A 288,358-nucleotide genomic window follows, 5' to 3' on the forward strand; every position below is an offset into this window, starting at 1 on the left:
AAACTAATATGTAAGTAAACTATTACCAAATGCACTTAAATTTGTGGTATAACGCTAAATATACACGATCAAAAATTTGGCCTAAACAGCCGAATGTAACCAAAACGAACTTTTTGCGATAAGTGGAAGAATACGTAAATAAAAGAAAAACCTTTGATGGCAAGCTTGAAGAATGAACGTATTTAATTAGTTAATCTATACCAAATGTACTTAAGATTACGCTAAGTGCGCACACTCGGAAAGTAAGGCAAAGCTGCGAAATATAAACAAAACAAACTTTTCGCAATTACTGGAACAATACGCAAATAAAAGAAAAACCTTTAATGGTGATCTTGAAAAGCAACCTAATGAACGTTTTTAATCGATTAAACTGCAGCAAATGCACTTCAGATTGCGGTATAACGCTAATACGCAAGTAAGAGAAAAGCTTTTAATACTGAGCTTGAAGAATACACTAAGGAACGTATTTAATTAGTTAAGAGTGTTCAACTACAATTAATTACAATCTAAATTACTTATCTTCCACGAGAGCTCCGTCTCCGTACGTGCGGCCTTGTGCAGGGCTACCAACACTTATAATTAGTGGTGGGCAGGAAATCGCGTATCTGTTAGGAATCACAGTGACTGAGAAGTCACAGATATCACAGTAGCAACTTTACAGAATCTAACTGCGATTTCAGTCACAGTTAGCAGTCGCAAATAGTATTTCACATTCAAAGATGTGAGCCATCTATTGGTCGAATTTAGCACTGCTTTTTGCGATTTCAGTGACAAGTCGCAACTAAGAGTCGCAAGTAGCAACTAAAAAGCGCGGTTAACAGTGGCATCTGTTGGCCGAAGTTCGTACTACGTCCATCTCTGCGGTACGCTATGGAGTCCAACTGCGATTTCCGTGACAAGTCGCAACTAAGAGTCGCAAGTAGCAACTAAAAAGCGCGGTTAACAGTGGCATCTGTTGGCCAAAGATCGTACTACGTCCATCTCGGCGGTACGCTAGAGAGTCTAACTGCGATTTCCGTGACAAGTCGCAACTAAGAGTCGCAAGTAGCAACTAGAAAGCGCGGTTAACAGTGCCATCTGTGGGTCAAAGTTCGTACTACGCCCATCTCTGCGGTACGCTATGGAGTCTAACTGCGATTTCCGTGACAAGTCGCAACTAAGAGTCGCAAGTAGCAACTAAAAAGCGCAGTTAGCACTCCCATCTGTTGAGCAAAGTTCATACTACGCTATTCGCAACCGAGTCAAACTGCGATTTCTGTGACAAATCGCAACTAAGAGTCGCAAGTAGCAACTAAAAAGCGCAGTTAACATACTTTTCCTAGTGTCATCTGTTGACCGACGTACGTACTTCGTTATGAGAGCCTTGTGCCTCACGAGATCGATGTGCTGTGTGTGCATATGAAGGGCTTATTTCAATAGTGGTACAAGTCCATTTTTGTTAATTTTGAGATATAGAGTCGTAAAGTTAAATGAGCGCTGAAAAATCTGCAGTTGAGATACCAGAAATATTCAAGCATATGGCTTCTTGCTAGAGATGAACCTTTATTTATGTTTGTTTGGATCACTAATTTCAGAAGCATTATAGACAGAAAAGTGTAGGTAATGGACTTGTACCACTATTGAAATAAGCCCTTCATATTATATGACGACATGCACATTCAGCATCAGTTATGGTTGGTCAAATACTGCTGTGACTCTGAATGTATTATATTAATAAGAAGCAACATTGCCCTTTTCTCCTGAAAATATCAAGTAACGTAACAAATATGTTTGATTCTGCTTCCAATATGACAGTTTTGGTTAATGCCTACAGGACTTTGCAATGTTAACACAGCAGAACTCAGACATCTGTATAAGTGTAGAGAAATGAAAACAGTCATATGAATGCCTCACTTTTGTTCCGACACAGTTCAAGACTCGGGAGAAAAGTTTTACACCTGGTGTTCTACGTGGCAACTTCACACACAAGAACTTTTTGCCGACACTACTATCACCTACATAAGTAAGCTTTTCCTGTGTCACTTTCAAGTAATGTACTTAAGCTATTCCCGATTTAACTGGAAGATCTGTACTTCCCACTTTCATAACAACAGCCTCAAAATGCATATTATAGACTTCGGGATATGTTACAGGTCAGTGTCACACCAAGATTGTGGAGAAAGGGGGGGGGGGGCGGCACGTCTGTATCCAACAAGTGTTTACTAATAAATAAGTGGCGGAAAATTACGGGTATAGGACGGCTTAACATGTGGAAAATGAGATTTTTATTATACACTCAATGTATTTAACATTTATTATTCCTTTAAAATCGCACAACAACTTCAATAAAACACTTTAATCAACCGCACACTTATTTCATAATTATATCACTTTTAAACTGCAAATCCTCTAAGAGCTGTCTTGAATCTTCACGAGTCTCTCTCAACAGCCTTGATGTGGATAGATATGTACAGCAACCAGTAATCAGTCAGAACTGCGTCTGCAAAATCACAAGGATTATTAAACAATTTTTGCTGTCACTAATTACTAGCAATATAATTGATAGAGTAGATTGCTAATATTTGCTATATCACATTTGCTAATATTTGCTATATCACATTCGCAAGAACGATCTCACTGAAGTAATTAAGTCCATCAAACTAACCCCTCGTCTGACGAAAACGGTCTAAAGACTGGCAATTTCTTCAGATCTGTTGACAATGATATTTTGAATTATCTCTTTACTGAGTGACTGAAATGTAGTTCAGGTACATATGAACATAACAATATGTTAGAATTCATTTTCTAAACACGAACTATTACGGTACTGTGCGACTACTTACATATTAATTGCACTATTAATATTTTCACAGTTGTTTCTTTAATACAAAATTAAAGCCAACGGAAGAATAAACGTAAAACATACTTACCAATGACAGGTTTGTTGAGATGCAATTTTCTGTGTGGACAGACGTAACTTTTTCATACGGTGGTACGTCGCAGAAATCGCAGGAGTCACAGAAATCGCAGAAGTAGCAGAAGTCACAGAAATCGCAGAAATCGCAGAAGTAGCAGAAGTCGCAGAAATCGCGGAAGTAGCAGAAATAGCAGTGGCGGAGGGATACGCGACTTAGGTTCCTTAACTGCGACTCTTAACTGCGACAAATCACAGTTAAGAATAACAGATACTGAAAAGTAGCATTCACAGAAATCACTGATATCGGAAAATCGCAGTTTAGCCCATCACTACTTATAATGTTGTTTGACTGTTTGATTGAAACTCAATCTCCTTCGTCGTTCTGTACCCCAAAAGATCTTTAGTAGTATCTTCTCGCCTGGTTGCTCTGCGTCTATAAGACTATAGGGTTGGATTCCAGGGGATTTTAAGCTGTTTTGACTTTCTAATAAACGTTGGGATCGCCTTCTCTTGCGCTGTCTGCAACGCGCAGAACAATTCGTCGGCTTTGGCGTCAAAATCAGAGCCGCTTCCTTGCAGTGGTTGTAATTTGAATTCTGCCTTTGAAAGTTCCCAATTCGCTTTGCTAAGATTGTACAGTCGTTCGTGATGGATGCTAGCGTCTAAGTCATTACCTGTGTCTGTAATTTTGAAGTAAATGAGATCACGATCACTTGTTGTAACTCCGTTACATACCTTGCAGTTGGCAATGTAGTCACTGACTTTAGAGGTTGCGAGGATGATATGTATATTTGTTCCCATACTTGTGTGATTTTGAAAAATAGCTGAGTTGAGAGGACTCTTCATCACATGAAGGCCAAGTTCTTGTATAGCGCCCTGAAGTCAGAATCCTTGTTCATCCATTACTCTTCACGTCACAACTTTGATATAGTGTTTGCGTCCATTACGAAAATGTGTCTGTTGTGTCGACCCAGTATTGTTGCTATTTCCTATATGCATCGGTTATTTTAGAAACAACGTAACTTCTCATTTTATGCAAATTGAGTTATCTATGTCTAGGCCTTCTTTAAGGGTAGCCACAGCGTTCTGTACGGAAACGACGTAATTTCCATCTATATGTGTATGTTTTTGTGTCTGGGAAGTTTGTGTTAGATTAGAGACACCGTTACTATTGGAGTTCTGGTGTTTCTAATATTAACCTGGCAGCACTGTTGATTCTGTTGGCAGTGCTGTGTGTTCTGTTTATTCTAGTAATAAGATTTGTCATTTTTAAAGAGTGGTTGTCCTTGACCTCTCCTTATCTCATGTAATCATGAGGTGCAGGTTGGTAGCAGTTTTATTTTAAAGTTCTGTGATAATGGAAAACTCTACAAAATGAAAGAGTGGTATGAGGAATGAAGCTAAATACATGAGTGACGCGATTAAAAAAGCGTGTGTTTAAGGAAGTGAATACATAAAATATACAGTAAAAACAATTCTGGAAAGAAAAACGAGTGAGAAATGCAATTGTAAGAAAGTATGTTTTGTTAACATTGATATATTTCATCAGACGCCTTTGTTAGATCGATTTAATAATTTCAAGAGCAAAGATGAATAGGAGATATAGTTACAAGATCTCATCGCCTGTATCAATGTACAATGGCCTCATCCATCTAAAAATGTGTCATCCATTAAACGTAGTCACAGTTTTAATTATTTCATCATACTCAGTTATGAAAGGAAGGAGGTCTGTCAAAAGGCATTTATAGCTTTCCATGCTCGTATGGGTGCCAGTAGACTCCATCGTCTAACAGAATTGTTGAGGCATTTATAGCATTCCATGCTCGTATGGGTGACAGTAGACTCCATCGTCTAAGAGAATTGTTGATATCTGGTAAGTCTCTAGTTGATTTAATGGGAAACACTCCACAGTAGATTCAAAGCCTGCCGAAAGTAAGGTGCTCATTCATCAACACATTGACTCTTTTGTAAGAAAACAGATTCACTATTCCTCCAAGGTGAAAAATTACCTTTATGCAAAGTTAAATGTGAAAATCATATTTCAGATGTTTAAGAAAGAACATCCTGATGTAGGCATCACATATCAGTACTATGTCATATACTTTCATCTAAGTTTTGGTATGCCTCAGCTAGATACCTGCTGTATATGCAACGTTCTGGAACAGAAATTGAAGCCCCATTCCTCAACGAGATGGCAAAGAATGTTGCTGAAGCAGAATTAATGATACACAAAACAAGAGCTGAAAATTTTACAATACTCTTCAATCTCTGCAAAGAAAGGGAGGATCTGGCTGTTAGAACATTTAACTAAACGCCAAATATTTCAATGCCTACTATTCCAGTACAGGAGTTGTTTGATCTTCGACAGTTAATCCTCAACGTTTTTAAAATTCATAATGTAAAATCGTGAGGTCATTTTTACCTCTAAGATGAAAACCAGGGTAATATATGACCAAATGAAGTAGCTTCTTTTCTTCTACATTACATAGGTAATTGCATTCTGAAGTACGTGAAGGAACTGCACCTCTTTTGTGATAGCTGTGGTGGTCAAAAGAGAAATTATACGACAGTAATGTTCCTAGTGGCTCCTGGAGAAACAAAGCCTTTTGATAAAATCCAGCTCTTCTTTCCCCTAAGAGGGCATTCTTTTCTTCCCAATGACTATTATTTTGGTGTTGTGAGAGGCTTGTGTCAAAGCATGATCGAATTTGTCTTCCAGTAGAAGTATGTGAGATAATAGTGAAATCAAATCTCCCTGGGAAGTTCATGGTTACTGTGGTAGGTATTGAAGATGTAATTGACTCCAAGTATTGGCGGCCTCCTCTATATAAGAAGATAGTAAATTCAGTGGAAAGCGAACATCTATCAAGAGACAAGCGTACTGCATTCCAGATATTAACATTAAGACATTTCAAGCACTCATCTCGGCATCCAGGGCAACGGTTGCTTCACCATTCATCAACACAGCAGTGGAACATATGTTCATCCTGCGGGGTTATGGGAAGCGAAGTCTGTGTTTAAAGCAAACAAGAGCATATAATAGATAGCTGTTAACCATTGAAGCTAAACATACTGACCTGAATAAGATCTTGCAGTATACAAGGGGCGTTTGAAAAGTCCGTGCAAAGTCCGATAGATGGCACCACTGGGGCGTATCGAGGTCATGTTTAGTTAGTAGCATCTGTGGAAAGAACGCACACCAAGTTTCAGCCATATTCGTCTAGTTCTTTGTGTTTGTCATTCGTGTGAATCAAGGAAGTCGAGTGACTGTCAAAAACTAGACGAAAAAGAATTTCGTGTGGTGATTAAACATTACTTAATGAAAGGCAAAACACCTCAGGAGACTAAAGAGAATGTTGATAAACATTACGGTGACTCTGCACCTACGATTAGTACAGTATATAAGTGAGTTCAAAATTTTTGGATTGGCCATAGGGGCACAAGTGATGCTGAATATTCTGGACGCCCTGTGGAGGTTATGACTCCAGAAATCATTGACAAAATCCATGATATAGTGACGGATGACAGAAGAGTTAAGGTGTGTGAGATTGCTAGTGCTATGGGCATCTCGAATCAATGGGAACATAATATTTTGCATAAACATTTGGACATGAGAAAGCTATCCGCAAGGTGGGTTCCACAATTGCTCATGCTTGATCAAAAATGGAATTGTGTGAAGTGTTGCAAGGATGGTTTGCAGCTATTCAGGAAGAATCCACAGGACTTTAAGCTTCTTTTGTCACTGTGGATAAAATATGGATACATTACCATAGTCTTGAGACCAAACAACAATCTACACAATGGGTTACCAAGGAAGAATCTGCACCAAAAAGACGAAGACCATTCCTTTGGCTGGAAAGGTTATGGCGATTGTCTTTTGGGATTCGCAGGGGATAATCCTCATTGATTATCTGGAAAAGAGTAAAACTATTACAGGTGAATATTATTCACTGTTATTGGATCGTTTGATAACCGAGCTGCAAGAAAAACTCCTGTGATTGGGCCGCAAAAAAGTCCTTTTCCATCACAACAATGTACCAGCACACACCTCAGCAGTTGTTGCCGCAAAATTAATGGAAATAGAATTCCAGCTCGTTTCACATCCCCCATATTCTCCAGACTTGGCTCCCTCGGACTACTATTTGTTCCCCAATTTGAAGAAATGGCTGGTGGGAAAAAGATTTTATTCAAATGAGGAGGGGATTGCAGCAGCTAATAGCTATTTTGCAGACTTGGGCCATTCCTATTATTCAGAAGGGATCAAGAAATTAGAGCAGCGTTGGACGAAGTGTATAAGTCTAAAAGGAGACTATGTCGAAAAATAAAAAAGGTTTACTCCAAACATGTAAGTCGTTTTTATTTTTGCACAGACTTTTCAAATGCCCTCGTAATTGTGTCTCTGAAGAATATCAGCAATTTTACCTTGAAATTTTGGGTAATCATTGGTAATATGAAGTAATTGTTCTCAGTCTTAAAATTGTATTGCTAAGTAGTAACTAGAGGCCAGGTTATATGCATGTTGCATATGCATTTGCATATTTGGCTCCTTTTCACTGGTTATTGCATATTTTAACTAAAAACTAGTGACAATGCATATTTTCACTTTGTGTTTACAATATTTTAAAAATTGCGATGGTCGGTCTCTAGCTCGATCTATTTTTGATGTCTCACAGATTGATCATGGCCTAGAACTGCCTGCAGTCGCTAACCGAGCAGCCACTGCCTAGCGAAATCATTGCAGAAGAGGAACAGGAACAGGCAGAGTCAATGCTCCTGTACCCATGTCCCTTTTTAATCCCCTCCGCTGTCATACCGTACACATCAGCAACAATTAAGCGGAACTACGCAAGCTTTTAGTCGCACATCCATTCTTTCAGTTTATCTTTCTATTTACTTGTACCTGTTTATAGCATGTAATGTCTAATGTGTTGTGCTCCACGCTGTCCGAATGAAGAAACTTCGTTTCGTGGATAGCTGACCATCCTGGAACGTTTACAGCTGACGGAAATGTTTTATGTTGTCCAGTTTGCCAGAAAAACTTTTCGTGCAAAAAAAAGTTTCAAATAGACCAGCAAGTCAAGACGAGTCCTCAAATACACATCAAAAAAAGTTTTGCATCACCCCGATTGCCAGAACTCCTGAAGATAGACGTTGACTGTGGATATTGTATCACAGAAACAGTCCTTTTGACTGTTCAGAGATGTCACTAAACCCGCACAAAGATGTAAACAACCATGCATGAGCAGCGCCTATTAGACGGAGGGGGTCCGGCAGCCGGCCAGTTCCAGTCATTTCACCAGGCAGGAGGTACACAGCTTGTGTTGTTGTAGTTCCACCATGTCTAGATGGTCAATACCAAAGTTCGATCGCGACCGCATTGTTACTTTGTGCCAGGAAGGGCTCTCAGCTAGGGAAGTGTCGTCACGTCTCGGAGTGAAACAAAGAGATGTTGTTCGGACATGGGGGAGATACAGAGAGACAGAAACTGTCGATGATATGCTTCGCTCAGGCCGCCCAAGGGCTACTACTGCAGTGGATGACCGCTACCTACGGATTATGGCTCGGAGGAGCCCTGACAGCAACGCCACCATGTTGAATAGTGCTTGGCCTGCAGCCACAGAACGTGGTGTTGTGACACAAACTGTGCGCAATAGGCTGCATGATGCACAACTTCACTCCCGACGTCCATGGAGAGATGAGTGTTGCATATGCTTTCAGCCAGAGAATCGTCGGAGACGTGTTTGGAGGCAACCCGGTCAGGCTACACGCCTTAGACACACTGCCCAGCGAGTGTAGCCAGGTGGAGGTTCCCTGCTGTTTTGGGGTGGTATTCTGTGGGACCGACGTACGCCGCTGGTGGTCATGGAAGTCGCCATAGCGGCTGTACGATACGTGGATGCCACCCTCTGACCAGTAGTGCAACCATATCGGCAGCATATTGGCGATGCATTCTACTTCATGGGCGACAGTTCGCGTCCCCATCGTGCACATACTGTGAATGACTTCCTTCAGAATATCGACATCGCTCGACTAGAGTGGCCAGAATGTTCTCCAGATATGAACCCTATCGAACATGCCTGGGATGGACTGAAATGGGCTGTTTATTGACGACGTGACCCACCAATCACTCTGAGGGATCTACGCCGAATCGCCGTTGAGGAGTGGGACAATCTGGACTAACAGTGTCTTAATGAACTTGTGGATACTAGGCCACGACAAATGCAGGCATGCATCAATGCAAGAGGACTTGCTACTGGGTATTAGGGGTACCGGTGTGCACAGCAATCTGGCAAGCTGGACTACCACCTCTGAAGGTCTTACTGTATGGTGGTACAACATGCAATGTGTGGTTTTCATGAGCAATAAAAAGGGCTGAAATAATGTTTGTGTTGGTCTCTATTCCAATTTTCTGTACAAATTCCGGAACTGTAAGAACCGAGGTGATGCAAAACTTTTTTTGATATGTGTATCTCAGGAATACAGAAGAAAAGACCACAACAACAACTTCAGACAACAGCAAGTTGCAGTAGCAGTTCCAAAAGGAACCAAAAAAAGTCGGTTTAACATGGATCTATGTGAAGCATTCATTGCAAGCAAGATTCCTCTTCACAAACTTACAAACCCTATCCTAAGGGGCCTCCTGCGCAAATGTTGCTTACATCAAAATATACCAGATGAATCAACGTCGGGTAAAAATTACATACCGACAATTTACGTAAATGTTATGGAAGAATTACGCAATGAACTCAAGAACAGCATTATCTGGATTTCAGTTGACAAAACTACAGACACATATGGCCATTAACACTACAAATATAATTGTTGGTGCTTCAAAAGAAGAGCGTTCTTCTTCCTATTTAGCAAACTGCAAAGAACTTCAAAAAGTAAATCATTTGACGATTGACAGATTTGTGAATTATTATATTAGAAAAATATTTCCAGAATCTTCTGCAGATGTAAGGGTGTTTGTGTTTATTTCAGATGCTGCTCCCTATAGGATCAAAGCAGGAAAAGCCCTCCGAGTATTTCATCCCAATTTGATAAATGTGGCGTGCTTTGCTCATGGAGTACATTGCATGGTTGAAAAAGTACGTTCCACGTCTGTGAATGTAAATAAACTGATTTCATCCGAAAAGGCTCCTGTGTTTCTAAAGGCTCCTGCTAGCATCAAGGCCTACAAAGAATAACCACCAAATGTGCATTTACCTCCGGAACTAATGGTAACTTGTTGGGGTACGTGTGTTGAAATTGTGTTATTATACAATGAACATTTCGAAGCCATTAGCGGGGTAGTAAACGACTTCGATAGTGCAGAGGCTTTGGCAGTTTGCCAGTGGAAGGAATCTTTTAATGATCCTGTAATGAAAAAAGACATTGCTGAAATTAACACTCATTTTTCCCATATACCTGCAATTATTGAAAAGCTTGACTCTCAAGGTTTGGCATTGAATGAATCTATTCAGTTAATGAATAAAATTATTCTAGTTAACTCCTCATTGCCAGAGGTACTCCCAAGAATACTTAAAGAAAAACTCGAAAAAAATTTAAGCAATAACCCAGGCTTTGAACCCTTGTGACAAACTGACAGGTTTATTAATACGACTGGTGAACTTTTACCAGAAACTGTAAGTGCCAACATAGCGCCCAAATTCAAATACTGCCTAGTTACCTCAGTTGATGTAGAAGGATCCTTTTGTGCTTATAAAAATGTTTTGAGTGATCAAAGACATAATCTTACTAATGAACATTTAGAACAGTACATGGTCGTTTATGTTTACAATAGCAGAAAAATGTAAAATAAATCGTAAATGATGCATTGGTCCAATACTATCAATTAAAAGTTAATGCTGTTCAAAAACTTCATGGTTGTATGTTGTTTTTTTAATAAAATATTACGGAGTTTCTGCGCGTGGCCCTCTGCGTGCGATGTATCTCGAAGTTGGTCCTGTACATGTCGATTGTTTCGCTGCGACTCACTTGCACCGCATCCACTTGTTAGCGACAACTGTAGCAAAAAAGGAACAATTACAAAACACGGTATTCGTCCCCATTTTGCAAAATTTGGGAAATAATCCCAGAAAGGCCCTTTCCTAACCTCTACCAGAAAGTATTAAGAAAATGGTCGGCCTCTTCCTCGTAACTGATATGCAAGGTTCGAATTTGAGATTTAATGCACACGGTAACTACCTTGTTATTTATCATTTGATCTCGCTTGTTTCGACAGTTTCATGCTTTTTAAGCATTTTTAATGCATATTTGCGTGTATTTTAAGGTTATGCATATAGTTCGGTCTCTAGTCGTAACATTATAATGCTATTTTTATTGTGTAATTTAAAAAAAGTTAGATTCCTCAAATTAACGTTAATGTTAATCGCAGTGCGTTACTGCTGTCATACTTCTGTGTAGATTTGCTGTATAAATCAGTTTTTATATGTTTCACAGTCCTCTTGGAAGTAAAATTATTATTAAACTGATTGCAATAGCATACTTCAGTGACGAATTTTCGTAAGTGTTTGAGTTAATTTTAGAAAAAACTTAACTCCAATCATTTTGAGCACTGTTTTGGCCCGGTCTACTAGGAACTGGAGATTATATTGTATGTTAAATTACTCACTTAACTATACACCTTAAAAAGGATGAAGCAAGTTTTGATATATGTTGAACATTCTTTTAAAAATAGTTTCCTATGTTTCCTGAAAAAATATGCATTTGGAGGTATGCTTTTTCTAAAATGGCCCATTTCTATGTGGTTGCCTCTCCTGACTGTATCTAAAATGTTGATTAGCTAGGTAAAATTTAAGGCAGCCATTATTTCTATCATCTCCCTGTGTTCGTCCCAGAGTTGATGTACCTTGGTCACTGTTATAGCTTTATTGGGCACCTCAATGGCAGCCATTGGATGATGACCTGATGTTGTGATCAGTGCTAAACTGGCAAGTGGGGTAGCGCCACATTTATGGAATATGGCACCTGTACACATAGTATGCTTAGGTCAAACTCCTCTAACACTTTCCGAGCTCTAGCACCACCATAGCACTGTGCATCACATTTATCTGGCCCATTTTAGTCATTTGCCTCTGTTTAATTACCGATGAGGTGTAGTTTGGTTGTAAGCGAATGCTATGGAAATCTAGTGTGCACATAGCTATTCAGCCATTCTAATGTGTAATCATATACAGTTCGTCTATGTGCCATCGCTGGTTGCTTGCACAGATGCTAAATCTCAAGTGTCTTCTGCCTCCCTCTAAAGATGATCTCAGGTTGTCGACACTGTGGCAGGAACATTAGTAGTACAGGCTTTTGGATGAATGTGTGTTACCACGTGTTTTATTGCTAACTTTAAGACATGCATATTCTCCAGCTCAGTTAGTCTCATCTCTCAGGCCGCAGATTCGACCATAGACTTCTCCCATTCTTCAAATTAGCTGCATCCGGGTTTGCATCATTTTCATTATTCCTGTTGCCATCCGTAGATTCTTCTATGATCTGTGTTTCATTAGCTGTTGCGTGCGACCACACTCTGCTGCTATAATGTGTTGCATTCATTGCACATTCAACTTTTTCTGAATTTGAGAGTATGTTCTTCTTCTGTCTTCCTTGTCTAGAGATACGTATGCTGTCCATTCCTGATTTTCCTTTCTCCTTAACCACTCCCTGAAACTCCATTCCTTCTCTCTGTTATTCTTATTATTGGCCTTTTTGCTGTCCATCTCATTATCGTTCTTGTCTGTACGGTTGGGCACATTTTTGGTTTGTGTCACTATGTCTCTTCTCGTTTTATGCTTCAAACTGGGCCAAAATATTTTGGCTCTTTCTGGGTCTCGCTTTCTTTTCCGCCAAGGTTTCCATTTCTTACAAAGATGAAAGCTAATTGTATAATCTGTTTGATCAATGAGTCATGTTTAATCGCTTTTCTTCCTAAACAATGTTCCATCTTCTTTGACTGTTCACCTGATATTTGTTGCGTTTGTATTAACTGTACGGTTTCGTGTGATGCTCTTCAGCAGATTACACAATGGTTCAGAATCCATATTCTGTTCTTCGAATTTCCACTCCAAGAACATTTGATATGTCACACAGCGTTTACCTCATTGGCTGCATTATTTATTCCTTTTTGCTTATAGAATGCACACAGGAGCTCGCTTGCTATTTTCATAGTCCTTTTTAGATGGTCACATTCTCCATAGTGAGGGCATTTTGGTTTTTTTCCCTACAGTACTTTGCAGTGTGCCCATAGTCATGGCAGTTATAGCATACTGCAACGTAGCTCTTCACAGTGGTTGATCGAAATCCATCGTGTATTCTTTTCTGTGTAACCAAGTGTGCTTTGACTTTTGGCTTTACCTCCAGCGCATAATTTACTGTCAGTTTCTCCGGTGGACATGTTTAGAACCTCACTTTTGTTTTTTGTTACTAAGAATTGCTTCCTAAGGTTCCCTCCTAGTTCTGCTCATACAGTGACTCAATTAATACATTTTCTACCATCGTAACTGGGACGTCATACACTATCACTTTCGGCATCCATTTCCCTGGTGGCTCACAAATCGTTTTATTTAGCCCAGAACTTTGTTCCCTGTCTTCATTTCCTTGATTCTTATCTTTTCTTTCTTTGGATCAGTTAGATTCGTGAAATTCTTCGGTATTTGCTTAGAGTCTTTCTTGTCCTTCGATTTTATGACTAGTGTGCTAACTTGTTTGGCTTGTGTGACCTCAGTCTTTGATTTTGTGGTAGCCCTAGAGGGCTAGTGGAGCAGTGGCTGCCACATTAGCGAAGGTTTTTGTCTTCCTCTCTAAAATTTGCATTTTCTTTTTCTAATTGTCCTATGCATCCAGTCAGTTTTGCATGTGATATTGCTCAATGAGTGAGTTTGTGCACCTACTCTAGTATTTTTGTGGTTACACATAATTCCTCATCGATGTCTCAAGTTCGTCTGGCTTTACTCTACTTGACTCTGAGTGTTCTGAAGTTTTTGTGGAGCGCTTTGTTGCACACTTTATGTCTCTTTTTGCCTGATGCATGTATCATACTGCATGGATGAGATGCCTAGGCCTTGATATTTTTGAACTCACATACAGACGCCACTACACCGAACTTGAGACGCCACAATAGTCGATTCATCCACCACACTGAACGCTTGGTTTCATGCAGGGCCCTTGTAAAATCAGTACGTAATTGAAATGGTACCCACTAAAGATGGTGAGCATGTTAAAGCATAGTCAGGAATTATTAAACTAGTCTGAAATAGTTACTGACACCCCTCCCCTGAGATGATTTCTGGCACTCACAACACCCCCCAGTATGACATGCTGTGATGTACGCGCCTGTCTTTCTCTTGGGCCTCGCTGCACTGTCGCCAACGTCACACATCTTCTCTGCCAACGAAGCCGATGTCCTGTGTGGCTGGTGGTGTGATAGCTGGTGTCCATGCCACTGCTGATGTTTGCTGTACTCCACTTGTCACAAACGCTGACACTTCACATTCCAACATGGTACAATGCAGCCCAAGCCACAGAGAACGACTGTTACAAGCAGGCAAATACCCAAGAGTACTTACAAGTCTGTTATTAACACAGCCACATCCGTACAGATCCCACTCACTCACTGTGGAATCAGTGCCATTGCATGCACTCACTAATCGAATATGAATGTTTATAGATTCCATTTTCCATCGCAAATACATAGCTGCCATTACTGAGTTCATTCCCTGGGATTTAGTCCCGCAGCACGACTTGCCGTCCGACTCATGCCAGCGAGCAGAGGGTCGAATATCGCACTGCACAGCTGTCTCCAATCGCTGTCATGGTGACCACATATGATGTTGGGAGTCCGTCCCAGGTGTGGTCTCCGCCTCTGACGTCGCGACCATAGCCTACAATGGCCACCGTCCCTGCATCAGCCTTCTGTCAACACTGTGGGGTGCCTACGCAGCATCCTCTCACTAGGGCAGAAGCCGCCACCCATAAATCAGAGCTGTCCAGGATCAACAGCGTTTTTTGCCACGCTGAGTGTGGCTGAAGCCTGTACAGAGATTGAATGAAAGCCTTCTTTATTGTTAGCATTGTCTTCACTATGCCCTCTGGCTTCGCAACCACCATTCAAATCTCTGTAACCACAGTCAACAGCAGATGAGAGACCAAAGAAACGTGTATGTGACGAATGTAAAATTTTTCAGTTGTGGATGTGCAAAACATGTACAGAAGTAATGCTACCTGCCACAGGTGTCATAGGGATGGAGTGGACTCTCCACAATTTAATGGAAATGGACCAATGGCAGGGATGTAGGAGTAATTGGAGAAGTGGTCTGGGTGGTAAGTAATGTCCGTTAAACTTAAGAGCTGTAGAAAGAAGTTCCCAATAAAGTACAGTGAAAATGACTGCAAAGGTAGAGTATCCAATAGTGGGTGTGTTAAATGGTAGGGAATATAATGTTTTGTAGGAAACACAGGTACATGTGTCAGTGGCCTCAAAAGAGTTAGGAGATAGGAGGCATTGGAACCCATCATGTTACATGTTGTGTGGACAAGTGAATAGTGACGTACAACCAATGATGTCAGTAATAATGAGTTTTTCGTTTGAGAGGACTAAGTCCAGGCGATGTGTGAAACTGATGTCTCATGTAAGCGAGGGCTACAGCATTATCCTAGGGTTAGACTTTCTGCATCAACATCATGCCATAATTGACCTTTGATGATGTACAGTGGAGCTTAGTGAGAAGACATTCTGGATAGGGGAAGCTATTCTAAATGTTTGTCTGTAATGAGGAGCATCTAGTGTACAGGACAATCCAGTTAGACTGCAAACAATGACATTAAGGAATAATTGGCATTACTGTGTATGGAGAGGCACTGGAAAATCCCTATGGGTGACTGCAGAGCCTGACTTACCAAGTCATATGTCATGTATAGCGGAACTGCTGGAGGTCGTGAGTTATTGGATATAGAATGTTGTTTGGTGAGATGTAGTAGTGTACGTATACAAGAAACGGATGGAAGCAAGGTGGTACTCATCAATGAGAAGGCTGTGAGAGCTTATAGGATATTGCTAGGACTGCATTTCGTGAAAAGCTGCAGCATCTGAATGGGGCAAAAAGGACATAGACAGAGGACCTGCTATTAGAATTTAAAGATCTGTTTTTTTTTTTTTTTTTTTTCTACAGTAAGATAACACAGGTCACTCGTGACCCATTTCTTAATTCTTTCATTTGCCACTCTTTTGTGTTATTGCCTAGAGTGCTGAGTTTCTGTGACTTTTTATGAAATAAGGCAATTAGCGATTACACTTAATTTTACATTTTATAGGAAAACCATAAAAGTGAAATATGATGATTCACCCAGAACCGTAGACAGGTAAGTTCTGACCCTTCTGCTGCAGCCACTATAATACTTGCATTGTACATGTAGCTTCATGCTTACTGTTAGACTGTGTGTGGTCAACAATGGCAAAATTCCCTCATTGCCTGATGACGTTGCAGTTTTCTAGTAAGCAAGGAGAAGGAAAGCAGGTTGAAACGCGCCTGACTAGGCATGCACATATTGCATAACCAATGCTTTGTTTCATTAAATACGGTTTTAGTAGTATATTCAAACTGTGTAAATAGTTCTTGCAGCCTACAAATTTATTATGGCTAAACGTCTACGAACAGAAGAGGACATTATCAATGTGCTAATTGAAATTTTGGATCATGAACCTGAGGGCGAGCCACTGGTGTCTTCATCGGAGGAAGAATTACAAGTACCTGTAATTCCACATTTTTCATCAGAAGATGATGTTATTCCTCAGGATGTTCTACTGCATATTGATGAGGAAGGTATGCATGTTTATGTGTTTATTTTTATAATAATTATTATTTATGTGTATGCTGCATAGGCACAGATTTCAATTGCATCACTTATGTTTATACTTTGGTGCTTCCATGAGTTTTTACAAGTCTTACATTACATTTATGAAAGAGCGTTTTTTGTTCGAATATTTCATAACATTTTGAATACCAATACTGTATTGTAATACTAATCACTACTATTACAGAAAGAGCTGCCAAAAAGGCTAGGTCAACTCATGGCTATGGGTGTTGTGGACAACTAAATGGCCAAGTTTGTGGACTATTTCAGTTTCCTTCAGGTAGAGATATAGTAGCACTAGATGAAACGACCTGGAAGTGGGAGTTATAGACGACTGTTCAGCTGGCAAATAGTGACAACAGAATGTTTACAAAGACCATGCAGGACCCTCTCCGCATGCAAAGCGAAATGTGAGACCTGCTACAGTGCTTGGCATCTTATGATAAGGGACAAATTTTGAAAGACAATGCAAAATGCACTGTGACAGAAACATGAAAGTTCAAGAACTGGAAGCTTTTATACCTATATCGAACGCCCATATTGATATAGGAGCGTAGAGCTTAGAACTAGACACGGTATGGTCAATGAAGCGGGGAAATAATTTTGTGAAGTCGAAAATGGCTCATGACAGATTCAGAGAGATAACGCATTATCTCAGATTTGACATTATATCCATAAGATCAAAACGACAGGAAGAGGACACGTTTGCTTTGATATCAGAGACATGGTCTGAGTTCATTGCGAATGCACAAGTAGCTACATACCAGGCCCACATATAACAATCGATGAACAGCTCTTTCCTTCAAATTGACATTGCAGATTCACACAGTTCCTGGCCTCAAAACAGGACAAATACGGGCAAAAATATTGGATGGACTCCAAATGTATTGTAACTGCTTTCCCATATCTAGGAAAGGGTGACACTAGGCCAAGAGGTGAGCGTCTTGGGGATTTTGTTGTGAAAAAATTGATGCAACCTTACCTCAGTGAAGGAAGAAATGTCACGTGTGACAATTTTTTCATCTCCTTGGCTATCTCAGAAATCTCGAAAGCAAATGCTACAAGCCTCTTGGGCACCATAAATTTATCTCTTAGGAAAATTCCAGTGTGTATGAAGAAGGCAAAAGAAGTGTTATACAGCACAACATTGTTGAAGGAGAATGGTACCACACTGGCAATTTACTAGGGAAAGAGCAACAAGAATTTGCTGATTCGCAGCACTATGCATCCTTATGTCAAACTTGAAGATGGTTTGAAAAAGAAGCTACATGCAGTAACATTTTGTAATGGCTCTAAATATGGAGTGGACATGGTGGACGAATTGCTCGCAAATCCTCTATCTTTAGAACTTGCTGGATTTGGCTAGGATAAATGCCTGGGTATTGTACAATGCTCTAAACGAGAAAAAATTGAAACGTAGAGACTTCATACTGCCCCTGAGGGAGGAGCTTGCTGAGAAGTATGCAGCAACCAGAGGACTAGTATCCTCATCACACCAGAAGACATTCCTGAGGGACAAGAAAAGCGAACACGTTGCCTGGTAAAGTGTAACTGTGAAGGAAACAAATCATTTATAAAGTGTCACATGTATAAGAAAACTCTCTGCAACAAATATACATCAAAAGACTGTTATTTGTGATCATTGTGTGATGGTAGCCAGTAAAGGCACCTAGCAAATGCGTGTAAGTTTTTAAAAATAATGAATGATAATTTGTGTAAAGCTACTTTATTTTTGTTGATTTCATAGTAAAATTTCCAGCACTTCAAAGAATAGATTGATCAATAGTAACAATAGCCCACTGACACAGAATAACAAAACGGAAAGTCATGGGGCCATTAGTGACCCAGCCATGGTTCTAGGTAAGCCCAGACATCAGCGGTTCTAGTGCTAATCCGAACTTGTAGCGATCCCAAACACTCGAACAGTACTCAAATATGGTCACACTAGCGTTCTATACGCTGCATCCTTTCTGAATGAGCTACACTTTCCCAAAATTCTCCAAATAAAACGAAGTCGAGCATTCGCCTTCTCTACTACCAACTTGATGTACTCATTCCATTTCATATTGCTTTTCAGTGTTACCCCTAGAAGTTATCTGAAGTGACTGTGTCAGGCAACACGCTACTAATGCTGTGTTTGAACGTTACGGGTAGTTTTTCCTACTCATCCGCATTTACAGTGGAACCTCCCTTAACGAGCACCTACCATAACGCGCAGTTCGCGTAATAAGCAAAACAAATTGTAAAAAAAGACACGTTTAGCCAGCGATGTTTCGCATAACGAGTGGCGACGATTTAGTGTGACGTCACCAGTTGTTCGCTCTCGGCGGGGGAAACGTTCAACAACATGAACACATTGTCTTCAGCGACATATGAACAGTGTATTCAGTACATACTGCAGTCTGGGCTTAACGCTCTTTCTGCTACGATCTTAGTGCAGCTCGTGGGTACAAATTTTTCTAAACTTGTTTTCACACAGCGATTTTTGTGTGCAAATTTTAATAATCTTTGTAGAAATGTCCAAACATAAAGCCACACGAAGACAACTATTATAACCATGGAGGTAATTCTTACCTCCATGATTATAACTATACGAGAAAGAAAATGATCTTAGAAATGAAATCTAACATTATTAAAAAATGCAAACATGGTGTGAGCATTGCTGATTTAGTACACACATACAGTCGGTCTGCATCAAATATTTGCACTATTCTCAAGAACAAGGACAACATTAAAGACACAGATGCTTCAAAGGGAATGACAAAAGTATCTAAACAACAGTTTCGTACTCTGTTCGGCGTCGAAAGGTTGCCCCTTATACGGATAAATGAAACGCTATTGTAAGGCGACATTATTAACGAGAACATCATTTGTGAGAAGGTGAAAATGATTTTCGCCGACTTCGTTACGAAGACGCCAGGATCATCAACAGCCGGAGAAGTGTTTAAGGAAAGCCATGGGTGGTTCGAGAAGTAAGAGAAGAACTGTTATCCACAGCGTTGTGAGGCACGGCGAAGCCCCCAGCTCCAACACAAAGACAGAAAAGAACTCAAGATACTCATAGATTCTGAGGGTTATCTGCTGCAACAGGTTTTTAATTGTGATGAGAAAGGTCTGTTCTGGAAAAAGACGCCGAAGTATATCTTTATAACAGCAGAGGAGAATGCAGTGCCTGGTCACAAGCCAATGAAAGATCGTCTCACACTGTTATTCTGTGCCAAAGCAAGCGCCGATTTGAGAATTAAACCGCTGCTTGTTTACCATTCAGAAATTCCACGAGCCTTCAAGAAGGGTAAAGTCTAGAAGTGCAGGTTAAATGTGATGCAGAGGTCCAACAACAAGGCTTGGATGACATGATAATTTTTGTGTTTGGATCAATGAATTGTTTCTCCTTCGGTGAAAATATGGTTGCTTGACATGAACCTGCAATTCAATGTCTTGCTTGTTGTGGACAACGCTCCTGCCCATTCTCCAGACCTACAAGACCACTTCCTTGAAGAATTTCAGTTCATCAAGATCCAATATCCGCCTCCCAACACTAACTACCCCGTTATTCCAGTCTATTGTCCAACAAATTATTTCTGACTTCAATAAGCTCTACACTAAAGCATTGATTTGAATTGACTGAAGCTACCATCTCACTCTCAGAGAGTTTTGAAAATATCACTTCAACATCGTTGCCTGCTTCAAGATGATCGAAAAGGCGTGAGAAGGGGTTACCAAGACAAGTCTGATTTCTACTTGGAAGAAGCGTTGGCTGGAGCGTATTGTCGAATGTAATTCTGAGGCATTTGAGTACCTATGGAGCGTGTAGTCAAACGAGATCGTGGCTTTGCCAAGAGCATGGGACTAGGAGTGGGTAACAATGTCATCGGTGAACATGTGGAAGATCACAGGCAAGAAATGATCACAGAAAAGCTTATGGAGATACAGTGTGTTTGACGGCAGGAAATCGTGGAGAGGAGTTCTTCAGAGAAGGAGTAGGAGGCGGTAACAGCAAAACAGCGATTTTCTGGCGCATTAAGAGAAACGCTGAAAGTGTGGGACTCGATTGCATCATACATTGAAAATCGTCACCCCTATATGCGCACTACAAATTTATGTGACGATAATGCTATGTCGCATTTTCGCCAAGCACAGAAGCGTCGGCAGATACAGATGACTCTAGATATAGCTTCCTAGTAAAAAAAAATTTGTCATGTGTCGTGAATAGTAGAGTACATAATGCTGTATGTATAATTTTCTTGGACTAAATGGCATAAGTAAGATAAATCTTTTTTACTTTTTCTGCGTGGAATGCATTGTCGTATTTTGCATTAATTTATATGCAATAAATTCTTCCGCTTCATGAGTGTTTCGCACTACAAGTAAGATTCTGGAAGGAATTATGATCTCTATGCGAGGTTCCACTGTACTTAGATTTTTCCACACTTAGCCCAAGTTGGCATTCATCACTCCACCTAGAAATTTCGTCTAAGCCATCTCATATATTCCTACAGAGATTCGTGATAAATGCAAAATTGGTAAGGGACTAATGCTGTAGAATACTCTTTGTAAAATTGAACTGGGATTCAATCTGGACATGGTGATTTATTTATTTTCAAATCTTTAAGTTGCTTCTCTATGTCAGGTATGTTTATTTCTGTCATCCATACAGGAGTCAGTCTGCTGGTCACATGATGGTATGTTTTTACAGTACCCCTGCATGATCGATTTCTTGTACGTGAAATTTAAAACTTTGGCTTTCGTTTTGCTATCTTCAACTGCTACACCAGACTGGTCAACAAGGGACTGAATGGAAGCCTTAGACCTGTTGAGCAATTTTACATACAACCAGAATTTCCTCAAGTTTTCTGCCAGATCTTTTGCTATGGTGTGATGGTGGTAATTGTTGTATGCTTCACACATAGATCTTTTCACAGATGTATGAATTTTTGCTAACCTTTGCTTGCCATCATTTGTGCATCCCCTTTTGAACCTGGAGTGCAACAGCCTCAGCATCTTACGAATTTTGTTATTAAACCATGCTGGGTCTTTTCTATCCTTTGTCCACTTACTAGGCACACAACTCTCCAGACCACAATTTACAATCTGCTTAGACTTTGCCCATAACTACTCTACATTCATCTTACTGGTAGGAAGTGATGACAATTCACTGCCTAAGTAAGATGTTAATAACTGCTGAGGATATCTGGTCTATCTAGCAGGAACACTCTCCTAGCCTTCTTGACTGATTTATTGCCTTTCATAATCTTAGTTGTTGTAATGACATCATGATCGCTAATCCATGTTTCCATGCTGACATTTTCGATAAGGTCTGGCCTATTTGTAGCTAATAGGTGTAAGATATTTCTATTGTGCGTATGCTGCCAAGCTAGCTGCTGACAAATTTCAGAAAACGTGTTCAACAATATTTCCCATGACTGTGTGTCTTTACCCGACCCACAATGAATCCATAGACATCCCAGTCTATACTTGGTAAGTTAAAGTTGCCTCCAACTAGTATTGCATGATCTAAGTATTTATGCTCTATTGACCATAGACTTTCTTTGAATGACTCTAGAACTGCCACAGCAGAATTGGGTGGCCAGTACAAACATCCAACAATTAACTTAGTTTCACCTACACCTTTATATGTGACCAGATGATTTCACTGTTGCTCTCATCTTCGACACCAAGACAGACAATATTTTTAGTCAAGTCTATGGGCTCTAATCTGTCTTTCCAATAGATGTTCCATGACTCTCTAAATATCTCAGAGCTTTCCACTTTGGGTTTGAGCCAGTTCTCAGTCCCAAGAATAATTTGAGCTCAAGAACTTTCCTGGAGGGCAGTAAATTCGGGAACTTTATTGCGAATACTTTTACAGTTTACTGATAAAATTGTGACAGTCAAAGTGTCTTTATTCAGAATGCCATTTGACTTCCCTTGCTGTGAATTGACTGGCGAGTGTTCATCAGGGCACCTCAAACTACTGCCTAGGCTAAAAAATCCTCATGTGCACTCCACAATGACTCCACTACCCAAGTAGCTACTTCCTTTGTGTAGTGCACCCCTAACCTATCAAGGGAAGTCCTACACCTTCCCACAGGTCCAGAAATCTGCAGCCAAGACATCACAGAGTTGACAAAGCCTTTGGTTGAGACTTTCCACTTGGCTCCAAATGAAAGGACCCTGATCAACTCTAGGAATGATGCTGAAAATTGGGAGCTCTGCTTTCACCCGGCAGGCAAGGCCATCAGCCTTCACCACCTCCGCCAGCCACTTGTATGAACTGAGGATTACATCATAAACCATGGGACAGACATCGTTGGCGCCGATGTGAGCCATTGCTTCCAGATGACTGCACCCTGCAGGCTCAATAGCCACCAGCAAGGCCACTTCCACCTCTCGGACGAGGCACCCTGGCAGACATATCAAGTGAACATTGGTTTTTTTTCCCAGTTCTGTATGCTGTCTGCCTAAGGGACTCCTTAACACACCCAACATTGGAGTTCCCAGTAAGCAGTAAACCCCTCCACTCTGTGTGCCTGCTCAGACCCTGCTGAAGGAGGGTCCTGTCCAGTTATAGGATGAATGGGCGAGGCCAGGCAGCCAGTCTCCACATTGACTCTCTGCCCTGAGCGACGTGAAGGCATTACCACCCACCACTCGCCCTACCGTGAGGGCGGAACCACTGCATCGTGTGCACTAGGTCAGGAGGTGCCTCGGAAGCAGAGCCTGTGTGTAAAACAAGTCACACTTGAGGTGTCCCATGCAACATGCCAGATTCTCTGCAACCGCTACATGCCGAGGCAGCAGCCCGAAGGTGACTGCCTGTAGCCAACAGCATGTTCAGCTGTTTGTGAACTGTGGCCACCTTCTCCTGCATCCGCACACAGAATGCATACATCCTGCTGATCCTAGCAAGACTAACTGAACAAGTGAACTATAAAAGCAGACATCATAGATGTGCAACTTGCTACCTTCCTGATGTGTCACCAGTGGACACTGGTGCATTAAGGAGCTACATAGTTGGCCATTCAGTGTGCATCGATTGCGCTAAAGAGTGAATAAATTTACACTTACAAAAACACGAGATTAACTCTCTTAAACAGGGAAACATACATGAAATTTAATAAATATACTACGCAGAAAACACAGAAAAGAATAAACATTGAACTTGCTGCCCTGTAGATGCACTCATATCACAGGCGAGAGATGGAGCCTGGTCATGTTGATAAGGCAAACAGGAAGAGTATGAACGTGATGTGCAAAATTATAACCATCACAAACAGGCAATTCAGATGTTCCTTGAAACAAAATCAGAGTATACCACCAAACTATATTAGCATCAACTTGGGAAGCAGCTTCATTAGTCATGAGTTCAATGAGGAGTGTTACTGAGATTAACGGGTGCTTACTGTATGACCCCCAATGATGAATTGTTAGTAATTCTAGAAATATTCCCATTGGAGTTGGAAATCAGCACAAGAGGAGCTCTTTATTGGTTAAAGAAAGGCAAGGCAATCAAACAGAAGTATGAAGGATACCTGGAACTGAGACAAGTATGAAGAAGTTAATACAAGATTGTGTTACAACTGTTGCAAAATAAATGGAGCATTTCAAGCACAGGCAGGAGAACATTTGAATTCCTCCTTAATATCAGGGAGAGTCTAAAAATGAGATTTATTCACTTGGCAAGTGGACTGATACACAGTCGAACTGGCCATGAGTTGTATGCTAGGCCTACATATCTGTAGAAAATCAAAGGTCAGGTAAACGACAGCTGTGTCTCTGACAGTAAGGGCACTCCAAAGCAAACATTATGTGACTGTGCTCTATGAAGATGTTGCTAGTAACAGTTATCAGGCATTCATGATGCTGGATCCCAAAACAGCACAGAGGAACAAATTAATATGGCACATCTTGGACGATATTGTAGCTGCAGTATCGAAGAAGGCCAAGGGCAATTTTGTGAGAGATTTAACCACATGTCAGCATGCTGCTAGCCTGGTAAGATAATATTATCTACAGATGGAGGGGAGGCAGGTGAGACCAGTGACCACTGAATGAAACAGTTTTCAATACTTTCCATCATGTTTATTATGGAAGAGTGGTATCTAAGATGTGATGGGGATTCAATAAATCAATTGTTATACTGGAAATGCTGCTGTGCTGCTTCTCTGCCCAAAAGATCCAGCAGACAGTCAGTGTTGACTGGGGTAATTTGATGGCAGATCCAGTGGCAGGAATATGTGTCTACAGTTTATATTTGCCTTAATAAAGGAACATAAACAGAAGTGCACCAATGAGAATCTGTAATACCAGTAAGAGTGAAAGTAGTTGGGTAATTTGTTAAGAGGTTTATAGTAGTTCGGTATTGGTAAAAAGTAAGTTTCTTTTCTATTTTTGATTCTTTGTTGTAGTATTAAATGGTTTCTGTAGTTTTGTTGTAATCATTATCTTGTTTCCTACTGTTTGCAAGTAACAGGTAAAAATAACTAATATATACACTTACCATTATCCACAAAAATGTAACTGGAATGGCCTATGTTAGCATCCTAAAAAATAGGCTGTAGTTGTGAAGAATGAATAAATAAATAGTCACCATATATAAATGTATTGGCTACTTGTATGATTTGTTCATGCAAGGACTTGAATATGCAGTGGTGTAGTAAATGGGATACTACAATTGCTTCCAGCCTGTAACTTTTTCATCATACATTGCTGCTTCAGTACCACTCATGACAGATGAAGTGCCAGTGTTCATTGGGATACTACAATTGTTTCCAGCCCATAACTTTTTCATCATACATTGCTGCATCAGTACCCTCATCGCAAATGAAGTGCCAGTATTCATTGCAGCAGGTCCTTCAGAGCTGTATCAGTAATCTGCACAATTAACAGCTCTTTTAAATTTAGTGACTGCAAGAGAGCTTCGACTGTAGGCAGAGTATCAGTAACACAATTTTGTGTCAGTGATGTGTCAGTTGTGAAATTTAGATTGCTCAGCTGTACTCACAGATAGTTGTTCCAGGGGCTGCATAAATGTGAATTTCGACTGTTAGCAGTCTGTCTAGATGGTAATTAGTGGGCCTTCAACCATAAATCTAAAGTTTTTAGGACCTCATAGGCAGCCATAGAACAAGTTAAAACATCTGAAAACTTTGACTAGCATGCTCTGATGACAGGCTGTATAACAACCACATGGAGTGGTGCATCGTTCACAGGGTTGTTTATGAGCCAGTAATAAGTTTATTTTATGCAGGTATTGCCACAGTTCTCTCAGTGTCTTTGTGATCCGGTTCTCTTTTACGACAGTAATGCCTGCTGGGGTTAGGCATATAATAACAGCAGATGCCTTGAATTCGGTGAACATCACTTTTGTAGTGGCTATAACACACTTTGCCGATTTCAGTGGATTTCCTAGTCAGTGAAGGGGCAGAAGATTCCTCAAAGGTGATGATCATGTCTTCTGGTAAAGAAGACGCCACCAAATCATTAATGTATGTAAAACAAAAGTCTAAACTCATTAGAATTCATCAATATATCTTTGGAAGGCCTGTGCAACATTGCATAACCTCTATTATATAAAGGAGACTTAAAACAGTACAGTAATTAATATTTTGTGTATCTCCTCAGGTACCACTTGTATCTTGTCATAGACCTTGATGAGGTCTATGGTGGGAAAACCATACAAACAGCAAGAAGACATACTAAGTCTCTAATGTGTCACTTTGTATAGCTGTTGAGGATTGTTCAAGCATTCTATGCTCTGTATTTTCTGCATGATTTAACTGTTTGGTTTCTTTGCTACCACTTGCAGTGACAATGTGCACACATTCTGAGGGTAATGCTATGTCTGCCTCAACAATCATTTCAGACTCTGCCTTAATGATTCAAAGTTTGTTGGGTGGAGGAGAGGAGGGCCAGTACATATGTAGGGCCATATGTAGTACACTGTTGTGTGGCATGGAAGATGGGTTGGGAGGGGGGAGGTTTTGCCACATGTACTGAACATGCAGTCAGTGAGAATTCCATTAATAGGTAGGTAAATGAGGGTTGTTCTGAGAGAATATATGCTGTCGAATCAAAGCACTGAATTAGTTGGCCAGGTGTTCTAGCTGAAGTTTTTTGGTACAAGATGCAACTAATTTCACGCCTTGAGCAAGATGTCGTAGGAGGACAAAAAGTCCATGCCTATAATCTGATATGTGACAGTGGAGATGACAAAGGGCCACTCAGAAACTCTAGATAAGCCCAAGATTCAAATTTAATGTTGCCAACAGTAATTTTCTGTAGGGAAGCCATTTGGTGCCATGCAACTGAAAATCCACATTGCTACCATGAGAGTGCATGTGAGAACACATATGAAGAGTTTGTTTCTTATAGGAATTCCAGAACAGTGGCTTTATCCATCACTCTTAGTTGTCACAGTTGTTGGTGGAGTTATTGTTGCTGGCCAATTCACCTCCCAGCTGCAAGATTCCACCACTTGCATTGCACCAACAGCAGTATGTACCCTGCCTCTGAAATGTATGTGATGGAGATATTCCTCCCAGTCTAGCATGGAAATGGATCTTGCACTGTTAGCTCTGGATAAAGCAGTGCATTCCTTTTTGCTGTGTTAGGGCATCACCATCCATTATATGCTGAATGGTAACAACTTGACATGTGAGATCATTCAACTGCAGTGCCATGTCATCCATGAAACACCAAATGTGATAAACACTGGTGGGACATGACCTATGGTATTGGTCAGCTGTTTACCCAATCTTGTTAAAATCTAGTTCATGTGGCACCAAAAATAAGGTGCCAAACATGACATCCTTATGGACCACAGGAATCTTTTGGGCTCTTCTAGAACCCCAGCTGAGAGAGATAGCAGAGAAATTGACATGGTTTTGTTTATTTCATCTCTTCCTTTTACCATAGCTGCTGTAAACATTGCATGTGTTAGTTTGAAAGCTGTCAGTCATTTTTGTATCAGCTGGTCGCAGGGGGTTTTGTGATTGATTCATACAGTTCGAGAGTGGTGCAGCTGTTTTAATGCGCCACAATGAGTATAGTTGCATGCATCCTGCTATTTGCTTGTTGCAGTGAAATGACTCTTGATGTGACTGAGTCAGTGTTAGGTATTCAGTTCAGAGCTGAGATTCTTTGAAGGTCACAAGGTGTGCTGCTCGCCTGAATGGCACAAAAAATCCAACTGACTTGCATGCAAGTGGTCTGTAATTATGGTGGCTGGACCTGCATGTGGTGTGTTGAGTTGTTGCTGACTTGGACATAATTGAGTTTGTTCCTGCAGAGAAATTTCACATTAATGGTGGCCTGTTAATATCTGCCACTGATCTTGATATTTCTTGTGTTAGGAGGTGACATTATCGTGCTACAGTTACTCTTGATCCCAGACAAGCACTTCTTCCTGGGCAAACTCTTGCTGTCAGTGCAGTAGTTGCTACTGCTTCTGTAACTGATTAGTCTACATTTACTATTGATGTAACTTGTAGCTGTGCATTCAACTGTTCCAAAGTCACTTTCGATGATAGTGGACCTTCAAGATTCCAATGGTGGATTTTCAACTTTCTCGTATCACAGATTTTCAACACTTGAATTACATGCTCACAAATTTCTGTCCTTGAGTCTGTGTCACCACTTTGTTTGGGACTAACATCAGTGTACTGTGATATAACAACAAAAATTATCAATTTTTGACAATATAGTGTAATTGGAAGGATAAAAAACCTACTCACCAAGCAGCAACAGGAGAACACACATAAAAAGAAAGGTTTTAGGTAACTAAGCTTTTGGAGCCAATGGCTCCTTCCTCTGGCAGAAGGGTTGAAGGGGAAGGAAGAGGGGTGAAGGAAAAGGACTGGAGAGGTTTTAGAAAAGGGGTAGTGTCTGGAAAAGTCATGCTAAAACCCAGGTCAGGGGAGACTCACCAGACGGAATAAGGAAAAACAGACTGCTGGGGACTGCACTGGATTGGATTTGAAAACCTGAGAGCTTAAAGGTGGAAGACAGGATAATATACAAGACAGAGATTACTGCTAAAACATCATACACAAGTTAATAAGAGTGCTAAGTGTATTATATGTAATTGAGATGGGAAGGGGCTGGCAAAAACTAGACAGGTCAGAACATGAAAGATGTAGAAAACTAAAGAGTGAAGAAAGGAGTCGTTATTGTGAAGAAATGCAGAGACTGAAGAAATGTAACCTAAATTAAGGCCAGGTGGGTGGCGAGAACCAAGGACATGTGGAGTTCTGAGAAACTGGTGTCTGGGGGGAAGAATCCAAATGGCGCATGGGGTGAAAGAGCCACCAAGGTCACAGCTGTCATGTTGTGGAGCATGCATTCCAACAGAATGTTGTGCGTCGCCAGTACACACTGTCTGCCTATGCCTATTCATCCTAACTGATAACTTGGTGGTAGTCATGCCGATTTAAAAGGTCAAACAGTATTTACATAACAGCTGGTATGTGCTTTCCTTCTCATCCTGTCTGGTAAGTCTGCTCTTGACCCGGGTTTCTGGGTAACTTTTCCGAACTCTAACCCTTTTCCCAATCCTCTCCTGTCCTTTTCCTTCATCCCTCTTCTTTCCCCTTCAACCTTCCTGCCAGAGGAAGGAGTCACTGGGTCCGAATGCTTGCATACCTAAAACCTTTTTTATATGTGTGTTCCCCTTGCGCCAGTTGGTGAGTAGACTTTTTATCTATCCAGTTACTATACTGTGATAAGTACACTGATTTTTTTTATGGAATTATGTACAGAGCACCTCATGTTCATGACTTCTTACACTGCCATTCACCAGGTCAAAAGCTGGGTGTGCACACTGACAATCCTCTGAATTTTCTCTGTTATGGAGTTTCTGATAAGTTTCTGCAATTTTGTTGCTGGTTCCACTTACAGTGTCACAAAATTACCAGCACTTGTAGTTCTACCACTCATACAGTCACAGGTAATAGGAATTTTTATTATGTTTTGTAATTCAGTATGTTATGAAACTAATGCATTTTGTATTTTAATATGTTATATTCTTAATACATTCAATTTTTTCCATATCCACTGCCCTTAACTGATGTTAATTTTTTTGTTTTGAAACTGTTTAAAGAAAAAAGTTCATCAACTGTGTTGGGTGAAGTTTAATATTGTTGAAAATAAATATCAGCAAAATAATGTGGACTGCGTTGTACATTACAGCAGTAACAGGAAGCAAAAAAAATTTTTTTTTCCTGAATTAGCTGCCTTTCTGAAAATGGTAATTGAACTTGCAATCAAAAATATTGAGAAAGAGTCACTACAATCTGGAAACCAAACAGATGGCTAAGGAAATGGAAGTTAACTAAAAAGGAATATTTTGGAAGAAAGAACCTCCATTTGTAATAGCCTAAAGAAAAATGTTTAGGGCTGGCATATTTCAGGGAAACTGAAATTTACAGCAGCATCTGGACACAAAGCAGACTCCCCTCATGACTGAGTAACATCCAGGACTGGATCAACTGCATCACATTACCCAACACGGTATAGACCACCTCTTGTTGTGCCTTGAAATGAGGAATATCCTTTCCACTGTCCTTCACAACCTTCCTACAGCAGTCTTGCACCACCCTCCAAACCTATGCAATATCCTTGCCTATTCTTACCCCACCCCTGCCCCCAGTCCCATGCCTCATGGATCATATCCCTGCAATAGATATATGAGGTGCGAGCAAAAAGCAACAGGAATTTTTTAATTTTCCCAGCTTTATACATCCGTTTGTCAATTTTTTTTATCTTGTTGGTACATATGTTCACGATTTACTCCTATGTTTGCATTTTCAGTTGTTTTAAATATTTAATTTGTTGTTGATAGTCGGAAAGGTTATACCTGTTTTCAAGAGCTCAGCAAATTTTTACTTCAGAAAAAAGATGGATCAAAGAATATTCATGTTGGAAACATGGAAAAAAGTGCAGCTCTGCATTCAAAATGTTGACTGTGGCTTTTGGTGAATCTATTATGATTAAGACAAGAGTTTACAGGGGTATAAATGTTTCAAAGAGGATTGAGAAGACCTTGAAGATGACAACTATCCTGGACCCTGTACCACATCAGTTAATGATGACAATGTGGAAGAAGTAAAGAAAATTTTTCTGGAAAACTGCCGAATCACCATCAGAGAGGTTGCTGATGATGTTGCCATATCCTTCATCTCATACCAAGCAATTTGTTTGGTTGTTTTTGGCATTAAATGTGTAGCAACCAAGTTTGTTCTAAAATTGATGAATTTTGACTAAAAATTGTCACATAGACATCCCTCACGAATTGCTGAATGAAATCGACAAAAATCCAGAACTTCTAAAGAAGGTTATAACAGGTGACAAAACATGGATATATGTATATGACATTGAAACCAAGGCCTAATTGTCCCGATGGAAACTGCATGAAGAGCCAAGATCAAAAACAATTTGACAAGTTCGATCACATATGGAGGTTCTTCTTACTGTTTTCTTCAATTGCAATGGGATAGTGCACCATGATTTCCCGCTTTAATGTCATATGATCAGTAAGGAATGCTATCTGGGAGTTATGCGCTGTTTGCATGAACCAATCCAAAGAAAATGACCAGAATTGTGGCAAAACCTCTTGTGGAAACTTGCACCTCAATGCTTGTTCATAATTTTTTGACAAAAGACAAAACTGTTATGTTGCCTCAGCCAACATATTCACTATACATGACCCCCTGTTTCTTTAAAAAAAAAAAAAATGATCTTAGGAATGAGAAAATAAAACGATTTGGTCCTGTAACACTAAAATGGATTCTAGATCTTTTTAACAACTGCTTATGTTCTGGTAGGATCCCCGAAGTCTGGTGGAAAGCTCATGTCATCACTATCCTTAAACCCGGTGAAGAGAACAATGACCCTAAGAACTGCCATTCCATCTCTCTTCTTTGCCATTTGTATAAGATCTTGGAGAGAATGATTTTGAACTGTTTGACAGAAGCAATTAACTCTGCACTCATACATCAACAGGCTGGCTTTACACCGGGTAGAAGCTGCACATCACAGATCCTCAGTCTCACCCAGTACATAGTTTTGAATCATGTATGGTAACTGGTGTGGCCTTTGTTGACCTGTCTGCTACGTACGACACTGTGAACCATAAATTACTCCTGAAAAAATTTTATGATGTCACTAATGACTCTACTTTAACCACCTTAATAGCCAACTTCCTTAGCAACAGGAGATTTTTCGTGGAATTTCAAGTACAGCACAGTAGATGGAGACTACAGAGGAATGGCTACCCCAGGGCAGTGTTCTGGACCCTATACTCTTTAATATGTATACGAATGATCAACCACTCCCGCTGTACACCAGGAGTTTTCTGTATGCGGATGATCTCACATTGGCCACCCAGGGAAAGGATTTCCATGACGTCAAAAATAAGCTGTCTGAAGCACTGGAGAACTAGGACGGTTCTACAAAAATAATAACTTAAGGCCTTACCATATGAAAATGCAAGTCTGTGCTTTCCACCTAAAAAACTGACAGGCCAACCAACAACTAAATATTTCATGGAATGGCAATCAACTTGAACATTCATTTTCCCCTAAGTATCTTGGGGTGACCATAGATCAGACCCTAACGTTCAAAACACCAAATTGAAAGTGTGCGCAAGGAATAATATCATATGAAAACTAGGGGGATCTAACTGGGGTGCACAGCCAGTCACTATTCAGACTTCGGCTTTGGTGTTGTGCTACTCTGCGGGTGAATATGCAACAGCTGTCTGGCATAACTCCTGCCATGCTAGGCATGTGGACATTGCTCTGAATGAGATGTGCCGCATAATCACTGGATGCCTGAGACACTTAAGTGGAGCAGCTGTATTATCTAGCAGGTACCGCTCTTTCCGACATAAGGTGTGAAGCACCTGCTCAAGCGAAAGTATGTAGAGCCTTCACACCTGACACTCGCCCATTATTTGGCCATTCGCCAGCACCGTCTCGCTTGAAGTCCAGAAAAAGTTTTCTAAGGGCCTATGTAAATAACAACAACACAAACCAAAGGCTAGACATGTGGAGAAAGAGAGTAGATACTGCTCCTCTAGGCTGGAGACAACCTAAAGAAGAACTACCTCCCAGTGATAATGAGAGCTGGTGTACCTGGAAGTCCCTCAACAGATTATGAACTGGTGTTGGGTGATGTAAAGAAACTCATGAAAAATGGGGATACGCTAGAGGACCCTCGACTTGTGACTGTGGAGAGGAGCAGATGATGTCTCACCTGCACAACTGCTGTCTGTGCCCGTCATTATGCACCGAAGAAGAGTTGATGCTGGCCAGTTCTAAGACCTTGGACGTTGCCTGTTTCTGGGCGAAGACAATTTAATTCAATGTCTGTTAGCCTATACTTAAGTGTATTTATGAATTTTCATTTATTTGTTGTGATTGGCAGGAGAGCCAACACCGGGTTACTAGAGGAAGCCAAAAGGCACGCGTTTTAGCTCACACAGGCTGGCATGAGGTCTGGAACAGGACAAGGAAATTAGAATTTAGAAAAAGTGGACATAGCTGGTGGAATACTTAACTTTAATCCATTAATGGTGAACGTCGCTCTTGACGGTACATGATTCAGTATTAATAGTAACTGGTAATGGCACCTTGCTAGGTCGTAGCAAATGATGTAGCTGAAGGCTATGTTAACTATCGTCTCGGCAAATGAGAGCGTATTTTGTCAGTGAACCATCGCTAGCAAAGTCAGTTGTACAACTGGGGCAAGTGCTAGGAAGTCTCTCTAGACCTGCCGTGTGGCGGCGCTTGGTCCGCAATCACTGATAGTGGCGACACGCGGGTCCGACGTATACTAACGGACCGTGGCTGATTTAAAGGCTATCACCTAGCAAGTGTGGTGTCTGGCGGTGACACCACATGTATAATTACTTCTAACTGTATGATAACTATAATGCTTTGAACGTAGCTCATTTTTGGGCAAAAGCAAGTTAATTATAGATTTCCTTGCCCTTTTTCATTAATGTCCATTGTCTACTTACATGTTTTATAACTGTTAATTCCTTTGTAACTGATGCCTTTGACAAAAGAAGACCTGTGACTTCTTCTTTTCCGAAGGCTGAAGAGAACCTTGAAAGGACATCATTTTTCCACCATTGATGAGATAAAAGCAATCACTGAAGGAGCTGAACACCATAACGAAAACTGAGTTCTGGCACAAGTGTATTATATCTGAGGGGGATTACTTCGAAGGGGACAAAGTTGAATGTGATGACTAAATAACGATTTTTTAAGAAAAACAAAAATTCTCATTACTTTTTGGTCACACCTCCTAGATGCAAGACATGTCCCATACATCCTCCAACCATTACACACTCCAGCCCAATCACAGGTACATCCTGCCATCAGAGGCAGGGCTACCAGTGAAAGCAGTCTTGTGATCTACAAATTAAGCTGCAACCATTGTGCTGCTTTCTAATGTGCATGGTGATTAAGAAACTGTCCAGCCACATGAGTGTTTACCAGCTAACTGTAACCAAGAGGCAGCAGGCTCACCCAATTGCTGAACATGCTGCCCAGTACCATGTACTGCTTCACAGCCTGTGCCATCTGGATCACTCCTACCAACACCAGATTTTCTGAATTGCACATGTGGGAACTCTTCATGCAATATATCCTATATTCCCAAAACCACTCCTGGCCTCAACATTCACTAGTCCCTGTCCTACACTTACCTATCTCCTTCCCTGTTCCCACTTCAGCACAATACAGCTTTCCATTCCACCAATAGGAAAGGGACTAGCGAATGTTAGAGGCCGGGGATGGAAAAGCAGGATAGATTACAGAGAGTATTCTCACCTGTGCAATTTAGAAAGCTGTTACTGGTAGGAAGGAGTCAGATGGCACAGGTTGTGAAGCAGCTGTTGAAACGAAGCACATTGTGTTGGTGAGCATGTTCAGCAACTGGATGATCCAGCTGTCTCTTTGTTACAGTTTGCTGGTGGCCATTCACGTGAAAAGACAGCTAGTTAGCTGTCATACCAACATAGAAAGCAGCACAGTGGTTGGAGCTTCGTATATAGATCTCCTAATTGCTTTCACTGACAGCTGTGCCTTTGATGGAACAGAAGATAATGTGACTAGATGGGAGTAGGTGGTGGTGCGGGACTGTATGGGTCATGTCTTATATCTATATTTATTGCAGGGATATGAGCCATGAGACAATGGTTGAGGACAGGGGTGGAGTAGAGATGGACAAGGAGATTGCAGAGGTTTGGTTGGCGGTGGAATCCCACTGTGGGAGGTGTGGGATATTCCTCATTTCAAGGCACAACGAGAGGTAGTTAAACACTATCAAAGAATGTGATTCAGTTGCTCCAGTCCTGGGTGGTACTGAGTCATGATGGAAGTGGTCTTTTGCGTCCAGAGGGTGGGTATGTAGGAGGTAGTAGGTGACTAGAGAGACAAAGCATGGGAGATCTGTTTCTGTACAAATATCGGGGGGGAGGGGCAGTAACTCAGGTCTGTGAAGGTCTCAGTTATACCCTTTGTATATTTGGAAAGGGGCTGCTCATCATTGCAGATGTGACAACCACAGTTGGCTAGGCTGTATGAAGGGGACTTCTTGGTATGGAATGGGTGCCAGCTGTGAAGGTAGAGGTATTGGGTGTAGTCTGTAGGTTTAATATGGACGGAGGTATTGGTGTTGTCATCCTTGAGATGGAGGTCAACATTGAGGAAGGTGATCTGTTGGGTTGAGGAGGACTAGATGAAGCAAATGGAAGAGAAGGTGATGAGGTCCTGGAGGAATATGGATTGGGTGTCCTCACCCATCCATATAACGAAGCTGTCATCAATGAATTTGGATCAGGTGGAGGGTTTGGTTCTCTGGGTGATTAGGAAGGATTTCTCTAGATGGCCCATGAACAAGTCATCATAAGATCATTTGAGATCATGGGTAGTAAAGAAAGGATTGCTCTTGCTGGCCCATGAATAGCCTAGCATAGGATGGTGCCATGTTATTGCCCATTGCTGTAGCATAGAATTGTTTGCAGTTGATATGCCTTCAAAGTACAAGTAATTGTGGGCAAGGATAAAGTTTGTCATGATGACCAGGACAGAGGTTGTAGACAGTGTTCAATAGCAAAAAAGCCATGGGCACTGAAGATGTTAGTGTAGAGGGAGGTACCATCAACAGTGATGAGCAGTATGCTGTGTGGTAAAGGAACGGGTACTGTGGAGAATCAGTGGAGGAAATGATTGGTGACTTTTTTTATTGGAGGATAGGTTATGGCAATAGGCCAAAGCTGTTGGTCTACGAGAGCAGAGATTCTTTCTGGGGTGGGGGACACTCTTACATAATTGAGTGCAACACTTATTAATTAAACAGATAGCAGCAGATGCAACCAATCCCTCAGACAATAAAGATCCAAGAACAGTTATTGTGGTTCCTTTTGATCTCTTATGGTGGTATTTGAGCTTTACATTGGATTTGTTCTGTATTTACAACCATAGCGACACATCGCAGCAGGTAGTTTGTGTTTCTATTCTTTGCCTTCATGTTTCATAATATATTTTTGCACGAAGTATTTTTCAGCATGTAAAAAAAACATTACAGTTTTACACATTGCGATGTGATATTGTGCTAAATTCCAAGCTTTGATTTGGAACAGTAATGTATGAGAAAATAAAATATCAGAATGCAAACTATCACTCATGACCAAGTTACGGGAGTTAAGATTCCTAGATGGTTATCAAAGGAAATGAAGCATAAATCGCATTGCACGTTTCATATCAGGTACTTGTGTATCTAACAAACATGGGTTGTATTAAATGTCGTTCCAACAGAATTACAGACTTCACACTGCTGTTTCTTTTTGGCATCTATTCCAAAGTAAAAGATGTTTATTGACAATGAAATACAACAATAATACAAAAAATAAATATAATAAATTACAACATAGCCTGACAAAAGATATTTAAAAAAGTTTTAATTCATGAGGTATGATGTTATTACAATATCAAACTTTGTACAAGAATCACATTTTGTGCAGGAAGGGCAAAAGAGCAGAACTGTCAACATAGGATGGAAAACAAAAGTTTGAATATAGATGGCTTATGCAATATTGTGGAATTTGTACATTAATATATTGGGGTTGTCAATTATGAGACTTGAAATGGTCGTTAGTTGTGAATTAAGGATTTGCTAGAGAAGGGGAAGTGGAAAGAAGTATCATTAAATGAAGTCACTTAGGTCTTTGGAGGACGCCAGTGACTTGATATCTAAATAAACTGGAAAATGCATAGTCTAGGTTACTTTTGATTCAGTTAAACAGATTACCATATTTGCCTTCAGCCATTGTCAGATCTGTGATGTTCATAACCATACCTTCCACCAGCGCCACTGGCACCACGTTGTAACTTTTACCAGCTGATTAAGCAGTGTTTATTTTGTTAAATAGGTCAATTTATGTCTGTGCATCCTGTACATTATTATTCTTTTTTATGACCAGATAGTGGCTGTACAGCTGAAACCAGAAATCTGCTTAAGAAAATCAAATGTCAAAACACTGCATTCTTCATGTTATGAAAAAAAGTAATTTTCAAACATTATGACTAGTTTGGCTTGTAAGAAATAACGTATGTAAAATTACCTTGTTTCATACAAGTTGTAAAGATTTTTTGCTTTAGCACGGAAAACTTCTTAATACAAATTGCAAGATACATTATATGTAGTCTTAGTTTCTGTTTGTTGAAACAGTCTTCAATAGTTAACAAGTATTTATAAAATATACATATCACTGTATGTACAGAGTATATATATTACACCGATATGTATGAAATGGTGATTTACACAACTCTATAATAATAAAGCTATGGTTTTGTCACAATGGCATAATTATCACTTACTATATTTACAAATCGGACAAAAATCTATTACTCAGATCTTCAATGCTTTGTTATTATTGTAGTAAAAATATAAATGAAATTGGCCAACATTCTTTGTGGGGTGATAAATTTAAAAATGTGAGATGTTACAAGTAGATTACTTCAACTCATATATTTTCTTATGATGAATTTTTATGATGAATGAAATATTTTTTTGTGTACTGTCAGCACTTATGTGTCTGCATACTTTATGTTATGTGCACACGGGCATGCTGACAAGAAATTAGGTAGTTTATTTTGTTGGAAATTAGCTGTTACTTTGTACAATCAGTGTAGTTTAAATACAAAAAGAATTAATAACATTTTGTTAAGGAGAATGAAACCAGATTTCCATCTGTCATGATGTCCCTCTGCATTATGAAATAGAAGCTGATTTTCATGTTCCTTTTCTTTGTTGCTTGTTTCATTCTTATGAAATACTTAGCTGGTGATCCATTTGGAAGCACTGCACCTTGTATGTCATGTCATTTTGAATTTCAGTATTTTCAGAAAACAGTGGTTACAAAGGAGAGTGAATCTAAATATTTCATTAGAGTTTCATTGTGTGTACAGCCGCACACAATACATTGGATCTGAGCTACTCATTAAAAGATATAAAGCAAGGCAACATAACCATACAATAGTAATAGTAAAGGAATGATCAAGATTATACAGGCATTAGCTGAATTTTCAAATCTTGATAAATCCTCCAGTCTACTTGTCAAGGTCATATAATGTTAATTCGCTATGGAATATGTTTTGGTCTGAGATTTAATATGCAAAGTATTTAACTCAGTCAGTCTTGTTATCATTACATTTTACATATTTACATGTATGATTTCAACATATGCTGGAAAAATTATGTTCTCCAGTTTATTGACAATTAATATTGAAGTTTTGAAGCACTTCTTTTTGTGGAAGTATGCACCAGCTATCTGAAATTATAATGATGTGTTGTATTCTTCTTCACTCTCTTCAGTCCTTTCACTATCACCAGCTGCACTGTGCTGTATTCTGTTGATACAGTTGCTCGTAATATGATTTGTTTCACCACTTTTAATTACACCATTAAGTTCTTTATTTGAAATAACATTAGTTATGTCTTTCTGAGCATTTTCTGGCATAATTTCTTCGTTAACAATATCAGGAGACTTTGGTTTTAAAAGAAGTTCATAGTTGTCACCCATGCAAACAAAGTATGTTGTCATGTAGTTTTTGCCTTTTACATAGGTAGGCCCTCGATATTGACAACATACACCTTGCTCTTCAAGCACTTCTGCAGTGTTTTCAGTGACCTGAAAATTAAATTTATTTAATCATGATATGCTTTGCAGAGCGGTACCAAAATACATATTTACTTTAATTACTAAATGTGGTAGATTTTCTAAATGCTAACAGGCATTGTATAAAACAGATAAAATATAAATTTTACTCATATTGGGGTGTTCTTTGACTGATTGATTCCTTCATTTATTTATTGTTAATTTGCTTTTGAGTCACATTGTGCTCCTTCAGGAATGTGGAATCAGTCATATAAAACATTTATGGGCAGTAATAGCCACTGCAAGTTACTCCGTAAAGTTTATTATCAACTAGTTACTGTAGTGCTGATCTACTCTCATAGATAATTAAGGGAATTACTTGTAGATCAGTACTTAGTAGAAAATTGGGCTCTTTAAAAAAGGGGTACCATTGCTTTTGTCTTACACTACTCAGATGTTGTTTTTATACAATATTTCATACTAATTGACACTCTGCAAAAGGACTGTCACATTATTAAATATACTGCATAAAGGAAAATCAATAAATGAAACAGAAGGTTCTAAATTTTTTGGTGTATATATTGATAAGGACCTGGACTGAAAATCTTCTAAATGTCTAAGCTCAGCAGTTTTTGCAGTATGGATAGTAGTGGACCCTAGGAGATGAAACTTTGAAGAAGTTAACAGACTTCTCCTTTTATTATTCACTGATTTCTTAAGGCATAATATTCTTGGGCAACTCTTCATTGAGGAAGAAAGTGTTTGTTATATGGAAGGGTGTAATAACAATAACATGCAGAGTGTGGTCTACAAATGTTAGTCATCGTTTTAATAAACACCACAAAAAAGTAATGCAAATAATTTTTTGTTTGTTTGCAGGTGCATGTCTGCAGTTCTGGTGCATGTTAAAACCCTTGCACCACATTATTGTAACATGCCACTAGAGAAACCAAGACAACATGGCACATCCAATCTTCACTCGCTCATCTACCAGATGAAGGAAAGTGACTAGCTGTAGTGAAGATTTTTTATGAATTATTATGCCCCAGTCAGCACCACAAAAACTGTAAATACAGAAGTATCAAATTCTTTGCCTGTTCTCGCAGACAACAGAATTTAATTTTGCATCTAAATGTACAGTCAATCAGAAACAAAATAGATTTATTCCTAATTTCAAACCCACGCCACATTTTTTGTGTAAATGAACACTGGCTCACACCTGATGAGACTGCTCTGTATATCCCTGAAGGATTTGAGTCAGCAAGTTCATACTGTAGAAACAAAAGCAGATATGGAGGAATTGCAATTTTTGTAAATAAAAACTCTGACATTGAATATGTAGCACAGAAAGTTGATCAGTTTTGCAAAGACCAACTTTTTGAAATTTTTGTAGTGCTACTTCCAAAACAAAAGTTAGTGCCCATCTTTATTTATCACACCCCAAACTCTGATACAAATCAGTTTATTGATCAAATGGAGACTCCCTAAATAAGTACCTGCTGGTAAAATACATGCACCACAAGATAGTATACATTGGTGACATTGACATTCTACAAAAAACACCAACTGTCACACATTTTCAAAACCTGCTAAGATCCAACAACTTTTACTGTGTGAATGACCAGCCAACACGATTAGTGGGATGCCTGGATAACATAATTTCCAATTTAACAAAAGATAAATATCAGTATGGAGTGAAAGATCCAATATTATCTGATCACCATGGCCTATGGCTGATGGTCAACCGTGAAAGACACCCTATTCAGCAACCTAAACACATTAAGAGGAGACTGTTATATCCAGCCAACATCACATAGATAAGACAAAAATGTCTGCCTGTGTCTGTATATGTGTGGATGGATATGTGTGTGTGTGTGCGCTAGTGTATACCTGTCCTTTTTTCCCCCTAAGGTAAGTCTTTCCGCTCCCGGGATTGGAATGACTCCTTACCCTCTCCCTTAAAATCCACAACCTTTCATCTTTCCCTCTCCTTCCCTCTTTCCTAATGAAGCAACCATGGGTTGCGAAAGCTTGAAATTTGTGTGTGTGTTTTTTATTGTGTCTATCTACCAGCACTTTCTCGTTTGGTAAGTCACAGCATCTTTGTTTTTTAATATATTTTTCCCATGTGGAATGTTTCTTTCTATATATATATATATATATATATATATATATAGAGAGAGAGAGAGAGAGAGAGAGAGAGAGAGAAACATTCCAGGTGGGAAAAATATCTAAAAACAAAGATGATGTGACTTACCAAACGAAAGCGCTGGCAGGTCGATAGACACACAAACAAACACAAACATGCACACAAAATTCAAGCTTTCGCAACCAACAGTTGCTTCATGAGGAAAGAGGGAAGGAGAGGGAAAGACGAAAGGATGTGGGTTTTAAGTAAAAGGGTAAGGAGTCATTCCAATCCTGGGAGCGGAAAGACTTACCTTCGGGGGAAAAAGGGACAGGTATACACTCTCACACACACACACACACACACACACACACACACACACACACACACACACACACACGTATCCATCCGCACATATACAGACACAAGCAGACACCACACGATATTGTGCTTGTGTTGGCCATGATCCCCTAACTACCATGCAGTTATGGAATTTATGGATCCAGGATAACCCTACCCAACATCACGAAGAATATCAGTGATCCCACGGGACTAGCACTTGAGAGTACAGACGTATTGTTGCCTGACTTGATATGTCTGCTTGTGTCTGTATATGTGCGGATGGATATGTGTGTGTGTGTGTGTGTGTGTGTGTGTGTGTGTGTGTGTGTGTGTGTGTGTGTGTGTGTGTGTGCGCGCGAGTGTATACCTGTCCCTTTTTCCCCCTAAGGCAGGGGCGGGCAGGAATCCTGCACGTGTGTGGTGCACTTGCACGCGTGCAGTTAACAGGTGTTCTGCGTGCACACAGGGGCAAGCTGACAACCCGCTTATCTCCCCTCCCCACCATACCTTCTGTCCGCTCCTTCCTCTGCAATGTGTTTTGTTTCCTAGCTTGGTTTATTGAATGAAGGAATGAGGTTAGTAGGAGTGCTTGAAAGAAAGCATGGCTTGAAAGAGTACCTATTACGTATGATACTTTTTATTTAATTATCACAGGTGGAGTTTACAATACGCTTAATATCTGGAACAAAATTTCTACATACAGACAAACGCAAACAGTTACGTAAATTTTCATCACTGATGTTTGCTCTTAACAGAGACTTATTAATTCAGCAAATGGCTTTCCAGCTCTCACTATATTAAGCACAATCTTATAACTTGCACGTACCGCTGGGCTATCATCGTTGTCGTCCTGAAAAATTGAAAACAGTGCTCCATAAAATGTTAAATCAATTAGGTGAGAGAGATGACGAAAGAAAGTCGCAGATCTCTCGTGACAACAGCAACTACGACAGATCATCTAGTATCGTCAGATCGCTCTTCATAAGCTCAGTCAATTTCCCCATCCGCTCAGAATCCAACAATAAATTGTACTCGTCCTTGTGAAATTTATTATAGTGGCCTTCAATACTAGACTTCCGCTGACCAGTGAGAATACTGCCACATATTAAACATTTCGAATTCTCACGTTTTTGCTCAAAGAAAAAATGATTCTCCCATTCCTTTTTAAAAGATAGCAAATCTCCACTTCTCTGTTTCCTTGACTCACTCTACATTTTCCAGTTCTTGAAATACAACATTCACTACGTAGTGGTCACTTCGCATCAACGTCCGCAGCTTGGCCTGGCACTACTCTGCCGCAACCTGCCGGCTGTCGCCACTGCCCCGGTCGACGATTGCACGCGAGCAGCACACGTGCACCGCTGTGCGCTCATGAGCCGCGTGCAACGTTTGCCCGCTCCTGCCCTAAGGTAAGTCTTTCTGCTCCCAGGATTGGAATGACTCCTTACCCTGTCCCTTAAAACGCACATCCTTTTGTCTTTCCCTCTCCTTCCCTCTTTCGTGATGAAGCAACCGTGGGTTGCGAAAGCTTGAAATTTGTGTGTGTGTTTGTGTTTGTTATTGTTTCTATCAACGTACCAACACTTTCATTTGGTAAGTAACAGAAAACAAAGTAATAGAATCTTTGTGTGTATAAAAAAACAAAGATTCTGTTACTTACCAAACGAAAGCGTTGGTAGAAACAATAACAAACACAAACACAAACACACACACAAATTTCAAGCTTTCGCAACCCACAGTTGCTTCATCAGGAAAGAGGGAAAGACGAAAGGATGTGGGTTTTAAGGGAGAGGATAAGGAGTCATTCCAAGACTTACCTTACTCGCACACACACACATATCCATCCGCACATATACAGACACAAGCAGACATATGTAAAGGCAAAGAATTTGGGCAGAGATGTCAGTCGAGGTGGAAGTACAGAGGCAAAGATGTTGTTGAATGACAGGTGAGGATTGAATGATTCCTTACCCTCTCCCTTAAAACCCACATCCTTTCATCTTTCCCACTCCTTCCCTCTTTCCTGATGAAGCAACCGTGGGTTGCGAAAGCTTGAATTTTGTGTGTTTGTTTGCGTCTCTATCAACATACCAATGCTTTCATTTGGTAAGTTACATCATTGAAAAATATATCTAAAAACAAAGCTGATGTAACCTACCAAATGAAAGCATTGGTATGTTGATAGACACACAAACAAACACAAACACACAGACAAAATTCAAGCTTTTGCAACCCAAGGTTGCTTCATCAGGAAAGAGGGAAGGGGAGGGTAAGACGAAAGGAGGTGGGTTTTAAGGGAGAGGGTAAGGAGTCATTCCAATTCCGGGAGCAGAAAGACTTACCTTAGGGGGAAAAAAGGACAGGTATACACTCGCACACACACACATATTCATCCGCAAATATACAGTCACAAGCAGACATATGTAAAGGCAAAGAATTTGGACAGAGATGTCAGTCGAGCCGGATGTACAGAGACAAAGATGTTGTTGAATGACAGGTGAGGTATGAGCGGTGGCAACTTCAAATTAGCAGAGGTTGAGGCCTGGTGGGTAACGGGAAGAGTCCTTCGTCACAGCGGGACCCACCTCCTCTTCCTCAAAATCACCCTCTCCAAACCTTCCAGGAATTTCTCATATATTAATTTTAGCTTAGTGTATTATAAAACTTTTTTGGTCCTCTTTTCTTCTTTTGTCTGTATGAAGGAACAAAGAGATAAAGGACAATTCAGGTTACCTATGAGATAATCTGAAGGGTACAACTTTCTTGATGATATTGTAAATATAGTTTCACAGTAGTGAGTAGAATCGAGCTATTACAATCAGAAAGATTTAAAAGTGTTTTACAATGTATTATCTTGCCTCTCAATCCATCTTGAAAAACCTTAATCCCACTCCCAACATCACCACTGCTGAAGCCCAGGCTATCCGTGATCTGAAGGCTGACCGATCCATCGTCATTCTTCCGGCGGACAAGGGTTCCACGACCATGGTACTTGATCGTCGGGAGTATGTGGCCGAGGGACTGCGTCAGCTTTCAGACAACACTACATACAAAGTTTGCCAAGGTAATCCCATTCCTGATGTCCAGGCGGAGCTTCAAGGAATCCTCAGAACCTTAGGCCCCCTACAAAACCTTTCACCTGACTCCATCAACCTCCTGACCCCATCGACATCCTGCACCCCTACCTTCCTTTTTTTGATGTTTTGGTTCACAAAAATGACAATGGGACTTTGGAACATAGTGCATATCAGGAACATACGTATATTGACCGTTCTCATCATGCAACCAGCTGTCATCCATCCCACCATCTCACAACGATTTTGCAGACTTTGCTGAAGAGAGCCTATGCCATTACCAACACAGAAAATTTGATACAGGAATTGGACCATCTTAAAATTGTTTTTAAGCAGAGTGGTTATAGTGACCAACAAATATGTCATGCTCTTCAGTTTGGACCACTGGGGAAGCAATCGGAGGATACTTGTCAATCTGTTGCTTTTTTTGCCTTTTGATGGGAGAATTTCATCAAAAATTTCAAAAATTTTAAGATGATGTGACATCAAAAGTGTATTTATGCCACTGGTTAAGATTAGAGCCCTTCTCGGATTCCTAAAGGATGACTTGTGTCTGCGGAAACCTGGAGTTCGCAAAATTCCTTGTCATTGTGGGGTGGCTTATATTCACTAAACTGTCTGTAATATTCAGGCCCTAGAAAACACCATCACACTTATTTGCTCCAGCCAGAGAAATCTGCAGTGGCAGAACACTGTCTTAATGAGGGATGTAAGACGCTGTATAATGAGATGCAAATTATCACTCCTGCTTCCCGCTATTGGTAATATATTCTACAGAAATCTATTTAAATTCAATTATCTGATAATACTATTAACACGAATAAAAGTTTCCCTTTACATAACACACAGAATCTGATTTTATCTGATATTATTCTACAACGATCTTCATTTTGACCAGCAGATTCTTTTAGTTAATGTTCTGCTAGTGATATACCATTTTGCCTATTGCTTCCATTGGTGCACTACTAGTTCTTTGCACTTGAGAACAGCAGCGATGGTGCTCACACACTTATGGCGGGCTGGCTGCGGAGTATAAAGGGGCCACTGATTCGGTTGGAAACTCAGTTCAGGCAAGATGGTGCATCAGCATACACACCTGAAGATGGCGGCCTGTTGGTCTGTTGAAATATCATCTCAAGACGACTAAATTATCCTCTTGGATACTCAAGAGGAGTATCATCAGTCATTATGTTGGGAAAGTCTACATAATCACAATCAAGTCTGGTTTGCATAGCTCATAATTTCGATGGCAGCCATTACATTTCCAAAATGTAAAGTCTGTGGCTGTGCCCTTTTTCCAGGTTTCTGTGACTCTATCTTTCAACAAGATAACACGAGGCCACATGTTGGTCGTAATGTCCTACCCTACCCCTATACAGAGGGTATTACACTGTTGCTATGGCCAGCACATTCTCCATGTCTCTAACCCATTGAAAACATCTGGTCATGAGTTACCAAGAGCTGTGGTATAGGGTTGAAGCAGCATGGAATGACAAATCCATTCTGTCATTCACTCTCAGTTGAACTTGATGCTGTTGTATTAGAACCATAAGTTCTGCTAGGGGTAACAACTCTGTGGACTTAATTTTGCACCCTGCCTGTCCTCAAATTGCCAGCAAGTTTAATTATGTATTCTTTGTTTTATTCTGACACATACAATAAGTAAAATTTCATTATTTGCTATTCTACCGAGTGCTGAAGTTTTAAAGAACAGTATAATTATTGTCTTCAGAGGGAGATGTATAAACCTTTGTCTGGGTGTCCACATTGTAACTTCCAGGAAATATTGTTTTCATTTTCACACACACTGTATTAATTTTAGCATAGTGTATTATAAAACTTTTTTGGTCCTCTTTTCTTCTTTTGTCTGTATGAAGGAACAAAGAGATAAAGGACAATTCAGGTTACCTATGAGACAATCTGAAGGGTACAACTTTCTTGATGATATTGTAAATATACTTTCACAGTAGTGAGTAGAATCGAGCTATTACAATCAGAAAGATTTAAAAGTGTTTTACAATGTATTATCTTAACAAGTAACACTATAGTTTGTTATTTTAGGAGGAACTTAATGGTACCACTTTATAGCATACATTGAACAGAGAAGATACATAAACAGAATTTGCCAAGAGGAACAAAATGATTTTGCTGAACACTTTTTGTCAGTACAAAACAAAAATAAAATGCACTTGGCAAGGACCAAGTGTATGATGATGATGATGATGATGATGATGATAATGATGATTACTATGTGTTTAGGTTGCATTAGTGGAAGGTCTTCAGAGCACCTGTACTAAAATTCTGAGAGATGAGTATGGATAGAAAGTGCTAAAATAATAAAACTTCCACTAAACTACGAAAATACCCTAAAATACTCACCCTTCCCCCCCCCCCCCCCCCCCCTGTCCTCACGCACACACACACAAACTGAACAAATATTAAAATCATAAAATCATATGGTTTGTCAGTTCTAAAACTAATAATAAAAAGAGAAATTCAGTGGAAAGACTTAAAATAGCAGTGCAGAAAACTGTGACTGGCTGATTGCTGGAGAAACAAGGGTGAGCCAATCACACTGCAAAACCTCCCACCTAAAAGCTTAGAATGGAGTCCAAACACTACACAGCAAGTGATTACCACATTTGTCTCATCATCAGCTAAAACTGAAGACAGAGTGCTGCTTTAATTTGCTCCTGCTCCTCATCACAATATAAGATGCCCTCAGTTGAAATGTGGCCTGTAGTGATTTGTACACCACAGGCATCATAGACATGCTGGTCCACTTGCTGAAGTATGAAGCCATGTGTTGCAGTGTTGCAGAACGATGGGGTAGAGTTACTTCTTCCACATATACAGGATTACTCTGCAATTCATACTTAAGTGTTTGGCAGAGCATCCATAGAACCAGTATCTCAAATGAAACGGGGCAACTATTGAAGAGGAGGCAAGATCAGTAAATAATAATAAAAATGTGACAAAATATGTTGAACTAAAAAAACTGTTTAGTAAATTCAAGAGAATGTGAGAAATCAAATAGAAACTTTTGTTCGGTAGACATCACTGTTCATCAGTGTAGATGGCAGATGGCACAGTAACTAACAACAGAAGTAAATTATACAAGTATTCAAAGATTTATTAAATGTATCTAGGTTGATGAGATGAATCAGAAACAAAGACAGTGAAAGCAATGATGACTCAAGGACAGTCAAAGAAATAAACACCAGGGTAAAAAATGATGTAGAGTGCTTTCGGTAAAGCAAATAGAGTTTTTGAAATGAAGATTCCAATTTTTCTGAAACAGAAAGTTACAGTCAGTGTGCAGTGTGAATTAACAGCTCTGACTTCTGGCAGGACACAAAAACCATTCAAAAACAGTATTGCTCAGTGCACAATGGAAAATTTTGGAACACGTATTGTGTTCGAGTATAATGACTTTTCTGGAGACTAGAAATCTACTCTGTAGGAATCAGTATGGGTTTCGAAAAAGACGGTCATGTGAAACCCAGCTCGCACTATTCGTCCACGAGACTCAGAGGGCCATAGACACGGGTTCACAGGTAGATGCCGTGTTTCTTGACTTCCGCAAGGCATTCGATACAGTTCCCCACAGTCGTTTAATGAACAAAGTAAGAGCATTTGGACTATCAGACCAATTGTGTGATTGGATTGAGGAGTTCCTAGATAACAGAATGCAGCATGTCATTCTCAATGGAGAGAAGTCTTCCGAAGTAAGAGTGATTTCAGGTGTGCCGCAGGGGAGTGTCATAGGACCGTTGCTATTCACAATATACATAAATGACCTTGTGGATGACATCGGAAGTTCACTGAGGCTTTTTGCAGATGATGCTGTGGTGTATCGAGAGGTTGTAACAATGGAAAATTGTACTGAAATGCAGGAGGATCTGCAGCGAATTGACGCATAGTGCAGGGCACGGCAATTGTTGTTGGTGGTTGTTGGTATGTTTAAGGGGGACTAAACAGCGAAGGTCATCAGTCCCCCATTCCAAAATCAGGCGAGCCGAAAAGCTAAGGAGCAGATAAAAACCAAAGGGGGAGGAGACGTCCCCCCAGGCGCTAAAAGAACACAAATGCAGCAACAAACACTAAGGACAAGAACAGGACAGAGGAACACCAGACAGAAAGAAACAGAAGAAAGGAAGATGGCCGGAGACTAGTTGACTGACCACGAGAACAAAAAGGGGAAAGAGCCAACCATCTCACGGCACTCCAGAACAGCAACAGACACAAGGACAAAAGACACAGAAAGGGAAAGGCGCAGGACCTCCCTAAATCAAACCATAAAACGGACTACCACGGATAAAATTTAAAACGTCATCAGCCATGGAGGCATCGTCAGATAAAACCAAAGCCAAAGTGCCCGGGAGATTAAAAGATTGCCGGAGTGTGCGCAGTCGAGGACACTCCAGCAAAATGTGGCCGACCGTCAGCCGGGACCCACACTGACACAGGGGGGGATCCTCCTGATGCAAGAGATGGCCGTGCGTCAGGTACGTATGGCCGATGCGCAGCCGACACAGGACTACCGAGTCCCTGCGAGAAGCCCGCAGGGAGGAACGCCACACGGCGGTCGCCACTCAGCAGCCCACATCCCAATCAGCTTACGGCGCAACACCATCTGCTGGTCGCGAGCTGTAAGGCCGATCTCCAAAGCCGGGGCGTCGATCGCCCCTTTGGCCAGCCTGTCTACACGTTCGTTCCCTGGGATGCCAACATGACCGGGCGTCCAAACCAGGACCACCGAACGACCAGAACGGGCAATGTCGGAAACAGTCTCCTGAATGGAGGACACCAGAGGAGAGGAGGGATAGCAGCGGTCGATGGCCTGAAGGCTGCTCAGGGAGTCACTGCAGATCACGACGGACCTACCTGAGCAGAAACGCATATGGTCAAGAGCGCGCAATATGGCCACCAGCTCCGCAGTAAAAATACTGCAGCCAGCCGGCAAGGAGCGCTGCTCAACATGAGCAGCATGAGCAAAAGAGTAGGCAGTGCAACCATCAACCAGGGAACCATCAGTGTAGACAGTCTCACAGTCCGAAAATGAGGCGAGGAGAGCAAGAAAACGGCGACGGAGGGCCACAGGCGGAACCGAGTCCTTGGGTCCCTGTGCCAAGTCCAGACGGACGGACGGCCGGGACAAACACCAGGGAGGCGTAGGTGTACGGACCCGGAAGGGAGGCAGAAGAGGGAATGACCCCAGTTCTGACAGCAGGGACTGGACACGGACAGCTATGGAAAGCCCAGACCTAGGGCGCCGTTCGGGCAGATGGAGGACCATAGCAGGGAAAAGCAGGCGACGATTGGGATGATCTGGCGAGCAATGAACGTGGACAGCATAGTCGACAAGCAGACGATGGCGGCGAATCCGCAGTGGGGGAACCCCGGCCTCCACCAGTAGACTATCCACGGGGCTGGTGCGAAAAGCGCCAGTGGCAAGCCTAACCCCACAGTGGTGTATGGGGTCTAACAACTTTAACACTGAGGGGGACGCAGACCCATAGGCCAGGCTCCCATAATCAAGCCGGGACTGCACAAGGGCTCTGTACAACCGCAGCAGCGTGCAGCGATCTGCACCCCAAGACGTGTGGCTAAGGCAGCGGAGGGCGTTGAGGTGCCGCCAGCATTTTTGCTTCAGCTGAGTAACATGAGGAACCCATGTGAGCCGGGCATCAAACACGAGTCCCAAGAAGCGGCAAGTGTCCACCACTTCAAGCAGGTGGCCGTCGAGGTAAAGTGCAGGATGAGGGTGGACCGTCCGACGCCTGCAGAAGTGCATTACTCGAGTCTTGGCAGCAGAGAACTGAAAGCCATGAGTCAGTGCCCATGATGCTGCCTTGCGAACGGCGACTTGCAGCCTGCGTTCGGCGACTCCCGTAGTCGTGGAGCTAAATGAGATGCAGAAGTCGTCGGCATACAAAGAAGGAGACACCGACGACCCCACTGCTGCTGCCAGACCATTAATGGCCACTAAAAATAAGGAGACGCTCAACACCGAGCCCTGCGGGACCCCATTTTCCTGTATATAAGAGGAACTAGAGGTGGCACCGACTTGCACCCGGAAAGAGCGGCGCAATAAAAAGTTTTGAAGAAAAGCCGGGAGCCGACCACGAAGACCCCACCCATGCAACGTGGCGAGGATGTGATGCCGCCATGTGGTGTCATACGCCTTCCGCAGATCGAAAAATACAGCAACAAGATGCTGACGTCGGGCAAAAGCCGTACGGACAGCAGATTCGAGCCGCACCAAATTGTCCACTGCAGACCGGCCCCGACGGAAGCCACCCTGGGATGGAGCGAGGAGACCGCGCGACTCAAGGACCCAACACAAACGCCGCCCCACCATACGTTCGAGCAATTTGCACAAAACGTTGGTGAGGGTAATGGGACGATAGCTGTCCACCGCCAGTGGGTCCGCACCAGGTTTCAAGATGGGGACAATAACGCCCTCCCGCCATTGCGACGGGAACACGCCTTCGCTCCAAATGCGATTAAATATCGCGAGAATGTGTCTCTGGCAGTCCCTGGAGAGATGCTTCAGCATCTGCGCGTGGATGCTGTCTGGGCCTGGTGCTGTATCAGGGCAATCGGCGAGGGCGGCGAGGAATTCCCTCTCGCTGAAAGGAGCATTGTATGTTTCAGAACGACGCGTGTGGAATGAGAACGGCGTCCGCTCGGCTCGCTCCTTTAGAGAGCGAAAGGCGGGGGGATAGGAGGCAGTCGCAGAGCTCTGAGCAAAGTGCGCGGCTAGCCGTTCAGCAATGGCGGCAGCGTCCGTGCAGACAGCGCCGTCCAAGGAGAGCCCAGGGACACCCATAGGGGTCTGGGAGCCATAAATACGCCGGATCCGGGACCACACGTGCGAGGACGAGACACGGGAGCCCAGGGAGGAGACGTACCTCTCCCAGCACTCCTGCTTACGCCGTGCAATAAGACGACGGGCGAAGGCACGGAGCCTCTTAAAGGCGATGAGGGTCTCCAGAGACGGGTGCCGCCTATGACGCTGGAGAGCCCGCCTACGGTCGCGAATAGCCTCAGCAATCTCCGGCGACCACCAGGGGACAGCCTTCCGCCGAGGGAGGCCAGAGGAACGGGGGATGGCAGCCTTGGCCGCCGAAATGATGGACGTGGTGAAAACACGGACCACCTCGTCAATGTCACCCTGTGGGGGAGACGCAATGGTTACAGCGGAAGTAAAAGCTGGCCAGTCAGCCCTGTGGAGAGCCCAGCGGGGCAAGCGCCCAGAAGAATGACACTGTGGCAGTGACAAATAGATGGGAAAATGGTCACTGCCACACAGGTCAGGATGCACCCTCCAGTGGAGGGATGGGACAAGTCCAGGGCTGCAAATAGAGAGATCGATGGCCGAGAACGAGCCATGGGCCACACTGAAATGTGTGGGAGCACCGGTGTTCAAGAGGCTAAGGTCGAGCTGAGCCAACACATGCTCCACGGCCCGACCGCGATCATCAGAGACAGTCCCACCCCATAGAGGATTGTGGGCATTGAAATCGCCCAGAAGCAGCAATGGTGGCGGGAGTTGAGCCAGCAGCGCAGCCAAGACATGGCGGGGGAGCTCCCCATCCGGAGGAATGTAAACAGAGCAAACAGTAATAGCCGGCGAGAGCTCAACCCTGGCAGCAACTGCCTCTAAAGGCGTCTGAAGGTGTACTGGCGAGCTACAGACAGAGTGGTGAACAAAGAGGCAAACCCCACCTGACGCTCGTTGACAGGCAGCACGGTTCTTATAGTATCCCCGATAACCGCGAAGGGCGGGGGTCCGCAGTGCAGGAAACCAAGTTTCCTGCAGAGCAATGCAGAGAACAGGGCAATCACTCAGAAGCATCCGGAGCTCTGGCAGGTGGCGGAAATAACCGCCGCAGTTCCATTGGAGAATGGAAGCAGGAAGGGACTGGGAGGGCGTGAATGCGACTAAGAGGCAGACAGCGCTTCAGAGCCAACCGCCGCCACTGGGGGAGAGTCAGCTGAGTCCATAGGAGAGGCCCCCAAGGGTTCCGTGAGGGCGAGATCCGCGGCAGAGGCGAGGATCTCCACCTCATCCCCGGAGCCAGGACTATGTACAGCAGGCGGTGCTGAAACCGCTGGAACGTCCTTCTTCTTGGACGCATTCCGTTCCTTCTTCTCGCGTCTGCCCTTAGGGTGAGAGGGCTGGGAGAGCTTCTCTGAAGGAGCGTCGGAGGCTGACGAGGACGCAGAAGCCCTACGACCAGCAGGTGGCGGAACCTTCAGCCACTGGCTGACATCCGGCTGGGAAGGAGAAGAAACGGAGGAAGGGAGAGCCCCGAGGGACCCCTTCCGCGAGAGAGGAACCGGCGGAGGCAACGCCGCCGGAGAAGGAGGGGGAGGAATCGAGCCTCCCGGTTGTGGAGCAGATGTCACTCCCGAAGTAAGCTTGGGGGGAGCGACAGAAGAGGGTTTGCCCCCAACTGCTAAGGGGGCAAGAGAGGAAGGCTTGCCCCCAGGCACGAGGGGGGCAGACAGAGATACATGGCCCCGAGGGCCCACTGAAGGCGGCACAGATGAAGCGACAACCGTCGCCCGTGCGGGCGACGATAACGTGGCTGCAGCATAAGATGTTCGAAGGGAAGCAGGATACAACCTTTCATATTTCTGTTTAGCCTCTCGATAAGTAAGCCGGTCCAGGGTCTTAAATTCCATGATCTTCCGCTCCTTATGAAGAACGGGGCAATCCGGCGAGCATGGAGAGTGGTGCTCCCCACAGTTAACACATACAGGCGGAGGTGCACATGGAGAATCAGGATGAGAGGGGCGTCCGCAATCTCGACATGTAGCGCTGGATGGGCAACGGGAGGACATATGCCCAAACTTCCAGCACTGGAAGCACCGCATCGGGGGAGGCACGTATGGCTTGACGTCGCAACGGTAAACCATCACCTTGACCTTCTCGGGCAAGACATCACCCTCAAAGGCCAAGATAAAGGCACCGGTGGCCACCCTGTTTGTCTTGGGTCCTCGATGGACACGACGGACAAAATGCACACCACGTCGTTCCAAGTCGGCTCTCAGCTCGTCATCGGATTGCAACAAGAGGTCACGATGGTAAATAATCCCCTGGACCATATTTAAGCTACTGTGGGGAGTGACGGTAACAGGGACGTCACCCAGCTTATCACACAAGAGCAACGCTCGTGACTGGGCTGGGGAGGACGTCTTGAGGAGGATGGACCCATTCCTCATTTTTGACAACCCCGCCACTTCCCCAAACTTATCCTCCAGGTGTTCCACAAAAAACATAGGCTTCGTCGGAAGAAAGGAGTCACCATCAGTCCTGCTGCAGACAAGGTATTGCGGTACGTAAGGCTCCCGCTTGGCACTAGATCGGCGTCCCTCCCATGGCGCAGCCAACGAGGGGAACGTCTGAGGGTCATACTGCGCAGCATCGAAGTCGACTCTACCTCGCTTAGAGACGCTGGTGGCCGTGCGACCACCAGCTTGATGTGATTTATTGCGCTTCATTGCGCCACATCCGCCCAGATGCCACCTACTCCGAACGAGGGCTCTCCCCAAGGGCGCCACCCAGCCAAAGCAACGGGTACCTGGCCGATATCCCGTTGCCCGGAGTCCCCGTGCCCCAGACAAGATGGGCACATACTCCTTGGCATGCATGGGGAGGAAACAGCTCAGGCATCTGTAGTGCGATCCCTGCGTGGTCAGGGGGCTACCACCAAGAGGGTACATGACGACCCCACCACAACGGACTGGCTACCGTGCTGGATTTTAGGTGTTTAAAGGGTCCACAGTTGTCGTAGGCGCTAAGAAGAAGAGTGCGCACAAGGCGAGAAGGAGACCACCCAGAAGATGTTGGGCGTAGTCCCCCCCACACGACAATAGGTAACATGCAAGATGGTGGAGCATGATGGACCAATACAAAAACACCACGTAAGGTGTCCTTCCCCAAATGGCACGCACTGACGACGGAAATTTGGAAGAAAAAAGGAGGTCAAACCCAAGAGGGGACCATCACAGAAGGCCGAAACGTTTGAGACTCCTTTTAGTCGCCTCTTACGACAGGCAGGAATACCGCGGGCCTATTCTAACCCCCGAACCCGCAGGGGGTGCACGGCAATTGAATCTCAATATAGACAAGTGTAATGTGCTGCGAATACATAGAAAGATAGATTCTTTATCATTTAGCTACAAAATAGCAGGTCAGCAACTGGAAGCAGTTAATACCATAAATTATCTGGGAGTACGCATTAGGAGTGATTTAAAATGGAATGATCATATAATGTTGATCATTGGTAAAGTAGACGCCAGACTGAGATTCATTGGAAGAATCCTAAGTAAATGCAATCCGAAAACAAAGGAAGTAGGTTACAGTACGCTTGTTCGCCCACTGCTTGAATACTGCTCAGCAGTGTGGGATCCGTACCAGATAGGGTTGATAGGAGATATAGAGAAGATCCAACGGAGAGCAGCGCGCTTCGTTACAGGATCATTTAGTAATCGCGAAAGCGTTACGGAGATGATAGATAAACTCCAGTGGAAGACTCTGCAGGAGAGACGCTCAGTAGCTCGGTACGGGCTTTTGTCAAAGTTTCGAGAACATACCTTCACCGAAGAGTCAAGCAGTATATTGCTCCCTCCTACGTATATCTCGCGAAGAGACCATGAGGATAAAATCAGAGAGATTAGAGCCCACACAGAAGCATACCGACAATCCTTCTTTCCACGAACAATGCGAGACTGGAATAGAAGGGAGAACCGATAGAGGTACTCAAGGTACCCTCCGCCACACACCGTCAGGTGGCTTGCGGAGTATGGATGTAGATGTAGATGTAGATGTAGATGCATACTGGGATTTTCTAGGAGAGAGAGGAGAAAACAGGGGGATCAAGGAACAGACTGGAGTGAAACATCAAATTAAGGGTGCAACTAAAATGAAATAGAAATGTGCAGAACACATAGTCAGGCAAATGAGTTGTCAGAAGACCAAGGAACAACTTCACTAAATTACGAGAGATGAGAAAGACTCAGAGGGTGACTAAATGGGAGGTGGATAGATGATGGTAGAAAACATGCAAGAGTAACATTGATCAGAGTAGCTGTAAGCCCTAATGCTTGACAAAGTCTGCCAGAATCCTTTATTCTGGCAATGGGTTTCAGATGGCTATTGATGATGATAAAGGTAAATAATTATATCTGCTTTATACACAATTAATTTAGGTGACATGAAATGAAGACCGCAATATATGTCAGTTTAAAGAAACATGCCTTTATTAATAACTTGATGAATCATAAATGAAAGCAGCTTTTGAAACTGATATTTTGTAAGAGGATATGTTAACACTGTGTAGGACTGTAATTTACATATCAGTTACTTTATCACAGTAAGACGTAGCATTTCAAAAGCTAGGGTCTGTAGTACAACATGTTTTTAGTATCTTTTGTGCTCCATGGTATTTTTCATGTGGCTGTCATCTGTGACTGGTATGATTATCATGAATAAAGACGAGATTGCTGGAGTGAGCTCTATAAAAAATTGATATAGTGCTGAGGTGTGAAAAACAATTCCGGCTTGAGTATGCCGTCTTGTCAATTCTGATTGATTGTGAATACATTGTGGATGAGGAATAAATGTCTCACTTGACATATGTGGTGAGACTTAAATTAAAATTGTTTGATATGTCTAATTTGTAACTGAAAACCACTTCTGCTCTTGTTATTAAGTCTTAGCATTGCATATTAGTGGTTTGTAGGAGGCTACAGAATCTAACTTTGTTGGTGATTTTCCTTCCCTACTAGATTTGACAAATTACTCCAGTCATAAACTGCATAACTGCCATGTCTTGTACATAGAGTAGCCTTGTACCAGCCATCGACTTTGTCTTTACAGAAAAATTTTAAGAATTCATTGAAGGGGACTATAATAACTAAAAAATGCACCCCACGAAAATATTATTATATAGTGTCATCTGTGTTCAGTATTAATGCTTCCAGCAGTTGAATAGGTACAAATAAACAAAAACAAAAAAATATTATAAAGCCTTATATAAAAACTCCACAGTACATCCTATATTCCTTTCATCTGCACTGCCTAATCATCAGTGATTTTTCTGTTAGTATACCTGCCTCTTGTTTTCTTTTTACTGAGTTTTCTATGCCTTCGTCTCCTCTCCTTTATTCTTGCTGTTGTTATTGTTGTTGGTGGTGGTAGTGATATGATTTAGCCTAAAGAATGGTTTGATGCAGTTCTCCACACTAGTCTATCCTGGATAAATCTCTTGGTATCTGTCTACACACTTCCATCATCAAATTGACAACTCCTTGACGTCTCAGAATGCATCCAGTCAAATGACCCCTTCTTTTAATCAAACTGTGCCATACAGTTCTTTTCTCCTTATTGATATTTGATATCTCCTCATTAGTTATCTTCAGCATTTTTTTGTAGCACCACATTTCCAAAGCTTCTATCCACCTCTTGTGTGAATTGCTACAGTTCAGACAAATAGCTTCGGAAAAGACTTTGTAAGACTTAAATTTATTTAGAAATTAATGAATTTTTGTTTTCCAGAAATGCTTAAATAACATAATTGTTTAATGTATTATAATGTAATGTAAAAAGCCATTGCTTTCAAATGATAGCTCCCACTTTGTCTTTGTTTTTGAAATAGAGCCCCTACTTCACTTACAATAGTGATTTACTATTTATCTGTAATTATGATTTATGCCATTACTGTCAGGGATACACATTTTGACATATGCAGAAAATGTAAACCACAACACTTGCATTTATATTCAGTATTAACAATTTTCTTTTACAGAAATCCTTAAATAACATATTTAATTATTATATTATCACGTAATGTGGAAAGCCATTGCTTTCAAGGCATAGCTCTCACTTATCTTACGACAATGTATTACTATTTACCTGTAATAGCAATTTATGCAGTTATAGGTGGCAAGTACAATTTGATACATGCAAAATAATGTAAACTATATGATAAGCTACAGTATTCAGACTAATTGTAGTGAAATGTTAAAGTAAGTATTAACTCACCTGGATTTTCCCAGCTTCTCCAGTTGAATCCATCCTTGACGCCATATTAACGGCATCGCCCCATATATCGTACAGAGGTTTCTGTGCTCCAATAACCCCAGCAGTAATTGGACCATGTGAAATGCCTAAAAATGATGAGTTCATAAACCATACAATAATGTAAATGTGTGGAGAGTATATGAATAGGAAGGTAAAAAACCTTGCATGACTTCTTATCATCATGTTCATCATAACTTCTATTGAATTTGGACACTTACCCACTCTCAGCCTATATGACTGTTGACCTTCGGCATTTATTTTTTCTAGTGCAGCCATCATCCTTGTTGCAAAACGAGCAAGCACATACACAACATGTTGGGGGAATGTTTGCCTGCTAATGGAAGTTGTTGAGTCCCTGCGTCCAGGATCCAAGCCACAAGCAGCCATATAAGTCCAGCCAACTACTTTTATTTTCTCAACACGCAGAAAACTTGGTTCAAAGAGTAGCTGCATTATAATAAAATAAACACCTGTTATTTGGTAGTTCCATAAATATGCACAATTGATTTCACATTATGTATTAGTAATCAGTGTTATAATGTTTAGTGAATCCAATGATGACTCTGTTTAACAGACATTTAAAATAATTTTTCATCTGAAGTTTATGTAAAAGCAGTGGGATGGTGAAAGAACATGTGAAATATTATAGTTGGCTTAAGAAATAAAACAATCTGCTACATGCTTACATACACAAGTTTTCTTACTAATATGGAAAAACTTTCTGTTTTCCACACTATGATCTATGAACATTTTTCAAAGAGAAAAAGAACTTGGTTTTCCATTCACACAAATCAGTAACCTCCATTTGTCTCTCCTTCTGCTTGAATTTTTCAAGATTTGATTACTGGTACAAATTGAAGATAAAGTCAGTAACTCACCTTGTCAAAGTCACATATGATTTCATTGAGTACTCGTAGGCTAACTAGTTCATTGCTGTTTTCAGGATGATCAAAGTCAAAAAGAGTGTAATCAGTAACAGTAGCAAACAAGACAGCTACTGAGTCATATTCTTCATGATACAGTTCATCAGAGGTCCTTTCTATGTTCAGGTAGAGCTCAGCTATAAAAAAAATTATATATATACAAATGAAATTTTTCTGCTACCAAGAGGCAACAGACACTGATAAAAATAAATAAAAGATGAAATTAAAGCTAGCTATCAAATTGGAATATTCCCAGTACACTAGACAAAATAATGTAAGGGGGGAGACTGTGAGTACAAGCCCAAGTGGAAAAAAATATAAGGAAGGAAAGTCAAACTAATGGAAAACAAAATCCATCTTTGCATACTTACATTCAATAAACTATGGAATATACCATTGAGAAATTGGGAAAAAAAAACCTTGCAGACATGCATTCAGACTTCAAAAACAGGCAACTGTTTAGAGAACTTAGGGTTCTTCCTGTTTCAAGTGTCTGTATTCTGAAATGTACAGTGAACGCAAACACCGTCTAATAAAAAGACTCCCTTCCCAAAACAAATATTCTTTTTACTGGTTTGATGCCACCCTAAATCTCTTCCTATCGTCTTTGGATACCTATGAAACCAGCATCCTCAGTAATCTTTTTGCATGTTCTGATCTTTATTTACCTAACAATTTCCTGATTAAAACTCTTTTCAGAATGAAGTTAGCCTTTCATAGATGCCTTTGCACATGCACCACTAATTGTTCTTACTTTTGGTAAGAGTAGTCTGGAGACTTTTCAATTCTTCTTCTTTTAAGTACTTCAACTGACATTTTGTATCTTCACATTAGTTTTAACATTCCTCTGTATCACTATACTTCGATATATTCAATTTCTTCCCTACTTTTCTGATGGCCTTTGGTTGTTTTTGTTATAGTAATGTACACTGTTCATATAATTTCACAAAGATTTTCCTCAATTCCACATCGATATTTGCTATCAATAGTTGTTCATGTATTTGTTTCCCAGCAGTATAATGAAATTAATTAAATTCACTAAATGCATAGATCAGTGGGGATGAAATCAGTTAAGATCCAGTTACATGAAATGATATTAGTGCAAACTGGCTAAGACTTTTCCTTTTGATATAACCAGTGTCCTCCCCCCATGGACCATGGACCTTGCCGTTGGTGAGGAGGCTTGCGTGCCTCAACGATACAGATAGCCGTACCATAGGTGCAACCACAACGGACGGGTATCTGTTGAGAGGCCAGACAAATGTGTGGTTCCTGAAGAGGGGCAGCAGCCTTTTCAGTAGTCGCAGGGGCAACAGTCTCGATGATTGACTGATCTGGCCTTGTAACACTAACCAAAATGGCCTTGCTGTTCTGGTACTGCGAACGGCTGAAAGCAAGGGGAAACTACAGCCAAGGGCATGCAGCTTCACTGTATGATTAAATGATGATGGCGTCCTCTTGGGTAATATATTCCGGAGGTAAAATAGTCCCCCATTCGGATCTCCGGGCGGGGACTACTCAAGAGGATGTCGTTATCAGGAGAAATAAAACTGGCATTCTATGGATCGGAGCATGGAATGTCAGATCCCTTAATCGGGCAGGTAGGTTAGAAAATTTAAAAAGGGAAATGGATAGGTTAAAGTTAGATATAGTGGGAATTAGTGAAGTTCGGTGGCAGGAGGAACAAGACTTCCGGTCAGGTGAATACAGGGTTATAAATACAAAATCAAATAGGGGTAATGCAGGAGTAGATTTAATAATAAATAAAAAAGTAGGTGTACGGGTAAGCTACTACAAACAGCATAGTGAACGCATTATTGTGGCCAAGATAGACACAAAGCCCACGCCTACAACAGTAGTACAAGTTTATATGCCAACTAGCTCTGCAGATGACGAAGAAATTGATGAAATGTATGATGAGATAAAAGAAATTATTCAGGTAGTGAAGGGAGACGAAAATTTAATAGTCATGGGTGACTGGAATTCGTCAGTAGGAAAAGGAAGAGAAGGAAACATAGTAGGTGAATATGGATTGGGGCTAAGAAATGAAAGAGGAAGCCGCCTGATAGAATTTTGCGCAGAGCATAACTTAATCATAGCTAATACTTAGTTTAAGTATCATGAAAGAAGGTTGTATACATGGAAGAACCCTGGAGATACTAAAAGGTATCAAATAGATTATATAATGGTAAGACAGAGATTTAGGAACCAGGTTTTAAATTGTAAGACATTTCCAGGGGCAGATGTGGACTCTGACCACAATCTATTAGTAATGAACTGTAGATTAAAACTGAAGAAACTGCAAAAAGGTAGGAATTTAAGGAGATGGGACCTGGATAAACCAGAGATTGTACACAGTTTCAGGGAGAACATAAGGGAACAATTGACAGGAATGGGGGAAAGAAATACTGTAGAAGAAGAATGGGTAGCTTTGAGGGATGAAATAGTGAAGGCAGCAGAGGATCAAATAGGTAAAAAGACGAGGGCTAGTAGAAACCCTTGGGTAACAGAAAAAATATTGAATTTAATTGATGAAAGGAGAAAATATAGAAACACAGTAAATGAATCAGGCAAAAAGGAATACAAACGTCTCAAAAATGAGATCGACAGGAAGTGAAAAATGGCTAAGCAGGGATGGCTAGAGGACAAATGTAAGGATGTAGAGGCTTATCTCACTAGGGGTAAGATAGATACTGCCTACAGGAAAATTAAAGAGACCTTTGGAGAAAGGAGAACCACTTGCATGAATATCAAGAGCTCAGATGGAAACCCAGTTCTAAGCAAAGAAGGGAAAGCAGAAAGGTAGAAGGAGTATATAGAGGGCCTATACAAGGGCGATGTACTTGAGGACAATATTATGGAAATGGAAGAGGATGTAGATGAAGATGAAATGGGAGATATGATATTGCGTGAAGAGTTTGACAGAGCAATGAAAGACCTGAGTCGAAACAAGGCCCCCAGAGTAGACAACATTCCATTAGAACTACTGACAACCTTGGGAGAGCCAGTCCTGACAAAACTCTACCATCTGGTGAGCAAGATGTATGAGACAGGTGAAATACCCTCAGACTTCAAGAAGAATATAATCATCCCAATCCCAAAGAAAGCAGGTGTTGACAGATGTGAAAATTACCGAACTATCAGTTTAATAAGTCACAGCTGCAAAATACTAACACGAATTCTTTACAGACGAATGGAAAAACTGATAGAAGCCGACCTGGGGGAAGATCAGTTTGGATTCCGTAGAAATGTTGGAACACGTGAGGCAATACTGACCCTACGACTTATCTTAGAAGAAAGATTAAGGAAAGGCAAACCTACGTTTCTAGCATTTGTAGACTTAGAGAAGGCTTTTGACAATGTTGATTGGAATACTCTCCTTCAAATTCTGAAGGTGGCAGGGGTAAAATACAGAGATCGAAAGGCTATTTACAATTTGTACAGAAAGCAGATGGCAGTTATAAGAGTAGAGGGGTATGAAAGGGAAGCAGTGGTTGGGAAGGGAGTGAGACAGGGTTGTAGCCTATCCCCGATGTTATTCAATCTGTATATTGAGCAAGCAATAAAGGAAACAAAAGAAAAGTTTGGAGTAGGTATTGAAATCCATGGAGAAAAAATAAAAACTGTGAGGTTCGCCGATGACATTGTAATTCTGTCAGAGACAGCAAAGGACTTGGAAGAGCAGTTCAATGGAATGGACAGTGTCTTGAAAGGAGGGTATAAGGTGAACATCAACAAAAGCAAAATGAGGGTAATGGAATGTAGTCGGATTAAGTCGGGTGATGCTGAGGGAATTAGATTAGGAAATGAGACACTTAAAGTAGTAAAGGAGTTTTGCTATTTGGGGAGCAAAATAACTGATGATGGTCGAAGTAGAGAGGATATAAAATGTAGACTGGCAATGGCAAGGAAAGCGTTTCTTAAGAAGAGAAATTTTTTAACATTGAGTATAGATTTAAGCGTCAGGAAGTCGTTTCTCAAAGTATTTGTATGGAGTGTAGCCATGTATGGAAGTGAAACGTGGACGATAAATAGCTTAGAAAAGAAGAGAATAGAAGCTTTCGAAATGTGGTGCTACAGAAGAATGCTGAAGATTAGATGGGTTGATCACATAACTAATGAGGAGGTATTGAATAGAATTGGGGAGAGGAGGAGCTTGTGGCACAACTTGGCTAGAAGAAGGGATCGGTTGGTAGGACATGTTCTGAGACATTGAGGAATCACCAATTTAGTATTGGAGGGCAGTGCGGAGGGTAAAAATCGTAGAGGGAGACCAAGAGATGAATACACTAAGCAGATTCAGAAGGATGTAGGTTGCAGTAGGTACTGGGAGATGAAGAAGCTTGCACAGGATAGAGTAGCATGGAGAGCTGCATCAAACCAGTCTCAGGACTGAAGACCACAACAACAACAACAATAACCAGTGCAAATTGTTCAGATATGCTGGACCGGCAATTAATGAATGTATAGTGACATTTGGAAATTTGTAACACACCAGGACACAAACCCAGATTTCCTGTTTATTGCATCCAGTCAGCTTACCTTTTAGACTATGTGAGCATGTCTACAGGTCTGATTCAAACTTTTAATAGTCTCTGACACATAAATGAATTAAAAGCCCTGAAATGGAATGAATGGATTGATAACAATGAAATTAAACAAGTGCAGTGACATGAAATAATATCAGTGACAACTACTGAGATATGTTGAATTTGCAAAGTAATGAGTGTGTAGTGACAACTGAAAATTCATGCCAGGCTGGAAACTGAATTTAGATTTTATGCATATGGAAAGGAGTTGTCTTTACCATTAGGTTAGTTGAGCATGCTTCCAGACATGGCTCACACTTTCATTGTCACTCATACTTCTCCCACTGAGATATCATTTATGAGTAACTTCATAACATCTTCAATTTCATACTCATAGATCCGTTTATCTCATTCTCAATCCATTTAATTCATTTTGTATTTGTTCCTTGTGGCAGTGTAGGCCATGGTCCTTTACCAATTCCTTTTCCCCAGTGATGCTTTTTTCACATACCCCTTGGGAGAATCTCTGTTATTAGTGTCTGGAAATCGTATGTGGAAACATTGACAGTGAAAGTTTTAGTAAGGCCTGTGCCTATGTTCACATTGCCCAATTGTTAACATGAACCACTCTAAGCAGGAAATCTCGGTTCAGGTCCCGATACAGCCCGAATTGTCAGTTATCACTGCATGTTCATTAACACCAGTGCTGAAATAATTTTTTATATACTTGTGACATCATTAGCCCATGCAAATTGTACGGATACTGTTTAGCAAGAGTAATAGAAGGCAGATTTCAGACTACCTAACAGATCAAAACGAAAATTTCTGTTCCGACACTGACAATGTTGAGTGTTTATGGAAAAAGTTCAAGGCAATCGTAATATGCGTTTTAGACAGGTACGTGCCGAGTAAAACTGTGAGGGATGGGAAAAACCCACCGTGGTACAACAACAAAGTTAGGAAACTACTGCGAAAGCAAAGAGAGCTCCACTCCAAGTTTAAACGCAGCCAAAACCTCTCAGACAAACAGAAGCTAAACGTTGTCAAAGTTAGCGTAAGGAGGGCTATGCGTGAAGCGTTCATTGAATTCGAAAGTGAAATTCTATGTACCGACTTGACAGAAAATCCTAGGAAGTTCTGGTCTTACGTTAAATCAGTAAGTGGCTCGAAACAGCATATCCAGACACTACGGGATGATGATGGCATTGAAACAGAGGATGACACGCGTAAAGCTGAAATACTAAACACCTTTTTCCAAAGCTGTTTCACAGAGGAAGACCGCACTGCAGTTCCTTCTCTAAATCCTCGCACAAACGAAAAAATGGCTGACATCGAAATAAGTGTCCAAGGAATAGAAAAGCAACTGGAATCATTCAATAGAGGAAAGTCCACTGGACCTGACGGGATACCAATTCGATTCTACACAGAGTACGCGAAAGAACTTGCCCCCCTTCTAACAGCCGTGTACCGCAAGTCTCTAGAGGAACGGAGGGTTCCAAATGATTGGAATAGAGCACAGATAGTCCCAGTCTTCAAGAAGGGTCGTCGAGCAGATGCGCAAAACTATAGACCTATATCTCTGACGTCGATCTGTTGTAGAATTTTAGAACATGTTTTTTGCTCGAGTATCATGTCGTTTTTGGAAACCCAGAATCTACTATGTAGGAATCAACATGGATTCCGGAAACAGCGATCGTGTGAGACCCAACTCGCTTTATTTGTTCATGAGACCCAGAAATTATTAGATACAGGCTCCCAGGTAGATGCTATTTTTCTTGACTTCCGGAAGGCGTTCGATACAGTTCCGCACTGTCGCCTGATAAACAAAGTAAGAGCCTACGGAATATCAGACCAGCTGTGTGGCTGGATTGAAGAGTTTTTAGCAAACAGAACACAGCATGTTGTTATCAATGGAGAGACGTCTACAGACGTTAAAGTAACCTCTGGCGTGCCACAGGGGAGTGTTATGGGACCATTGCTTTTCACAATATATATAAATGACTTAGTAGATAGTGTCTGAAGTTCCATGCGGCTTTTCGCGGATGATGCTGTAGTATACAGAGAAGTTGCAGCATTAGAAAATTGTAGCGAAATGCAGGAAGATCTGCAGCGGATAGGCACTTGGTGCAGGGAGTGGCAACTGACCCTTAACATAGACAAATGTAATGTATTGCGAATATGTAGAAAGAAGGATCCTTTATTGTATGATTATATGATAGCGGAACAAACACTGGTAGCAGTTACTTCTGTAAAATATCTGGGAGTATGTGTGCGGAACGATTTGAAGTGGAATGATCATATAAAATTAATTGTTGGTAAGGCGGGTACCAGGTTGAGATTCATTGGGAGAGTGCTTAGAAAATGTAGTCCATCAACAAAGGAGGTGGCTTACAAAACACTCGTTCGACCTATACTTGAGTATTGCTCATCAGTGTGGGATCCGTACCAGATCGGTCTGACGGAGGAGATAGAGAAGATCCAAAGAAGAGCGGCGCGTTTCGTCACAGGGTTATTTGGTAACCGTGATAGCGTTACGGAGATGTTTAATAAACTTAAGTGGCAGACTCTGCAAGAGAGGCGCTCTGCATCGTGGTGTAGCTTGCTCGCCAGGTTTCGAGAGGGTGCGCTTCTGGATGAGGTATCGAATATATTGCTTCCCCCTACTTATACCTCCCGAGGAGATCACAAACGTAAAATTAGAGAGATTAGAGCGCGCACGGAGGCTTTCAGACAGTCGTTCTTCCCGTGAACTATACGCGACTGGAACAGGAAAGGGAGGTAATGACAGTGGCACGTAAAGTGCCCTCCGCCACACACCGTTGGGTGGCTTGCGGAGTATCAATGTAGATGTAGATGTAGATATGATCTGAAGCATGATTGAATGGCCTAGATTTCTTTTCTACCATACAATCGATCATCTTAAGAGCCAAATATATTTGGGAGGGGGAGGAGCGATGAAGGAATGAAGAAATTGATCTTGTGAAATAATGAGCAATTCTCTACTATGGGTTGTAAAGTACAGAAATGTTCAAATGGATTCAGAAAGCATTGGGGGAAGACTATATGATCTGTACAGAGTGCCAAGAGTTGTTATAGATTCTTAGTGAACCAAGCATCATATCTAATAGTTGTAATGGACAGACTTCACATGAATCACATCACTGCAAAAATTAAACCTCAGTTGCTACTGGACAAATTGAAAAAAAGGCCACTTTCACTCAGAAAATGCTTGAAAATTTAACTGCCACTGAAAACATTTTGAACAACATAATGACAGGAAATGAGACACAAATTTATGACTATGAAATATACACAAAGATGCAGCCATGTTAGTGAAAGGGGAAAGATGTTCTCCGCCACAGAAAGAAAGACAAGTTGACACGACATCAAGATGCTGATGATTTATTTTCATTGATTGTTTACGCATTTCCATGCTGTACAAGGAAATGAGAATTTCACCAAGTTTGTTTAGGAGATGCCATGCATTCTCTTTGGCTGGGTGCAACTGAGTAGCTGCTGGGTGTCATGCACCCCCTTCCCTACTCCACTCTTCCTACCACATCTCCTCTTCCCACTGCTCCCCTCAGCTTGCAGTCAGTACCATCACCACCACTTGTCGCTAGCTGAGTACCTGCCGATGAGAGAGGCATGGAGGCATGAGGAGTGGTTTGTCTGGAACTCAGTGTATTTGCACGAATTATCTATTGCAAGGACTGATCATCATGGTCTCAATTCATCAACACACTTTTAGTGCCTCGTGACTGTGGGTATGAATAGCTACCCACAGCTGAATGTATTTCCGTGGTGGGCCAGTTCTGTGGATACATCTGACACATCAAGCCTGCCAATCTGAGGCCCATCATTTCTCACTAATGTGCAGGTCATACCCATTGGATCTAGTCTGCCTGATCTGCTCACACACCAGGTCCATTAGTGTGTGATGGGAATCGGCAGATTTCCATGACTTATTCTTGCCCTTCAGATCTCAGAAATTGTCTGGAAATCAGGGATCTTCACTTTGGGAAGCTTATGGAAACCCTGTGTGGCTAAAGTGGGAAATTTGATAGCAAAATTTGAATACTCACATAACTGCCATATAAAACTGGCCCACAAGCAAGAAATGTCAAAGTGATGGTAAAAATATTTTATAGATTATATTTATGAAATTCAAGGGAGGTGACTTCACAAAAGCGTCCATAAAGTATTAGACATCTGATGGAAAATAATTTATCAAAAGATATTTATTAATAAAATTCTTTAATACCACAGCTATTTACAAGAAACACAACTGCACACTTAAGACAATACTAATGGCAGAGCCCTTCTGCAGTAAGTCTTGAGTAATACTTAAGTTCTATGTAATGCAATACTGATGATAAAATGCAGTGGAACAGTCCAAAATACCAAGATCTAAACACTGAGATCAATAACATTTTGGATACTAAAGGCCAAAATGCTTCATTATTCTGGTGGCCTGTATTGGTATGACATATCTGATCGTAGAGGTCCACAGCTCGTGGTTTTGGGGTAGTGTTCTCGCTTCCCACACTTGGGGTCCCGGGATTGATTCCCAGCGGGGTCAGGGATTTTTCCTGCCTTGAGATGACTGGTTGTTGTGTCATCTTCATCATAATCATCATTCATCCCCATTACGGTTGGAGGAATGCAATGGCAAACCACCTCCACTAGGACTTGCCTAGTACAGTGGTGCGGGTCTCCCACATCGTCCCCTATGCTCCTCGGAGTATGGGACCTCATCATCATCATCATCGTCATCACCTGATCTTAGAGATGATTCGGTACACAGGACCATGCTACTTTAGTACGGGTCACAGTTCTTTTGTACAATCTGTTCCGTTTATCCTTGGGAAACTGGTAACACTGTATAATGTATTTTATCTATTATAGACAATCATTATGAAAAATAGAAGACTGGCTAGGAAAAGAATTTTGAGCAAGTCTTCAAAGTTGAAAGTGTGTCAGAAAATAAATGAGGAGAGGAAGGGCTTACAGTGATAACTAATCAGGTAGTGTGCATTAACATTTATGTGGACCATTAATTATGTCATTTTGTGTTCAGTGGTTTGGGAAACATTGTAAATAAGTTTTGTCATGGACTTACATAAACAGACCCTTGTGTGTGCATGCAGCATACATTTTTAAATTTTGCTGTGGACCATCATGGGCTAATTCGCAGAAATGATAGCATCTTATAGCTGAAGTTTCTTATTACTGTATCAACATTAGAACATAAGCCACCAATAAAGCTAATACAACAGGCTCTCAAAGCAGTGCGACATACCATGCAGACTAGTCGACATATTGCCTGCTGGCAGCTGTTTAGGTATTTTGGCCAATAGCTGTTTGCAACTGGCAGGAATCCTCAAAGAATTATCCTCTCTTGTTTGTGTGATGGCTGTTTGATAAGTAATCTGACATTTTGCCAGCATAAGTTACTGGTGTTCTTAAAGAATTATCCTTTATTGTTCATGGAGTACTGAAGTTGAGCGATGGAGGATAATTAGTTGAGAGTGCCCAATACTTATGATGGTGAGATGTCAGATTATCAGTCAAAGAGCCATAGGTTAAAATACCTCAAACACGCGCTGCCAGGTGATATGTCTATCAAGTGGCTATGAAAGTCTCAGTGATTACATAAGACTAGTCCCTATTAATAAGCAGTGTGACATGATTCTCCCTTGGGCCAGGTTAAGTCAGTCAGATTCACACATTTCCATTAAAAGCTCATTGTACAGAATCTGGATGTTGTTGTTGTGGTCTTCAGTCCGAAGACTGGTTTGATGCAGCTCTCCATGCCGCTCTATCCTGTGTGAGCCTCTTCAACTCCAAATAACTACTGCAACCTACATCTCTCTGAATCTGCTTACTGTATTAATTTCTTGGTCTCCTTCAATGATTTTTACCTCCCACGCTTCCCTCCAGCACTAAATTGGTGATCCTTTGATGTCTCAGAATGTGTCCTGTCAACCGATCCCTTCTTTTGATCAAGTTTTGCCACACATTTCTTGCCTCCCCAGTTCTATTCAATACTTCCTCATTAGTCACATGATCTACCCATGTAATATTCAGAATTCCTCTGTAGCACCACATTTTGACAGCTTCTATTCTCTTTTTGTCTAAACTGCTTATCATCCATGTTTAACTTCCATACATGGCTACACTCCAGACAAATACATTCAGAGAAGGTTTCCTAACACTTAAATATATATTTGGTGCTAACAAATTTCTCTTCTTCAGAAATGTTTTTCCTGCCATTGCCAGTCCACATTTTATATTCTCTCTGCTTCACCTATCATCAGTTATTTTGCTGCCCAAATAGAAAAATCGTATACCACTTTAAGTATCTCATTTCCTAATCTGATTCCCGTAGTGGCATCTGATTTAATTTTTATCCTTGTGTTGCTTTTGTTGATATTTGTCTTATATCCTCCATTCAAGACACTGTCCATTGTGTTCAACTTCTCTTCCAAGTCCCTTGTTGTCTCTGACAGAAATGCAACGTCATCGGCAAACCTCGAAGTTTTTTTTCCTATCCCTGAACTTAAATTCCTTCTCCAAATTTTTCTTTTGTTTCCTTTACTGCCCGTTCAATGTACATATTGAATAAAATCAGGTATAGGCTACAACCCTATCTCACTCCCTTTTCAACCACTGCCTCCCTGTCATGCCCCTCGACTCTTATAACTGCTCGATTTCTGTACAGGTGTCAAAAGCTTTCTCTAAGTCTACAAATGCTATAAATGTAGTTTGTGTTTCCTTAACCTGTCTTCTAAGATAAGTCACAGGGTCAGTACTGCCTCATGTGTTCCAACATTTCTACATAATATAAACTGATCTTCCCCGAGATCGGATTTTACCAGTTTTTCCATTCTTCTGTAAAGAATTTATGTTCATATTTTGCAACCACGACTTATGAAACTGATCATTCAATAATTTTCACACCTGTCAGCAACTGCTTTTAGTGTAGTTGGAATTACTACATTCTTCTTGAAGTCTGAGAGTATTTCGCCTGCCTCATACATCTTGCACGCTGGATGGAATAGTTTTGTTATGGTAGGTTCTCCCAGGGCTATCAGTAGTTCTGACAGAATATTGTCTACTCCCTAGATCTTTCAGAGCTATGTCAAACTATTCTCACAGTATTGTATCTCCTGTTTCATATTCATCCACGTCCATTCCCTTTCTATAATATTGCTTTCAGATTCATCTTCATTGCATAGACCCTCTATATACTCCTTCCACCTTTGAGCTTTCCGTTCTTGCTTAGGACTAGTTTACCATATGACCTCTTGATGTACATACAGCTGATTCTCTTACATACAGCTGTTTCTCTTTCCCCAGAGGCCTCTCTAATTTTACTGTAGGCAGTATGCATCTTTCCAATGATGAAATATGCTTCTAAGTAGCTTGCTGCTTAGCAATTTTGTACTTGTGTCAGTCTCACTTTGTTAAATGTCTGTGTTTCCTTTTACCTGCTTCATTTGCGGCAGTTTTAAATTATCTCTGTTCATCAATTAAATTCAATATCTCTAGTGTTAGGCAAGGAGTTTTACTAGGCCTTGTCTTTTTACCTATTTGATCCTCTGCTGCCTTCTCCATTACATCTCTTAAAGCTACCCATTCATGTTCTGCTGTATTCTTTTCTCTGTTCTAGTTAAGTGTTCCTAATGCTCCCTCTGAAACTCTCAGAAACACCTGCTTCTTTCAACTTATCCAGGTCCCACCTTCTTAATTTTCCATCTTTTTCCAATTTCTCCAGTTCTGATCTTCTGTTGATAACCAATAAATTGTGCTCTGAGTCCACATCTGCCTCCGGAAATGTCTTACAATTTAACATTTCCTAAATCTCTGTCATACCATTGTATAATCAATCTGAAACCTTCTGGTGTCTCCAGGTCTCTTCCATGTATACAGCCTTTTTTTTAATGATTCTTAAACCAAGTGTTAGGGACAACTAAATTATGCTCTGTGCAAAATTTTACCAGGCACCTTCCTCTTTCATTCCTTTCCCCAGTCCTTATTAACCTACTATTTTTCCTTCTTTTCCTTCTCTTCTTTTTCCTACTATTGAATTTCAGTCCCCCATCACAATTAAATTTTTGTCTCCTCTAACTGCCCGAATAATTTATTTTTCTCATCTTACATTTCTTCAATCACTTCACCATGTGTGGAGCTAGTTGGCATGTAAACTTGTATTACTGCAGTAAGTGTGGGCTTCAAGTCTATCTTGGCTATGATAATTTGTTCACTATGCTGCTCATAGGAGCTTACCTGCATTCCTATTTTCCCACTCCTGCATTACCCTATTTGATTTTGTGTTTGCGAGTAGAACCCTGTATTCAGCTGACCAGAAGTCCTGTTCCTCGTGCCACCAAACTTCACTAATTCCCACTGTATCTAACTTCAACCTCTCTATTTCCCTTTTTAAATTTTCTAACCTACCTGCTCCATTGAGGGATCTAACATTCCACATTCCAACCCATAGAAGGTCAGTTTTTTTCTTCTGATGACGACATACTCCTGAGTACTCCTAACCCAGAGATCAGAGTGGGGGATTACTTTACCTCTGGAACATTTTACCCATTTAACCATACAGTAGAGTTATATGTTTTTGGGAAAAATTACAGCTGTAGTTTCCTGTTGCTTACAGCCATTTGCAGTAACTGCACAGAAAGACTGTTTTGGTCGATGTTACAAGGCTAGATCCCTCAATCATTTGGACTGTTGCCCCTGCAACTACTGAAAGGACTGCTGTCCATCTTCAAGAATCACATGTTTGTATGGCCTCTCAGTGGTACCCCTCCATTGTGGTTGCACCTCCAGTATGGCTATTTGTATTGCTGAGGTACGCAAGCCATCCCATCAAATGCAAGGTCCATGTTTCATGGGGGGGGGGGGGGGGGGGAAAGCTGGCTAGTAATGACATAGATCTTTCACTGTTTATGCTGGAAATAATGAATACTGACTTAGACTTAATGCTGTTAATTCATTCATTCAAGTGAAGTAATCAGGATGAGTCATATTAAAAGTGACATGTGTAATTAAGATATTAAAAAGTTTATATGTTTTTCTAAAAGGCACACAAGAACTCTTGAGAAATGGAGTATAATGATGTGATGCTTTTAATGCTTGTAGTGAGACTTCTTGAATAAATATTTGAGAAATGTGATGGGAAATTTAAATGTCGAGACTGTTGGTCCATTGAGGTTTCATGTTCGGTTGCAGATAATAGGTCAGATGATATCACTACCAACTAAGCTTAAAGAAGAGTCATTCAAACATGGCTTTCTCTTCAAAGGGAACAGTACTGCCACTAAAAAAATCATCATTTTGTTGAAAACAAAATAAAATAAAATAAACCCCCAGGAACAAAGAATCTTTCACTCTACAGCAGAGTGTGCACTGATTTGAGACTTCCTAGCAAATTGAAACTATGTGCCGAATTGGGATTTGAATCCAGCAGTACTCTTACTGATCAAACTATTCAGGTAGGACACATGATTTATCCTCATAGTTTTGCTTCTATTTGTACGTCTCTTCTACTTTCAAGGAGTGCTAGTCCCACACGGTATACAAGAGAGCTTCTGTGAGATCCGGACAGTAGGAGAGAAGTAATGGCACAGGTGAAATTGTGTGTTTGAATTGTGTCACACCTGGATTGCTCAGTTGTTACATACATTGGAGCAAAAGGCAAGGTTCTAGGTGTGTTTTTGCTTTTAGGAAGCTTTAATTGTCGAGTCCTAGTAATAGAGTTCCATAGATTTCGTGTTTGTTTTGGATACTGTCAGAGAGAGTCCCTTTAGTCAGCCATAGTGCCAGGAGTGCTAGTGTTTGTTTTCAATACAGTTCAGAGACAGTTAGTGCTATTTTCATTGTTTTCTACAAGAAGTGTCTAGCAACCACAGTTTAGTCAACAATTAGCCGCCTTCAGTGAATTAGCAGCCTAGTTAAAAGTTGATTAACTCTCTACAGTAAATTGATTTCTTAGGATGGATAGGATGTGTGACTGCTGTGTACAGACGCAGGAGGAGCTGGCCACTGTTGCGAACAGCTGAACATGTTGATGGCCACGGTCAGCCATCTTCAGGTTGCTGCCTCGGAGTGTAGCAGCAGTGGGGAGTCTGGTGCGTCGCATGGTACACCCCAGGTGTTACATGCTTCACCCACTGTCCCTGCTGTCGAGACATCTTCGCGGGTACAGGGCGCGGTTGGGCCACCCTCTCCCCAAGGGGAGTGGCAGGTTCAGCGGCGTTCACGGTGCACGAGGTGGAGGGTCAATGTGGAAGCTGGCCGTGTGGCATCGCCCGCTCTGCCTGTGAGTGGACATGTGGCTGCTCCTTCAGCAAGGTCCGAGCAGGCACATGGGGGGAGGGGTTTATTAGTTATTGGGAGCTCCAACGTTAGGTCGAGGAAGAAGGCCAGTGTTCACTCTGTCTGCTTGCCGGGGGTTTTATCCAAGATGTGGAGGAGGCCTTGCCGGCGGCGATAGAGAGCACTGGGTGCATCCGACTGCAAATTGTTGCTCATGTCAGCACCAATGACTCCTGCCGTCTGGGTTCAGAAGTCATCCTCAGTTCATATAGGTGGTTGGCGGAATTGGTGAAGGCGGAAAGCCTCGCTTGCGGGGTGGAATCTGAGCTAACTATTTGTAGTATCGTTCCCAGAACCGATCGCGGTCCTCTGATTTGGAACCGAGTAGAAGGCTTAAACCAGAGGCTCAGACGATTCTGTGGAGATCTGGGGTGCAAATTTCTCGACCTCTGCTATCGGGTGGAGAATGTTGAGTCCCCCTGAATAGGTCAGGCATGCACTACACGCCGGAAGCGGCTACAAGGGTAGCGGAGTACGTGTGGAGTGCACATGTGGGTTTTTTAGGTTAGAGAATTCCCTCCCTAGGCCCGACAAGACGCCTCCTGGGACGCAGCAAGGTAGGAGTGGGCAAAATGCAACAGGGAATAACAATATTAATATGCTAATAGTAAACTGCAGGAGCGTCTATAGAAAGGTCCCAGAACTGTTCTCATTAATAAACGGTCACAATGCCCATATAGTACTAGGGACAGAAAGTTGGCTGAAACCAGATGTAAACAGTAATGAAATCCTAAACTCAGATTGGAATGTATACTGCAGAGACAGGCTGGACAGTGAAGGGGGAGGCGTGTTTATAGTGATAAGAAGTGCAATAGTATCGAAGGAAATTGACGGAGATCCGAAATGTGAAATAATTTGGGTGAAGGTCACGGTTAAAGCAGGGTCAGACATGGTAATTGGATGAATCTATAGGCCCCCTGGCTCAGCAGCTGTTGTCGCTGAGCACCTGAAGGATAATTTGGAAAATATTTCGAGTAGATTTCCCCACCATGTTATAGTTCTGGGTGGAAATTTTAATTTGCCGCATATAGACTGGGAGACTCAAACGTTCATAACGGGTGGCAGGGACAAAGAATCCAGCGAAATTTTTTTAAGTTCTTTATCTGAAAACTACCTAGAGCAGTTAAACAGAGAACCGACTCGTGGCGATAACATATTAGACCTTCAGGTGACAAACAGACCCGAACTATTTGAAACAGTTAACGCAGAACAGGGAATCAGTGATCATAAAGCGGTTACTGCATCGATGATTTCAGCCGTAAATAGAAATATTAAAAAAGGTAGGAAGATTTTTCTGTTTAGCAAAAGTGACAAAAAGCAGATTACAGAGTACCTGACGGCTCAACACCAAAGTTTTGTCTCAAGTACAGATAGTGTTGAGGATCAGTGGGCAAAGTTCAAAACCATCGTACAATATGCGTTAGATGAGTATGTGCCAAGCAAGATCGTAAGAGATGGAAAAGAGCCACCGTGGTACAACAACCGAGTTAGAAAACTGCTGCGGAAGCAAAGGGAACTTCACAGCAAACATAAACATAGCCAAAGCCTTGCAGACAAATAAAAATTACGCGAAGCGAAATGTAGTGTGAGGAGGGCTACGTGAGAGGCGTTCAATGAATTCGAAAGTAAAGTTCTGTGTACTGACTTGGCAGAAAATCCTAAGAAATTTTGGTCTTATGTCAAAGCGGTAAGTGGATCAAAACAAAATGTCCAGACACTCTGTGCCCAAAACGGTACTGAAACAGAGGATGCCAGACTAAAGGCCGAAATACTAAATGTCTTTTTCCAAAGCTGTTTCACAGAGGAAGACTGCACTGTAGTTCCTTCTCTAGATTGTCGCACAGATGACAAAATGGTAGATATCGAAATAGACGACAGAGGGATAGAGAAACAATTAAAATCGCTCAAAAGAGGAAAGGCTGCTGGACCTGATGGGATACCAGTTTGATTTTACACAGCGTACGCAAAGGAGCTTGCCTCCCTTCTTGCAGCGGTGTACCGTAGGTCTCTGAAAGAGCGTAGCATTCCAAATGATTGGAAAAGGGCACATGTCATCCCCGTTTTCAAGAAGGGACGTTGAACAGATGTGCGGAACTATAGACCTATATCTCTAACGTCGATCAGTTGTAGAATTTTGGAACACGTATTGTGTTCGAGTATAATGACTTTTCTGGAGACTAGAAATCTACTTTGTAGGAATCAGCATGGGTTTCGAAAAAGACGGTCGTGTGAAACCCAGCTCACGCTATTCGTCCACGAGACTCAGAGGGCCATAGACACGGGTTCACAGGTAGATGCCGTGTTTCTTGACTTCCGCAAGGCGTTCGATACAGTTCCCCACAGTCGTTTGATGAACAAAGTAAGAGCAATGGACTATCAGAGCAATTGTGTGATTGGATTGAAGAGTTCCTAGATAACAGAATGCAGCATGTCATTCTCAATGGAGAGAAGTCTTCCGAAGTAAGAGTGATTTCAGGTGTGTCACAGGGGAGTGTTGTAGGACCATTGCTATTCACAATATACATAAATGACCTTGTGGATGACTTCGGAAGTTCACTGAGGCTTTTTGCAGATGATGCTGTGGTATATCGAGAGATTGTAACAATGGAAAATTGTACTGAGATGCAGGAGGATCTGCAGCGAATTGACGCATGGTGCAGGGAATGGCAATTGAATCTCAATGTAGACAAGTGTAATGTGCTGCGAATACATAGAAAGATAGATCCCTTATCATTTGGCTACAAAATAGCAGGTCAGCAGCTGGAAGCAGTTGATTCCATGAATTATCTGGGAGTACGCATTAGGAGTGATTTGAAATGGAATGATCATATAAAGTTGATCGTTGGTAAAGCAGATGCCAGACTGAGATTCATTGGAAGAATCCTAAGGAAATGCAATCCGAAAACAAAGGAAGTAGGTTACAGTACGCTTGTTTGCCCACTGCTTAAATACTGCTCAGCAGTGTGAGATCCATACCAGATAGGGTTTATAGATGAGATAGAGAAGATCCAACGGAGAGCAGCGCGCTTCATTACAGGATCATTTAGTAATCGCGAAAGCGTTACGGAGATGATAGATAAACTCCAGTGGACGACTCTGCAGGAGAGACGCTCAGTAGCTCGGTGCGGGCTTTTGTTGAAGTTTCAAGAACATACCTTCACCGAAGAGTCAAGCAGTATATTGCTCCCTCCTACGTATATCTCGCGAAGAGACCATGAGGATAAAATCAGAGAGATTAGAGCCCACACAGAAGCATACTGACAATCCTTCTTTCCACGAACAATACGAGACTGGAATAGAAGGGAGAACCGATAGAGGTACTCAAGGTACCCTCCGCCACATACCGTCAGGTGGCTTGCGGAGTATGGATGTAGATGTAGATGTAGGTGACTGCTGGTCTGGCACATGGAATAGACGGGAGAACCGATAGAGGTACTCAAGGTACCCCCCGCCACATACCGTCAGGTGGCTTGCGGAGTATGGATGTAGATGTAGATGACTGTTGGTCTGGCACACAATTTTAATCTGCCAGGAGATTTTAAACATTCAGAAAAATTACTTGACAGAAAACCTCCTTTTGATATCTTACTCCATGTATGAAGTATTATGGGTTCAGTCCATATACACTAATCAGCCAGAACATTATGACCACCTACCTAATAGCCGGTATGTTACACCTTTGGCACGGGTAACTACAGTGACGCATCATGGCATGGAAGCAATGAGGCCTTATTAGGTTGCTGAGGAAGTTGGTACCTCATCTGCACAAACAAGTCATCTAATTCTTGAAAATTCCAAGCAGGCGGTGAAGAGTTCTGACACCACGTTCAGTGACATCCCAGATGTTTATGACTAGGTTCAGATCTGGCACGCTGGGTAGCTAGCACATCAACTGGAACTCACCACTCTGTTCCTCAAACCACTCCATCACACTCCTGACCTCGTGACATTATCTTGCTGAAAAATGCCACTGCCTTTGGGAAATGTGATCATCACAAAGGGCTGTATGTTATCTGCAACCAGTGTACGATACTCCTTGGCCATCATGGTGCCTTTCATGAGCTCCACTGGACCCATGGATATGCCCACACGAATGTTCCCCAGACTATAATGGAGCTGCCACCAGCTTGTCTCCATTCTGCAGTACAGGGGTCAAGGAGCTGTTGCTCCAGGGGATGACAGATTCACGTCCTCTTATTGGTATGATGAAGAAGGTATCACGATTCATCACACCATGAAACACTCTGTCACTGTGCCAACATTCAGTGCTGATGGTCACAGGCCCATTTCAGTCGTAACTGCCGACATCATGGTGTTAACACTGGCAGATACATAGGTTGCCGGCTGCAGAGGACCATCATTATGAGTGTTCAGTGCACTGTGTGTTCAGACACACTTTTACTCTGCTCAGCATTTGAGACTGAGGTTAGTTCCGCACCTGTGCTGTTTTACTTGTGTGCCCAGCCTACAATGTCCAACATGCCTAATGAGGGGTAGCTGTCCAAACTCATGACATCTGGACACGGTTTCACATTGTTTTCGCCATACATTGAAGATGCTCACCACAGCACTTTTTGAACACCTGACAAGTCATGCAGTTCTTGAAATGCTTGTGCCGAGTCTCTGGGCCACCACAATCTGCCCTCAGTGAAAGTCAGCTAGATCACATGCCTTTTCCATTCCATGCATGGACAGCATGTTCATTGAAACTACATGAACCGTGCATGTGTCTGAAAAGCAGTCATTCCTTGACAGATGATGCTACTATCGCCTGACAGTTTTATATTATAGTAGGTAGGTGGTCATAATGTTCTGGCTGATCAGTGTACCTATGTGTGAATTATGTCATTCAAAAACATCTGATTTTTTCTGGTCTCTTTCAATAGGAAGGAAAAGATGAGAAGCAGAGAGAGATCTCACTGCTCATTACAAACACTTGTGCTCTTATTAATTTTTTTTATTGTAACACCGTTCCCACGCCATTTTCCAATTGCAGCCTGTCACTCATTTCCACTCAGTCGCAAGCAGTTTCCACAACTTGCATTGTTTCTGTTTATTGTTATTCTGTTTATTGTTATTCTAATTTCGCTCTTCAAATTATTTGGTTGACTTTTTTTCCAGTCTGTACCTCATAAACATACTGTGCCTAATTTGACAATAAACAGAGCTTTCTTTATCGTGATAGGAGTCCATTTATTGCCATTATTTTATTTTTTATTTCATTTTGTACATTTAGTATATCTGGGAATTTGGCTTACCACCTAGGCAGTGCTGAAACAGTAAAGGACCAGCCAGCTGCGAAAGGAGAGTAGCATACTAGCCACCATGACAAATGTACATTTGCAATACCATTTGTGAAATAGAGAGAGTCAGAAAGTTATAAGTTGTAACGCAATTTAATAATGAATTTTAACATAGCAATACAAAGTGGCAGGGTGGCGATTCTTCTGGAAAACCTAGATTTCTTAGGGAATTACATTTCAGGGAAATCTCAGGGAATTTCAGGAATTTTATAAAATCTTGGGGAATTCTGAGTTTTTACCTACATTGTAATTCAGTTTTACTAAGCTTTATAATTCATATATTTTAAAATGCTTAGTATTTCAAAGTGTGTTAATTATTTGAATATTAGAGTATATAAGTTATTGATGATTAAAAACTTTGGTTAAAATACAGCCAAGAGGGAAAAAAAGAGATGCTCAACCCATACTGGTCGTTCTCCCTGCAGCTCATGGTTAATTTCTCAGGAGCTCGTTACAAAATTATCTTCGTATCATCTTCTTCTCCTACCTGGAATTCTCAGGGAATTCTCATTTCAAGTTTGAGTAGCCACCTTGAACCAAGAATGATAAATACAGTAAAAAGGTTCTGGTGTGACAATGTAAACTATGAAATTGTAGAATTATAACATGATTAGGGACCAAGACAGCTGTTAGTGAAATGAACTCATTTGAAAGAGCCTCACATCGAACAGTAATCAATGTAGATAGTATGAGCTTTGTAAAAAGTAGATAGCAATCAAACAATGGGAAATCCAGAATGGAATGTAACAATATTATGAGAAGGAAAGTTGCTACTCACCATATAGTGGACATGTTGAGTTGCAGACAGGCACAACAAAAAGACTGTCACAATATAAGCCTGTCACAATTGGCCATCAAATGTCTTTGCCAAAAATAGACCACACACACACACACACACACACACACACACACACACACACAAACAAACAAACAAACAAACAAACACATACGCAAACTCAACGCACACACATGACTGCAGCCTCTGGCAGCTGATTCCACAATCAGATAAAACTGCAGATGATAGTAAGATTTTACCTTATTGTACAGGGTGTTACAAAAAGGTAGGGCCAAACTTTCAGGAAACATTCCTCACACACAAATAAAGAAAAGATGTTATGTGGACATGTGTCCGGAAATGCTTAATTTCCATGTTAGAGCTCATTTTAGTTTCGTCAGTATGTACTGTACTTTCTCGATTCACTGCCAGTTGGCCCAATTGAAGGAAGGTAATGTTGACTTCGGTGCTTGTGTTGACATGCAACTCATTGCTCTACAGTACTAGCATCAAGCACATCAGTATGTAGCATCAACAGGTTAGTGTTCATAACGAATGTGGTTTTGCAGTCAGTGCAATGTTTACAAATGCGGAGTTGGCAGATGCCCATTTGATGTATGGATTAGCACAGGGCAATAGCTGTGGCACGGTACGTTTTTATCGAGACAAATTTCCAGAACGAAGGTGTCCTGACAGGAAGACGTTCTAAGCAATTGATCGGCATCTTAGGGAACACGGAACATTCCAGCCTATGACTCGCGACTGAGGAAGACCTAGAACGACGAGGACACCTGCAATAGATGAGGCAATTCTTCGTGCATTTGACGATAACCCTAATGTCAGCATCAGGGAAGATGCTGCTGTACAAGGTAACGTTGACCACGTCACTGTATGGAGAGTGCTACGGGAGAACCAGTTGTTTCCGTACCATGTACAGCGTGTGCAGACACTATCAGCAGCTGATTGGCCTCCATGGGTACACTTCTACGAATGGTTCATCCAACAATGTGTCAATCCTCATTTCAGTGCAAATGTTCTCTTTACGGATGAGGCTTCATTCCAACGTGATCAAATTGTAAATTTTCACAATCAACATGTGTGGGCTGACGAGAATCCGCACGCAATTGTGCAATCACGTCATCAACACAGATTTTCTGTGAACGTTTGGGCAGGCATTGTTGGTGATGTCTTGATTGGGCCCCATGTTCTTCCACCTACGCTCAATGGAGCATGTTATCATGATTTCATACGGGATACTCTACCTGTGCTGCTAGAACATGTGCCTTTACAAGTACGACACAACATGTGGTTCATGCACGATGGAGCTCCTGCACATTTCAGTCAAAGTGTTCGTACGCTTCTCAACAACAGATTCAGTGACCAATGGATTGGTAGAGGCGGACCAATTCCATGGCCTCCACGCTCCCCTGACCTCAACCCTCTTGACTTTCATTTATGGGGGCATTTGAAAGCTCTTGTCTACGCAACCCCGGTACCAAATGTAGAGACTCTTCGTGCTCGTATTGTGGATGGCTGTGATACAATACGCCATTCTCCAGGGCTGCATCAGCGCATTAGGGATTCCATGCGACGAAGGTTGGATGCACGTATCCTCGCTAATGGAGGACATTTTGAACATTTCCTGTAACAAAGTGTTTGAAGTCATGCTGGTGTGTTCTATTGCTGTGTGTTTCCATTCCATGATTAATGTGATTTGAAGAGAAGTAATAAAATGAGCTCTAACATGGAAAGTAAGCGTTTCCGGACACATGTCCACATAACGTATTTTCTTTCTTTGTGTGTGAGGAATGTTTCCCGAAAGTTTGGCCGTACCTTTTTGTAACACACTGTATAGGATCCAATGTTGAAACAAGTAGCCAGCATACACTTAAAAATAATGCCTGCGACAGGATGATTTGATTATAGGATCTGAAGATCGATGCATTGAATAAAATAATAAAATGGGAATTAATGTGGAAAAGGCATGATGTGATGAAAAAGTACAATGGTTTTAGTAGAGCAGAGACTGAGTATGCAACCAGTGAGTTATAGTACATTCAATACCAGAAGATGATGACAAATTGCATGTTACTGTTAGCAGTTGCAATGCTGTAGACATGTTGTACATAAGCATATTGTAAAGCAACAGCTTGTAAAAATATACCTAGATACAAGCAGTACTGGCAGATAGAAATTAATTTGTCTGAATTTAGTTGCCAAGAATAAGATGATGTATTGTAACAGCAGTGGTAGTAACAGTGTGTTTGTTGCGATATCGTTGTAGTGAGAACATGAGGTGAAGGGAATAGTAATGCATGAAAAATAAAAATAGGGAGCAAATCAAAGGAGTGTGGTTTTAATAAGTTGGTATCTTGAGAGAGGGAGAGAGCTGTATTGTTTCCTGTGTGTACTGGCAAATGCTTATCATGACAAAATAAGCTCAGATGGTGAAATTTACTTGGGGACAAGAAGTGGAGATGAAAATATTTTGTGATTTAGTATGTGTAAAGGAGAAAGGAGAAAAACAGAAGAAGAAATTATTTTGTGATAAATTTTGGCAGCTAGAAAAGAAGGAAGATGACGAGAAGAAACAATTGAACTAAAACCATGAATCTGAAGGTGAGGATCAGCATATGTACAGTTGTTGGTATAGTAACAAAGTTATAATGGTGTGCAGAGTAATAGAACACAAAGACCATTTAGAAGTCAAGTGGCAAGTGTATTCAAACAGGCAGCTGAAGAATACTGCAAGACTAGGTTGGAGCCCAGAAGTCAGTCACAATAATTATAATCTGGCAACGACCTTGCCTTGTTGAATATACCAGTTCTGGTTAGATTACCAAAATTAAGCAATATCGAATGTGGCCAGTACTTGGATGGGTAACATCCAGGGTACGCCAAGTACTGTTGCTTGCTTTCCCTTTGCTGTTATGGTAAAGAGGAGGAGGGTTGGTGGCATTAAGTTTCTGATCACTAGACACTGTGCCAATGCCATGGATTAAATTCCAAACATCTCTGCAGCAACTCATGAAGGGAGTGCATGTGACACTGTTAATGGTTAACCATCAGATGGGGACATTAGCCTCAGTAGTCACCTTAGTGCTATTTGAGAGGAGTAGGCTATGTGCCAGCACTGGGCTTCATCCTCTCCCTTCTCTTATCTTCATCGTCCAACACAAACATGGCACTACACACACCCATTATAGTCAACTACACTTATCAGTTACACTAAAACACACAACTCTCACATATTTTCAAAGAAAAGATGCCACTGTGCATGATAATTGTACACAACATCAGGATAATAGGCAGCAAGGTTGGAGTAAATCCTATGTCAAATGCAATCATGATGGATATAAGCCTAGGGCATGGTGGAAAGAGTACTACCGATGAATGCTAAATGTGTTTGGAAAGATCATGTGAGTGACATATCACAACCTAGTGAATTTTGCCATAGCAATGAAAACAGACAAGGTGTCAAGCATGAAAACAAATAGTGGTTCTATGCACGGTTTATTCTTGGACAATGTGAGCAACTGAAGCTGAAATGGAGGAGGAAGAACACAGACTACTAGTGGAAGTAGAAACTGAAATTAGAGGCAGTTTGGTCGTGGTAGCCCACTGTGCTCTGTTTCGTAAGATTTATATTACAAATATCTGAAATCTTGCAGATATGTATTCCCACTTGTGTTAAAATTATGGTTGTGGTTGGAGGCAAGAGTGGACATAAAACACTAGTAGTAAAAGTGATGATAATGGGAACAGTACATGAGAAGGTGACTTTGGTGGTGTTGCATTTAAACAAATTGTATGCTAGGGACCATCTAGTTTGATGACTGTTGTTGTTGTTTTCATTGATGTTACCATTACAGGAATTTTCACTATATTGTGTCTGGTCACAGATTTGATGCTGTCTTTCACTGTCTCTTTATTTCATCTCATCTTCTTTTACATTGCCTCTGACTAAATGGTTGAAACTATTGAGTGGAAGGAAATTATCATTGCAGTTGCTTGACACTCAATGTCCATTTATGAATGTTAATATTATTGTGACTAGCATGTAAGAGTTATTTTATGATTACAGTGTGTGGTCTTATGTTTGTTGAATATTTTAGGTCATGAAACTGTGTTAAGATTTGCAAAGAAAACCAAATTTAAGAAAATATTTTTAGAACAGATGATAAATCAATTATTTATATTTTATGTGGATAATCATACCAACATGAGATGGCAAGATGTTCTCCAGAAGCATCTTGTTCACTAGACGAGTTGCAGCTGATAGATCCTGCTCTTCTGAAAGTTGACGTTTCCAAAGATAGTCCAAGCGATTCATGTACTCTGACTGTGAAATTGCAAAAAACAGTGATTTCCTTTGTTAGAAACATAACCAGGCAGAACTATGCAATAAAAAGACAGACAGTCTGTTAATTTTCTTACCTGTCTATCTATCAGGTGAAGTGAGAATGTTAAGAACACAATGTACATGATGTGAGCTACCTGAGGTTCTAGATTTGGATTTGATGTCTCACTGTTCTGTTGAAAAGAGAAAACTGTTTAAAAATTTATTTAAATTCTTATCAGTAACTTTACTTACTGCCAACTGTCACTAAATTATGTATAATACGAAAATGTAAAAGTACGTCTTAAGTTAATATACATGCTTGTGATAGGCTGAATCATTGTGTAGTTGAACATATCATAATGCATTGTTGTTTATGAAATGAATATGTTTATCCTGTGTAGACTCATTATAATATTGACAACAAACTGATATTCACATTTTATTGTTTAATATGACTTCTTAAAAATAAAGTACAATATTAAATTGTTTTATTTTGTATTTGTCCGGTGAACTAATACCTTCCATCTAAATAGAAATTAAGTTATGATCTGAACAGATGATGTCCATCACAGTTATATTATTAAGTTTATAAAATACAAGAGAAAAACAGTTTTTTGAATTTTTTTCAATTTAAGAAAGACTCTTAATATGTCGGCAGATGCACAAGCAGACCTTAAAATACCCATGTATCATCGAATCATGATATGTTAGAAGAAGTAATGAATGTAGTTAATAATATGTGGCTGATTTTGGTCAAAATGTCATAGACCAGAAGAAAATAAACCAATTAACTATCAAAACTAACAAAGAAAAGAAGTGAAAATTTCTGAATTTTTTATGAGAAGAGACAATTACATACCTGGTTGAACCATATTTTGTTAAACTGGTAGGAAGATACTGCCCACCTGTCAACTAATAAGTTCCTACTATTCTCTTACAGTGGCTTCATAAACAGTAGTAGAATAACAGAAATGAATTGAGGCATCAATTTTTTGAAATGAGAAAAATGTATTAGGGGAAGGGATAGAAATGATCAAGATAAAAGGTCTCCATTAGTCCAGAATGATAATGGGGTTGTAAGGAAGACAGTTTTACAAGAAGTACAGGTGATTTAGTGGCCTTTATATACTTAATCTGTGGAGCTCTGTTTCACTCATATTGCTACTGCAGATACATTTTAAAGTTTTTCTGTGAGGTATTCTCCTAAAAAGGTCATGTTTTCTGTCATTTATGTCAATTGTTTAGGAAGCCAAGTTTCTCTACCATTTCTTACAGGCCACATTCACACTCTCCCTCTTTTTCATCAATATATGACTAGCATTTTTTTCTTTCTCTTTCCTCCATATAGAACTAGAGTCTTTTTCTCATTAATAATTTCCAAAATGAAACTTTTCCAAATTTCTTTAAAATATTCATTTGTGTTTCTTGTTTATCTTCCCTCTTTCTAATTTTTATTTTTATTTGTTTCTCCTTGTCATTCATTATTTTTTCTGCTCTTTTTGCATTGCATTGCTGTTCTATCTATGCTTCCCTTCTTTTTATCTTCTTAACCATTACTTCAGAAATCACTGGTTTCTGAGAAGGCAGTTATATTTCCCAAATAGTTTGTCATTAACAACTGTGAAAATATTCTGTGTGGAAGTGTCATACACATTTCTTGTTCTTCATGGTGGAGTCTGCAACACCATTCCTCATCCTGGTTGACATTACCAGTTACTACCATCCTGGGGGCTTTATTCTGGCTTCTCACATGAAACTTGGTAAGCCAAGGTTGCTAACAGTGAGGTCACTGTTGAGGTGTTGCAGCTGACCATATGTTGTCTGTTACTGCTGTCTCCAAGTAGAATTGGTTTTGTGTGCAGGTAGTGCTTTGGTTTATGTTGTGACTGCTACTTTCCAAGTTAATATTGAATTGCTGATGAAATGAATGAGGTCAGGCATATTTGTGCTGTTGCAACAACATTGTCTATAAAACTCTGGATGTCATGTATCATCTGGTCCCAAAATACTTTATTGTTTATCACATGTGGATATCTTATTGCAAACAAATGAGTAAAATAAATATATCAGTACATGTCCTGCCTGAAGATTATGTGTGGGATTTGTAAAATGGGCTCTTAGGTTTGCCCACAGAAACCAAGAGCTGTCCCTTCATAGAAAAAACAAGATAGGATACAAAGCTCTGAATGCTGTAATAAATTCTAGCAATATTGGGCCTAAGAGGACAAATTAATTTCTTGAGCATGTTAAAGAGATGTTCACAGTACAAAGTCTATCTTTTTTTTAGCTGTTATGTGCGTTATGTAGTTGCTACTAATATTGTATTATTGAGAATGCATAAGCCTGCAACTAAAGGCGTTCAGTGCATTAAATGCAAGACCATTTATCATCTGACGTGTGCAAAGGCGAATTCAAAGCGAAAAATCTGGCTCTGTCGTCAGTGCTGCAAAAATGATTTAGTTCTAAAACTAGAAAATGTCGACAGCAAAAACATTGTCATCTCCATACTACTGGACAAGATAGAAGTTTTGAATCATAAATATGACGTATTATCAGAGAAAAATGGACTTAATGAACGTGAAACAATAAAGAAGTGTAATTTGCAAGGTGCTACCAAACATTGCTCGCATAATTTCAAACTGGCCAAAGAAAAAAATAGCTCTATGCCAATGAAAAACGTAAACGATGCTGCTAAAGGCACAGCTGATATCATAGAGAAAACAGTTGGCCACTTCACAAGCACGACTAAAAACGTTGTGGATAAAACTAGTAGAACTCCCAAGAATAACAAAAGTACGGCAAACAAAGTCGAAGTGTAGTAATAAAATACTTATGCTGACTGATAGCCACGGACGTGGCTGTGCATCAGTCATTAATGAGATGTTAACCTCGGACTACAAAGCATCAGCGATAGTTAAACCAAATGCATGTTTTGAAGAGGTTGTGAAGGAAGCAACTGAACTCACTGGTGACTTCACAATGAATGATTCAGTGATTGTTGTACCAGGCGCTAATGACATTAACCAACAAATAAGAAACTTCAGTGCAGCTGCTCAGAAGCAAATCTCGGTGATAAACCATACACAGCTGATACTATGTACAATACCATACCGATATGACAAGCCATACTTGAACAAGTCTGTATTTAATCTCAATAGCATTCTAATGGATGTTATGAGTGACAAAGTCCGAGTAGTGGATATGAACTATCTTTTACAGAGGTATGATTACACAAAACATGGGTTACAACTCAATGCAAGAGGAAAACTTAATTTGTGCAGAAGCCTTGCTGTTTCAGTTAAATGCACATGGAATAGAACAGAGGTAATGAAAACAGTTCCCAGTTCAAAAAATGGCTTTAAATCGGATCTGAGGCAAAGTACTCAGTTGATGGAATGCAGTAGGACTACTACCCAGCCCCATGGTTCATTACAGAACTCCAAACAAAGGAAAATGTCTGCAAAAGCCATCACACAACCTGCAAATGTTAACTGTGATACATCTTTATTCTCTGCTGAGGTGGTGCAAAAAGCAAACAGCCAGACCATGTGTAGCATGAAACAAACTGCAGTACGGGTTTCCTCTAGGGCAAGAAAGCTACCAAAGAGAAGAAATGATTTTTTATGGTTAGCTCCAGGGAATCTGCATCACCAGCACCTGGATCCAGCACCGACAAGGAGTTAGCAGCATGTGTGAGTAAGCCTACTCCAAGTAACAGAAGACTTCACACGGCAAGCTCACAAACTGATGTACAATTGCAGAACAATTTAGACCTGCCATCATGGAACAATGAGTCCCTTTTATTCATGCATATAAATATCATGTCTTTAAGAAATAAAATTGATGACTTGAGTATTCTGTTAGGAAAGAACAAAACACCATACTATGTGTTAATGAACACTGGGTAAGTGAAGGTCAGTTGGATTTGTATTTACCACCGGGCTTTGATTTAGTTACAGGATTCTGTAGAAAAACACAATAGCGTAGTGGAGTTTCAATTTATATTAGTAGTGATCTATATTTGCAATATAGTGTCTTTAACATTGCTGAATACTGTATAGAGAATGTGCTTGAAGCTGCTGCAATGCTACTTCCAACACTAAAACTCATAATAGTGTCAGTATACCATACTCCAGATAGTGACAGTGAATTATTTACACAGGTCTTAGAAAAAAATGGTCTTACACTTTGAAAAGTTAAGCAAATACAGAATATTAAAAATTGGGAGACATATACATTGATATAAGGCTAAAGACATCAAAGCAGCTTTATCTACAGAATATGTTATGATCACATGATCTACATTGCATTAATAACAATCCAACAAGGCAGTTATCCTGTCTTGATAATGTTATCACCAATGTTGAAAAAGATCTGTATGAGCTAGGGTTGTTCAGTACTTATTTTCTTTCAGACCATGAGGGGATATGGTTAAAATTAAAAATCAATAAACCTATATCTAACTGCCCCAAAGCAAAGCATATCAGGCTACTGTATGATCAAAATATTGACAACTACAGGACACAGTTGCAGCTGTTTAGATGGAATGACATCCTACTTGATAGTGAAAGTGTCGAGGATGCATTTACAGTTTTTATCAATATACTCGCAGACATTTTTAAGACCTGTTGTCCAAAAGTTCTGAAAATAAATACGGCAACAACCAGAAAACATGACTCTACACCCAAGTGGTTCACACTCACTCTGTGGAGGCTTAGAGCATTGGTTATGATTTATTATGATAAATATAAAAATCATGGTGCAGACAAAGCTAGTTATATTAAGTTAAAGAGTAAATACAGATCAGAAATCAGGTTAGCAAAGTGTGAGACAAATGACAATTACATTAATAATTCTGACAACAAATGTAAAGCTGCATGGAATTTGTAAAGACTGAACTGGGGGGAAGTAAGAACTGTAAAAGTGATGACTGTAATGTGAATATCACACCAGACGAATTCAATGCCTATTTCGTTAATGCTTGTGACATAAGTTCCTTTGCTGCAGCTGAGTCAAATAATAAATGTCAACAGGACCTAAAGGAAGCTGTATCTTTCCTACAACATTTGAAACACATTTCTCCTACATGTGAATGGAAAGAGGTCCAGTTAAGTGATATCATGAGATCAATTGCAGAATTAAGAAATTCAAGAGCAGAAGACATTTATGGTCTTTCTAATTTTGTAATTAAAAAAATAGGTGATATAATAGCATTTCCACTCTGTGTAGTTGTAAATTGGATGTTTACTAGTGATTGTTTCCCAACATGTTTAAAAATGACAGTGGTCACACCACTACACAAAAAAGGAGACAAGTCATGTCCAAGTAATCATCGACCAATTTCTCTTATACCCATTCTATTGAAAGTAATAGAGCATTGCATGCAGCTCCAAATGCATAGGCATCTATCTGCCAACAACCTCCTTAGTGATTCTCAATATGGATTCAGACCTGTGTTATCAACTGTGAAGATAGTGGAAAATATTATTTCTTTCACTTTGTCTGCATTCGAATCCAAACTTTCTGTAAATGCCACACTTGTAGATCTAAGTAAAGCTTTTGATTCTGTCAACCACAGAATTCTATTAAATAAGCTTTGCTCGTATGGTTTTGAAGGCAAAGTACTATCTCTGATTACGTCTTATCTGTGTGAGAGAAAACAAATAGTACATTTTAACAGAAACAAATCAAACACACTGGGTGTAACACGAGGTGTGCCACAAGGGTCCATGCTTGGACCCTTGCTTTTCATAATTTATGTAAATGATTTGTCCAATATGATGCCTTGTAAGTCCATACTATACACAGACAACACCACCTTTCTTACAGTAGATAGGGCCTTGGACATACTCAAGCACAAAAGTGCAGAACAGCTCAGAATATCCAGTGGATGGTTCAGAGCAAATTAAATACAAATGAACTACTCTAAAACTGTAAATATTCTATTCAGCCTATGTAACAATGACAACTGTAGTTCCTCAGTTAAGGTTCTTGGCATTCATCTGGACCCAAAATTAACCTGGGAAACTCACACCAATTACGTATGCAAAAAGTTATCCCGAGTCACCTATCTGCTAACTAAGCTCAGGACTTGTATGACGGACGAGCTACTGCTAAATGCCTATTATGTCTTTTTTCATAGCCACCTCACGTATGCAGTGCTGTTATGGGGCAACACCTCTGGGGCAAAAAGAATTTTTCTTTGGCAGAAAAAGGCCATTAGGTGTATTGCTGGAGTGAGAAACCTTGTATCATGTAGAGACTATTTCATAGAGTTAAAAATACTGACACTTACATCACTGTTTATTCTCAGTTGCTTAGTGCATATAAATGAAAACCAAGAAAGCTATAAACTGCGCGAGTCTGTACATAGCCATGACACACGTCAAAGGCAGATGATGGACATCCCAGTTACTAGGCTTAAAAAAACCCAAAACAGTTACACATACACAGGGATACAATTATTTACCATGCTACCACCTACAGCAGTCAGTGTATCACTGAATGTCTTCAAAAATATTGCAAAAAGGTGACTTGGACAAAAAGCATTCTATACAATAGAAGAATTTAAAGTATGTAATAAAAATGATATAATCTATTAAAACTGCTGTATGACATGACCACCATATTACAAGAGCACTTCTGAAAATGTTATTGTGTCATGCGGTTGTGGTTTATTTACATAATGCATTTTCCCCAATGGTTAACATGTATTAAGCCTGTCTCATTTATATGTGTTAAAATGTTTTTCTTAGCATGTGTATTGTGTTACACATACAGTATCTCCTTTTGTCATTCTGCACGACTCATTTATGTTTAATGACTACTAAACATGTGCAGTATAAAACAAATTTACTCTTTCGGAATGTTAAAAATGTATGACTTATTTTGTAATTATTAGTCCGCTGCTCGTGGTCTCGCAGTAGCATTCTCGCTTCCCGAGCACGTGTTCCCGGGTTCGATTCCCAGCGAGGTCAGGGATTTTTCCTGCCTCGAGATGACTGGGTGTTGTTGTGTCATCTTCATCATCATTCATTCCCATTATGGTCGGAGGAAGGCGATGACAAACCACCTCCACTAGGACCTTGCCTAGTACGGTGGTGCGGGTCACCCGCATCGTTCCCCTACGCTTCGTCACGGAGTATGGGACTTCATCATCATCATCATCATCATCATCATCATCATCATAATGTATGTAAAATAACGACATCAATTGCATGAAAAATGCTTGAAGATGGATTAATAAATCATAAGCACATGATTACGATTTACCTTTAACACTAAGTTGCCACACAAAGAGAGTATCACTTGTATACAAAATCTGTGTGAAAAACTTGAGCAGTAGTTAGTATTGAATCTATTCAGGATTCAGTCATATTTGTGGGAGAGAAATAAAATGAGGATCTCAGGACACAACTAATGGCTATATTGTATCTTACAGAAGTCTCTAAAATGAAACATGAGACTGTTAGGAAGGACATAAAGGCTATTTTGTCACAACTTTTCACATCAGGATATATTCAATGCTCATTAAGTGTTCTCTGGAGCAAGGTTTTCAACCATTGTTAAATAAATTGAATTTTCTCATGTTGAGAAAGTATAAGAAGTGATCTGTTTTACTTGGTAAAAACTTTCTAAAGCCAAGATCACATAAATATTTATTTATTCAGAAACAACCAGTTTCGATGGACTTTGCAGTCATCATCAGGTCTTCAAAAATTTATGCTGTAAAACGTGTTCATTCTGAATTGGACCTCATGCCACATTGTCATGTAGATAAAATTTAGCAATTATCCTTTTCATAATATTATCATTATTTCATCCTAGATTTTCCATTGTTTTGTTTTGTGTAGCCATTGTGACATTTGGTACAAACCTCCAGTTATATTCAAATATACTTCTGAAATGCATATCACAGTTGAAAGATAGCCCTTGTGATCATATCTTTTGTTGTGTTTATGAAATCAAGTAAAACAAGTTTTTCATCTAGTAACAGTTCCTTAGCAATTGCAGCAACAGACACCTTACCAAATGCCCATACTATCCTGCCGTGATCTCTAGAGGTTGCAAAACATGTTTTATGTGTGGGTAGAACAAGCTGAAAGTTTCCGTATGTTCAAATTTTTGGGTCAAGTAATAGCTACAATCCATAGTCTCTCTCATTCCGGTACTTTTTTTCATTATTTACAAGAGCTTGTTAATCATTTTGACATTGTAGGCAATAATATATTGACTGCTTCCATGTCACAAATGAACCATGCACCATTATCATCCAAAGTATCACATGAGCAGGCATAACTTATTTGACTATCTATGTCTGTTTAATCTCTTAATAGTCTTCCTCGTTCCAGTGCTGTTTTTTTATTATTTCCAAGAGCTTGTTAGTCATTTTGACATTGTAGGCAATAATATATTGGCTGCTTCCATGTCTCAAATGAATCATGCACCATTATCATCTGAAGTATTTCATGAGCAGACGTAACTTATGTGACTGTCAATGTCTGTTTAATCAAAAGTAAGAACAGATACTCCAACAAAGGCTTGAATCAATTCTTCCCCAGCTTTAATTAATTTTGTTGCCTTTTTCAAAATGCTGAGCTACACTCGGATTGTTTCATCCATTTTTTGGGGTGTTGAATGCCAGGGTGAAGGATTCTTCTGTCTCTTCAAATAAATGTTTGCTTGGGAGAATGTGGTCATAATGTGAGTACTTTAGCAGAAGAGACCAATGAAGACAGTGAAAATCTTCTTTTAAAACCTTCTTTTGAGTCAAGTTACATGTCAAACTAGACACCAATTTAACTGGTGAGTTGTGTTATAATAATGCTCTAGATAGAGGTGAAGACTGCTTGCTGCTAAAGGCTAATTTCAACTGTTCAAAATGTTCCAATGAAGATGTGGCACTGCATTCATTGAAATCTCTGGCAGGTTACATTGCCTTAAAGTGCATAAATGTCAACAGCTCATTGGAATGTCAAATAAGAAGTTGTCAGCCAACTGCAAAAGAAATCGTGGATCATTACTCACTTACTGGAATTACCAAAGGAGATCTCACATCCATATCACCTGAGTGACTGATTATATTGGTAGAGTCCAAGCTGTTTTCACAACTTTTGTTGTAGAAAGGATTTCAGTGTGCAGAAATGATGGAAGTACTGATGTCTGTGATACACTCTTAATTCAACAAAATAAACAAATAAGTTGTTTTCTTGCACATGAAGTGAAGTTCTTTCATCAAGTTGTGATGTCTAAACAGGAAGGCTGAATGGAGGCCATTAAGAAGAATACAGCAAGGAGACATCAGATCTAGACTGCAACTCTTTTAGTATACACAGATCAAACACATGCAATATAAATGTTATTTATTATCTTGCCTAACATGTCCAAAGTGTAAAATTATTATGGTGAAACTGGTATTCATATTGATCTAATAATTTTCTTCAATAATCCAGATATGCAGGTATGAGGGGTCATGAACCTGTCTTTGCAAAATCCTGCTAATGCTCTGGTGACATGGGGCACAGACCAATGGCATCATATTAGCCTGAACTGTCCTCTCTCTCATATTTTCATTTACCTTGACTATCATCTTTATTTGTATCTCTGAAGAAAACAGAAATTCTTGATACAGTAGAAGTTATTGTGTGTTGCAGTTAAATGGAAGGAGATAAGGGCATGTAGTAGTAAAAACACACTAATACATGTAGTAGTAAAAACACAGTCTCCCACAAATCCAACCCCTGGTCCAAGTCATGGGGGATGGGCAATGGCATGAAGTAGGGGATTGCCTGTAGGAGCGAGGTACATTGGGGACTGTATATGACCCGGGACTGCTACAGTAGCTGTGAAGGTCCTACAGGAACCCTGAAAAGTGACGGCTAATGGGGCTCTGGTGAAGCTATGATAGGCCAGCAAGCCAGTAGTGGACTATGATTTCTGCTTTCAAAAATAGCATGGGTCTTGGAAAGGACAGATTTAATCAACAATGAACTGGCTATAAACAAGGACTAAGATCTGGAACACTAAATATACAAACATTGACTGGAAAGGTGGAGGAGATGATAGACATGATGGAAAGAAGGAAGTTAGACCTATTGGGGTTAGCTGAAACGAGATGGAAAGGGGAAGGAGGGAGAGAGCTGAGGAAAGGCTACCAACTGCACTGGAGTGGAAATGAGGAGGGAACGAGAAATGGAGTCGGAATGGATTAAAAGAGGAAGTGAAGAGAATAAGTGATAGGATGATGAAGACCAAAATATGACTATAGAGGTAATACAAGTGTATGTGCTGCAGGTGGGTTGCACTTCTGAGGAGAAGCAAGAGTTTGAAGGGGAAATGAAGAAGCAGATGAGAAGGAAGAATATGATAGTAATGGGGGATTTAAACGCACACTTTGGAAGAGAAAGAGAAGGCTGCAAAAGTGTGCTTGGGCCAGAGGGTTGGGGCTGCCGAAATGAGGAAGACGAAAGACTATTGGAGTTCTGTCAAAGGAATGACTTGCTAGTTGGGAACTCTTGGTTCAGGAAAAGGGAGAGCCACAAGATTACTTGGTACAGTGAAGACTTAAAGAGGAAGTTGATAGTTGACTACTTCCTGTACGATAGTGAGACGAATAGGAACATCACTGACATTAAGGTATTACCATCAGAGGTCTTGGATAGTGACCACCGTTTGCTGTTAATGAACCTAAGAGGGACTAAGGATAATAAAGGTACTGAAAATCAGGAAAGACGTATAAGGGTATGGAAGTTGAAGGAGGAAGAAAGCAGGTTACAGTACCTACATCTACATCTACATCTACATTTATACTCCGCAAGCCACCCAACGGTGTGTGGCGGAGGGCACTTTACGTGCCACTGTCATTACCTCCCTTTTCTGTTCCAGTCGCGTATGGTTCGCAGGAAGAACGGCTGTCTGAAAGCCTCCGTACGTGCTCGAATCTCTCTAATTTTACATTCGTGATCTCCTCGGGAGGTATAAGTAGGGGGAAGCAATATACTCGATACCTCATCCAGAAACGCACCCTCTCGAAACCTGGCGAGCAAGCTACACGGCAATGCAGAGCGCCTCTCTTGCAGAGTCTGCCACTTGAGTTTGCTAAACATCTCCGTAACGCTATCACAGTTACCAAATAACCCTGTAACGAAATGTGCTGCTCTTCTTTGGATCTTCTCTATCTCCTCCGTCAACCTGATCTGGTACGGATCCCACACTGATGAGCAATACTCAAGTATAGGTCGAACGAGTGTTTTGTAAGCCGCCTCCTTTGTTGTTGGACTACATTTCCTAAGGACTCTCCCAATGAATCTCAACCTGGCACCCGTCTTACCAACAATTAATTTTATATGATCATTCCACTTCAAATCGTTCCGCACGCGTACTCCCAGATATTTTACAGAAGTAACTGCTACCAGTGTTTGTTCCGCTATCATATAATCATACAATTAAGGATCCTTCTTTCTATGTATTCGCAATACATTACATTTGTCTATGTTAAGGGTCAGTTGCCACTCCCTGCACCAAGTGCCTATCCACTGCAGATATTCCTGCATTTCGCTACAATTTTCTAATGCTGCAACTTCTCTGTATACTACAGCATCATCCGCGAAAAGCCACATGGAACTTCCGACACTATCTACTAGGTCATTTGTATATATTGTGAAAAGCAATGGTCCCATAACACTCCCCTGTGGCACGCCAGAGGTTACTTTAACGTCTGTAGACGTCTCCCCATTGATAACAACATGCTGTGTTCTGTTTGCTAAAAACTCTTCAATCGAGCCACACAGCTGGTCTGATATTCCATAGGCTCTTACTTTGTTTATCAGGCGACAGTGCGGAACTGTATCGAATGCCTTCTGGAAGTCATGGAAAATAGCATCTACCTGGGAGCCTGTATCTAATAATTTCTGGGTCTCATGAACAAATAAAGTGAGTAGGGTCTCACACGATCGCTGTTTCCGGAATCCATGTTGATTCCTACAGAGTAGATTCTGGGTTTCCAAAAACGACATGATACGCGAGCAACAAACATGTTCTAAAATTCTACAACAGATCGACGTCAGAGATATAGGTCTACAGTTTTGCACATCTGCTCGACGACCCTTCTTGAAGACTGGGACTATCTGTGCTCTTTTCCAATCATTTGGAACCTTCCATTCCTCTAGAGATGTGCGGTACACGGCTGTTAGAAGGGGGGCAAGTTCTTTCGCGTACTCTGTGTAGAATCGAATTGGTATCCCATCAGGTCCAGCGGACTTTCCTCTGTTGAGTGATTTCAGTTGCTTTTCTATTCCTTGGACACTTATTTTGATGTCAGCCATTTTTTCGTTTGTGCGAGGATTTAGAGAAGGAACTGCAGTGCGGTCTTCCTCTGTGAAACAGCTTTGGAAAAAGGTGTTTAGTATTTCAGCTTTACGCGTGTCATCCTCTGTTTCAATGCCATCATCATCCCGGAGTGTCTGGATATGCTGTTTTGAGCCACTTACTGTTTTAACGTAAGACCAGAACTTCCTAGGATTTTCTGTCAAGTCGGTACATAGAATTTTACTTTCGAATTCACTGAACGCTTCACGCATAGCGCTCCTTACGCTAACTTTGACATTGTTTAGCTTCTGTTTGGCTGAGAGGTTTTGGCTGCGTTTAAACTTGGAGTGAAGCTCTCTTTGCTTTCGCAGTAGTTTCCCTACTTTGTTGTTGAACCACGGTGGGTTTTTCCCGTCCCTCACAGTTTTACTCGGCACGTACCTGTCTCAAACGCATTTTACGATTGCCTTGAACTTTTTCCATAAACACTCAACATTGTCAGTGTCGGAACAGAAATTTTCGTTTTCATCTGTTAGGTAGTCTGAAATCTGCCTTCTATTACTCTTGCTAAACAGATAAACCTTCCTCCCTTTTTTGTATTCCTATGAACTTCCATATTCAGAGATGCTGCAACGGCCTTGTGATCACTGATTCCCTGTTCTGCACTTACAGAGTCAAAAAGTTCGGGTCTGTTTGTTATCAGTAGGTCCAAGATGTTATCTCCACGAGTCAGTTCTCTGTTTAATTGCTCGAGGTAATTTTCAGATAGTGCACTCAGTATAATGTCACTCGATGCTCTGTCCCTACCACCCATCCTAAACATTTGAGTGTCCCAGTCTATATCTGGTAAATTGAAATCTCCACCTAAGACTATAACATGCTGAGAAAATTTATGTGAAATGTATTCCAAATTTTCTCTCAGTTGTTCTGCCACTAATGCTGCTGAGTCGGGAGGTCGGTAAAAGGAGCCAACTATTAACCTAGTTCGGTTGTTGAGTGTAACCTCCGCCCATAATAATTCACAGGAACTATCTACTTCTACTTCACTACAGGATAACTACTACTAACAGTGACAAATACGCCACCACCAGTTGCATGCAATCTATCCTTTCTAAACACCGTCTGTGCCTTTGTAAAAATTTCGGCAGAATTTATCTCTGGCTTCAGCCAGCTTTCTGTACCGATAACAATTTCAGCTTCGGTGCTTTCTATCAGTGCTTTAAGTTCCAGTACTTTACCAATGCAGCTTCGACAGTTTACAATTACAGTACTGATTGCTGCTTGGCCCCCACATGTCCTGACTTTGCCCCGCACCCTTTGAGGCTGCTGCCCTTTCTGTACTTGCCCGAGGCCATATAACCTAAAAAACCGCCCAGTCCACGTCACACAACCCCTGCTACCCGTGTAGCCACTTGCTGCGTGTAGCGGACTCCTGACCTATCCAGCGGAACCCAAAACCCCACCACCCTATGTGCGCAAGTCGAGGAATCTGCAGCCCACACAGTCGCAGAACCGTCTCAGCCTCTGATTCAGACCCTCCACTCGGCTCTGTACCAAAGGTCTGCAGTCAGTCCTGTCGACGATGCTGCAGATAGTGAGCTCTGCTTTCATCCCGCTAGCGAGACTGGCAGTCTTCACCAAATCAGACAGCCGCCGGAAGCCAGAGAGGATTTCCTCCGATCCATAGCGACACACATCATTGGTGCCGACATGAGCGACCACCTGCAGATGGGTGCACCCTGTACCCTTCATGGCATCCGGAAGGACCCTTTCCACATCTGGAATGACTCCCCCTGGTATGCACATGGAGTGCACATTGGTTTTCTTCCCCTCTCTTGCTGCCATATCCCTAAGGGGCCCCATTACGCGCCTGACGTTGGAACTCCCAACTACCAGTAAGCCCACCCTCTGCGACCGCCCGGATCTTGCAGACTGAGGGGCAACCTCTGGAACAGGACAAGCAGCCATGTCCGGCCGAAGATCAGCCTGAGACAAGTAGTAAAGGAAAGCATCCCAGAGGGTGAACCAAAAATGGTAGAAGAGGTTTGGGGTAGATTCAAGGGAACATTAGTAAGTGCGGTGGAAGCAATATGTGGGAAGATAAGCAACAAAAAGAGATGGAAAGAAACACCCTGGTGGAATGATAAAACAAAAGATATAGTACAAAAGAAGAATAGAGCCTTTAGGGTATGGTTCCAGAAGAGAACAATAGAGACAAGGGAAGAGTATCAGGCAAGAAAGAAAGAAGCAAAAAGAGTGGTGGCAGAGGAAAGAAGAAAGTGGATGGAACAGTGGACCAGAATGATGGACAGGATAGAGAGGGTTAAAAAAAGGGATGGTTAAAAGTAAGAGGAAGAATGGCAAGGCAGATTATGCTCGAATGGTGAACAAAACTGGAAAATACGTAGAGAATAAAGAGGAACTCAAGAATATGTGGAAGGAGTATTTTGAAGAACTCCTGAACCCGAATGGGGACCTGGATGAGTAGGAACAAGCCAAGGAGAAAAAAGAGGAGGAACAGCAAATAGAAAAAGACCTTACATGGAGAGAAGTGGAAGAGGCATTGGGCATGATGAAGGGAGGGAAGTCACCTGGTCTGGATGAGCTAAGAGTAGAGATGGTGAGAGCAGCAGGAGAGGTGGGGATACAATGGCTTTATCGAGTAATAGAAATTGTGTGGATACAGAAGATGATCCCAGAAGACTGGAAGAAGTGAATAATTGTCCCGATCTTTAAGAAGAGAAATAGAAAAGAGTGCAAGAGCGATTGATGAGTCATTGTGCAAAGATATTTGAGAAAATTTTGGAAGCATGAATTCAGGCAAAATTAGAAGGAAGAATGGGAGAAGAGCAACATGGCTTCAGAACAGGAAGGTCCACGGTGGCTAATTTTTGCTGTAAGACAACTGCAGGAACAGCACTATGAATATGGAATAGATCTACTAATGACCTTCCTGGACATCAAAAAAACTTATGGTAGTGTATGTAGAAGCAAAGTGTGGAAAGCCCTGGAGAACAGAGGAGTTGCGAAGCAGATTATTTGGAGGATAAGGGAAATGTACCATGGAAGTGTGAGCTGTGTGAAAGTAGGAGGAGAGAGATCAGCTTGGATTGAACAGAAGAATGGCTTGAGGCAGGGAAGTGCACTTTCACCATTACTCTTCATTGTAGTGATGGATGGTATAATGAGTACAGTAGCACAAGTAATTGGTGAAAGGAAGATGAAAGCTGTGGTGTTTGCAGATGATCTGATGATATGGGGGTATAAGGAGGAGGAAGTACAAGAGCAGTTGGACGTATGGGAACGAACAGTACAAGAATATGGGATGAAATTTAGTATAAGTAAGAGTGAGATGATTATCACAACAAGAAAGAAGGAGAGAGGAACAACTGAGATAACAATTGGTGAGGAACAATTGGCGAGAGTGGAGAATTTCAAGTACCTAGGAAGCCTGATACAGAAAGATGGAAAAAACAACAGAGAAATAAACGGGCAGGGGGGAAAAGCAGAAGCATTCCAGAAGTGTGTCAGAAGCCTGATATGGAGTAAGGATGTACCCCAAATCAGTAAAAAGCTTATATACTGGTCATACTATGTCCCAATCCTGACATATGGATCAGAAACCTGGGTTATGAAAGGAAGAGAGAAAAGCAAAGTACAAGCCAGTGAGATGAAATTCTTGAGAAACAGTATTGGAGTGACAAAGATAGACAGGTTAAGAAATGAGAGGATCAAAGAGGTGGAACCAATACAGGAGGAGAGAACAAGAGATAGATGTCTGAAAGGAGTAGAAGAATGCGTTCAGAAGAAAGGAAAAGACTGGACCAAGGTGGCAAGACAGAAGATGATGGAGAGGCATATGTTCCATACAGACCCGGCCAGAGGCTGGAAACTGTCCAAGATGATGAGTAGTAAAAACACAGGACTCATATATAGAACCGAGATTTTCATTCTTGTTAAGCTATCCTGATGAGGATTTACCAGCAATCACTACACGTAAATTGTTGTAACACTGTACAGACACAATCTTAGAAGTAACACCAACCAAATTTTATTCTGCTTCCACATGAAGAGCTTCACAATAACACTGAATGCAGTATAGAACAATACGAAGTCTCATAACTATAGAACACATCAATATTCAGTCTCATATGTGAGAATACAATAAGAAAATAAGCATAAGTGATGCCGAGAGCCCAGTGGGCTGGGCTTATATCGGCTTATATCTTGCAGCATCATCTGTCCAGGTTGTATGGTGACTTCTCTAGGCTGACTGTGGAGGCACTTGTATTTGCACTCTATTTGATTACCCAAGCTCACACTATAGGGTTACAGCACAAATGCTGGCATTCTTAATGTTGTGCCTTTGGGTGTACAGCTGAGTGACTTATTTCATTTTTCTGCATGATATTTCATTTTTCTGCCTGATATTTCATTGACCATCCAGTGATATTCCTCAGGTGCTGTGAGCTGTGTTATTATGTCTACTTATTGCCTGAGCCTCAACCACAATGTGAAAGATATACCTTCTGAAGCCCAGTTGTTTTTCGAGCCCACACCATTAATATGTGAAACACAGTCTCTCTGTGTTTTCCACGGGCAGCGAGATCTAACATAATGTTAAATTCCAAGCCTTAATGAAGTTGAAACCTCAATTCCAGTTTACAAAGTCTTCCAACATCTTTATTTCAGTAGACTTTTTCATTACAATGTCCCACAGACTTGGCATTTACACCATGTTAGTGTTCTCATTGTATTTCATTTCATGATTATATTTGAGGCATAGCTCAGCATCAAGTGCTGTGCAAGATGTTTTTGTTCAATGTTTCACAGTTGTTCATTGTGCCTCTCCTTGACTGTTCTAACAGACATATCACATTTGCTTGGAAAGTGGCACACACTCAAATTTTGTCAGTGTAGATCATCTTTAACATCACAAAGAAGACTTTTCATTTTTGTTGATGGGAGCCAAATACATTGATTGGATGCCATGATTCCATAGGAGTCTATCAGCTGACAAAATACCTGAAATGTGGGAAAGTGGAAACACAACATTTGCAACTCTTGCAACTCTGCTCAATTTGCATACCATCCTAGTCAATTATGACTCTGGGATTTGGATATTATGATCAGTTTCGACATGGTTTTTCTCTTTATGAGAACCTTATTTTATGAAATCTCAGAAGGAATTGCAGAAAATAAGACATTTATTTTCACTGAATTATTATGGCATGTTCCTAGACCAACTTGCTTTCTAATTGATCAAAAATGTTATGAACAAACTAATAGTGTGGTGATTGCCTGTCTTAACATATCTATACCTGGAACTAGAAGCAAATATACTAGAATCCATTTAGTTCAAGCTAATATGTTGCCATGAATATTTTGATGACATTTTGTAGTTTGGTCATATGGCCAAAATATCTGAAGAGTTTTGGAACATTTAAACTATCTATGCTAACATAAAATACATGATGGAACTTGAAAATCATGGACAGCTACCTTCCCTCAATGTGCTAGTTAAGAGAAGAAACAGAGAATTCCTGGATTGCAGTGTGTATAGAAAACACATGCTCACTGACTTCTATTACTGCTCCTTGAGCAATCGCCATTCATCACAAAGAAAATAACAATTGGCAGCTGCTGTGAATCATTGTGTTGGAAAAGCTCCCGACAGTCACTTACCTGTGATACTGGTAATAAGAGTACCTCAAGTACTATCCATTCCTGTGGATACTGCAGACTGTGGAGCGTGTTGGAACAAATGACACCTGTTGTCTGGGCTCGGAGGTCATACTTGGGTCATTCCAGCGACTGGCAGACAAGGCTGAGAAGACCAGACCTGCATATAGTGTTTCAGTGAAGCTTACAATTTGCGACATTGTCCCCAAAACTGATTATTTGCCCTTTGGTTCTGAGTTGAATGATGGGCCAAACCAGAGACTTTGAAGGTTTTGTGACAGGCTAGGCTGTGACTCCCTGGACTTGCGCCATAGGGTTGTGATCTGTAGGGCCCCCCTAAATGGGTCAGGTGCACACTACATATCAGAGACTCCTATCATGTACCTGAATGTGTGTGGTGCACACAATGGTCTTTTGAATTGGGTGACTCTCCATCCAATCCAGATAACGTTAGCTGTAGGAAACCCTGAAGTATCAGTGTAAGATCTGAAAGAAATGCTTCCCACAGGTGAAGCACTCACAACAAAGTGCCAGAGTTTGAAGTGCCCCTGAAAATCAATGAAACTCACATAATATTAAGTACAGAAAGCTGACTGGAATCTGAAATTGATAGCAGTGACTTTTTTGGGAAAAATTTAAGTGTATATCGAAAGGATATGTGAATAGGAAATGAAGGTGGTGAATTTTTCACAGTGGGTAAGAAACTCAAATCCACTGAGATAGAAATTGAAGCTGCATGTGAGATTGTTTGGGCAAGACTCAATATCAGGGGTGGGCATAAAATGATAACTGGATCCTTCTGTTGCCCACCAGACTCATCTCCTGATGTAACTGCAAACTTTAGAGAAAACTTCAGTTGACTTGTAAGTTCCCCGATCGTACTGTAATCATTGGTAAAGACTTTAATCATTCAACAATAAATTGGGAAAATTACAGTTTTTTTAGTGATGAAACATTAATAAATGCCTTCTCTGAAAACTACATAGGACAGATAGTTTGAAACTATATTGATGATGGGAATATATTGGATTTAATGGCAACAAATAGACCTGACCTCTTTGAAGATGTCTACATCGAAACTGATATCAGTGACCGTGTTGTGGTTGTGGCAAGAATGATTACCAAAGTACAAAGGAAACTAAAACAAGCAGAAAGATATGTATGTTCAGTAAAGGAGATAAAAAAGTGGCAGTGTCATACCACATTGAGGAACTTGAAATTTTCAGCACAGGGCAGGAGCACTTAGAGGAACTATGGCTCCAGTTTAAAAGAATAATTGACCATGCAACTGGATAGATATGCACCCAGTAGGACAGATGATAATACGAGGAGCCATCCATGGAATACAATCACTGAAAAGGAATTTCTAAAGAAACAGAGATTACTGCATAATAGGTGTAAAACAAAGCTTAGGGCTATAGATAGTGAGTCATTGAATGAAATGAGTCTGGCTGTTATGAGAGCAAAGCGTGAAGCCTTTAGTGAGTACCATAGCAGAATATTGTCAAATGATCTTTCACAAAACCTAAAGAAATTCTGGTTGAAAGTAAAGGCTGTTACTGCACCAAAGTTAGTGTCTAGTCCCTAGCAAATGAGACAGAAACTGACATTGAGGGTAGCAAAGCAAAAACTAAAATACTTAACTCCTTTTTCAACTGTTTTTTTACAAAGAGAAATGCAGGAGAATTGCCCCAATTTAATATTTGTACCACTGAAAAGGTGAGTGAAATAAGTATTAGTGTCAGTGATGTTGAGAAACAGGTGAAACCGTTAAAACTGAACAAAGTTCCAGGGCCTGAGATGGATTTCATATCAAATTCTATATTCAATTTGTGGCTGAGTTAATCCTTCTTCTAATAATAATCTATCAAAGATGCAACAAACAAACGTGAAACCCAACTCAAACTTTTCTAAAATGACATACTGAAAGTTTTGGACCAAGGGAGTTGGATATATGCAGTATTTCTTGACCTTTTGACTCAGCACCACACCTACACTTATTGTCAAAAAGTATGATCATATGGGGTATGGGGTATGGGGTAATTAGTGTGAAAAGGTTAGAAGGTGTTGCAATTTGCGAACAACATAAAAATTTGATTAAAAAAAAAAAAAAAAAAAAAAAAAACACCTCCACAAGCCACACAATCTACACAAACGAAGCAATGGACAGTAAGCTAGTTTGCACATAAAATGAAGGAAGGGCAACCAGTCACACCATACACTGATCCTGGCCTCCATCAGCATTAGCTGAGCACCTTGCAGAAAGTGTAAGTGGGTCCACAAGCACACAAGACAAAATCCCTGTGGTTACTGTAATCAAAGGGGCAGATTTTTTTATGCTAGAGTCAAGTTACAGACAGAGAGTACTGAAAGAAATTAAAGCAGTGCAAGACCATAATATTTGTAACAGTCTCCAGAAAAATAAAATTAATTTGTTACATCAGAACATTCAAGAGTTGGAAAATGAGATAGATGAGCTTATTGTTTGCCATGGAGATGCTGAAAATTCTGAAGAGATAGATGTTCTTTGCCTCTCTCAACACCATGTAATGACAGGGATGGAGAAGTTAAATATCAAGGATTATATACTTGCATCATTTTTATGAAGATTAACTTGAAGAAAGGAGGACTTTTGACATATGTAAAAGTTGGACACAAAGTCACAAATATTGAAATAAACAGATTGAGTGTCAGAACCTATAAGCATGTACTTGTGAGTTGTTACTTCAGAATACTTCTTTGATAATTGTAACAGTTCACATATCCCCTCTAGGAAACTTTCAACTGTTTATGAGAAACTTACATGCAGTATTGAGCTACCTGTCAGACAAGAAGAAACAGTTAGTAGTTTGTGGAGATTTCCGTGGAGATTTCTTAGGACACAGACAGAAAAAAAACCTAGAGCTATAATACCAGAGAAAGAAAGTTGCTACTCACCATATAGTGGAGATGCTGAGTCGCGATAGGCACAACAAAAAGATTCGAGACTCAGCATCTCCGCTATATGGTGAGTAGCAACTTTCCATCTCTGGTATTGTTACATTCCATCCTGGATTTTCCAAACTAGAGTTATAGTTTAGACATTTCCATCTACTCATGCACTGCAAAACAGTAGGACACTGATTGATAACATTTTTATAGACAGTGCTCAAGCTGAAGCAATTAATGTGTACCCAGTAGCCAGTGGACTGTCTGGTCATATGCACAAATATTGGAAATAAACAGTTTTGCACCTTACAACCTGGAGCAGTTCCTGAACTACAGTGTTTAGCATTTCTGAACAGAACAGAAGCAGCGAGGATTATTGATGAGAACAGGATACAGTGTTTTAAGAGTAAGCTGAAAGGGGTGGTATGGGATGAGGTACATATAATTTATTTATCGTTCCAGTGATCCATGTTGTGACAGTATCACAGGATATGGAACGTGTCATAAATCTATGGTAGCATATAAAAACAAAACAAAATGATTTCAAATTACAGTAAACAGTAACTTAGGTTCTAATACAGAAAACCAGTTTTGAGATATAAATAAATATTACAAAATAATAAGTGTTACAGAAAATAAATATTGCAAAATATGTGTTTACAATAAAGAATAGTCAGGATTACAAATGCAGATTTGGGCATACATTTGCAGTTAACAACACAATAAATGCTAAACACTGTAGTTCAGGAACTCTTCTGTCATATAACTGCCTTAAACTTTTTTTTAAACAAGAGCTCTTCTTCTACAAAACACTTAATTCTTGAAGGAAGGGCATTAAAAATCTTACAGCCAGTGAAATGGACTTCTTGCTGTTCATACTTAGATTTGCCTGTTCATAGTGGATATCATGTATTCCTCTCATCTCATGTCTATTATACTCACTATTCAGTTTAAAAATTGATTTTTCTTTCGTTATGAAGCACATCAAAGAGAATATATATTGCGCAGTGGAGGTAAGAATTCCAAGTTTCTTAAAAAGATTCCTGCATGTGGCTCTAGGATGGAATCCACACATTGGTCCTTATGGCTCTTTTTTGTGCACACAGTACTCTTTAGCCAGTGATTTCCCCAAAAGATAATTCCATATGCCAAAATGGCATGAAAATAACTATAATAGGCTGACTTTATGGTTTCCATAACTCTATAAGAAGGAACAATGTGTAATGTGTAAGTTGCTGGATTCAGTCTTTTGTATAGGTCCAGGATGTGGTTTGATCAGTTCAGTTTGCTGTCAATCAGCAAGCCTAGGTATTTTGAGGTATCCACCCTGGTTATCACCTGCTCATCTATTTTTACTACTGTTTCTTCATCTTTGAATGTTGTGTGGAACTGAATGTAGTTTGTTTTAATATAATATAAAGAAAGGCCATGAATGTTAAACCAGTTCACTGTTTCACTTAAAACCTTATTTGGCATTTCCTCAAGTTTTTTCTACTGAATTATCAATAAGTAGTGTAGTATCATCAGCAAAAATGGTGAATCTACAATATTCCGTGCAGAGAGGCAGATCATTTATAAAGATAATAAAAAATAGAGGGCCTAGAAGTGAGCCTTGGGGCACTCCACATGTGATGGTATGCCATTCTGAAGATAATGGTATTCCATTTTGACTATCCACTACAACTTTCTGTTTCCTGTTTGATAGGTACGAGTCAAGCCACGGACCACTTATACCAAGATGTGGAGCCTAATTATAAAAGAATCTCGTCACTGAAACACTTTTGTTAGACCACAAAAAATCCCAACCACTTTCAGTTTTTTTGTTGATAGATTCCAAGACTTTGCCAGCAAATGCAAATATTGCATCTTCCGTTGACAAACCTTTCTGAAATACAAACTGACTTTCACTGAGGATATTTTACTCCCTGAGATGCTTAACTATGCTTGTATGCATTAGTTTCTCTAAAACAATTGAAAAACTTGTCAGTAGTGATATTGGCTGATAGTTAGCAGCATCCTCCTTATCTCCCTTCTTATACAGCAGTTTTACAACTGCAAACTTAAGCCTCTCAGGAACTATTTCTTGCTAAGTGATGCATCAACAATGTGGCAAAGGACTTTATTAAAATACTGCTGCAGCTATACAAGTAATTTGTTAGAAATATTGTCAATTCCAGGAGAATTTTTACTTATCAGGGATTTAATGACTCTTTCAATTTCTTGAACAGTGACTGTTGTTACCTTCATGTGTTGTACTGATGTAGGTACACTGGCTTTTAGAAGATTGATGGATTGGTTCATGGAGCTTTGTAAACCTATTTTTTCTGTTACACTTAAAAAATGTTTGTTTAATGTGTCTGCAAGTATTTGTGGATTGCTAACAAGATGACCCTCACTTTTTATTTGGATATGTCAAATTCAGTTTATTCCATAGTAAATCTGTGCAACATTTGAAAGTTGCTTTCCTAAAAAATTATCCAAAAGATCCATTAAAACACAAGTAAGCTGTGGATAAGTAGGGGAACAGGAAGAGGGAAATTAATATAAAGGCCAGGGAAAGTCAAGATCTTACATTGCTTGCATACTACGAAAAAGTACTGTAGTATTTTAAGGAAAGTCGTTAAAATGTTCAAAAGTATGGATGTTGTGACAGAAATAAATAATGCACATTAATAAGTTGCAAATTATATGGGACATTGTCAAACGGGAGACAGGACAGCCAGTCAATGTACGAGAATACATAACAGCCAAACTAAATGACAGTGTTGTGACATATAATTCATAAATTGGAAGTACTTTCAACAATCACTTTCTAAATATAGCAGCAAATATAGAATTAAATGGTTCAGTTGAAGATGCAAGAGAATATATTAAAAATGTCATTCTACAAAACTTTAAGTAACTAGAGGTAGCACCAATATTCTTCACTGAAATTAATACAATTATTAAACAATTATCATCCAATTTTCTTATTGCCATCTTATCCCAAAATATTTGAAAAATTAAAGAGTAACTGCACACTTGCTGAGTATGCTATTTATACATTCACTCATCAAATAATACAAGCCTTAAAGAATAACATATTGCCAGTTGCTATTTTTTGTGATCTCTCCAAGGCCTTGTACACAATTGATCATGATATATTTATGAATAATGATATTCTTTTATTGAACTGATGGCTTTACACACAGCTGTTTGGAGTCATATGTGACAAACAGAATGCAAAAGGTTGTACTGAATAATTCAGACAATGTTGGAAAGTTAGAAAATTTTAGTGACTGGAGTAAAATCACAAAGGGTTCAGTTTTCGGTCCACTCCTATTCCTTATATATGTGAATGACCTTCCACTTAACATTCAACAAGCAATTTTTGTTCTTTTTGATGATGATAATAGTGTTATAATAAATCCCTTTATAGAGAAAGCAATAAAAGAGTATTTTCCCAAGAATTATTAAGTGGTTCTCTGAAAATGGACTCTCCCTACATTTTGAAAAAACAACCACATTCAGTACTCTAAAACAGATAGTATTGTACGAACAATTCATGTAAAACCTTAGCAGGAGTCAGTAAGTAGGGTAGAATGCTGCAAATTTTTGGCTGTATATATTGATCAAAACTTCAACTAGAATATGCTTATTACTTAGCTTATCAAACAATTAAGTTCAGCTGTCTTTGCTCTTCACATAGTTGCTAACTTGGAAACAAACATATCGATCATCTGACATTTTATACATAGTTCCAGTCAGTGACACTGCACAGAATAATTTTCTGGGGTATCTCATGACTTAGAAAGAAAGCATTGATTGCCAAAAAGTAGCAGTAAGAATAATAAGTAATGTTCACCCACAGAAATCATGTAGTCACCTCTTAAAGGAGCTAGGCATTTTAACTGTGCCACCACAGTACATATTTTCACTAATGAAATTTGTCATAAACAATCCATCTTAACTTGAGAGGAACAGTGATGTACATACGTACAACACTAGAGGGAAAAATGACTTATTAGCCATTGTTAAAACTGTCAGTGATTCAGAGAGGAGTTCAACATACAGCAAAAAATTTTTTTTGACATTTTTCCCAATAAAATAAAATGCCTGATAGTGTAAATTGTCAATCTAATTTAAAATTAAATTTCCTGGACAACTCCTCCTCCTCCATTGATGAATTTCTACTTAAAAACTAATCATAATAATAATAATGTGTTCATTAATGTTAGCATTTATGTATAAAGTGAGTCATTCCACATTATTTTGTAAAGAATTGGTCAAATGACCTATGGAACATGTAACTAACTAATCAACTAACTTACTAACTCATCTATAGCTGAGTGATGTGTGGCACATAGAAGCATGCAGCAGAAACAGTATTTGCACTAGCTTTTTAACTCTTGTTCTTTCTCTGACAAAAGCACACACCTTCACACACACAACCACACAGGTGCTCAAATACAATCACTTTCAGTGGGCAACAACAACAAAATTTTTGTGACCGTTTTGAAATCCAGTAGCTTATTTTGTGTTTTGAAAATGTATGATCAGCATAACAGAAATCTATTTTCATGTATCACATCAGGATTCTTAAAAATTGCACTTTATACAGAATTTTACATCATGCTTTAAAGTTGCAGTTCCACATTTTGTGTAAGCTGTAATAAGACCAGTATAATGTACTAAACAAGAATTAAATGTTTATTCTATTGCACTATTTTCATACAAGGGACAGAAATTAATGCACAAAAAATAATTAAAAAACATTATACCTTAAGACTTACTACAACGCATACCTCCTTTCCATTTCTTTAATGTCTTGGAGAGATCTCTCAATCAGTTCTTCACTAACTGCCATGAGGTTTTCTAGAAGCTTATCCAGTTGTGAGTGAAGGAATTGTACCATCAGACTTATTTTGTATCTAAGGCTTTATATTTTTCCAGTATGCTGTTCATATATTCCACATAGTTTGAATCCGTATTTCCCAAGAACTTCTGAACAATTTCTTTGAAACCAATCCAAGCTTTCTTTTCTTGAGGAGTCATACATTTTTCAAAGCTTTTATCTTTAGTTAGTTACATGTTCTGCAGCCCTAAAAATATACCACTTTCATTTTTGTTTCTGCGAGCACAGGAAACATGTTGGTGAGGTATTTAAAACATTTTTTTCTGCAATGTAAATCACTTCATTAGTCCCAATTTAATGTGCAAGGGTACTAGAATTTTCTGAGGATCAGCTAATGTTTTACCAATGATATTGTTGGATCCTAGAATCAGTGGTTTTTCTTAGAGGCTATTCTCATGTTGTTCAATGGTTCTTTCTATCTTGGCTGTCCCATTCACAAAAATAACATGGACAGCTGGTAAAACCTTGTTGTTGTCCTTACAACATAAAGAGAACTTTGAAAACACTGAAGATTATCCATTGATGTTTGTTGTAATTTACTTTTTCAAGTAGCAGATCAAGGATTTGAGATGGACAGAATGACTGACTGAGTCTGATGCTAGAATTTTTTGAAAGCTTTCATGATGCCTTCAGCTGCCGTTGTCTTTATTTCATGTATGGTTGTACAATTTCAGCCTTAGGCCATTTTCAAGTGTTTACATAGTTTAGTAGTAAATTATGCCATGAATGTTGTTGCTCCTATGACTCCATGTTAACCTCATAAAATAAACCCAAGATGTTTTACACTATTTTCGGAGCACATTACCTTCAAGCAGTTGTTGCAACAACAGCTCAAAAGTAACACGCTCCAAAAATAGCATAAACATCTCACATTTATTTTATGAGCATAACATGGAGTCATAGGAGCAACAACATTCACAACATGATTTACTACTAAAAATCATCCGTAAATTAGTTGAAAAATTGTACACTCATACTTGAAATAATGAGAATGGCAGCTGAAGGCATCATGAAATCTTTCAAAAAATTCTAGCATCAGACTCAGTCAGTCATTCTGTCCATTGCATTGTAAATGATTCTAGAATGTTACTGTTATGTAGTAACATGCCTTTTTAACTTCTATTAGTTGAGTCACTGAAGAGCCTCCAGTCATCTGTCTTGTAATATGCTCCTAACTTGTTCATTATGTTTGGAATGTCAGTGCAGTATACTTAAGAGTCTCCTTGCCTAAAATGCTGTTCCATGTCTTTATTTCTCTCTCTGTATGTGTAAAATGTTACACTTGTTCCCGGAGTGTAGCAAGTTCTTTTCTTTCAGCCTTGAAACTAGAACTGCTGAATATCCTTTGGGATATTTAAATCTGTGCCCAAATCATATAGTTCAAGTCATGGGAAATGTTGGGGCATGTCTCGTATATATGCCCAACCAGAATCTTCAGAAGGCTCATCTGATGTACAATTTAATTCGGAAAGCAGTATCTTAAGGTTATTAGGAGGTATAGCTACAGGAACATAAGCACCATGTGGCACAGTCTTCTAGCAGACTCCAAATCAGGATAAATAATTCTCTTCTTGATTTTTGTGTTGAAGTCTTTTACTCTGAAAATGCAGAAGTAGCAGTTGTTGAATACCACACCATTGGAACTCCAAGACTAAGGGACTTTAATTTTCCTATGGCCATTTTCTTAACTCCACAATCCAAATGCTACACACAGTATGAGAGGCCCATGATTTATCCTGATCCCCCATCCCTTCCCCCGTTCCCCTCCAAAACAAGCAAAATAAATACATTTAATAAATGAGGTTATGTTCTGTCTCTGTGTGGTGATCATAAAACGTCCACAAATATAACAAAGTAGATATGGATTGTCCAAACACTCCTCTGCATGGTTGCAGCTCAACAAATAAACTGGAACAAAATGATCCACTGAAACACTCTGCCCAACCCTATAAAAGGCAGACCCATGAGTGAATGCAGCCATATTATCTATCACCAATGCTGCAATTACAGTACATCATGCAATGTGTGCATGACAAGCATCAAAATTGTTTTCTCACACGAAAGGCCACTGCCAAACCATAGCAAATTGCAAACTTGACCATCCAGTTGCTGAAAATGGTGTACATCACGGCACAAATAACTTGTACACGCCACTCCTTCCTCACCCAGATCATGTACTGCCTTCTTCCACCTCCCTCCTTCCCCCCCCCCCCCCCCCCCCCCGCCCTCCAATCTGGGCATTATCTTTTTGTCTCTAACCCTCCTCTCTCACTCTCTCACACTCTCACACTCTCTCTCTCTCACACTCTCACACTCTCTCTCTCACACACTCTCATGCTCTCTCTCTCACACACTCTCACACTCTCTCTCTCTCACACACACACTCTCTCTCTCTCTCTCTCTCTCTCTCACACACACACACACAACACACACACACACACTCTCTCTCTCACACACCTCTCTCTCCACACACTCTCACACACTCTCTCTCACACTCTCTCTCACACCACTCACACTCTCTCTCACACACTCACACTCTCTCTCACACACTCTCACTCACTCACTCTCTCTCTCTCTCTCTCTCTCTCTCTCTCTCTCTCTCTCTCTCTCTCTCACACACACACACACACACACACACACACACACACACACTCTCTCTCTCTCTCTCTCTCTCTCTCTCTCTCTCTCTCACTCACTCACTCTCACTCACTCACTCTCACTCACTCACTCTCACACTCTCACTCACTCTCTCTCTCTCTCTGTCTGCCCTTTTCCATCCCCTGCCTTTCCCTCCTCTGATCCTTGTCTCCCTCTTCAACTCAACTTTCCTCTCTTTTTCATCCCCCCATCCACTGTTTTTTCTTGTATGCTCTACCCCCTGAACTCGTTTTGCCTTACTGTGCGGCCACTGGAGTCACCTGTTGAAAGACCTGCCTCACAATATCCCACTACCCCCCTCCTTGCCTCATGTGTCCTTCCCTCCCCCTTCGCACTCCCATCTGCCAAAGCAACTATTTTCTCTCAATAACAGATAATCAACAGTCCATCTTGCTGCAGTCATAAGTGTGTGGTTTGGGTGCCTGCATGGTTGTATGTGCATTTTTGCTGGGGGAAAGAGCAAGAGCTCAAAAGTTGGTGCAAGTATGATTTCCTGTTGCATGTTTTCATTGGTCAGCTGTTGACAGCCATATTTTCATTACCAAAATATCATTATATTCTTATGATTACATTTATCAGAACATTCTACAACTATTCAGGTACCTTAACACTACTGGTAAGTAAGTGATTGTTTATATTTGTAACTGTGCTAATGAAAGAGATGTTTTCATATTATTTGATATACTTATTCTACAAAAGCACTCAATTCTACATACTTGAAATACTGATGGTTGCAGTACCCAGATGACACAACCGTATGCACCTGTTATGAGGCATCCAATCAGAAGTTTGAGCTGAAAATGCATTCTCAGGAAAAGAAAACTCATCAGCAACACAAGTGCACATGTTTCTGTGATGTGCTGAAACACACAAAATACTTATTTTGAGAGATTTTAATACATTCTTAAACTAAAATGAAGTTATTTAACTTTTAGCACTCTCAGACTTTTGTGCATATGGAAGGTATTTCCACAATGATTGGACAAACTTTCAAAGATGATGGAAAGTGGGAAAAGGAGTAAAATTATGAAGGAAAAATCTGTTTGTGAGTACACTGTTCAAAATGTGTAAACCAGAATAGCTAATGGCAGTCAGCAGGAGTTCCTTTTGTTGTTGGTAAGAAAGCTGGATTTTTGTAATTTCATTTCTGAGCATAAATCTGAAAAATCCTCAACTAAAATCTCTGTAGGTGATGGGGTTAAATGTTATAGATATTACTCCATTAGGTGTATCTTACAACAGTGATCAAAATGGTAGTTATTGCACTGGGACATCATACTAATAAAGAAGTGAAACATTATAATATGTTCCACAGAGATGAGCCATACATTATTTTGTAAGGATAAGCAGACTTATTACATCTCTAGTGACATTACTAATAAATGCTGTATTGTAATGAGAGCTTCACACAGTGGTAAGTTTCATCTAGTTTATTTCAGACATTATAATGTGGAGTGTCCAGGAGTCATAAGGGCCATAAAAGTAACATCTGTGCTGAGCTGTGTATGGTACATGAAGACACCCTGAACAGTTTACATAACATTTAGCCTCACAAACAGTTTGAAAAGTATACACTAAATGCTGTCCAAAAGCAACATTCATTGCAGAGTCATCTTGAAGTGTTTCCTGTTGTGATTGGAACACAGGGAACACAGGATCTTGGTAAGGACAGAATGTGGATGAAGTTATCATTGAATTATTACTTGAAAAGGAGTATAATATACAACATAATAAAAGAATTTTGGAAGAGAGAGAGGAAATTTTCCAGCCCACGAAAAGACTAACAGAACATGTGAGAGACTGAGAGATGTATGTGTACCATTCAATATGAAAATTATATCCACACAGTGCAAAAAGATACCAAAAAAGCAAAGACATGGTGGTCACCAAGCTCTATGTTAAGGGTTTCAAATTGATCATGTAGGAACCACCGGCAGAGAGAAGCCAACTCCCATTCAGACAAAAATTAAAACTCAACCTATTCCTAAAACCACTAATAATAAACCTTTCAAGATACTGCAGTATAGGATAGACCGAGTGAATGGCAACTAGGATATAAATATCAGAAAGAAATGGGCACACTGGACTAATGAATGTTACACGGTAGCTCAAAGAAGCTAAGAAGGAACAAAACAAACAAATTTTCTGGATAAAAGGGGAAGGTACCCATAGTCGAATGATGAGAAGCTACTTTAACAAAATGTTCTGATGCTTGGGAGAATCTTAAATCTGCTAGAGTGAACTTTGTAGAGTTCAAGAACGAAAGGAAAAGAATAGGAAAGACTATCAGGAATGCCAACGAAAATTTGAGAAAGATCACCTGTGGAAATGGAATAACATTTAAATGAGAATAACATAAGAGACTTGTAGCAAATCTTTAAGTCAAAGCTTTATAGCTATTCATCACCAAACCTCTGCTTTAAGAATGATCTTTGGAGATTAATTTTGAACAACAAATAAATTTGTGACTATGTAGCCAAATATTTCAGACACCATCTAAACTGTGAACCACCACATAATAATCTGATTTTCCAAGAGCTAATAATTATATTTCCCAACTGAAGCTCACCAGATTAAACAGAAATGAAAAATATCTTAAAAAGCCTCAAAAATAACAAAACATCTGTTAGGGACTCATTCACTATGGAGCTTCTGGGTATGAAATACACTAAACTCTCACTAGTCTGGCCCTCAGTAGTCAAACCTCTTAGTAATCTGGCCCACATCCAGCCTCATGCAGAAATGACACACACAGTAATGAATTCTCATGTGCAGGAATGTTGTTAGTTAATTATATTGTTAAACAATGCTATACATGTTTGAAATTGTGGCTTTTTTTACAGTTCAGTATCATGGCTTCTAAAAGGAAATGTGCTTTTATAGACCTCAAGCATAAACTCAAAATTAGATATTTGTTGAACTGAGATTCTCCACAGAAAGCCATTGCTGCTGAGTAAATTGTTGGACAAGCAACTATTTACAACCAAACTTTGACAGAGAGGTAATCAAAAGCGTATAGGGAAGTTAAGATGCAAGTTATGAAGAAGAGGACATAGGAGGACGGACATGAAGATATCTCATGCTGCTGGTGCTGAAGCTGCAGACATCTTCCTGGAGTACATTATGCAACAACCAGAAACATGCAATACCAATGTAATGTTTGTGAAGCTGTTGTGTGATAAAGCATAATCACGTATTCTCATTGTGGCAACTAAAAATTTGGGATATGTTTGACAGTGAGTGATACTACTGTATATGTACACACTCAAGGACTAAGTTTTCCATGAAAATAAGTGCATCTTATGACTTTATAACACATAATCCCTATGTACTTATAATAAATGTAAGACACACTTAATAATCCAGTACATTCACTAATCCAGCACCCATATGTGCAAGGAATGGCCAGATTACTGAGAATTTAATGTACTAGAACAATTAAAGAAAATCATTTAACAGAAAAGATCCAAGATGAATGGAACATGTAATTATTTACCTATTACACAAGAAAGGAGGTATCAACAATTACAGAGGCATACCACCTTTCCCAGTTGTGTACAAAATACTCTCTAGAGAACTACAGAATAGAACAGCATGTCATGTAGAACTGCAACTAGGATAGTACTGAGCAGGTTTCAGAAAAGGACTGTCAGGCATATAAGGGATATTTGATAGAAACCAAAAGGCTAGCAGGAGATAAGAGGCATGTAATTCCATACACCAAAACACACTTATAAAAATGCTGGAAGAGTTTGGAACAGATGACAACAAACATTAAGAAACATACAGTCATAAAATAAATTCTATGGAGAGATATCAGAATCATTTCACATCAAAACAAGAGTAATGTGAGGAGATGGCTTCAACACCCCCCTCCCCCCAAAATCAAATGATATAGTTACTGAAAAGTTCAATGAAAATTTGACTCTCATTTAAAATAGGTACCCAACTCGTGTAACTATCAGTCTACTCTTGACGAGTTGGCAAAAGTATATGTTTGAAGTTGGTGATAGGCATAAAACATCATCTGAAATTGTACCAAGTATTTCTCTGAAAATAATTGTCAGCAATGAGTTCGAGAGCCAGCAAGAAATGAAAATAGTTGCAATCATTCTAACAAGACTGAATACCATAACATCCAAATCCAACAAAAATAAATACATGTGTATCTATGTAAGAAAGAAAACAGATTAAAATTTTCTTGACACTTTCCTAAGAGTCAGATTCCATACATCCCTACTAGCTATGTAAGTTGTAGACCAGCTGCAGCTTAATTTCAAATATTACAGCTCATGATGAAAAATGTGATGCACCCAGAAGACAGAGTCAGATTTCAAAGTAACGTCACACACATACACATCATGGGTGGGTATGTACGATGAGGAGTGGCAATTCTGTGTGACAGAGTAGCCACCAGAGTGCATTGGTGGTGTTTGTGTTTAGTTTTATTACCAGGCCTGACGGGGAATGTGAGAGGCTTGAACAGTATCAGATGTTGAGAAACCTCTGTGAAGGAGACTGAGATGTTGCATACTTGTGTGTGAGATTATTATCAGCGCCCAACAGAGTTTCAGACTCAATGTGAATCTCTGTTTAGCCAGCTGGTTAAATTGTGCTACATCCAGATTTGTGGGGCATTTGGATGAGACAGTGGCCCAATTTTGAACTCCATGGGAATGTGAGGGCAGGCATACTCATCGACAAGCTTCAGGTTGACCATATACGATCACCACAAGGAAGGATCACCATATTGTGTACCAAGCACAGAAAAAATAACGGACACCCTGCATCAATCTGTATCATCCTGCGCCACTGGTCAAAGAGTATCAGCAGCCAGAATAAGGAATTACTGTTCCATGTGCAGGCTGGCACTAATACTATAACACAAGTGCCTGCATTTGGAGTAGTGCTGTGATTAGTTAGCATGAACTGCTGAAGAATGGTGTCACACTGTGTTCAGTAATGAATCTTGATTCTGCACTACCCTTGATGACCATCGTCAATGAGTGTGGCATCAATCTCAGGAGAGGTCCCATTCTTACTGTGTTTTGGAGAGGCACAGTTGAATTACACCTGACAACATGATGGGGAAGCTGTCAGGTATGACTTCAGATTGCGGCTGATATTGATTGGAGGAACTCTGAGAGCATATCACAGACATCACATGTCCCCATGTGTTACCTCTCTTGCGACAGTCTCCTGGTGTGATTTTTCAACAGAGCAATGCTCATCCACACATGGCACACATTTTTATAATTTATCTGCTTGATTATTATGAATAATAGCCAGCTACACTACTCTGTAATTTTTTTTTTATTGTATATCATTCTGGATGAGCCCATTTTGGCATATTGTCATCATCAGGTGCTCTCACAAGTAACATCAATGCTTCATGTCCTGTCTTTTTTAGAATTATTAGTTTCTCCTAGGTGTACACTGGAGATGTATGTCTAATTGTACTGGTTCCCATGTATGCTACTTTTCTGACAACGTACATGGAAACCAACTAAAATCAAATATACACTCCAGTGTATGCCAAGGAGGAAGTAATAATTCTAAATAAGATGGGACATAACAGCAATGATGTTACAGGTGAGAGCAACTGATAATGGCAACATGTCGAAACAGGCTCATCATGAATAATATAAAATTAAAACATTTTACACAGCAATGCAGCTGGCTATTATTTGTAACAATCATGTCATTAAAAGACATATTTTGTACTGCGGGCCCCAAAGAATAGAAGTTGTCTGCATGATCCTGAGGTAACCCCATGGTCAGCAAGGTGATGGGTTCTGCCCTTGATAGAACATGTGTGGGACCAGCTTGGATTTCAATTCCATCCCAGTGCCGGTACCCATGACACCAAGGACCAGTTACAACAGCTGTGGGCCAGTTTGCTGCAGGAGAGGATACAATAGCTTTGTGGCACTCTTTCCAACTGAATCAGTGCCTGCATCCAGTCCAGAGGCAGTGCAACATCACACGGACAAATGTTCTCACATTGCCAATTTCTTTGTAATTTGATTTAATTTTACAGCACTGACATAAAATCATATACCCCCTCAATCAGTGAAATTTTATTTCTTTTCCACCTCCCCTTCTGGGTGCTTTACTTTTGTGTCAGGCAATGTAGTACTGGCACAGTTTAAAGTTTCCTACCAAGTAAATTAATAACAAATGAAACACATCCCCCATGTTATACATAACAGGTTAGGACACTGTTGGAGAAACAATGAAACAAACATACCAGGTTTCAAAGAATGCAAAAGGTTCCAAGATTGGTGATGTTTTATGGAAGCTCAAAATTTAGCAAGGAATTCTATGTGAGATGCTTCTAAAGGTTTCCACAATGAAATCCTCTTTGGAATTCTTGCAGAAAACTCAGAGACATTCTAGTCCTATGTAAAATACACCAGTAGAAAGACACAATCAATACCACTAAAGCTGAGATAGGAAACATGGTTTTCTAAAATACCTTCACCAAAGAAGATGCAGTAAACATTCCAGAATATGAATCAAGAATGGCTGCCAACATGAGTGCCTCAGGAGTTGGTACACTTGAGTGACTTAAATCACTCAATAAAGTCAAGTTTTCCAGCCCAGACTGTATACCAACAGGTTACTTTTGAAATGTTTTAATGAAATGGCTTAATTTTTAACAGTCATATAAATCACTCATGTGACGAAAGATCTGTACTTAGACTGGAAAGTCACACATGTCACATTAACACACAGAAAAGGAAATTAGAAGTAATTGACTGAATTATCGACCCATATCACTGACACAAATTTACACTAGAATTCTGGAATATATACTGTGTTTGAACATTGTGAAAATGTTGAAGAAAAAGACCTATTGCATGCAGCCTGTGCAGAATTAGAAAGTATCATTATTGTGAAACGCAACTGGCTCCTTATTTGTGTGAACTGATGAGTGCTACTGGCAAGACATCTCAAGTCGATTTTTTTATTTCTAGACCTCCAGAAAGCTTTTGTTGCCACCACTCTCCACAAATAGCTTCTCATCAAATTGGATGTCCATGGAGTATCGTCTCAGTCATGTGACTTGATTTGTGATTTCCTGGTGGAAAAATTGTAGTTCGCAGTAACCAATGGGAAGCCATCAAGTGAAAGAGAAGTGATATTTAATGTTCCCCAAGGAAGTGTTATACGTCACCTGCTGTTCCTGATCTATATACATGATTTAGGATACCATCTGAGTACACTTCTAGGATTGTGGATGAAGCTTTCATTTATCTTCTAGTTAAATCATTAGATGATTAAAATGAATTACAAAGTGATTTAGACGAGGTAGTGAAAAGCGGTCCTAAACAATGAAAAGTGTGATATGCTCCACATAAATACTAAAAAAAATATATTAAATTTCAGTTACACAATAAATCACAAAAATTTAAAGATTATTGATTCAATTAAACACTCATGGATTTCAGTTATGAAGAGTCATCAAATAAAATATTATGGGCAAGGCCAACCAAAGACTGCCTTTTATTGGCAGCACATTTACAAGATGCAACAGATCTACTAGTAGTACCTACACTACACTGGTCTGTCCTGTTTTGGAGTACTGCTGGATGGTTTAGGATCTATACTAGATACTTTTGACAGAAGATATCGAGAAAGTTAAAAAAAAAAAAAAAAAAAAAAAAAAAGACAACTCATTTAATTTTATCGTGGAATAGGAGAAACAGTGTCATGAATATTATAAGCAAGTTAGGGTGCAATTATTAAAACTAAGGCCTTTTATTGCTGATATCCTTTCAAAAAATTGTTGACTCCCCATCTACATAGTGAGATATGACCAGTATCCATAGTACGAGGGTGGCTTGAAAAGTTCTCACAGTCACTACGAGAGGTCAGCACTAGCGCAACAAGTTGTTCACATGATATTCATTGGACTGTGACACTGTAAACACATGCCACATCAGTGCTCTTGGTAGAGAGCTGTGGCGGTGATGTGGCTCTGTTGTTGTTCCTGCATAGTGATTTGTGAAGATGGACAAAATCGATATTCAAGCATTGATTAAGTACTTCATAAAGAAAGGTATGAAAACAAAGGACATTCATGACAATTTCCAGAATACACTGGGAAACTCTGCTCCTTCATATTCAACTGTCACAAAGTGGACAAATGAATTTAAATTTGGTCGGGAGAGCTTAGATGATGATCCGAGCAGTGGTCAGCCAAGATGTGTCACTACTCCAAAAATCATTGCAAAAGTGCACAAAATGGTCATGAGGGATTGCCGACTGAAAGTGTGTGATTGCTCATGCTTGCCAAATGTTGTCTGAAAGGTTATATCACATTTTAACTGAAGAATTAGAAATGAAAAAATTATCTGCAAGATGGGTGCCGCGACTCTCGCCGTGCACCCGCACACATGTGCTGTCAACATGGCAAAATTACACGAACTAAGGTATGAATTGTTGCCACACCCACCTTATTCACCTGATATGGCTCTGTCTGACTCTGTCAGAGTTTCACTTTGCCTTTACATATGTCTGCTTGTGTGTCTGTATATGTGCGGATGGATATATATATGTGTGTGTGTGTGTGTGTGTGTGTGTGTGTGTGTGTGTGTGTGTGTGTGTGCGCGCACGCGCGCGAGTGTATACCTGTCCCTTTTCCCCCTAAGGTAAGTCTTTCCACTCCCGGGACTGAAATGACTCCTTACCCTCTCCCTTAAAATCCACATCCTTTTGTCTTTTCCTCTCCTACCCTCTTTCCTGATGAAGCAACCATGGGTTGCGAAAGCTTATTTTGTGTGTGTGTTTGTGTTTGTTAGTGTCTCTATCAACATACCAATGCTTTCGTTTGGTAAGTTACATCATCTTTGTTTTTAGATATATTTTTCCCACGTGGAATGTTTCCCTCTATTGTAGTCACATGAAGAAAGACATACATGGACATCAGTTTCAGTCAGACGAAGAAGTGCAAGAGTGGGAGCAATTGTGGATCCATCAACAGCCAATCATAATTTACAAAACAGGAACTGACACCTTATATCTCAGTGGGATAAATGTCTTATCGCATTTGACAATTGCTCTTGAGTAGAACCATTCCATTGTCCCATTGTGGCAGATGTTCAGTTTTGATTTGACTGCCATTCGTAAATAAAAAGTGAATTGTCACTGTTTTTTTGAAATAATATTTTAGATGTATTTAGTTATGGCTAAAAGCTCTATAATTATAAATAGATAGTAGATTGTATTTATACTAACCCATCCTGCAACACACCCTGTCTCCCAAGGAGAATAATCCGTTGATACTGACTGTAAATAACACTCTGCCTGTAAAAATCATTCATAATTTGTAAAACATAATTAAAAATTATTAGAAAACAAACAAATATGTACATATATTGAGATTACTGTGCTCTTACCAGTTCAAGCATGTTGCAGAGTGACAAAGATGTGCATACTATAACATATAGGCACGTTCTGACACATGGTTGCTCAACTATTCTCTCTGAAGTTGTATAGAAGAATTTCAAGATACAGTTTTGTGGGGGTGTAACTGGTCCTTCATCACCATGGGGATCATAGTATTTATTCCACAGAAAATGAGTCCAAGTTGTAGGCTGGAGAATAAAAAGAAAAACTCCAACCATTCCATAGCCTAACCATGGCAGCCAGTGTGTCCTGCACAAAGAATACCAACTTAATATTTGCTATTTTTTCAAGGAAATATTAGTACATAATAGCTGACTTTATTTAGAGGCTTACAGATTTCTTAAGTTAATTGATTTATTTAATTTTTTGCATACAAATAAAATTTAACTGGTAATGAGCAGTTAACTCTGCTGGCAAAAACATGACTTACAAAATATGAAATATTTTTTAGTTGAACATACAAGAGAAAGCAAGTAATAAATGGTGATATTTTTAAGAGGGAAAGAAAGACATAATGGTTAAAAATGGACTAACTTATTCTTTTTGAATATAGGTCAGTTGCAAAAGCAGTCGTATTGTATATTCGCTTGACTATGATCACTGAAAAGTATTTATGTGGGCATATTTACTAAGCAACTATATCTGCATGGATGTATATCAGTGCAAAATGCCACAACCAACAGTGGGGAAGGGCAAGTTTGACTACCTGGTTGATGAGCATGCTGATGAGCATTGTGGTCAAATTCAGTACCTGCTAGACAGCCTGTGTCATCTTAAACCCCACTACTCCTCTTTCCACTCCCAACCTCCAAACATCAGTTTATATAAATCATATAGGTGGAAACTGTCACTCAAAGATGTTCGTCATTTATCTGATTCATATTTCTTTCTGCTGTCTTGGAAGAGATGAATACAGATTCTGTATGGTTTTCAAGTAAATCTTGTACCATTCTTCCTGCAAAACAGTGGCAAGTACAGGTAGTGATGATGGAAATGGGTAGCAGTCATGCACTCTCCTCCCTGAAGTAGACCACAGAGGCACAATAATATTGAGATCTAGTGACAGCATAGCCAGGGGAGATCTAACAGTTCATTCTTGCACTCACAAAACCAATCGTGGACAATGCAAGCTGTGTGAAGAGGGGCCCTATTGCTTTGGAGTGCAGTACCATCATTTGAGAAAAAATATTGTGCCATGGGATGGGCCTGATCAGCCAGAATATGATGATAATCCTTGCCAGTAACTCAGAGTACCCACGAGGCACATGGAATAGAATGATATGGCTGCCCAAATCATAACTGAATGCCTGCCATATTTCACCCTTGGGATGCAAACTTGGCCAAAAGGTGAAAACAGTGTGCATCAAGATTCATTCAACCAAAGAACTTTTTTCCATTGCTTCATTGTCCAGGTTTTATGGCTTCAGCACCATGATTTCCAGTTACAGGTATACACATCACTGATGAGTAGTTTTGGAATTCCTGGTACTGACAGCGTTCAGGAATCATGGCTTTCATGTCTACAGTGACTTCTTGCAGCTGTTTTTCTCTTTTTTTATCTTTTTGTCACAATAATTTTCAGTGACCATCTGTCACAGTCGCTCAACACACACTTTCATCCATGTTGAGATGAGTGATTTTTTTCCCTCACTATCTCTTGACGTGGTATAAATCTTCAATATGGTGACTCTTGCAACACCAAACAGTTCAGCTACCTTGGTTACAGAAGCACCTACCATATGAGCATCAACATTTTGCCAATGTTTAAAGTCATGAGCTCCAACATAATGCAATCTCAGTTAAACAGAACACTGTCCCGATCACAACTAACTCTTGCATCAAGTTGAAAACATTGCACAGGAGCCATTCATAGTCAAATTCAACAGTGCAACCTGCAGGGTTGGTTAGCATCTGCGTTTATGATCAAGCATGCATTCGATAGTGTTTCCATATTTTTGTCCAGTTCCCATGTGTTTTGATTTCATCTCTTAGGCTCACACATTTTATGTGGTTTGGATTCTTCTTCAGTACTGATGAAGGTACAAAAATGGAGTTCAGTATGTATAAAATGTGCAATACTAGCATTTCATTCCTCAAGAGTTACAGAGGACTGAAGTGTTGTTAAATAATGGATAATTCATTAAGAAAAATATTTCATGCAAATCGTGGCATGTAAAGAATGGAATGACGATCTACCAGTGTATAAATATAGATGAGGATCAAACTATTATATCAAAAGAGATTAAATGAAAAATGTGAAATGAAACAGATAGCTAGGAACGTAGATGGTGACTGGAATGCTATTAAAGAAATTGTTATGCAAGCAGCTGCTAATGTTTAGACAGGAGGAAAAAGAAATATTCTATAGTGGTACTGATAATGATTTGGAATGAGCATACTTGCAAGTTATGGAATGATCATATCTGCAAACTAAAAAAAAAAAACAAAAAATTGGTGTATCTAAAAACATTTTCATTGCTTAATAATATGGATTATAGAGAGAATTATAAAAGTAAACCTGCTTTAGTGAAGAAAGAAATAAGTAAAATTAAACAGGAATTGGAACCAATATCTGCATGATAAAGGACATGATATTCAGGTGAGACAAAACAAAACATAAAAATTATGAAGCACTTACATAAATAAGAACAAGATATTTTATAGTTAAATATAATATCTGAAAAGGAATAGTTGAAGTTCTTTAAATGCTTAGGGACTGATAATAAAGAAAAACCAAAAACAAAAAGCAATACCAATGACTGTAGATCTGATAGCAAAGGAAGAACAGAAAAAAATGATCCAAGAAACAAAAAGTCATCAGGCACTGATAATATATTTTATTACTTTTTGTATTCATCATCAGCCAATATGTGTTGAACCAGACAATTTTACATTTCAAGTTTTTTATCACATTCAGTATTTTACCATCTTATTTGCTAGAAATTTGCTTAGTGTTGATGTAGTGTGCGTGGAACTGGTAAGAAATGCTGTATGCACTCTGTGTTATACAGCTCTGTACTTTTTTGCATGCTCTTTTAACAGTTTCAGGAATACAAGATACTGATATTTTATTTCCTTCTTAGCTTGATTATTACAGTAAGTGATGGGGTGAGGAGATTTACTGGGGAATAGCCAAGAGAAGGATGGGGTCAGTGAAGGTTGAGACCATATGATTTATGAACACAAAGGATAAGGTATGTTGCAGGGTTAGTTCCCACTTATGCAGTTCAGAAAAGCTGATGTTGATGGGAAGAATTCCAGATGGCACAAGATGTGAAGCAGTCACTCATAGTTTGTTGGTAGCCATTCATGTTGACAGACTGCTTGTTAGTTTTCTTGCTCACATAGAATGCAGCACAGTGGTTGCAACTAAGTTTGTAGAGCACATGGCTGTTTTCACAGGTGGCCCTGCTATTGAAAGAGTGGGACATACCAGTAACAAGGCTGGTGTAGATGGTACTGGGAGGATGTATGGGATAGGTCTTGTATCTGGGTCTATTGCAGGGATATGAGCCATGAGGCTCTGTGATATACTGAATCACGAGAAGAGTACTCCTTTGTGGGCAGACTGTGGGTATAAGGGGGATGGTAGTTGACTGATGAGACAAGGCAAAGGAAATCTGTTTCTGGACCCAGAGAGTAATTTCAGTCTGTGAGGGCCTCAGTGAGACATTTGGCATATTTGTGAGGGACTGCTCATCACTACAGATGTGACATCCATTGGTGGCTAGACAATATAGAAGGGATGTCTTGGTGTGGAATGGGTGTCATCTGTTGAAGTTGAGGCATTATTGGTGGTTGGTAGGTTTAATGTGGACAGGGGTACTGATGTAGCCAAGCAAATGGGGGAGAAAGCATTGAGGTTTTGGAGAAATGTAGATAAGGTGTCCTTGCACTTGGTCCAGATCATGAAGATATTATCAGTGACTCTGAACCAGGTAATGGCCATCTAGGATGGTGCCATGGGGATGCCCATTAGTGTATCAGAGATTTGTTTGTAGGTGATGTTTTCAGAGGAAAAGTAATTGTAGATGAGGATATAGCTGGTCATGGTGACCAGGAAGGAGATTGTAAATTTGGAGTAAGTCAGGAATTGGGAAAGGTAGTGCTCAACAATGGCAAGGACATTGGGGATGTTTAGTGAAGAGGAAGTTGCCACAGTGACACAGAGGGCACAGGGCTGTGAATAAACAGGAACTGTGAAGAATCGGTAGAGGAGATGGTAGGTGTCTTTTATATAGGAAAGGTTGTTGGTCCACAAGGGCAGAGATTATCTCTCTTGGGGTAGAGTAACCAGCCACAGTGGGGCACCCTATACAATTTGGATTATGTACTTTATGAAACATGTAGAAGACAGGAGTGCAGATAGTGCTGGGTCTAAAGAGAGTGACAGACTCAGGTGAGAGGCTCTGGGATGGACATAATGATTTGAGAAGGGGCTGGAGATACTGCTGAACTTCTGGAACATGGCCACTGTTTCAGGGCTTGTAGGTTGACATATATGACAGATGCACTCCTAGAGAAAAGTTTCCCTATCTCTAGCCAGAACCCAGTGCCACATACTGTTTCTGGATTAGTTCCTAGCTCATGGAATCCCTCCAAATGGCCTGACCATCAAATTACTCATTCCTAACTGCAACTCCTCTGTCCACAATTAACTCTGTCTATTCAAATTCCTTCAGTCCATAGCCCTCACCAACCTAGTTCTGCAAAAGCATATCAATTGGACCCTCCTTTCCATCTGTTAAATTCTGTTGCTCTGCAGTCCCAAATTCCTGCATCCTATCCCCCTGATTAAAACTCTTGCACTCCTTGAACTAGAGCAGCATGCATAATACCACCTCAAATTGCTATCCGATCTGTTGAACCCCTGCCTTGGAATACCACTATCCACCATCGCTACAGGAGCCCCAATTAAAACTTCCCCATATCCCCTTTTAGCCTCCAGATCCTGCCTTGCAGGTATACAACATTTTCCACACATTCAGATTTTCCTTCCCCCCACCCAACAGAACCCCAGAGCCTAAACAGACTCACAACACTGTCATGAACCCATTCTTCAAAAGTCTCAGTCCAACAAAAGTATCAGTTCCTTCCAATTTTTCCCTTTTGCCCCACTTCCAAATTCAGTTATGTTGGGCTTGTTAAACACCTTCTCTCCTTCTCCCACTCACTACAGCGGAAACACTTTTTCTCCAGTAAAACTACCAACCGGACTCAATCCAAAACCAAAATTGAACCATGAATGACTCAGTTTACTCTTCAAACAGTGATTCATCCCCAGTGCCCCCAAATAAACCACCTGTTAACCTTCCGGACTTTCCCAGCCTCAAACTTTGCCTCACTATCATTCCCCAAATCCCAAAACATGGAAACCAACCTTACATCTGCAGAAAGACCTATAATCCACCACATAAATGCCAATCCCACTCTATGAACCTGCCTACTGGCAAAGGCTCTGCCATGGTGGTTATGAACTGCAGGTATTACCTGGCAGAAGTACTCTGTCAGGTGTCAGATATGTTCAACTAGAAGCCCTGGCACAATGACCCAGTACCAGATATCCAGCAGAATCTCAGAGAGATTCTCTGCCCTTGTGGATCAACACATTCAGCATATTACCCGCCCATATAAGAGTCACCAACCATTTCCTCCACTGCTATTCTGCTGTTCCTGTTCCTTAAGAACCTTGTGCCTTCCTCCTCACTTTCAATGCCACCTCTCTTTACACTTAGTGTAAGTTTTTGCTGCAGCCTTACTGCAGGCATCTCGCTGCTGGCACATTGCTGCTCGCACATCACACATCGCTGCTAGCCAGTGGCATTGTTGCATTTATATTGCAGCATCACTGCTCACCAGCAGTAATTATGGCACAGCTGTTCTTATAGCTAGCTGAGTGCTAGCGGATTCAAATGTGGCAGTGTTGGAGTGACCTTGAAGCAGCCAGTCATGCTCAAATTTCAGGGCACACTGTGATGGCTACAGTGTAAAACACAAACCAGCTGGATGTCACCACCTGGTGAGGATAGTAGTGAGCAGCATGGCGAGCAGTGTTGGTACAGTTTAAATAGACTAGTAAGACGCAGTAGGTTTGAAGCATCATCGCTGGGCCGTGTTATGAGCAGCAAGCAATGAGGTGGCAGAATACATGCACCCTAACATCCCCAATGCCTATGGACTTGCTCTCATTGAACACTATATTTCCCAATGCCTGATTGACTCCAAACCTGAAACATCCTTCCTGGTCACCATGACCAACTATATCCTAATCAATAATTACTTCTCCTTTGAAGAAATCACCTACAAACAAACCTATGATGAGGCTCCCACATGGCATCTTGCTGTGCTAACCTACTCAGGGCCATCTAGGTGAATCCTTCCCAAGCACCCAGAATCTCAAACCCCTCACCTGTTTCAGATTCAATGATGATGTCCTGATGATGTGGACCAAGGCTGAAGACACCCTATCCACATTCATCCAGAAACTCAACACTTCCTCCCCCGTTAGCTTTACCTTGTCCTCCTCAGCCCAATAAGCCCCATTTCTCAATGTTGACACCTAAAGGATGGCTACATCAGTGGCTCCACCCACATCAAACCTACAAACCACCAACAATATCTCCACTTTCAAAGCTGCCACCCATTCCACACCACAAAGTCTCTTAAATACAGCATGGTCACCCAAGATCATTGCATCTGTAGTAATGAGCAGTCCTTCCACAAAATGTCTGAGGTCTCCGAAATTACCCTCCCAGCCTAGCTCAGAAACTGAATTCCCATGCATTGTCTCATCATTCACCTACCACTCCTCCATACCCACAGTCCAGCTGTAAAGGAGCAATCCCCCTTGACTCAGTACCACCCAAGACTGGAGCAATGTAATCACTTTCTCCACCAGGCTTTCAGTTACTGCTCATCCTCCCCTGAAATGAGAAATGTCCTCTCCTCTATTGTCTCCAAGCCTCCCACAGTGGTTTTCTGCTGTCCACCAAACCTATGCTACACCCTTGTCTATCCCTCCCCCACTCCTGCCCCCTAACCCTTACCTCATGGCTCGTATCCTTGCAACAGATCCAAATGCAAGACCTATCCCATATGTCCTCCCACAGGCAGCACTACCTTCTTCCTCCATATCTATCCTGCTATCTCTTCCCCTGCTTGCCCTGTGCATCCACTGGATTTTCCTAATTTCAGACCCAGCTGCAGTCAGTCCGTAGTGCTTGGAGACAGGGTATTTGAATTGTTGTTGTGTGAAAGTGAGAGAGTTCTACTTGTGAAGAAGGACTTTGTCCAAAAGCAGATAACATGTCTAGTATCCTTTCTCATTGTGCCTATCAGCTACTGAACATTAAGAAGTGACAATTTTAATTTTATGACACTGCTGTTGGCTGCTGATCAGCTTGTAATAGGAAAATCTGAAGAAAGGTTCAAATTGCAGTATTTTAGGTGAGTCAAGTTGTCGCTAAGTACAGAACGAGAGTATCGACTGATAAAAAGTGATGGCATTTCAAGGACTATAATGCTTAGAGCCAAAACAGTTATAGACAGACAAGTAATTGAACAAGCAAAACATTTTAAATATCTAGGGTGCAATTTTATATTTTCCAGGCCAGGTGACGTGGATTTAAAATATTGAGACTTTGTGTGAAACTGTAGAACATATATTAAAATATAACACAGGGAAAGGAATGTTATTAAGAAAACTTTGTGAAGTAATAACATGTGATTGCTGTTACATGATAACACATGTTGGACCCTATCATCAAATCACTTATAACAAATCAAATCATCAGAGATTCTTTTCAGAGGGATATTCAATACTGGACTACAAATTACACAGGAACTAAATGTAGAACTGATTACAACTATAACTGAAAAATACGGACTGAACTGGATTGACTATGTCCAACATAAGTCTAATAATAGGATAACTAAAGCTGCAGTTCTGTATAATCTAATAGGAAAGAGAAACATTGGATGTTCCTTAAAAACATGTTGTAAACCATATTCTGAGGCAGAACAATCAAAAGGCCTAATACTTGAAGATGATTATCATGATAATGATGAAGAAGAATAGTAAAAATCATGGATCACAACAAAGCACATCATGCACATGAGGCAGAAAACAATATAAGTTATACAAGGGTAAGTCAATCATTATCCACAAAGTAGTTATAAAATTTTATTGTAATCAATGAGGAAACTTACAAGAACATCATTTTTTGACATAGTCAAAAAGAGGAAGATGTATGAGACAGGCGAAATACCCTCAGACTTCAAGAATAATATAATAATTCCAGTCCCAAAGAAAGCAGGTGTTAACAGATGTGAAAATTACTGAACTATCAGTTTAATAAGTCACAGCTGCAAAATACTAACGCGAATTCTTTGCAGACGAATGTAAAATCTGGTAGAAGCCGACCTCAGCGAAGAGCAGTTTGGATTCCGCAGAAATGTTGGAACACGTGAGGCAATACTGATCCCACGACTTATCATAGAAAATAGATTAAGGAAAGGCAAACCTACATTTCTAGCATTTGTAGACTTAGAGAAAGCTTTTGACAATGTTGACTGGAATACTCTCTTTCAAATTCTAAAGGTGGCAGGGGCAAAATACAGGGAGCGAAAAACTATTTACAATTTGTACAGAAACCAGATGGCAGTTAGAAGAGTCGAGGGGCATGAAAGGGAAGCAGCAGTTAGGAAGGGAGTGAGACAGGGTTGTAGCCTGTCCCCGATGTTATTCAATCTCTATATTGAGCAAGCAGTAAAGGAAACAAAAGAAAAATTCAGAGTAGGTATTAAAGTCTGTGGAGAAGAAATAAAAATGTGGAGGTTCGCCGATGACATTGTAATTCTGTCAGAGACAGGAAAGGACTTGGAAGAGCAGTTGAACGAAATGGACAGTGTCTTGAAAGGAGGATATAAGATGAACATCAACAAAAGCAAAACGAGGATAATGGAATGTAGCCGAATTAAGTCGGGTGATGCTGAGGGAATTAGATTAGGAAATGAGACACTTAAAGTAGTAAAGGAGTTTTGCAATTTGGGGAGCAAAATAACTGATGATGGTCAAAGTAGAGAGGATATAAAATGTAGACTGGCAATGGCAAGGAAAGCATTTCTGAAGAAGAGAAATTTGTTAACATCGAGTATAGATTTAAGTGTCAGGAAGTCGTTTCTGAAAGTATTTGTATGGAGTGTAGCCATGTATGGAAGTGAAACATGGACGATAAATAGTTTGGACAAGGAGGGAAATGTGGTGCTACAGAAGAATGCTGAAGATTAGATGAGTAGATCACATAACTAATGAGGAGGTGTTGAATAGAACTGGGGAGAAGAGGAGCTTGTGGCACAACTTGACAAGAAGAAGGGATCGGTTGGTAGGACATGTTCAGAGGCATCAAGGGATCACAAATTTAGCATTGGAGGGCAGCATAGAGGGTAAATACGAGGGAGACCAAGAGATGAATACACTAAGCAGATTCAGAAGGATGTAGGTTGCAGTAAGTACTGGGAGATGAAGAAGCTTGCACAGGATAGAGTAGCATGGAGAGCTGCATCAAACCAGTCTCACGACTGAAGACAACAACAACAACAACAACAACTCCTTGCATTTCAACATACTTGGTCCATTGTTGTCCAAGCTTCCTGCTGCCCTTATAAAAGGTTCTCAGTTGAGCTGCAAGCCAGGAATGCACCGCTTCTTTCACTGCTTCATCCAAGGTAAATTGACACCCTCTTAATGCCTGTATGAATGGACTAAACAAGTGATAATCAGAAAGGGCAAGATTGGGACTATATGGAGGATGATCCAGTACTTCAAATTTGAGTTTCTGGAGCGTCTCAGCAGTGTGGGCAGCAGTATGTGGATGGGCATTGTCGTGCAACAACACAACACCTTTTGACAGCAATCCTCAACATTTGCTTCAAATTGCAGGCTTTAGCCTGGCAGTAAGCATCTCACTGTAATGTACAATATTTAATGTTGTGCCCCTTTCCCCATAATGTTTCAGTATGGGACCTTGTGCATCCCAAAAAACCGTAAGCATCAGTTTTCCTGCGGATGGTTGGGTCTTGAAATTTTTCTTACTCAGCGAATTTTGATATTTCCATTCCAGACTCTGCCGTTCACTCTCCAGCTCGTAATGATGGATCCATGTTTCATCACCAGTAGTGATCCTGTCTAAGAAGTTGTCCCCTTCATTACCATAGTGACCCAAATGCTTTTTGCAGATGTCAAAGCGCATTTATTTATGCAACTGTGTGAGTTGTTTTGGGACCCATCTTGCACAAACTTTATGAATCCAAGGCCTGTTGTGGATAATTTTGTAGGCAGACTTTGCAGACGATGTGACACTTTGTCAATAGTTAATCAACTGTCTAAGAGAATCATTTCACATGAATGCTCAATGGTTTCTTCATTTGTGGTGGTAAACGGTCGTACAGCTCCTTCATCATGTGTAACACTTGTGCAAACATTTTGGAATTTTTCAATCTATTTGTAGACACTCATTATCGCAAAACACTGTTCCCTTACTGTACTGAATGTCTTCAATGAATTTCAGCCTCTGATACGCCTTCTGACCACAAAAAATGGATCACTGAATGTTGCTCTTCTTTGGTGCAAAAAGACAGTGGAGCAGCCATGACTGACAGCACGGCAGCACTAATGAAACTAACCTAGCAGCTTGAAAATTGCAATGATATAACAACAAATAGACAAAGCATGCGTCATCAACATCAAATGACAGTACTACCAAAGTAAACAAAAAAATCTAAATTATGGACAATAATTGACTTACCATCGTATCTTAATGTAAATCAGGATCTGATTACATTCAAATAACTTGCAGGTTATGTATGATTGTGTTTTTACTAATTAAAAATCTGAAAGATGGAGAGTGATAATTGGTATAAGATACAGATGGTTTTTACAGCATTTTGCAGCAAATTCTAGAGAGAGAGAATCATCAAATGCTCTCATCCCAGTGTGCATCACTTCCTTCAGTCATATCCCTTATGCTAAAATTTGTAACTGGAGTAACCTTACCTGGAGAGTTTTGCACCCTGCATTGCAAGAATGCTGATAAGTACTATCAATGAACATAGTATATAGTACTTGAATAATGGATCTGGTTGTTGAGAAAAAGGTATTTCCCATTTTAATTCTTCAAAGGTCAGGCACAGAGGATTAAGCTTTCCACTCTGGCACCACCGACTGTAAAGAAATATTAAATAGGAATGTAATAGATTTACAAGAACATTGACTTTTGACACACACATAAAAAAAAAATACTGGAATAACTTCCTGTTAATTAAAGCCAATAAAAATATTTATCCTGATGCCACCAACAAAATGTTGCAAACAGATATTTCTGGTAGAAGATGTAAAAGGAAACATTAAAAACTGATTGTCTATCAGTTTCTGTAGTGAAGTATATCATTATTTACCTTCTTGATTTATAGAAACAAAGAAACAATAGTATCTTACTTGAGCTGGAAAGAAGATGCATTACCACCCCCTTAGGAAAAGTTGCAGCAGTTAGCTCAAATGCTACAGCCTGAAATGCCAACATTGACCCACTTATCACACTAACAATGAGACAGGTGGTGCAGGCCACTAAAACTTTGCTACTCATGGTGTGCCCAGCACACAGGAGTCCTTCCTTTTACTGCACTACTCAGTCCTCTGACAGCAGACCTATTGTGGCATGACCATAGTACTTTTTATCATTTCATTTTCATTTTGTAGTCATTTAGAATCCTTTTATATGAAATTCATGTTCCTCTGTCTCTCCTTGTTTTGAATGACTCCCTACTATTTCTCTACAGCAGAAATGACAGAGTGTTACATTATAGAAGATGTCATTTGCATGACACCAAATTTGAGTTTACAGTTTCATACTCTAGTATAGTCCAATGCATTCTGTATTACTCAACTTAAAACATTCCTTGTGGGACCCATCACTGAAATAAACAGTCAAACCATTTACTGAGGACACCTTAATCAACAGACATGCAGAATTTCAGCCCATCAAAGCATGGGAATCAATACTGGTGGTGCTAAAACGTTGTAGATTGCATATAAATGAATGTAGTGGGAACACAACAAATGCGTTCAAAGTCAGAACATCTAGGCTCGACACCAACAAGGTACACCTAATGTCACAAATCATCTTGTCGAGCCTCACTGTGCCGATCAACACTAACTGTTCTGAAAGACCTGAAACAACTCCCAGGCAATCATCAATAATGTCATATCCTGTCTCACAACCAACATCCATCAAGAAACCTATGAAATGTCAAACCATTGCTTTTGGTTGGGCTCTTTGCACAGTGCGGGATCAGTCACTTGTTGCCACAGTGCGGGCTCTGGAATTCTACTTCCCCTGTGATGACATAAAGCCCCTTCTCTCCTCTAAGTACTTGCTCTTATGAGCTGGTGTATAAATTGGCTCACCTCTACAACTAACCCACATTTGCACTTTAAGATGAAGACCAGCAGTGTTGTTTAAATATTGAATTACTTTCCATGACAACATTTGATCATATACCCAACAGCCATTCAACTATTTAGAAATGCATTCAAGCATTTGGAAATCAGCAGCAGCACAGATCTCTAATTAATCATAGATTATATTTGCAAACAAGACACATATTATCTGTGTACAAAATTATTTTAGAACTGAGAGAATGCCTTTAACACAAATAAAAAACACAGAAAATAAGAATGGAACACTGAGACACAACATATTTAATGTCATTGGTTTCAGATCTATGTACACTTCTTAAAGTTTTAATAATGAAATGCTGTGTCCTGTTAGGATATGATTTTATTAAGTCATGAGAAATACCACTTATTCCAATATTATATTGCTTACACCTATTTCAATTACCCTGTTAACTGTTGCAGACGGAGTTTCACAGATATACATTTTTAAGGTATTATTGCATAGTCCATCATGTCCTGCAGAGAGGAATAATTTAATGGGTTAGTAATGTCTGTTTCTCTGCCATCAGTGAAAGTTAGATAAATTTTAGCTCAAATGGATTCTGCTTGAAAATGTTTGTAATCTCATACTGGCCACTTTTCTTTTTATTGGATTTATTAAATTTTTAATGTTAAAAATTGAATTCATATGTACAGAAAATGTATGAATAACTTTCAGACCAAGTGCTACACACAAAAATAATCAAGAACCCACTGCAATTGCAAGAAATCAAAACAAAAGCAATTCATGAAAACTGGGCTCTTATAATAAGAATAAATACATGGTGTAACAGACCTCCAAAATGCATTTCTATACAGCAAAACTAAGATCTTGATTTTGTTACTCAGACTTTTGTATGCCATGTAACTAGTTAAACAGTTTATTTTTCAGGTAACTTCATTTTTTCATTTTGAATTGTTTTATAAAATACTGCTGCGGAAACAATTTGTTGGAATAATTAAATGTTATATAACTCATGTCATATTACTTGTATCAACTTTAAACTGTAGAGAACTCTTTGACCAAGGAATAGATTTTTGACATTAATGCCTAAATATGTAATATTTATCAAATGTAAGGCATATCAATAAAATGTAATACCATACAGCATGCTTTCTCATTCAGTTAGCTACACAGCATCAATTCATCTGGTCTTAAGCATTCTAAAAGATTATTTTTTTTCAGCTACATTCTGTACAATTCATCAGATAGCTTTGTTTCCCTTAAAGAAAGAATATGTAACTGATTATAAAATATCATCCTACTGTGGAGTGTGAGTCTGCTACCATTAAGTTAAATTTCCAGCAGCTTTGCAGTTAACTTATGATAAAATGAACTATTATGCTTAGTAAATATGTACATATCTGTTGGAGATGAAACTTTCAGATTCAGTAAGTTAAAAAATAGTATTCAGCATTCAGAATTTTATATTTAACCCACACAGTTATTTTTGTTCTTTCCAGTGTCTAATACACTTTTCAAGGGTAATTCCCTCCCTGACTATTTCACCATATTTTATGCCTATTATTATATGAATAACAGCATTATGTATTACAAAATATACATACTCATACAGTCCAAGTTTCATGTTTTCGATTGCTTTTGACATTTCTTCATTGGCTTTGAGTAATGCCTGCTGATACTGATGCAAGTTGTTGTCCATGAAAGCAGTTCTTCTTCGTGATGCAACAGCAATACCGTCCCTTGCTCTAAGCTGCAATAGTTATTTACATTGCTTCATGACATGTTTTAGTTCAGATAACATTGTTATATTAAAATAATCACCAGAACCAAAATATCACTTCTAAAATTTGTTATGTTATGTTACTGCTACCTGTTGTGTATTTTATGATACAACTATTTGAAAGAAAGCAAGTGTTGTACTTATGGTACTCGTCACTGAAACTATCACTTTAACAGTAACAGCTTCAGTCTACAGTTTTGTTTACAGAATGTCTGTATTATGACTTTATGCAAAAGTCAGTTATTGTTGTAAGCCATTGTGAAACAGAATGGAAGGGATGACAGGAAGTAAAGAGAATAGGTACTGTACAGTGGAAGAATCAGATCATAATATGTGAAAATATTTGCTGCTTACTATTTTGATAATGCTCATGATAGTTCCACATAATTTTTATAAGCATATGATGGAGGTACTTCAGATGTGTGCTGTAAATGTAGGTGAGTTCTTGCTGTATCTGTGCCATTTTTTTTCGAATGCCTTCCTTGTTTCTTCCATGCAAATAATATTTAAGTGACACAGCTCAGTGTGTCAATCTCCACTGGTGATGCATCAGGAGGTTAGCAAGTTACATATTTACTTTCCTCTGTGTGCTTGTATAGCTAATTCTTAAGTTATGTCTGCTTGTGTCTGTGTATGTGCGGATGGATATGTGTGTGTGTGTGAGTGTATACCCCTTCTTTCCCCCTAAGGTAAGTCTTTCCGCTCCCAGGATTGGAATGACTACTTACCCTCTCCCTTAAAACCCACATCCTTTCGTCTTTCCCTCTCCTTCCCTCTTTCCTGATGAGGCAACAGTTTGTTGCGAAAGCTTGAATTTCATGTGTATGTTTGTGTTTGTTTGTGTGTCTATCGACCTGCCAGCACTTTCGTTCGGTAAGTCACATCATCTGTGTTTTTAGATATAATTCTTAAGTTAGTAATACAGGGGATGGATAGAATGTTTGCATGCTGTGTGTGGATGCAGGAGAAGCTGGCTGCAGTTCACGAGCAGCTGAAGGTGCTTTTTGCCACAGTCAGCTGTCTTCAGGCTGCTGCCTTGGTGTGTAGAGGTGGCAGAGAATCTGGTGTGTCACATGGGACACTAAGGGGTCACTTGTTTCATCCATAGGCTCTGCTGCTGAGGCACCTTGCTGTGTCTTCAGTGTGGAGGATCTGCTCTCACCACAATATGACTGGCAGGTGCTAACGTGTTTGCAAAGTTGGACGTGCACAGTTAACGTGGTGGGTTGCCAGCTGGCCTTGCCTGTTCACCCTGTGACTGGACACATGGCTGCTCCTTCAGCAGGGTACAAGCAGGCACATCGGGGGAGAGGTGTATGCTAGATTCTGGGAGCTCCAATGTTGGGAAAGAAATCCAATTTGCACTTGGTACTTCTGCTGGGGGAAGGGAGAGGCTCATCTGAGAAGTGGAGGAGGCCTTAAGTGCAGCTATCGAGTATGCAAGGTGCAATAATTTGCAAGATAAGGTTCACATTGACACCAGCATCTGTTGCTTGGGTTCAGAGGTCACCCTCAGTTTACTCGGATGACTGGAAGAGGTGGTGGAGATGGCTGGCCTAGAGCCCACAATTCACAGCATCATTCTGAGAAATTGGAGTCCTTTGGTATGGAGCTGCGTAGAGGATCTCAAACAAAGATTCCATCAGTTCTGTGAAAGTCTTGGCTGCACATTTCTGGATTTATGTTATAGGGTGGAAAATTATAGGACTCCCCTGGATAGGTGAGGGGTGCACTGTACAAAGGAAGCAGCTACTCTGGTATTGGGGTACCTCTGGAATGCACAAGGGTCTTTTTTGAGGTTAAATGAGAGCTTGAGGTCCTCTGATGAATGATTGGCATTCAATATGCAGAGATCAAAACCAGCCTGTGTACAAAGTAAAGACACTTTGACCATCAAAATTTTGACAGTAAGTTGACAAAGTATTTGTAACAATTTCTGAATTTACTGCCCTCCAGGAAAGCTGTCATGCTAAAATTATTCTCGAAATTGCAAGCTGGCTGAAACCTGAAGTCAAAAGATCTGAAATATTTAGCAGGGCATGGAATTTATAATGAAAGTACAAATTAGATGCCTTAGGTAGGGGAGTGTTCATTGCAGTCAAGAAAAATATTGTGTCTATTGAGGTCAAAACTGAATGTAACTGTGATGTATCTGGACATGTGTAACAGGTCTAGATAAACTCAAGTTAATTATTGTATCTTTTTACTGGTCATCTGATTATTCTGTGACAGCTTTAGATTCATTCAAAGATAATATACACTCTGTAGCTTGGAAATACCCAGATCATGCAATATTAATTGGCAGCAATTTTAACCTAGTGAGTATTTGTACGTCTGTGGATTCATTGTAGATGGTATGCAAAGGCAGTCTTGTGAATTACTTTTCAATATGTTTTCTGAAAACTGGCCAGTGCAGCTAGTTTGACAGCACACATCCTGGGGAAATATTTTAGACCTCGTAGGACCTTGTCGATGGTGTCAGTATAGAGGTAGGGATTAGTGATCATGACATCATCACAGTAACAATGGTTACTAAAGTTAATAAATCCAAAAGGACGCTAGGAGAGTATTTTTTCTAGAAAAAGCAGAAGCTTTTATTAGCATCCTACGTAGACAATGACTGGACATAATTTAGCTCCAATATGATGGAGGCAGAGGAATTATGAGCAAAGTTTAAACGGATTGTAGATCAAGCTCTGGAGAAATGTGTGCTGAGTAAGTGGATTAAGGTCAGAAAAGACCCACCACAATTCAATAAAAAAACTGGAAATGTTGAGGAAGCAGAGATGATTGCCCACTTGGTTCAAAAAAGAACATGCAAATGATGACAGGCAAAAGTTAGTAGGAATTTGTGCATCTGTAAAATGATAGATGTGTGAAGTATTCAATGATTACTGTCATCATACCTTAGTAAAAAGACCCTGCTGAGAACCCAAGTAAATTCTGGTCCAAAGTAAAATCACTAAGTGAGTCAAAGGCTTCTACACAGACATTTGTTGACCGTTATAGTGTGGCAGTAGAAGACTGCAAAACACAGACATTCGTTGACCGTTATAGTGTGGCAGTAGAAGACTGCAAAATGAAAGTTAGTTTTAAGTCTTGCATTTAAGAAATCAGTTACACAGGAGAACTGTACAAACATATTGTCATTTGACCTTTGCATGCACTTCTGAATGGAGGACATAGTAATAGGCATCACTGGTATAGGGAAACAACTGACAGATTTGAAAACATATGAGTCACCAGGTCTGGATGGCATCCTAATTCAGTTTTACTTAGCATACATGTATCATTAATCCCTCACTCAGCACAAAGACTCAAGTGATTGAAAAAATGTGCAGATGACTCCTCTAATATGAAGGGTTAAAGAAAAGACCTGCAAAATTACAGATCAATATCCCTAACATCAGTTTACTGCAGAATTCTTGAACATAGCCTCAACTCAAATACAATACATTTCCTTGAGACAGAAATGCTTCTGCCCACAAATCAGCATGGTTTTAGAAAGAATCACTCATGTGAATCTAAACTTGACCTTTTCTCACATGATATCCTGTGAACCATGGATGAAGGCCAACAGACAAATTCCATATTCCTATGTTGCTGAACAGCTTTTCTCATAGTATCCCACTGCAGACTGTTAAGGAAAGTACGAGCACATGGAATAGACTCCCAGATATGTGAGATATGTAAGTGGTTCAAAGATTTCTTATGTAATAGAACCATATATGATATCCTTGATGTTGGGTAATCATTGGAGACAAGGGTATCTTCAGGGGTGCACCAGGAAATTATAATTGGACCTCTCTTACTATTCTCTACATTCATAAATGATCTGCAATCAGGATGAGCAGCAATCTGTAGCTGTTCGCCAAAGATACTTTGGTGTATGGGAATGAGTCACGGAGTGAGTGCAGGAGAATACTAGAGGACCTAGACAAAGTTTCTAGTGTGCATGGTGACTGGCAACTGGCTCTGAATATAGTGAAATGACATAGTAGGAAAAATAATCACATAATGTTCAAATACTGCATTAGTAGTGTCTTGTGCTTGACATAGTCATGTCAATTAAATATGTAGATGTAATGTTGCAAAGCAATATGAAATGGAAAGAGCATGTAAGGACAGTATTAGGGAAAGCAAATGATTGACTTTGGTTTATTGTGAGACTTCTAGGAGAGTGTAATTCATCTGTAAAGGAGGCTGCACATAGAACATGAGTGCAACCCATTCTTGAGTACTGCTTCAGTGTTTGGGACCCTCACAAGACCAGATTGAAGGAAGACATCAAAGCAATTCAGAATGGGCTGCTGGATTTGTTACCAGTAGGGTCGATCAACATACAAGCATTGCAAAGATGTTTCATGAACTGAAATGCAAATCCCTGGAGGGCAGATGACATCCTTTTTGTGAATCATTCTTCAGCTTGGCCTTTGAAGATGACTGCATAACAGTTCTGCTGCCACCAACATACATTTTGCATAAGGATTGCAAAGATAAGATTACAGAAATTATGGCTCGTATTCTGCATATGTTGTTGTTGTGGACTTCAGTCCTGAGACTGGTTTGATGCAGCTCTCCATGCTACTCTATCCTGTGCAAGCTTCTTCATCTACCGGTATTTACTGCAACCTACATCCTTCTGAATCTGCTTAGTGTATTCATCTCTTGGTCTCCCTCTACGAATTTTACCCTCCACGCTACCCTCCAATACTAAATTGGTGATCCCTCGATGTTTCAGAACATGTCCTACCAACCGATCCCTTCTTCTAGTCAAGTTGTGCCACAAGCTCCTCTTCTCCCCAGTTCTGTTCAATACCTCCTCATTAGTTATGTGATCTACCCATCTAATCTTCAGCATTCTTCTGTAGCTCCACATTTTGAAAGCTTCTATTTGGTGGCAAGAGGAACAAGACTTTTGGTCAGGTGAATACAGGGTTATAAATACAAAATCAAATAGGGGTAATGCTGGAGTAGGTTTAATAATGAATAAAAAATAGGAGTATGGGTAAGCTACTACAAACAGCATAGTGAACGCATTATTGTGGCCAAGATAGACACAAAGCCCACGTCTACTACAGTAGTACAAGTTTATATGCCAACTAGCTCTGCAGATGGAGGAATATAGATAGTCATTTTTCCCTTGCTCTGTTTGTGAACAGAAGAGGAAAGGAAATGACTAGTAGTGGTACAGGGTACTCTCTGCCATACACGGTATGGTGGTTTGCAGAGTATGTACGTAGATGTGTTATGTAGATTTGTATTGTGATGGAGACACTGAAACAGAATGTACCTTATTTTACATTAAGTGCAAGATTTTTTTTTTTTTTGGAAGAGAAGTGGAGAATACCGAAGATAAGAAACTTGTTCATCCACCAAACTTTTTTGACTGTATTGTGTTTTCTAAAAGACAAGGTAAGTAATATTATAATGGAATTTTTGTGATGACACAATAAACAAAGTGTTACCAAAAAAATGGTTCAAATGGCTCTGAGCACTATGGGACTCAACATCTTAGGTCATAAGTCCCCTAGAACTTAGAACTACTTAAACCTAACTAACCTAAGGACATCACACACACCCATGCCCGAGGCAGGATTCGAACCTGCGACCGTAGCAGTCCTGCGGTTCCGGACTGCAGCGCCAGAACCGCTAGACCACCGCGGCCGGCAAGGTGTTACCATTGCTTCATGTTAGTGTATGTGTGTGTGTGTCTGTGTGTTGTATGAGAGTGTGTATTTTCAGCACAAAAAGTTCAATAGCTCAAAACCTTAGTTATGTCTCTGCAGTGTGACATGTGTTAATGTGACACACGCCACTTAGCTATTGGAAAAGAGAAAAAGTTGTTTATGGACTTGAGAGCTATTGACAATCTGGAAACTGTTTGTCTTTTGAAACTTTCATATTTCACAATTTATTGGACAAAAATCCTGATGGAATGTAATTCATTCATTAATCCACACATTCTGTTCTGTAAATCTCATAAAAGAGCACCTTTACAGATGTAGAATGAGTGAAGTTATACGTTAACATGGAGAAGCAGCCAATGCACACTACTTCTATAAAGCATATTTACAGTGATTCATAACTAATGGTTATCCACTAACATATGTGGACAAGTCAGTAAGTAAAGGAATTATTTTCCTGTTCCATAGGTTGACAGAACTGACACAACAATGACATGCATGTGCATGTGCCTCATTGTCCATGTGCATCTACGAAGAAATAGGGGAATGATTTGTTTTTTGTACTCTGAAGGGACTAAAGATTTGGAGATTATTCACACAAAATAGCTGTCGTGTGGTAACAGGTATCTTAGTGATAAAAACATTATGAGTGGATAAATTTCTTTGAAAGTGGATGTACGAGGGCAGTTCAATAAGTAATGCAACACTTTTTTTTCTGAAACAGGGGTTGTTTTATTCAGCATTGAAATACACCAGGTTATTCCCCAATCTTTTAGCTACACAACACTATTTTTCAACGTAATCTCCATTCAATGCTACGGCCTTACGCCACCTTGAAATGAGGGCCTGTATGCCTGCACGGTACCATTCCACTGGTCGATGTCAGAGCCAACGTCGTACTGCATCAATAACTTCTTCATCATCCGCGTAGTGCCTCCCACGGATTGCGTCCTTCATTGGGCCAAACATATGGAAATCCGACGGTGCGAGATCGGGGCTGTAGGGTGCATGAGGAAGAACAGTCCACTGAAGTTTTGTGAGCTCCTCTCGGGTGTGAAGACTTGTGTGAGGTCTTACGTTGTCATGAAGAAGGAGAAGTTCGTTCAGATTTTTGTGCCTACGAACACGCTGAAGTCATTTCTTCAATTTCTGAAGAGTAGCACAATACACTTCAGAGTTGATCGTTTGACCATGGGGAAGGACATTGAACAGAATAACCCCTTCAGCGTCCTAGAAGACTGTAACCATGACTTTACCGGCTGAGGGTATGGCTTTAAACTTTTTCTTGGTAGGGGAGTGGGTGTGGCGCCACTCCATTGATTGCCGTTTTGTTTCAGGTTCGAAGTGATGAACCCATGTTTCATCACCTGTAACAATCTTTGACAAGAAATTGTCACCCTCAGCCACACGACGAGCAAGCAATTCTGCACAGATGGTTCTCCTTTGCTCTTTATGGTGTTCGGTTAGACAACGAAGGACCCAGCGGGAACAAACCTTTGAATATCCCAACTGGTGAACAATTGTGACAGCACTACCAACAGAGATGTCAAGTTGAGCACTGAGTTGTTTGATGGTGATCCGTCGATCATCTCGAACGAGTGTGTTCGCACGCTCCGCCATTGCAGGAGTCACAGCTGTGCACGGCCGGCCCGCACGCGGGAGATCAGACAGTCTTGCTTGACCTTGCGGCGATGATGACACACGCTTTGCCCAACGACTCACCGTGCTTTTGTCCACTGCCAGATCACCGTAGACATTCTGCAAGCGCCTATGAATATCTGAGATGCCCTGGTTTTCCGCCAAAAGAAACTCGATCACTGCCCGTTGTTTGCAACGCACATCCGTTACAGACGCCATTTTAACAGATTGTTCAAGTATTACATTCAAATGTGCTAACCTCAAATACAAAATCTATTTCAGATGCATTACTACATAAATACTGTGCACACCACAACAAGCATCATGATTCCCACATTATTGCAGGCAAAATATTTTGTAACTGTTATATAGGGGACATTAGGTAATTGTTAGAACTCAACAGCTAGTGCACATGCACTGTGTGCGACTCAAACTTGACAAGCAAATAGAACGATGATTGCCCACTGCCATGCACACGCAAATAACCAAGCAGCTCTGGGCCAAGAGTTTTTCAATTAGCTTCTACCTGATGGTACTTGACAATGCATCTATTTCAATTTTGCTGGTCCATTCTGGAACATGGTTACTGATTATCATCGATGTGTACAGTAGATATTCATCTGTATCCATTTTTCATTTCAGTGCATTTGAAAACTAGCACTAGCACCATAAAAGTGCTTGATTCTGTCATTTGGTTAGAAAGTTTTCCACAAACCATTGCTTCAGACAATGGTCCACAGTTTTCTTCACTGAAATTCCAACAGTTTTGCCAACAAAATGGGATTTGTCATATCCAAATGGCACTGTTCTCTCCTCAATCAAACATCAAAGCTGACTGTTTTGTTCACACTTTCAAGACTCAAATGCCCAAACTTCACGCTTCACACTCAAGGGAAAATTATTTGTTGTTGCTTCTTGGTATCTATTGCATTCTGACTTTACATGATGCTTTGCCAGCATAATTATTACAGTTCAAAACAAGGCAATTGGAGTTTAACAACTTGTCGATGATGAAATCATTAAAGATGTGGCACAAGATCAGGTTGGGGAAGGAAATTAGTCACACCTTTTTCAAAAGAACAATCCTAGCATTTGACTTAAGTGATATATGGAAACTGTGGAAAACCTAAATGTGGATGGCTAGATGAGGATTTGAACCATCTCTTGAATTTAAGTACACCGTCTTAACAGCTCTGTCACCTGTCATTGTTGTTTATGGCAAACACCATTTAAAATGCAGAAAATTGTAGTAGGAATAAAGTTAAGTTTACCAACTGAGAATATATATGTCAATTTATGAAGAATAAAAAATTATGACTGTGCTGTGATAGTATAATATTAATTTTTCTCATTCCTGAAAGCACATGCAGAATTTTGAGTACTAAACAATCAAACTGATAATTATAGAACTGGAAATAGCTGTGCTTTTCTTAAATATATGCGCTGAAAGGAAGTGTATCAGAACAGTGCTACACAGTGAACTAAAATAGTCTCAAAAACAGTGTTAGAAAGATGAGGCAGTGTTCACTTACATAGATACATATCAAATGACAGCAGGGACAGATACACATGGTAACATGAAGCACTAGTTTTCATAAGTAAATATTTCTTCATCTGACAGCAGAGAAAAAAGTATTGATACTGATCAAGAATTAAAGATGAACAACATCCATGATCCTGAGTTAAATAAGGCACACCAGGGAAAGATAAGAAGTCAGTTAGTAACTTAAGTTACACATTTCAGACAAGCCAGTTGACAAGTCAGAGATAAAGGAAAAACAGATGTCTAGATGAGAGAAAAAAAAATACATCAGAAAATCAGAGGTCTGTTATGAAAATTGATGGTGCAGTCCAGATCAGTGGTACTGTGTGACAGGAGTTACACCCATTTGTTGTCTAAAGTAGTCATTAGTTGGTATTGGATGATGCTGCCTGAAAAATTCACATGTGCATGAGGCTGATGGCATCACTGCAAGGAATGAAGACATTGTTGAGATTTGCTGTGGATTTACACAGCACATTAGTATCTGAGCAGAAACAGACATTTTACGAAGCTTTAGGTGAGGAGTATTAATTTGGAAAAGTTTGCAATTGTCAAAGTTCTGGTGAGGAATGCACAACATGTTTCTCCCTCACCATTCATCTCCTCACAGCTTTCCTTGTGCTGTATTCAGATTGCTTCCTTTACCCCTTGCACCACATTCTGTCAGTGCTTGAGAGAACTTTCAGCCATAAAGCAGTCCCCACACTGATTTCTTGGCAGGTGAAATTAGCCACAGTGGATTCACAGTGATGCCCCTGCAGCACCAGAATGGCAGAGACATACTTTCTCTCAGCTGTCCACATTAGAGCAAAGTCTACCAAGATGGTGTGACATAATTATCTGCAGCTAGTCGATCAAATGTTGTCATCTGATGAAGAAGATGTGCTTCTATCATTAGATCTCATAGAGGATGAACAAAGAGCGAGGTAAACATTCAGTTTGAAACATCAGGTCTGAGGCCAGGAACTGTAAGTTTTGATAATTACTGTTACAATTCTTTCAGAAAACAGAAGTCAGTGCGTATATCAGTGTGGAAAGATTTAAGTTTGTTGAATATTGTACACAAATGTTGCACCTGTATTTAGATGAGGAACAATTTTTCATCTGCTTTAGAATGACCAGTGAATATTTTGATCAGATATTAGATCTCATTGAAGAGGATGTAGGAAAACAGGATACAGCTTCTTGTGAATCAGCTGTCCCTGATGAACGGGTCATCACTTTACTGTAAATGATGCTGTAACCATATGTGCACAGAAACACTTTTTTATTTATAAAATTACAAATGAACTGTACAGAACACAGAAATAGCTAAGTGACGTTTTAAATGACAGAGCTATATTATGCATTGTTATTGATTTCTGGTGAATGATTGCACATATTTTGCATCAAATGTTGCACTGATCAGTTGTAGGGTTTCACATCCTTCATTGGTAAAGTTGGGAATATTCCCTTGCATATCCTTAGCCTTTTTATTAGACAAGATGAGAGTGTTCCATGGTTGGTGGGTTGCTGATATGTTCAGGAATGGATTCCCTGTTACTAGTCTGGTGAAGTAACCCCGCTGCCAAGTCAGACAAGAGGTGGCAATTTCATAAGAAGTCTGCCCCAGCACTGGTTCACACACATCAGGGATGTCAAACTGACAAGTGTATCTCTCATGTAGCCTGAGAAATGCACTACTGTCCGTTCACTGTTCTGAAATAGCTGACGGAGGTGTCACTGTAACACATGGTTGTGGGTATGATATCCTAATCCTGTAGGCATTGTCAAACTAGTTTGGCCACTTGTCTCATTCCTTAGGTGACTGCACTGCTTGTCATGATCTAGAGCACTTATAGTGGGCCACTTCTGGAGTTTGGGTAGTTGCATGGCTGCGTTCAGTTGCATACTTTCTTGTTGAAGTGAGTGTGAAACCAGCACAACTGCAGCCATGCTTTCTTGCTGGTGTATGGAGTGTCATTGTTTATTATTGTGGGTGTGATCTCCCCAGCTGACTGCAGGTCAGCGCACCCCAGTTGGGAGTTCTCAGTGGTGTTCGTGAGCATTTGGGGTTCAGAGTCCCTGCGCATGTGCCATGACCCCCACATGGTAACTGAATCAGTGTGGGGTGCATAATTGCATCATGCTTCTGTCCGCTGTCATTTATTTTATTTATTTATTTATTCATCCAGTAAATCTCTACAGATTGTCAGATGTCATTTGCATCACACACACACACACACACACACACACACACACACACACACACACAGGTTACATATAACTTCAACATTTATTTTAATAGTACAATAAATTAATTATATTTGATCTTGCTTTAGCAGCAGTAGCAACTTTGCATGTTATTGCTTCATGTCTGTTGTACTTCACATGGTTTAAGAATTCTACCACTGAATAGAAGCAGTGATCTAATAAGAATGCCCTTAGGGATTTGTGAAACAGAGAAAATGAAGAAATAACTTTAATTTTATGTGGCAAACTATTGTACATTTGTATTTCACTATTTGTACTGGAGATTTTATAGGCTGTTGTCCATAATGACTGAACATGGAGTTTGTCTTTTTGCCGGGTATTATGTTCATCTACATTATGGTTTTTATTCATCTCTTTGATGTTTTTCCTCACATATTTACAATTTTCTAGAATAAAAATACAGGGAAGAGGGAGGATGGAAGACTTCTGAAGGAGGGCTCTACATGAGTCAGTCTGTTTTGCATGGTGCATTGCTCTTACAGCCCTTTTTGGGTCTGGAAGATTACTGAGCTAGAGCTGTGCTACCCCAGAATATAATTCCACACTGTAGTATACTGTGGAACGGTACAAATTATGCAATTCTAACAGTGTGGAAGCTTGCTTTGTGTGCAAGTGTAAGCGTAGGCTGTAGCATACTTACTGTGGGATTGCATAAAGTCTGTCAGCCAAACATAATTTTATCTTTGTCCGATCATGTTCTCTTGAAATCAAGTGCACTGAATTAGTTGAGGTAATTAGAGCAGACACATGTACCAAAATGTGCTGTCTGGCATAATTATGGGAGAAAGAGGCTCACATTTATGCTGCCATAGTTGCGAAGGCATTCTGCTACCAATCCATCCTTTATTAATAAGCTGGCTTAGCTGTTGTTCTTGTGTTTTCCAAGGTGTTTTACTAGTGGTGTCTTGTGGTATTGAATTTTCCTGTGGTTGTGGTGCATGGATGGTGTCATTGATTACATGAGCATAGTTTGCTATGTTTCTCAATAAAGTCACAATTTTAGGTGTATCTTCCATGATGCTAAGACTTTGTAAAATGAACTCAGCAATTTGAAGACACATTGCCATGTGTTCTGATTGGAATGTCAGTAATTTAGGTGTGGATCCAAGTTGTAATGGAATTCCACTTAAGTCTGATTGTTTTGTGAAGGCAGATTCAGTCTGAGCTCAGGGCATGTTCACAATGTGGGTGGAAAGACTGAACCCATCATGCAAGACCCAGATAGCTGGCCTATGAAATATGCAGCAAACTGATTCTACTGGCACATAACTGGCATGATAGAACCAGGAAATGTGTGCAAGTATTCGTTATTCAGCTCAGGTCTGGTTGTTTGAGCACAATCATGACTACTGTAGCACTGTGGTCATCAAAGAAGAAATTGCCAGGCAGATCCAGTTGGTGCAAATGTTGTTTGGGTCCATGGGTTACATCAGCTGTGTTGGCCACATGATTCATTGGAATGACACTTTCATGTTTCACTTCCACTGCTTGTTGAACAGGGGATGTGAGAATGTTTAGAGGTTCATTGTCAGAAACACTGTTCTGAAGAGTTTGCCTGAAAGATGATGTTCTTGTAGATGTCCTCTTGTTGGTATTGGCATTGTGTCTATAGTGGACATTTTGAAGGGAAAGCCAAAACTTGTTGTGCTATCTGGGGTCACCACTGTAGGAACGCCGTACGGAAAGTGTACTTAATAATGTTCAGATACACCAATCATTGATACACTTGCTTTATTGATAGCAAATTTATAACAAGATGGAAGTTGGTACATATAGAACAAAGAAAAAGAAAAAAAAAACACTTCATCAAAGAACACTGATGTTATTATCACAAGAACTTCACTCTCTGATACACTTCACATCTCTGATGGTAGGAATTCCAACATGCTCAAGTCTTTCATTTACTGCTGTTGCTTCTCAGTTCCTTCATTACTACATTCCAAATGTCATCATGCTTTCTGGTATTTTTATTACCATTGTGTGGCACATCGACCAGAAGAGGAAACTGCTTCAGTGATTTAGTAAGTTTCTCTGTACCCGTTTTGAGGACATGGGTACATGCATTACCTGGTATGATTTTAAGGTGGTACATGTGTACGGCAGCAAATGCAGTCTGCAGTGAATGAGCTGCACTGTGTCAGAAAATATTGTGCCACCGCAGTGACACTGGCTGGCAACAGCAGAGTCATTGTGGGCATCTCCATTACATGTCGTGTGTCATGAAAGTCTCAAGTGTGCCACAGGGGCTGCGGTGCTTTTTCTGTTGCGTCAGTGTGGGAAACAATTTATTAAGTAGAGAAATGGTTTTATATTTGCTTCAGAGTGACTTGTGTTATTTTACTTCAAGTTAGAATTTAGTTAGAAACATTGTAAACAGAATACAAATTAGTGTAAATCAATAGCTTCTAACTAAATCACTAGCCATTACATTACAACTTAAATTTATATTCTATCACTTAGTCAAAAGCTTGAGTGATCCTTTGTAAATGACATTAATAAAAGGAAGCAATGGTCCTAGATGTTCCTATCTTTTAATGTTATTTTTCCCTTTAATATTAGACAGAACATGTATTGAACACTATTAAAGTCTTTCTTTCAATTGCTGGTAATATATCAGCACCAGTAAGAATTACTAAATGTTGCTTTGTGAATAAGGCTTTCACACAGCAGACAATACAATGGTATACCTGAAGTATAGACAAATATACCACATGATATAAGTGCCTGCAGCATGATCAGAGTACAGTGCGGCATCCTTCCACCACTTAAGATGCATTTAGTCTAGACTGGAAATAGATAAGTCACTATTTTCTGCTTTAAAGATAACTTTGCTATGTCAGCTAGATTTCGTATGCAACAATATGTAACCTAAAGTGTACCATACATAAAGTAGCCGGCAACTACATTTTTCAATGCAGACTGGATGAATGGATTATTTAAATTTGAAACATCATAATAACTATGACCAATAACAAAAAGATTGCTAGTCAGTGGTCAAATAGCAATGTCTGGCTCTTAAAAAGTGAAATTCGTGAAATTTTTTAACTGAAAATTGTTTGAGAAAGAGGTAATTCTTGTGTGTGTGTGTGTGTGTGTGTGTGTGTGTGTGTGTGTGTGTGTGTGTGTGTGTGTGTGTGTGTGCGTGTGCGCGTGTGTGTGTGTGTGTGTGTGTGTGTGTGTGTGTATCAAGAACATGTGCATCATGCAGTGGCATGGCAGGAAATGCTGCACTGTTCTGAAACTGTGGCAGCACCACACTGCAGTCTACTATCTCAGTGTGGGAAGCTGCATTATACACCACATGTTACAAAAATCAAGCATGCTGTTGCAACTGTGGTGAAATTTCTACCTAATCAGTGTGAGAACTGCTTAATACCTGGCCTCATTCCACATCAACTCATCATTCTCCTTAGGAATGCAATCTATGGAATTTGATGTATGCACAACTCTTCCTCTGAATATTGACATATATTTAGCATTTACTTGCAATGATATGATTCCTTCACTCTGCATGTTACACAAGTGAAAATGATCAAAGAAGCACTCTTTTATACAATCATCAACTGCATGGACCAGCCCATGAGACATATTTTTTGCTACCACTAGAATCTCTGACAATTAAGCATCTATAGAGGAGTTGCTATATTTTTATTCCCAGAGTGCAATATGGAACATGATTTGAGCTTAGTTAAATTTTAGGACCAGCTTACACTGTACAAGGAACATACAGACTAACAGCAAATGAGGGAACCAAAAAGTATGCAAACTTTTATTCATCACCACCACCACCACCACCACCACCACCATCATCATCATCGTCATCATCATCATCATCAGGATTTCCTTCCAGTAAGCTGGGTAGGAACTTTGTGAACGATATGTGTCCATTGGTTTCTGTCCTGGTATAGCATTTCTCTCTCCACTATATCCCATGTTACTATTCTCCTCTTGAGATCTTCCTTAACTTGGTCTGTCCATCTCTTTCTAGGCCACCCAATTGGTCTTCTTCCTGGTACCTCCATCTCCAAATACTGGCATGGAATTTGAGTCAAGTGCATTCGCTTCACATGACTGAACAACTTCAATCTCAAAGCACTCATTCTTTCATCTGTAGTCAATGTCACCTGCAGGTCTCTCCTTACATAATCATTCCTGACTCTGTCTCTCCTAGCTTTTTGTAGAGCTGACCTAAGGAACTTCATTTCAGATGCTTGTATTTACACTTTTCTCTCTTATTTATGAAACAGGCCTCTAGACTACCCATCATGATTGGTAGGAGATAAGTTTTACACATGGCCTGTTTGGCTCTTTGATGGACCTCCTTGTCCCAGATTAGAATTTGTACTTGGTGAAAGAAGCTAGATCCTTTTGTCATTCTGTTTAAGACTTCTGGTTTGGAACTTCCACCATGTGGTACGATGCTACCCAGATAATTGAAGCCTTTTACACATTCAACCGTCTCCCCCTCCAGTATGATGTGACAAGATGTGGGTGTCCTGTTCATCCTCATTGCCACTGCCTTGTTCCTGCTAACAGTTAATTTGAATTCTTTAAACTTTATGTTCCAGTAATCTAGTCTCCTCTGAACCTCCATTTCCGTCTCTCCCCAAATGGCAATGTCATCAGCAAAAACAAAAGCGTTGAGATCTTTATTTTCTTCTTCCTTGATTTCTTTCATAATTGTATCCATAAGTGTAATGAAGAGTAAAGAGGAGAGCAAACTGTCTTGCTGAACACCTCTCTTTGTCTTAAACCATTTTGCTCTTCCACCTCCTACTTGTACACTGCTCTCACAACCATCATACAGCATCTGGAATTTTTTAATTAATGAATCAGGAACATTATGTTTTCTCAAGCATTCCCATATTTTATCCCTTGGTACACTGTCATATGCTTTTTCCAAATCCATGAATACTACTGTCGAGTCCTTTCCTTTTTCCCAGTATTTCTCCATTAACTGATGGAGGGAGAAAATGAGGTCTATTGTTCCCCTTTTACTTCTGAACCCCTGCTGAACCAAACTTTTATTGTGATATGAAAAGATACAGGTTAAAATTTTATCGGCATATTAAAAAAATGAAACCAACTAGATTACTAGACAGGTTGTGGAATTCTGCAAAAGTGACTGTATAGATGAAATTGAAACAATAAAATGGATTGGTACAGTAAAAGAAGGCCTGAAAGTACCATAGGATACTAGATATATAAAAAAAAATTAGTCATAAACTTCATAACTGAACAGTTGGCCTGTCAGAAGACTCAATAATACTGAAACAGCTTGGTCTGATGTTGGGAAAAGAGCACATTATCATAAAATAAAAGTAACATAAGCACAAAGAAAGGCTGAAACAAAATTCTGAAATTCCCATAGTTTTAAATCACATAGTCCCTTAGTGTGCAACATGAGTAATAATTTAAAAAGAATCTGTTTTGTCCTTGTTCTTGCAGAGAAAACATTTGCTGCATACACAGGGTATATCATTATTAATTTATTAATAACAAAAACTGACAGGCAGAGGTATACGATGGTAAAAGCAAATGAACCATTAGTAAGGCAATTGCGAATTTACAGGTATGAGCACTACTGACTTCAATATGAACTATTGTTGTAACCAGTGAAAATGTATTTGAAATGTAAACTTTTTTACTTAGCACCTGTCAAATTGGACTCAAATTTTACCCTTGGCCCATGGTTGGTAAACATGGTAGATGCATGCTAGGCCACTGACACATTTTGTTGCTGTTGATATAAGACATCTGACATGCCAGTATGATACGAGATGCAGAGGGAGAGCAGGACCTAAACCTCGACCTCCAAGATCACCTCGTGAACTTTAGTCTTCTGAATTTTTCTGTCTGGGATAATCACAATAGTTAATTGTACAGCACTTTCATTGATAAAATTATTTAATTGGATAAGTAAAAAATATACTCACCGAGTGGTGGCAGAACACACACACATAAAAGAAAGAACACTTCCCTTAACAGGTATAAATGTACAGTAAACTGTAACGTATAATGTGGTGAAGATGTATTTTATTTCTTGTTAAGGTAGATCATGAGTGAAATTTGAGCCCAATTAGAGGGGAACTTCTTGAAAAGTTTAAATTTCAAATACTTTGTACCAGCTAGGACAATATTTCATACTGAAGTTGGTGGCAGCTGGTAATGAAACATTTGCAACCATCTCTCTAAACAGGGAATGTTTCTGCTTATATTTTCATGTCCTTGCATCTGTGTGATTTTTTGCTATTAGTTATGGTACACTGTTCTGTTTGTTTGTCAGGATTAGTGTGTAACATTCACATCCTCAGATGAGTTAATGGAAAGGAAAAGAAAGTCTTACCGATTTATTGAATGTGAGCCTTCTCACTCCACCACTGAAACGGCGGTTGTATGAGGGTCTCAGTTCATTGGAAGATTCCTCTTGACTGTGCTGCAACATGACTCATGTGGCATCACATAATTAGAAAGAAGCCACACTGACAAGCAGTGTTCTTTTCTAAATCAAACAAAAGTAGACTCACCTCATTTGAAATTACAAAATATGTGATGATATTATATTTTTGAAGTATGGCATTTCGACTAGCTCCGTGTCCTTCTTCATATCGATAAGCATTTCCTAACTGGTCCATTGTTTGCTGGGTAATGTGGACACGGCTGTAAAAAACAGTATTATAACAATAATAAAAAAATGCTGAGAACTAGAATGTATAAATTACATGTTTTTTTCTTACACTTCACTGTTATGGATACCAAATGATATTTAGGCGGTTCATTAAGAACTCTGTTCCAAACCATAAAAGTTTAGCTCTACTGTTACAAACATTTTCTTACAAAAATAATTGGTTATTGGTAATATAATGTAAATGGACAGATAAAAAAATCTAATCACCAAGCGGTGGCAGGGGTACATACATGCAAAAGGATTTAACTTTCACAAGTTTTTGGAACCAGTGGCTCCTTCTTCTGGCAGAAGAGTTGAAGGGGAAGGAAGAAGAGTGAAGGGAAGGGACTGGAGAGATTTATGGAAAGGGGTACAGTTTAGAAAAGTCACTTAGACACTCAGGTCAGAGGAGACTTACTGAATGGGATGAGAAGGAAAGTCTTTCCTTCTCATTCTGTCCGATGTCCCGGGTTCTGGGTGACATTTCTGAACTTTAACCCTTTCCCTAAATCTCTCCAGTCCTTTTCCTTCACCCCTCTTCCTTCCCATTCAACTCTTCCACCAGAAAAAGAAGCCACTGGCTCTGAAAGCTTGTGAAAGTTAAATCCTGTGGTATGTGTGTTCCCCTGCCACCACTAGGTGACTAGATTTTAAAAAGAGCAATTTACGTTATTTAATTACAGATGAGTATGCTGACTAAAATTATTAAATTATACGTCCTTTTACAGAACAATACAGTTTTATTGTTTCTTCATTTTGGTATTTTGAAATGCCTCACCCAACAAAAATGAATCTGAATTCTACAGGCAAGAACTGGCTCTGGTTTGTGTCACCAAGCTGTTCTTAACTTATGTTAATTTCTTGCCCTTTCCTTCTTATCCATCGCCTTCTAGAGTTTTCCTTTTCTGATTTTACTTTCTTCATCTGCATAAGTGTCAGTCTCCCTTTTATTCCTGGAAACACATTATTAGTATCTGGAACTTGAATCTCTGCTACTAGTCCACTACTTGTTCAACTCTTTTACTGTAGCTTGTGATTCTCCTGAGCCAATCTCTGGAGAGACTTCCTCCTTTTCAGGTCCCGTAAGTCTCATATGTTTTCTTTTTCCTAAATTTATCTTCTAATTGATGAATGGACTAGTTACACTTATGAAACCTAAAGAACTGACTTTTGTTCTTTTATCAGCCATTCTTCAGCTGTTGCAGCACCTGATAGTCAGACACTCTTCTGCTGTCTTAAATCGATACATATATAAGTGTGGAGTGTCTGTGTGTGCCACCAAAACTTCACACACAAATTTGACAACTCCATAGGTATTGTATGGTATCATGTCCCTCCATCCCCAAGCCATGAAGAGGATTTTGGTTTGGAACTGCAGGGGTAAGTTATGAAGATATGACTGCCTAAAGAGGGCATTTGTTTGTGACCACATAATAAATATAAATGTGGATGTCACTATAACTCTGGCACACACTCCCACAACCCCAGGGGGTTGTATGGTTTTTCCATAGAAAATATATCAATGAACTTTTCAAATGTCTGGCATAACAGTTATACTTGAAAACTATATATTCCATAAAAAGTGATGCATCGTTTCTCTACTGTATGCATTAAATTGCATTTCATATGTTAATCCTTAAAAATGATTCATGATACAAGCAATATCATAGATCAGAAATCCCACTTAAAAATATTTGAACAAAAACGTTTTCTATAATTAAAAAAAAATTATATGTTGAAATTTTACTCCTAGATCTGTAGCAAATTTGGAAGTTTGCTAAACCAAGTCAAACAGACATTTGGTAATTTGCTTAAAGTAATAATATTCTCATCTAGTGTTATGATCATCTACACCAATACACTTATTTGCTCTATTTGTTGTCATGATAGAATAGTCCATTTATAACATGACTAAGCTTTGCATATAGAAATGAAGATTGTATTGTACTTAGGTTTCACAACAAATTTATGTATAAAAGTCGGGACATTTCTCCATTGAAATAATAATGAAAATTACAGGATGAAATACAGTGAAACCTCTATTTTACGATTTCATGTGGTCCAGACCTAAAAAACACAAAATTGAGGAAAATACAGACCTGAGGAAAATGTTGAACCCCCCTCCCCCCAAAATATGACTAAAAACACATGTAATTGGTGTATACGATTACCAATCACAATTCTCTCCAACACTTTGTATAAAATCTATCAAAGAGAAAGAAATTAAATTTACAATACAATTTTTATACAATAATTTGTCTTAATGATCATCATTAGTTCTCAAAAAATTACAGATGTGTAACAGCAAGTAAAAACACATCAAAAAATTGAAATTTGTATCTGGGTATAAGGTAATCAAGCAGTTTTCTGACATGCTATGACTACAGATTATACATTCAAAGCATGAATTTTTGAGAGATCATCCTTTGTGCTTACCCAGAAAAAAGCAAAAAGTGATAACATGTTGAATTAAAACAAAAACATGACAGTTAAGTGGTTAAATAAGCTAAAATGCAGCTGCTTAATGATATACTATGTCACCACTGCTGTTATTGTTTAATGCTTTTCTTATGAGCCACACTTCATATCCTCACCATAATTAAAGTATTATTTTAGCCTTGATGAAAGAAACAGAGACATGGAAAAGTGAGTTTGCTTCCCCACGTGACGTTACAATTTTATTAGAAGTTGGCTCAGTGAATTTCTGTACACTGTGTAAAATGTAAATTTGAAAGGTAGCTCAGGTGCTACAGTTTCGCTTCGTGCCCTCAATCACTGCTGCCAATCTTTATGATCTACAATGTTTGGTGTTAAGTATATACATGAGTAGTGTATGTAGTTGTTGCAACTGTATCATGTCAGATTTGAACATGAAAGTCTTTAAAATGTGCTATCATAAAACCCTTGTTCTATTTCCATATGAAATCTCAGTCATAGCACATCATCTGCACAAAAAGTATTTCAGCACTTCACAAAGTGCTTTCACCCCTACCTGCATTCCCATCTTAGAAGGGCCACTCCCCCTCTCCACACATCCAGTAGGGGAGCTCATTTTACATGTGTTAGTGTGGTGTGGTGGCTGTGCTGGCTATTGGGTGACTTAACAAGCCACCACCCAATAAGAGTTCACTAGCCAGAAATGGGCGACATTTCCTCAGTTATGACTGAGTGTATTCTCTGAGACTCAGGGTTGATGATTGATATTGTTGCTGAATTCAGTACACCAGAAATACATGCAAGAAGATGAGATTGACTTATAAGTGGCACAAGAAAGGTAGTGGATGGGCCCCTTTATCACGTATTGGCTTAGTCCAAAACACTTCACATCAACTGTCTGGTTTTTACGATACCACTGCAACCTAGCAGTAGTTCAAGTTGCTTTGGGAACACCAATCATGGATTACATCAGCATTGCCTCTCTCACATCTCCCCTCTCCACATTGGCCTAAAATATTTCCTTATTTCTGCCACCACACGTGGTATAAACCATCTGTCTTTTGAGCCATTTATAACTTATTCAACCACATCAAATGTCAATAGGAAGAAAATGGGATGAAGTCAAGCAAGATGTCAAATAAGAACTTAGAATAAAGATAAACCTTACCAGGAAGAATGGTAAAATCAGGGAATTTTAAGCAATGATCTTACCGGTTTTCACAGGGGCCACAAATTAATATGTAGAATTGCGAAAAATGTAAAATTGGAGAATGTAAAATTGAAGTTCAACTGTAAGAAATAACAAACAAATATGAATAAAGACAACCACTCAGTTGCAGATGAATAAAAAGGGACAAACAGTCACATGTAACAGATCAGAAAGTGCTTGGGGGGGGGGGGGGGGGGGGGATTGAGCCAGTAAAGTGAAAGACATTGGCTTATTGGTTTCCCAGTGGAAGTAGCAAAGAATGTGTGTATATGTGTGTGTGTGTGTGTGTGTGTGTGTGTGTGTGTGTGTAAGGATATACTTACTCTAGTCTGCTGCAAGCTTGTCTGGCTGATGCCATATGGTAAGTTGAGTGCCAAGTGTCTCCGGTGTGTTTTATATAGGTGTGGAGCAAAAAAGTTACACTCTTACCCAAAATGTTGTAGAATTAATAGAAATTGGAAAAAAACCCTATCCTCAATTATGGCACTTGCTCAAAATTTTACTTTATTGTATCCTAATAGCACAATTGCCTCTTACCCTGGTTTCCCAGATTGCTCCATACTATTGGCAATGATGACATCTCTTGACCATACATCGTACTGCCACTTGCATACTCCCAGGAGACCACTGAGAATTTTTCCTGTGTGAATTCCAATCCTCATATCCAACAACTGGTTCAGCCTCCGCTCCTCTCTGCAATTTCAGAATTTGTATTTATTTTGCTTGCAATGCTACTCATAATACAAAATAATGAAGAAAATCATCAAAGTAATAGAATGTTTCATTTTGTAAAGGGTATCCTGTGAAACAAAAAGAACACTCTGTGAAATATCAAAACACTCTGTGCAACCTTCACAGTTAAGTCATTACAAACCCTTCTGTGAAATCATAGCCAAAGTCATTAAAAATCCAAGTACAAGGGTTGGAACTTTAATAGTGGAAACTATTTATTTACAGCTCGTACAAAATAGATGTGTGTTTCAAAGTTTTAGTGACCTTCAAAGTAGTCACCAACATTGTGTAAAACATGTAGCCATTGATGTGGAAGTTGTAGGATATTCTTAGCAGTACGAATTGTGTTGACAGTTTGAGCAGCGCAGTCTATTGCCTGACGAATTTGTAGCAGTTCTCAAGTGAATGCTATGAAGTGTTTTCTCCAGTTTAGAAATCGAGTTGAACTTACGAGGGCTTAAGTCAGGGCAGTGCAGTATGTAGTGTAGCACTTAGCAGCCCCACCAGTCATACAAATCAGTAACAGCTTGCATTGTACGTGCTTGATCATTGTCCAGCAAAATGACGGTCAGGTCCTGCAGAAAGTGTCATCACTTCTGTCTCTAAGCTGGTTGTAGTTGTGTTCCAAAAATGAACAGCATAGAGACAGAACTAATGACACTTTCTGCAGGACCTGACCATCATTTTGCATGACAATGCTCCAGCACATATAGTGCAAGCTGTTACTGGTTTGCTTGACTGATGGGGCTGCTAAGTGCTATACCACCTACTGCACTCCCCTGACTTAAGCCCTCATAAGTTCAACTCAATTTCTAAACTAAAGGAAACACTTCACGGCATTCACTTCAGAACTGCTACAAATTCGTTGGGCAATAGACTGCGCCGCTCGAACTGTCAACTCAACTGGTACTGCTAAGAGTATCCTACAACTTCCACATCACTGGCAATGGGTTATACACAATGCTGGTGACTACTTTGAAGGTGTGTTCCAACCCTCATATGTGTGTGTAGCACCTGAAATTGTTAACTCAGGTAATAAAGTCAAATTGATTACGAATGTGTGTGTGTGTGTGTGTGTGTGTGTGGGGGGGGGGGGGGGGGGATGTTGTAATTGTTAATAACCCAGAAATAATTGACATCAAAGAAGTGTCTGAAATTTTTATCGATCACCTTTTTATTGTTACTGGACCAAAAGGTTGCAATGGTTCTGCTGACAATGTTTCAGATTAATTGAAATATAGCTTCCCTGAACTGCACAACCAAATAACTATGTCCCTGTAACTGCTGGTTAAATTTAAAACTGGTACAGGCATAGATCGTCATTCAAGTAAGCTGCTGAAAGCCTGCTGTGATGAAAACCTGTAAGCAAATTTTGGCTCATATCTGGAATATCTCCCTTAAACAAGCTGTGTTTCCAATAGAATGAATTGTGCTGTTGTTAGACCTCTTTACAAAACTAGAGATGGCACAAGTGTTTCAAACTATTGCCCAGTCTCAATCTTAACATTTTATAAAGCTCTTGAAAAAATTGTCTATAACAGGATACTGACGCAGCTCATGGAACTGGCCATTAAGAGTACACAGTTTGTTTATCAAAAAGATCAAGCGATCTTCTCATTTACCAGTGATGTGTTAGAATCCCTAAACAGTAATAAATCTGAGTGGTGTCTTGTGTGGTTTCTCAAAGGCTTTTTATTATGTATACAAGATACTTTTAGAGGAGATATGTCCATCCTGTTTGGTCTTTATGTAGTGTAAATGCTATATCCAAATTATATTTTTTTCTAGTTCAGGGAATAAGCTAAACTCACTGTGCCTAATTGTATCCTGTGGTTTCTGAGCATCAATGGTTTTTGTTTCTACATATTCCCAGCAGATGACAGCAGCTGCTCAAAGAAAGCTGTTTATCACAGGGTCAGGATATCTTTGAGTAATAAAGTTAATTTCTGTTTGTTTTTAGTAATTTTGGACTTCCTAGAATGTGTTTAGAATATGATATAATATTATAATATACCCTACTGCATCAAACAAGTGATTGCTTATTTCGTATCAACAATACAGCTTTATATTCCAGAATAAAATTTTCACTCTGCATCGGAGTGCACGCTGATATGAAACCTCCTGGCACATTAAAACTGTGTGCTAAACTGAGACTTGAACTCAGGACCTTTGCCTTTGACAGCCAAGTGCAAAAAATTTCATTCTGGAAACATCCCCCAGGCTGTGGCTAAGCTATGTCCTTTCTTCCAGGAGTGCTAGTTCTGCAAGGTTCACAGGAGAGCTTCTGTGAAGTTTGGAAGATAGGAGATGAGGTACTGGCAGAATTGAAGCTGTGAGGGTGGGTCATGAGTCATGTTTGGGCAGCTCAATTGGTAGAGCACCTGCCTGCAGAAGGCAAAAGTCCCAAGTTTGAGTCTTGGTCTGGCACTGAATTTACTGAATATTGTATATTTTCCACATATTTCAGTTATATTCTAACATAAATAGTATTTACTTTGAGCATGTCTTACAAGTTTAGTGAACCATTCCAACGTGTTTTCTTTTAAGTCTTATTCTGTCTAAGAATACTGCTTTTGCCACCAAAATAAACTTTTCATTCGTAAAATCTGAGATCATCAATGAGGAGGTTATGTCAAATGCTTTATACATTATATTCTATTTTATTATATGTTATAGCTGCATTTCCAACAATTATTAATTGTATACAACTAATTTTTAAAACACTGGCATTGGAATTCATTTTATTTCATTTACGTCATTTTACTTTATTTACAGAAATTGTAAGCTGAAAGGACAGTAAGGATTCCAAGAGACAAACCAAAAAAAGAAAAGATAACAAAACAGTACTGGAAAACTGAAAAACTGAAAAAAAAGCTGAGAGAGTGAGAAACAAGAAGAAGAATGACTATCTTAACGTTTCCACGATCGCATCTCACAGTTTATTGTGCCTCATAAATTTGGCTTACATGTCCAGGTGTAAATGCACCAAAAACTGGCTTCCCAAACATATTAAGTCAAGGAGAGAAAGCGGTAAGAGTAACTGTGGTTTTCATGGGAAGTGTGAAAAACCCAAGAGTACAGTGTACAGCGCCAAGTAGCTTTAAATGTTCTTTCAGCGCAAAACAAGTAAATGAAATGTAGACTTCTGTTACGGTCTTTTGGCAAGTGATCCAGACATTCATTACAGTGTGCCAGTTTATTTTTACTTTCTTTCTACAATAGAGGGTTCTTGATGTAATGTCTGAGCAGATAAGTATTATTTCAAATTTGCATGCTGCATGAACAAATATAATTGCAGTGAATGACTGGAAAAGTCTGCTTATATCAGATAACACAAATTAAATGAGTCTTTCAGTAGCCGTGGGGAGGGCGAGCATAATCTTTTTTTATTTGTTTTCATTTTTATTTATTTATTTATATTTATTTTAGCCATTAGAGATGGTTCGTGTTATCTCTAGCAAATGTGTTGTAGCACTGATGCTCCATCACATAATTGTCAACATTAATTGATGTAAACATCCTATTTGGTGTTCTAGGACTTACTTATTCCAAATTCACTTCCCTCTTTTTGCGTTCTACAGTACAATCTGAATCAAACTGGAGAAGAATTTCTTTTAGGAGTTCTTTGGGATGTTGTAATATATTGTACTGTATTTTGTTATTACAAGAGAGAATGCAGTTCCATTGTAGAGAATGGGTAACTGTAAGAAAAAAGGGAGGTTGATTACAGCTTAAAGTCCCATTGACTCCCACGTCATTAGAGATGGAGCTCAAGCCTGAAATGAACAAGACTGAGGCAGTAAAGCAAGTATGCCAGTTTCAAAGACACTGTCTTGCCATTTGCCTTAAGTGATGTAGAGAAATCTAAATTGTCATCAATCTCACCAGTCTCTGCATTACCACTAGTGTGAAGATTTAAACCTTAAGGCAATATCATAGAAAGAGAAGGGGGAGTAGAAGACGATGAGATGAGATGTATGACATGCAAAAAGAATTTGACAGAGTACTGAAATACCTAAGCTAAAACAAGGTTTCTAGATTAAAAAATTATCCCTCAGAATTATGTCGTGTTGAAGGACATGAAAGCTACACAGAAGCTGTGAGGGAAGTGAGACAATATTATTGCCTATGCCCAATTTAGGCATCAGATCAGTCTTCTGACTGACCAATCTGAAGATGATCATAATTGACCAAAACTAGTTATCAAATAAAATGTTAAAAATTCTTGTAATCAGAGACTGATACAAATTCTACATTAGTGAAGTTGTATTGATAGTTGCTAAAATAGATATATTATTTGCCCAGTCTTCTGACTTTTACAAAGCAAGCTGCTGCAATGGTTAAGACACTGGGCTTTCATTCAAAATGATTTGGACCTAGTTTCATCCTACCATCATGGATCTGTTTTTTGGAGGGTCCCGCAAATTACTTCAGATAAATGCTAGGATGGTACCCTCAACAAATACGTAGCTGATGTCTTGCTCCTCCTCCATCCAATTGAGGGTAGTCCTCTACTTTAATAACTTCAATCTTGATGCAGTGCTTGACTTTAAACACTCTTTCTTCTTCCTACTTAAGCTGAGGCTTAATTAGGGAGCTTAGAGGTTTAGACCAAGTAGGTCTAATAAGTTTTAATTTATTCTGTTGGTATCACTTAAATTCATGACAGAATATAAATCTAAGTATTGCAGTAGGAGGACTGTGTGGTGAACTTGTTACTGGGTTGTCTGTAGCAGTTTTCATGTTTAAAATGTCTGTACTGTACAACCATTCTTCCTACAGAAAACAAAAGAAAACAAGTAAGACCATATACATTACTAAATGAAGGTAATAAAGTTTTGAGTTTTATAAATAAGAGACTGTGAGCACTGCTAAGAATCTTAAGTAGTGCAGACAACAATGAAATTCACTTTAAATCATTTTATGCAGATGATAGACTAGTTATGTATCCAGATTTATTCGATGGTCTAGTAATACAAACAAAATATTTGTGAAAGTTTATATTTTCAAAATTAGGAAACAAAATACCACTTTTTAAAATATGTGGGAAGTGATCAATAAACCGGTTCTTTGGTTGCTTTCACTACTTTTTCTGTTGTATAGATGAACTACTCTAACACATTAGTTCTCAGTTCAAAACTTTAATTTGTGCAGAAGATTAGTCTGCGATCAGGAATGATAAGTTAATACTCGATATGAGGTTATTAAGGCTTGAACAAATATAATCCAGTACTGTAGTAATGCAACTTATGAGTGCAATAACATCCCTCTTTTGTGCCATGATGCTGCTGTATACAATTAAAATAATAAATAAAAACCCTAAAATTTTGATTGATCGAGGTACAGTTTCTCCATAAAATATGACAACTGCCACCGCATAAATAAATCTTCTACATATGTGTAATAGCACAACAAAAAGTAATACTATATCTTTGAAGATGCAAGTTTGTACACTCACCGGACTTCTTTAATGATTGCAATCATTTCCAGTCCAAGTTCTACACAGTTTTTTGCATGATGAGGATTGGGATTTGGCACACCAGACACACAGTAGTAGCAATCACCCAGGAACTTTATTCTTAGGACGTTCTTTTCCTGTGAAACACTGCTCTCAATTCAGTATTCATTATGTTCATTATATGGGCACACATTATTCTCAAATAGTGTAATGTGATTTATTCCTAATTATATTCATAAAGCAATAAGACTGAAAGTTTTTTTACACAATGCCACAATAAAAGAAAATTTTGTCCAGATTTTATTACATAATTAAATGCACAAAAACTTTTACATCATACTTTGTTTATACTTACCTCTGAAGCTTCATCAAATTTCCCAAAAAGTTCATTCAATGTTTCTACCAGTTTTGTTACTGGTAATGATACTGTCAGTGAAGCATAATTGACAACATCAGCATAAAGAATAGTAACATTGTCATGTTCCCTGACATACATACCACTGAAAGGAAATGTGTATGTATTAGACAAACGTTTTGTATGCTGATACATTTATGGCACACAAATAATTAATTTGTCATATGAAAATAAGAAAATAAACCTATTTTGACTAGGAAGATAAGTTGTAGAGAAGTAAATCCAAGCTATTTGCCTAATTAGGAGCTAGGCCTTCACTTGGTTGATCGTATTTTATTTTATCATGCATTCCTTTGACCCCAATGTCATTACAGTTGCTATGAAATGGAACAAGTTAGTGTTTTTTACATTATTGGTCGCAGACTGCCAAGTGAAGTTATTCAAGTTTTCCGCTTCTGATCAGCACGTAGGGCTGGAGTGGGCCAGCCAGCACTGACTTTGTTGAGGAAGGGAGAAGAGAGGTGCTGGAATCCCCACCAGAAAGGTGATCAGCTGGGCCATTTATCAGCACTGCCTATGGGAGTCACAGTCAATCAATGGGTTCTGGGGCATAGCTTGGTCCTGCCTTCTAGGGAATGGGTGTCTTGCCTTTTGGGGAGTGGATGCTGGCCATGGTGGTGATGGGGACAAGAATTTGGCCTCCAGGGCACTGCAATCCAAAAACACTCGTCCTCCATCAGTAGTGTGGCAAGGGGGTCGATGGTGCTGGTGGGAGCTGGTAGTGGCTCAAAGTAGATCCCATTGATAGTCATTGTCAACACTCTGTTGATGCCTAACACAAGGGCAGCAGTTGTAATGGTAGCAAGCAGGCCGCTGGACAGGCTTCTCCCAGCGATGGTTGCATAGATCTTGCACTGTCGACAACTGAGGGAGGGGGAGAGGGTGTACGTCCTATTGTGGCCAGAATTGATTTCAATGCCTGCCTAGATGCTCCTGGCCAACTGCAACCTCAAACATTTGCTGCCCCCTATTGCAGATACGATGCCTTGGGTCCACCAGGGGTCCTAGCCAAAAGTATGAGCCCAGACATGGGAGCCCCCACAGTTGGGCACAGCAGATTGAAAGGGGGCAGGGTTTGTGCTCATGTGAAATTTTGGTCAGGCTATGTCCATTTACGGGGGTGGTAGATAGTGAAGAAATTGTCAAGTGCTTCTTCAGAGTGAGCTGTCACTAACTCATGCATCTGAATTTTGATGGTTCTGATCATCTGCTTGGCTTCCAAATTGGATGGTGGGTAGAAAGGGCCAGTGGTCAGGTGCTCAATGCCATTGTGTTCATAAAAATCCTGAAATGCAGTGCCATGAACTGAGAGCCATTGTCAGAAACTGTTGGGTTATGTCCGCACTATAACACAACAAATATTCCATGATAACCAAATTTATTTGACCTTCTGTCACTCAAAACAAAACTTAAGTTCGACTACACAACACTTCACTGGCTGTAGTGCCAAGGAGAAATCAGAGTCACTAGTAGAGAATACAAGTCCAAACCACTGCCAGCCAGTCGATACTGACGCGTCGCAAGTTTCCAGCCAGGGAGGCCACAGTGTGATTCGGTTGTCGCACATCCAGCAGCCGGGTAGTAACACAGTCATCGGTGAAGATTGAACAAGTTAAACGGGCTCAGGGAGCTCGCTTCAATCTGCAGGTCCAGCCAATCAGAGTGTTGGTAGATGGCACCCTTACACGGTTGCTCACTCTGATGGCAAGGGCAGCGCCGCCAGGGTAATCCGTATCGATAGTGGTGTGTACGCTGCCCCTAACCCTGCGATGACGCGTTCACTTGCACCAGTTGTTGACATCGTGTGTGGCGCCAGCGGTACTCGCTGTGTGCAACACACCGCGCTGAGTTGACGGCTGCTGTGCGGCGGCCGATACGCCAGAAACCAGAGTGGAAAGCACCCTGACTGTTGCAAATATGAGATGAGAGGGCATGAGTGGTAGCTTCTGTGGTGATGGTATCCATCCATGCCACATATGGAAAGTTAGGGAGGGCGTCAACAACTAGCAACCACATTGCTCCTTGGAATGGTCTGATGAAATCAACATGCACTCTTTGTCAGGAGTGGTCAGCATATGCCCAAGAATTGAAACACTGTGCTGAGGCTGACTGATTTTGGGTACAGGTCTGCACTTCCAGACAGTGTTTTCTATGGCGGTGTCAACACCAGGGCAATACACATGATGGCGCACTATTGCCTTCATTCTGCTCATTCCCCAATGTGCAGTGTGGAGGAGTTTTGGTACGCTGGGGCAGAGTGTGCAAAGAACTAGCAACCATCTTTTGGAATCATTCGTATTTAACGAAATGACACCATCAGTGATGTACAGCCTGTGCCGCAATGAAAAGTAGGTGTGCCATTCCAGGTCAGTGCCCGTAGACAGACACTCTAGACAACCATACCACATACCAGATAATCCCCTATGGAGTAACAGATAATGGCCTGTTTCTGCTGCTACTTCACACACCATAGTCAGGAATTCACTGAGGATGTGTTGCTGATTTATGTTTAAGGCAAAACACAGTGCCTGTTAAATTCTGCTTCTGGGCTATACAGCAAGCAGAAAAATGTGTCAATGTTTGAGTACTGTATGATGGCTGATAATGGATCATTTAGGTGTAGGAACAACTCCAACTATTGCAACTGCTGTGTGATCTTATCAGGAAGTTTTGAATGGGGACTGAACAATGAAATGAGGGCTCTGTGACTGATGATCAGTTGACACTTAATACCAGAGAGATGTAAGTGAAACTACCTGATGCTGTATATGATAGCCAGAGCTTCTTTGTCTATTTGTGAATAAGTTCTGTGCACCGCATTTAATGTTTTATATGCAAATGCAATGGGCTGTTCGATGCCTTTGGTATATTTGTGGGACAGCATGGCACAAATGCCACAATCTGACACATCAGTGGCAAGCATTAAACTTCAACCATGATGTTGCTCGTCATACAAGTTATATAGAACGAAAAAGTCTACAAGCAGAAATTACTGAGATCACTGACTTGAACACTGTTTTGTGGTATTATGTGTTACTCAGAGCTAGCAGTAAATCCTTGAAATTTCTTCCTGCAGAGAAAATAAGGAAATGTGTTCCGAGAGAATACTGATGATGATTTTACATTGCATGTGCTAAAGAATGGTTTTATTAAAACTTGTAGTGAATTACTCAGCGACAAATTGTTGTTAAGTTTATGGAGATGAAATTTCCTCAAAAACAAACCCACAAAATTTGAATGCACACACCAGAGCATGCAATACTTGGCCACATTTTTCTTAAATTCAACATCATTACTTAATGTTGGAAATGTTCAGATTACTTATGTCTCAGGTATTTTATTTTATTCTGCATAGGAAGAACATACTTTACGACCACTCAGACAGTTGGTAAGAATGGTGAAACGATGGGTGGATCCTGATGTTGGTGATGACAGACATCACAAAGTAAAAAGCTAGCCAAAATCAAAGTCCACATTATGGGAAAAATTGTCATAAGTGTACACAAACAGTCCTGCAAGCAGTTTGAATCAAAATTGATACAGGAATGGTTCAACACTCTGCACTAATCAATAGTGGAAATCTAAGGCTTCAGTGCATCAGCAAAGACTGATTGGCATGTGTCAGGGCAATGTATTTTCCAGCGCACTCATGTCGGTGGACTGACCCCTGACTCAGATGGTACATTTGCTGTCTTTATGCTTTTTTTCCATTATTCTACTGATTTACTATTAGTGGACCAGCAACATTTCACTTCACAGCTCAAAACCACTGTTGCTGTGAACACGCAGAATCCATGACTGTTTGTCACTTACACCTCCTGAACACTGTTAACCGCATATCTGTCATTACCTTACATCTAATTATAACAATTCATAGCAATACAGAAGTGCATTTGAGAGATCATAAATATTTGAAGCAGTATATATTCATAGGAATATATTATTATATAAAACCTATCAATACAAGTTTCACCTAAAATGACGAAATAAAATATGGCATCTTCTCAGGACTCGATATGACCGCAAAGGTCAATAGACGTCCTAAATGGTCAAAACTGGACATGTACACATCATAGATATGTTACAGAGAGGTATCACTGTGGTAAGTCTGACATCTTCCATAAAAGCAAGGTGTGTCGATTGCATTGAAGAGAGACAGACATCAAGTGAACAGCTAGAAAATTAAATGTGTTGTTTGAACTAAAATATCAGAGTGGCATTAGTAGTATGACTAGGTAAGTAAAATACTTTTCAAATTTCCCTGGTACCAGAATTTTTTTCCCCAAAAATGTCTCCAAGTTTTCAGTTTCCCCAAAATTTCCTTCAAAAAAATATTTTTCCCCGAAATTGTGAAAAAAAGACAATCTGGAGATGCTATTCACCAAAACTGATGAAGTTAATATTCCTGAAGTCAGATCAACAACTGCTGCTAATATGAGTAACTTAAGAGTAGATTTTCTCTGTGCAGTGAAGCTACTTGAATCACTTAATAAAGACAAGTCTTCCTGTCCAGATTGTATACCAGTTAGATCCCCCTCAGAATATGCTGACATATAGCTCCATACTTAGCAGTCATTTAAAACTGCTTGCTTGATGAAAGATCCATATCCAAAGACTGGAATGTTGCACAGGTCACACCAGTACTCAAAACAGGGAATAAGTGTAATTCGCTGAATTACAGACCCACATCACCAACGTTGAATTTCAGTAGAATTTTGGAACATATGGACGAACATTATGAATTACCTTGAAGAAAACACTCTGGTGAAACGTAGCACATATTCAGGAAACACAGCTCTTGTGCAACACAACTAGCTCTTTTTTTATCATGAAGTAATGAGTGCTATCAATAGGAGATCTCAAATTTATATAGTATTTATGAACTCTCAGAAGAATTTTGTACCATTCCTCACAAGCACTTTCTAATAAAATTGCATGCCCTTGTAGTATCATCCCAATTGTGTGACCGGGTTCATGATTTGCTGTCAGAAAGGTCACAGTTCATAGTAATTGATGATAGTCATTGAGTAAAATGGAAGTGATATCTGGTGTTTCCCCAGGGAAGTGTTACAGGCCATCTGTTGTTCCTAATCTATATAAAAGACTTAGGAGACAATCTAAGCAGCCCTTTTACATTGTTTGCAGATGATGCTGGGATTTACTGTCTAATGAAGCCATCAGAAGATCAAAACCAATCAACTGCAAAATGATTTAGATAAGATATCTATCTGTATGATGTGAAAAGTGGCAGTTGGTTCTAAATATTGGAAAGTGGACGTCATCTACATGAGTTCTAAAATGAGTCCATTAAATTTTGGGCACATGATAATGACACAGATATGAAGCCTATCAATACAACTAAATACTTAGGAATAACATTTACAAACTTAAATGGAACAATGATGTAGATAATGTTGTGGGGAAGGTGAATCTAAGACAGCTTTTTATTGAGAGGACACTTAGAAGGTGCAAGAGATCCCTTAAAGAGACTGCCTACACTATGTTTCTCTATCCTCTGCTAAAGTATTGCTGTATGGTAGCAGATCCTTACCTGGTGTGTTTAATGGAGGACACTGAAAACATTCAAAGATGGGCAGTTGTTTGTACTGTTGTGAAATTGGGGGAGAGAGTGTCATGGATATGATACTTGAGTTGGGGTGGCAATCATTGAAACAAAGGCATTTTTTTATGTGGAGAGATCTTTTCAAGAAATTTCAATTACCTACTTTCGCCTCCAAAAGAAAAAAAATAGTTTGTTGATGCCCACCTACATAGGAGGAAATGATAATCATAATAAAATAAGAGAAATGGGCTTACAAAGAAATTTAAGTAATTGTTTTCCCTGTGCTCTGTTTGAGGGTGGAACATTAGAGCAATAGTGGGAAAGTGGTTTGATGAACTTAAGTGTGAATTGCAGAGTAGTCATGTAGATGTAGACATACATATGTTTGCAGCTGCAGCGGTGCCACTCACAGGAGCAAGCTGCGGCTCGGGCATGAAGCCCGAGTATCTCTGACCTGTCCTCCATATCAATACTCAGGCTGGGTGGGGATTCTGAATCACTATCAGAGACTACATTAGGCTAGCAATAAATAATTTATGAGAAACAATTTCCTTATCTGCATTTCAGTAAATCTGTGTTATTAAATTGAAATGTAATGTGAGTCACCAGGATGGAGCAGCATGTTAAGGAAGAGACCACAGTGGTAGCCAATGCAAGCAAGCTAACAGAATTTGAGAAGGAAGTGAGCTCGATCTGCAGAACACAAAGTTACAAACAGGGTGTTTAGGCTTTGGAACAGTCAGGAGTTCTGTCTTCAGTATATGAGATTATGAAGTTTGTGTTTAACATGCTTTCTGGGTAGCAAGTGGCCACATAGTGCAAGTATTGGTACTTGGATTATTTCATGAGCCCAGTTCATGAGAGGACTTGAATTATTTTGCATATGAAACTTAGAGGACCTATAAAGTTTTTATAGGGAGTTGTGATGATATATGTTGTAGACTTTGCAGTCTGAACATTTATTCACAAATTGCATGTGACATGTGGAGTCAGCTCTTGTGAATTTTGTGAAGGAGAACATGGTCCATAGTAGGCTGTAGTATTCTTTATTAATTGTGCAATCAGCTGATTTCAACATTTATCTTATTTTCAAGCATATACGGATATGATTTATCATATTTGACATGGCATATAAATCAGATTACTACTCCGCATATGAAGTCATATATGACATAGTTCATGTACAACATAATATCTAAATGAAAACTAGGGCCTTAGACTGGGTGTCCCAGAAATGTTGTGACAAACTTTGAGGGGTTATAGAGGGTGTCTTGAGGAACAAATCCAGGACAGAACACCGTGTCCAGAAACATCAAGTGATGATTCTACAGAGTGTTGAAGTTATAGGTGCCAATGCCTGCCACCAGGCCAGTAATTCAGCAGCAAACCTGACTTTGTACACTGATTGACCACAGCTGGAATGTCTCACTATGTTATTTGTTATCCAGTGATCATGACTGATTGCCACGATCACCAGTGGAGAAGGTGAAGCTAGCTGCTCTATCGAAAGACTGTCTCTCCTACATATGTAGTACTCTGTTGCTCTGATGGATGATGGTTTTGAGCACAGGTTCCATCTGCAGTTTATTTTTCTCTTGGAACTCTCTAAAATCTCCAATGTTTTTCAGTATATAGGAGATCAATAAACTGCAGATGAGGCCTGTTAATACATCAGCTAGCTCCATCTTCTCCACTGGTGATCGTGGCAGTCAGTCATGATCAAAGTCACATTAGCTGCCAAAGGGATGGCCTAGTGGCTGGCACTAGTGCCTATAATTTTAACATTATGTAGCATTGTTGGATGACGTTTCTGGACAAAGGTTCCTATCCTCAGTTTGTTCCTCAAGACACCTTCTATAACCCCTTGAGGTTGATCACAACATTTCTGGGACACCCTGTATGAGGTTTGACTGGAAAGTTTTAAGAATGGATCCACTACTGCTTATTAGTTTGGTGGGCAGGTACACGGAGGGTGGGGAGTGAGGCATTGCCTTGTCCTTGAACACCCTCTGACAGGAAACTGTGTTTCCTTAATTCAGTTCATTGTGGCAGCTGGTTGAGCATGGGTCTGTTAGGGTGTGTTGCCGGATTCTGTCTGTGTAAAAATGGACATAAAAATGGAGCAACGAGTTTGTGTGAAATTTTGTTTTAAAACTGAGAAATCAGCTTCTGAGACTTACAAACTATTAAAAACAGGTTTTGGAGATAATTCTATCAGCCAGTCAAATGTTTTTGTCTGGTTCAACAGATTTAAAAATGGCTGCGAATCACTTGAAGATGAACCACAGTCCGGCCATCCTTCCACCTCAAAAATGAATGAAAATGTTGTGAATGTTCATGACTTAGTGTGTTCTGATCATAGGCTTACAATTAGGGAGATGGATGATGAGATTAATTTAAGTTTCTATGCAGTTCAGTCAATTTTAACTGAAGGTCTGAACCTGCATCCAGTGTCCACAAAATTCATTCCAAAAGTGTTATCAAGTGACCAGAGTCAATACCGACTCCAAGTGTGCCAAGAACTGATTAATTGGTCTAAAAAGACCCAGATTTGTTAAATAGGGTAATTGCAGGTGGTGAACCATTGGTATATGGATATGACCCTCAAACCAAAGTGCAGTCTTCGCAATGGAAGACTCCAGGTTCACCACGACCAAAAAAAGCATGGCAAAGTCGTTTGAAGGTGAAGACAATGTTGGTGATTTTTTTCAATTCTACCAGTACTTTGTACCATGAATTTACCCCTGGGGGACAGACAGTTAACCAGGAATACTACAAATGTGTCCTTGAGAATTTGTGCAAAAAGGTGCAGAAGGAAAGACCTGCATTGTGGAAAGACAGGAGTTGGGTGCTACACCATGACAATGCTCTGGCTCATCCTGCCTCCTCCATCATTGAATTTTTGACCAAATTCAAAATTCCTGTGCTTCCACAACCGCCATATTCCCCTGATTTGGCCCCTGCAGACTTCTACCTGTTTCCTAAACTGAAATTTTCACTGAAAGGGAAGCAATTTGACTTGACTGAAGACATCCAGGCAAATACAGAGACCGTCCTTAACACACTTCAGGAAAAAAAATGTCTAGGAATGTTTCCAAAAGTGGAAACATCATTGGAGTTGGTGTGTTCAGTCATAAGGGGACTATTTTGAAGGAGATGCATCACAGTATACTGTAAGTACAACCATTGTACAATTACAAACCCAGTCTTAAAACTTTCCAATCACACCTCATATTACATGACCAAGTGACTACTGTTAAGGGTTAAGATGTTGCAAATGCTGTGCCTTACAAAAGACCTGTTTACCTAAATACCACAATTGCCAAACTGTTTAAAAATGTTATGCAGCATTCATTTTGGATATCACTATCATGAGTGCAGACAGACAAGGGAAATTAAACAAGCAGAAGAGCACTATAATCTGCACATTCTACAATCGCCAGTATATGTTTCATGTATTGAATCTCGAGCTGCATTTGCTCAGAGTGGCCACTTGAGAGTATCCTGCAACCAGTCAGCATAGTGAACATGGTTAGAACAGACATAGCTTGCTTTGTCATGAATTTTCAGTTTTAAAATTATTTGCGTAAATAATAGAGATGAGAATATATATATGTTATAACCTTTAATCAGTAATAAATTGCGTGGATATACAAACGTAGAAACAATAGTGGATTACATGCTACCAACTCCGTATCTGTCACTCAACTGCTGTGCCGTGACATGCGGCCGGCGCCGTTCATAGCCAGGTGGCGCTCCCGCGCTCGGCCGAGCTGCAGAGCGCCTCTATCACCGTGTTCGCGTACTGACGTAGCGGCACTTTTAAATCTCGTGGCACTGTCACAACAATATATTTTGTATTTTTCTTTTTTGTGGTTGATTTGCTTACAGGTTTTATTTGTCTTTCATCAGTTTTCTCTTGCACATGTTATTTCATTTTTATTTATCTAGTTTGGTTTATTATTCATGCTGATGTGAGAATTATTGGTGTCTATTACCAGTTAAGTTTATTTCTTCACTTTCTGATAAGGTTCAAAATATTTTCATGTAAAGCATTATGATACTTCTCTTATATCTGTTGCATCAACAGCTAAGACATGAACAGAAAGTTTTCCAACAAAAATAAATCACTAGAAAGTAAACATATTTCCAAATGTCTTTCCTCTCTTTCTGGAAACGAACATATGATAGAAGAAGAGGAGGGTGACGAGGAGACACCAGATGAGTTTCTAGGCTTACAAGTGCCAAACAGGACACCCAATGAGTTTTCTTGGTGGGATGTATGAGCATTTCTACATCTACGTCTATAATCTGCAAACCACTGTGAAGTGCATGGCAGTGGGTACGTCCCTATGTCCCACTGTGCCAGTTATTAGGCTTTTTACTGTTCCATTCATGTATGGAGCGTGGTAAAAATGACTGTTTAAATGCCTCTCTGCATGGTGTAAATAATCTGATCTCATCCTCATGATCTGTATGGGAGCAATAGGTAGGGGGTTGTATATTCCTAGAGCCAGCATTTAAAGCCGAGGGTTGTTGTATACTCCTAGAGCCAGCATTTAAAGCTGATTATTGAAATTTTGTCGGTAGACTTACTTGCAACAATTTCCATTTATCCTCAAGAGTCTGCCAATTAAGTTATTTTAGCATCTCAGTGACACTCTCCCATGTCATACAAACCTGTGAGAATTTGTGCTGCCCTTCTCTGTATGTGTTCAACGTTCCCTGCCAGTCTTAATTGGTATGTATTTCACACATTGGAGGGGTATTTTAGGATGGATCACGTGTGTGTTGTGTGAGCAGTTTCCTTTGTAGACTGGTTGCATTTCCCTAGTATTCTACCAATAAACTGAAAATCTGCTGCCTGTGTTACCCACAACTGAGCCTATGTGATTGTTCAATTTCATGTCCCTCCTAAGTGTTGCACCCAAGTATTTGTACAAGTTTACAGATTCCAAATGTCATTCACTAATATTATATTTGTGGATTTGTGTGTGTGTGTGTGTGTGTGTGTGTGTTTTTTTATGAAATGCACAGTTTTCCATTTTTGAACATTTAAGCAAGCTGCCAATCATTGCACTGTTTCGAAATCTTATCAAGGGAGAACATTTTTACAGTTCCATTCAGACTGTATTTCATTGTAGATAACTGCATCATCTGTAAAACATCTAAGGTTACTATAAATACTGTCTGCAAGATCACTGATATACACTGATGAGCCAAAAGATTATGACCACCTGCTTAATAACTTGTTGGCTATCTTTGGAATGCAATACAGGGTTATTACAAATGATTGAAGCGATTTCACAGCTCTACAATAACTTTATTATTTGAGATATTTTCACAATGCTTTGCACACACATACAAAAACTCAAAAAGTTTTTTTAGGCATTCACAAATGTTCGATATGTGCCCCTTTAGTCATTCGGCAGACATCAAGCTGATAATCAAGTTCCTCCCACACTCGCCGCAGCATGTCCCCATCAATGAGTTCGAAAGCATCGTTGATGCGAGCTCGTAGTTCTGGCACGTTTCTTGGTAGAGGAGGTTTAAACACTGAATCTTTCACATAACCCCACAGAAAGAAATCGCATGGGGTTAAATCGGGAGAGTGTGGAGGCCATGACATGAATTGCTGATCATGATCTCCACCACGACCGATCCATCGGTTTTCCAATCTCCTGTTTAAGAAATGCCGAACATCATGATGGAAGTGCGGTGGAGCACCATCCTGTTGAAAGATGAAGTTGGCGCTGTCGGTCTCCGGTTGTGGCATGAGCCAATTTTCCAGCATGTCCAGATACACGTGTCCTGTAACGTTTTTTTTGCAGAAGAAAAAGGGGCCGTAAACTTTAAACCGTGTGATTGCACAAAACACGTTAACTTTTGGTGAACTACGAATTTGCTGCACGAATGCGTGAGGATTCTCTACCACCCAGATTCGCACATTGTGTCTGTTCACTTCACCATTAAGAAAAAATGTTGCTTCATCACTGAAAACAAGTTTCGCACTGATTGCATCCTCTTCCATGAGCTGTTGCAACCACGCCGAAAATTCAAAGCGTTTGACTTTGTCATCGGGTGTCAGGGGTTGTAGAAATTGTAAACGGTAAGGCTTCTGCTTTAGCCTTTTCCGTAAGATTTTCCAAACCGTCGGCTGTGGTACGTTTAGCTCCCTGCTTTCTTTATTCGCCGACTTCCGCGGGCTACGCGTGAAACTTGCCCGCACGCGTTCAACCATTTCTTCGCTCACTGCAGGCCAACCTGTTGATTTCCCCTTACAGAGGCATCCAGAAGTTTTAAACTGTGCATACCATCGCCGAATGGAGTTAGCAGTTGGTGGATCTTTGTTGAACTTCATCCTGAAGTGTCGTTGCACTGTTATGACTGACTGATGTCAGTGCATTTCAAGCACGACATACGCTTTCTCGGCTCCTGTCGCCATTTTGTCTCACTGCGCTCTCGAGTGCTCTGGCGGCAGAAACCTGAAGTGCGGCTTCAGCCGAACAAAACTTTATGAGTTTTTCTACGTATCTGTAGTGTGTTGTGACCATATGTCAATGAATGGAGCTACAGTGAATTTATGAAATCGCTTCAATCATTTGTAATAGCCCTGTACATCACCAGTTCTGTATATCATGGATTTGACAGTTTATTTGTAGATTTGTGAAGTTATGCTGTACCAGATGTCCTTGCACAAGTAATTTAATTTGCTTAAATAGTGGGCCGCTGATTTGCATATGCAGTGATGGCACCTGATAGTGTCCCATATGGTTTCCATTGGATTCATGTCAAGTGAATTTTGTGGCCAGTACATCAACAAGAGTAAACTATCATTCTCCTCAAGCCACAGTGGCACAGTTCTGCCTTTGAGACATGGACTATTATCCTACTGGAGGGTGACATCGCCGGCGGAGAAGACATCAAGCATGGACGGCAGCTGTCAGTGTGTCATCAATTACTCCCACAGGTCTCATGTGAGCACAGTAGAACGTCTTCATTGCATAATACTACTCCCAGCAACCTGCGTCCGTGGCATGGTGCACATTTTGAACTGCCGTTCATGTGGGTGACGGCGCTTGGGGAGACGACCATTGACTTGATGCGGCAAACACATGATTCATCCAATGAGTCAACACGTTTCCATTGATCCATGGTCCAATCTCAATGATCCTGTGGCCACTGCAAACATAATTCATGATGTCATTGGGCCAACATGTGAACATTAAAGTGTCATCTGCAGCAGAGTCCCATGTCCAACAATGTGCAATGAACGGTGTGCTCCAAATCACTTATGCATGCAACAGCATTTTACTCCTTCAGCAGAGATGCCACAGATCACCACCTATCCTGCTTTACAGAGTGGACGAGCCTCACAGCCTAGCCTGCCACAGAACTCTCAGAGTTTCTGGTTCAAGTCATCCACATGGCTAAGAACCAGGAGGCCATGACCTGTTCTGTGGACAATGCTGCAGATTGTGAGCTTTGTTGAAAATCTGTGCACAAGGCTGGTCTTCTCAGCCTTCTCTGCTAGTCACTGCAATCATCCAAGAATGACCTCAGAGACCAGACAGAGAGACTTCAAATGGGCACTGTTTATTCCAACGTGTGCCAGAAGCTGTTGCTCATTGCACCTTGGTCAGACAGGGGCTACCAGAATAGTCTCATCAACATGCTGAATGAGGCCCCCTGGCGTACACATTGAATGCACCTGGTGTTGATTCCCATCTCTTTCTGCTATTTTGCTAAGGGGTAGCATTATTCACCATACGTTTGAACTGCCAACAATTAATAGATGCCTAGACTTTTGTGTTTGCCTCTCTTCAGACAAACAATTTAAATATTGGGCCTAACCTCAACAGCATGAGAAGTTATTCACTATGCATGGAGGAATGGTGTGACTTGATGATGTAATCAAGAGGAAATGTACTCAACTGGAAAACGCTTTAGGGGTAGGTGGGAACTTTTCAGTATTCTACACAAAAAGATGTAAATGAAGCATGAGAAACATTTTCATTCAAAACCCAAACATTCAGTGTGTCTGAAAAATAGTGTGAACAGAATTTGTTGTGAAAGTGTTAATGATGCAGAAGAAGGAAAAAAGTAATCATCAGGTGCTCAAGCTGGAAGAAGGTGCAACAAAATTGCAGAAATGTTTATTTTTATTTATTTATTTATTTTGCAGAATAAATTATTTACAACTCTTAAAAAGTGTGAGGTACTGCACCTAAAAATTCTGGATTTAGTGATAACTAAAAAACAGACATAGACCTGTCAATAAGGGTTTTACTGGAATTTCAAACATACCTTATAAGTGCATAATATAGTAGCCCTTTGTGGTTTGACAAGTGTGTCATGATTCCTGTCTCATGCCATGCACATTGCAACTGTTCATGCTTCTTTCCTTGTAGATTTTTCACAAATCCATGATCTTTAGTGTAATTCCATAAGAATCACATGATGACAGATCAAGCAACCATAGATGACATTCAAAAAGCATAGAATCATAATGGAAAACATGTATAATTCAAAGCTGCAAAATTCGATGCTCAGATGAATATTGATTTTACACACTTAACAAAAACTTCACTTAACCATCAGAATGGACACACTTGAATAAACTGAATGATGAAAACAGACACATTGCCCTATGCACTCCATGCTCTGACACTACAGCCTCTTAGTGGTGCATTCAACAACTGATATACAGCAATGAATCATAACTCTGAAAGATTCTCTGACTGTTGTATGACTTTTTGCTGTGCCTCTTGCATAGTCACATTCTGTATCCTCAGAGATATGTATGGATAATCCTGTTGTTGTTTTTGTTGTGGACTGCAGTGCAAAGACTGGTTAGATATAGCTCTCCATGCTAGTGCAAGTTCAACAATTTTTCCTGCTCGTATGTTTCCTACTGCCAAATTCTAGTCCCCATCGCAATTAAAATTGTCACCTCCCTTTACTATGTAAATTTGTTCTTTTTATCTCTTCATACATTCTGTCAGTCTCTTCATCATCTGCAGCCCTTCTAGGCATATCAACTTGATCTACTTTGGTGTGTGTCGCCTTTGTGTTTATCTTGGGTACTATAATGTGTTCACCATGCTGTTCATAGAAGCTTACCTGCATTCCTATTTTCGTATTTATTATTAGACTGATTCCTGCATTACCATATCTGATATTGTGTTGATAACCCTGTATGCACCTGACCAGATCTGCTTTTCGTCTTGCCCCGGCACTTCTCTAATTCTCATTTCCCTTTTTTAAATTCTCTAACCAATCTATCAGAATAAGAGGTGTAACATTACATGCTCTGACTCACAGCACACCAATTATATTTCTTCTGGTGACTTAAGATGTCACCAGGAGGTGAAAACTTGAATTGCCATAGTGAAGGAGGCATTCAACAGAAAGAGGAGAGACTTATGTGGAAAATTAGATAAAGATCTAAGGAAAAGGCTTGGCAAATGTTTTGTCTGGAGTGTGGCATTATATGGGGAAGAAACATGGATGCTGAGATGAGAGGATGAAAAAAGGTTAGAAGCATTTGAGATGTGGATGTGGAGGAGAATGGAGAGAATAAGCTGGGTGGAAAGAGTGAGTAATGACAGAGTGTTGGAAAGGGTTGGTGAGTGAAGATGTCTGCTAAAGGTTGTAAGAGAAAGGGAAAAGAACTGGTTGGGACATTCATTGAGAAGGGAGTGCTTGCTAGCAGATGCTTTGGAAGGATTGGTTTGTGGAAGAAGACTGAGAGGAAGAAAGAGATACAAGATGATAGATGACATAAAGGGAAGCAGAAATTATGCAAACCTGAAGAGGATGGCAGAAGATCAGACAGCCTGGAGAGCTACCATGTGAAAACCTACCTTTTGGCAGAACACTGATGATGATGACTACATCCTTCTGAGTAGTCCCCACCCAGGAGGTACGAATGGAGGACTATTGTACTACCAGAATATTTTACCCAAGAGGATGCCATTGTCACTAAACTGTACAGTAGAGCTATATGTCCTTGACAAATATTATGGCTGTGGTTTCCCTTTGCTTTTAGCCATATGCAATACCATCTTGCCTGATGTACCAATGGTAGGTCAATCATTCATCCATACTACTCTCCTTGCAACTACTGAAAAGACTGCTGCCACTTTCTAACCCTTGCATTTCAACAGACATTCCTCTGATGTAGTTACACCTACTGTATGGCTGTCTGTGTCACTGAGGAGTGCAAGACACCCCTCTGCAGAAAGGGTGACTGTTCGTGAAATAAAAATCGCATCCCTTGTTACTTAAGGCAGATACCCTCAATATGACATTTTGTGAGAATTTATACTACTTCCAAAGAAAATAATTAAGACAATTTGGAAATGAACTGTAATGACACACAAACAAACACAAACATACACACAAAATTCAAGCTGTCACAACCAACGGTTGCTTCATCAGGAAAGAGGGAAGGAGAGGGAAAGACGGAAGGATGTGGGTTTTAAGGGAGAGGGTAAGGAGTCATTCCAATCCTGGGAGCAGAAAGACTTACCTTAGGGGGAAAAAAGGACAGGTATACACTTGCGCACACACACACATATCCATCTGCACATACAGATCGAACAGCCTGGAGAGCTACCATGTGAAAACCTGCCTTTTGGCAGAACACTGTGTATGTGAGGATGGATATGTGTGTGTGTGCGAGTGTATACCTGTCCTTTTTCCCCCTAAGGTAAGTCTTTCCGCTCCCGGGATTGGAATGACTCCTTACCCTCTCCCTTAAAACCCACATCCTTTCGTCTTTCCTCTCCTTCCCTCTTTCCTGATGAAGCAATCGTTGGTTGTGACAGCTTGAATTTTGTGTGTATGTTTGTGTGTCTATCAACCTGCCAGCGCTTTCGTTTGGCAAGTCACATCATCTTTGTTTTTAGATATATTTTTCCCACGTGGAATGTTTCCCTCTATTTTTTTTTTATATATATATATATATATATATATATATATATATATATATATATATATATATATACACACACTCAGGGGCAAGATACAGCAGGATGAAATTAAACTGCTCTGAGCATGTCATGATAATTGAAGACACCAGAAAAAACATGGTACTGGGAAGCATAGAAAGAGAGATAGAAAAAAAATCAAGGATGAGGGCATTGAACATCATCAGTTTTGTTATTAGATTCATGGAAGGACTGAGGAACAGTACCTGTTGTCCTAATGATTCAGAGGATGCGGACAGCTTACAAAGAATAGTGCATGAAGGCATGAGTCACACACTCAAAACAATGTAATTTCCTATAGGAAAAAAAATGGCAAACTTTGATTATCAACTTTTGTGAAATAACTATGTAGGTCATCATCCTGGAAATAACCAAAAATATATAAGCAAATAAACCGTTTCCAGATGCAGAGAGTAGATTTCAGTGATTAAAAAGAAGATACTTTTGTTCATTGTTACGAAGTAACAAAATAAACTAGAGAGCACAGAGTAAAAAGAATATTTAATGTTGCTTGGGCATAAACAGGAATATATTAGTTATAACAAAAATAGATCACATATGGCAGGAATTCATTGATGACAAGAATGAAAAATATTTCTTATGTTGTGGGGTGGATATCTAATTATGCAGGGCCAAATGGGCAGAAAGAGAGTGAAGCAATATAAGCACAGCATTATCATTATGGAAACTAGCAACATTAATCATTTTTATCGAAAGAAGAAGACAAAATTTTTTTTCTCCACTTTATGATGAAAATGGTTCATCTTATGTGCTCGAAATATTTTACAGTTATTGTTCATACTGCAATTATTTTATTAAAAAATAATAAAATTTAACAAAATTTTCAACCCTTACACTCCTACTATGCCAAATACTCATTAGTTCTATAGAGTTATAGCATAAATAAAATTAAGATTTTGAACCAGATGTCTACCTGAAAGGCTTCTTCTTCAGTGGTGACTGATTGAGCTTAATGTGTTGAAAAATACTCCATATGTCTTCCTTTACTACATCTACGATATGCCTTGGTAGAATGCTAAGCATCAGATGTTCCTGAAAGTTTGAAATAAAAAACAATCATAAATCAGTCATATTTGGAAATTAAAGGGTAAACTTCTGTTGACAATCCTTCGATGATTAATAGTGTTCAACAACTCACCTCTTGACTTTTCTCAAATTGTAGTTTGAATGTTGTCTCGATGTTTGCACGGTGATCCAGAAATGTCCTCCGAATGGCTATCTCATTGAGCAATCGAAAGAATATTCCTATGAGATTTATGCAGGCCATGTAGATGACTTCTGTAGCGACCTGAAACAATTTAATTACATTTCTTTTATCTCAGAATGTGGCCTAACAGAATATTAATATAAATGACTTGTCATCATAGGCAACTGTACAATTTGGAAAACTGAAAGTATGACATCACAGATTCTAGCGTAAGATGTTAATGCCTCAGTATAGACACTAAATGTGATTGTAGTCCTATGAGGATTGTGTGCTAAGGTTGTACTGAGTGTGTCTTGTGTTGAGACTTGAAACAGAGCAGATTAAAAACAAAAAAATTACAATTCCCAGATCTGTCAATTTGCACAGACTAATGTGTTTTGCAAATAAAATGTAAGCAATCTGAACAATTTCCTCACTGTTCTTGACTCAATTAACTCATTAAGTACCAATTTTTTCTTTGATCTACATTTATTTCTGTGTTGCGTGACTGACATAGAGATGTGGAAAAGGAATATAAAATAAAAAATGCAATAATCTTGAAATAAATGATTTATTTCAATCGATCCCCAAAAGGGGACACGACACAAGCCACTCTCTTTTCACATTTTCTTTTATTTTTTGTGCCAGAAATAAAAACAATCAATATGGAGTTCCATATTGCACACAGAACACTGTTTCCTCACATTTTTCTTGCAAATTGCTCGCTTTCTTTGATTCCATATTGTTGGGCATTGAATCATATGTCCATTTCCGGAAGTTCTGAGCTCAATTGGAACATGTGGAGGGGATGATTGTGAGTATGATGGACTTCCTGCCCTTTTCGGATCAGAAGCAGATATGATTGAACAAGATATGCCCTTGTCACCATCCTCTGGAATTGAAGCAATGGAATATTTTTATTCTAGAGGCAGTAGATGATGTGCATGTTGACCAACGCTACATCTAATGCATTGCTGAACAATGGCAAGTAACATTTCTTACCTCGAATTATTACACGATCTTTCTGAACATTTCAATCCCTTTGTCCACACCTCCCATATGATTTTTGTATTCTGAAATCATTCTTGGCTGTGGAACTTGCACTTCTTTGTTCTCAGCTTTGCTCCATTTCTTTACTTGGCTTACTGGATGCACTGTCTCATGGTTGGGCAAGAGCTTTACACAATTGTTATCCTTCCATATTACTGCCATTATCTCTGTATTCTTGTCAAACCTACAGTCATACGCTCCTCTTCGTTACTTCTTCATGCTGTTCTCCGATTCTATTGGGCAGTTAAGGACAATTCCAGTTGCTCCTAGTCTCGTTTCTGAGAGCTCCTTTATCAAACGGAAGATCGTGAAAAAGTTATGAAAACATACTTTGTGAAGTTCACGTGTCTGCAGAAAAGAAATCGTATTCATCACAACTGATATGCTAAGTCCCAGAACTGAAACATCACTTGTATCCTCCGTTTTTCCTTCATAGACTGACATATGGCAACAGAAACCACTTTGAGAACAGCACATGGCCCATTGTTTGAACCCAAATCTCACTGGTCTCCCATGAATGAACAGTTTTAGGTAATGGTGTCCATAATATTGTACCATTTGCTTATCAATGCTCAGTCTGTCGGAAAAAACTTAAAATTTCCTGAAATTATTATTCAGTAAATCCATCAACAGACAAATTTTAAAAAGTTTATCCCTTTTGTCGAGTGGGATTCTGTTCAGACGTATGTTGTTATTGAAATGAAGGTGGCGATTATATCCAGATATCTGTTGCAACTCTTACACTGTCGTACACACTTTATGTCAAGGCCCTCATCTCCATTCCAGTATACCTTTTCCTATGGAAGAGCATGGTATCCAGTGAAGAGTAGTATATCTATGAACTTTTTTATGCATCCATAGTTGCGATTATTGTTCTGTGTAGCATATTGGGCACTTTCACTTACAGTCAAGTTCAATACCTGTTCATCAAAAAATTCTTCAAAGCACTCAACAGCAGATTTTCCTTTTGGTGCTGCCACCAAACTGGATTTCCGCTGTTCAGTTTCTGTTGTATCAGGATAGGTTTTAGAGTAAATCGCATCTTCTGTTGTCGAATTAAAAGTGACAACAACTTTCACTTTCTTCTTTCATTGGCCTGCATGTTCCTTATTTCCCTTTTCTCCATTGGCATGAATTTCCAAGGAACCTGGCACTTGAGATGGAACAGTATTTTCAAATATATTTTCTTCGATATCTTCACATGATCTGGAGGGAGCTCGACAATGTCAATGGTCTCATTCACATCACCATCATCACCAAAAGAGGCCATGAAGTTTGGGTCATTTACAATTTCTTCCCATATCCCTCATAGAAAGTGCTTCATAGCGACACATTGTGCATGAGGAACAAATAAAACCAAAATAAAGTTTTACATGGAAACTGCCATGAGCACCAAATGTGAATCGAAGGTCAGACAGGTGTCATGCAGAAATGAAATAAGTCTTTGAAATAAATGATCGATAAACATCTCAAACCATTACAGAACATGCCTGTACACAGATACTGGAAGTTATTTACATAATAATATAACTTATGCTGTTTTGAAAATGTGTAACTCTCGTAACGCTGAAAAATGTAGCTTCTTCACATAAATAAAAGTGTTAACTGACGAAATTTCAATGCAAGCACTCGAAAAAGGTCTGGACAACAATAGGAATAGGTAGCATTCACTGTCAGCATTATTAGAATTGCAAAATTTCTGTTACAAAGACGAATCCCCCAAATGGGGATCATGGCATTGAATGGGTTAAACACGTACCATTTCACTTCTGCTGTGGAATTACACAAAAATCTTAAATCGCATGGAAAAGATTGTTATTGCTCAAGTGTTGCAGCTATGCCTTGAAATAACAGTTGTCACCTTTTCTGGATTATTTAGTACTTCGTTTCATTTACAATAGATTCTGTTAAATAGAATTGCATTTGAAGCAGGTTTATGTTTTCGGTGCACAAAGATGATATCAGCTTCCAGTTGTGGCGAGACTGTGCTTACAGCTCTGTGCATATCATTTAGATCAGGGATAGGCAATAAGCGGTGTTCACAGTGGCTCCGGCAATGGTTGTCAGACACCGTCACCAGAAGTCGCCCGACAACATCGCCGACGGAGTGGTCACGCCGACCGAGTGGTCACGCCCCGGTTTTTGGCAGCGTCAAGGAAGTTAGATTAGAATATATACAAAGTATGAAGTAGGTTAGATTTTAACCTCTTAGAATGAGGTGGATACCACGACGCCTCTGTGCTTGGATACGAGGATAGCAGCTTCTGCTGTTAAAGAGACGCCAAATGGATGTGAATGAGCTTTCCAGTCTGGTAAAGAAAGTGGTGAGTACTGTACACTCTATCCTCAGTTATCGAAATTAAAAGACGAGTTTTACGAATGTATGAGATGACGGGAGAAACGTTGTGTTACATACTCGTGATAAAATCGTGGTAACCTTGAAAAGCAAGTTATAAACACTGTTTCACTGCATCTATTTGAAGTTGTGCAGATGCACGTCAATTAACCCTCAATGACTGTCATTTGGCACCCGAGTGAAAGACAAGCATAAAGTGTAGCATAAGATACTCTGAAAACGTAAAACAGTTAAAAGTGGAAATACATACCGTTCACCACATTTGCAAACCATTTATTAACAGCACCTCTACCCTACTGGCATAAAACGCCAGTAAGCAGTAATAATAATTTGTAGACAACTTATGACATCCTACCACAAAAAAGATCCAGTACAGTAGCTATAAGCATATATGATACGCCATCCTTTTCACTTAAACAAACTGTGTTTTGAAGTTATAATCCACGATTAAAATTTCCAATAAAGATTTTGCCTATTTGAGGTTTCCAGTAAACCTGCGATTTCAGTCCATAGATTCCAAATTATATCCCGATTATGATGTTTTCACCCACAGGATGCCACAAACTCACTCTTTCTTGGACTAAACTTAACAGTTTCTCACAGTCCATATTTCGTGTGCGAGAACGTCGGTCGATTTGACCGAAGAAAACAAACTGTTTTGAATTTCACCGACTGTTGTCAGAAGTCTGTATGTTCAGGCCTTAAGATCGGCCATAACATGATCGCGCATGCAGTGGCGTACTGATTTGAAAAGATCAGCCATCTCCGGTCGATGTCGGTCATCGGGGGAATCCACCGATATCGTAACCAGTGTGACCGTAGCCTTAGTTTGGCGGCCACACCCTTTAAAATGTTTACATGTGTTAGTTAACTTTGCTTTTCAGAAAAGATATAAATTGTTACATAAACATTCTAACTGTCTTGGTGGTCCACACGAAAACCTTTAGCGGGGCGCTATTTGCCAACTCCTGATAGATAACTCTGAACTGTAGTGTCGACGAGACCGGTCTAGCTACTCTTGTTTCATATGTTTTTTCGTTCATCTATACCGTCGTTATATCATTATGGAGGAAAGTGTAGTAAGCCTTGGAGACGGGATACGGATGTTCTCGATCATTTATGCACGTTTGTGATGGATCGTGTAGAAGAGCTACCAAAACTGGATGATCATTCAGCAGTTCTGTGCGTCGCATCACTTGTGAGAACAGTATCGCCAGCCACCCACTGCTGCTTTGTTGACATAATGGCTGTGCTACGCCGCAGCACCGACCCAGAATCTGTTAATGTCTTGCACTAAGTAGTTAAGCTAGATAGGATGACAACAGGTTTCCTAAACCGATAAGATCAGTTTCTTATTCAGTAATTTGTAAGACAGACTTCTGACCATCACCGATGCCTCAGAACTCTAACAAACGCTTTATTCAGATGTTAATAATAATGTCTCTTTTTCACAAAAATTTTTCTAGCTTTTGCAGCTCTGCATATTATATCCTGTTTATGTCTACCATCATCGCTTATTTTACACCTCAAATAGGAAAACTCGTTCAAGACTTCCAGTTTCTCATTTCCTAATCTTCCGTCAACATCGGTTAAGTTAATTTTATTGCACTCCAATGCACTCGTTTCTCTTTTGTTGATGTTCATCTTATAACGTCTTTTCTAGATGCTCTCCGTTCCATTCAGTTAGTCATCCAAGTCTTTTTGCTGTTTGACAGAATTACATTACCATCGGAAAACGTTGAGTTTTTACTTATTTTCTTCCTGTACTTTATTTCCTTTTCGAACTTCTCCTTGTTTTGTTAACTCCATACCAAATGTTTAGACTGACTATCATAGGGGACAGTCTACATCTACGTCTCACTTTCTTTTAAACTACTGCCTCCCTTTGATGTCCTTCGACTGTTATAACTGCATTCTGTTTCTGTACCAATTGTTGATAGCTTTTCTCTTCATGCATATTCTGTCAAAATTGTAACAAGTTTATACCAATTAACACTGTAAAATGCCTCCTCTGAATCAAGAAATGCTATAAATGTAAGTTTGCCTTTTTAAAATTAATTGTTTCAGGTAAATTGTAGGGTCAGTATCCCACATTACTCCGGAACCAAAAACGATCTCCTTCCAGTTCATTTTCTGCTAATTGCTCCTTTACATGGAGAGCATTAAATGAACCTTTTTCTGGGCCAATTTCAGTTAATTTTTTCTTTTCAGGAGGAGATGATTTTTTTTACACGTGGAGTCGATCATTACAAAGAACAATTACGTTGATCCCAGTTCAATTATTCAGAGCCAGTCCGTTAAACAGAGATTTCTTCACAAGAGAGACACCATAGGAAGGGGTTGGATAACAAACATGGAAACACCTCGAGAAATGCATGCAGACGATAGCCAAGCCTGCAGGTTTCGCTGTTGTATTTGACCAAGAACGGCACCTGTGCAGTGTCCTCAATGTGTAGCAGCCGTCAGCCTTGGTCAGAACGGTGTTCTGTGTAGTTGTCAATGTTTTATGTCAGAGCTGGGTGAGTCCCAACGAACAGGTGCTCATATGATGGGTGCTTCTGTAACCAAGGGAGCCGAAGTGTTTCGTGTTTCAAGAGGCACTGTATCGAAAATACGAGGCTCATTCAATAATTAAAGAGACAAAATGGTCTGGAGAAAAAAGCATTTATTTTTACCAAACAATACTTTTTCTACTTTTCAACATAATCCCCTTGAACATTTACGCACTTGTTACGAATGTACGAATTCTCTGCCCTGCGAACTTTCCGCCCCAGTAGAAATGTGCGAACTCTCCTCCTCGTATATGTGTCTACATCTACATCTACATACATACTCCGCAATCCACCATACAGTGCGTGGCGGAGGGTACCTCGTACTACAACTAGCATCTTCTCTCCCTGTTCCACTCCCAAACAGAACGAGGGAAAAATGACTGCCTATATGCCTCTCTCTTATCTCATCTTTGTGGTCTTTCCGCGAAATGTGAGTTGGCGGCAGTAAAATTGTACTGCAGTCAGCCTCAAACGCTGGTTCTCTAAATTTCCTCAGTAGCGATTCACGAAAAGAACGCCTCCTTTCCACCACAGACTCCCACCCGAGTTCCTGAAGCATTTCCGTAACACTCGCGTGATGATCAAACCTACCAGTAACAAATCTAGCAGCCCGCCTCTGAAATGGTTCTATGTCCTCCCTCAATCCGACCTGATAGGGATCCCAAACGCTCGAGCAGTACTCAAGAATAGGTCGTATTAGTGTTTTATAAGCGGTCTCCTTTACAGATGAACCACATCTTCCCAAAATTCTACCTATGAACCGAAGACGACTATCCGCCTTCCCTCGCAACTGCCATTACATGCTTGTCCCACTTCATGTCGCTCTGCAATGCCCAAATACTTAATCGACGTGACTGTGTCAAGCGCTACACTACTAATGGAGTATTCAAACATCACAGGATCCTTTTTCCCATTCATCTGCATTAATTTACATTTATCTATATTTAGAGTTAGCTGCCATTCTTTGCACCAATCACAACACCTGTCCAAGTCGTCCTGTATCCTCCTACAGTCACCCAACGACGTCCATTGTGTCCCGTCCTACCTGCAGTCGGACCGTCCTAATCACCTTGCTCTACCTGTTCTCTGGACTCGGCCGAACTCCGCCCGCACAGTCCCGTTTGCCTGCTAGTATCGCTCTAGTTTTCGTAGACTTCACATCGTGCCACTTGGATATTACCATCTTAGCAGTTGTGTTATGGAAGTTTCAACGACAATTCGTGGTAAGCGTAGTTGCCACTATGAATGTTATTCTTACACAGTGAAGAAAACGAAGGAAACTGGGACTGTGATTTGGCGCTGTTCAAAACAGAAAGAGAAGCATTGCCGGGGAAAGCTTAAAACCAAGGATTCTGCAGTGTTCTTTTCGCACGAGCATCAGTGTGGAGCTCCGGATGACGCAAGTTTGGAAGTACGGACGACTCTGAATCAGGCAAAGAAGAGGGCAGGAGAGGAAAATACGCCTGTTTCCAAAATCTATTAAGAGGAGCTAGGTAACTTGCATAATCGAGGGTACGACTTTGTGACAGAAATGCCAGAGCACCGAACAACGAAGAGGACGTTATACGGGCAAAGGGCAAAGTCGCAGGGAAGTGAGAGGGATCCAGAGACAAGAGAAGAGATTGAAATTAAAGCACAGCTATTAACTATGAATAATGACAGCAGTTTCCTGGTAAGCGACGTTAAATCAGGAGACATGATAATAATTTTTTATGGAAGAGGAGGGAGAGAGGCTCTGAGAAGTAAACGAGACTTTTTTATGGATGGCACGTTCAAGTGCTGTAGCAAACAGTTTTTACATATATATACAATTCATGCAGATTTTGGAAGTAATAAAAATGAGACTAATATTTACCCAGTGGCATTTGCATTATTGCCAAATAAAAGGAAAGAGACACACATCCGACTTTTCAGAAATGTGCTGGAAAATATTCCAGAATGGAACTCTGCAAGTGTGATTGTAGATTTTGAGTCAGCAGCGATTTCTGCAATTATACATATGTTACCAACTTCTTCAGTGCTTGGATCCTATTTCCATTTGAGAAAGTCTCTCTGGAGGAAAGTACAGGATATTGGACCCGCTCGCGAATATAAAAAAAATGAAGAAGTGAGACAACAAATTCGCATGTGTGCTACGATGGCGTTTCTACGGCCTGAAGATGTATGTGATGGCTGGCTGGAGATACGTTCACAGGCACCGGATGTTCCTAGGCTTTCTGACTTTTTCGACTACTTTGTAGAGAGATGGATGGAAAATCAAGAAAACGCTATCAGCCTTTGGAGCTGCTACAAACGGCTCCATCAAACAACTAAGTCCGTAGAGAGCTGGCACAACAAAAATAATAATATGGTTTCCCAACCAAATCCTAAAATTAGTTATGTAATTACTTGCATGAAAACAGAAGCAGAAAATTCAGCGTGCATGTTAATGAGAAAGAATGTACATGAAACGGGATGAAAGGCTGGAGAAAATATTGAAAAAGTACGAGGAGGATGGTAAGATAAGGGCTTGCTTGCTCCTGCCTTCAAAAACTAGACTAAATAGTGTATCAGAATATGCATATAAATAAAAATTATATGAAATGTAAATACCAATCTTAAAAAAATACTAATAAAAACGTAAAAATGATACAAAAACTTGACGAAGCTTATAAGCTGATTTTAAACAACCCTAAATGACAATAAAATTACTTTTGCCATTTAGCCAGTCCGAAGCCTGGATAAAGTACGATGGGAAACGGATTATTTTTAAAAGTGTAGGTATGTGATTGCTAACGCATCTAAACCCAAAGCGCCACTAGTCCCATGCCTCTGTAGTGTTTACAAAATAACAGTTACAATTAAGCTACACTACACGTATGTGAACATATTTACACTTAATATTTTGGTGTATTTAATAAGTGCACTTTTATGAAAATATATCTACTGACAATGACTGCTGTCTGGTGCTGTAAAAGAACCGAATCTTCTTTATGTACTGAAATATTCTGAAGTCTCTGTGAAGTCTTATTTTTGTTATATCTACTGTCTATTTGTGGTTTATCGTACCAAGCGAGGTTAGCCAATGGTAGTCTGCTCTATTTGATTTTCCTTGTTTAAGCAAATGCTGTGAAGGTTCCTTAAAGTGGTTCAAAAATGGTTCAAATGGCTCTGAGCACTATGGGACTTAACATCTGAGGTCATCAGTCCCCTAGAACTTAGAACTACTTAAACCTAACTAAGGACATCATACACGTCCATGCCTGAGGCAGGATTCGAACCTGCGATCGTAGCGGTCGCGTGGTACCAGACTGAAGCGCCTAGAACCGCTAGGCCACTCCGGCCGGCTTTAAAGTGGTCTTGTTAGCTTCCTCCCCCCACCCCCACCTCTCCCGTAACTAACAATCTGAGCGAAATCTAAATCTCTAATGACCACAACTGTGGATGTGACATGAGCACCAAATGCAAAATTGGTTTTCTCTAGGTTGTAATGATGAATGATCATATACTGAGCTAAAATTAAGCATATCTTTGGAATGTAAACTTGCTTTTTGTGAGTTCCCATTCACTTTAGAAAGACGCGCACTAATGATGCAAAGATGATACTCCTGAGCTATTTAAATAATAAGTTATTGAATAACTTGGCGATATTTGCCGTGATCAATTTCGAGTTCACACAGAACCGTATTAATTTCCTATTTTATTACTTACACGTCGAACATTTTGTTCTGCTTCAGACTGACGTTTACGCACTGCTTTAGCTATGTATTTTGGAACCCAACGTGGACTTCTGTCATCCTCACCAATTACCATCCTCACAAAATCATTTATTTATTTACTAATTCCGATAGGACCATTCTTCCGTTTGAGGTGCTGTCTAGGTAAGGTATTTGTGTTAACAGACTTGTTCTAAGTTTTAAGGTTTAAAATTCAACCACGCTTGAAAACTTTTAACAAATTTATATGCGTTGTGTTCCAACTCGTGGCTGTGGTAAAAAAAAAAAAAAAAAAAAAAAAAAATGGTTCAAATGGCTCTGAGCACTATGGGACTTAACTTCTAAGGTCATCAGTCCCCTAGAACTTAGAACTACTTAAACCTAACTAACCTAAGGGCATCACACAAATCCATGCCCGAGGCAAGATTCGAACCTGCGACGTAGCGGTCGCGCGGTTCCAGACTGTAGCGCCTAGAACCGCTCGGCCACACCGGCCTGCTGCCTGTGGTAGACTAGAACAAGAATAGCACAAACTATGATTTGTAGTTGAATGTGGCATCCAAATTCTAAAAACTTTCTCACGCTGTGGCTGATATAGAAGGAGTCAGACGTTAACTGTTAATTAACGCTTTTTTTATCTCATTGTCTGTTAAACAAATTTTTGTTTTTAAATTTTTTGTCACTTACTATTTTGATGATTCAACTGTTAGATTTCCAAGACAGGCAAAGGTCACTGACAGATGTGAGAAAAGAAAACATTACTAATAATTTCATTTGATTCTTCTTCATTTGCTCTTTCTTCAACTAACACACTGTCTTCTTTTGCACGACAGTTACGTGCACGATTTTCTACGTCTTCTTTAATTCTTTCAGTTTTATCAAGAACCACCTCCTTAATAGGTTCTTAATTTTTGTTAGTCTCATCAGTTTTTTTTATGATCTACAAATGCACTCTTGAACTATAATATTTTTTCGCCTTCTTTCATGTCCTTTGGATCAAGTGCTTCTCTGACGTAAGTTTAACAAATTTCAGCATTGAACCAGCCAACAAATGGCCCTTCAAAAACCTGACTGTAATTTACTTGTTTATTTATTTATTTACTTATTTTGTGCTCCACTTGGGCAACGTCGATGTGTATGTGTTCTATACCAAATTTCTGCATAAATTAATGATATTTTTTACTTTTAATCATTAAGAACTCTCTATGTAAAAACATATACATATCAGAACTAATAACACTGAAATTGTTACATACAACATGTAGTATGGCTATTATCGTACGGTTTGAGCATGCTAGATCGTGTCCCCAGGGGATTAGTCGGCCATTCCTTGACATTTTCTGGGCGGAAATTTCACAGGACGGAAAATTCGCAGGGCGGAGAATACACCCTTGTTCCAACGGGCTACAAGGTTTTTTATTCCGGCTGCAAAGAACTCTTTATCTTGATGTTTGAACCAATTTCCCACAAACTTTTTCACGTCCTCGTTGTCCTGGAACTTCTTCCCAAGTAATGCCTCCAAACAAATGGAAATCACTAGGTGTTAAATCAGGACTGTAAGGGGGATGAGGCAGTACTTCCCAGCCCATTTTATCGTTGGGTACACGGTTTAGTTGAGGAATGTGAGGACGTGCGTTGTCTTGCTGGAGAATCACACCTCTCCTCTAAGATCCATGGCGTCTCTCTCTCATGGCTGGCTTCATTCCGTGTAAAAGCAAATCCGAGTAGAGTTACAACTCTGAGGAGCAAATCCGAGAAGAATTACAAATCCGAGTAGTATTGGCTGTTTGTTGTACGCTGCTCTTCGAGATAATCACAAAAAACTGGACCTTCAGCATCCCAAAACACCATCAACACGACTTTTCCTGCTAACGCTTGGGTTTTGAATTTTTTCTTGACAGGTGAGTTGGTGTGCTTCCACTCCGTACTTTGCCTCTTGATTCTGGCTCATAATAGTGTACCCAAGTTTCATCACAAGTTAAAATTTTGTTGAGAAAGTGCTCACCTTCTCTTCCACAGCGTTTCTTTAGCTCTGTGTACACTTTCAAACTTGTTTCCTTGTGTAGCCGCGTCAACTCCTTTGGGACCCATCTTGCACATGTTTTGCAGTATTTCAGCTTGTTACACATAATGTTATGAACTGTACCAGTACTAACTCGAAACTTATCAACTATCATTTCCACAGTCACACGACGGTCGGTACGAATAATGTCATCAATTCGACTCCCAAGTGAGGGAGTTGAAACTGCATCTGGTCGGCCAGGAAGGTTTTCGTCAGTCACTGAGTCGCGACCATTTTTGAACTGCTCTACCCACTTGTAAAAATTTGCACCATTCTTACAACCTTCACCATAAACTTTAGATATTCTACAGTATATATTCACTGGTTTCTCGCCTTCAGCAAGTAAAAAACGAATGACAGAACGTTGTTCAACTAATGTGGACGTTTCAAGCGGACTCGCCATCTTGAAATATGTTTTTGAGGTTATAAACAAAACAATGTTGATATATCAGCTGATCAGGACTTCATCCCAGTGATGCCAACTTAAACCTATAAAAGTACTAAACTTGCCCTACTACAGCTTTCTCCTCAGACCAATTCGTCTCTTTAATTATTGAATGACCCTTGTAGATGAAGCACACAGGAAAGCGGAAAATCATCATCCTGTAAATCACAACATGGACGAAAGTGTGTTTGGGGTTGTCAGGTTCAGTAGATGCTGTTATGGAATACCTCAGACCAGACATTTCAAGTAACTTTCATAATATGAATTGGACCCTCACTACCCCAGCAGAAATAATGTTCATCATAAAATCTTTAAAATCAAAAACATCTAGTGGATATGACGAAATATCAACAAAGTTAATTAAAGAATGTGATTCTGAGCTAAGTAACATATTAAGCTATCTGTGTAACCAGTCATTTATCAGTGGAATATTTCCTGAATGGTTGAAATATGCTGAAGTTAAGCCACTGTTTAAGAAGGGAGATAAAGAAATAGCATCAAATTTCCATCCAATTTCACTGTTGCCAGCATTCTGAAAAATTTTAGAAAAAGTAATGTACAATCGGCTTTATAACCATCGTATCTCAAATAACATACTGTCAAAGTCACAGTTTGGATTTCTAAAAGGTTCTGATATCGAGAAGGCTATCTACACTTACAGTGAAAATGTGCTTAATTCATTAGACAAAAAATTGCAGGCAACTGGTATATTTTGTGATCTGTCAAAGGCATTTGACTGTGTAAATCATAATATCCTTTTAAGTAAATTATAATATTATAGTGTAACAGGAAATTCTGCAAAATGGTTCAAATCTTATATCTCTGGCAGGAAACAAAGGGTATTATTAGGAAAGAGACATGTATCAAGCTATCAGGCATCATCCAACAGGGAACTAACTACATGTGGGGTCCCACAAGGTTCCATTTTGGGGCCCTTACTTTTTCTCGTGTAGATCAATGATCTTTCATCAGTAACATTACCAGATGCCAAGTTCGTTTTGTTTGCCGATTATACAAACATTCCAATAAATAGCAAATCAAGTGTAGTCTTAGAAAGATCAGCTAATAAAATATTTGTGGACATTAATCACTGGTTCCTAGCCAATTCTTCATCACTAAACTTTGAAAAAACACACTACATGCAGTTCAGAACTTGTAAGGGGTGTCCCACGAGAATATGTTTATCATATGATGACAAGAAGATAGAAGAAGTGGACAGTGTTAAATTCTTGGGATTACAGCTTGATAATAAATTCAACTGGGAGGAGCACACCACAGAACTGCTGAAGCGTCTTAACAAATCTCTGTTTGCAATGCGAATTTTGTCAGACATAGGGGACATAAAAATGAAAAAGCTGGCATACTATGCTTATTTTCGTTCCATAATGTCATATGGGATTCTTTTCTGGGGTAATTCATTAAGCCAAGCTAAAGTTTTCTGAGCACAAAAACGTACAGTAAGAGTTATATGTGGTGTGAACTCAAGAACATCCTGCAGAAGTCTGTTTAGGGAACGAGGGATACGAACTACTGCTTCCCAATATATTTATTCCTTGATGAAATGCCGGCCGGATGGTTGTGCAGTTCTAGGCGCTACAGTCTGGAGCCGAGTGACCGCGATGGTCGCAGGTTCGAATCGTGCCTCGGGCATGGATGTGTGTGATGTCCTTAGGTTAGTTAGGTTTAATTAGTTCTAAGTTCTAGGCGACTGATGACCTGAGAAGTTGAGTCGCATAGTGCTCAGAGCCATTTGAACCATTTGAACCTTGATGAAATTTGTCATTAAAAACATATCGCTTTTTCAAACCAACAGCTCAATTCATGGAATCAATACTAGAAATAGGAATAATCTTCACAAGGATTTAAAGTCACTTAGTCTTGTACAAAAGGTGTGCATTATTCAGGAACACACATTTTCAATAACTTTCCAGCAGCCATAAAAAGCTTAACTACCAATGAAATTCAGTTTAAGAGAAGCCTGAAGGATTTATTGGTGGCCAACTGTTTCTACTCCATTGATGAATTTCTCAGTAAAACCAACTGATATATATGTATATATATATATATATACAATATAAGTCCTGCACAATTTCAGTGCAGTAATGTGTTCATTGTAAATATATATATATATATATATATATATATATATATATATATGTGTGTGTGTGTGTGTGTGTGTGTGTGTAAGTACAATCTAACTTCTGCACCTTATAAATAAATGAAAAACTTTTTTATTTTAAATTCAGTGCATTAGTATTTGTAAAATGACTCTTTCATATAGTGTTCATTAAAAAATGACGATCATTCCACTTGGGACCTGTGGAATGCTACATTGGCTTATTTGTTTTAGTTGTAAATATTTGTCATGTATTGTTGTTTTTCTGACATGTTCCACATCCTGGAGGACCTCCTCACTACGGATCAATTGGAATGAAAGTAAATCTAATCTAATCTAAGTGATCGTGATAAAGGGCCATTGAAGGGGGTCGTGACGAAAAATAAGAGGACTATAGACAGCTGCTAAAGTCACTGCAGAACTGAATGTCACACTCGCGAACCCTGTGAACACCGAAGTAATACATAAGTAGAGAATTGCAGAGCAAGCAGGAATTCCAAAACCTCTCATCAGTGATGCAAATGCCTGTAACGGGAAAATCTGGCGCCGAAGTCATTACGTGGCTAAGGAGCAATGGAAGAGAGTCATTTGGTTGAATAGGCCTTGTTTTACACTGTTCCAACATCTGACCGAGTGTACGTCCCAAGAGTGAGTGATTTGGGCAGCCATATGGTGGTGCTCCATGGGCTCCATGGCGCTCTGCAAGGTCGCATTGCAGCCAAGCATTATGAACCCATTTTGACCCATCAGGTCCGTAGTACAATGTTCGTTCCTCAACCATGATGGTATGTCCCAAGGCAACAGGGGCCCTGCTCACTCTGCTACATCGTCCAGGACTAGTTTTGTGAGCACGACGAAGAAGTGTTGCATCATCCCTGGGCACCACAGTCACCCAAGACATCAATATTATTGAGTCTTTGTGTCCTACTTTGGAGAGAGGGATGCTCAATCGCTATCCACCTCCATCATCTTACCTGAACTTACAACTATTTTGCAGTAATAATGATATAAGATGCCCCTGAAAACTATACAGGACTTGTATTTGTCCATTCTCAGACGAGCGGAAGCTGTTTCGAACGTCAACGGCTTTCCTACAACGTATGAGGCCTCGTAATGTGTTGTTTTTTGGTGTTCCCAGGTTTTTGTCCAACCCTTGTATATTCTGTGTGGCTTTACTACCAACCACCAAGGCTGTGTTCTACAGAGAAGCTGAGTGGTATGGTTTTTTTCCACCAGGAGAGGCAGGAAACGCCGATGAAATCAGAATTGTGAAAAAAGCAGCCAGAGCTTGCCTCTTGTGCATTTTGTTCGTACTCTCAGAGGATGTATCACATTCTGACAGTGCAATATAAAGCAATAGTCAGATTGATCGTGTAGAAGTGTTGTTTTGTGCAGAATCGGTTCAAATTGTTGTCTTTTATGAATTCATTAATTCCTTTGTGTGCGTGAATGCATTGTTAATAGCTGGATGCAGTAATTTGAAAGATGCATCCTATCAAATAATTTTCTTGCTGTATTTCAGTTCAGTCTCTATGTCCGTTTACCTCATTCTACTGTATCATGTTTCCCCTTACTCTCTACCTGAGCATCAGGAATAATCACGGACAAAAGAACTGAGGAATATCTATCCCTGCACAGTAAGAGAGGTTCGATCTCTTCTTCCTATGAGAAAGAAATACCAATCTCCTAATGTTAATCTGTAGTATAATAATTAAGTTTAATTAAACAACTTAAGACATGGCATGAAAGCTTTTGAAAAGTAAAGCTTATTGGCCTACACTTACGATTTTCATTTCGTATTTTATAATGTTACTTTAAATCCGTCTTGATTGCAAATTTTTTTATTATTCATATGACCGGTTTCGGTTCATTCAGAACCATCTTCAGATCTGATATTTAAGTTACAGGAGTAACCCGTCCAATTCAGCAACTTTCACATGCTACGTCACATAAAATTGTGCCAACCAATTTTATGTGACGTAGCATGTGAAAGTTGCTGAATTGGACGGGTTACTCCTGTAACTTAAATATCAGATCTGAAGATGGTTCTGAATGAACCGAAACCGGTCATATGAATAATAAAAAAAATTTGCAATCAAGACGGATTTAAAGTAACATTATAAAATCACTGATTGCTGTTATCCCATAAGACATTATGTCTGTTTTTGCAAAATTTCGTATTTTATTGAGCTGCATTTCGAAGTGGTGCTCATTCATCCTTGCCTCAGAATTTTGTGTGTTTCCTCTCTTTTTCCGTGGCAATTAAAATATATTTCAACTCAAGGAGCATTAAAATGAGCACTTATTTCAGAAAGCTGTGGAGAATTGATGTGGAGGTAGTTCTGTCTGCTTCCTGTTATTTTTAAATCCATTAGATATTCTACAATTGAGCGATGTTTAGTATTTCTTATTCTGCCGCGCATCATGTTTCTTTGGCAACGGCCTTTCCGCAGTGTTTACACCGGTTCCCGTGAGATTACCGAAGTTAAGTGCTGTCGGACGTGGTGGGCACTTGGATGGGTGACCATCCAGGCCGCCATGCGCTGTTGCCATTTTTCGGGGTGCACTCAGCCTCGTGATGCCAACTGAGGAGCTACTCGGCCGAATAGTAGCGGCTTCGGTCAAGAATACCATCATAACGACTGGGAGAGCGGTGTGCTGACCCCACGCCCCTCCTATCCGCATCCTCCACGGAGGATGGATGACACGGCGGTCGGATGGTCCCGGTAGGCCACTCGTGGGCTGAAGACGGAGTGCTTTTTTATCATGTTTCTTTAGACTTCCCATGTACACGGTCCAGGCACGTTAATGTGACCACCGCCCATGTTCGACGTGAATGTGCAATAACCACTCACAGACGGCAAGTGACAGCACCAGCAGTGGAGAGAGTGCCGGGGGACGTGGAAAACACCGCAGTCGCGATCGTAATGCGGAAACGGAGCGGTTTTTCTGACATCCAAAATGCCATGGTCATTGGCTTTCGGGTCAACGGTGGAAGCATTTCCGAAACGGCTATGTCTGTAAACTGTTTGTGTGCCGCCGCGATTAAAGGAATGCGCGCATGGCAAAACGGTGGTATCTAAAAGCGGCGTTGAGGCAACTGTGGTGCACCACAGGTCACAGATGACAACGGTGAACAGTGGCTACGGAGATGAGCATGGGCAAATAGACGTGCAGCAGTTGAGCAACTGACCGCCAAGATGAACCGAGGAGATACCAACAGTATCCCATCAACGAATGTTCAGTGAATGTTGGTTCGTGCATCCATGCTGAGTGCTGTTCATCGGCGACGAAGGCCGGAATTTGTATGCCAGTACCGCAATTGGACGTCCATTGAGTAGGCGACAGCTGGCCTTTTCAGATGGATCACCTTTTATGCTCCATCGGACAGACGAGCGTTAGCGTGTACGGCGTGAAAGCCTGAAAGCAAACACCCTGCAACAATCGTCAGAAGGGTGTGTGACGCTATAACGCAGTCCTTGCTATGAATTTTTTCGCTTACTTAACACATGATACTGTTTGTATACGATGTATTGTCTAGTGTAAATATGTATTGTAAATACTATGTTTAAATTATGTAATATTTAATACTGGCAAGTCATGGCATATTTAGTTAACGTTGAAGTCAGAGAGGTTGTTTTGTCGCGCCTCTGGGCGCGGGAGCGCGCCAGCGGGTGGTAGTAGTAGCAGTAACGCCGTGCTCGGAGTAAGAAGTACAGTCGAATGCTGCTAATCCTGGCTGTGTTACATCTAATGGCTAGTGTGTGGATTTAAGTACGACGGGAAAGTAATGATCGGCATATCTGGAAGCATGGCCGGGCAAGTTATTGTGGATTAATGGGTATAGTGCTGAAGAAACGAGAACTTATATGTGAAGCGCACTGTGGGCCCAAGTCGCAACAGTAAAAGCCCGATGCCACACTGTGTCGCTGCCGTGGACTTCCGTCGGGCCACCGACAACGAGGGAAGTAAGATCTACGTAATTTTCGTAGGATAAAATTGAGAAGGCTTGGCAGTGACTGTGCTTTTCTCTGAAGTTGAACAATTAATAGCAAGCACTTTATAATCCAAGTGTTGCAGTTACATTCCACCCGACAATAACACCAAGTAGGTTCCTTCCAATCCTTACCTTATTGAACCGAGTGTGTCACGCGATTATCAAGAGAAAATATGTTAATTATCAAATTATTTGCATAGACGGTGAAGAGTAAATTTCAGACTGGTTAGCGTAGTTAATTGTTGCACTTAATAAGTTTACGCCAACCGTAGTAACATAATAATAGACTGAAGTAATAAATTTGATTATTAAGATTTATTTCAATGCATATTCAGCTGAAGTTAATTCAAGGATATTTCATGAAACTCTAAAGCTTATTCCACCTGACAATCCCCCAATTAATGAATTATTATCAGTCAAAACATAGTTAATCAATTATTGGCAATATATTTCATTATCAGTAGATTAAACTGTGCAAAGTACCTAATTTTAAAGATAGAATGACAGTCCATTATTCAAAATCTCGATAGATAATTATCTGTGTTGTCAGCATTGCAAAATAAGTGTAGTTAGATTGTTATGACATTGTTTTATATGACGACTCAGCCTGACATACCACTTACGTAAAAGTTCCCGTTCCACCTGCTGCGCTACAAACTGGTGAACTTTATTTTTGACACAATTATTCACGTACTTAACACTACTGTCGCTCATCAGTTGAGCTGGCGTCCGATTTTTTAGTTGCTTTTACAACTTAATCATTTCTTTCGGCAAAATTTCCACTGGAAAAAATTATTTCCAAATTATTTCCATTATTTCATTTACCGATCGTTATTGAATGGAATTACTTATTCAATAACGATCAAGTTACAACGTCTTCTGTTTCCCGCGGAATAATCATTATTTACTTCGGATTCGGATGCCTTATCCCGACGCGGGTCAAAATTCATAATTCACGGTCATTCTCAACTTGTAATTCCGCAAATCCCGGGAAACAGGGGGTGTTATAGTGCAGGCTGGAGGGGCGAGCGTGATGACCTGGTAAATGTTTTGGTGGCATTACTGTGGTGATCTCTTCTTTCTGGAAGGCATAGTGGTTTAGCACAAGTATGCGTCTATCGTTGGGGACCGTATCCTCCCCTACATGTAGTTCATTTTTCCCTGGCATGATGGTATCTACCAGCAGGAAAATGGTTCAAATGACTCTGAACACTATGGGACTTAACGTCTGAGGTCATCAGTCCCCTAGAACTTAGAACTGCTTAAACCTAGCTAACCCAGGGACATCACACACATCAGTGCCCGAGGCAGGATTCGAACCTGCGAGCGTAGCGGTCGCGCGGTTCCAGACTGAAACGCCTAGAGCCTCGGCCACAGCGCCCGGCAGGAAAATGTAACTTGCCACACAGCTCACAGTGTACGTGCGTGTTTCGAAGAGCAGCAGGGTGACTTAATGATACTTCCCTGGCCATCAAACTCACTGGGTTAAAACACAACCGAGAATCTGTGGGACCACTTCGATTGGCCTTTTTGCGCTATGGAGCCTCAACTGAACAACCTAGCGGAGCTGGACACGGCCCTGGAGTTGGCATGGCTCCACATCCCTGTCGGTACCTTCCAGAACGTCACTAATACATCATTGGAAATTCTATTTCGATGAGTAATGGAGAAACATATGCTTGTCCCTACGTCTCTTATTACAGAGACCTCCATAGTCGACATCACATTGTTATTGGCGTAACCGTGGAAGCAATGCATTCACTGATTTGCACTGAAATAAGAGTTCTTGTAATTTTTAAAGAAGGCTTTTAAGTGATGGGCATTGCTGTATTAAGACTTCAATGCAGCTCGAAAACCACAGGAAATTAGTAGATGGTCGAAACAATTGTGACATCACTGAGTTTATCGTGCGTGATCCTGGGGTAATATTGGCTCTGGGACAATTTGCATTACAGGTACGCTGTATCACTACAATCTGCTCAGCTAGATGCAAAATACTAACGCGAATTCTTTACAGACGAATGGAAAAACTGGTAGAAGCCGACCTCGGGGAAGATCAATTTGGATTCCGTAGAAATATGGGAACACGTGAGGCAATACTGACCCTACGACTTATTTTAGAAGCTAGATTAAGAAAAGCCAAACCTACGTTTCAAGCATTTGTAGACTTGGAGAAAACTTTTGACAATGTTGACTGGAATACTCTCTTTCAAATTCTGAAGGTGGCAGGCGTAAAATACAGGGAGCGAAATGCTATTTACAATTTGTACAGAAACCAGATGGCAGTTATAAGAGTCGAGGGGTATGAAAGGGAAGCAGTGGTTGGGAAGGGAGTGAGACAGGGTTGTAGCCTCTCCCCGATGTTGTTCAATCTGTATAATGAGCAAGCAGTAAAGGACACAAAAGAAAAATTCGGAGTAGGTATTAAAATCCACGGAGAAGAAATAAAAATTTTAAGGTTTGCCGATGACATTATAATTCTGTCAGAGACAGCAAAGGACTTGAAAGAGCAGTTGAACGGAATGGATAGTGTCTTGAAATGAGGATATAAGATGAACACCAACAGAAGCAAAACGAGGATAAAGGAATGTAGTCGAATTAAGTCGGGTGACGCTGAGGGAATCAGATTAGGAAATGAGACACTTAAAGTAGTAAGGGAGTTTTGCTATCTAGGGAGCAAAATAACTGATGATGGTCGAAGTAGAGAGGATATAAAATGTAGACTGGCAATGGCAAGGAAAGCGTTTCTTAAGAAGAGAAATTTTTTAACATTGAGTATAGAGTTAAGTGCCAGGAAGTCGTTACTGAAAGTATTTGTATGGAGTGTAGCCATGTATGGAAGTGAAACATGGACGATAAATAGTTTGGACATGAAGAGAATAGAAGCTTTCGAAATGTGGTGCTACAGAAGAATGCCGAAGATTAGATGGGTAGATTACATAACTAATGAGGAGGTACTGAATAGGATTGGGGAGAAGAAGAGTTTGTGGCACAACTTGACTAGAAGAAGGGATCGGTTGGTAGGACATGTTCTGAGGCATCAAGGGCTCACCAATTTAGTACTGGAGGGCAGCGTGGAGGGTAAAATCGTAGAGGGAGACCAATAGATGAATACACTAAGCAGATTCCGAAGGATGTAGGTTGCAGTAAGTACTGCGAGATGAAGAAGCATGCACAGGATACAGTAGCATGGAGAGCTGCATCAAACCAGTCTCAGGACTGGAGACCACAACAACAACAACAGATACCTCAGCTAGAAATAGCACAGATAAACGAGACATAGCTCAAGCGTTCCGTGTTACACCAAGAAAGTAAAAGATGATAAAGAGATTTAGAAGCTAAATTTTAAACTGCAAAACATTACCAGTAGCAGATCTGGATTTTGACCATAATTTATTGGTATAAACTGTAGATAAAAGCTGAGGAAATTACAGAAAGGTTTGAAAATAAGTGTATGAGACCTGGGTGAATTAAAAGAACCACTGGCTGTTGAAAGTTTACGACGCGGCAGTAGGCAACGATTGGCAGAAATAAGGGTAAGCAGTACACAAGAAAACACAATAGTAGCTGGGAGAGATAAAGCAGTGAAGGCAGCAGAGGATCAAATAGGCGGGCCCATTATAAATCCTTGAAAATAACTGAAGACATTATTATGGCGAGATCAGAGGAAGCAGATGATATGGGGACGCCAAACTACGAGTAGAAGATGACAGAACACTGACAGTTATAAGTCGAAAATAGGCACCTGGAGTAGATGACATTCCATTAGAATTATTAAGACCTGCAGGGAAAACTAGTCACGAGAAAACCATTCCACCTGGTATGCGAGGTGTATGGGAATGGCGAAACACCCTCAAACTTTGGAGGAATGTAATAATCCCAGTCCAAAAAAAGGCAGACGCTGACAGAGGTGAATATTGACGAACCATCAGTTTACGAAATCATGGATGTAAAGCCGGCCGTGGTGGCCAAGCGGTTAAAGGCGCTACAGTCTGGAACCGCGCGGCCGCTACGGTCGCAGGTTCGAATCCTGCCTCGGGCATGGATGTGTGTGATGTCCTTAGGTTAGTTAGGTTTAAGTAGTTCTAAGTTCTAGGGGACTGATGACCTTAGAAGTTAAGTCCCATAGTGCTCAGAGCCATTTGAACCATGGATGTAAAACACTGACACGAGTAATTTTCAGAAGAATGGAAAGACTGACAGAAGTCAACCTTGTATAAGATCAGTTTGGATTCTGGAGAACGTAGGAACATATGAGACAAATCTGTCCCTACGACTTACTTTAAGAAATAGTTTACGTTTGAAGCATTTGTAGACTTAGAGAAAGCTTCATCAGTCCACTCTTTGAAATTCAGAGGGTAAGAAGAAGAATATAGAGGGAGTGGAAGTTTATCTTTGTAAAGAAAACAGAGTTCAGGTACAAGAGGAGTCAGAAGATACTGAAGCAGTTAGATTCGGAACTGAGACACTGAAAATAGTACTCAGGTTTTGCTGTTTGTGAGAAAAAAATTATTTATGTTGGCAGATTTAGCAAGGATGTAATATGCAGATCGATAAAGAAAAAAAAGATTCCATGAAATAGAGGGATATCTTAACACTCAATACAAATTTAAGAGTTACTGAAGTTGTCTGGATTATAGCTGTAAATGGAACTGAAATGTTGACGATAAACGGTGCAGACAAGGAGAAAACAAATGCTAATACTACTGGGAAATGTTGAAGATTTGATGCGTAATTCGTATAATTAATGAATCGGGGAGAAAAATTTATTATCCAACTTAACAAAAGGAAGGGCTCGGTTGGTAGAGCACATTATGAAACATCAAGGAAGGGTTAATGTGGCCTTACTTTAAGAAATACAACGCCTAGCCATTTTTTTTGTATTTTTATTTATACCAATACTCGTTTCGGGCTTTCGACTACCTTCAATTGTCGTACAAATACTTAAATCTTTACTTAGTGCATCAATAAAAACTTCGACTGCAATTTGAGTTCTGTAGCTGCCTTTCTATTCTGCATGTTGTTGCTCCCATTTTCCTCGTTTATAAGCATGGCACAAACAATTTTTCTTTGTATCCGCCATCTCTCGCTTTAGAGCTTCTTACTTGAACCTTCAATCAGTCTCATTCAGAAAGAGATCAGGAATTTCAAACACACCTTTTTTAAATCTTCGTTCATGAGAATAGGTCAGCTGCAGGCAATGTTTCTTTCTGTTTCAGTCTCACTGGTATTTATCTTTGCCGTAAGATATTTGGTTCTTTCAGATTTAGGTTCCTGGTATAATCTCAGGCTTTCTTTAACAGGATATCAAACATTTCCAAAGTCCTGCTTTTAGAACGGATATAGAAGGGTTCACTCCCACTGCATTACAATCTGGATTCTGTAGAGATCGGACAAGTTCTTCATATAGTCCAAACATTTCAGTAGCGTCTGTCTTTAACCGTTTCGAGCGGCTTCGCTTTGCCACCCAGGACTAAACGTCTTTTTGTATCTAATAGTGCTCTGTGTATTCAATACTTCGGTCACTGTTTTCTGTGCCCAGTCGTAATTTTCCATCAAATGTTTCCCAGTTTTTAAACTTACACCTCATCGGGTCGGATACATTGATGTATCAAACGTAGAACTTTCAGATTTGATTTCGTCTTTCGACACCAGATGTTAGCACGTCTACGTAGACGTTTTTCCTTTTTGTTGTTTCCAGAATTATATTTGAGACGTCTTTGGCAGTTACCAAGACATCACACAATGAATCACAGCTTCTTGAAACTTCCTGTAGCGCAATAGCCAAACAGTATTTGCTGCAGTAGATGTAACATCTCTTTGAACGGCCCTGAAGGATTTGCTTCACACCTTAGTTCCGCCTGGATATGTTAGCTGTACCAATGTAACAACGAGGGCGCAGAAATTCAGTTCCTAGTGAGAGTCTTAGAAGGATGGTATGTTGTTGCCAGTGTTTATGCTTTGGAGTCTGGCGGAGTGTATAAATCCCAGAAAAAGCTATTTTAGTTCGAGCATCTAATAGTCGACGCAATGTACACAAAGAGTGAACTGCTTCTGGCCAGCCATGTCCATTGTTGAATCTTCCGTAATTCCGTAAAATGGAGAATATTTTATTTGGTGCAGAATGTCTCATGTGAACTATAACTATCAATAATTTGTTTTGTATCGCCGGTGCCAACCACGTGCCGTAGCGCTTCAGTCAGCTCTTCAGTTCTGGTGCGTCTTTCCTCCTTTATTTGAGAAGTGTCATGAGGTTTCCTGCCATCGTTTCATGACCACTCAGTGTTCTATCTTTCTCCTGATCTGTCAGCACATTTCATACAATTTGGCCTATCATGTTGTGCTGTTTTCATGTTACTGAATAATTGCGATAGATTTTCAGTGAGACTTTTTTGCAGCTTTTTTCCAGTTACAGAAATCTTCTTTACGAAAAAAAAGGTTTCTTTCTGTAGTCTTCTCTTGCTAACTGTGTTGATAGACTCAATGCAGTCGTAGCAGATAACACTCTCTCTTTACTTCGTAAACTAGCTACGTATAAGACACAAACCACTCCGATTTGCAATATCCTCTATTCCATCGCGGAAATTTAAGACAAGGCAGGATACAATGTAGTGTAGTGTAGACAGATCGTTTCTTTACACGGATGCTACAGTTTAATTCAGTTGTAAGCAAAAATTACTCTCAACCAAAATACTAATCGCATATTTGCTGGTTACAGCATAGCTTTATCCCGGCTCTGCTTGTAGAACATGCGCATGTCTAACAGTAAGTGAACTTTACAGGGTAGAAACCGTATTTTGCTTCCTGAGACATTAAAAATGGGAGGGGCGAACCCCACCCTCCAAGTTGATACACGGTTGGATGTACTGTCAGAGACCAGGAGGCAAAGTTGTAGAAGACAAACGCAACAGTGAAGATGCGACTGCACGAAGTGTAACTGTAGCAGGCCATTCAAAAAACCATCGTCGTCTGTCTTCATAGTGCACCTGAATCCACAGTCTACAGAGGTCTAACCTCTAGATCGCGGGGCCCAGGTTCAATTCCCTGCCAGGTTGGAGAGTTTCTTCACCCGAGGCTCCCAATCACTTCATCTCATCTTCATCAGCGAAGTGGTGCCAAATAGAAAGACTTGCGCGTGGTGGCCAAAGAACCACAGACGGGACCTCCCGGCCATTAATGCAACACAGTCATTTCATTTCATCACTCAAATCCACAGCAATCCGTATCATGCTCTTTTGGCGGGTCAGCAAATCTCCGCAATATGGTACAGTTGCAACGAGTCTCTGGTAAGTCGAATGTTTTTTGTGCCGTATCCCGATGTAAAGTTTATGGACTTTTCTTTTTCAAAGAAGCAATTATTACTAGTGATTGTTATGTTGATGTGCTAGAACTATGACTCTTCCCTCAACTGGAAGAAGCTGTTCCACAGATCTTTATTTGGCAACAAGATCGTGTGCCGCTGCACAAGCATAACTGAGTATGCACTTAGTTAAATGATGTACCCAACTGCTGGATTGTCCGCAAGGGGCCGGATGACAGAACTTGTTTTGCATGGCCTCCACGTTCCAGCGAACTGACACCGTGCGATTTTACCTTTGGGGCTTCATAAAGGATGTGTATGGACCTCAGCTACCAGCTGATCCACACGACTTAAGAAATAGGACTGAAGCAGTTGTTGCAACAATTACTCCAGACACACTGGTTAATGTTTGGGAAGAACTCACCTATCGACTCGACGTGTGCTGTGTGACGAATGGTGCTCACATTGAACACTTCTAAGAAAAAGTGTTTGATTTTCTCTTTATTTGATGTGTTATTTACAATTGTAAGTTGTCTGTAATAAATTCTACAAAGTCTTAAAACCCGGATATTCATTTTAGACACCCCGTATTTTGCACATTCGATGCTCAAGGAAAATATGTGAACATGAATAAAACCGACAAACCGCAGGGGCGGATTCCCGATTGGAAATGGAGGAAAAAAGGTCCTACCAACATGTGTCCGGAAAAGCATCATTGCCACGGTAGATGGTGCTGACGAATGACAGTTCCTCTGCTCATGTGCCGTATGTTCCTTCTATGTTGCAGGCTGTGTGATTGACGCAGCATACTGTAAGCAGCAGAATGGTCCGGTAATTATGTCGGGAACAAATTGGGAAGGTGCTTGTGTATGGTCAAGCAGATGGAAACGATCAAGAGGCAGCACGGCCATACCACTACAAGTACACTCAGAGACGTCAACCACATCACATAACATGTCAAGCCTTGTTCAAAACGGCTCTGAGCACTATAGGACTTAACATCTCAGGTCATCAGTCCCCTAGAACTTAGAACTACTTAAACCTAACCAACCCAAGGACATCGCACACATCCATGTCCGTGGCAGGATTCGAACCTGCGATCGTAGCGGTCGCGCGCTTCCAGACTGAAGCGCCTAGAACCGCTCGGCCACCAACGGCCGGCTGTCAAGCCTGTTTGGGCGTTTGTGTGGTCATGGGTCCTTTCAGACATACGAATGTGCTGGGAGGTCGCAGCAGTGGCGGCTGTTGTGTTAAGAGCGCAGGAGCACGTGAACACCCTAACTTTTGACACCTTTCGGAGTTCTGATTATTTTTCTGTGAACGCCGTTAAATGTAATGTAAAAGCAGTAATCTGAAATATACGGCCCTAAATCTACCGGACTGTACTTCATTGGTATTCCTCTAGAATCCGTGAAACTTGGCATCAGGATCGTGAGTACACTTTCAGTTGTGCACATTTTAGAGACCTTTTGCGCATGCGCAGCTGGCGTGACGTAATTGCCTTACAGGCTAAATACCTACAGGTTTTCATAAACAATGTGCACGGTTCTCGGCGTGCACTGCTAACCGTTACCACTCAACAAAAGTTTACATCAATGCCACCAGGTGTAGCACACTGCAGCAGACTTTTATCCCCATTCTCTTTGCATAAATCCCGGTAGACGGTAGCACACTCCTTAGGTATGCAGATTCACTCACTACATAGTGAAATGACATCGGACATCAATACATATTACAGTTATACTGACAGAAAAACCTATTTTGTGGGATTATGAATGAGATATAATTTATTAAGTTTTTGATTTTATCATACAGTAATCCATCTAAGGCGCTGAGAACCACAAAGTACATCATCGTCGATTGTGAGATGGTAGCAATTATTCACGTTTCTGACATCTGTTGATCATGTTCATCTGTGAAGCCAAAGTATAATTAGGTGTATCCTGCATAACAATGCATCCCATGGGGGCCACTTTGAACATCTGTTATGACATGGACGCGATGCAGTTTTGTACTGTGTTCCGGGACCATTTGTTGTCGTTGTTGCACGCACACCGTCCGTTTGTAGGCAAATGTTCATAGGACCTTTTTCCTCTGTTTTCAGTCAGGAATCTGTCCCTGTGGTTTGTTTTATTAATGTTCACAATGAATAACGTTGTCATTTTTGTTACAAAAAATTGTTTACATGAAGGTGCATTAGAAACTAGCAGTAAAAGGCAGAATGTGTGGCTGACTAGTGGGATAAGGATATCGTGTAGAACAAAGCGGGAATCATATTAAAATGTTAGAAGTAGTCATTATCAGGCTACAGTAGCCCATTACAAACAGTATTGTAAGGTGTTTAAAATGTTATTAGGAAGGCAAAGATTATGTGGTACGCAAATAGAATAGCTAATTTACAGGATAAAATTAAAACCATTATGGTCAGTTGTGAAGGAAGTGTCTGGTCAGCAGCACAAGGCCGAGGATATAAAGTCAGTTCGCAGCAAAAATACTTCTGTTACTAATAAGTCAGATATATGTACAGTATCTAACAATCACTTTATGAGCATTGATGATGAATTAAATAAAAACTTAGTTTCTACAGGGAATCATATAACTCTCTTGGAAAATGCCTGTCCGAGACTTATGTCTGAAATACTCCTCTGTGATACTGACAAGGGGGAGATTGAGTCAACAATTAAATTACTGACGACCAAGATCTCTCATGGATATAATGGAATGCCTAGCAGAATATTAAAGTACTGTGCTGCACATGTTAGCCCTGTACTTAGTCATATTCGTAATTTTTCCTTGAAGAACGGTCAGTTTCCTGAACGATTAAAGTACACAGTAGTAAAGCCGCTTTATAAAAGGGAGAAAGGGGGTAATGTAGACAATTTTAGACCTATTTCTATGCCATTAGTGTTTGCTAAAGTTATTGAAAAGGCTGTGTATGCAAGGATAACTGATCATTAATAATTTGCTATCAAATGTACCGTTCGGCTTTAGAAGTCGTTTAACGACTGAAAAAACTATGTTCTCTTTTCTCTGTGCGGTACTGAATGGATTAAACAAAAGGTTTCGAACGGTAGGCATATTTTTTGATTTAACTAAGGCGTTTGATTGTGTTGATCACAAAATAGTGCTCCAGAAGTTGGACCATCACGGAATATGGGGAGTAGCTCACAACTGGTTCACCTCTTTCATTAACAACAGACAGCAAAAGGTCATTATTCGCAGTATTGAGAATGGCTGTGATGTTGAGTCTGAGTGGGGTACGGTGAAGTGGGGGGTGCCCCAGGAATCTGTGTTGGGGCCACTCCTGTTCAAGTGATATGCCCTCTAGCATTACAGGTAACTCTAAAATATTTCTGTTTGCTGATGACACTAGCTTGGTAGTAAAGGATGTTGTGTGAAACATTGGCTCTGTAGCAAATGGTGCACTTCATGACATAAATTCATGGCTTGTAGAAAATAGACTAACGCTAAATCACAGTAAGGCACAGTTTTTAACACACATTTCAACAAAACCCATTGTTTTAATTTCACAGAATGGGCATATGATTAGTGAAAAGGAACAGCTCAAATTTCTGGGTGTTCAGATAGATAGAAAACTGTCGTGGAAAGCTTACATTAAGAATCTTGTTCAAAGAATCAGTGCTGCCATTTTTTCTATTCAATCTTTATCTGAAATAAGTGATAGTTCGACACGAAAATTAGTCTACTTTGTTTATTTTCATTTGCTTATTTCGTACGGTATTATATTTTGGGGTAACTCTTCCCATTCTAAAAGGATACTTTTGGCTCAGAAACGGGCATTTCGGGCAATAAGTGGTTAAGTTCGCTAGTCTGGGTATTTTGACATTGCCCTCTAAATATATATATTCTTTACTGTCACTTCTTGTTAACAATATCAGCTTATTCCCAAGAATTAGCAGCTGCACTCAGTTAACACTAGGCAGAAATCGAATCTGCATTTAGACCGCACTTCCTTAACTCTTGTGCAAGAAAGGTGTGCAGTATACTACTGCATCCATTTTCAACAAGCTACGATAAAATTTCAAAAATGTTAGCAGTAATCCACGCGCTTTCAAATCGAAACTGAAGATTTTTCTCGTGGGTCACTCCTTCTACTCCGTTGAGGAGTTCCTTGAAAAATTAAGCTGATTCGCATGTTATATTGTTGATTCTACTTGCTTAAACTTATGGCTTGACTTTTTTTGGGTTCACAGATATTTTATTTTACCTGTTGTAACTTTTATGTTGCAATTTCACGTACTGACACATTTCATGACCTTGGAGATTTGCTTCTAATTTGGTCCTATGGAACTAGACGTGTAAATAAAACAAATAAAATAAACATACTACAGAAATAAACAGTTCCACCATAAAAGTGGACGTTAAAAAGGATTACGAGTATCGCAAATACACACATCAAAAAAAGTTTTGCGTCACCTCGGTTATGAGAATTGCGGAACCTGTACAAATAATTGGAATAGAGATCAATATAAACATCATTTCCGCCCTTTTTATTGCTCGTGAAAACCACACATTGCATGTTGTACCACCATACAGCGAGACCTTCAGAGGTGGTGGTCCAGACTGCTGTACACATCGGTACCTGTAATACCCAGTAGCACGTCCTCTTGCATCGATGCATGCCTGAATTCGTCGTGTCATAATATCTACAAGTTCATCAAAGCACAGTTAGTCCAGACTGTCCCACTCCTCAACGACGATTCGGCGCAGATCCCTCAGAGTTGTTAGTGGGTCACGTCGTCCTTAAACAGCCCTATCCCAGGCATTGTCGATAGGATTCATGTCTGGAGAACATGCTGGCCACTCCAGTCGAGCGATGTCGTGATCCTGCAGGAAGTCATTCACAATATGTGCAGGATGGGGGCGCGAATTGTCGTGCATGAAGACGAATGGCTGGCCAATGTGCTGCCGATATGGTTGCACTATCGGTCGGAGGATGGCATTCACACGTATCGTACAGCCGTTACTGATCCTTCCATGACCACCAGCGGCGTACGTCAGCCCCACATAATGCCACCCCAAAACAGCAGGGAACCACCACCTTGTTGCACTCGCTGTACAATTTGTCTAAGGCGCTCAGCCTGGCCGGGTTGCCTCCAAACATGTCTCAGACGATTGTCTGGTTGAAGGCATAAATGCGACATCCATCGTTGAAGAGAATGTGATGCCAATCGTGAGCGGTCCATTCGGCATGTTGTTGGCCCCATCTGTACCGCGCTGCATGGTGTCCTGGTTGCAAAGACGGACTTCGCCATGGACGTCGGGAGTGATATTGCGCATCATGCAGCCTATTACGCACAGTTTGAGTCGCAACACGACGTCCTGTGGCTGCACGAAAAGCACTATTCAACATGGTGGCGTTGCTGTCAGGGTTCCTCCGAGCCATAATCTGTAGGTAGCGGTCATCCACTGCAGTAGTAGCCCTTGGTGGCCTGAGCGAAGCATGTCATCGACAGTTCCTGTCTCTCTGTATCGCCTCCATGTCCGAACAACATCGCTTTGGTTCACTCCGAGACGCCTGCACACTTGTTGAGAGCCCTTCCTGGCCCATAGTAACAATGCGGACACGATCGAACCGCGGTATTGACCGTCTAGGCATGGTTGAACTACAGACAACATGAGCCGTGTGCCTCCTTCCTGTAGGAATGACTGGAACTGATCGGCTGTCGGACCCCCTCCGTCTAATAGACACTGCTCATGCATGGTTGTTTACGTCTCTGGGCGGGTTTAGTTGAGCGGTGGTAAAAATTGCTGCTTTGAAGAGCGCGCCGCAGCGCGTAGCGTGAAACAGTCGCCCTCCGTTTCTGGTGCTGGCGCCGCTGTGGCAGTCGCAGCTTTAGTGGGAAAGGGGAAAAGTTACCTGTTCACGTGCATTTAAGGGGCGGTATGAGCTTGCCAGTCTGTCAGTCTCGGCGAGTCTGGTCAGTCGGAGTGAGTCTGGGTCAGTCTCGCGTCACCAGTTGCTGATCTGTTTCTCGTTCGCATTTGTGCGGCAGTTAGTTCTGTCTGTCGTCGGAGTGCTAGTATGTCTGTCGTTTGGATCAAACTTTAAAGCCGGTAAATGAGAGTCTTGCCACTCCGCCAGTAACAGAACTCAGCTAGTGGTCGCCCGGTCGGGGCTGAGTTCCTGCATCTGAGTCTGCGCGTTAGGCCGCCAGTCTGCTCGAGTTGCTCGGGCAACGGTCATTGGCGGTTGGATCGATCGGTTGGTCGGTCGCGCACTCAGACAGAAGATGACTTGTCCGCCGTGAGCGTCGGCGCATGTGAGTCCAGTGTTCTGCGCCTTATAGCGAGGGGTAGTGGCTTCGCGGTCGACACAAGAGCAACAGGAGTCAATCCACGACATCGGGCTGGCCGGTGCGAGCTGCGACGCCGTGAGACGGGAGATCGGCGCGCCTTCGTGCGTCCGTTGAAGCGGCTGGCAGCGGACGGTTCGGGAGGGCGTTGGGGCGCTGCGCCAGGTCTTCGCCAGACACCGCAGTTTTTTTTCTTTTTTTTTTTTTTTTTTTTTGAAGTTAAGTGATTCGTGATATGTTGTTTCATTTACTTGTTAAATTCTACTTGTTTTCTTGGTCAGTCTCTCGTCCCCAGCTTGCTCGTCTGTCTCACGTCTGCATTGGTTAGGCAGTTAGTGTCTGTCTGTCTGTCTGTCGGTCTGCCGTACGTTAATAGCTGCATCTGTCATGTTTGTCTTGTCGGATTCGATGTTAACGAATTTATTCCTTGAAGTGTAACGGCCGAATTCCTGAAAGATGTTTTTATCTTGCCTATCATTTTGAGAGGCGGTGTATGTGTAATGTAGAGCATGTTTGTATATTTTATGTAAAACTGCATTTCAAGGGTTTTTATTTAAATGATCATTTTAGTATATAAAGTTGCCACCCTTCCACCGTAAGATTTAAAAAAAAAAAATCAAGTTGCAGTTTCGGTGTCAAGTTAATTTTTCTAATGTTATTGTTTTGTACCATTTCCATCCCTCCTACGGGGTGCATAGTTATGTGCTTGTGTGAGTTGTTAAAATTTTTAGTTTAAAGTAATCTGGTGTGTTGCAGATTTGCACCAGTGTAATCTTTCAGAGGTTGTGAGCGGTCGTGACTACGGCCCTGTCAAAAGGGAGCGGCAAGGTTCTCAGCCCGGAAGCTCCTACTGTCAAAATTTGTTTTCTGCCTCTGAATAAACTGTAACTTGATATTTAGAGGGTGCTTTCTGGTTATAAATTTAAATCTTTTTTTTTTTAAATAGGCTTTTAGGAATAAAATTTCCATTGGTTGAAAGAAATTTAATTTGTTTTCATCAGTTACCCACTGGCAACTACTTCCACGCTCACATAGTGTGATTAAATGCGTTAATGTTCTCGATGAATCGCTAGTAAATAAAGTAAATTCTTAAGAAAAGGTTTTGAAAGTTAAATCACGGTTCAAGTGACATCTCTGAACAGTCAAAGGGGCTGTGTTACTGATCCAATATCCACAGTCAACTATATATATATACTAAGATGGCATTTGTTCTTTCGGACATGTCCGAAAGAACAGATACCATCGGTGACCATGCAGCACGTTAGAATGAAATTACAATGAAATGAACACCCTTAGCTGCTGACAGGCGTTGACATACGTCAACGGGGACAGATGAAAATGTGTGCCCCCACCGGGACTCGAACCCGGGATCCCCTGCTTACATGGCAGACGCTCTGTCCATCTGAGCCACCGAGGACACAGAGGATAGCACGACTGCAGGGATTTATCTCTGGCACGCCTCCCGCGAAAGCCACATTCTCAACATATTGTCCCGCACTACATTCGTAGTGCCCCCGCACATTATACTCATTACTCGCGGCGCGTTGCCGATTCTCGTAAGAGTTCGGGCACTGTTTGTGCATTCGCACAGAAGAAGAAGATGGTCAACTGGCCGGTGAGCCTTAACTGTATATATATTAAGATGGTATATATACTAAGATGGTTCCGAAAGAACTGATACCATCTTTTTATATATATATACTGGGTGATCAAAAAGTCAGTATAAATTTGAAAACTTAATAAACCACGGAATAATGTAGATAGAGAGGTAAAAACTGACACACATGCTTGGAATGACATGGGGTTTTATTAGAACCAAAAAGAAAAACAAAGCTCACAAAATGTCCGACAGACGCGTGAAAGATCTCTTGTGCGCGTCGTTTGGTGATGATCGTGTGCTCACCCGACACTTTCGTCATACTTGGCCACCCAGGTCCCCAGACCTCAGTCCGTGCGATTATTGGCTTTGGGGTTACCTGAAGTCGCAAGTGTATCATGATCGACCGACATCTCTAGGGATGCTGAAAGACAACATCCGACGCCAATGCCTCATCATAACTCCGCACGTGCTTTACAGTGCTGTTCACAACATTATTCCTCGACTGCAGCTATTATTGAGGACTGATGGTGGACATATTGAGCATTGGCTGTAAAGAACATCATCTTTGCTTTGTCTTACTTTGTTATGCTAATTGTTGCTATTCTGATCAGATCTGTCTTACTTTGTTAAGCTAATTGTTGCTATTATGATCAGATCTGTCGGACATTTTTTGAACTTTTTTATTTTTTTGGTTCTAATAAAACCCCATGTGTGTCAATTTGTACCTCTCTATCTACATTATTCCGAGATTTATTGTTTTCAGACTTATACTAACTTTTTGATCAGCCGGTATATAGTTTCTTTCGGACATGTCCGAAAGAACAGATACCATCTTAGTATATATATAGTTAAGGCTCACCGGCCAGTTGACCATCTTCTCCTTCTGTGCGAATGCACAAACAGTGCCCGAACTCTTACGAGAATCGGCAACGCGCCGCGAGTAATGAGTATAATGGGCGGGGGCACTACGAATGTAGTGCGGGACAATACGTTGAGAATGTGGCTTTCGCGGGAGGCGTGCCAGAGATAAATCCCTGCAGTCGTGCTATCCTGTGTGTCCTCGGTGGCTCAGATGGATAGAGCGTCTACCATGTAAGCAGGGGATCCCGGGTTCAAGTCCCGGTATGGGCACACATTTTAATCTGTCCCCGTTGACGTATGTCAACGCCTGTCAGCAGCTAAGGGTGTTCATTTCATTGTAAATCCACAGTCAACGTCTACCCTCAGGAGTCCCGAGTACCGGGGTGATGCAAAACTTTTTTTGATGCGGGTGTTAAGTGATGCCGGCGGAGACAAAGGAGCGCGCAGGTTCGCAGCAGATGAGGCGACGTACCCTGTTAGAGATATCCGAAACGTCGCGGTAGGTGACGGTGGCGAAGACGGCAGCGTAGCAGACGGTGACGGAGACGCCGAGGACGGCGGCCTGCAGGTCGTGCGCGAGCGGCAGGTAGACGTAGACGGCGAGCAGCACGTGCGCTGGGTAGGCGGGGCGGAGGCGGCGCGTGGTGCGCAGCGCGCACGGCAGCACGTCGGCCGCCACCAGCGCCGCCGCAGCCACCAGCGACGCGGCGCCCGCCGTCCAGGGCGGCGGAGGGGGGCTGCCCGCGCGGCGCACGCGCACGCTCCACGCGGCCGGCGCCAGCAGCGCGGGCAGCGCGCACAAGTAGCTCACCGCGTCCTGCCACGTCTCCGACAGCCCGTCCTGCCACAGTCACGTGCGGACCAACAAAACTTAGAAACTACACGAGATGGGTGGCCAGTACACTACTGGTCATTAAAATTGCTACACCAAGAAGAAATGCAGGTGATAAAGCGGTATTCATTGGACAAATATATTATACTAGAACTGACATGTGATTACATTTTCACGTAATTTGGGTGCATAGATCCTAAGAAACCAGTACCCAGAACAACCAACTGTGGCCGTAATAACGGCCTTGATACGCCTGGGCATTGAGTCAAACAGAGCTTGGATGGCGTGCACAGGTACAGCTGCCCACGCAGTGCATCAAGAGTAGTGACTGGCGTGTTGTCACAAGCCAGTTGCTGGGCCACCGTTGACCAGACGTTTTCAATTGGTGAGAAATCTGGAGAATGTGCTGGTCAGGGCAGCAGTCGAACATTTTCTGTGTCCAGAAAGGCCCGTACAGGACCTGCAACATGTGGTCGTGCATTATCCTGCTGAAATGTGGGGTTTCGCAGGGATCGAATGAAAGGTAGAGCCACGGGTCGTAACACATCTGAAATATAACGTCCGCTGTTCAAAGTGCCGTCAATGCGAACAAGAGGTTGTAATGGTACTTGAATTACGTAACCATTACGGCACCTCACCTCAACCTCTCGATACCAGCAATATTCTACTGTGTTTCTGTAAAATAGTTAACATATTTCTGTGACAACATTCAGATTTGATTTCATTAATGTAGAGGTACTTCGATACATCCATATGTATATATTGCAATGATATTATTCTTATGTGTATTCTTTCTTTTGTCACTATGATCTTTGACGTACTTGTAACTCTGATTTTTGGGGCGCGTAAGCGGTTATTAGAAAGTCAAGTTTTAGTCGTCATGTTAAAAAGACGCAAAATGTAGTCAGTTTATGAAATGTGAACTTTAACAGTGAGGAAGATATTTTCAAGTATGTTTTATATTGTGAAGTCATGTTTTGGAACGAATTACGTGACATTGCAACAAAAGTAATAAAAAAAGAAGTGTAACTTAAATTCGGTGTTCTGATTACTTTTTTACATCACCATTGTCCTAACTTGCAAACGTTTCATCTTCAAGAATGGTTTATGCAACACATCTATAAAGCTTTAGAATATCGCAGAATAACACCTAGGCCTCTTTGCATCCGAGCTTGGAATCATCACAACCTAGATTTTCGACGATTGAGCCATGAGTTCACAACGAGACTGGCGTGGGAAACACGAAAAGATGAGTGCCTAGTTTATCCATTATTTCAATATATACCTTTATTAACTGTGCTCTAATGACACATGCCACTTAATATAACTTTGTTGTTGTCCGAAAATGCAATATTTAGCAGCGTGAGCAACACTGCAATCATAATTAATTTTTGACCTTTGTTGTGGTAAGGTTGTTAGAAGGTGACCGAGACGTGTAACCAATGGCACCCCATACCATCACGTTGGGTGATACGCCAGTATGGCGATGACGAATACACGCTTCCAATGTGCGTTCACCGCGATGTCGCTAAACACGGATGCGACCATCATGATGCTGTAAACAGAACCTGGATTCATCCGAAAAAATGACGTTTTGCCATTCGTGCACCCAGGTTCGTCGTTGAGTACACCATCGCAGGCGCACCTGTCTGTAATGCAGCGTCAAGGGTAACCGCAGCCATGGTCTCCGAGCTGATAGTCCATGCTGCTGCAAACGTCGTCGAACTGTTCGTGCAGATGGTTGTTGCCTTGCAAACGTCCCCATCTGTTGACTCAGGGATCGAGACGTGACTGCACGATCCGTTACAGCCATGTGGATAAGATGCCTGTCATCTCGACTGCTAGTGATAAGAGGCCGTAGGGATCCAGCACGGCGTTCCGTATTACCCTCCTGAACCCACCGATTCCATATTCTGCTAACAGTCATTAGATCTCGACCAACGCGAGCAGCAATGTCGCGATACGATAAACTGCAATCGCGATAGGCTAGAATCCGACCTTTATCGAAGTCGGAAACGTGATGGTACGCATTTCTACTCCTTACACAAGGCATCACAACAACGTTTCACCAGGCAACGCCTGTCAACTGCAGTTTGTCTATCAGAAATCTGTTGAAAACTTTCCTCATGTCAGCACTTTGTAGGTGTCGCCACCGGCGCCAACCTTGTGTGAATGCTCTGTAAGGCATCATTTGCATATCACAGCATCTTTTTCCTGACGGTTAAATTTCGCGTCTATAGCACGTCATCTTCGTGGTGTAGCAATTTTAATGACCAGTAGTGTAGATGGCATTCATATCAATGGTTATTGCTCATTTTCCAAGGGGAGCCCACGACGTTGGGACCACGGATTAAAATCTAACTTTGTACATCTTTAGTAGGCCATTAAAGCTACATAATGTGCAAGTAATAAGGTGCAATAATGTGGCAATTAGAAGAAAATCCAAGAGAAGTCTTACTCCTCTACTATATATCTGTGCGAACGTGGCGGCTGTAAGAAGTCCTTGTAGTCAAGACCAGCACGGCAGCTCAGCGTGTTCGGTCGAGGGATAGTGCCGTCTAAAAAAAATAAATTGAGTGAATGGAATAATGATGAACTTGAACAAGCGTCATGGAGCGTCCGCCCCGATCAAATACAACGACGAATAACGATCAAAATGAGATAAAAAAGAAGTTTAGCGTCCGCGCTATGCAAGGCGGTCGTGGACGAGGCGGTGGGTCGGATCCCGCTAACACTAATTTTATTAATCTATATGTTTTTCATCACTGGTCACATTATTTATTTTATGTGACATTTGACAGGTAATATAATGAAAGAAAACCACTTGCATTTTCATGAAGTTGTGAATTTCGTATGCTATTTGACTGTTTATTATTTCTAATTAAATTTTCAAGGACGTGGGACAGATTTGGAAAGCCCAAGTCAGACAGGGAGTCACCTTCATTTTAGTAGGACATGTGTAAATTCTGCAATATTCAAGTAATTTACACCTACACTATTCGTTCTTGCTACATTAACGACGTCTCACCGCTTCGCAGGTTAACTGCCAAGTGGGGCCTGCCTCTGTGTCTGCAGTTCGAAGCGTCGAGGTGCAAAGTAGTTCCGGGTACTGTACCAGACTGCATATAGAGAATTACGCAAATGACAGCAGGTATACATTTTCAGTAAAATTCTATGGGTTTCTTCGTTAACTTGTCGACAGTTATAAATATGTTTGTTCTAATAATGAAATTTAATTAAAAATAGTAAATAGTCAAATAACATGAAATTCAGTAAACCTTCATGCAAGTATGCTTCTTTTTAACTACATTACCTCTCAAATGTTATATAAATTAAATAGATTAATAATTAAATTTGAGCGGGAGTCGAACTGTTGCCCTTTTTACGCAGCTTGAACACTAATCACTTCACCACCACGAACTCTAACGTCCGGACCCTATGCACAAGGCAAATAAGAGACGCGTAAAACATGTCTTGCGATTTTCTCGCAAGTACCAGAGTAGTCTTCTACTTGCGCATTATGTTGTTGTAATGGCCTACTAAAGGTGTACAAAGTGTGAAGTATATCTGCGATCCCAACGTCGTGGCCTCCCCTTGCTAGTACATCTTGCGCAGTAACGTATCCGAGCACCCTTACGTGATGCCGAACTGATCATTACATGACACGAAAGGCGGACCCACTAGTTATAAAAGTTTCCAGGGAGCACAGGGTGAGTCAAAAAGGACTTCTCAACTTTGGAATGATATAGAAATTTATTGAGATAACTTACAGAATTGGTAGGTATGTCATTTTGTAGCAAAAAACCTCAGGTTTGACTTAAAGGTGCCAATTGTCTCTTTGTTTCGATGTGATTAGCATTTGTGGTGCGGCAAACCTCCCACCGGTAATCAATTTCTTCCCATACTCCTTACAGCAAATCGGGCGTAACATGCGCATCGCCAGTGTAGATTCGATTTTTCACGTCGGCTAAACTGTTTGGTAGGGGGAGGAACATACACACGGTCTTTAACGAAACCCCAAGAAAGGAATGCAGGGTGTCAAGTGTAGGGAGCTAGATGGCGATGCGCTTGGCCCTTCACGGCGAATCCACCGACCTGGGAAGCGATTATCGAGCAAACCTCGAACTTCTGTGAGGAAATGAGGCAGTGCACCTGTTTGCTGGTAGTAAAGCAGCCCATATCGGTCACCTTCATTGATCTGAGCAATTAAAAAGTTTTCAAGCATATACTAGTGATAGCTTTCTCCACGAAGAAGAAAGGGCCGTATACTTTCAGTTTGCTAAGGGCATAAAAGACATTAACTTTGGGGCTGTCGCGAACGTGTTCCAGGGTTCCATGCTGATTTTCGGTGACCCATATTCTGCGGTTGTGGATGTTCACCATATCACTGATATGAAATGTTGACTCATTGCTGAAGATTATTGTGTTCAGGAACTCCTCATCGTCTTCTATCCGATGCAGCGTTTCCTCTCAGAATTTCCCGCAAGCAACCTTATCTGTATCGCTAATGTGTTGTGCAGTTGTGAATATCTGGTTTCAAGAGTAAATGTCTACGCAGTACTCGCCAAACCGTCTTTTGTGGAAAGTCAGTCTCGCGAGACTCATGTCGCGTTGATTTTTGTGGACTGCGGGAAAAACTTTCCTTAACCTGCCCGACATAAGACATCAACACGCGGGCGACCTGTTGATTTATAATGCCACAGTGTACAACCCGTCTCAGAAAGTTCATGTTCTAAGAGTAAATTACAGGCCTGGGTGGAGGTTCTTTAGCGTATTCGGTGCGAAATTCACGCCGCAAAGTTGTTGCAGAGTTCTTTCATGAAACCAAAGCACAACGCGACGACGCTCTGCCACAGAGAAACTAGCTATTTTAACTGTGCACTTTGCTGGCGCTTCTCGCCCATATGTTAGATTGTAGGGGGCAGCCAAGAACTGGACTGTTTTCAGTGATTTTGAAAATGAATGGTGACTTTAAGTACTCATAAAATGTTTCAGTTGCGACCCTGTTATAAACCTGCGTAACACCGACTTTTAAACCATTTTCTTGAAAGAGAAATAGCTAACTACACTATATTTTATCCTTTCCGACACATCAGAGACATATCGGAAAACAGAGTAAGGAACATTTTACGTTGATAACAATAAATGAGCGAACTTTATGCTACGTGGCTGCAGGCTTTGTTGAATGCTGTCAAATCACACGTGAAAATTAAATTGTCTGCAATGTTTTGAACCAAACTGATTTTGTATCTCGACGTCTTGCTGTAGATGAAATGTGGGGCCCATCATTTCAGGCCAGAAAAGAAACTGAAATTCAGGCAATAAGTGGATGCCAATGGTTTCACAGCAAAAAAAGATGACGTCCATTTCATCCGCTGGAAGCCTTATAACCTATAATTTCTCAGTCATAAAAGAAATTATCGTACTGTGTAGAATAACAACAAGTGAATATTATGCATATCCTCTGGAGTGATTGCATATAAAATACATGATAAAAACGACGAAGAGGAGGGAATAAACGCAGAAACAAGTTCTTCTTCACGAAAAATTATCTGCCACAAAGGAGAACAGAGACCTAAAGTAGTAAGTGTTTAAACATGTTGTATAGATGTCTCAAGAGGTACACAGCAATACCACGGGGGGCCAGCGCAGCACGGGCTCATTACTCGCCGGGCGCCTTCTAGTTCCGAGCAGCAGCCTCCAGGTGGCGCTCAAATTTGGACTACTTTCTGCTCTTACGCCATGTCCATTTGGGTGTCACACTAGTCAACACGTGAGGCAATACTGAGCGTACGACTTATCTTAGAAGAAAGATTAAGGAAAGGCAAACCTACATTTCTAGCATTTGTAGACTTAGAGAAAGCTTTTGACAATGTTGACTGGAATACTCTCTTTCAAATTCTGAAGGTGGCAGGGGTAAAATACAGGGAGCGAAAGGCTATTTACAATTTGTACAGAAACCAGATGGCAGTTATAAGAGTCGAGGGACATGAAAGGGAAGCAGTGGTTGGGAAGGGAGTGAGACAGGGTTGTAGCCTCTCCCCGATGTTATTCAATCTGTATATTGAGCAAGCAGTAAAGAAAACAAAAGAAAAGTTCGGAGTAGGCATTAAAATACATGCAGAAGAAATAACAACATTAAGGTTCGCCGATGACATTGTAAGTCTGTCAGAAGCAGCAAAGGATTTGGAAGAGCAGTTGAACGGAATTGATAGTGTCTTGAAATGAGGATATAAGGTGAACATCAACAAAAGCAAAACGAGGATAATGGAATGTAGTCGAATTCAGTCGGGTGACGCTGAGGGAATCAGATTATGAAATGAGATACTTAAAGTAGTAAAGGAGTTTTGCTATCTGGGGAGCAAAACAACTGATGATGGTCGAAGTAGAGAGGATATAAAATGGAGACTGGCAACGGCAAGGAAAGCGTTTCTGAAGAAGAGAAATTTGTTAATATCGTGTATAGATTTAAGTGTCAGGAAGTCGTTTCTGAAAGTATTTGTATGGAATGTAGTCGTGTATGGAAGTGAATCATGGACGATAAATAGTTTAGACAAGAAGAGAATAGAAGCTTTCGAAATATGGTGCTACAGAAGAATGCTGAAGATTAGATGGGTAGATCACATGACTAATGAGGAGGTATTGAATAGAATTGGGGAGAAGAGGAGTTTGTGGCATAACTCAACTAGAAGAAGGGATCGGTTGGTAGGACATGTTCTGAGGCATCAAGGGATCACCAATTTAGTACTGGAGGGCAGCGTGGAGGGTAAAATCCGTAGAGGGAGACCAAGAGATGAATACATTAAGCAGATTCAGAAGGATGTAGGCTGCAGAAGGTACTGGGAGATGAAGAAACTTGCACGGGATAGAGTAGCATGGAGAGCTGCATCAAACCAGTCTCAGGACTGAAGACCACAACAACAACAACAACAACAACAACCAGTCAACTGATAGTGTTGCCAGCTGCCTAAGCCCATTGGCACGCGGACCATGCTTTTAAATGTCAGCGTTGAGCGTGCCGAGTTCAACGTGCTGCTGAACGCTCAGAAACGTTGCGACTCCTGCGTATGGTACATGTGCCTCAACGTCGTATATGGGATCGCAGCGTTCGCCAGTGACTGTTGTCAGCTGTATCTGGTTGGCAAATTACAACTATTGTGTAGCTGTGACTATCTTCGAGAAATATTTTGACTCACAAGTCCATGATGCTGCTGTCTGCCATGGATTTTTTTTTCCAGTATTTAAAGAACTCAATCAAAGTTATTAGGATCGGATTACTGATTTACAGAACCTAACGAGTTAATGTAAATTTGTTTTTGAAAATGACCAGTTTAAGAAATCTAATTCCCTGACAATAAGTCAAGGAAGGACCTGCTTAGTCTAACAATTTCATCTTCGCAAGACTGTCTGACATTGATTTGGGCGTACAAACAAACACGTATCTACTGAAACTCTAGAGTGGAGCACGCTGACGCATTTACTACGCGTCCACTACCGGTACGACCAAGTGGTCAAACACTGAAAATACAGTGAGAGCAAGCTACTCGACTGGAACAGTCAATAATCAAGTTTCGAAATACTAAATTACGACATTGTTCATGCTGTGGCTAAACCACAGTAAATACAACTGTTTATATTAAAACGCGTGTTCTAATTTCTATAAATAGACCAGACATAGGGCTGAGGTGTGCAGAAAGAAGCACAACTGGCAAAAAAATAAGACATTCAAGCATACGCCAGTGGTTAACGATAAAAAGTCAGGTAATGTTCATAACGAACATGTGCAAATTCAAAAATTTTCACGGAAGATGCGTCATGTGAATATTATCTCTTCTATCAATAACAAGTCGTTATCTGTAACTCTTCAGGTTAAAAATCAGTTTTCAAACTGACGCTGGGTCGTCAATTTCAATCGTTAACTTACAGGTGTACTGAAATTAGGACTGCCAAAATTAACAGACTTTCAAAGTTCACTCTTCAGTTACAGCAATCAGAAGATTACTGGGAAGGAGAAGCCTTCACAGATGGTACCTATAAGAATTTTATGAAACACGCTACATTCGTAGTTGTAAATTCAAATAAAGCACTTTACTAGGACTGGATCTCTTCAGTGCTTTGGGCTTCACCATTCACGAGGGAGCGAACAGAATTCAGACTGACATTCCGAAAGGAACGTTAAATCAGCTGTTGAAAAAATAGGATGACATTATTTCTGAAGCAACGAGCAGCATTAAAGTTTGTGAACCACACATTACACTCAAGCTAAATGCAGTGCCAAAGTTCTACAAAGCACACAGCCTTCTTTTTCCGTCACAGGAAAAAACAAAAAAAAGGTACTTGAACAGAATGAGGATCTCAAGGCCGTAACCAGTAAACTATGGGCGACACCGATCGTAGCTGTACAGAAACCGAAAGGCTCACTAAGCATCTACAGAGATTTCAACGTGGCGGTTAACGCTCAATCTATTATTGATTCATATACCGTTCCCAGGCTGGAAGTACTGACGTCAGAATTAGCCGACAGTGTGTACTTTGCCAGACTGGACCTTAATGAGGCTTATTTGCAAATCCATTTGGACAAAGACACACAGAAATGTATAGTGACAAATATGCCATTTGGTCTATATCGTTACAGAAGGTTAAGTTTTAGAATAGCCAGCGCACCGAATTTGTTCCGGTGGTATTAAGAAAAATTAATTCGGAAAGCTCCAAAAGCAATGAATATCTTTATGACACAATTGTCTCAGGAACAATTCCAGCAGAACTCTTACAGGATTTGGCGTCTGTTTTCAAAATTCTACAGGTGGCAAAGACACATGCATCTTCTTTCTATGCATACTTTTTGCACACGGCATCAGGCCAATGGTGCAACATACTGACGCCATTGAAAACCTTCTGGCTCCAAATAACATCCAGTAGTTACGTGTCGTATTAGGTCAAATTAATTATAATAGGAAGTTTCTCCCTCGTGCAGAACTAACAGTGAACTAATGCATTCGTTATTACGTAAATGCACCAAACGGAATTGAAACATTTTTAACAAACAAAAACAGTTTTCACTGGACACCAAATGTTTCATGACATATGCCCTAACAAAATGCTCACAGTCGCTACAGATATATGAGACTATTCCACAGGCGTTCTTCTGTCCCATAGACATCATGGTTTTGAACGACCAGTTGCGTTTGTTTCAGAGACTGACAGTGTCACAAAGAAATAACAGCCGGATCGAGAAGAACGCGCTCGCCTTTATGCACTATGTGATCAAAAGTATCCGGACACCTGGCTGAAAATGGTTACAAGTTAGTAGCGCCCTCCATCGGTAATGCTGGAATTCAATACGGTGTTGGCCCACCCTTAACCTTGATGACAGCTTCCACTCTCGCAGGCATACGTTCAATCAGGTGCTGGAAGGATTCTTGGGGATGGCATCCATTCTTCACAGAGTGCTGCACTGAGGAGAGGTATCGATGTCGGTCGGTGAGGCCTGGCACGAAGTCGGCGTTCCAAAACATCCCAAAGGTGTTCTGTAGGATTCAGGTCACGACTCTGTGCCGGCCAGTGCATTACAGGGATGTTATTGTCGTAACAACTCCGCCACAGGCCGTGCATTATGAACAGGTTCTCGTTCGTGTTGAAAGATGCAATCGCCGTCCCCGAATTGCTCTTCAACAGTGGAAAGGAAGAAGGTGCTTAAAACATCAATGTAGGCCTGTGCTGTGATAGTGCCAACCAAAACAAGGGGTACAAGCCCTCTCCATGAAAAACACGACCACATGATAACACCACCGCCTCCGATTTTACTGTTGGCAGTACACACGCTGGCAGATCAAGTTCACCGGGGATTCGCCATACCCACGCACTGCCATCGGATCGCCACATTGTGCACTGTGATTCGTCACTCCACACAACGTTTTTCCACTGTCCAATCGTCCAATGTTTACGCTCCTTACACCAAGCGAGGCGTCGTTTGGCATTTACCGGCGTGATGTGTGGCTATGAGCAGCCGCTCGACCATGAAATCCAAGTTTTCTCACCCCCCGCCTAACTGTCCTAGTACTTGCAGTGGATTCTGATGCAGCTTGTAATTCCTGTGTGATGGTCTGGATGTATGTCTGCCTATTACACATCACGAAGCTCTTCAACTGTCTGTCAGTCAACAGACGAGGTGGGCCCGTACGTTTTTGTTCTGTACGTGTCCCTTCACGTTTCCACTTCACTATCATATCGGAATCAATGGACCAAGGGATGTTTAGGTGTGTGGAAACATGGCGTACGGACGTATGACACATGTGACACCCAATCACCTGACCACGTTCGAAGTCCGCGAGTTCCACGGAGCGCCCCATTATGCCCTCTCGCGATGTCTAATGACTATTGAGGTCGCTGATATGGAGTACCTGGCAGTACGTGGCAGCACAATGCACCTAATATGAAATACGTATGTTTTTGGGAGTTCCGGATGCTTTTGATCACATAGTGTATTTGCAGTCAAGAAATGTCTCATTATATTTACGGACGTAAATTTACCCAGCTCAAAGAGCAAAAACCTTTATCTTTGGACCCAACAATAATATTCCTACACGGACAGCTCAACTTTAGCAGCGGTGCGCGTAACTTCTGCCGAATTACGACTGTGAAATTATATTCGGATCCACAGCATAACCCGGGAATCTATATTTGCTTTCACTTCTGTCAATAGGGCAACATAAAATGTTTGACTCATCAGCTGACGTTCGTTTTTCACAAAGTACTAGTAGTCAAGACACTATGGAAAATTTATTAGTAAACTCAAGTTTAATTGCCGAACTTGTGCCTAAAGATCCTGTTTGGTGTAATATCAAACAGTATATTCAAACGGAATGACCTAACGATGTGATGTTACTTAATCAAACAGAGATTGAATCTAACCGGAATATGAGGCATGCATTTGCAGTGTATAAAGATCTCATTCATGTACATTCAGTATCAGACAAGACACGAGTGATTATGCCGGCCGCGGTGGTCTCGCGGTTCTAGGCGCGCAGTCCGGAACCGTGTGACTGCTACGGTCGCAGGTTCGAATTCTGCCTCGGGCATGGATGTGTGTGATGTCCTTAGGTTAGTTAGGTTTAAGTAGTTCTAAGTTCTAGCGGACTGATGACCACAGCTGTTAAGTCCCATAGTGCTCAGACCCATTTTGAACGAGTGATTATTCCTGCAGTGCTTAAATCTAAGGTACTAGAGATGTTACATCAATGTACGTAATTGGGGCATAGCAGATAGCAGTTCTGATGTCTTCCTCTGTTACAGCCTTATCATATTACGTGGAATTTTTGTAATGCAACTATGACAGAACTTTGCCAGTCGTGCTCAGTACCACCTGTAGTGACGGCTAAAGTGAATTTCGGGTCATGGAATTCAACCAAGACGCAGAAGCACATTATCTTGGATTGTATTTTAAAACATTCTTTCAGCGCTTTGTAGTGTAAATGCTCAGGAATCGTAAATCGTTCGTTTGCGGAGGATGCTAAGGCACAGGGCACTAGGTGTTTATGTCAGGAGCAGCTGCATGTCAATTGCGTTCTGAACTTTCCCCTTTTCCGCTTGTTCTCTCCAACCCTCATCGTTACTATAACATTGCGCTGTCGTGCACTCTTCAGAGTCTCATCTGTAACACATTAAAACACAGCGTCACTATACACTTCGTAAGGAATTGTAGCGGTAATATACACAGTCGCTCCGATTCGGCCTTTGAAGTCCTCTTACAGAACTCGCAGTTAACGAATGCATATGACTTTAACTATGTTTTTCTTACCGCTCATACGTATATTAACTGTAGAAATTGATGAGTTGACGAAAGACTGAAACTGAAACAGGGGCCGGCCGAAGTGGCCGTGCGGTTAAAGGCGCTGCAGTCTGGAACCGCAAGACCGCTACGGCGCAGGTTCGAATCCTGCCTCTGGCATGGATGTTTGTGATGTCCTTAGGTTAGTTAGCTTTAACTAGTTCTAAGTTCTAGGGGACTAATGACCTCAGCAGTTGAGTCCCATAGTGCTCAGAGCCATTTGAACAATTTTGAAACAGGGTAGAGGGACGGGGGTGGAAAAAGAGGAAGGCAGGGAGTTGGAGTTAGACATGCTGCAGGATGGCTTCACCAACGAATGTGCATTTAGTTACTGCATTCTAGACGGTCCGATGTGAGGAAGTGAAAAACAAGAGGATCTGAAACAGCGCCAAATCTAAAATATGAAGTCCAATACAATTTCTCGATCAGAGCAAACGTTTATACTTATGCCAAATACCATAGTCCTTTGAGGTTACAGGTGTTCCTATTTTTCCGCAGAACTAAAATGCAGCAGGCAGTGCAGCACGGGCTCTCAGCTATCGCTGTCGGAGTGCCTGAAACTTCCTCTGACGTCAGGGAAAACAGTTGCAAGTACGTGCGGTTTTCCCGCACTAGAGCTTGCAACATCCACTTCAGCAGGTAAAGTCTGTTCGACACTTAAGTTATATAACTGCAACGTCGCGTGTATCATTCTATGCCGTAACAAGTGTCCCATTATTTCCTCAATGAAAAAAAGTTGATTTGTTATTAGCTGCGAAGTTTCTCTTATCAGAAATAAAACAATCGGTTGACATCATGACAGAAAATCACAATCAGCTATTTTCGAAATATTTAGAATCAAGCGCAGTTTGTTAGGACGATCACAAAAAATTAATATGAAGTGGCACGTACAACTGATTTCTTTTACAAAAAAGTTAACATAAACGAAAGGTGCACATTTTATACCTTCACGTAGCGGCATCATTTGAAAGAATAATGGTAATTTCAATGAATGTTTTTTTTTTTTTTTTTTTTTTTTTTTGCATTTCATCATTTTTCCCAGAAATGAATAAGGCAGTTTATGTGAGAAAGGAAAGATGTGCGAGCGGTTGCTGTGCTGTGACGAGTTCCGATACGTTCGAGTTTACGTTCATTAATTGCAACAGACAACATGATGTTTATTGCTAGATGTTGAAGATGTAGAAATCGCCACACATCTCTCTCATGAAAAATCTGCTTTTGAATCTTTATTTTTTTGTTTTTTGTTCTGTATCAGACGTTAGTTTGATCATGCTCGTGAGCTGTCTGTACGACTCTGCAACACAGTTTGTCCCCTTAACTGACTTTCAGCGAAATCCTGTTGTGCACCTCCGGAAGTATGGATGGTTCTCCAGAAAAACAGCCAACCTGTTGGACGAAACGTTTCAGCTGTGCCATTGATGATGGTCCAACATAGCTAGTCGCCCTGATTCCAAGTGGCAGTGCTCGGCAGGTTAAAAGTTTGACTGCCACCTCAGACGAGTTACCATTGCTGTTCGCATGGCTACTGCCACCAAATTAGGAACAGTGTTGCACCAACAGTGCCATCTGGGACCACTCAGAACAGTTTCTGGACGCTGGGCTACGATCAGCGTGCCACTCTCAAGGCTTTCACTCGCACCAAATCACCATGCACTTCATCTCCGATGACGTCGCGAAAAATATGACTGAATGGATAACTAGGATAATGTGCTCGTTAATATTCAGAGCATGTTATGCTTCGACGAAATTGATGGACGTATGCGAACAGGATGTAGAGGAAGGGAAAGGTAAATAGCAAATTATATCAGGCAGCGACAAACAAGACTACGTATGCACTTCATTGTGTTGTGAGCCAAAACCTACAACGATTGCTTCTTGAGCGAATCCATGCAGTGCAGGATACATGTACGACACCAACCAGCCAGTTGTGTAATCATTTCTCAAAAATTGCGATTAAAGGTGGTACATTAAGCTCTAGGCATTTTCTTATCTGCGTTACCAGCATCACCCCTTGATCAGTTCGTATAACAGCTATAATTAGCACGGGTCACTATCTACCAAAATAATACCCAAAACTTCTGTGATGATCTCTAGGATGACTGCAGGTCTGCATTGTAGCTAGCGGATAATGCACAGGATATTGAAGATTTTCCATACATGCTGATACAGGAACGTTTCGTTTGCAAAGCCCTAAGTAATTCCGTAGCATATTCCTCTAGTAGTTGAGTTGGCTGTGTGTCTTAAATAACGCATTCAAAGATAATAAGATTATATGAAAGTACATATACACAGACTAAGAGCGACAAACTATCTAAAATTAGTCCTCTATAATCACAACATTGAACACCGTCTCGTGATGATTTTGTAGAAATTGACTTCTATAGGTACCTGAAATGTGCCAGTTTTAAGAACTCCTATTCGGTACATCTGCATATTATATACATTCTGCAAGCTACTTTACTGTGCTTAGCGGAGGGTCCTTCGTGTTTCATTCGCGTATCGAACAATTAAAGAGAAGGAACAATTAAAGAGATGTCAAACGTCCTCATCGGCATTTTTTGCACTGGCAACACATTTTCATTGCTATTGTGTTCCCGGCACTGTGGTGCATGTACCTAGACTTGTTCCAAGAGCCAAATAACGGAGTAAACGTTTCAAAGATTTCGTTGCTAGAGGGCGCATGGCCTTTGCGCCAAGCATTGCTTCGCCGCTCGGAGTGGTCGCCTGGTTTAAGGCGTCTTGTCACGGAATGCGCAGCTACTGGCCGCCGGAGGTTCGCGTCCTCCCTCGATCATGGGTATGTGTGTTGTTCTTAGCATAAGCTAGCTTAAGTAGTGTGTAAGTCTAGGGGCCGATGACCTAAGCAGTTTGGTCCCTTAGGAATACACACACACCCAAGCATTGCTTCCCACTGAAGTTCCAAGTGTCAAGCATCAAGGTCTCTTCCATATATTTGATGCACAGTGTGAGATGGTTTGAAGAGATAACACACAAGGTTTTGATGAGTGTGCACAGCTTTTTGAGCTGTGGCAGAGATTTTGCACTTACAGAGAAACGAAGAAAGGTTAGCAATGACTTTGCTCCACAAGATTTACGCAAGATTGTTGAATCAGCTAAAATTATGAATCCATTCCATGTAAATGCAATGCATACAACTGATTTCTTTGATTTTAAAGATGCTACTCGAACATTGTTGTCAATGCAGGAACGTAGAATTTCCAAGTGCAGTTTGATCAAAGTGTCTTCTACATCTACATTTATACTCCGCAAGCCACCCAACGGTGTGCGGCGGAGGGCACTTTACGTGCCACTATCATTACCTCCCTTTCCTGTTCCAGTCGCGTATGGTTCGCGGGAAGAACGACTGCCGGAAAGCCTCCGTGCGCGCTCGAATCTCTCTAATTTTACATTCGTGATCTCCTCGGGAGGTATAAGTAGGGGTAAGCAATATATTCGATACCTCATACAGAAGCGCACCCTCTCGAAACCTGGACAGCAAGCTACACCGCGATGCAGAGCGCCTCTCTTGCAGAGTCTTTTCTATTCCTTGGGCACTTATTTCGATGTCAGCCATTTTTTCGTTTGTGCGAGGATTTAGAGAAGGAACTGCAGTGCGGTCTTCCTCTGTGAAACAGCTTTCGAAAAAGGTGTTTAGTATTTCAGCGTTACGCGTGTCATCCTCTGTTTCAATGCTATCATCGTCCCGGAGTGTCTGGATATACTGTTTCGAGCCACTTATTGATTTACCGTAAGACCGGAACTTCCTAGGATTTTCTGTCAAGTCGGTACATAGAATTTTACTTTCGAATTCACTGGACGCTTCACGCGTAGCCCTACTTACGCTAACTTTGACACCGTTTAGCTTCTGTTTGTCTGAGAGGTTTTGGCTGCGTTTAAACTTGGAGTGAAGCTCTCTTTGCTTTCGCCATAGTTTTCTAACTTTGTTGTTGAACCACGGTGAGTTTTTCCCGTCCCTCACAGTTTTACTCGGCACGTACCCCTTCTAAAACGCATTTTACGATTGCCTTGAACTTTTTCCATAAACACTGAACATTGTCAGCGTCGGAACAGAAATTTTCGTTTTGATCTGTTAGGTAGTCTGAAATCTGCCTTCTATTACTCTTGCTAAACAGATAAACCTTCCTCCCTTTCTTTATATTCCTATTTACTTCCATATTCGGGGATGCTGCAAAGGCCTTATGATCACTAATTCCCTGATCTGCGGTTACAGAGTCGAAAAGTTCGGGTCTGTTTGTTATCAGTAGGTCCAAGATGCTATCTCCACGAGTCGGTTCTCTGTTTAATTGCGCGAGGTAATTTTCGGATAGTTGCTACACTCATCCATCACCAAAAGCTATTAAATACTCTTACTCTGAAACAGAAGAATGGAAAAATGTCGATGTATTCAAAAGAAGAAAGATCATTTCTGATGTAGGCCACACCATGCTTCCTAAAAACCAGCTATGTTTATCAGAGGCAAAACAGCAAGACATATTGACGATACTGCCAGTTCTTCCACTGAAGCAGAGGAAGTTTTACTGTAAAACTTTGCAATACCTGATCATAAGAAGGCTGCTGCTTAAGAGACAAGAGTCGATACTGAGAGATTTTTTTCCCTGAAATTAATTTTGTTATTCTTTGGTAAAAAATTTAAAAATATGTGAAATGGCTTTTGCTGACCTAAATTCTGCTAGTTAAAATATTACTCCTATATTTCCGAACGTTTATTATCACGAATAAAACTTACGCTAAGGACAACACACACACACACACACACACACACACACACACACACACATGCCAGAGATAGGGCTCGAACGTCCGACGGGGGCAGCCGCACGCATCGTGTCAAGGCGCGAGAGACGCGCGGCTACCCCGAGCGGCAGTATTAATGGAATCTTAGTGAAGAGGACAAATGACTGAAACAAAACATGTTCGCTAAAGCAGCGAAGAGTTACTACAGCCCATGTTAGTAGAATTTGTTTTGCTAAAATGAGGTTTGTACGTGAACTTTGTAAGGTGTCAGGCAAATCCAACACCTTCCATGAAAACCCTGACGTGATAGCAAATCCGGCAGTATGTCACAGCTCCGAATAAATCGCGACATTAAATTAACCAAAGTAATAAGATCAACGAGTGAGCAAATGGAATACCACAGACTAACACAAGAACGCCTAAATGCATGTCATACCTTCCCACTGTGAAACAGACGCAGTTCCGAGGGGAGAAACGAGAACAGAAGCCGAGAGCAGAGTCGTGTAAGCTAGAAGGCCCTACGATAAGGGACACCCACATCTCCCGCCGACCGCCAAGACCACCCCCCAACCTATGTTAAAAGATAGAGCCCTCCAGAAGAACAGTATAGATCTTACGATAACACTAAAAGGGCCACACCAGCTGCAAGTTTTAGCGTGAGACTATACGCGACTCTGTTACGTAGCAAACATTAAAAGCATTGCCCCACCACGAAAACTATAACATTTCTCTTTGGATAGACAGAATTTTTGTAGGCGGAGCTTAAGGTTAACATTGAGACCCTGATTGGTCAGTTGAAAACACAGCCAGATACCTTTTTCTTAAACCAACTTCGGGAAATTGTAGTAAGGAGAGGTTAGAGAGAGTTGCTACCAAGACGGCGAGGTGTGTGGAGCTGCGCCGCCCGCCGCCCCCTGACGCTAACCACCGACAAGGTAATGAAAGCAAGCGATGCCGCATAAGAGCGCATAAGGCTTCACTCAGAACTGCAGAAGTCTCATCTGTTACATCCCCTTTTTGCGTAATACTAGTGTCGATCGCCAATTAAACTTCGTGGTATTCACATTTGCTACTGGAAGTTAAAATCTGAAGGCGATGAATTTTCTGTTATATAATTATTGAGAAGCCACATCAGCCACTGCAATTTACGACAAGTTAAATAAGTAATTAAAGATAATTGAGGGTCACTGTAGACCATTTTGATAGTTACCGTTTTGATAGTTTTCTCTTTTATGGAACTTAACTTAAAACCTAGATTATAGATGTGATATGGCATAGGTCATCCTTCGATTCATTATAGAACTTAGAAACCCATTCAGGGAATATTCGTTCACATTTTTGTTGAACGCAGTTGGTTTTTATCATCCTGTATTAAAATATTTCCTTTTATCAATAGCGCAATTTATAAACAATATTTTGTGAGTACAATAAAAATTCCAACGGTAAACTTAACTGCTTTTTCGACGTTATTTTACCAGCTAACTAAAAATAGGAAAGCCTTGAACCCCTTCCACCAAACTTAGTTAGTATTAAGATTCTTTTACAGGGAGTGCAGTGGAGCTGACGCTGAAATCATTAAGTATCTGATTATATCAACGCTAGTCTCACTGAACTCTTCTGAACTCTACATGTCATGTGTGGTCTGGCGTCTCCTTACCAGCAACAGGTCCCAGGTTCAAACTAGTCAATTCCCTAAAAAACACGCTCAGAGCGTCGTTGCGCGAAAGTGGTAGGGAGACACGACTTAGAACAAACAGACACCACACAGAATGTTAGGACTTTCCAAAAGTTATGTATTCGTAGGGCAAACGATTGGTTCATCATTTTTCAGTACGATAGGGTCTACAACAGAGAAAAAAAAATTATAGAATTTTGAAAACTTTTTGAAATACGATGTCTGTCACTCAACTCACATAAGCGATGCATTAAATAAAGAAGAATATAAGGATAGTTTCCTTCTGTTGACCAATAAAGGAAAATCGAAAGTCGTGCTACCCAAGAATTACAAAGTAGCCCCGATCGAGAACATTTTTGTCATTAATCGTAGTGACTTACCTGTGCGCAATATCAGATAGCCTTTATTCCGTGCGATTTTATCAGTTCTTTGGCCACTTTTATGTCAATGAGTGTGCGAACCTAGGCTACCGATCCCTGCTATGAGGGCGAATATTTCCCTTATCGAGCGAAATGAACGAATCTACCACTATCCCATAGATGTCCGTTGCCTACATCTAAAATAAATACTGTTTTAAGCCCCTGCATGTTAATCAGAGCGGCTTTCTTTCCACTCATTTTGTGATACAAACATATTTCTCATTTATTCGTAAGTAGTTTAGACAGGCATAAGGATTGCAGCCCAAGATCCAAGGTACGTATATTGGCTGGTTCTTTCTTTATGCTAAAAATGACTTGGACACTTGGACACAAAGTGCTACGTCATGCAATGAATAAGATTCCACGATAAACTGTAAATCGCATCATTACATTCAGATTTACCTGCTTCTCTTATCACAGCCTACACATTTTGAGGTAAATTTCCAGAACTGAACAATCATTTACACTTCACAGTCGCCGAGACACCAGATAACACACAAAAACCTCAAAGAGTGGTTCGCAAAAATTACAAAAATTGATAATCATTAGTTTCATCATCATCATTATCAATTATGTTTGATACATCTAATCGTTATTACATCTTTATATGTCGGAACGGCTCTCTCTATCCGCAGCTACCTGTGTCGTAGTTCTCAACTTACATTTTCATTACGTGTAGGACGATATCGAATACGCTCTGTAGCTTGACATGAGCGACGCTGTAGCAATTAACGTGATAATTTTTAAATTGGGAGGGAACTATGGCATAATTACAGAAAAGTGAAGCGTCTTTCCAATGGCCAGACGACAAGAACTGTCCATGAACGGTGTACAGAACATGAAAGATACACCCGTCTGCGGCAACCGTCAAATTCGGCAGTAGCAGAGCACTGTATTTCTTTGGGACATTCAATGGAACACAATAGAACAAAAATTTTAGCTTCGGTTTCCGGATTTTGGGATTCTGTAATCAAAGAATCAGTGGAAATACGTCTTACCGATAATCTTATAAATCGTAACAACGGCTTTCAGCTGGATAAAAATCGGAATCCTGTTATTCGATACTCAATGACTAGATGACCTTTTACTTTCACTACCGAGGGTAGCACGTACAACTCGGCCATGCTGCGCATGTCAACACCTGACACATGCGCCGTAGGATGCCAGTACATTTCGCACGCGCGAGATTCGAAATAAATACTGCGACTGCACCTGGGCTCTTCAGTAGTTGTGTACTCACCTGATGATGGCCGGACGTCTCTGGGCCGAAATATCGTGGCAGAATGTCGACGGGATCCGGCTGCATACCCGGAAATTATTAGAGGAATAAATACGCCGGGAAAATTTCAGAAGTCACAACTATGGCACACATTTTTTTTTATCCTCTGAATTACGTGTGCAAACATGGAACACTTTAATGCACTGTTACTTTGATTTTTGGTAAGCATCTACGCCACACATTGCGTATGTATGTATTAAACCGTGGACCTAGAAACAACGGAGAGGCCTCGTCCCTCCGTAGCCCTCAGCAGTTCACAACCCCTCAACAGGCCACAGCAGTCCACCCACCCCACCGCCACCCCACGCAGAGCCAAGGGTCACTGAGCAGTTCGGCCCCCAGTGGACCTCCCCGGCAACGTCTCATATCAGACGAGCGTAACCCCAAATTTTTGCGTGGTAGAATAATTATGGTGCAGGCGTACGTGGAAACGGTGTTTGCACAGCTGAGGCGGAATGAGGGGAACCAGCCAGCATTCGCCGAGGTAGATGGAAAACCACCATAAAAACCACCCACAGACTTGCTGGTAAACCCGACCTCGACACGAATCCGCGGGCCCCACTCCTTCCAGCTCGGGAAGCAGCGCCTTAGACCGCGCGGCTAGCCGGGAAGGCACTTCTTGCGTGTTCTGAGGTCGTTCTATGTGGTGACACATCTAAACGTGCTGTCCAACAGGACCCAACTGACAATCTGTAGTGTGCTCTCCACGAGTTCATGCAAAATACTACAAATTTCTGACAGTCTTTTGCTGTTTAAGAATTTCAGTTTCTACGCACGCTCTCCGTTCTTCTATCGGCGACGTACCTCAGCCATCTGCAACTCTGTTTCATACAGTGATGACTACCTGTAGCTTTCACTAGATCGACAGGGACAGTATGTACTTTTACCTCAAAGTGCTTGATAGCTATGCTGTAATTCTATCGTCTCAGTAGCATTGTTCCCAGTCTACAGATGACCGTCATGCTTGTATTCCTCACCGTTTGCATGTAACAAATTACTGTGGCACGGTATGCTGTTTTCCTGGTGCATAACCCCGCCCCTTTCTTGCAAGCAACAGTCTGCTTTGCGTAGGAGTTTAGATGTTGTTTGTTGTTGCGGTCTTCAGTCCTGAGACTGTGTTTGATGCAGCTCTCCATGCTACCCAATCCTGTGCAAGCTTCTTCATCTCCCAGTACTTACTGAAACCTACATCCTTCTAAATCTGCTTAGTGTATTCACCTCTTGGTCTCCCTCTGCGATTTTTACCCTCCACGCTGCCCTCCAATGCTAAATTTGTGATCTCTTGATGCCTCAGAACATTTCCTACTAACCGGTCCCTTCTCTTTGTCAAGTTGTGCCACAAACTCCTCCTCAACTCTATTCAATACTTCATCATTAGTTATGTGATCTACCCATCTAATCTTCAGCATTCTTCTGTAGCACCACATTTCGAAAGATTCTATTCTCTTCTTGTCTAAACTATTTATCGTCCATTTTTTCACTTGCATACATGGCTACACTCCATACAAATACTTTCAGAAACGACTTCCTGACACTTAAATCTATGCTCGATGTTAACAAATTTCTCTTCTTCAGAAACGATTTTCTTGCCATTGCCAGTCTACATTTTATATCCTCTCTACTTGGACCATCGTCAGTTATTTTACTCCCCAAATAGCAAAACTCCTCTACTACTTTAAGTGTCTCATTTCCTAATCTAATTCCCTCAGCATCACCCGACTTAATTTGACTACATTCCATTATCCTCGTTTTGCTTCTGTTAATCTTCATCTTATACCCTCCTTTCAAGACACTGTCAATTCCGTTCAACTGCTCATCCAAAACCTTTGCTGTCTCTGATAGAATTACAATGTCATCGGCAAACTTCAAAGTTTTTATTTCTTCTCCGTGGATTTTAATATCTACTCCGAATTTTTCTTTTGTTTCCTTTATTGCTTGCTCAATATACAGATTGCATAACATCGGGGAGAGGCTACAACCCTGTCTTACTCTCTTCCCAACCACTGCTTCCCTTTCATGCCCCTCGACTCTTATAACTGCCATCTGGTTTCTGTACAAATTGTAAATAGCATTTCGCTCCCTGTATTTTACCCCTGCCACCTTCAGTAATTGAAAGAGAGTATTCCAGTCAACATTGTCAAAAGCTTTCTCTAAGTCTACAAATGCTAGAAACGTAGGTTTGCCTTTCCTTAATCTTTCTTCTAAGACAAGTCTTAAGGTCAGTATTGCCTCACGTGTTCCAATATTTCTACGGAATCCAAACTGGTCTTCCCCGAGGTCGACTTCTATCAGTTTTTCCACTCGTCTGTAAAGAATTCGCGTTAGTATTTTGCAGCTGTGACTTATTAAACTGATAGTTCGGTAATTTTCACATCTGTCAACACCTGCTTTCTTTGGGATTGGAATTATTATATTCCTCTTGAAGTCTGAGGGTATTTCGCCTGTCTCATACATCTTGCTCACCAGATGGTAGAGTTTTGTCAGGAATGGCTCTCTCAAGGCCGTCAGTAGTTCTGATGGAATGTTGTCTACTCCCGGGGCCTTGTTACGACTCAGGTCTTTCAGTGCTCTGTCAAACTCTTCACGCAGTATCGTATCTCCCATTTCATCTTCACCTACATCCTCTTCCATTTCCATAATATTGTCCTGAAGTACATCGCCCTTGTATAGATCCTCTATATACTCCTTCCACCTTTCTGCTTTCTCTTCTTTGCTTAGAACTGGGTTTCAATCTGAGCTCTTGATATTCGTACAAGTGGTTCTCTTTTCTCCAAAGGTCTCTTTAATTTTGCTGTAGGCAGTATCTGTCTTACCCCTCGAGAGATAAGCCTCTACCTCCTTACATTTCTCCTCTAGCCATGCCTGCTTACCCATTTTGCACTTCCTGTCGATCTCATTTTTGAGACTTTGTATTCCTTTTTGCCTGCTTCATTTACTGCATTTTTGTATTTTCTCCTTTCATCAATTAAATTCAGTATCTCTTCTGTTACCCAAGGATTTCTACTAGCTCTCGTCTTTTTACCTAGTTGATCGTCTGCTGCCTTCACTATTTCATCCTTCAAAGCTATCCATTCTTCTTCTACTGTATTTCTTTCCCCATTCCTGTCAATTGGTTCCTTACGCTCTCCCTGAAACTCTCTACAACCTCTGGTTCTTTCAGTTTATCCAGGTCTCATCTCCTTAAATTCCCACCTTTTTGTAGTTTCTTCAGTTTTAATCTACAGTTCATAGCCAATAGATTGTGGTCAGAGTCCCCTGGAAATGTCTTACAATTTAAAACCTGGTTCCTAAACCTCTGTCTTACCATCTGAAACCTTTTAGTATCTTTTAGTATCTCCGGGTACTACAACAGCAAGGCCGTTTTGGTTATCGTTACAAGGCCAGATCAGTCAATCATCCAGACTGTTGCCCTTGCAACTACTGAAAAGTCTGCTGCCCCTCTTCAGGAACCATACGTTTGTCTGGCCTCTCAACAGATACCCCTCCGTTGTGGTTGCACCTACGGTACGGCTATCTGTATCGTTGAGGCACGCAAGCCTCCCCACCAACGGCAAGGTCCATGGATCATAGGGGGGCGTTTGCGTGTAACAACTTAAATTAGTGTGGCACGGTATGTTGTTTTCCTGGTTCATAGCCCCGCCCCTTTCTTGCAAGCAACAGTTTGCTTTGCGTAGCAGTTTAGATAAAGTTATAACTTCGAAGGTGAGAAGCAGCTTGTTTTGGGTCGGAGGCGCAGGTGTACTTACGGCGAGCGCCAGCGCTGTGATGTGTGCGGCGCATAGCAGGACCTGCACGAACACCAGCATGGAGAAGTAGCCGTCCTGCAGCCGCTGCTGGTAGCGCGCGAATAGCTCCTCCAGGTTCTTCACCCGGAACTGGTGCTGCAACACGAAGACAGCGACTCCGGTTACTTCCAATACAATGACTCATACCAGTGTTGCAGGTGTTTGTAGGACACCGAGCCGACTCTTGTCACACTAATTCTACTCAGTATTTGTTTCGGGTACGAGAAAGTTACTTGTGGCCATGCTGGCTACGTTTGGGACCCGTGACTCTGTCGAATGATTATTTACTTGTATTTTCTGCTAACAGTCACTTTTATACAGTCAGTTCCACAAAAAAGTGTACGCCATGATTGTAAATGTAACGCCGCGCGGGATTAGCCGAACGGTCTGAGGCGCTGCAGTTACGGACTGCGCGGCTGGTCCCGGCGGAGGTTCGAGTCCTACCTCGGGCATAGGTGCGTGTGTTTGTCCTTAGGATGGTTAAGGTTAAGTAGTGTGTAAGCTTAGGGACTGATGACCTTAGCAGTTAAGTCCCATAAGGTTTCACACACATTTGAACATATTGTAAATGTAACGTCCGTAGCGACGTATTGGTAGTGGTCTCGAATCTATAATCAATGCGCTTTTGTCGGTTGCAGCTTAAAATGAGTGCAAAATATCTGAAGCGTCGCAAAGCATTGTTCCCTGTGAATCATGCAAAGGGACCAAAGCTTTCTTATGGAGCTGCTGCTAAAGTTATTAGAAAGTCAAAAACATTCGTTGCAAAGTGGGCCAGACGATATTTAGAGGTCGGAAACGTGGATGATGGTTCAAATGGCTCTGAGAACTATGGAACTTAACATCTGAGGTCATCAGTCCCCTATAACTTAGAATTACTTAAACCTAACTAAGGATTTTTCTGACGTTTCGCCTGCACGGTTGGCTGGCATTGTCAAAGCTTCACCCTCCGTTACCTGTGGTGAACACCGGCAATGGAGGGTGAAGCTTTGACAATGCCAGCCACTCGTGCTGGCGAAACGTCAGAAAAATCATTAGACGAACGTCGGCCGAAGAACCTGAGACAGAAGCCAATAGGCAGTTTGTCAACAAGTGGCCACGAAAGCCTTAAAAATTTTGTAATCTAAGGACATCACACACATCCATGCCCGAGGTAGGATTCGAACCTGCGACCGTAGCAGTCGCGCGGTTCCGGACTGAAGCGCCTAGAACCGCTCGGCCACCACGGCCGCCAAACGTGGATGATTTTCCGGAGAGAAGGCTAAGGTGCCAAGATGTAATCGATTATGGCGGCCACTGAATTAACTATTAGGTAATCGTGCAATTAGTAATAACATTTATTTTCATGTAAACATACACTGAAGCGCCAAAGAAAATGGTATAGGCATACATATTCAAATACAGAGATACGTAAACAGGCAAAATATGGCGCTGCGGTCGGCAACGCCTACGTAAGACAACAAGTGTCTGGCGCAGTTGCTAGGTCGGTTACTGCTACTACAATAGCAGGTTGTCAAAATTTAAGTGAATTTGAACGTGGTGTTATAGTCGGCGCGCGAGTGGTGGGACACAGCATCTCCGAGGTAGCGATGAAGTGGGGATTTTCCCGTACGACCATTTCACGAGTGTACTGTGAATGTCAGGTATATGGTAAAACACCAAATCTCCGACATCGCTGCCGCCGGAAAAAGATCCTGCCAGAACGAGACCAACGACGACTGAAGAGAAACGTTCAACGTGACAGAAGTGCAACCCTTCCGCAAATTGCTGCAGATTTGAATGCTGGGCCCTCAACAAGTGTCAACGTGCGAAGCATTCAACGAAACATCATCTATATGGGCTTTCGGAGCAGAAGGCCCACTCGTGTACTATTGATGACTGCATTACAGAAAGCTTTACGCCTGTCCTCGACCCATCAACACATACATTGGGCTGTCGATGACTGGAAATATGTTGCCTGATCTCGTTACAAATTGTATCGAGCGGATGGACGTTTGTCGCTGTAGAGACAACCTCATAAATCCATAGATCCTACATGTCAGCAAGGGACTGTTCGAGGTGGTGGAGGCTCTGTAACGGTGTGGAGCGTGTGCAGCTGGAGTGATATGGGACGCCTGATACGTTTAGATACGACTCTGACAGGTGACACGTACGTAAAAATTCTGTCTGATGACCTGCATCCATTCGTGTCCATTGTGTATTCCGACGGACTCGGGCAATTCCAGTAGGACAATGCGACAGCCCACAGTCCAGAATTGCTACAGAGCGGCTTCAGGAACACTCTTCTGAGTCTAAACACTTCCGCTGTTCACCGAACTCCCCAGACATGAACATTATTGATCATATCAGGGATGCCTTCAACGTGTTGTTGTGAAGAGATCTCCACCCCCTGCGGGATTCATCGTGTCAGTTACCTCCCTCATTACTTCAGACATTAGTTGAGTCCATACCACGTGGTGTTGTTGCACTTCAGCATGCTCGCGGTGGCCCTACACAGTATTTGGCAGGTGTACCAGCTCCTTTGCCTCTTCAGTGTTTATGTAATAGTGTCTTTTATTTCACACACATAACTGCGATCACTTTTTTGTGGAGCTGAATGTACATTTTATGTTTAATTTAACGTAACGCAACACCGTTCGAGAGTGTTCTGCACATCTTCTACTTAAAAAGAAATTGTCTTAAAGAATATTAATGTAGAACTTTTATTTACTGTCTGCTGCTGGAGGGTCTGTTGAGGTTTTTGGAAGAATGGAGGGCAATGGTTGGTCAACAATTGATATCCAGTGACGTCTTCTGCTTGTGTGGAGCAGTGTCTCAGTGTTTATTATGACTGATACCACAGATTGTATGGGATGCAGGTAGTTTTGCATCAGTTATTATATTGCGGAAATCGAGTGGTACTCATATGTATGTATATATGACAGTTGTTTGGCGTCCCAAAGTTTCATTTTTCACCAATGGTACACTGACTGACCTGTTGTATTAACATTACACTTTGTACTACTTACTTTGTCACTATTTCTTGACATTGTTTGCAGCGTAATTTTTTTCTACGTACATGTGAACACCATACACTTAACACAATACGGCGGCCTTGTAGCGTGGATGAGAATCGATTATTGCATTTACAGCGATATTCACTATATTGACAGTCTGGTAGTCGTTCGTTTACAATGGCGCATCTTAAATCTGTTGCATTAGAACTGGCTTAAGACTACTGAATTCTGAGTTTTTGAAATCGGTTATCTCACTGAGAATATTATCTCCAGCCGCGTGGTGTGAGGCGCCATGTCACGGTCCGTGTGGCTCCCCCCCGTCGGACATTCCAGTCCTCCCTTGGCCATGGATATAAGTTAGCTGAAGTTAGATTAAGTAGTGTGTAAGCTTAGGGACCGATGACCTCAGCAGTTTTGTCCCATAAGACCTTACCACAAATTTCCAAACAAAAATATTATCTCCATACATTGTATTATGAATGAAAATTTCCATTTCTTTCATGATATTCATTATTTTGCTTTTTCCGATTTTGCACAAAGCGAACAGTAAACAAAAAGATCTATATTACTCTAGCTTAAGACAATTTGTTTTTAGGTAATAACTTCTGAAGAGGGTAGAAAATGCTCGAAACGCATTACGTTACATTAAATTAAACGTAAAACAGAAAAGTGACCAGTAACAGAAAATAAAAATAAAACGTTATTGTGTTTGGTGAAAACAAAAGTAGGCGGTCTACAAGAGATGTTTGCATAGTCTCAAAATGTAGTACAGTCTGTGAAATACATAACTGAGTGAATGAGTATGCCCATTATTGGAGGTAGTGGAAATGTGCTACATTCGCCAGTATTCTCTTGGCGAGATTCTAATGACTATGGTTTGCCACTGCCTTTCATTTTCCTCTGGCCTGTCGATGCTGTATCAGATGTATAAATGTATCATGTGACGACTGTTGAGTATCGTTATATTGTGTTTACATCTTAAATGAGGATAGAAATGAATGAAAGCGAGAAGTAGAAAAAGCAGCTGTCTGTACACAGGCTACTGTGTCGAGCAGTGTCAAGTTTAATGTCTCTGTCCGGTGAACGGATCACGGCCATGTGTCACAAGGCTGTGCGGGATTTTTCTAAAAGCCTATTGTCATATGTGATTTGAGACTTTCTCGGCGTATTCCATTCGTGAAATCTTCTCGGGTGATCAGCCGAGTAAAGGCGTCGTCTTCTCGCAACGTTTCGAAGGGTTTCGTACCCATCATCTTCAAGCGAAGGGATGATGGGTACGAAACCCTTCGAAACGTTGCGAGAAGACGACGCCTTTACTCGGCTGATCACCCGGGCCTATTGTCATGGTTAAAAAATCGATCATTTTGTTTCTATTCAGGTTTAAAATCTATTGACAATCGCATTTGGGTATGTACAATCTTGTATTTCTTGATACAGTTTAACATAAATAAAAAAATAAAAAACAAGAACAACAATACAACTATAAATTTTCTCGCTAGCAGTCAACAACTGTAGGCTGTTCATGTGAGTACTGCAGATGTGTCTGTTAACTCTGATTAAATAAGGACAGATAAGAAATATTGTATATATACACTATGCGATCAAAAGCATCCGGACAGCTGGCTTTACATGACTTTCAAGTTCGTGGCGCCGTCCATCGGTAATGCTGGAATTCAGTATAGTGTTGGACCACTTTTAGACTTAATGACAGCTTCCACTCTCACAGGCATACGTTCAGTCAGGTGCTGGAAGGTTTCTTGGGGAATGGCAGCCCATTCTTCATGGAATGCTGCACTGAGGAGAGGTATCGATGTCGGTCGGCGAGGCCTGGCACGAAGTCGACATTCCAAAACATCCCGAAGGTATTCTATAGGAGTCAGGTCAGGACTCTATGCAGGCCAGTCCATTACAGGGATGTTATTGTCGTGTAACCACTCCGCTACAGGCCGTACATTATGAACAGGTGGTCGATAGTGTTGAAAGATGCAACCGCCATCCCCGGATTGCTCTTCAACAGCGGGAAACAAGAAGCTGCTTAAAACATCAATGTAGGCCTGTGCTGTGATAGTGCCACGCAAAACAACAATCGGTGCAAGTCCCCTCCATGAAATACACGACCACACCATAACACCACCGCCTCTGAATTTTACCGTTGGCAGTACACACGCCGGCAGATGACGTTCAGCGGGTATTCGCGATACCCACACCCTGCCATCGTATCGTCACATTATGTACCGTGATTCGTCACTCCACACAACGTTCTTCCACTGTTCAATCATCAAATGTTTACGCTCCTTACACCAAGCGAGGCGTCGTTTGGCATTTTCCGGCGTGGTGCATGGCTTATGGGCAGCCACTCGGCCACGAAATCCAAGTTTTCTCACCTCCCGCATAACTGTCATAGTACTTGCAGAGGATTCTGATGCAGTTTGGAATTCCTGTGTGATGATCTGGATAGATGTCTGCCTTTTACACATTACGAACCTCTTCAACTGTCGTCGGTCTCTCTCAGTCAACAGAGGAGGTCGGCCTATATGCTTTTGTGCTGCACGTGTCCCTTCACGTTTCCACCTCACTATCGCACCGGAAACAGTGGACCTAGGGATGTTTAAGAGTGTGTAAATCTCGCGTACAGACGTATGACACAAGTGACACCCCATCACCTGACCACGTTCGAAGTCCGCGAATTCCGCAGAGCGCACCATTCTGTTCTCTCACTATGTATAATGACTACTGAGGTCGCTGATCTGGAGTACCTGGCAGTAGGTGGCAGCACAAGGCCCCTAATACGAAAAACGTATGTTGTTGGGGGTGTCCGGATACTTTTGATCACATAGTACACACACACACACACTATATATATATATATATATATATATATATATATATATATATATATATATAAAACTTTTTACACTATTTTATATTAGTTCTTATATTGTCAGTCTCTATCTATCTACTACTACTACTATTACTCACTGTGCACATTTGGACACACACAAATTTGTGTTTGTTAATTATAATTACAAACGTAAAACAACACAATAACATTTTCTAATACAGTTAACCCTGATTTTCCTACTGGCAGTTATCTCCAGCATGGCTGTCGATTGCAGCAGCGTAACGCATAAACGTATTCGCTCTCCGGATTCTATTTCCGACACGTTTAGTGAGTTGTTACATAGTCCCACGTCCCTGGGTTAAGGCTTTGGGTCCCAATATTTAATTTCGCCTTTCCTTACTACTACTGTCAAATATCGCAGAGAGATCGTAACTTGCCAGAGGACATTGAAGATTGAGGATAGGCCATTAATCAGGAGATACACGCAACCAACCCTCCTCGCCTTGCCGTTTGTGCACTGCTTTTGCAAATTTCTTGTACCACCAGAATTCGAACACGCTGTCTTTCGATAAAGCGCAACTGCATCAGCCTTCGTAAGAGACCTTGGTCATGGAAGCGAACACTTAAACTCGTAGTGTTAAATAAAAACATAAAAAAATCCGTAACTCTTTACGATTTAATTAGATCCTTCTTTATCACTAGGCCAACTACAATGCTGATTAAATATTAAATGGCGCAACGTATCGAATTTTTTTCTTAACACTTGTTTCTCAACACAACCTAGCCTGCAACTTCCTTTCAAGCTGTTCAGACTGTCTCTGACCGCCTTGTATAAGTTACGTAAAGAAAAAGAAACAACGAAAATCTAATCAGGTTTTGAGTTCTACATCTACATCTACATACATACTCCGCAATCCACCATACGGTGCGTGGCGGAGGGTACCTCGTACCACAACTAGCATCTTCTCTCCCTGTTCCGCTCCCAAACAGAACAAGGGAAAAAATGACTGCCTATATGCCTCTGTACGAGCCCTAATCTCTCTTATGTTATCTTTGGGGTCTTTTCGCGAAATATAAGGTGGCGGCAGTAAAATTGTACTGCAGTTAGCCTCAAATGCTGCTTCTCTAAATATCCTCAGTAGCGATTCACGAAAAGGACGCCTCCTTTCCTCTAGAGACTCCCACCCGAGTTCCTGAGGCATTTCCGTGACACTCGCGTGATGATCAAACCTACCAGTAACAAACCTAGCAGCTCGCCTCTGAATTGCTTCTATGTCCTCCCTCAATCCGACCTGATAGGGATCCCAAATGCTCGAACAGTACTCAAGAATAGGTCGTCTTAGTGTTTTATAAGCGGTCTCCTTTACAAATGAACCATATCTTCCCAAAATCCTACCAATGAACCGAAGACGACTATCCGCCTTCCCCACAACTGCCATTACATGCTTGTCCCACTTCATATCGCTCTGCAATGTTACGCCCAAATATTTAATCGACGTGACTGTGTCAAGCGCTTCACTACTAATGGATTATTCAAACATTACAGGATTCTTTTTCCTATTCATCTGCATTAATTTACATTTATCTATATTTAGAGTTAGCTGCCATTCTTTACACCAATCACAAATCCTGTCCTAGTCATCTTGTATCCCCCTAGAGTCACTCAACGACGACACCTTCCCGTACACCACAGCATCATCAGCAAACAGCCGCACATTCCTAGCCACCCTACCCAAGAGATCATTTATCTAGATAGAAAACAACAGCGGACCTACCACACTTCCCTGGGGTACTCCAGATGATACCCTCACCTCCGATGAACACTCACCATCGAGGACAACGTACTGGGTTCTATTACTTAAGAAGTCTTCGAACCACTCACATATTTGGGAACCAATCCCATATGCACCTACCTTAGTTAGGAGTCTGCAGTGGGGCACCGAGTCAAACGCTTTCCGGAAGTCAAGGAATATGGCATCCGTCTGATACTCTTCATCCATGGTTCGCAAGATATCGTGTGAAAAAAGGGCGAGTTGCGTTTCGCAGGAGCGATGCTTTCTAAAGCCGTGCTGATGCATGGACAGCAACTGCTCTGTCTCAAGGAAATTCATTATATTCGAACTGAGAATATGTTCGAGAATCCTGCAACAAACCGATGTTAAGGATATTGGTCTGTTCAACAAAATGGTTCAAATGGTTCTGAGCACTATGGGACTTAACTTATCAGGTCATCAGTCCCCTAGAACTTAGAACTACGTAAACCTAACTAACCTAAGGACATCACACACATACATGCCCAAGGCAGGATTCGAACCCCGACCGTAGCGGTCACGCGGTTCCAGACTGAAGCGCCTAGAACCACACGGCCACACCGGCCGGCTCTGTTCAACAGATTTGCTCCTTTTAGTAAGGGGAAACATTTTCCCCAAATTTTTATTGAGCGTTGGATTCACGGAAAACATAGCAAGTGAGTAATAGCGTCACAAGATACGGAGATAATATAAAAGTACCGGCTTATCGCTTCCTTTTAAATAGTGTACCATCTGCTGCCATTAATTACTCCACAATCGAAGCGTTATCGATGCATAGACGATGGCACCAGAGCGTTCAGGGGATAAGAGAGCTATATCTCACACCAACGCAAATGAATGCAATTTTCACCTCGTGGTAAATGGACGATCTATATGCAGACGGCTCGACGATAAGGAGATGATAAAAAAGCGATATCGGCGATTTCTGGATAGTGAAGTGCTATCAGCAATGATACAGTTTCTTTCCTGCTCACCACATACCCAAAGACCTACATACATATATACATACATATATACATACATACATACATACAAGCTTGTGCGATATGATCTGAAGGTAATAAAATTTCATTAAAAATCTCCTGATGCGAGAAAAATAAATGATTTCGTTATGGAAGCTTTTTTTTCGTTATAAGGATGTATTATTATTCTTGAGTTCTGGCTGAAATTTACACTAATTTCTCGAGTCAACATACCTTTTTCTCAACACATACTAATCGTACAGGGATGAATGGGGCACCGTTAGAAAGATTTTTAAATCTGCTCCTGACACTGCATACCGATTTTGCACTAAAACTTACCATATGCGGAAAATTTTAACACAAGAGAGACTTTTGACCATCATAGGTAAAAGGGCGCCATGGACACCCAGCTTCATACCCGTATTTTGCGAAGATAACTTTTAAATCAAGAATAAGAGACTCTTTTTCCATATTATCTTATTACAAACACTTTTTTATTTATTTTAAAGTACTTAGTAACCGCCCGCATCTCGTGGTCGTGCGGTAGCGTTCTCGCTTCCCACGCCCGGGTTCCCGGGTTCGATTCCCGGCGGGGTCAGGGATTTTCTCTGCCTCGTGATGGCTGGGTTTTGTGTGCTGTCCTTAGGTTAGTTAGGTTTAAGTAGTTCTAAGTTCTAGGGGACTGATGACCATAGATGTTAAGTCCCATAGGGCTCAGAGCCATTTGAACCAACTTAGTAACCGGATAATTTGTATGCAGTAGTCCATTATCTCTGTGAGTCGTGCAAGCTGACTTTTCTAAACGAATATTACTCCCCGAAACAACAAACATTTTTTGTCATTGTCGCCAACTACTCTTATCCCATCGACTACACTTATTCCAAATACTGTCATTATATACAACAATAAAGGTGCGGAAATTTCATATGGGCCCCCTGTTTGAAGTAATGCTCAGCTGATTGACACTGGGAAAACTGTTGTAATATCACGGAAAAATTTAACACCATTTGATCCCAGCATATCATAACTGTCTTCTTGACAGTTGCCTATTAAAATTGCATTTGCGATCACTGCGAACAAGTCGTAGGGACAAACGCTTCAGAGAGCAGGACTGTATTTACCAAACCCCGTCTTTACCCACGGAAGACTGCGCAGCCTTTTCAAGGATAACTAAATCAAGTCACATTTTTCTATATCTTAAAGAAAACGAAAAACAAAAAGTACACGAAGATTACATTCTTACGTCAAATATCGTTTACACCGAGTTATTGTAATGCTCTGAAAGAATTTGGTTCAAACTTTCGTGCATGGAAATGTATATACGAGGCTGTAGCATAAATTCATGATTATTATTTCACGTCGTTCGGTTCATTTTTAAATATCTTTTTGTTCCCGCAACTGCCCTTGTACCAACGACTACACTTGTTCCAAATAGAGCTGCGCGGAGTGGCCGCGTGGTTTGAGGCACCATGTCACGGAATGTGCGGCCTCTCCCGCGGGAGGTTCGAGTCCTCCCTCGGGCATGGGTGTGTGTGTTGTTGTTAGCATAAGTTAGTTTAAGTAGTGTGTAAGTATAGGGACCGTTGACCTCATCAGTTTGGTCCCTTAGGAATTCACACACATTTGAACATTTTCCAAATAGTGTCGTCGCTGTTTAAAATTATAAAAGTGCGGAAGTTTCGCAAGGGACCCTGGTACAACAGTTAAACCAAACTCCTACGTTAAAATGTTACACAATTTGTGTACTGCCAGAACGACTTTGTAAAACAATACTGAGAAGTTTTTGCAGTGCGTCCCCATTTATTTGACTATTCATAATAATCTCCTCTGCCCTCATGATCTACCTGATTCTTCGAGATCCATACTGTTCATAAAAACGGATGTGTGTGTGTGTTCCACATCTCCTACTAAAGCACTGGACCAAATCCAATCAAATATGGTACACATGTCACTTATTGCCTGGACAGAATCGCTGTGGGGTAAGAACCACATACCTATCAAAGATGTGGGGGTGAAAATGCAGTGGAGCCCACGATGCAAGAATGCACATAATTTATTCACCCAGTATTTGAGAATGATAGCTCTTAGTGATCTGCAACGAACTTTCCACGTCTTTCAAACCTTTACGAAGCTTTTTCGCGTTGAAAAATCCCACAAAATGATGAAAGGAAAAAAGTTTGTCATTTACTACATTTTCGCTTTCCATGCAGTAAAACTGCCACATGAGGCACGACGTTTTATTTTCTTACTTCTTTACTACTAACCGAATTCACGACACAGTTTGCAGACAGTATTCACGTACACCATTGAATGTACCAGCAAAATTATATCACTGTGCGACACATAGTTGAGGAGATACGACGTTATAAACACTTAGACACGTGAATAAGCCGCATCGTGCAGGACGTTTTAATTTATTATTTCTCTATTATTAACTCTATTCACACTGCATTTCGAGACAGTAGCCACATGTACCACTGGATGTACCTAGAAAATCATATCACTGTACGACACATAGTACAGGAGAGACGACGTTATAAACATTCGGATGCGGGATAATGAAATTGCAGGGCGAAATTCGCTAGAGATGCAACGGAAATATGTTAAATATATGAGAAATGTATTGGACATTTGCGTATGCGGGCACATCCACCGGTAAGACGCTCATCCTACACCCCTGAAACGATTTCAGTCATATTTCGTACACATATTAGTCACGATGTGGAAAGAAATACTACGGGGGTAAAAACTACCAAGCTCCTATCTGAGTGAGGGTAATAACGTGATAACATCAATGTGCTATTCACTGCCTCACATCTGTCGATATGTTCTTGACTGAGAGTCGACAGTTGTTTCATTCGTCATTGCAACACACCAGCACATCGGTCAAAATATGCGCCTACTGCTTATCAGCCGTAGATTTCAACGTTCTAGTGTACCATTCTTATAGGTCTGGCTTTGCGACGTGCGGCTCTGATTACTTCCAGATTAAGAGCACTTGACAGTGAGGGTAGTTTATTTCAAGAGTGAAGGGCTTATGCAGGTGCAGAACGATGAGTGGGCATAACTGCCAGATAAAGCTTAGGGAACAGGAGTTTTATGAGTGAGTAGCAGAGTACCCAGCTTTGCAGGGTATGTATTTATTCCAGTCTTCTATTATTCCATCAACGCCTTCCCCCTGTCGCCGTCCTCTTGTTCCCTCTCCGTCCATCTTCTCCTCTCCCCTCTACCTCCTGCTCACCCCTCTCCCTGTCCATCTCCCTCTCGCTGTTCATGTCCTCTTCCGTCTGTCCATCTCCTCCTCTTTCCTTTCTCTGACCGTCTGCTCCTCTCCCCTCTCTCTGTCCGTCTCCTGCTCTCCCCCTTTGTCTATCTCCCCCTTCCTCTTCTGCTCATCTCCTCCTCCTTCTTCTCTCTGCCCATCCGTTCTACTGCCGTGTCTCTATCCATCTGCTCCTCTTTCCTTTCCCTGTCCATCTCCTTCTCTCCTCTCTCTCTTCAACTCCGCCTCCCTCCTATTTGTGTCCACCTTGTCCTTTCCCATCGCTGCCCATCTCCTCCTGTCTAACCATTCCTGTTTAGGTTTTTGTTGGTCTCCTCACTTGATTAGAGAGGGTGTGAGGCCGATTTTTCTCCTTGCTTGCCCTATCCAAGCTTGTGGTCTGTCCCTAATGACTTCGTCGTTAACAAAACTTAAAAACCTGTGCGTCCTTGTATCACTAACAAATCGTTACATCAATTACATCAATATTTCGAATATTGATTATGATATACACTGAAGCACCAAAGAAACTGGTATACGCACGAGTATTCAGGCAGAACACGGCGCTGCGGTTGGCAACGCCTATATAAGACAACAAGTTCAAATGGTTCAAATGGCTCTAAGCACTATGGGACTTAACATCGGTGGTCATCAGTCCCCTAGACTTAGAACAACTTAAACGTAACTAACCTAAGGACATGACACACATTCATGCCCGAGGCAGGATTCGAACCTGCGACCGTAGCACCAGCGCGGTTCCGGATTGAAGCGCCTAGACAACAAGTGCTTGGAGCAGTTGTTAGATCGGTTTTTGCTCCTACAATGGCAGGTTATCAAGATTTAAGTGAGTTTGAACGAGGCGTTATAGTTGTCGCACGACTGCTGGGACACAGCATCTCAGAGGTAGCGATGAAGTCATGACTTTCCGTACGACCATTTTACGAGTGTACCGTGAATATCAGGAATCCGGTAAAACATCAAATCTCCGACATCGTTGCTGCCGGAAAAAGATCCTGGAAGAACGGGACCAAAGACGACTGAAGAGAATCGTTCCACGTGATAGAAGTACAACCCTTCCGCAAATTGCTGCAGATTTCAAGGCCGGACCATCAGCAAGTGTTAGCGTGCGAAACATTCCACTAAACATCACGGATATTGGCTTTCGGAGCCGAAGGGCCACTCGTGTGCCCTTGATGACTGCGCGACACAAAGCTTTACGCCTCGCTTAAGCCCGTCAATACCAACACTGGACTGTTGATGACAGCAAACATTTTGCCTGGTCGGACGAGTCTCGTTTCAAATTGTTTCGAGTGAATGGACGTGTACGGGTATGGAGACAACCTCATGAATCCAAGGAGCCTGCATGTCAGCAGGGTACTGTTCAAGCCAGTGGAGGCTCTGTGTTGGTGTGGGGTGTGTGTAATTATATGGGACCCCTGATACCTCTAGATACGACCTTGACAGGTGAAACGTGCATAAGCATTCTATCTCGTCACCTGCATCCATTCATGTCCACTGTGAATTCCGACGGGCTTGGGCAAATACCAATAGGACAATACGACACCTCACATCCCCAGAATTGCTACAGAGTGGCTCCAGGCACATACTTCAGAGTTTAAACACATCAGGAAGATGTACCAGTTTCTCTGGCTCTTCAGTGCATAAACACACACACACACACACACACACACACACATATATATATATATATATATATATATATATATATATATATATATATACCGCACAGTAACCTTGATTCTGTGTGGGGTGTTGGTGAGCGGGTGGAATGCTGTGGCCTGTTGTAGGGTTGTGAACCACTGAGGGCTACGGCCGGACGAAGCCTCTCCGTTGTTTCTGGGTCCTCGGTTTAATACACAACGTAAGAACTGAACTTAAAATACCTCCACACAGAGACTCGATACCGTTCTCCACTATTCCGCTGCGCCAACCGTTGCCTGGTAACCAGAGTAACATGAATGGCTCTTGCTTCGCTCAACCCGCGTCCAAAGGTATTATTTTTTTCCAAACACTCGGCCTTCGGGAGCTCCCAGTTCCATCACTTTCATTTCTGAGCAAGCCCTGCATATACCGTAAATTTGGACGAAATGAGTATGCGCCTTCCCTTTTTAGTGTCAAACACTTTTTCTAAAGACCTTCATTGGAGACAATGGTTTTCTATCTGAAGTAACAGAAAATTCTGACCTGTGACGACGCACCGTATGTACGGTATGTGGAACTCGTACGGCATTACCCTCATGTTGTTTTCATGGAGGGTGTGGCAATATGCTACCACTTTTGGAATAAGCTGAAGGATATGGTACTACTTATTACACGGCGTTCGGTCCCACCAGACTTTAGCCAGCTCCACATCCTAGTAAGTGCTACTTAATGGAGAAGTATGGAGAAACAGCGGCTCATAACGCACAACGGCAGCCAGCCACAACATGAGTCTGGTTTACTTTACTGAAAAAGGACGATTACCAGTTAGAATTTACACGTTCATCATCCTACTCCTTGCATACTTATGTGTGCAGTGATCATATGGCTAGGAGACTATACTCGTTGTTTGGCCGCAGGGTGCAACTATGTTTATTGGACGCCACTTTGGCTACCTCCATGCCTTTGTAATAAATCTGAGATGAAATGCTCAGGACAACACAAACACTCACATACAACGAAGAAAATCTCCGACCCATCCGTGAATTTAATGCGGAACCCCGACGCTAAGCACTCGACCACGAACTGCAGACCATAAATTACATAAAAGCCTTCTAATAGGAAATTCTAAACCAGTTACAATACTCTTACAATAAAGTAAATCAAAATCAACTTGTGACTGGTTTCTATTGTATGCTATAGACATTCGTTACCAGAAGACAGCCACAGTTCTTCACTAATGTCATAATCGACCAAATAGCGTTCGGCTTAGTATGGCGACACCACCTTGAGAAGCTGTGGGCGAAAACAGCAAGGGAAGACGTTTTAAAACCGACATCGGTGCTCCCACACATCCTGGAGATTTCCAACACAGTAAATTGCTGCTCTCTTCTTGCAATTCGGGTACACCTACCTTTAACTTGCGGTGTGTGTAAAAAGGAACTGTCAACATTTATTTTGACTTGGCACGCTATTTCTCAACTATGGGCAACGGGCACTTTGTGTTCATTCATTATCGAGAACTGCAAGGAGACTACTCAGGGTGTAAAGTGCAGATATTTCTATTAGTGACTCAGGACGGTGTACTGAACAACATTACATCAGTGTTTACGTCATTTGCAGACTTTTAATTATAGCTATTACAAGTGATATGCTTTTAGATTGGTTAGTACCTCCAAGTACATGTGGCAAGAGCAATCCATTAATGCTTATTTTCCCCTGGGCAGTGGGTCATGTGTTGAAGTGTAGACAAGTGGGTGCAAAACAGTTAATCTATACCGACGGCCAAAGTCCACTTAGTGGTGCAGTTACAGAGGTGCAGAAAATATCAGGTCATAAAGTTTGTGATGTCTTTCTGAGAAGACTGTTTGAAGCAAAGAAAAACTAACAAACATACTGATGCGTGTACATTTAGGGTACCACATGTCAAAGTGTCTGCACTTGTACCCGTTACACCCTGTATATTTTAGCATGAGAAGTAAATAATATTGCAGAACTGTCAGATATGTAACCTGACTATAAGAGTACAGCTCTTTAAGTAAAAATGTGACCTGGTCTATTGTGAGTTATGTTCTCTGCCAAGGTGTAGCAATAGAATTATGAAGAAACAGTCTTCAAACTCAACCTATTCAAAGAAGAAACTATATCTAGGGTTATTTGGTTTATTCGGTTTGGTTCTTCTAAGATGCGATAGCCGTTCGCTTTTCCATGTGCTTTTTACAGCGACAGCACTGAAACCTTTCGCCTCAAAAGATGGGCATATTGTTACACAGAACTGTTTCGAAACATATACCGTTAGCGTTCATGCAGACATTCGATCATGTTAACTCTTTACTTCTTCTGGTCCGGACGATTTTTGTTGTATTCACATCGCCTTCAGTTCTTTGACGAAACATTGGTGGAGCGTAGCAACTGAGAAACTTCGCACGTCACTTGCGTCATTCATGGACCACCGATATGTGATCTCTAGCCGTTCAAGTAAAGATCCGTTACCATACTCAGTTACAAGCAATGTTTGTGTGTTTCAGGCCCACATTCTCATTAGCAGAAAACTGTATGGCACGAGGAGTTTCATGTTTCGTGTTGCAGGGCAACTTCAGACTAGGGCTTCCGTTACTTGAGTGCTGAAAATTGTTGTGTGAGTGTAGCGTTACGAACAACGCGTTCAACTGCTGCCGACTTCCCCCGCTCTTCGCAAAATATTCAATAGAACGCTCATTTTCTATCCTTCCTGTGCTGTGCGCTTTTTATTAAATGTTATTAATGCCAAAGATTGTAGTCAGATAAAGTATAGCATGATACAAAAACACGAAGAATGGAGAAAGAATGCTTACTGTTTGGCTAGACAACGTCGATATCTTTAGAGATGGAGCACTAACCGTAACGGATATGACTGCGGTCGTCATGAAGAAATAGTTCCAACTTCTGCTGCACGAAAGGCACGTAAATGCTAAATCAGAATCTCTGGACGGGGATTCGAAACCTACTGCTGAATAGGTGTCCAGTGTATTAACCACTACACATCGCTCGCTTCATGAAGGTCGAGTGTAATCTTATACCATTAATCTACTATAGAGAGTAAATGCCAATCAAACGATTACATTTAAATCAATCATAAGGCTATAACAACTACAAAATTTGAAGTTCATTGCTACAAAAATTCTTTTACAAATTTTACGCGCTTGACTGAAAGTTTTGTCACCACATTACAATCCAGACAGAAGGAGACAGTCCAGCAAGATCACTGAGAAACACCCGTTAAGCAACAAGCAAAGGCAGTAGGGCTTATGTACAGATATCTGCTGAACTGTTGGCGTGGCCCCAAATGACGACTCCATCAGCGAAGCTAATGGATGCAAGATTGTTTCCAGGAAAACATCACAGACCTTCAGAATTTAAAACTGCCCTAAAACCCACCTAATCCTCTGAGCATCAAGTGAACTTCATGAAATAGGGCATCTGTTCATTCAACAGACTTCCCCCTCCCACTTTTGCACTGACAACAGCAAGTCATACAGCGCATTTGGCTATGCCGCATGACTTATATCAACGCCTCATTATAACAACCATTGTCCCACTGATATTACAAGTCGAAATAACTTACACAATGTTACTGACTGGTTGCAACTCAGTGATTAAAAAGAGTATAAAAATATGCGTTACGTGATGCAGCTCCAGTAGCATTACTTGTACTGGTAATAGCGTAAATGATTGTCCAGTAAAAAACTTTGGGATATTTGGGTGATCAAGTGACTACGCCAATAGAAGTGCTGCTGAGTTCGGAGGCGATGGCAATTGAAATGCCAGCAACATTTCTGCTGATTGAGCTCAAAGCAGAGTCCAATGATTCCTGCTAGCGGTGCTTGTGGTTAATGTTGAAATATTAAAATCTCTGGCTTGTATTAGTTTGACCATATAGAACCTTTTTCAATCATTTCATCTCATTTGCGCGAGTTCGTGAAGCATCCTGTAAATGCCAGAGCTGTTGACTTTTGTGCTCATGACGTTTTCCAAAACAGTTTATTGCTGAAATTTTTATTAATGTCTTGAGGTAATAAATCCACTCTCCCGTTTAAATTCGTATTCTAACCCAGTATCTTTGCAATAATTTAGTACGAGGATATGAACTTGTGATTGACTTACCGAACTGTGGAATCTGTAATGTTAGCTGCATGTCTTGTTTTCTCAAGAGAAAGATCCTCACTATATCGCACTGATTATAATAAATTGCTCTATATTTTCCTGACTTATTTATCTTAGGCATCTTCGTACATTGTTTCGTCTTATCAAGCGTGCGTTAAACTATCATAATTAAACCGCTGTACTGAAAGGCAACGTTTCCAAGCTTTACTTGCAACGTGTATAAAGGAACTTTTATATAAAATAATAAGGTATTTTAGTTACAGATGTTCAAAGCACTCCTCTGTTATAGTCCTCAGTGACCCAATAGTATTTCCACTTCCTGAAGTAGTCCTGGAAATCTGCTTTTGGAATTTTTTGTCATGGTGAAGGAATCACTAATTGTTTTGCCACAACTGTGGTCTGTTTTTCTGAACTGTTTCGCGCAACCTGTTAAAAACAGTTGCATAATAAAGACGTCTTTCTGTATGACCTAGTGCTAAAAACTCAAAATTCACGTTTTCATTGGCATCTAAAAGAACAGTGAGTCCTACTTTGAGATCTGATGAAGACTTTTGAAGATCAGCGCACTGTGGAGATATGACTTTTTTCTCAATATCGAATCCATATTTCCCATGAACGTTTCTTCCTCGACAGATTGCTAAAGAAGCTGCTTGGCAAGTGTTCTTTTAATTTTCCTTCTGCTCAAAAGAGGAACAAAATTTGCTGCAACTCGATACATGTTGTTTGCTCCTTAAAATCTCACGACACGAACCAATTGGGCTTCCAGCCTCTCTTGAAAGTTCTCCGATAGTTAGATGACGTTTGATACCGCCCAGATCTTTGCTTTTCTGAGTTTTAACGCCAACAGTTGAGACTGAAGACCCTCCTGCTAGAGTGTCATCTTCAGTTGCGTTTGACAACCACCTTTATCGGGATGTAGATGCTGTAGCTGTTGAATGAAAGAATGAATGAATGAATGAATGAGAGACATCAGCTGTACTGCCTATCACCGTTTCCCTGTTAGCAATAAAAATATTATCATATGTCAATCTTCTGTCTACTGACCGTGGTGACACGAGACCTGTTCACTTATTGGAAATTTTTCAGTTGCCAGAATTAATTATACAAAGTATCAAGGGACAGGAAGAAAATTACAGACCAGTAATTTACAGCAATTAAATAAGTTAAAGTAGGGGAGACCGGGGCACATTTGTAATAGGAGAATGACAGCCAACTTGTATTATTTCATTAAACCACTATTAAAATGCCGCACCTATCATGGAAGTTGGTCGCTCAATACTGTCGCCTTTCCACAAACGCGCCAGTACATTTAGTTCGTCAAGCGAGGCAGGGCACGCATTTTATGTTTTCTTGTTAGTGGAAGAAAATTGTGCTTGCTCAAGATATTTTGCTGTGCACCCATGACAAGTCCATTGGGGGCCGAACCGCACAATAACCCTGGGTTCGGTGTGGGGTGGTGGTGAGGTGGGTGGACTGCTGTGGCTGATGTGGGGTTGTGAACCACTGAGGGCTACGGCGGGTCGAAGCCTCTCCATAGTTTCTAGGTCTGATCGGTTGCGAAGTGAATCTGAAGTGAAAATAAAAAAATGTTTTATTTGCAACAGTTAGTTACATTTCCAGATGCTTCTCTACATAGTCGCCACACCATTTAGGAATTTGTTGTAGCATGGCACTAACTTTCCAATACCTACGTCATGGAAGGCAGCCGCCTGTGCTTTCCGCCAATTCACTGCGCTGGTCTGCAGCTCGTTGTCTGTGCCCAAATGTTACCTTAATAGCCAGCAGTTCATGTGAGCAGAGACGAAAATCACAGGGAACCAAGTTCGGGTTGTGTGATGGATGATGAAACATTTCCCATCGAAAACGATGCAGGAGGGTTTTCTTCGCCTCTGCAGTGTGCGGCCGAGAATTGTCATGAAGAAGGAAAAGCATGACAATTACGTTATACGGGGTTGTATGAAATCAGGCGAAATTTCTCCATTGGTATCATCACTTGACGAGGCGCACTATTTTTAGGCACCTTTACGTGCTCACTGTGCGTTCAGAACTGAAAAGAACGACGTGACGCGACCGACGGGCATAGCAGAGACATTTCCCAACACATCTGTGACAAGCTTCATTCGATTTTGACTGTGGTTTCCATTTCGCGATCGATTGTACCTTACTGTCTGAATAACTCTCGTAGTTGCAAAACATGGCGCAGAGGTATAATTTCCAAAATTAGCACTTCACGCGTTTATTTATACGTGAGCTGTGAGATTCAGTTTGAGTAGTTAGTTAGGGTTTGTTCTATAAATGTTGAAAAGAAGGTTACAGTATTACAGACTAACTACTTGTCGGCGTCGAGGTCTTAAGAAACTTTGCAGGAGTTCTAATTGGACAGAGATGAAGTACAATACAAGCCGTGGCCTTGTTGAAGGAAACATCCAATCACTCACCACAGGTAAGTTAAGATCAGTTAAATGGTCACGTGTATCAATTCGATAATTGTGTATATGCGAGGCAGATGGGTAGATTATTAATGGTGCTACGAGTGTTGCCATGAGCTTCGTCAGTTACCGCATCAATTCTGCGGGTGAGTCAGGTGTAATAGGGGGACGAGGAAGTCAGCGCCTCGTGATGGAGGCCAGTCAAGGCCAAGCACCAGGCGCGGAGTTAAGGCTGACTAATCCACATCCACTGGCAGGTTTACGGCCACTCGCAAACACCTGCGGGCGAGAGGAGCCGGCTCTTGTCAGCCGCAGCTATCACGGGTGTGTTCACCACTGCCAGCCATTTGCCTGTAAACACATGACTATTTTTTTTTACCAGGGAAGGTACTTTCTGCAATTACCTACATAGACAATGTAGCGTGGGAAATTGTAATTCTCTAACAAGAAGAGTAAGTAGGAGACAGTAGCCGGCCGTAGTGGCCGAGCGGTTCTAGGCGCTACAGTCTGGAACCGGGCGACCGCTACGGTCGCAGGTTCGAATCCTGCCTCGGGCATGGATGTGTGTGTGTGACGTCCTTAGGTTAGTTAGGTTTAATTAGTTCAAAGTTCTAGGCGACTGATGACCTCAGAAGTTAAGTCGCATAGTGCTCAGAGCCATTTTTAGGTGACAGTTAAGTCGGGAAAATAATGTATGTAGCGAAGTTTGTGGCAGCAGAGCGTATGTAACAGAATTGAAAATTAGAGGCCTAAGTAGGAGAAAAGCTATCATCCAATTATGGGCAATCTTCACAACAGCCATTCTTGTAATTCTCTAACAAGAAGAGTAAGTAGGAGACAGTAGCCGGCCGGAGTGGCCGAGCGGTTCTAGGCGCTACAGTCTGGAACTGGATGAACTGAGAACTCGAATAAAAAGAAAATGTGTGTGTGTGTGTGTGTGTGTGTGTGTGTGTGTGTGAATTTCTAAGGCACGAAACTGCTGAGGTCATCGGTCCCTAGACTTACACACTACTTAAACTAACTTGAAGTAACCTACGCTAAGAACAACATACACACACACCTATGCCCGAGGGAGGACTTGTAACATTATGTGATTGCCTTATCATTTTAAATCATTCACTAATCGAGCAGTCGCTCGGCAACAGCTAAAGTTAGCAAATAATGTTGCGAGAATGTAAAAGGTGAACGACCTATGACGTAACTTGTTTATTGTCGAAGCGCCGTCAGAGATGCTGTGAGTTATTGACTTTGAAAACCGCGGCGCGAAAAACGGACAGAAGAAGAACACTTTTTTACACATTTTTTTTTGATGTACGAGATATTCTCGATGAACAGTTACTCATTCTTCTCTTGTCTCCTGTAACTTGTGTCGGACGCGTATGTCTTGCCGCCGTATTATTATCGTTAAAAATAATATTGTTTTAGTGTAAACTAAATGTGTAATACTAAAAGTGCCTAGCAATAGATTTATTGTGCAACGTGTATGTGAAAACGTCGAAGGAATTGTTTTCATTACGAGAAGTGCCAGTCAAAACGGCATCCATGTTAAATCCTTCATTGCAGTGTAAGTCCGTCTATTAATTGCCATAAATTCAGACTTAAATGGCACTGGTGTATGGACTATTTATTTAATATAGAATCTATGTCTCACTCCTTCATGAAGTTATTAATTTTCTTTATGTTTCTTCCAAATAGAGAGTTCACAGTCACGAATTCTTTCGTCGAAATCGGACGGAAGTTGTATGCGGCGAAATATTTTCTCCGCGCCATGTTCTATTAGTAAATGCATGATAAACTATGGTCCCTTAGGAAATTCATGTTGAGCTATCCAAAAATAATTATATTTTGAATAGGCATTTACTCTCTTCCGCAATGCAACTTCCGACTGATCAGACGATCCAACAAGAAACAGCTGCACATGGTCGGCGTTCGCAAATATGTTTCCACCGCTGATTATAGCTATATGTTACAGCACAAAAGTAAACATATTGTTATAATTAGCGGCTACGAACGGGGACATTTATAACTGTATGTTTATGTATACACATTACGTAAACATATCGTTATAGACTCGAACCTCCGACGAGAGGGGCCGTGCAGTCAGTGACCTCTAACCGCGCGGTCACTCCACGCGGCTAAAAAGGAAAGGAGGCAAAAGGAGAAAGAAACGAGGAAAAATTAAAGGTCTGTTTACATGAGATTTATAAGAACTAAGCATAAATTTGAATCAATATGGCCGGCCGGAGTGGCCAAGCGGTTCTAGGCGCTACAGTCTGGAACCGCATGACCGCTACGGTCGCAGGTTCGAATCCTGCCTCGGGCATGGATGTGTGTGTGTGATGTCCTTAGGTTAGTTAGGTTTAATTAGTTCTAAGTTCTAGGCGACTGATGGCCTCAGAAGTTAAGTCCCATAGTGCTCAGAGCCATTTGAACCATTTTTTAATCAATATGCTTTCGTTATATTTTAATGAAGAAGATGTCTGCACTTTGTTGTTTCATAGTCCTTTAATCCGTGTTTTATTTCCATTATAAAAGGTACGCTTCGTTCTCGCTTGAAAGAAGTGAGATTAGGGTTTAACTTCTGTGTTCCCTTTGATTGAGACCTTCTTCTTACGTTACTTTTTCAACTGCAAAGCATGTCCACGTAACATGAACCAGAAATAGGCGAGTATTTTACAATGTAACTATTACTTACAATTTCTTATCTATTGACGTTACACCTCCAAAACACTTATGTGCCGCCTAAAGATCTAAAATGATGTTCTACCGACAAACGTTTTCGTACTTAAGCATACTTGAAGGCTTTTTTGTGAAAAGTTTTGTTGTAAATGTTAACAAGAGTTGCGTACTTCTCATTTTAAAGGCTACCTAATGCCGTTAAAGATGTAGATTTTTTTCATTTCACAAACCTAGCTCCTTCATTATTTCGGTAGACAAACAATTGCAAAAATTCGCATCTGTGAACTTCATTATTGTCGAAAACCTAGTTTCGTTGTCTTGAACAGTCTATGAAGTGTCATGGGTGTCTAATTTACGTGGATGACCTGCATATGTTTCGAGTCTCTAATCAATCTGTGTTTGTCCTCTTTCACACAATATGTCGATTATTACTGGCCTGTCACGTACTCCAAATTCGTAATCCGCTGTACGCAGTTTACGTTTGGCGTAGTGAGTCAAATCTGGCTAAATGGTATGCGGGAAGATATTTTGAATCAGAGGACTACTGGCAAGAGAATAAAGGGCTTTCAGTTACACCCACTGAAGCAGGCGATAGGCAAAGATCACAAGTGCCGCCAAGTTTACCCGAGACCGCACGTGGCATTCCCATTAAGAAAGTTTATGTTACAAAATGATTATTCATACGATGACTGAAGTCATACAGATCTTCTGGTATTAAGAGACAGGTAATACAAGACATAGCATTGAACAACTTTAATAGAGGATGAACTAGCTAAGAATCTAGAAAGACTTAAGTGAACAGCTCCAAGAAAGTGGAGATTCGTACATAAGTAATCGACTTGAATTGGCGAAGAGATACTGCTGTGAGTGTAGTGAAGTGAACCCTGCAGATTCAGTCTTGTCAGATATGAAACTGAAATTCTGCGAGAATGGTACGCACTTTATGGAAATCAATACTACGTACTGTAAAAGAATTAAAAACCCACAGAAGAGATATGTATGATAACGATTTGAATTGATTTCCTCTGAGAAAATGAAAATATCCGGAGAGAATTGGATTTAGTGACGATACTCATAGAACAATTTAAGTGTATAGCTCTGTAGTGTACAGCAGAACAATAGATGTTGATGTTGCAGTTTTCAATTAATATGAATAAACTCTTCATTCAAATGCGAGGTGATATCTGTTTGAAATGTATTGTCTTTTAAATTACACGTCCCTCCTCAGCATGAGATTAAGAGATTATTACAGAAAAATGAAAACTTCGACAAAAGAAAATATGGACAATAAAAATAAAAATTTCGCGGGCTTGTTCACCAGTTACAGATTTGTAAAGAACAAAGGGTACACTGACCATGAGTTTATTTTCCTCCCATGATAGTAACAGACACAGGATGCGTACTTGGTTTGTTTTCCTCAGTGAAACCATTTTCTTTCCACCATATTTCTGAAATTCTTATATCATCTTCACCATTGTTTGTGCTGTTACGGACTGACCTTGGATACTTCCCCACCTAGCTCTCCAATGTCACATGGAGACCTCATTGCCCACAATTCCATATGACAGAAGACAGATTGTTACTGATCTTAACAGATATTTCTACTGCAAATTCAAACAACCTTGCCCGAGTTATCCTACACTTTCTCTAATAGCCTATACATATGATGAGTTTATCAGTGACGAAACATGAATCTGTAAATAACATGCACCGCGAACATTGCATATTCCTGGTGCAGTCTCAATAGGCGACTGGAGATTTCAGAAATAGATTCTTTAATGAACGTGAATTCATCCAGTACCAGCTACAAATGTAATATGCTGCCGCTCATGAGTAAAGTACTGGGACAGGGGATTAAAAAAAATCTATACCAACAAATAATGAAAGTAAGAACATTCCGGAATTGCGCTAGTGATATTGTGCACTGCGTAGACGCTGACAAGCCTGATGTAAAAATAAAAACAAGCAACACTTTTATGTTGTAAAATATAGCTTTTGTAGCAACATTTGTATTATTATGACAAGGAATTTAAATAATGTACATAACACAGTGACGACCTTCCTGGCCGTGCTGTTCCATCGCATGACATAGTAGACTCAGAATAGGCGGTTCAAATCATGGTGGCGAAAGAAAAAAATCATTGCGAGAATTTGGTTGTAATAAGACAGTCAACTACAACATCAGTGCAAGTGTGGCACGCAGTACATCGGCCAGATGCAGCGATCCATACTGCAGAGCTGTTTGCAGTAGGTGAGGAGTGTTCGCCTCTAACAAACCGACAGGTCTGGAGCAGCTGACTCTAAAACGGTGTGCCTGGAATTTCTTAGAAACACACTATCACCATTTCGTTTTCCTGTTTCTTCATCGAAGATCCGTCATAGCCCTTACGATTATCTCAAGGAAAATATACAATCGACTGCTATCTCGCCATATAAATCCTCGAGAGCAGAACTGTAGAACGCACGTCAAGTCTTAATCAGGAAGGTTAAGATTCAATGTCCCGTCGACGGAAGGAAGATAAGAAGTTTTTCGAGACAGAGCACAGGCTGGGATTAGCAAAGAATCCGGAAGGAAATCTGTCGTGAGTTTCTCAGAGGAGCCGTCCCGCATTTGCCTTAAGCGTTTTAGAGAAACCGCGGAAACTATGCACGACCGCACGGGTATTTGAATTCCCGTGCCCCGTAATACGAGATCATTGTCTTACCACAGCACCGCCTCGCATTAAATTGAGCGTAAGTTCGGCTACAAAAATTATGAGAGAGGTTCAAATGGTTCAAATGGCTCTGAGCACTATGCGACTTAACTTCTGAGGTCATCAGTCGCCTAGAACTTAGAACTAATTAAACCTGACTAACCTAAGGACATCATATACATCCATGCCCGAGGCAGGATTCGAACCTGCGACCGTAGCGGTCGCTCGGTTCCAGACTGTAGCGCCCAGAACCGCTCGGCCACTCCGGCCGGCATGAGAGAGGAATTCGGTAGTGTTCTCTTCAGAGAAACCATATCGGGATAAACATTGGTTGCTTTAGCGAAACCATGAAGAAATAATATGCATACATTAGTGATGTCAACGAATGACAAACACTGACCATCCAGAACATTTTGACCACCTACTTAATAGCCGGTATGTCCACCTTTGGCACAGATAACAGCGGCTACGCGTCGTGTCATGAATGAAATGATGCCGTGGTAGGTTACTGGTGAGAGTTGGCACTAGAGATGGGTCGTTCGCGAAGTAACGGGTCCAAAGGAACGGTTCACTAAGATGAACGGAAGGAGCGAGGAAATAATTCTAAGGAACAATCTTTCATAGTTCACTTCGGTCACGGCTTTCTACTTATAGTTCCCGGGAACGGGAAATGGTCGGTCTCGTTCCAGCCTCGGTCCCGTTGCCGTCTGTCTCCGTCTCGGTCTCGGTCGGCCGGAGTCATCCTTCTCCGCGTGGCCACTCGTCCCAGCTCCACTGCCGACTGCTCATAGTTACTTCAGTATCGAGTTGTTCGTTTAGTTCGCTGCTCACTCCCATTCTAGATCTGTTTCAAACCTTTTTTGAACTCTGAAGGTTCTTTTCACATTCTATTCAGCGTCCACGACCGGTAATGAAAACGTATTTTATAATTAAGTAAATTACATAAAAATTACATGGTATGTAATACATACATTTTCTCAGGTAGCAGAACGGCTTATCAGCTTACTTCACTGTTTCGATAAACAGCAGAAGAAATACTTGTAAAAAGGCAAGATTTTTTTGTTATTACACATGCAAAGGAAATCGGCACACGGCACACAAGAGTGGCCATTTTCCGTCTTTTTTTTTAATCCAAGGTAAAAGTGCATGTTCATTGTTATGGAAGGCAGGCCGACTTGGAACCGAATGAAGCCCGCGCCCTATAATCTAGTGTCTGGTGTCACATTCTGTAAAGAGAATATGATAATTTCTACAATATTATTTCAATGGTACACGGTAGCGCACGAAAAATCGGCCCCGAGTACCAGACTGCTCACTGTCGCCCTCCAATCGTCATCTACTGATCCGAAGTTTTTGTTTGCATTAGCTTATTTGTTATTTCTTCACTGCTTCATTATTACATATTTATCTATTCTGCTTGTAGCGGTCAACAAATCGTGTGTAATTGGCGAACAGTCTGTACTCGGGGCCGGTTTTTCGTGCGCCACCTTATATTATTTCACTGCGATCAGCCACACAACGCTACAGTTGGCTAAACGGGAGGTTTTGCAGAATCACTAAAATTACAAGTGTGTGAGAATTCTTTTATGCATAAAAATTCTGTACTCCATGGGGGATGCAAGTGCTCGCTCTTGGCTCCTTCCGTCTTCAGTCACCTACGCTACTAATTTTCAGTTTTTCATAAGAACCATATACCAAGCACAAATGAACGGTGAACGATTAAAAATGAAAGGTTCCCAAAAAAGAGCGATCACCAGCGAACTAGTTCCCAAAGATGAACGAGTTTGCCCCTCTCTAGTTGGCACCACATCTACACACACAACTCACCTAATTCCCGTAAATTTCGGGGACGGGGCGAAGAGCTCTGACGTCACGTTCCATCGCATACCGGATGTGCTTGATCGGGTTCAGATCTGGCGAGTTGGGGGGGGGGGGGGAGGCAGCAAATCAATTGAAATCCGCCACTGTGTTCCTCGTACCACTCCAACATACTACTGGCCTACTGGCCTTATTACATGGGGCATTATCTTGTTGAAAAATGCCACTGCCGTCGGGAAACATGATCGTCATAAAGGGGTGTATGTGGTCAGCAATCAGTGTGCAATACTCCTTGGCTGTCAGGTGCCTTGCACGAACTCCGCTGAACAAGCGTCTGGTGTTTCTCTTTAATCAAGTTAAAGTAAGCTCAAGACGAAAAACAGATAATAACTGAAAAACATATTTTATACAAGTTCGACGAAGTATTGAAGTAATGTTTGATGTATTTTTGTTTTGCGTTTCTTTTTTTTTTTTTTAAATTACCTTCTTATTGAGAAAATTGCGTTTCTAGCGCTATATGATAAATCTGCCTTGTTTTCTTTATTTCTGTACAACATTCCTCCGTTTCACGTTACAACAACGTTTTTCGAGTAAAACCTGAACTGAACATTGACAATTTCAATTTTGCTATAAATACTTTTTATTTTTAAGTAATAGTTAGGAGGAGACTACATAGAACAAAAATGTTGTATAGGTTGCTCAGCCCTTTACATATCCTCACTCAGTCTCTAGACGGTTCACTGCGTCCGGTTTTTGGAAGAATCTAGTAAGACACTGATGACACGTGCAAAGAAAGCGATCGAAATGAGGGTGCGCCCGACAGGTTTGCGACACCCTCAATGTACAGGCAATTCGCGTTCTATCTTAACTGACAAAAGCTACTGGGGAAAGTAACGTCGTCTACTCATATTTCTGATAGTCTACGGTAGACAACGGTAGTTTTACAACTCTAGCTGCAGTTGATATGTAAAATAAGATACAAATTACATTAAAATGTTTTTTAAATTTTTTATTTTATTTTTTAAGCAGGAAACAGTTTACCAGCCCTTGTCGTGAAATGGCGTTCCGGAAATTGGAACAGCTGTGGTTTGAGCCAAGTGCGGGGGCTCTGTGTCGCCTGCGCTGAAACACCGTGTGATGAATGCTGCCTCGCACGGTACAAATCACACAGAGCCTAATCGGCCATCAGCGGCCAATTAGCTCCACACGGGAACAGGTTCGGCTGCTTTAAGGAGCCATTTGTATACATAATCTCCACGTCTTCGCTGTATTTTTACGTAAAGTCGTGGTGCGTCTCTCGCAGCTAAACTCATGGAGAACTGTCTTGCTGCAAAGTAATGGCACTGAATAGTTGCTAAGCTGTACCGTGGAGAAGCCGTTCTCCATTTCCAAGCTGCCTTTCACGCTACTTAGCCACTAGCTACATAAGAAGTGAAGGTCGCAAAAGATTAACTCTCCCATAATTTGCTTTTCATCTCGGACACAAACAAGTTTTTTTTTGTTTTGTTTTTTGTAACTATGCACTTCATACTGAAGACGTTTATTAGAATAGAATGAAAATGCACGTCAGACTGATCAGGTTTATTCTAACAGAATGAGATCCGACGCTATTAACCTAGTAGTCAACGGGAATTTTAATCTTCCTTCCTTCTTGTATTAAAATGAACAAAATCTAAATTTTGTTTTTAAGACTAAGTAAACATACGGTAGATTTTTAAAAAAGGAAATCAATATTAAAAAGAAAATCAATGGCTGCTTTTTGTACTAGTCACTGGCAGTCATTGATTTTAAATTATTAGACTTCTTTATGAAATCTGCAGCACATTTCGAGCAAAACTCTCTTCGTCAGGAATTTATCTTTACCACAGCGCTAGTATGTAAGCATGTATCATAATTATTTTAACTTTTGTGGGCCTGTATACTGTATAGACGATGTGCAGAACAAGATGCTCAGCGTTGCTTCGTTTATACCGAATGTGGTTCCTTAACGTCTTTAAGCTGAGAAATGACAGTTCAGACTTTTTGTTTAACACTAAGCTAATGATAGCATTGTCTGGTGGGTCTAAATCCAAAAATTAGATATGTTACGGTAGTAGCCTGTTGAAGAAACCTCCTTCGGATTCTCCTGAATTGATCTGGGCTAAGTACAAACAGCCAGTATGCCCGTACGGGAATTTGAGCCGCTCTCCTCCCAAATGTGAGTTCAGTGGCTGGACTATGGCCCTGCCTCGCTCCATAGCAAGACCCACAGCTGTATGGATCTAGCTTAACCATCTGCCATATGATAATGAGCACGGTAGTCCGTTCTTGAGGCTTCTGTGAATTATTGTGGGTGGAGGTTACACTCAACAACCGAGCTAGGTTAATGATTGGCTCCTTTTACCGACCTCCCGACTCAGCAGCATTAGTGGCAGAACAACTGAGAGAAAATCTGGAATACATTTCACATAAATTTCCTCAGCATGTTATAATCTTAGGCGGAGATTTCAATTTACCAGATATAGACTGGGACACTCAGATGTTTAGGACGGGTGGTAGGGGCAGAGCATCGAGTGACATTATACTGAGTGCACTATCCGACAATTACCTCCAGCAATTAAACAGAGAACCGACTCGTGGAGATAACATCTTGGACCTTCTGATAGCAAACAGACACGAACTTTTCGACTCTGTAAGTGCTGAACACGGAATCAGTGATCATAAGGCCGTTGCAGCATCCCTGAATATGGAAGTAATAGGAATATAAAAAAAGGGAGGAAGGTATATCTGTTTAGCAAGAGTAATAGAAGGCAGATTTCAGACTACCTAACAGATCAAAACGAAAATTTCTGTTCCGACACTGACAATGTTCAGTGTTTATGGAAAAAGTTCAAGGCAATCATAAAATGCGTTTTAGACAGGTACGTGCCGAGCAAAATTGTGAGGGACGGGAAAAACCCACCGTGGTACAACAACAAAGTTAGGAAACTACTGCGAAAGCAAAGAGAGCTTCACTCCAAGTTTAAACGCAGCCAAAACCTCTCAGACAAACAGAAGCTAAACAATGTCAAAGTTAGCGTAAGGAGGGGTATGCGTGAAGCGTTCAGTGAATTCGAAAGTAAAATTCTATGTACCGACTTGACAGAAAATCCTAGGAAGTTCTGGTCTTACGTTAAATCAGTAAGTGGCTCGAAACAGCATATCCAGACACTCCGGGATGAGGATGGCATTGAAACAGAGGATGACACGCGCAAAGCTGAAATACTAAACACCTTTTTCGAAAGCTGTTTCACAGAGGAAGACCGCACTGCAGTTCCTCCTCTAAATCCTCGCATATAGGAAAAAATGGCTGACATCGAAATAAGTGTCCAAGGAATAGAAAAGCAACTGGAATCACTCAACAGAGGAAAGTCCACTGGACCTGACGGGATACCAATTCGTTTCTACACAGAGTACGCGAAAGAACTTGGCCCCCCTTCTAACAGCCGTGTACCGCAAGTCTCTAGAGGAACGGAAGGTTCCAAATGATTGGAAAAGAGCACAGGTAGTCCCAGTCTTCAAGAAGGGTCGTCGAGCAGATGTGCAAAACTGTAGACCTATATCTCTGACGTCGATCTGTTGTAGAATTTTAGAACATGTTTTTTGCTCGAGTATCATGTCGTTTTTGGAAACCCAGAATCTACTCTGTAGGAATCAACATGGATTCCGGAAACAGCGATCGTGTGAGACCCAACTCGCTTTATTTGTTCACGAGACCCAGAAAATATTAAATACAGGCTCCCAGGTAGATGCCATTTTCCTTGACCTACGGAAGGCGTTCGATACAGTTCCGCACTGTCGCCTGATAAACAAAGTAAGAGCCTACGGAATATCAGACCAGCTGTGTAGCTGGATTGAAGAGTTTTTAGCAAACAGAACACAGTATGTTGTTCTCAATGGAGAGACGTCTACAGACGTTAAAGTAACGTCTGGCGTGCCACAGGGGAGTGTTATGGGACCATTGCTTTTCACAATATATATAAATGACCTAGTAGATAGTGTCGGAAGTTCCGTGTGGCTTTACGCGGATGATGTTGTAGTATACAGAGAAGTTGCAGCATTAGAAAATTGCAGCGAAATGCAGGAAGATCTGCAGCGGATAGGCACTTGGTGCAGGGAGTGGCAACTGACCCTTAATATAGACAAATGTAATGCATTGCGAATACATATAAAGAAGGATCCTTTATTGTATGATTATACACTCCTGGAAATGGAAAAAAGAACACATTGACACCGGTGTGTCAGACCCACCATACTTGCTCCGGACACTGCGAGAGGGCTGTACAAGCAATGATCACACGCACGGCACAGCGGACACACCAGGAACCGCGGTGTTGGCCGTCGAATGGCGCTAGCTGCGCAGCATTTGTGCACCGCCGCCGTCAGTGTCAGCCAGTTTGCCGTGGCATACGGAGCTCCATCGCAGTCTTTAACACTGGTAGCATGCCGCGACAGCGTGGACGTGAACCGTATGTGCAGTTGACGGACTTTGAGCGAGGGTGTATAGTGGGCATGCGGGAGGCCGGGTGGACGTACCGCCGAATTGCTCAACACGTGGGGCGTGAGGTCTCCACAGTACATCGATGTTGTCGCCAGTGGTCGGCGGAAGGTGCACGTGCCCGTCGACCTGGGACCGGACCGCAGCGACGCACGGATGCACGCCAAGACCGTAGGATCCTACGCAGTGCCGTAGGGGACCGCACCGCCACTTCCCAGCAAATTAGGGACACTGTTGCTCCTGGGGTATCGGCGAGGACCATTCGCAACCGTCTCCATGAAGCTGGGCTACGGTCCCGCACACCGTTAGGCCGTCTTCCGCTCACGCCCCAACATCGTGCAGCCCGCCTCCAGTGGTGTCGCGACAGGCGTGAATGGAGGGACGAATGGAGACGTGTCGTCTTCAGCGATGAGAGTCGCTTCTGCCTTGGTGCCAATGATGGTCGTATGCGTGTTTGGCGCCGTGCAGGTGAGCGCCACAATCAGGACTGCATACGACCGAGGCACACAGGGCCAACACCCGGCATCATGGTGTGGGGAGCGATCTCCTACACTGGCCGTACACCACTGGTGATCGTCGAGGGGACACTGAATAGTGCACGGTACATCCAAACCGTCATCGAACCCATCGTTCTACCATTCCTAGACCGGCAAGGGAACTTGCTGTTCCAACAGGACAATGCACGTCCGCATGTATCCCGTGCCACCCAACGTGCTCTAGAAGGTGTAAATCAACTACCCTGGCCAGCAAGATCTGCGGATCTGTCCCCCATTGAGCATGTTTGGGACTGGATGAAGCGTCGTCTCACGCGGTCTGCACGTCCAGCACGAACGCTGGTCCAACTGAGGTGCCAGGTGGAAATGGCATGGCAAGCCGTTCCACAGGACTACATCCAGCATCTCTACGATCGTCTCCATGGGAGAATAGCAGCCTGCATTGCTGCGAAAGGTGGATATACACTGTACTAGTGCCGACATTGTGCATGCTCTGTTGCCTGTGTGTATGTGCCTGTGGTTCTGTCAGTGTCATCATGTGATGTATCTGACCCCAGGAATGTGTCAATAAAGTTTCCCCTTCCTGGGACAATGAATTCACGGTGTTCTTATTTCAATTTCCAGGAGTGTATGATAGCGGAACAAACACTGGTAGCAGTTACTTCTGTAAGATATCTGGGAGTATGTGTGCGGAACGATTTGAAGTGGAATGATCATATAAAATTAATTGTTGGTAAGGCGGGTACCAGGTTGAGATTCATTGGGAGAGTCTTTAGAAAATGTAGTCCATCAACAAAGGAGGTGGCTTACAAAACAGTCGTTCGACCTACACTTGAGTATTGCTGATCAGTGTGGGTTCCGTAGCAGGTCGGGTTGACGGAGGAGATAGAGAAGATCCAAAGAAGAGCGGCGCGTTTCGTCACAGAGTTATTTGGTAAGTGTGATAGCGTTACGGAGATGTTTAGCAAACTCAAGTGGCAGACTCTGCAAGAGAGGCGCTCTGCATCGCGGTGTAGCTTGCTGTCCAGGTTTCGAGAGGGTGCGTTTCTGGATGAGGTATCGAATATATTGCTTCCCCCTACTTATTCCTCACGAGGAGATCACGAATGTAAAATTAGAGAGATTCGAGCGCGCACGGAGGCTTTCAGACAGTCGTTCTTCCCGCGAACCATACGCGGCTGGAACAGGAAAGGGAGGTAATGACAGTGGCTCGTAAAGTGCACTCCGCCACACACCGTTGGATGGCTTGCGGAGTATAAATGTAGATGCAGATAAACCGGATGCAGAATTTACAGAATGAACTAATCGTCTCAGATCTTAAATAGGTACAGGCAAAGATACGATAACGCTACTTTTTGCGTGTGTTCACCACGGATGAAAATAGAAGGAATGGGCGCAGATCACCAGCGGAGACACAGACTCAAAATTTAGCCTTCCATCATCTTCAATGATACGGCCGTGATAAGACCGTGCTGCTGAATGTGGTATCCATCCAGACACATTATAAATTTAAGCACTCCCCCCCCCCTCCCCCCTCCCGCGCGTTTTTCTGTCTGAATGTGAAGATTAATCTGATGAACTATTGTAGGGATTTTGAAACGTATTTTACACTAATAGATAAACTGATTCAGGAGGAAGTCTTGTGTATATAATTTATTAAACTACCACTATGCCAGCCAAGTTGTCCGACTGTAGATGCTCAGAGCTAGTTACGCTTACACAAATGAGGCAAAGTGCATTCAGTTTCGTCAGTTACTGTTTTATTGTGTTCGTGAACTAACGAAAGACTTTCATCCCTACATATTCTAACAACATAATTACCATTATTACTGCAAACGTAAAGATTTACTCGCTAAGTGAAACTTGAATGTTTACTGTGGTCTCCTTCAGAATGCTCAGTAACTGTATCTCGCACGATGCCACACGCAAAAAAATTTTGGAACTCATCATACCAGATGTACATGTAGATGCATCTAACACATTATGGTGAGCAGTGAAAGGAAAAAAATCCCTATGGACTGTCACATTTGCTGCTTGATCCTGTTGTGAATTTATTAGTGTTATGTTTCGACAACCATGGCCAGGGGAGTAGACAACATTCCATTAGAACTACTGACGGCCTTGGGAGAACCAGTCCTGACAAAACTCTACCATCTGGTGAGCAAGATGTATGAGACAGGCGAAATACCCTCAGACTTCAAGAAGAATATAATAACTCCAATCCCAATGAAAGCAGGTGTTGACAGATTTGAAAATTACCGAACAATCAGTTTAATAAGTCACAGCTGCAAAATAATAACGCGAATTCTTTACAGACGAATGGAAAAACTAGTAGAAGCCAACCTCGGGGAAGATCAGTTTGGATTCCGTAGAAATATTGGAACACGTGAGGCAATACTGACGCTACGATTCATCTGTAAGAAGCTAGATTAAGGAAAGGCAAACCTACGTTTCTAGCATTTGTAGATTTAGAGAAAGCGTTTGACAATGTTGACTGGAATACTCACTTTTGAATTCTGAAGGTGGCAGGGTAAAATACAGGGAGCGAAAGGCTATTTACAATTTGTACGGAAACCAGATGGCAGTTAAAAGAGTCGAGGGACATGAAAGGGAAGCAGTGGTTGGGAAGGAAGTGAGACAGGGTTGTAGCCTTTCCCCGATGTTATTCAATCTTTATATTGAGCAAGCAGTAAAGGAAAAAAAAGAAAAATTCGGGGTAGGTATTAAAATCCATGGAGGAGTAATAAAAACTTTGAGGTTTGCCGATGAAATTGTAATTCTGTCAGAGACAGCAAAGGACTTGGAAGAGCAGTTGAACGGAATGGATAGTGCCTTGAAAGGAGGATATAAGATGAACATCAACAAAAGCAAAACGAGGATAATGGAATGTTGTCGAATTAAGTCGGGTGATGCTGAGGGAATTAGATTAGGAAATGAAACACTTAAAGTAGTAAAGGAGTTTTGCTATTTGGGGAGCAAAATAACTGATGATGTTCGAAGTAGAGAAGATATAAAATGTTGACTGGCAATGGCAAGGAAAGCGTTTCTGAAGAAGAGAAATTTGTTAACATCGAATATAGATTTAAGTGTCAGGAAGTCATTTCTGAAAGTATTTGTATGGAGTGTAGTCATGTATGGAAGTGAAACATGGACGATAAATAGTTTGGACAAGAAGAGAATAGAAGCTTTCGAAATGTGGTGCTACAGAAGAATGCTGAAGATTAGATGGATAGATCATATAACTAATGAGGAGGTATTGAATAGGATTGGGGAGAAGAGAAGTTTGTGGCACAACTTGACTAGAATAAGGGATCGGTTGGTAGGACATGCTGAGGCATCAAGGGATCATCAATTAAGTATTGGAGGGCAGCGTGGAGGGTAAAAATCGTAGTGGGAGACCAAGAGATAAATACACTAAGCAGATACAAAAGGATGTAGGTTGGAGTAGGTACTGGGAGATGAAGAAGCTTGCACAGGATAGGGTAGCATGGAGAGCTGCATCAAACCAGTCTCACGACTGAAGACAACAACAACAACATGTTTCGATGCGTTTCGGGTGTATTCCACATATTTCTTCGGCATCAGAGCGTATCAGTTCACGGTACTCCTACGGTTTTTCATGCAATTCGCTGATTTCCTTATTATTATCAAGCTGACTAGTTAAATCAACGATAGAATTTGTGCTATGCTAGGATTCTGGATTCATGTTTCATCAACGCGGAACTACTTAATTACTGCTTACTTCATTTTTTTCCTGAAACGGCCAATAACATTTTTTAAGCAAACGCAGAGATATATTTTTTTACTTCCTGCAGCTAGCACTTTAAGATTACTGTAAAACTAGATCGTGTAATATGGCTGAGAAAAAATATAAATTTGAACACTGAAATTTGATTACAATTTATGAAGGCTTGCAAATAAAGGTTTAGAACAATGTCACGCATACACGCAGGTCAATCAACTGTTATAAGTAACGCAAACTTACCTGAACGGTATACAGTTGGTAAGGAAATCATATTAACATGTACACTGCGATGTAGAAACGCACACGGATGACGCAATTGTCGTTTGATATCGACATGCTTCTTTTGTAGTACGCTCTGGGAAAGTGCGAGCTAAACAGTAGGGGCCAAATAAGACAACAGGAAAATAAAACTTGATACTAGAGTAATTAGTAGTTGGTTATGGCCAGCATAATCAGCATGGCTCGACGTTCGGATGGTAAACGACGCATATGCAATTACGCTTTGCCCCCAAAACTCTCCCTCTGCACCCCCCCCCCCCTCCCCCTCAAAAAAAGATGAGCGCTATTCAAAATATCCTACATCAGTTCATAATTGTGAGCTAGCTGAAGGAAAAATGTACAGCAAGGCGTGTGTAAGGTACGCTCTTATTGGACACAGTTAAATGTCAGATACAGGATGACGTAAGGTAGAAAGTTGCAGTGGCCGCCAGATGGTGCCATTATGTTGAAAAGTGACGAGTATGTATATTGTATTGCTACGTGGGGAACGAATTTGTTGATAGCGGGTGTGACGTGTGATTACACGTACACAAAGTGAACGTACATTGAAAGATTTCTCTTCTTCCCCCACCTCTCTCCTCTCTCTATTACACTTCTAAACGCAGTCTCATGCGGCAGAGGCGGGCCGCAAAATAGCAGGGAATTTCGACTTGTCATTATACTATAGAGTCGAGCATCCTCCGGTGACATATCACGAGGAATATTTTCAACCGACTAAGTGGAAATGTTTTCTTTATTCCTGTTCATTGGCAGATTTCCGATCGCGAATAACCGTGAACTGCGCAAACTTTTTGGAGTAGATGAGTGTAATGAATGTATGTAGAGAGTTCTTCATAAAATAAGAGGATTAAGGAAGGATAAAATGAAATTCTGGCTCGTTGTCTTTTCAATGTATCAATGAGCTCAGTGGGCCTTGCATCTCCATTCGTTCTTCGGATGGAAACGTTAATTTAGACCACGTCCTTTATGCGAGTAATAAGTTACATATCGACTCCGGATTTCACCTTCTCCTTTCTATAATTACTCGTAACGTCACGAATACAACACCACACTTCATAAGGACACAACATAGCGTCACAAATACACACTGAAGATAGAAGAGGTATCCTGTCTTATCATTCCGGTATGTTTCACCAAGACACATGAAAAAGAGTCACAGCGTTTCAGTTCAACCTAATTATTATTCACTCCTTTTACGGTAGTTGCATGTCAAACCTAAGGGGCGTCGCGCTTCTAGTTGTAGACAATGTTTCTCCAATTACTAGTTAACAGCGATCCGTTGAGGTCGCCAGTCAGAACCGAACTCCTGGAGCGATGGCCTAGCAAGGAAAGACTGACACGAATATTTCATACAGCTTGTGTAACTGCTGTCTTTTTGTGCTGGTGTCTCTCTCTCTCTCTTGTCTTCTCTTTTTCCCCACAAAAAACGCAATCATAAACCCGGAGGACCAGGTGAACTGCGCAGCTGTTCACTGATCGCGTCCCTAGAGTCTTTCAGTGCTTTATTTAGTATGCTGTTAATAGATGGTGTGTCCCAGCCTCTCATCCAGTACGTACAGCCCTCTCTTTTGAATGGTATTGGCTGAAATGGGCAGGCGTTAGTGATGGCAGTTTACTAATACACCTAACATTACGATAAGCGAAAGTCACATAGAGTGTCATTAGGCTCTGAATGACTGTTCTAGCATACAATCAGCCAAGAAGTTTTCACATATACGAATAATGTACTATACTTCAAACCCTTCGCGTTTCGCTTTTTTTTTGTGAGGCAACGCAACATACATGGAAATAAAATACAAGCGCTTCGCAAAGAACTTGAGACACTGTCTTTTTTAATTTTATTTTTTTAATACCTTACTATCTCGTCAACTGTGTTTCTAGTTCCCTTGTGCAGAAATGCAACAATTTAAACTGTCTTTTAAGACTGCGCCATTGCCTGGTTAATAATCGTTTTCTGCCCCCACTTCCTACTGCCTATGACCAACGCGAAAAACAGTTTATGGCTGACAACTAAACACACACACACAAATAGAATAAGCGGGAGGGTTAGCCAGGGCCAGTTTTTTAAGCTGTTTGAAGCTAGTTACGTGTTATAAAACGACGGCAGTACTTACAGGCTGGTGACTGACGCTGTGCCTCATGGCTTAAAACGTTACCGTGACTGACGACAGAGAAGGCCGTGTGACTCTCCGAATATCCGAATCAGCAGATAATGGCGCTTTAAAGATATCGACTAGCAGAAACACGAGTAACGTTGTCATCCGCCTGATATGATTGTCGGCGATGTTCGACATGGTAACGTCTACATTAATTACGTCTCTCTCATGCGCTGCGGTCTCTGTGTGAGAAGCGCCCTTCAGGACAGGTAACGGGGGGAAGAAAATTGTTAGAAGGTGGCCCATCCTCTGTGTTGCTTCACCAGTGCCTGAGAAAATCCCTGCAGAATACTTACTATCCTATAGATACAAGAATTTAGTCTGTTAGAGTTTGTCTCACCTATAAGGCAGTTACCATATGTATACAGGTCGATTAGATTAGACAAGAATTTGAAGTTAAAGCCCTTACGAAGTTGTTCAGTGCACAATGATACGAGGGTTAGAAGTTTAATAGTGGCAACTATTTATTTACAGCTCGTACAAAATACATACGAGTGTCGACCTTCAGAGTAGTCACCAGCATTGTGTATAACCCGTTGCCGGCGATGTGCAAGTCGTAGGATACTCTTAGCAGTGCCAGTTGTGTTGATAGTTCGAGAGGCGCGGTCTATTGCCCGACGAATTTCTAGCAGTTCTGAAGCGAATGCCGTGAAGTGTTTCCTTCAGTTTGGAAATCGAGTTGAACTTGGTTCAAATGGCTCTGAGCAATATGCGACTTAACTTCTGAGGTCATCAGTCGCCTAGAACTTAGAAATAATTAAACATAACTAACCTAAGGACATCACACACATCCATGCCCGAGGCAGGATTCGAACCTGCGACCGTAGCGGCCGCTCGGTTCCAGACTGTAGCCCCTAGAACCGCACGGCCACTCCGGCCGGCCGAGTTGAACTCACGACGGCTTAAGTCAGGGGAGTGCAGTAGGTGGTATAGCACTTAGCAGCCCCATCAGTCAAACAAATCAGTAACAGCTTGCACTGTACGTGCTTGAGCACTGTCCTGCAAAATGATGGTCAGGTCCTGCAGAAAGTGTCATCACTTCTGTCTATAAACTGGTCGTAGGTTGTGTTCCAAAAATGAACGGCATAGAGACAGAAGGCAAGTTTCTCGTGGTTTTCAGTCGAGCACCGAAACTAGAAATCCCTTGCGAAACATTCCCAGGTGGGAACCCCTTTTTCCACTCGCAGGATTTTGGGAAAAGGACGAAGTTCTTCAACAGCCAGACCTGTCGTAACCGTAGTGAACGAAAAATTAAAAAAAAGTTGGCTATCATTTGATCAGCGCTTAGAATTTCAAGAGCAATGTACACAGACTTAGTTTTTCTATAACAAACGTTGTTATTCTGTTTCAATAACGAGATATTTCTTCATTTATGATTAGCTGACACATTTGCCATTGTCTGGGTATGTATTATGCGAATTTTCCATTGGATCGAAAACGATAAATGGACAGTGTTTGTAGTGTAATATCGAAAAAGTTTCATTTTCATATGGTCGTGAAAACGCCTTTGAAATTATGAAACAGTTTCTGTACAGGGAGCGCAGCTGCTTCGCATCTCTACAACGCGAGTTTGTAAACGTCTCCATGACAACGCCTCGTCGTAGTTCTATTGACTGCTAATCAAAGACTGCGTTTTATTGGGAGAGCACTTAGAAAATGTAACAGATCTCCTAAGGAGACTGCCTACACTACGCTTGTCCGTCCTCTTTTAGAATACTGCTGCGCGGTATGGGATTCTTACCAGATAGGACTGACGGAGTACATCGAGAAAGTTCAAAGAAGGGCCGCAAGTTTTGTATTATCGCGAAATATGGGAGATAGTGTCACAGAAATTATACAGGACTTGGGCTGGACATCATTAAAAGAAAGGCATCTTTCGTTGCGACGGAATCTTCTCACGAAATTCCAATCACCAAGTTTCTCCTCAGAATGCGAAAATATTTTGTTGAGACTGACCTACATAAGGAGGAACGATCACCACGATAAAATAAGCGAAATCAGAGCTCATACGGAAAGATATAGGTGTTCGTTCTTTTCGCGCGATATACGAGATTGGAATAACAGAAAATTGTGAAGGTGGTTCGATGAACCCTCTGCCAGGCACTTAAATGTGATTTGCAGAGTATCCACGTAGATGTAGATTGTTTTCGCCTATAGCCGTTTGCGCTTCACACTTGAAAGCTGTCGCAAGTGCTACCAGGTGTCAGGGATTTCCTTATGCTGATTCGACTGTAGGAATCTGATAGTAGTAAAAAATAAATGTATTAAAACTTCATTCATGATGTAGCAGTTTTTCACGCATCTCACTGTTTAAGATGTAATACCTCCTGGACTGTGATAGGCACTTGGTTCTTGCCCCCGCAGCGATTGTTGCCTGACTGTAAGGTATGTGTGTTTGTTGAGCACGTTACAAATGTACCTGTCAGAAACTTTCTCGCCAAGTCACCCTGGCGACTGCTGTAGGACCTGGAGGTGGGCAAACCCCACCCAAGGGGTGTCGAAGGGATTGCCCAACTGTCAGCAGCTACAGCGGCCACCAAGCTGACTTGATGTCGAAATTTCTGAAGGTACATTTCTAACAATAAAGGTACCTGTGGAGTTCCCGAACTAGTGGTCGTAGAGGGATACTCTGCTGTTTTATTGATACAACAGGTTTACGTTGCCCTCCCGCGTGATTACGCTACAGAGGGGCGGACAACAAAAAGGTTGAAAAAGTACGAGTTCCCTTTGCTGCTATAGACCACGTTCAATTTTCGTCGAATGTTTTTGAACGGGCCCTAATAGTTCCAACCTGTACACGAGAGCAAAAATTGCGGTCGCGCTGCACTAAGAGGGGTGCGATCTCGTCCAGTGAGGATGCAGTCCCACGATGTCCTCAGAGAAGGGCTGAAACTCCTGAGGGTGCCAGCAGTGTCAAAGATTGTCAAGAACGTCTTCCTGTTGCTCTTCGCACAGCGAACTGTCGTTTGCGACTGCGAAATGTGTGGGAATCAGCTCCCCACCAGGGAAAGGGGTGGTTTCATCATTGACGAACTTTATGGCAGCCCCCACCCCCGGGCCCCACGGTAACCCGAGGTCTGTTCGTGTTGATTCTGAGCGGTGATCTGTCTGAAATGTTTTTCTCGGCCAGTCATAAGAAAACCATGAGATTCCAATGCTGGGTATCGTGTTCTTGACCTCCATCGCAGAGACGTCAAGAGAAGAGTGAAATATGGGTAAGAGGAACTGTGACGGCCTCCTCCTCGTGTGACGCATCCACGATGGCGTTGGGCAGAATTGTTGTGAAATTTGGTACCAATGCGACAAAATTAACCCATCCTACAGCTCACATAAAATTCCAAGCTGTGGCCTCTTTTTCACATGTGTTGGCATCTGAAGCTTCGCCAAGCACTTGAGTGACGTCCCAGGGCGCCACGATTTTGCACCATTACAGAGAAAGATTCGAGGCACCTCTGAGCAAAATTTCAAACTTATGCGTCGTAATGGGAGACAATATGGGCTTTATAAAAAGTGATTCTGTAGTTCTGTTGTGCAGATAATTTTTCATGTAGTCTATTATTTAACGTGTCACATATTTTATGTACTCTAAATGTTCTTACATCGCATTTTAACTGAAACAATCTCTCTCGTTTTAATCCTAAATCAAACATTAAGAACCGTCTCCTTCGTAAACCACCTGAGATACTACGTAGTTGGATTATCTTAAAATCTTTGATCGCAAAAAGTTTCAAAGCCACACATATTTATCTTTGTATCTAACGATGGCATAACAGCCGAAAACCGGTTTGTAAAATAGCGAAGATGGCACAATATTACACCAATGTCGTTTTTCATTCTTAATATATATTTCTTTACAAAAGTAAACTTGGCCTTTTGGATCTTTGTATAGTGGGCCATTAAATATCACGTGACGTGCTTTCATATCTCTGTATTGTGCCGGTCTGTGCAGTGCTCGCATCACTTAGTGTTTCCAGTTCGCAGCTCAAGATGTGCACAGCTGGGTTACCCCACTGCTGCCCACGCAATGTCATATGGTGTGCGTGCCACTGCTGAGTAGCTACTACTGGAATTGAAGTGTAAACACACTCTAAGACGACAAAAAAAAAAAAAAAAAATCGACGCACTGCGAAGCAATTATCCGTATGAGACGGAAATCTTTAGCTGTGATGTACATATACAGACAAACAATTGATCACAGTTTCAGAAAACTTGGATGATTCATTCAAGAGCTTGTAACACCTCCGATTTTATCCCGACCTGATCTGATCGAATAGCAGCCCAATATTTATTATTAACATGACCGTAAACCTAATGGGGCTGGTAATCGGAATTGACTGCTACGGAAGTTGTTATTTTCCAGTTCGTCCTGTTCAATACTATAATACTGAATGGATGGTAATAAGGAACACCAACACAGTTCTACTAATTACGAACTTATATTCTTCTCAAAACACAAAAAGGAGACACCACTGCCTTCGTCATACATATCTAACTACGGATAATCTCAGCACAGGCTTTCTTCATTTGCCGTTATCGTCACACGCTAATCCATCACTGCATCCAACACTGCAATCCAAGGTTAGACCGGCGCGGTAGACGCGAAACTAAACATCGGCACTAGTAACGTCACTGATCACTTTTATAAAGATACTTCATCACTTTCCCGGTATTTATTTATTATTTAGGGGTCTAACCACGGCGATGGTGACACCCTTCTCGGTTAAAAACCTTTATTCCAATAATGGCCTACACACACACACCATTCCCGCCACCGCAGCTCGACACTCGCACTCGCAACACGTCACAATCGATTGTTCGCCCTATCGACCTGTGCCGAGTGCAAAGTAATAGTAAGGGCCTACGGACCGCTTACAAGCTTCACATTTTGAGTAAGTCAGTAACGCGTTGGTCCGCTTCAGGCCCTTATGCAAGCAGTTACACGACTTGCCATTGATAGACAGAGTTGTTGGATGTCCTCCTGAGGAATATCGTGCCAAGTTATGTCCAACTGACGCGTTAGATCGTGAAAATCCCGATCTGATTGCAGGTCCCTGCCCATAACGCTCCAAACGTCCTCAACTGGAAGAGATCTGGTGACCTTCCTGGCCAAGGTAGGGTTTGGCAAGCGCGAACAGGAGCGGTAGAAATTCTCGCTGTGTGTGGTCGGGCATTATCTTGTTGGAATGTAAGCTCAGAGTGACTTACCATGAAGGGCAGCAAAACGAGGCGTAGAATATCGTCGACGTACCGCTGTGCTCTAAGCATGCCGCGGATGACAGCCAAAGGAGTCCCGCTATGAAAAGAAATGACACTCCAGACCATCCCTCCGGTTGTCGGAGTTGAAACTGTAATCGTTTGTCTGCTTGTACGTGTACATCAATTTTTCGATTTCCGTCCCATTCGGATAATTACTTCGTGGTGCGACGTTTCTTTTGTCTTAAGAGTGTATGTGGACATGTTGCCATCTGGTGTGCAGGCGGCCTAGAACTCTACGCCAAGAACACTAAGGAGGAGAATGTTACACTGCTACTAAACCATCGTAAAATTTACTTCTCCACATTTTATTCAAAGAAAGTTTTCATTTATGGATTATGCTTCAGTAAATTACCATTACTATATCTCCAATAGTATGTTACATACCGAATTAAGTACTGACTGCGAAAGGTCTCTGTTGGATTCCTTTCATGTTAATTTCTTAAATCTGTTGTCATTTACGGCATACATTCCACTTCTAAATTTACTGCAGTGTTTCTGACTATTTGGGAGGAGACTGAGCAGTGGAACGTGTTACTTTTACACATAATCAAGAACGATCTGTCACACCACTACACTTTAAAACACAGTTTATATTAATTCATGTGACAGTCTCATATGGAACCTACATCCGCTTTCTTTTATATACTGTATATGATAAGATACTGTCATCCCCCTTCCCTTCTGTGTGAAAGGATGAATGAGCAAATGTATTTCTAGTTGCATGCTTGATGGTAGCAGACAAGCCTGTCTGCTAGAGAACAGTAGGACCAACGTCAGAACAGGTAGCTACGCTTTCTAAAAGCAAAGAGGTTTCTATTCTTGGTATGGTCCTGTCCGTCCCTTGTCATGTTGGTATAGAAAGCTGCCTCTCTGGTTACTTCCGTTTGTATCTGTGAGGCACCCTCAGGAGGGGCCTACGGCAGTCTGTCCACGGCGAGAGTCTGAAGTGGTAAGATCTCCCGCTAAGCGCGTCTCTGCTAAGTCTGTAGGACAATGGATTTCTTAAGTTCAGCCTAACTGAAAATTTAATCACCTTTATTTCAGGTTTAGATCTAAAATATCTTATGTTATCTTAAATTGCAACACAGTGTAATTCAAGTGTGAAGTTCAGAATATCTTCCAGTAGTTGCTTTGTAACTACTTCGTGAGTAAAGTGGAACCACGTGTTGATGATCTGTAACTCTACTAAGATCATCAATCTTAAATGTGAATGTGTGTGAGATTATAACGTCTCGTCTTGACAATATTTTTCAATATAGCAACTTTTCTTTATGTTCAGCCCACGTGGGGTGTACTTTGTGAGACCAGTACTACGTGCTTGTACAATTGTTTGACCCATCAGGTTAATAGTAAGACGATAGTAACCAGTTCGAGGTTTTTCTTTTGTAAATTGCGTTTCGATGTAATTTATTTTAACTATCAAAATTATTGTGGAGTTACACTCTTTGTGTAAACCAAGTTGACCACGTGAAGCATGTGGTGTAATCATCAAAGTAGCCCTCAGCTATTCTTTTCGGGAAGATTTCACAGAGAGTTAGTATGAATTTAGTATACCAGTGTGTGGTAATTTCATGACGGACAGGATTGCGCTACGAGCGTAACTCCTTTGGGTGAAAATTGAATCGGTTGGTTGTGGTTAATTTCCTCTTGCATATGTTTCAACGTTCTTCGTGTGTTATTTTATGAATGCAGTGTTGTATGCAGTCTCCCAATCTTGGCTCCACATTTGATGTGTTCCGTAAGATTACAAACTCACATTTTTACAATCCTAAATAAGGCACCAGTTTAGTTATGAATCAAGTTTAATATGCTGAAGTTTTAACAGAACAATGATCAATGTTAAAATAAATGTCCAAATATAAACTGATTTATTTCTTTTTATTTAAATGTATATCACCGGTTGTCGTAAGATGACTATTAAAAGATTATAATTAATGTTAGTCTGGTTGGGAATTTGGTAAGCTAGAATGGATACCTGGTGAAACAGTTGCTCAGTAATGGAAGGTTAACTTCCCCAGATAGCTCATAGCTTTTAACCCGCTTTTATTGTCTTGAGTATTACCACCGCTTTCAGAACAACTTAATGCATCAACATTACAACTGTCCTGTTTTATACTCTACTGCTGTGATAAATTTTACGAGAGTTTCTACGGTTAATGTAGTTTGGGGTGATAAGTTTCATAACAAAAAATAGCTGACTTACGGTGCTGATAAGCTCCAGAAACAGTTTGCTTCCTGAAGTTGAAAATACGAACATTTTGATTCGTTCTCACACGGACAGGCGTGTGCTATTACGGTCTAAAACAATCAGAGACATACACGGAAAAGGCAGCAGAGGAGTAGCACACCACACATTGGGTGATGCATGGCCCTTGGATGCATGTCGGCACGATTTTGTACAATGGCCGCTTGATGAGACAGCAAATAAGAGGGAGGCCGTTGAGTTCGAACTCAGCGGGAGGGCAGAAAATGATGCCAGTCACAGATCTCGTGCAGAAATCCACTGACCAGGAAACTTAACAGAGAGAAATTCTTGTCTTTGCTGGAGGAGGGGCGTAGCTGTGAAGACCAGCTAAGTTGGCATCTTGGAAGGAGCCGAGAGCAGAAGACTCTCTCCGAAGTCAAGCGCGAAAAAAGAATGCCAAAGACTTTCGTGGTCAATCGAAAGGTCACCTCTTGACAGACAGTGTTAAGAAGGAGAGGTGTTGCATAGTCGTCTCAAAAAACGATGTTCCTCTGATTGAAAGGTTATTATTAAAGTAAATCGTAACGTCAACTTGAAATAGTTACCGAAATTCCGATAACGAATCGTAAATATGCCATATGCGTTAGCTGGCATTCCAACAACATCTGTGCTGCACCTGACTCTGGAGTGCACGCGCCAGTGGCACTCATTGTCGCTGCTGCAAAGCACGTTACAGTATGCAGGTAAGCTCTCGGTGCGTAACAAAACCCTATTGAAATTAATCCTCTGATTTCTCCCAAGTTGAATGGATTTCTGCACTTTATTTTCACCACGGTTTCTTCATTGAAACTTAAGACTACCCTTTTCCCCAGGGGCTTCGCCTACACAAACATTCAACACATACAGCATATTAAACACACTTCCTCCTCCCTCTCTCTGTGTCCACCTCTTCCTCCCTCTGTCTGTTCACCTGTATGTATCTCCTTCTTCCAACTCTCTTTCTGTTCTCCCCTCTGCCTCTCTTTGTCCATTTCTTTCACCCCTTCTCTCTGACAATATCTTCCTCCCCCTGTATACCTCCCACCTACCTTACCCTAGTCCCATCTCTCTGTCTACTTGCTCCTCTCCCTCAGTTTGTTGCTATCCCCAGCTATCTTACGCCTCTGGAATCGTTTCACAGTCACAATATTGCTTTTAAACTCAGTAAGTTGGGTGAAAGTGATGGTGTTAATCCACAGAATTTGTGTGAACATTGCTTAAATTAATGTGAGTGGTTTTTTGAAGGAATCATCGAGTAACGTTTCTCTGGCAACTTTTATTCGTTTATTTCAACTAGCCATACAGGCACTGTGGTCAAAGTAATTAATGAGACATGGGCTATTAATATATTGTTAGATACTGACAAGGAAGGGTGTGGAGTTACTACCACAAGATAATGATACATTGTGGAAAATTATATGGAGAATTCGAATTTCCCATTGTGCAGTTTTATTGAAGCTATCATCAAATGAATTCACTTGCAGTGGTATTTTAAAGAAAGCAATTAGAAGAGAAGAATGAAGATCAAAGAGAATATTGTCTTCAAGCTGAGAAGTTATGAGCTGTCAGAGTCTACGCTCTGGTATTCTGTTCCAAAATCGTAAACCATCAGAATTCGCGTTCACCGATTTTCCATATGCCGCGCTTCACTTGCTTACTTTTATTTGTCCGAAGATGTAATCACGCATTGGTACCTTTCCCACAATAAAATTTCTGCTTACTGTATCTGTCTCCATATGTA

The 288,358-nt window shown here is 40.8% G+C and overlaps 1 protein-coding gene across 1 annotated transcript; it reads right to left on the bottom strand.

Annotated features, from left to right (window-relative positions):
* Window positions 1-36,721: 36,721 nt before the first annotated feature.
* Window positions 36,722-216,639, bottom strand: LOC124796388 (adenylate cyclase type 2-like). Its single transcript, XM_047260556.1, has 18 exons — window positions 216,557-216,639; window positions 181,686-181,835; window positions 181,461-181,579; window positions 163,910-164,054; window positions 163,555-163,691; window positions 157,902-158,057; window positions 153,579-153,711; window positions 153,398-153,487; window positions 135,755-135,900; window positions 132,746-132,913; window positions 121,683-121,941; window positions 121,522-121,590; window positions 83,906-84,001; window positions 83,687-83,810; window positions 58,425-58,606; window positions 57,765-57,993; window positions 57,508-57,632; window positions 36,722-38,936 (listed from the first exon to the last, which is right to left on the bottom strand). The coding sequence occupies exons 2-18, from the start codon at window positions 181,812-181,814 to the stop codon at window positions 38,583-38,585; spliced, it is 2,661 nt and encodes an 886-aa protein (XP_047116512.1). The 5' UTR covers window positions 181,815-181,835; window positions 216,557-216,639; the 3' UTR covers window positions 36,722-38,582.
* Window positions 216,640-288,358: the final 71,719 nt, after the last annotated feature.

Source organism: Schistocerca piceifrons, chromosome 4 (genome assembly GCF_021461385.2).
Source record: "Schistocerca piceifrons isolate TAMUIC-IGC-003096 chromosome 4, iqSchPice1.1, whole genome shotgun sequence".
NCBI lineage: Eukaryota > Metazoa > Arthropoda > Insecta > Orthoptera > Acrididae > Schistocerca > Schistocerca piceifrons.

Bases quoted from the DNA above. Each gene is read 5' to 3' on its own strand.
- LOC124796388 (XM_047260556.1), bottom strand. From the start codon at position 181,814: ATGGCCTGCATAAATCTCATAGGAATATTCTTTCGATTGCTCAATGAG. The intron at 58,607-83,686 runs GTATGATTATCC...TTTTTTTTATAG, and splicing joins CATCTTGCCATCTCATGTTG to CTGAGCTCTACCTGAACATA. The intron at 57,994-58,424 runs GTGAGTTACTGA...ATTATAATGCAG, and splicing joins TCATATGTGACTTTGACAAG to CTACTCTTTGAACCAAGTTT.